The following is a 228,417-nucleotide window of genomic DNA, read 5'->3' as shown; positions in this document are numbered from 1 at the left end:
GCCTGCGGCCTGCGGCAAAGGCTTCCCTGCTTTATATCTCCCAGTCCAATACCAGGGAAAGGGATAAAACCAGTCTCGAAGGAAGTAGAGAGGGCATTCCAACTCCTATAAACCAGGGGACTCCTAGCACCACTAGCAAGCACAGCCCAGGACAAGCCACAGGTCTAGAAAAGACTGGGAGGACCCTGCACTTTCCACTGGCCTTGGAAGGACCTTTCCCATAGGAAAGCTGGAACTCAAGAAAATCTGTCGTATCACCAGCTGGTTACAAATTCAAGAAACAAACATCTCAGGGAATAAATCCCAGAGTTAACATTTTAAAATCCCATCCAAAAAAAGATGATAAAAACCCAGAAAATACAAATGAAGAAGACTAAATTGTGGACATACTAGACAAAGACTTTTAAAAAATGATCTTCAGTATGCTCACGGAGATGAAGGAAAATAAAGAGAGAACTAAAGGTTATCAGGAAAACAATGAATGAACAATATGAGAATTTCAATAAAGAGACAGAAATTTTAAAAAGGAATCAAACAGAAGTACTGGAATTGAAGACCACAATAACTGATATGAAAAATTCCCAGGAGGGTTTTAACAGCAGATTTTAGTGGGAAGAAAGAATCAGCAAACACGAGGACAACACAATTGTAATGAGTCAGGCTAAGAAGCACAAATAAAAAAAGAATTTAAAAATGAAAATAGCCTAAGAGACCTATGGGACACCATCAAGCATACCAATATTCCCTTTATGGGAGTCCCAGAAGGAGAAGAAAAATAGAAAGGGGCAGAAGAAGTATTCAAATAAATGATGACAGACAGCCTCTCAAACCTAGCCAAAGACACCAATATGCACTCCAAGAAGCCCAGAGAACACCAAACAGGATAACCCTGAGGCAAAAATTCCCATCACGTACTGATCAAACTGTCAAACGCAAAGGACAAGGAGGGCTCGGAAAGCTGCCAGAGAAAATCAATGTGCATGTACAAGGAGTCCCAATTAGATTAAGTGCTGATTTCTCATCAGAAACCAAGGAGGCAAGAGGGCAGTGGGCTGAAAGAAAATAACTGTCAACCAAGAATCTTATATCTAATGAGTCTTTCTTTCAAAAATGAGGGAGAAATTAAGACATTCCCAGAAAAACAAAGGCTGAAAGAGCTTAAACCCACTAGAGCTGCCCTAAATGCTAAAGGGAGTCCTTCATACAGAAAGGAAAAGTCACGAGACAGTGGTCGCATGGCATGAAGGAGTAAAGACCTCTGGTAAAGGTAACCATCTGGGTAATCACAAATGCCAGCAGTACCAAATTGTATCTTTCGGTATGAAACTCCACTTCTTACTTCCTGCAGGTGCTAAAATACAACTGCATAAAAGGTAAGGATACATTTATGGTTTTTGACAAACAATGGGTAAAGATGTAATTTGTAACGAGTACAAAAAAAGGTGGAGGGACACATGTACATAGTAACAGTATATATATATGCTATTGAAGTCAAGTTGGTATCAAATAAAAATTGATTGTTACCTATTTAGAATATTAGATTTTAACCCCATGGTAACCACAAGAAATATATATGAAAACTATAATCAGAAAGAAATGAGAAGGGACTCAATATGTTAAAATACAAAATAATCAAATAAATATGAATGCAGGCATTAACAGAAGAATTGAGGCAAAATGACAAAATAGCAAACTGTGAGAAGAAATTCCTGCATTATCAGTAGTGACTTTAAATGTAAAAGAATTAAACTCTATGTCAAAAGGCAGAGATTAGCAGAATGGATAAAAAAAGTATGACTAAATATATGCTGCCTACAAGAGATTCATGTTAAATTCAAAGATACACTTGGTTGAAAGTGAAAAGATCGGACAAAATTACCATTCAAGTAATAACCAAAAGAGAGCTGGGTTAGTTATAGTGGTATCAGATCAAATAGACATTAATTAAATAACATTTGGGATGTGGATGCCTGCTTCCCACATGGGAAGTCCTGGGATCGGTCCCTGGTGCCTCCTAAAAACAGAACAAACCAACAAATGAACAAAGAAACAGCTCAGGGGAGCCAATGTGGCTCAGTGGTTGAGCGTTGGCTTCCTGCATACATAGTCCCGGGTTCAATTGAGGTACCAATTTTTTTTGGTACCTCAAAAAAAAATTGGGGGGAGCAGGTAGCTCAGTGCTTGGGTTCCTGCTTCTCAGGCACCTCATAAAAAGCAAACAAACAAAAACATTAGGGACAAAGACAGCCATTACATAAAGGGGACAATTCAACAAAAAGTTGTAACAATTATAATTATATATGTACCAAACATTGAAGCCACAAAATATATGAAGCAAATACTGACAAATTTTGAAGGAGAAATAGATGTTAACAGTAGGAGATGTTAATTCACCACTTTCAAAATGGATAGAACACCTGCCATAACCCACTGAATGGACTGGGAGAGAGTGTAAACTACAATGTAAACTATAATCCATGCTGTGTAGCAGTGCTCCAAAATGTATTCATCAAATGCAATGAATGTGCCACACTAATGAAAGAAGTTGTTGATGTGGGAAAAGTGGGAGGTGTGGCGAGCGGGGAGGTGTGGTGAGCGGGTACCTCCTACATTTTTTAATGTAACATTTTATGTGATCTATGTATCTTTAAAAATAAATAAAAAATATATTTTAAAAAATGGATAGAACAGCTAGAGAGAAAACCAATAAAGAAATATAAGACGTGAATGTTGGGAAGTGGACTTGGTCCAATGGTTAGGGTGTCCGCCTACCACATGGGGAGGTCTGCGGTTCAAACCCCGGGCCTCCTTGACTCATGTGGAGCTGGCCCATGTGCAGTGCTGATGGGCGCAAGGAGTGCCATGCCACACAGGGCTGTCCCCTGTGTACGGGAACCCCACGTGCAAGGAGTGCACCCCATAAGGAGAGCTGCCCAGCGCGAAAGTGCAGCCTGCCCAAGAATGGCGCCGCACACACGGAGAGGCTGACACAACAAGATGACGCAAGAAAAAGAAACACAGATTCCCCGTGCCGCTGATAAGGATAGAATCGGTCACAGAAGAACACACAGCGAATGGACACAGACAGCAGACAACTGGCGGGGAGGGGAGGGTGGGAAGGGGAGAGAATAAATAAAATAAATCTTAAAAAAAAAAAAAAATGACGAACGTTCTCTAAACAAACTAGACCTAAAAGACACACATACACACACACACACACACATATATATAACACTTTACCCAACAACAAGAGAATACACATTCTTCTCAGAATGCACATTTATCTTTCTCCAGGATAAACCATAACCTATGCCACAAAATAAGTTTCATTAAACTTGAGAATATTGAAAATATACAATATATCTTCTCTAACCACAAAGGGATGAAACTAAAAATTAAAAGTAGGAGAAATGGAAAATTTGGAAATATGGAAATTAAATAATATACTCTTAAAAAAATTAATGGGTTTAAAGACAAAATCACAAGGGAAATTGGGAAATATTTTGAGGGTAATGAAAATGGAAAATACAACATAAAATTTATGGGATGCAGTGAAGGCAGCACTGAGAGGGAAATTTATAGCTCTAAATGCTTACATTAAAAAGAAGAAAGATTTTGGGACATTGGAATTGTTATGCATGATACTGCAATGACAGATACAGGTCATTACACATTTTGTCAAAACCTATAAAATTGTGTGGTGTGAACTGTAAACCATAATGTAAACTATAGACCATACTTAGTTGCAATGCTTCAATATTTGCTCATCATTTGTAAAAAATGTACCACACTTATGAAAGATGTTTGTTAACGGGAGAATGTGTGCAAGGGGGAGAGGGGTGAAGGCATATGGGATTCTGCTATATTTTTGATGCAACTTTTATGTAATCTATTTTTTAAAAGATCTATCTATCTATCTATCTATCTATCTATCTATCTATCTATCTATCTATCTATCTATCTATCTATCTACCTACCTATCTATCTATCTATCCATCCATGCACTCCCTTACTTTGTCAGCTCACTGTTTGCTTTCTGAGTCCTTTTGCTGTGTGCTTTCGATGCCTGCTCATCTTCTCTTTAGGAGACACTGGGAACCAAACCTGGGACCTCTCATGTGGGAGAGAGGAACTCAATCCCTTGAGCCACCTCCATTCCCTGCCTTGTAGTATCTCTCATTGTACTTCCTCTTTGTGTCACCTTGTTGCATCAGCTCGCTGCACCAGCCTGTTGTGCCGGCTCGCTGTCTTGCTTGTCTTCTCTAGGAGGCACTGGGAATTGAACCCAGGACCTACCAGGTGGTAGGCGGCAGCCCAATTGCTTGAGCCATATCCACTTCCCTAATCTAAAAGTTCTTTAAAAATAAAGGAAAAAGAAGAAAAAAGAATTCAAAATTACAAGTGCTGGAATGGATATAGAGAAACTAGATCAGTCATTCAGTGCTGGTGAAAAGGTAAAATGGTGCTGTTGCTGTGAAAGATAGTCTGGCAGTTCCTCAGGAAGCTAAGTAAAGAACTACCATATGACCTGGCAATCCCACTTCTAGGAATATTCCCAAAAGAACTGAAAGCAGGCCCTTGAACAGGTATTTGTATACTGATGTCCCCCGGCAGCATTATTCACAAATGCCAAACAATGGAAGCAACCTGTGGTAGTTTGGAGCTATGGACCCCAGAAAACATGTTCTTACACTTAATGCATTCCTGTATAAGTAGGAGCTTTTGATGAGGTTACTACAGTTAAGGTGTGGCCCAAACCAACCAGGATGGGTCTTAATCCTATTACTGGAGTCCTTTTATTTATTTATTTATCTCTCTTTTTTTTTTTAAATGTTACATTAAAAAAATATGAGGTCCCCATATACCCGCCCCCCCACCGCACCCTTACCACATCAACAACCTCCTTCACCATCGCAACACATCCACTGCACTTGGCGAACACATCTTGGAGCACGGCTGCACCACATGCATAGTGGTTTACATTGTAGTTTACACTATCCCGGAGTCCTTTTAAAGCAGAGTGAAACTGACAGAGAGAAAGGCAGGGAGGGAGCAGCCCGAAGGTGAGTTTCAGGAGAACCCAGAAGAGAAGGGAGATGCCAGGAGTGGCCACCACGTGCACTGCCATATGACAGTGGAGCCCAGGACCATGGATCGCTGGCCGCCAGCCCCAGAATACCAGTCTTTGGGAAGAAAGCATCACCTTGATGATGCCTTGATTGGGACTTCTCCTAATCTCAAAACTGTGAACAAATAAATTCCCATTGTTTAAGCCACCCCGCTGCATGGTATTTTCTTTCTTTCTTTCTTTCTTTCTGTTTTTTAAAGATTTATTTATTTATTTAATTCACCCCCCCTCCCCCAGTTGTCTGTTCTCTGTGTCTATTTGCTGCATCTTGTTTCTTTGTCCACTTCTGTCGTCAGCGGCACGGGAAGTGTGGGCGGCGCCATTCCTGGGCAGGCTGCTCTTTCTTTCGCGATGGGCAGCTCTCCTTACGGGGTGCGCTCCTTGCGCATGGGGCTCCCCTACGCGGGGGACACCCCTGCGTGGCAGGGCACTCCTTGCGCACATCAGCACTGCGCATGGGTCAGCGCCACACGGGTCAAGGAGGCCTGGGGTTTGAACCGCGGACCTCCCATGTAGTAGAAGGACGCCCTAACCACTGGGCAAAGTCCGTTTCCTGCATGGTATTTTCTTTGGCAGTAAGGAAACTAAAATCGTTTTTGGTACCAGGAGAGTGGAGTGCTATAATTGCAAATAGCAACAATGTGGACATGGCTTTGGAATTGGGTACTGGGGTAGAAGCTGGAAGAAGTATGAGGTGCTTGATAGAAAAAGCCTAGATTGCTTTGAAGAGACCGTCGGTAGAAATATGAATGCTAAAGGTACTTCTGATGAGGACTTAGAATGAAATTAAAGGAAACTAAAACAACTATGTCGATTAACTGATGAATGGATTAAAAAAAAAGTGATATATACATACAATGGAATATTATTCAGCTGTTAAAAGGAAAGTAGTTCTGATATATGTGACAACATGGATGATCATTGAAGACATCATGTTGACTGAAATAAGCCAGATACAAAAGGAAAATTATTGTATGATCTCACTGATATTAAATAATTAGAATAAGTGAACACATATACTCAGAATCTATAATATAGGTTACCAAGGGATGGGGTCGGGTCAGAGAATAAGGTAGTTAAGGCTTAAAATGTAGAGTTTCTACTTGGGATGATGGAAGTTTTGGTAATGGACAGTGTTGATGGAAGCACGACATTGTGAATGTAATTAACAGCAATGAATTATATATTTGAATGTGGTTAAAAGGGGAAATATTAGGTTGTACATATGGTACTAGAATAAAAAAGGTTTTAAAAATCCATTAATCTGCACAACATAGTAAATTCTAAGTTAAACCATGAACTATAGTTAATGGCACAATTATAAAAATGTGCTTTCATGAATTTTAACAAATGTTCCACAACAATGCATGGTAATGGTAATAGAGTAGTATATAGGAATCCAATATTTCATGTATGATTGTTCTGTAACCCACAACTTCTCTAGTTAAAAAAAAAAAGATTAAAAGGGAAAAAGTCTATCAGTTCCAAAAGAGCTCTTTAAATGCATCTAGACCAGGGGGCGGCAGACTTGGCCCAGTGGTTAGGGCGTCCGCCTACCACATGGGAGGTCCGCGGTTCAAGCCCCGGGCCTCCTTGACCCATGTGGAGCTGGCCCATGCGCAGTGCTGATGTGCACAAGGAGTGCCCTGCCACGCACGGTGCCCCCTGCATAGGGGAGCCCCATGCGCAAGGAGTGCGCCCCGTAAGGAGAGCTGCCCAGCGTGAAAGAAAGTGCAGCCTGCCCAGGAATAGCGCTGCCCACACGGAGAGCTGACACAGCAAGACGACGCAACAAAAAGAAACACAGATTCCCGCGCCGCTGACAACAACAGAAGCAGACAGAGAAGAACATGTAGCAAATAGACACAGAGAACAGACAACCGGGGTGGGGGTGGGGGGTGAGAAATAAATAAATAAATAAATCTTTTAAAAAATATATAAAATAAACGCATCTAGTCCAGACCCATCTTTTATAGTCAGGGAATCCAAGGCCTAGAGAGAACTGCAGGCTGGGGTCCCAGAGTTGATTAGTAGAACAGTCTGCATAGAACCCAACTATTAACTCACTGGTCCTTCTGTTACTTCCCATTTGCTCCCTTGCCTCATTTAGGGCTCTGCTCATATGTCATCTTCACAAAGAGACCTTCTCTGACCATGGATCTGTAATAGCCCCCGTCACTCTTTGTCCTCTTATCCTGCTTTGTTTTTATAATAACAGATTATACTTATATATTTTTTCTTTTTAAAGATTTATTTTATTTCTCCCCCCACCTCGTTGTCTACTGTGTTCATTCGTTGTGCATTCTTTTTTTAAAAATATTTTTTATTTATTTCTCTTCCCTTCCTGCCCCCCCGATTAGTTGTCTGCTCTGTTTGTCAATTCGCTGTGTGTTCTTCTGTGTCTGCTTGTATCCTTGTCAGCGGCACTGGGAATCTGTGTCTCTTTTTGTAGTGTCATCTTGCTGCGTCAGCTCTCTGTGTGTGTGGCGCCACTCCTGGGCACGTTGCATCTTCATCACGCGGCGCGACTCTCCTTATGGGGCGCAATCCTTGCGTGTGGGACTCCCCTACACAGGGGACACCCGTGTGGCACAGCACTCCTTGTGTGCATCAGCAATGCGCATGGGCCAGCTCACCACATGTGGTAGGCGGACGCTCTATCCATTGAGCCAAATCCGCTTTCCTCGCTGTGCATTCTTGCATTCTTGTGTGTTGGCTTGTCTTCTCTTCAGGAAGCACCAGGAACCAATCCTGGGACCTCTGACATGGGAGAGAGGTGCTCGCTCACTCTCTTGTGCCACCTCAGCTCCCTGGTTTGTTGTGTCTCATTGTCTTTCCTCTGTGTCTCTTTTTTTTGTGTGTGTTATCTTGTTGTGTCAACTTGCAGCACCAGCCAGCTCTCCACAGAGCGGGTCAACTTCACCTTCACCAGGAAGCCCTGGGAACCAAACCTGGGACCTACCATATGGTAGACAGGAGCCCAACCGCTTGAACCACATCCATTTCCCTACTTACATATTTATTTGTTGATTTTCCCCACAAGAGTATAAGATTCATGACAGCAAGGTGTTGACTGCTATTTTTTCTGGAGCCTATCACACTGCCTGACATATACAATGCTCAATATTAGCTGTATTTTTTTAATAAACACTGCAAAGCATCGACTGTAGTGTGATTATTTATTCCTGCCCCCTTTGTTGTCTGTGCTCACTGTCTGCTCGTCTTCTCCTTAGGAGGCACTGGGAAACAAACCTGAGACCTCCCATTTGGGAAAGAGGCACTCAGTCACTCGAGCCACCTCAGCTCCCTGGTTTGTTTTGTCTCTCACTGTCTTTCCTCTTTGTGTCTCTTTCATTGTGTCATCTTGTTGCATCAGCTCACCACGCCTGCCCACCATGCCAGCTTACCTTCTCCAGGAGGCACCAGGAATGGGAGTATGGCAGGTGGAAGTTCAATCACTTGATCCGTATCTGTTTCCCTGTATTGTGATTTTAATGCATTGAAATTTTTCTTCAGCCTTCAAGGCAAAAGCCTTTATTTTTGCCTTTAGTGTCTCATATATCTGGCCAAATATTTGTATTTCAGTAAATATTTTCTTCCTCTCCTGAGTTCCAGCCTCCCCAAGGATATGGAATTTGCCTTACTTATCTCTGCATCACAAGAACATAGCACAGGACCTGGCAGGAGTAGGTGTTCAAAAATGATTGCAGCATGCTAGTATGGAGAGTGGTAGAAGTCATAGTCACAGAGAGGACTGTGGGAAGACTGGAGAATAAGGAAGCTCCACTAAAGCAAAATAACTCTTGAAGTCACAAGAACTGTCAGAATTAATTATTTTGGGAACTCTGGAAATAGTGGAACCCTTGCTGCAAGCAAGGGAGAGCTGGATAAAGAGGCTAGCAAGTTGCAGGAAATATTGATGAACCTTCCCTTCGGTGTATCAACTCCCATCTCCCAGCCTACAACAGAATGGCAGGCAGCTGTGGAGACTGCACCTTGTATTCCTGATGTAGCTTGCTGGTGCCAAGATAGGCAATAAAGACCTTGTCCTCCAAAAAGGAAATGTGTGTAAACTGATTGCTTCTTTTGATCACTGAGTGGCTTGCAGAGAGAGTGGCCACTGTTTCAACCCCTACAGCCTTAAGTGGAAGAGGAGACTTAAAGAGAGAGTACCTCTCCCTTTTGTTCCCTTAGCTTTCCAATTTGGGAACAAAAGTGGTTGGAAAAGTCACAGATGGCACCAGCCCACAACCAGCAAAAAACCAGCAATCCCAGAAGAGTGGGAGTATTATGAACTATTAGTCAAAGGCATTAAATCTGCTATCTTGAATACATTTGCGAGCTAAAGGAAATTATGAACAAAGACTAAAGGAAATTAGGAAAACAATGAGGAAAAATAACGACGCAGAAATTATCAAGGGAAGCAGCTTTGGCTCAACTGATAGAGCATCCGCCTACCACACGGGAGGTCCAGGGTTCAAACCCAGGGCCTCCTGACCTGTGTAGTGAGCTGGCCCATGCACATGCTGGATGCACACAAGGAGTGCTGTGCCGCATAGAGGTGTTCCCAGGGTAGGAGAGCCCCATGTGCAAGGAGTGCACCCCGTAAGGAGAGCCACCCCATGCGAAAAAAGTGCAGCCTGCCCAGGAGTGACGCCGCACACAGAGAGCTGTCGCAGCAAGATGATGCAAAAAAAAAGAGAAACAGATTCCTGGTGCCGCTGACAAGAATACAAGCAGACACAGAAGAACACACAGCAAATGGACACAGAGAGCAGACAACTCGGGGCAGGGGATGGGAGGAGGTAGAAATAAATAAAAAATAAATCTTTAAAAAAAGAGAAATTATCAAAAGGAGCTAAACAGAAATTTTGATCTTAAAAGTAAAAAATTCACTAGAGAGATTCAACAGCAGTTTGAGCAAGCAGATTTGAGCAGGCGAAAGACAAGATCAGCGAACTTAAGGTAAGATAATTGAAATTATTCAATGTAAGAAGCAGAAAGAAAAAGGAATGAAGAAAAATGAACAGAGCTAGAGAGACCAGTGGGATACCATTCAGTGTAACAATTTATGCATCATAGGCAAGCCAGAAGGATAAGATCCTAAATAAGATTAAAGCCAATTTCTCATCATAAACTATGGAGGTCAGAAACCAGAAGGCAATTGGATGACATATTTAAAGTCCTTAGAAAACAAAACTGTCAACCAATAATTCTATACCAGAAAAGTTATCCTTCAAGAGTGAAGGATAAATCAAGGCATTTACAGATACAGAAAAGCTGAGTTCATTACCAGATAATCTGCTCTACAAGATATGCAAAAGGGACTCCTTTAGGTTGAGATAAGGACATTAGACAGTAACTCAAAACCATAAAGAAACCAAAAAATAAATAAATAAATACATAAATGAAAAAAAAAGTGAGGAGAAATAAAAAGAATTCGTTCAGGTAACTACATAGGTAAATACAAAATCCTGTATTATTGTAAACTTGGGTTATAACTGCTTTAATATTCCTATATGATGCAAAAGGCAGATGCGTCAAACAATAATTAAAACATATGTTAATGGGCACACAATGGAAGATGTATTCTAACACAATACCAGTATAAAGGGGAGGGATGGTATATATTGGAGCAGAGCATTTTTATATTACTTAAGTTAGCATGATTCAAACTAGGTTTTATAAGTTCAAAATGATATTAATTGTAATCACAAAGGTAATCACACACAAAAAACTAATAAATATAGAGACAGGAGAGAAGAATATAATCAAAAGTTACATTACAAAAAAATCAACTATATATGAAAAAGAAAGTAATGTAGTACTTGTATAAGAAAAATCATATATAATATGCAGAAAATAAATAGCTAAATGGTAGAAATAAATTCTTATAAGTAATTACCTTAAATGTTAATAGTTTAAACTCTTATTAAAAAGGCAGAGGTTGGCAGATTAGATAAAAACAACTGAAAAAAACCATGATCCATGTTATCTACAAGAGACTCACTTTAGAAACAAGGTTGAAAGTAAAGGGACAGAAAGATATTCCATGTAAACAGTAACCAAGAGAGAAGAGGAGGTTATAGTGTCAGAAAAACAGACAAGTCAAAAAAGGTTACAAGAGACAAAGGACATTACATATTGATGAAAGGTGTGAACCAGTAAGAAGATATAAGAATTATTAACATACATGCAACACAGTCCCAAAATATATGAGGCAAAGAATGACAGAAATCAAGGGAGAAATAGAAGGTTCTACAATAATAGTTTGAGACTTCAATATACCACTTTCAGTAAGGATATAACACTATAGACCAATTACACCAAACACATTTAACCCACAAAGGCAGAATACACACTCTTCTCAAATACCCATGGGTCATTTTCTAGGACAGAGCATATTTTAGGCCACAAATCAAGTTTTATTATTTAAAAAATAATAAAACCATATAAAGTATCTTTTCTGACCACAATGGAATGATGTTAGAAATCAGTAATAGAAAAAATGGAAAAATCACAAATAAGTCAAAACAACACACTCTTAAATAACCAATGAGAGAAAAAGAAATCCCAAGGGAATTTTGAAAACACAAAGAGATAAATGAAAAGGAATATGTAACATACCAAAACTTCTGGGATGCAGTGAAGGGAGTGCTGGGAGGGAAATTTATAGCTGTAAATAGCTACATTCAAAGAGAAAAAGGTTATACATTTGTAACCTCACTTTATACCTGAAGGACCTAAAATAAGACCCAAAATGAGCAGAAGGAAATTACAGAGAAGAGATAAATGATATATAGATAATAGAAAAATAATAGAGAGAATTAATGAAAACAAAAGTTGACTCTTTAAAAAAGAGAAATAAAATTGACAAACCTTCAGACAGACTGACCAAGGAAAAAAAGAGAACACAAATAACTAAAATCAGAAATGAAAGGAGGGGACATCAACACTGACCTTACAGAGATAAAAAGGATTACAGGAGGATATTTGTACATTAAAAAAATCTGTGTCCTAGATAAAATGGACAAATTCCTAGAAACACACAAATTACCTAACCTTCTTTTGAATCAGTAATCAAAAACCTCCCAATAAAGAAAATTCCAGGACCAGACAGCTTCACTGCTGAATTCCACCTACATTCAAAGAATTAAATTATTCTTAAATTCTTCCAAAAAGTAAAAGAGTGAATCCTTCCTAATTCCTTGTATGAAGCCAGCATTACTGTATTACCGAAGCCAGATAATGACAGCACAAGGAAAAAAAAACTTACTTAATAGAGGCAAACACCCTTAATACTAGCAAACTGAATACAACAGTTTATTAAAGGCATTACACATCATGACCAAGTATGATTTATTCCAAGACTGCAAGGTAGAAAAATCAATGAATGTAATATACCACATTAGTAGAGTAAGGGGAAAAAACAAATATAGCACACTAATTTCGATTGATGCAGAAAATGCGTTTCAGAAAACCGAACATCCTTTCATGATTAAAAACCACTCAGACAACTAGCAATAAAAGGAAACTTTCTCAATATGGTAATGGGCATATATGAAAAACTCATAGATGACATCACACTCGGTGGTAAAAGATGTCTTCTAAGATCAGGAACAAAACAAGGATGCCTGCTGCCACCACTGTTATTCAATAATTGTATTGGAAATTCTAGCCAGAGTTCTTAGACAAGAAAATTAATAAAAGACATTCAAATTGGAAAGGGAGAAGTTAAACTATCTCTATGCACAGATAACATGGTCTTATATATATAAAATCCCACAGAATCCACAAGCCACTGAACTAATAAGTGAATTCAGTAAAGCTCCAGGGTACAAGATCAACAGTCAAAAATCATGGTGCTTTTGTACACCAATACTGAGCAATCTGAAAAGGAAGTTAAGAAAACAATTCCATTTACAATAGCTTCTAAAAGTCTATCTAGGAATATATTTAACCAAGAAAGTGAAAGACTTATACACAGAAAACTATAAAACTCCGCTGAAAGCTATTAAAGAAGACCTAAATAAATGGCAAGACATCCCATGTTCATGTATTAGAAGAATATAGTTAATATGTCAGTTATTACCTAAAACAATATACAGATTTAATGCAATTCCTACCCAAATTACAGTAGTCTTTTTTTTTTTTTAAGAAATGGAATAGCCAGTCCTAAAATTCATATGGTGTAAGGAGTCCTAAATAGCCCAAAAATCTTGAAAAAACAAGACAGTTGGAAAACTTATACTTCATGATTTCAAAACTTATGAGAAAGCTACTGTAACTAAAACAGTGTTTTACTGACATGGGATAGACATATAAACCAATGGAATAGAATTGACATTCCAGAAATAAACCCATACATGTATGGCCAGTTGATTTTGGACAAGGGGAAAAAATAGTCTCTTCAACAAATGGTGCTGGGATAACTGGAAATCCACATGTAAAACAATGAATTTTGGGCCATACCTCCCAAGATATATAAAAATCAATTAAAAATGGATCAATAATCTAAACATAAGAGGTAAAACCATGAAACTCTTAGGAGAAAAAATATGGAAAATCTTCATGACCTTGTATTAGGTATTCTTATATATGTATGGCACCAAAAGTAAGAGCAACAAAAGAACAAATAGATAAATAGGACATCATCAAAATTAATAACTTCTGTGTAAAGGAAATTATAAATAAAGTGAAAAGACAGCCTACAGAATGGGAGAAAATATACAGAAATCACAGGTCAGCTAAACTGGTTTACTATCCAGAATACATAAAGAACTACTGCAACTCAACAACAAAACAAGAGACAATCAAAGTAAAAAATAAGAAAAGGACTTGAAGAGTCATTTCTCCAGAGCAGATATACAAATAGCCAGTAAGCATATGAAAAGACGCTCAACATCATTAGTCATTAGGATAATGCAAATCAAAATCACAATAAGATGGAAGTGGATGTAGCTCAAGTAGTTGAGTGCCTGCTTCCCATGTATGAGGTCCTGGGTTCAATATCTGGTTTCTCCTAAAAACAAAAACAAAGAAACCCAAAAAAACCCCACAATGTGATACCACTTCACACATAAAGGAACAGCTATTCCTTATAAAATGGAAAATAACAAGTGTGGTGAGGATGCAGAGAAATAGGAATTCTTGAATGATGTTGGTGGGACTATAAAATGGTACAGTGGCTGTGGAAAACACTTCAGTGGTTGAGTCGTGTGGAGCTGGCCCATGCGCAGCGCTGATGCGCGTAAGGAATGCCGTGCTATGCAGGAGTGTCCCCCACGTAGGGGAGCCCCACGTGCAAGGAGTGCACCCCGTAAGGAGAGCTGCCCAGCGCGAAAGAAAGTGCAACCTGCCCAGGAAAGGTGCCGCCCACATGGAGAGCTGACACAACATGATGACGCAACAAAAAAAACCACAGATTCCCACACCTCTGACAACAGAAGTGGATAAAGAAGACGACGCAGCAAATAGACACAGAGAACAGACAACCGGGGTGGGTGGGGGGTGGGGAGAGAAATAAATAAATAAATAAACCTTTTTTTAAAAAAAGTAAATTTAGCATATGATTCTGAAATTTGACTTCTAGGTATATTTGCAAAAAATTATAACAGGGACCCAACCAAATACTTGTATGCCAAGGCTCATGTCAGCGTTATTCACAATAGCCACAAGACAGAAGCAACCCAAGTATCCAAGAACAGATGAATGGATAAACAAAATGTAGTACGTACATATAATGTAATATTACTCAGCCATAATAGAAATGAAGTGATGTACAACAGAGATGAACACATCATGTTACTTGAAATAAGCTAGACACAGAAAGACAAATATTGTATGATTTCACCTATACAAAATACCTAAAATAAGCAGATTCATAGAAGGAATGCAAGAATGGTGGTTACCAGAGGCTAGGGGAAAAGGAGACTGGGGAAGTATTGCTTAATGGGTAAAGAGTTTCTTTTTGACACGATGAAAGTATTTTGGAAATAATGGTGGAAGCTATACAATAGAGTTAATATATTTAATGTCACAGAATTTTACACTTAAAGGTGGTTGAAACAGTTTTTATGTTATGCATCTTTTATCACAATTTTAAAAAGTGACAATCACAGGTATCATTGCTTAGTGATTTATTCACCTATTAAGATTTCATCTAGCAGGTGGAATGGAAGACACCTCCCACCCTGACCCCTTGGGCAACCAAGGCATTATATTCTTTCACTGTCTGCTGTGTCTGGAGGACTCGTACATCAATACCTTGTTTCTCGAGGTACTCCACAGTTGATGGAGGCACCTGGGAAGGAGGAAAAGAGATGAGTAAGTCAGGGGGCAAGGCCCCCAGCGTTTCTTCTCCTACCATAAAGCAAGTGTACTAAAGAACTGGACAGTGACCATTCTTACTCAGCCACCCACCATTTCCCCAGTCTCAAAGAGGCCTCTGAGAAATGACAGAGGTATCATAATATCCATGTGTAAAGCTCAAGTGGAATGGGAATGGAAAGAACAAGAATTCTGGAGTCAGAAAGCCTTGGATTTAGAAGTCTTACAAGTGGTGTGACCTTGCATAAGTGAATTAAATTCTTTTAGCCATTGTTTCCATATATGTAAATTACGTATAACAATACCTAGTTTACAGGCTTGCTATGAGAACTAAATGAACTAAAGTTGTAAAATGTCTAGCATGGTACAGAGCACAAAGTATGTAAACATTAAATATTTGAGTCATTTCACCTAAGTCTGAATTCTAAATTCTACCTTTGCCATGTACCAACAAAGAAGGCTAGCTAGTTAAAGTCTCTTTGCTCCAATTTCCTGTAAAACAAGTGTAATAATACTTACACTACAGGATTGTTGTGAGGATAAATGAACTAATATATGTAGAGTGAAGATGAAATGCCTTTTCAGAAAGGCCCTTCTTGACCAAGCCATTTAAATAAGCCCCTCTTCATAAGTCACTATTTTATTTCCCTAATAGCATTTGTCAGTATTTTTAATTGCTTGTCTTTTTTTAATCCCTGAGGTGCATAACCATTATTAGTCGTGTTTATCTTGGTGACCCCAATACCAATAATAGTGCTTAATAAATATTTTGTGAATGGATTAATATAAAAGGTCTTCAGTAAGTGACAGCTATTATAGGATGGTATTTTCTCAACTTTGGCTTGTTCTGAGTATTCTTTCCCCCTAAATAGTTTTTTTTTTTTTTTTTTAAGATTTATTTATTTATTTAATTCCCCCCCTCCCCTGGTTGTCTGTTCTTGGTGTCTATTTGCTGCGTCTTGTTTCTTTGTCTGCTTCTGTTGTCGTCAGCAGCACGGGAAGTGTGGGCGGCGCCATTCCTGGGCAGGCTGCTCTTTCTTTTCACGCTGGGCGGCTTTCCTCACGGGCGCACTCCTTGCGCGTGGGGCTCCCGCACGCGGGGGACACCCTTGCGTGGCACGGCACTCCTTGCGCGCATCAGCACTGCGCATGGCCAGCTCCACACGGGTCAAGGAGGCCCGGGGCTTGAACCGCGGACCTCCCATATGGTAGACGGACACCCTAACCACTGGGCCAAAGTCCGTTTCCCCTAAATAGTTTTTAATTAGACTCCACCATCTCAGAAAGAGCAATGTGTGAAATATTTTTTAAAAATTCCCTCCATTACTTTTCTATATGTTTGATTTTATGATAACAAAAAAAAAAGCCTTATAGATAGGACTTATTTTAATGAAAAAAAAGTTTAAACTGAAAATATAAATAAATAAAAGGCACCTTTATAAGTAAGGAAATGTATTTTAGTACATCTAACAAAGGAAAGAATGAGGGATATTTCTATATACTAATGTGAAATGCTGTCATAATGGAACAATATGTACAGTGAGTTGCTATTTATGTAAAAAGGTTATAAGTATAAACATGAACACAACACATGGGGAGATTGGGAGAGGGGAAATCTTTCATCTTTTACCTCTACATGTCTGTACTATTTGAATCTTTTACAATGAGCATATATTCTTTCTGTTACTAAAATAAAAATAAACATGATTTTTTTCTGCAAGGGGAATACAGCATAACTTGAATGTACTGAAGAAAAAGAAATATAAAATGTACTATAAAAATGCAAAGTAATAGAAAAATGTAAGAACCAAATACTGATCACTATAGAGCTTGAGAAATTCTGAGATAAAGGCATTTCTGAGAAATAGTTGAAACAACCAAGTCCAAGGGTTAGGCAATAACTGGGGAGGCCAACCCTGATGAGGAAGAGTAGAGTACGCAGCCATTATTCTATCCAGGGTCATCCACTGGCTCAGCAAACTGAGGGTACATGACTTACAGAGCTGAATTCCAAGGAAAAACATTTCTCTAAGGTAAAGGTTCAAGGGATCACAGACTCATCAGGAATGCTGTACACACCAATACCTACCTCCAAGGCCGCACTCATCCCTCGGCCAATCACAAGGGTTTGCACACCCTTCTTGACAACTTCCTCCACATCTGTAGGCTGCACACCAGGAGAATGCTGGATGTGGAAAAAGAAAGTATACCAGGTACCAGCTCTTTAATCTCTCTTGGCATAGATATTCTTGTAGAAGTCATTTATTCATTGATTTATTCAAGAAATATGTACTGAGGTTTACTCTGTGCCAAACATTGTTGCAGGTTCTGGGAATGACACAGAAGCTAGAGTGCTACCCTTAAGGAGCTCCATGTCTAGTGAAAAATATATAAAACTAAAAGGAAAATTCAATAGTTTTATAAATGCTACAAAGAAGTACGTTGAAGGTACTGTGACAGCACAGAAAAAGGGCACCTAATTCAGACCTGGGGACTGAGGGCAGGCAGGCACAGAAATTGGTTGGAGGGGGTGACATTTATGCTGAAACCTAAAGGACAATAGGAATTAGGCAGGTTAAAGGAAATCAGTGGAACAAGGCATTCAGGGTAGAGAGAAGAGCATGTACAAAGGCTCAGAGAAGAGAAAGAAGCTAGAGCACTACAGGGAGCTCGGTATGACTAGAGTGTAGAGTGACTAGCAAGGAAGTGGGCAGAGATGAGGCAGGAGAAGGCAGGCATGGGCACTCCATGTTGAAATTGGGGTTTTGGAAAGATTTCATAAGAAACTTCATATTGTTCTTTTTTCTTAGCTCCTTTCCCACTCAACTCTGGGGAAAATTCTATGTATGCTTCAAAACCTGATTATTCAGTAAAGCCTTCTCAGGGGCTCCTGGGCATATTTAAGGTGAGATGTTTGAAGGTTAACCCAGCATTAAAGGGCTGGTGGCTTTTGAATCGCCTCCATTTCAGCTATGGGGATATGGGGGTTACAGTTCGGTAAATACCAGCCCAAAATACTGGGTGTTACTTGTTACATATCAGCACAAGGATGGAGCTCTCAGCACTGAAATTTAAAGATGAAGTATTCCTTCCCCAACTTATGTATCTCTATTCTTTCATTCATTCAACAAGCATTCACTGAGCAATCATGGTATACCAGGTCCTAAACTAAGCATTAGGAATACTCAGATGAAACAAATATTGCCTAGAGGAATTGTAGTCACGTAAGGTTAGTGAATATGCACATAGTTACATGGATGAGATCAAACAGATTTGAGGATTTCAGAAGAGGAAATGAATAAATATGAATGGAAAACTGTCATGGAAGACATGATATTTTACCAGTGTCTTGAAGTATGAGTATGAGTATCTTAATGTAGTGGTTGTGGAAGGAGTTCATTCTAATGGTAGCTAGGAATGGTATAGACAAGGAAGCGCTGAAATTACAAAAAGATAACAAATGTGTGCACCAAAGAAACAAGGATTCTTCAGTCTAGAAAGATGATGGTTTAAAAGAGATAGGACTGAAATTTACATATTTATAAAAGGTAGTGGAGAGTGACTGAGTCTTTTCATTAAAACCTAGAATAATAACATCTTACCAATTAACAGTTGCAGTTTCTATAATCAACTATATAAATTATTATATGTGATTTGCATAAAAATGCTGGAAAGTAAGCACAAAACCATCCATTTTCCTTGTTTTATAGATAAGGAAATTGAAGCTCACAAAAGATATACAACTTACCCAAGATGATGTAATTACTATGTGGTGGAACTAGGATTTGAAATCAAGCATATCTGATGTCTGATCTAACACACATTACTAGAATACTATTACCAGGGAGTAACTTTCTTGAAGCTTGAAAGAACTAAATTTAATGACTACCTAGAGTTGTTGTGCTTAGCCTATTGCCCAGCTCACTGCAAGTACACCATAAATGTTAGATTAAATTAAACCTGAACCTTCTCTTAAGCAGGCACACACACACACACACACACACTCACACACTCACACATACACACACAGTAGAGTTAAAAGGTAACAGAGAAGATGGTATAGGATAATTTAAAAAAGACATGATTAAATGAAAAAAGAAGCAGAAAAAAGAATATGGGGATAAACACAAAACAAACAGCAATATGAAAGACTTCAACCTAACCTTGTCAATAATAACATTAAAGTTAAATGGATTAACTAATCCAAATAAAGGCAAAGACTGTCAAACTGGACAAAAAAAGCAAGATTGAGCTAAATGTTGTTTATAAGATATGTACTGTAAAGTATAAAGACAGGTTAAAAGTAAAAGGGCAAAAAGAAAAGATAAAGCAAACATTAAGCTTAAGAAAACTGCATTATATATATAATATATATAATATATATTTTTTAAAAGCCCAGCTTTATTGAGGTTAATTTGCATATAGTAAATGGCACATGTATGAAGTGCAGAATTCGGTAAGTTTTTTTTTTTTTTTAAAAAGATTTATTTATTTATTTAATTCCCCCCCTCCCCCGGTTGTCTGTTCTCTGTGTCTATTTTGCTGCATCTTGTTTCTTTGTCCGCTTCTGCTGTCGTCAGCGGCATGGGAAGTGTGGACGGCGCCATTCCTGGGCAGGCTGCACTCTCTTTCGCGCTGGGCGGCTCTCCTCACGGGCGTACTCCTTGCGCGTGGGGCTCCCCTACGCGGGGGACACCCCTGCGTGGCACGGCACTCCTTGCACGCATCAGCACTGCGCGTGGGCCAGCTCCACACGAGTCGAGGAGGTCTGGGATTTGAACCGCGGACCTCCCATGTGGTAGATGGATGCCCTAACCACTGGGCCAAGTCCGCCGTCATATATAATATTAATATAACAGGAAGTAGACATCGAGACAGGAGTATTATTAGCGCTAAAGGGTGTCATTTCATAATGATAAAAGGGTCAATTCATCAAGAAAAATATAACAGTCTCAAATCTGTACACTCCTAATAAAAGAGCTTCAAAATATATGAAGTATAAAATAATAGAACAAAGGTATAAATAGAAATAGATGATTTCCATAGATGGAAATTTTAACAATCTTCTCTCAGTAACTGATGGAATAAATAGACAAAGTCATTAAGGCTATAAAAAATTTGACCACCACCATCAACTAATTTGATCTAATAGATATTTGTAGATTACTATTCAATGACTGCAATATATATATCTTTTCAAGTGTACATGGAATATTCATGAAGATAGGCTATATGCAGGGTCATAAAACTCAATAAAATTGCAAAGAGTGAAATAATGCAGAATTTGTTATCTGATAAAAATGGATTTAAATGAGAAATCAGTAATAACAAGATATTTAGAAAAGCCACAATAACTGGAAGTTGAGCAACAGAAAGTACTTTGAACTGAAGGATAAATGAAAAAATATATTAAAATTTAAGGGCACAGCTAAATAACCCTTAGAAATGGATAGCTTTAAATATTTATAGGAGAAAGAGAAAAACGGTCTATATACAATAGTCTAAGCGTCCAACTAAAAAAGCTAGAAAAAGAAAAGGAAACTAAATCCATAGTAATATTAGGAAAAAACTTTATGTCAGTAAATGTGACGACTTAGATGAAATAGACAAATGCCTTGAAAAAGCACAGCTTATCAAAAATAACACAAGAAGAAAAAGAAAATTGTTAAGAGTTAGAAATTAAATTTATAATTTAAAACCTTTCCATAGGGAAAAAACATAGATCTATATTGACTTCACTTGCAAAGTCTCTTAAATAATTAATGAAAATCATGAACAAAATATTAGCAAATCCAAGGTTATAGTTCACCTTTCAAAAACCAATCAGTGGGGAAGCGGCTGTGGCCCAATCAGTTGGGCTCCTGTCTACCATACGGGAGGCCCTAGGTTCGCGTCCCGGGGCCTCCTTGTGAAGGCAGGCTCCTGGCACGCCACAGAGAGCCGCCAGACCACAAGTGCTGCAGAGTGCCCCCCTGCAAATGCCGTGGAGGGCCGCCGGCCCACAAGCGCCACGGAGAGCTGACTCAGCAAGGTGATGCAACAAAAAGGGAGACAAGTAAAAAACATGGAAGAGCACGCAGCAAAAGGACACAGAGCAAACAACAGGCAAGCTGCAATGGCGGGGGGCATAAATAAAAATAAATAAATACAGACACAGAAGAACGCACAGCAAATGGACACAGGGAGCAGACAGAATACAAAAAAAGCCACGGGAGGGGGGGACTAAAAACATGGTAATTAGAAAGGGCTATACTGGTTTCATGCATGCTAGTTAGAAAGTTTTGGTTTTCTAGTTGTTTCGAGGTACCAGGGGCCAAGAATTGAACCCAGGACATCATATGTGGGAAGATGGCGCTCAACCACTGAGTCACATTGGCTCCCAAGTTAGTTTTTTCTTTTGTATTGCTTGTTTATGTTTTGTTTTTTTTGAGGCATCAGGAACCAAACCCAGGAACTCCCATGTGGGAAGCAGGTGCTCAACCACTTGAGCCACAACTGTTCCCAACAATTGTCAGTTTTTAAAAAAGGTTATTTTTTAATTTCTCCCCACCCCCTTGTTTTTCACTTGCTGTGTCTGTTTTCCTTCCTTATTTCTTTAGGAGGCACTGGGATCCAAATCTGGGACCTCTGATGTTGAATGTCTCTTGTTGAATAATTTTTTTTAAAGATTTATTTATTTATTTATCTCCCCTCCCCCCCGGTCCCAGTTGTCTGTTCTCTGTGTCTATTCCCTGTGTGTTCTTCTTTGTCCGCTTCTGTTACTGTCAGCAGCATGGGAATCTGTGTTTCTTTTTGTTGAGTCATCTTGCTGTGTCAGCTCTCCGTGTGGATGGCGCCATTCCTGGGCAGGCTGCACTTTCTTTCGCGCTGGGCGGCTCTCCTTACGGGCGCATTCCTTGCGCGTGGGGCTCCCCTACGCGGGGGACACCCCTGCGTGGCACGGCACTCCTTGCGCACATTAGCACTGTGCATGGGCCAGCTGCACACGGGTCAAGGAGGCCCAGGGTTTGAACCACGGACTTCCCATGTGGTAAACGGACGCCCTAACCACTGGGCCAAGTCCGCTTCCCTGTTGAGTAATCTTGTTGCATCAGTTTGCCATGCCTGTCTGTCACGTCAGTTCGCTCTTTTTTAGGAGGCACCAGGAACCTCTGCCCCCTGCTTTGTTGTGTCTCTCATTGTTTTTTCTTCTTGTGTCTCTTTTTTGTGCCAGCTTACCATGTCTGCCTATGACATCAGCTTGCTGTCTTCTTTAGGAGGCCCTGGGATCCGAACCAGTGACCTTCCATGTGGTAGGTAGGAGCCCAGTCGCCTGAACCACATCCACTTCCTAACAACTGATTTTTAAAGAATGTTTTTGATATTTTTTAAAGATTTATTTATTTATTTCCCTTTCCCCATTCCAGTTGTCTGCTCTCTGTGTCCATTTGCTGTGTGTTCTTCTGTGTCCGCTTATGTTCTTGTCAGCGGCACCAGGAATCTGTCTGTTTTTGTTGTGTCATCTTGCTGCGTCAGCTCTCTGTGTGTGCGGCACCACTCCTGGGCAGGCTGAACTTCCTTTTACGCTGGGCAGCTCTCCTTATGGGGTGCACTCCTTGTGCGTGGGGCTCCTCTACGCGGGGGACACCCCTGCGTGGCACAGTACTCCTTGTGTGCATCAGCACCGCGCGTGGGCCAGCTCATAACGCACATCAGGAGGCCCTGGGTTTAAAACCTGGACCTCCCATGTGGTAGGTGGACGTTCTATCCATTGAACCAAATCCGCTTCCCTTTAAAGGCTGTTGAGAGGAGTAGATTAAATGCCCTTTTTAGTTCTACAGTCCTGTGAGGAGTCATAGAACCACCCTGTGCTGAATATGATTTGAAAAACCAATTTTTTTTCCTAGGGATATGACCAAGGTAAATATTTAATGGAATTACAAAACAAGATTGGAGACTTCTCCTTTGTTAAGTAAAAGCATTTACCTGAATTACCGAATGATTTCTTCATTTAAGAAAGAATAGTACTTGCTGTGCTATAGCACTATCACTCCCAGTCTCTAAGAGTTCGCATTCTAGTAAAATGAAACAAGGACACTGACTGCTAGAAATCAAGTGAAAGGTCATAGAAAAGTGCAAAAGCATAATCCTCTGGAGATTCAGAGACTGGAGATAGCTGCAGCCCATCAGAGTTGCTGGATCACTGGAACTCAAATGACAAACGTGGCTATTCATGGTATCCTGCAGACCCAGAGTGTCAAGTACAGAGCAATGAAAGATAACTCTGCAACAGCCTGTGGATCTAGGCATTGGCAGGTGATTACTCACAGCTTTGTGCAGAGGCCTGAGATGGGAGCATTCGACTGTTATTGAGGCATCCTCAACCTGCGACCAGTTCTGATCCCTCTGAGCAAACCACTAAGGCTCTCTTCTCACACTGTCTGATTCTGTTACTGTTTAAGAAGCTTTCTGCCACACAACCTAGGCTTGGAAAAGCTTGTTGTTTTTTCTTAGGGAAGCTATTAATTGTGGAAATAGCCAGCTAATTCCTACTGTGCTGCCTAAATAAAGGTGGAATATCCTATACAGCTTGACATTTACCCCTATTTTACCTTATATTTTAAAAGGAAACATTCCTAAATTACTTTCAAAGAAACATTCCCTTCTGCCCAAATGAAATGAGGATAAATGGGTAGTGGCAATGCAGTTATCTGGCTATATTGCTGATAAAAGCAGCTTCTGTGATAAAGGTTAAAGGATCTCTGGAATCTGTCCCCTCTAGGCATTGGGTTTACATTCTCTTTATCTCTTGTCTGAATTAAGAGCCTCTTAATTGATCCCTCTGCCTTTACCAGGGCAGAAGCCTGTTTTTTTTTGTACCACACACCCCTTTAGCCGATGAAAGCTATGGCCCCTTCTCTGAATTTTCAATATGTGTAATATAAAATACATCGGATTTCAAAGGAAGCTGATTTTATGAAAATGCAGTTATTAAAATATTAAAAACAAATGTGTGACCTAGTAATGTATGTGCTTTGTTAGTTTACAGGAATGGAAATCTTTCCCAATAGTCCACCAGCAGACTTATCCTCATATCATAGTGGCAGAATGCTAGCTGTCCTTTCAAAATCCATTCTGCCCCGTTTCTGAGGCATATGGCTGCCCAGCTAGACTCCATTTTCTTCCTTCCGTGCAATTAGGTGTGGCCACCGGACTGTGTTAGCACTAATATTAAATTCAATGGAATGTGAGCAGAAGAAATGATGTCACATCTAGGACTGGGCCTCATAATACTGGGCTTTTCTTCTCTTTTCCCTTTCTCTCAAATTAGAATCCTGGCATGCCTACAACCAGCTCCAACCATTCCTACAGGAAAATGCCCTAAGAGATGATGAATCAACCCAAAGGAGAAAACGTGGATCCCTAAGTGACCCTGTGCAGCAAAGCTCCTTTCTTCAACATAACCCTCATCCCTGCTCTTAGCTTAGACTGGCCACAATAATATGAGAGAGAAAGAAATATATTTCCACTTCCTTTAAGCCACTGAACTTTGAGATTTCTATTACAGCAGCTTGGCATTTACCCTAACTAATCCATAACTCCTAAACTAAACCATGATTGGTTAGATAAATCACTTCAGGTGTGTGGCAGTTTGATTTGGTTAATAAATTCCAAAAATAGATATTGGATTATGTTTGCAAATTAGTCTGTACCTGGGCATGATTAAATTATGATTAGGGCTTTGATAGGGCCACATTAGGAGGGTGCACAGATAAAAGACATGGCAAAGGATAGAGTTGGAGTTTTGATGTTGAGTTTTGATGCTGGAGTCTTGAGCTGGAGCCCCAGGAAGTAAACACACAGAGGAGCTTGGGTTGTGAGGAAAGAGAAGCATGCCCTGGGAAGAAAGGAACCCTGAGCCCGGAGAGAAGCCAGCCCTGGGAAGAGAGAAGGAAGCCTGAACCCTGGTAGACATCGGCAGCCTTCTTGCTCTAACAGGTGGCAAAAGACTTTGGTGAGGGAAGTAACTTTATGTTTGGTGAGGGAACATATACTTTATGGCCTGTTAACTATGGGCTTCTACCCCAAATAAATACCCTTTATAAAAGCCAACAGACTTCTGGTATTTTGCATCAGCACCCTTTGGCTCACTAATTCAATCACGGTGGAATGAATGTTAGAAAGTCAATCACACAAGATCACTATAAGGGACAAAGTTTAATATGCAGAATGTATAAAGGAAGTTCTACACCTCAATGTAGCATTGAGGTGGAGAAAGTGGCCATAGTAGTTGCTGAGGGCAGGGAGAGGGAAGAAGAGATGTGGTGTGGGGGCATTTTTGGGACCTTGAGTTGTCCTAAATGATATTGTAGCGTCAGATGCTGGACTTTATATATCCTGCCATAACCCACTGAATGTACTGGGGAGAGTGTGAACTACACAGTAAACTATTATCCATGTGGTGCAGCAGTGCTTCAAAATGTGTTCACCAAGTGCGACGAGTATGTCACAATGATGGAGGAGGTTGTTGGTATGGGAGGAATGGGGTGGGGGGTGGAGGGTATACGGGAACCTCTTATATTTTTTAATGTAACATTTTTTTGTGTGTGATGTATATATCTTCAAAAAAATACAATTTACAAAAATGATGGGGTGGGGGGTGGGGAGTGGGGTATATGTTTTTTATGTTTTTATTTTATTTTTTAATGTAATGTTCTTTGTGATCTATTAACTTTAATTTAAAAAGTGTAAAAAACAAACAAACAAACAAAAAAGAATTTTTACAAGGGTACCATAAGGGAACTGAACCATATGTTTTCAGAAACAGAGAGAGAGAAAAAAGAAATATTTAAATAGTGAAGGTAATTTAGCCATTCTACTCAAAGAGTATAGGCCTGGATTGAATATGAGATAGTGGACATGCTTTTGTCATTCCTTTCATTTTGGTTTCACAGGTGCTGCTTGCAGTGTGAATCTTCTATCTCACTGAGTGTGCTTCCAGGATATAAAACTACAATATGTACTTTTCACACAACATGGGGCCTAAATGCAAGGCAACTACTTAACCTGGTCTTCAAGTGAATTTAACCACATGTTCTAATACTGAAGAAATATCTTCTTAAAGGATTTTGAGTACTGTAGGCAATTTTCATTTTAAATGCTGACTTTAAAATTTAATCCCTGAACACAATTCAACTCACATATCAGCCTGAATAAATGAGAGTGTCAAGAGCTAAGATTTGGAGAGACGTTGTGTTTTAAATTCATGGAATCACCTGTAAAAAGTAAATGTTTATGGATACTGGTAACCAATTGAGGAGGCCTTTTGGCCTCTTGGTTGTGTTGAATATCCACTAACCATACATCCCCCTTCTGCCCTTTCCCCACCCCCTAGTAACCTCTAATCTACTTTGTTTCTGTGGATTTGCTATTTCTAGACATGTTATAAGTGACATACAAATTTGTCCTTATGTGTCTTGCTTATTTCACTCATAATGTTTTCAAGGTTCTTCCCATGTTGCAGTACGACTCAAAAAATTCATTCTTTCCTATGGCCAAATACTATTCCATTCTGTATATGTACCACATTTTGTTTTTTCCAATCATTTGTTGATGGACACTTGAGTTGTTTCCAACTTTGGGCTACTATGCACCTATAAACACTGGTATGTAAGTGTCTATTTGAGACTGTTATGACTTTCTTTGGGTATATTACTAGAAGTGGAATTGCTGGGTAACATGGTAATTCTACATTTAAATTTTTGAGGAACTGCCATCTTGCTTTCCACAGTGGCTGCACTGTTTCTCATTCCTACCAATGATGCACTAGAGTTTCAATTTCTCTGCATTCTGTCCAACATTTATTTTTTTAAAAGGTAATATTCATCCTATTGGGTGCGAAGTGGTATCTCATTATGGTTTTGATTTGCATTTCCCTAATGGTCCATGATGCTGAGCATCTTTTCATGTGCTTACTGGCCATTTGTATATATTTTTTGAGAAATGGCTATTCAAGACATTTGACCATTTTTTAATTGAAATTTTTTTTTATTGACGAGTTATAGGAGCTTTAAAAATATATTCTGGATATTAAAACTTTCTTAAAAATATGATTTGTCAATACTTTTTCTTATTCTGTGGGTTGTCTTTTCATTTTCTTGACATTGTCAGTATATATAGAAAAGTTTTTAATTGATTTATCTGTTTTTTTTATTTTGTTGTCTATATTCTTGGTGTTATATTTTAAAAACCATCTCCAAACCCAGAGTAATAAGTATTTGTCTTGCCCTCTGTTTTTTTCCTAAAAGTTTTATGATTTCAGCTCTCAAATTTAGGTCTTTCATATAATTTTTGCATATGGTATAAGGTAAGGGACCAACTTACACTGCATGTGGATATACAGTTTTCCCAGGATCAATTGTGGAAAAGACACCACTTTCCTCATAGTATAGTCTTAACACGCTTGTCAAAAATTAATTGGTCAGATATATTTTGTTGAGGGTTTGTTTATGAACTCTCTATTGTATTCTATTGGTTTATGTGTGTATCTTTATGCCATTACCTCATTGTTTCAAGTAATGTAGCTTTTAGTAAATTTTGAAATCTGGAAGTTTAAGTCTTCCAATTTTGTTCTTGTTTTGGCTATCTGGGCACCGTGCAATTTCATTTGAATTTTAGAATGTGTATTTCTATTTCTAAAAAACTAAATGCCATAGGGATTTTGACAGGGATTGCATTGAATTTCTATATATTGTTTTGGGTATTACTGTCATTTTTTTTTAAAAGATATATTTAGTCAGCGTTATGATCAGATTATTACATTTAGCAATCAATGGCATAGGTGCAAAGAAAATAATCTCCATTGAAACCTTTCATTGGCATGCTCTACACTTTCCACAGAAAAGAAACTAAAATAACCTGTTATATAATTAGTCACGAATATAGTCCTTGTGTGTTTTGTTTTGTTTTTTGCCCATACACGAGTATTGTCTAAAACAATAAGGCAAAGTATTGGCCTCCACCTCCATAAGGGCCAGAGCTTCTACCTCCAAAGTTTCCTCCCTTCATGGATCTAAAATTTGAAGACTGATTGTTGGAACTGCCAAATTCATTGTAGCTTCCAGCACCTCCAAAATGGCTTCCATCATTACCAAAGACATTATAGACCTCCCCACGCCACCATATCCACCACCACCTCAGCTGCCACCAAAGCCACCTTGATCACTTAAGTTTCCTTCTGACCAAAGTTGTCACTCCCACCAAAGTCACCTCCACGACTGCCACCAAAGTTCCCTGAACCATTTCGACCTCTTCGGCTGGATGAAGCACACTGGTCATCTAGCTTAGACAGGGCTTTCCTTACTTCATAGTGCTGGCTATTCACAGTGTGGTGTTTCTGAAAGACAGTCTTATCCATAGGGCCATAATCATCAAAGGTTACAAAAGCAAAGCCTCTCTTCTTGCCACTCTCTCCATCAATCATGACTTCAATTACTTCAATTTTCCCATACTGCCCAAAATAATCTCTTAGGTGGTACTCTTCAGTGTCTTCTTTTATACCACCAATAAAGATCTTTTTCACAGTTAAGTGAGCATGTGGTCTTTGGGACTCTTATTCTGAGACAGACCTCTTTGGTTACACAGATCTTCCATCCACCTTGTGTGGCCTTGCATTCGTGGCTGCATCCACTTCCACCCCAGGGGCATACATGACAAACCCAAAGCCACTGGAGCACTTGATGTTTGGATCTCTCATTACCACATTGTCTGGGAGTGTTCCCCATTGCTCAAAATGGCTCCTCAGACTCTCACTGGTTGTTTCAAAGCTTAATCCTCTGATAAAGCTTCCGTAGTTGTTCAGGTTTTTTAGGACACTGACTTGACGTAAGTGGGACAGAAGACTTTTAACAATGCTTTCTCAGTGGTGTCCTTGAGAGAAAGCAGTATTGTCACTTTAACAATAGTTAAGTCTTCCAATCCATGAGCACAGACTGTCTTTGCATTTACTTAGATTTTTAATTTCTTTCAATAATGTTTTGTGGTTTTCATTGTGTGAAGCTTACATCTCCTTTTAAAATTTATTCCTACTTTATTCTTTTTGATGTTCTTATAAAAGGAATAGTTTTACTTTCCTTTCAGATTGTTCATTGCTAATATATAGAACTATCATTTATTTTTGCACGTTGATTTTGTATTCCGCAACTTTGTTGAATTCGTTTCTTAGCTGTAAAAAAACTTGGTGGATTCTTTAGGATTTTCTACATGCCAAATCATTCTATCTGTGAATAGGGACAATTTATTTATTTTTAAAATTTTTAAAATTTTTTGTTTTTATTTTTTTAAATGTTACATTAAAAAAATATGAGGTTCCCATATACCCCCCCATCTCCCTCACCCCAATTCTCCCATATCAACAGTCATGGGACATTCATTGCATCTGGTGAATACATTTTTGAGCACTGCTGCACCACATGGATAATGGTTTACATTATAGTTTACACTTTCCCCCAGTCCACCTAGTGGGCCATGGCAGGACATACAATGTCCAGCAACTGTCCCTGCAATTTTATTTCTTCCTTTCTGATATGGATGCCTTTTATTTCTTTCTAGCCTAGTTGCTCTAGCTAGAATTTCCAGTACAATGTTGAACAGCATGTAAAGGAGGGAATCCTTATCCAGTTCCTGATCTTGGGGGAAAAGCTTGCAGTCTTCACTGTTGAGTATGATGGGAGTTTTACATATATGGACTTTACCGTAATGAAGAAGTTTCATTCTATTTCCAGTTTGTTTAATGTTTTTTTTTTGAAGATTTTTATTTATTTCTCTCTCCTTCCGCCCACCCCCAACTCCCCAGCTGTCTGCTCTCTGTGTCCATTTGCTGTGTGCTTTTCTGTGTTGCTTGCATTCCTGTCAGTGGCACCACGAATCTGTGTCTTTTTGTTGTGTCATCTTGTTGCGTCAGTGCTCCATGTGTACAGCACCACTCCTGGGCAGGTTGGACTTCCTTTCACACGGGGCAGCTCTCCTTATGGGGCACATCCTTGCGCATGGGGCTCCCCTATGCAAGGGACACCCCTGTGTGGCACGGCACTCCTAACGCATATCAGCACTGAGCATGGGTGAGCTCACTACACCAGTCAGGAGGCCCTGGGTTTGAACCCTGGACTTCCCATGTGGTAGGTGAACGCTCTATCCATTGAGCCAAGTCCGCTTCCCTATTGAATGTTTTTTATTTTCATTTTTTTAAAGATTTATTTATTTCTCTCCCCCTCCCCCACCACCTCGGTTGTCTGTTCTCTGTGTCTATTTGCTGTGTCTTCTTCTTTGTTCGCTTCTGTTGTTGTCAGTGGCACAGGAATCTGTGTTTCTTTTTTGTTGCGTCATCTTGTTGTGTCAGCTCTCCATGTGTGCGGCACCATTCCCGGGCAGGCTGCACTTTCTTTTGCACTGGGCGGCTCTCCTTACGGGCACACTCCTTGAGCACGGGGCTCCCGTATGCGGGGACACCCCTGAGTGGCAGGGCACTCCTTGTGCGCATCAGCACTGCACATGGGCCAGCTCCACACGGGTCAAGGAGGCCCGGGGTTTGAAGCGCGCACCTCCCATGCAGTAGATGGACGCCCTAACCGCTGGGCCAAGTCCCCCACTGAATGTTTTTTTTATCATGAAAGAGTGTTGGATTTTCTGTACCAATTGAGATGATCATGTAGATTTCCTCCTTCATTCTATTATTGTGGTGTATTACCTTGATTCCTTTTCTTATGTTGAACCACCCTAGCATTCTGGGGATAAATCCCACTTGGTAAAGGTGTATTATCTTTTTAATAGGTTAGTATTTTGTTGGGGATTTTTGCATTTATATTGATAAGGGATACTGGCCTCATAAGTTGCTGGTAATGTTGAAATAATTGTATAAACTCTATAAAGGAGAATGACAATATCTAAATCTACATCTATATTTCCATTTATACTTTAACAAGTGATGCCAGTTCACAGAATTCAACCTGAAGATATACCTCCACCAATACCAAAAAAATATGCATAAAATTATTCCTTGTGGTATTATTTATAATAGCAAACTATTGAAACAATATAAGTACCCATCTATAGGACAAACTGAATAATCAATATTACATACACAGCTACTCTGCAGCTGTAAAAAAGAAAAAGGTACATCTCTGTGAACTGATATCCTGGATTCCAGGATATATTGTTAAATAGAGAGAGAAAAAAAGCAAGGAGCAAAGTATGTGTAAGGAAAAGGTAGAAATAAGAAAAATATATGTGCATTTATGTTTGCTTAATTTTGCAAAAAGAAATATAGGAGGATAAACCATGAACTAATAAAAATAGTTTTACACATGGAGTAGGGGTAGGAATTGAATGGAAGAGATAGGTAGGAAAGGAGGTGAGACTTCTAGTATATGTTTTTATATAGTTACTACTACTGAGCCATGTAAATGTTTTACATTTTCAAAAAAATAAAATAAATTTAATGAAGAAAGGGGGGGCACCTAAAATTGTATGCCAATAAAAACATATGAAACAAACTCTATATCAAACTGACAACAAAACAAAAAAGAAAAGTAACTGAAGTATTAATAACTCTAACACAGTACTCTGAATTATATACCCAAGTGGTCGAAGGGTATTTTTGTCTAAAGACAAAAAGAGCTCCAAAGATCTTGAATTTTACTTTGTGATTTTGATGTTTGTAATAATATTTGCATAATAATTCCAAAACTGTTTTGAGGGTAGAACAGAGCAAAAGAGTAAAAATAATGATGTATTTGGGAACTAGGTTTCTGAGTGTGGGAGAAGGAACACACAGATATACAACAGGAGAACGAAAGAAAGAATTCTGTAGTGCTGGATTAAACTAAAGGTATCATTATTAACTCATTATACACACACACACTTTTAAAAAACAATCAATTTTTATTGGCACATATTAATAAAGCATGAATCCATCCAAAGTGCACAATCAATGGTATTCGGTGTAATCACATATTTGTGCATCACTTTAATCATTCTTAGAGCACTTTCATTATTCCAATAATAAAAAACAAAAAAACAAACAAAACTTATCACCTCTCAATCTCTCTATGCTTCCTGTGACATATACAGCTGCTATTCTTTTTCATTCTCTATAGTATATTTCATTTTTTGAAAAGTCTTATATTTGCAATATCGCCCATATTCGTATTTTACATGAGGTTTTACTGTCAAATTCAATATATGTTAGTTTTTAGCTTTCCTTCTAGTAATGTACATGACCTTAGACTTTCCCTTTCAACCACTGTCACAGCCATATGATAGCACTGGTAGTTACAAACACTATATATGCTTTTGCCATTTCTATTCATTTCCAAAGATTTACAAATAACCTTCTTACCAATTCTGCAGATTAAACCTCAGCTTCTGTTCTCTAAATTCATTCTATTTTCTGCTGACCTATATTCTAACTATTAACTCCATGAGTTTACATAATATTTTTAGTTCATAATAGCACAATCAAAAAGTATTTGGCCTTTTGTGTCTGGCTTGTTTCACTCAACATGTCCTCCAGGGTCATCCATGTTGTCATATGCTTCACGACCTCATTTCTTCATTTCTTTTTACTGCAGCTCAATATTCCATCCTGTGTACATACAATTTGTTTACCCATTCATCAGCTAATGGACACCTGAATTGTTTCTAACTTTTGGCAATCATGAATAATGCTGCTATGAACATCAGTGTATCTGTTTGTGTCATAGCTCTCAGTTCTTCTGGGTCTATACCTAGCAATGATATTGCCAGGTCACATGGCAAGTCTACACTCAACTTCCTTAGTAATTGCCAAACAATCCTCCACAACGGCTGTACCATTCTACATTCCTAAAAACAGTGAATAAGCGTTTTAATTTCTCTATATCCTCGCCAACATTTAGTTTTTAGACTTTTTAATAGTGACCAGTCTAACAGGTGTGAAATGATTTCACATTGTAGTTTAGATTTGCATTTCCCTTATTGCTAGTGATGTTGAACATTTTTTCATGTTTCTTTGCCATTTGTATTTCTTCTTTGGACAACTGTCTTTTCAGGTTTTTGCCCATTTTTAATTGGGTAGTTTGTCATTTTATTGTTAAGTTGTATGATATCTTTGAATATCATGGATATTAAACCCTAGATACTATTTCCCACTAAAAGGAACCAGGGCTTTTTGAAAAAATGGCTGAAACCAGGGAAATGTCAGAAAACATGGCAATTTTACAAATTTGCACTAATCAAATTTATAAAGTAGTGTTTGAATCAAAACAAAACAGAAAAGACTCCACAAGCCCATAGTGATAATAAAGAAGAATGGGAGTGACAGAAAGGAAAGCTCCTTTTTAACAGAAGAACACTAGCTAATAAATGTAGAAGGAATGAATTAGAAAAATCACCATTTTGCAATCACTAATAAATTAAGTAAAAAAGGGATCAATGATTAAGGCTAAAATCATTGAATGAAAATACTGTTGGGGAACAAATATTCACAAAGTCTTAAATTATTATCCTACAGACTATTTATTAAGTACAATGGGAAAATATACCTTTACAATGGAGAAATTTGATGAATACCAACTTAACCAAGTGATAAAATTTAACCTCATCAATACCTAGACAAACTGATTTTATGTGTGTCCTGATATAATGTATTTTTTTTAAGATTTTTTTTTTTTTAATTTTTCTCCCCTTCCCCCGGTTGTCTGCTCTCTGTGTCCATTCACTGTGTGTTCTTCTGTGACAGCTTCTACCCTTATCAGCGGCACCGGGAATCTGTGTTTCTTTTTGTTGCGTCATCTTGTTGTGTCAGCTCTCCGTGTGTGCGGTGCCATTCTTGGGCAGGCTGCACTTTCTGTTGTGCTGGGTGGCTCGGGTGCACTCCTTGAGCGTGGGGCTCCCCTATGTGGGGGACACCCCTGTGTGGCACGGCACTCCTTGTGTGCATCAGCACTGCACATGGGCCAGCTCCATACGGGTCAAGGAGGCTTGGGGTTTGAACTGCAGATCTCCGATGTGGCAGGTGGATGCCATATCCATTGGGCCAAGTCCACTTCCCGATATAATGTATTGAGGACACAATCACCTTTGTACCACTCTTGCCAAAAATGATTACTTTGAATCAAATCATGAGAGAAAAAAAATCAGATAAATCCAAACAGTGATTTAATTGCCCTGTAAACATCAAAGTTGTCATTGTTTCAAAAAAGAAAAAAATGGCATGTAATTGGTTTAAATTTAAAAAGACCAAAGAGGGAAGCGGCTGTGGCTCAGTTAGTTGGGTGCCCGTCTACCATATAGGATGCCCTGGGTTCGCGTCCTAGGGCCTCCTTTTGAAGGCAGGCTCGCCCGCACACTGTGGAGCACTATAGGTCTGCCAGTGATGCAGAGAGCTGACTCAGCAAGGTGACGCAACAAAACAGGAGACAAGCAAAAACACAGAAGAGCACATAGCGAATGGACACAGGGAACAGACAGCAAGCAAAAAAGCCATGGGGGGGGGGGGATAAAAAAAAAAAGAGACCAAAAAAACATGACAACTAAATGCAATCCATGATCCTTGACTGTATCCTGGTTGGGAAAAGAAAACCAGCTAAAAAATATATTTTTTCTCCTTTTTTTTCTTTTTTAAAAATTTTATTTTCTTATTATTTTAATGGGACAAATGGTACATTTGACTATGGTGTTAATATTAATATTACATCCCTGTTGAATTTCTTGAGTGAGAAGATATTGTGATTAGGTACTATCACAATGCCTTTGTTCTTAGGAGATACATGTTAAATATTTTAAATATTTAGGGTTTAATTGTGACAATGTCTGCAACTTACTTTTTTTTTTTAAGATTTATTTTTTATTTATTTCTCTCTCCTTCCCCCCCACAATGTGCTAACTACATAGTTTTTTTTTTTATTGACTTTGTAATAATATTACATTAAAAATATATATGTGAGGTCCCATTCAACCCCACCCCCCCACCCCCCTCTCCCCCCCCCAACAACACTCGTTCCCATCATCATGACACATCCATTGGATTTGGTAAGTACATCTTTGGGCACCTCTGCACCTCATAGACAATGGTTCACATCATGGCCCATACTCTCATCCATTCCATCCAGTGGGCCCTGTGAGGATTTACAATGTCCGGTGATTACCTCTGAAGCACCATCCAGGGCAGCTCCATGTCCCAAAGACGCCTCCACCTCTCATCTCTTCCTGCCTTTCCCCATACCCATCGTCCACCATGTCCACTTTTCCCAATCCAATGCCACCTCTTCTATGTGGACATTGGATTGGTTGTGTCCATTGCACCTCTATGTCAAGAGGAGGCTCAGATTCCACATGGATGCTGGATGCAATCCTCCCACTTTCAGTTGTAATCACTCTAGGCTCCATGGTGTGGTGGTTGTCCTTCTTCAACTCCATCTTAGCTGAGTGTGGTAAGTCCAATAGATCAGATTGTAGGTACTGGAGTCTGTTGAGGCTCAGGAGCTGGCTACCACATTGTCAGTCCAGAGATTCAAATCCCCTAAATATATCTTAAACCCCAACATTAACTGCACCTCCAGCACATTAGCATGAAAGTCTTATGAAGGGAGATCCCATCTGAGTCCAGATTCATCACACATAAACACCATTTCCAAAGAGGGGCCATCTGCCCTGGTAGTTAACCCCATCGGCCATGACCATAACTCCCAACTACATAGTTCTTGACCTTAGAAAGTTCACCTCTTACTGAGAAAAACATAAATACACACTTACTAAAACAGATAAAGTGTGATAAGAGTCATAACTGTTTCTTTTTTTTTCTTCCAAAGGACTGAGGTAGACTTATTATAATTCTACTATAGATTTATTACTATTCTAGCAATGGAAGTATTCTTATCATTGATGTAAAAGGCAGTGACCACCAGAGGTTGTGAGGAATGGGAAAAGGAAGAATAGTTGTAATATAGGGGCATTTTTGGGACATTGGATTTGTCCTGCATGATATTGCAGTGATGGATACAGGTCATGGTATATTTTGTCATAACCTGCAAAATTGTGTGGGACAGAGTGTAAACTATAATGTCCATGGTTAGTAGCGGTGCTTCAATGTGGGTTCTACAATTGTAACAAATGTACCACACTATGAAGGATGTTATTAATGTGGGAAAGTGGGAGGGGGGAGGAGGAGGGCATATAGGAATCCCTTATATTTTTAGGTAACATTTACGTAATCTAAAGCTTCTTTAAAAGTAAAAAATTAATTTTAAGAAAGAGTCATAATGGAGGCATAAAGTTTTAAAGCAATATTGATTTGGGAGTAAGCAGCTCATTCCCACAAGGATTATCAGGAAATACTTCAGAAAGGAGATAATGCAAAGGCTAGGAACTGAGGGATATATAAGATTTCAACAGTGAAGTACAAAGGGAAGCAAGTCATTCTAAAAAGGAAATGGTTTTCACAAAGGTACAGAGGAATTAAAAGAACATGGTAAGCATAGAAGAGAATAATTATTTGGTATGTAATAGCTAAGTTCTCAGATGTGTGTCATGGAATATAGACCAGTCTGAAAGGATAATTCAGAGCTGTGTCACAAAAAATAGCCTTGAATATTATCCTAAGGAGTTTTTACTTAACTTTGAGTCAATGAAGCTTAATAAACAGAGCAGTGGCATGTTCAGATTTACCTTTTAGAAATGGTAATAGGTGACTAATTTGAAAAAGGTAGAAATAAAAGGCAGGAAGATGAGACAGGAGATTGATGCAATAGTCCAGGTAAGAGAACTGAGGCAGAAAGCAGGAAGAATAAAATTTGAAAGACCTTGCTGAGGTCAAATCAACGAATATTTTTTTTTGGATGCAGTAGAGGGGGAAGAAATGGAGAAATAATAGTCTCTGATTCTCTTTTAGGTGACTGTGTGGATAATAATACCATTAATGAAGACAGGCAACATGAGAAATATACTTGGGATATTTGGGAGGTGGGAGCAGTGAAAGAAGGAGTGGGCAAGTAGGAGAAAGGAAATGAAGTCAGCTTTGGATGTGCTGAATTTAAGTTGCCCAAGAAACATTTCATATACAGGTGTCCAACATGTACTTACCATTTTCACAGTGTGGATGATTGTTCAGCAAATATTCTCTCCTTTTACCCTCCTAGTGTGGGAAGAATATAATTTCTTGCCCCACTGATGTTGGAAGACCTGGGTGGAGTAAAGCCTTGAATGTCCCTGCTCAGTGGGGCTTGTGTGCTTCAGTTATCACCCTAAGAAGAAAGGTCCTGGCTAGTTCACTTTCAAGAATGTTAGGAAACACACAGAGCAGAGCACATCCAGCTAACTTGTCAACTACAGCTTGAAGTAGAGCTACCCCAAATGGACCTATAAGCCTTATAATGCTTATTATTTTACGTATATGGATATATCTCTATAGGGTTAAGACCATAAACAAATTTATTAGTCCCAGGTACCCTAAGCATGCTCAGGTTCTTACTTCCCTGAAGAATTGCCTATTAAGCAGCATTTAATACATCATCAGAGTTTCATGTCTAAGACTTTTTAAAAAAAATTATTTTTAAAGACCCTTTAGATTACATAAATGTTGCATAAAAAATATAAGGCTTTCCCACATGCCCTACTCCCTCCTGCTGCCACACTTTCCCACATTAACAACATCCTTCATTAGTGTGGTACATTTGTTACAATTGTAGAATCCATATTGGTAGGTCCGCGGTTCAAACCCCGGGCCTCCTTGACCCGTGTGGAGCTGGCCCATGCGCAGTGCTGATGCGTGCAAGGAGTGCCGTGCCACGCAGGGGTGTCCCCCGCGTAGGGGAGCCCCACGCGCAAGCAAGGAGTACGCCCATGAGGAAAGCCGCCCAGCGCGAAAGAGAGTGCAGCCTGCCCAGGAATGGTGCCGCCCACACTTCCCATGCCGCTGACAACAGAAGCGGACAAAGAAACAAGACGCAGCAAATAGACACAGAGAACAGACAACCGGGGGAGGGGGGGATTAAATAAATAAATCTTAAAAAAAAAAAAATTGTAGAACCCATATTGAAGCACTGCTACTCATCATGGAATACAGTTTACATTACAGTTAACACTTTGTCCCACACAATTTTATAGGTTATGAAAAAATATACAATGGCCTGTATCTGTCACTGCAATGTCATGCAGGACCAATTTCAATGCCCTGAAAATGCCCCCACATAACACCTATTCTTCCCTTTCCCATCTCTCAGAACCTCTGGTAGTCACTGCCTTTACATCAATAATAAGAATCTTCCATTGGTAGAAAAATAATGTCTATAATAGAATAATAGTAAGTCTATTTTAGTCCATTGTTCATTCCCCAATCTTGAGGATGTGGGGAAGGTGAGGCCCACTCTTTCTAACTGAGAGGGGGCTTAGATTCCATGGGGGCAGATGGATGGAGCTATATTTTTTTACTAAAGATCTCTCCCCCCACCCTGTTGTTTGCTCTGTGTGTCCATTCACTATGTATTCTTCTTTGCCTACTTGTATTCTTGTCAGTAGCACCGGGAATCTGTGTCTCTTTGTTGTGTCATCTTGCTGCGTCAGCTCTCCATGTGTGTGGCACTACTCCTGGGCAGGTTGGGCTTTTTTCACGTGGAGTGGCTCTTCTTGCAGGGCTCTCCTTGCACCTGGGGCTACCCTACGTGGGGGACACCCCTGCGTGGCAAGGCACTCCTTGCGCGCATCAACAGTGTGCATGGGTGAGCTCACCCAGGAGGCCTGGGGTTTCAACCCTGGACCTCCCATGTGGTAGGCAGATGCTCTATCAGTTGAGCCAAATCCAATTCCCAAGATGGAGCTATCTTGCTTGTAGGTACAGACACTCTCTGTTACTTGGGATGGGCATTGTCCATCCTCACCTCCTTGTTAGTTGTCCTGGGTGAGTCCAATGAACTGGAGAGCAGGTGTTGCAACTCTGCTGGAATTCAGGGCTCAACTGGCACACAGACAGACCAAAGATTTAAGTCTCTGGAACATTTATTTATCAAGTGTAGTGCTAATTATGGGTTCAAATAAAAGGGGCAGAAGAGCCGTGTGTAGGAGAACCTATAAATGAGTAAGTCTGTTCACTGGGGAGCATAAATTCCAAAATAAGGCCCACTGACAGGGTGCCAAATTCCTGAGCTGTTTGCCCTGCTTGTAGTTTCTGGATGCCTCTAGAGCCCTCAGATGCCCCTCTATCTGAGGCACTGTTTACTGCAGCAGTCAAAGAAATCCTGCTGAGGCTTGCATAAGCGTAACCTCTGGATGACCTCCTGACTCACTTTTAAATCTCTTAGCCATAAAAACTCATCTGTATTTACCATTTCCCTCTCTTGGTCAAGGTCTTTTTCCAGATATATTGCTATTTGGTGCTTGTCAATAATCCCTTGGTGCCAGGGAGGCTCATCCCCAGGAGTCATGTCCCACACCAGGGGAAAGTAGTGTGTTTATATGCTAAGTTTGGCTTAGAGAGAGGCCACATTTGAGCAACAAGGAGGCTTTCAGGAGGTAACTCTCAGGCAGTATACAATACTTTCAATTTCACAAGAAATGGTTCATAAATACAATCATCAATGTCAAAGATCTGACATAATGGTCTGCCTTCCTTCACTAGACATTACCCTTACATTCATGCAATGATTCTTGCTCTCCTATTAGAGAATGCAGCAGAACTCCCCAGGATGGGAATTCAATATTGTTCTGTTTTTTGGGTGGCTCTCCACCCACCGAGACAATGTTCCATGATCACTTGAACAGATTCACATGTCTAAGACTCTTTTTTGAAAGAGTAATCCAGCTATTTTTATAGTAACCATACCAACATTTAGAGGAAGGAGAAACAGAAACTAACAATCTTGGGCATTATTAGCATTTACTATGTGATAGGCACTGTTGAAGATGCTTTACAATGCTGACCATATTTAGCATTCAAAGCAAGCCCATGCTTTTTTTTTTTTTTTTTTTAAGGGAACTATAGATAAATGAAACAACCTGGATAAATCTCCAGGGAATTATGCTAAGTGAAAAAGGTCCATCTCCAAAGGTTCCATATTTATGATTCCATTTATTGATACAGGATGGGAGTGGGAGACAAGTGGGTGTGGTTTTAAAAGACAATAGTAGGGGTCCTTGTGGTGAGGAACTTTTAGAACCTTAACTGTGGTTCAGGATAGAGGAACCTATTACATGTTGCACAGAATTAAACATACACACACACACACAAGGAAATCTTTATGACTCAAGCCTATTATATCAATGTCAATATTCTGGCTATGATATTGTACTATGGTTTTGCAAAACTTATGACTGGGGGAAAATGGATAAAAAGTATACTAGAGGGAAGCAGATGTAGCTCAGGCATTTGGGCATCTGTCTACTACATGGGCAGTCCTGGGTTCTGTTTCCAGTGCCTCCTAAAGATGATGAGCAGGACAGTGAGCTGACATGATGGGCTGTGGTGGCAAACCAATGTAACAAGATGATGCAACAAAGAAACATAAGGAGGAAGACACAGTGAGAGACACAACAAGCAAGGAGCAGAGGTGACTCAAGCAAGTAGGCGCCTCCCTTCCATATGGGAGGTCCTGGGTTCAGTTCCTGATGCCTCCTATAAAGAAGATGAGCACACAATGAACAGCGATACAGAGAGTAGACAGCGAGTAAAAACAATGAGGGGGGGCAGAAATAAATAAAATAAATCTAAAAAAAGTTTAAAAACATTCTCATACAAAATTTTTTAAAACAGAGTAACTGGACCTCTCGGCAGCATTTCTTACAACTACCTGTGAACAACTACATGTGAACCTACAAGTATAACAATATAAAATTGCAATTAAAAAAAATCCTAACCCCCATGCCTTATAAGTTCAAGCTCAACAAAAGATTCCAAAATTCCTAAAGAATTTATCATTTTCTCTCCCCTAAACACACACACATCTGTTCTTTCTCTGATAGATCCAAAGTAAATGAATGGCACCAATGACCATTTACTTATACTAGAATTCCCCCTCACCTGCTAAATAATCACTTTATCCTATCAATTCACCTTCTTCCAATTTTTTTGGTCTCGTTTCCACCTACACTATTATTATTTTAACAATATCAGCTTCATTTATTGAACACCTACCACATACAAAGTATAGTACATTAATCCTTAGATCAATTCTGTAAGGTAGGAATTATTATCTCCATTTTATACATGAAGACTCAGAGGTTTAGAAAACCTTGATTCTCTGGATTTTTGCCTCTACACAAAAGAACTCCAGTTCAACACCTCAGCTTTCCAGTCATCTTCTTTCCCAGTTCCTTCCTCTCCAACTATTTCTAGAATACCTTGTCTTGGGTATCCTGCTGAGAAATCAAATGTTGCAAGTTAAAAACTAAACTTATGACAATACATCCCTATTATCATCCACAACATCTTCACAATTTTGTAGTTTTTAATCTTGAAGTTTGTAAGAGGAGTCACAATATAGTAGAAACGAATATGAATTTTAGAATAGGACCTGGGTTGACTATTTACTTGATTTCATATATTCCAGCTCTGTGACTTTGAGCAAACACCTATATAAGTTCTCTGTTTCAGTTTCCTTAAATATAGAGTGAGGAGGACAACAGTAATATTAACTTGCATGCCTTATATGGGAAAAATAGAGTATAGAGTGATAAATTCATTTTTATTTGTTTTTTAATTATAATTAAAAAATTTTTTTTCATTCCTTTGTTTTGTTAAATTTATTTTTTGGGAGTCTGATTTTTAATGAAATATGCAAAGAAAACTAAATTTATGAACCTTTAGTGGGTTTTTTATTTTTGTTTTTGTTTTTTTGATTTTTATGAACATTTAGAACACCTGAACAGTTAATTAAGCTAGCATAAAATGGGACTGATTTTATAGTTTTATTGCTACATATTCTTTATTTTACTCCAACTTTTTATTTCTTAATTTGTGAAATGGGAATAACAGCTATTAGTACTGATAAGATTACTTTGAAACTATGAAGGAATGAAGTAGTCCATTTGCTGTTTCCTCTTTATTTATAGGAGATGAATCTAGAAATATATTTTTTGGCTTTTTTCTCTTTATTTTTAAAGGAACTTTAGATTACATAAACGTTACAATGAAAATATGGGGGCCTCCCATATACCCCACCTGCTCCTCCTTCCATCCTTTCCCCCATTAACAACATCTTTCATTAGTGTGGTACATTTGTTACAATTGATGAACTCATATTGAAGACCGCTACTAAGCATGGTCTATAGTTTACATTATGGTTTAAACTTTCCACTGCACAATTTTGTAAGTTTTGACACCCCTGCGTGGCATGGCACTCTTTGCGTGCATCAGCACTGTGCGTGGGCCAGCTGATCACATGGGTCAGGAGGCCCTGGGTTTGAACCCTGGACCTCCTATGTGATAGGTGGATGCTCTACGAATTGAGCCAAATCTGCTTCCCAAGATAATTATGTTTGATTTTGTAAGATATACAACAGTGATCTCCTTTTTTGGTGTCGATTTTTCAATAAAGTTTTGATTATGGGTAGAAAAGAATCTATGCAAAGCAACGTGATAGACTATAAAACTTGAAAAGTCTCCTTAAACAAACTACCTAGAAATGCTGGAAAATAAACATCCTTTGAAATGCACAACTAAGCTTGCAAGAAGGAAAGAGAAATTCCTGCAGGACAAAAGCAAAGAGAGAGTTGGAAATCAGAAGGATGAACTGATATTGAGTCATCCTGGGGCATTTGCCATTCTCAAAATCTTATATTGAGGAAACGTGTCTGCCCCTGCCTGGGCTCCGGTGGGGAAAAAGTCTCTCCTGAGAATTTGTAACTATAACCTTGCCTGCACATCAGTTTGGATATTAAATTTGCACTATCAGCCTGGTCTAGGAATCCTCCAGACAAGAAATGAGCTAAATATGGCCCCAAATTGAGAATAATTCAAGATGCTTAGAGGAAGTAAAGACAAATCTTTGGAGGGACAAATCTCAAAGTAGGGCATAATCAGACTATGCAGGATTCCAATAAGCAGAGTGCTGTAAAAATTACTGCCAACTTAGAATACCAAGAAGAACTAGAATTAAAAAATGATGACCTTCCTAGACTAATAAAAGCCAAGTGTTCACCAAAAGACCCTCATTAAAGGAACTTCTAAAGAATATTAATTCAAGAACAAAGAAACTGATCCCAAAAGGAAAATCTAAATTGCAAAGATGAATGATGAGAAAGGAAACTGGTAAACATGAGTAAATCTAAAACCCCTACTGTAACAAAATGTCCACTTTTGAAGGAACTAAATTATTGGATAACAATAACATGTAATGGCAAGTGATTAGAGATAAAGTATTCCAATATAAAAATAAAAGCGTTTTAGATCCTTACAAATGTTAGTATTATATTCAGATGAACCAAATGGAATTGCTGATATTTGACAAAAATGACAACTTCATATGGTTGAACCAAATATATTACAATTTTAAAGATAAGCCATAAAATAATAGAAATAAAAGAATAAAAAGGTGGAAGGAAAGCGGAATAAGTCCTCAGTGGGAAAAAAAAGTGGGCAATAGATAATACATTTTATATAAAATTTAGAATATGAGGAATAATAATAAGTGGTATTATGGATATATACATACATTTGAAAAGTAAAAGGAAATCAGGTTGCTGATAAGAGAGATGGGAAAAACAGATACATAAGATTTTATTTTTTAAGGTGAATGGTGGGTACACAGGTATTTATTCTATCTGTATAATCAATAATGATCACAACTTATTACTATGCTTAATTATTTTTTAAAAGCCACAAAAGATTATCCATATTTAGTTTTTCTGGTTGTTTCCCATTCTTCAACTGACTAAGGAACATTCATTTATGTCTCTTTAACAACAATCTGTATTAATAGGAATTATATCTTAAACCAGAAATCTATTAATAGATATTTGTTCTCTGAGTAGGAATAGAATACAATAAAGGCATTTCCATTATCAATGGACTTTTCTAGACCTACAAGTTTTGGAAAAAGTGGGATGATGAGGAAATAGATGCAGGATACCCTAGTAAATGTTTAAAACTGGTTCTCCAAAACTAAAAACCATCCTCATTTATAGTGTTTTCCAGTTTCTGTGGTGTAATACTCCCACCATGATGGATTTCAAGCTACCAATGTGACATCCCTGAAAGCAGAGTTAGGAAGAGATGTATACTATATTACATAACATTTTCAATATACAGATATAAGAGGTGTAAATAAACTCAAAGCACAGAAGAAAATAATTAAGAAATGATGAATTTCGGGTATATATCACCTTTATTTTATATATTTTTAAAGTAAGTTTATGTAATTTTGTTTTTAATAATGGCTGTGTTTAAAAACTGTCTTACAAAATTCCTTAAAAGTTAATAGTTACCATAAACCAGGGCAAGTCAGCTCCACCATACCAATGGATAAGTGTGAATCAGAAATAGTTAATTCTAAGTGATACCAGTGAAAATAATGGTTAAGGGTCTCTGAAAACCTCCTCCTCCAAAAAAGCAATAAAAACACTGGAAAATTGTCAAAATCACCCTTTCCAGAACTCTGGAAACTAACAGAAAGCCTCCAACAGTTGGAGTGTACATATTCAAGAAAAATGGGCTAATCTCAGAAAGAACAGTTAATCTGGTGGCATTCTAACCTGTCTGATTCCCAAAATAACCTCCCCAACTCCAAGGTAGCCTTGAAAAGCAATAGCCTGCAATGATGGTAAATCCAGAACCTTTGAAGCCACTGGAAGGGACAGATAAGGATTAAATCTTCAAAGTCCCATTCTCAGAGAACTGTCATTATTTGGTCCATTTAGTAGTTACCTAGAACCGCAACCCCCCCCCCCCCCCACAAGGATGTCTGTATTTGTCCTGACTTGGAGTGTGCCAAGTCAGGGGACTTTATTTTATTTATTTCTCTCCCGCCCCCTGCTCTCCTGTGTCCATTTGCTGTGTGTATGTCTGTGTCTGCTAGCATTCTTGGTGGCACAGGGCATCTGTGTCTCTTTTTGTAGTGTCATCTTGCTGCATCAGCTCTCTCCATGTATGCAGTGCCATCCCTGGGCGGGCTGTGCTTTTTTCATGTGGGGCAGCTCTCCTTGCAGGGTGCACTCCTTGTATGTGGGGCTCCCCTACGCAGGGGACACCCCTGCATGGCATGGCACTCCTTGTGCGTAGCAGCACTATGCATGGGCCAGCTCACCACATGGGCCAGGAGGACCTGGGTTTGAACCCTGGGCCTCCTATATGGTAGGTGGACACTCTAACAGTTGAGTCACATCCGCTTCCCCCAGGGGACTTTACTGAAAACAATCTGAGACAAATGTTTATGATGCTGCTGCTTGTGATGGAGGATAACATTTGGAGCACACAGAAGGTTAAACAATAAACTTAAAAGGAAAAGCTATAAAACGAGATGTTCGCAGAAAGCCGTGAAAAGTTCTGATGAATCCCTGGGAATCAAATAGACTACAAACAAGTTGGGCTGTGCATATGTTTGGGAAAGACATGGGAAGGTACAAAGATCTCACCATTGAAAAACACTGGGACATATACGGTTCCACAAATGCAAAGAATTCCCAATTGGGAGTTAGAGAGGCTATGCAAATACCAGACAAAATAGACTGTAAGGCAGAACTTGTTACTAGAGACAAAAAAGGACATTTTATAGTTACAGAATGGTTCATTCATTAAGAACGTATAACAACTGCAAGCACAAATACATCTAACAAGAGCACCAAAGTACATGAAACAAAAACCAACACAACTGAAGGAGAAGTCTACAGTTACACAATAATAGTTGGAGACCAAATGTTGGGACATAAAACAAGTTTCAACAAATTCAAAAGGATTAAAATTAGGCAATATGTGTTCTCCAACTACAATGGCTGAAATTAGAAATCAATTATAGAAACAAATTTGATAAATTCACAAATACGTGGAAATTAAAAAACACAATCCTAAATAAGCAATGGGACAAGGAAGAAATCACAGGGGAAATTAGAAATTTTTAAGCTGAACTTAAAATTCATACTGAAGTGAATGGACACACTATAGTTAAAACAATTTTGAAAAAGAATAGAAAAAATGGGAGGACACACACTTCTTAATTTTGAAACTTACTACCAAGCTAAAGTAATCTAGATCCTGGGGGGCTCTGTTGCATTCCCCAATGTAACAGCAACAATCCCCCAAGTCCAAGGGCAAAGACCAGTGAAGAAGGATGGTCCAATGATGAGCCCTTGATACTGATGACTATGCTTATGAACTTGTGTGCTTGAAATTTCAACTAGGCCTAGAGTTGCAGGGTGCCTAAGAGTTACCTCTTGAGAGGCTCCATGTTGCTCAAATATGGCCACTCTCTAAGCAAACTCAGTATGCAAATGCATTACCTTCCCCCCAGCGTGGGACATGACTCCCGGGGATGAGCCTCCCTGGCACAGAGGGATTACTACCATCACCAGGTGGTGACGCAACTAGAAAAAGACCTTGAATAAAACGGGGAAATGGTAAAGACAAATGTGTTTATATGGATAAGAGACTTCAAAATGAGTCAGGAGGTCATCAGAGGCGTCATGCTTACGCACGTCTCAGCAGGATCCCAGAGACAGCCAAAGTAAATACAACCCCAGATACTGGTGCTCCTGAGGGCTATAGACACCCAGGTTCTATGGTCATGACAGATGGCTCTGGAGTTCATTGCCTTGCCAGTGGGCCCTACTTTGGAATTTGTGCTACTGATTGTGATGGAGTTGGACTGAGATGTGATGCCGCTACACATGCATCTTCTGTACTGAACCTGTGATTGGCACTGGGGTTTGTGTATGCTCAGGAGACATGAATCTCTGGACTTTCCATGTGCCAGCTGGGCCCTGAACCTCAGCAGAGTTGCAACACCTACTCTCTGGTTCGTTGGACTTACCCAGGTCAGCTGACAGGGAGGTAAGAATGGTCAACCAGCACACCAGGGAACCAACAGTGTCTATAACTGCAAGCAAGAGATTTGCATCCATTAGCCATGTGGGATCTAAGCCCCCTCTGGATTTAGAGGTGGAGTGGACATTCTAGGGTCCACAGGATGGAAGAATATGATATGGATTTGAGTGGACTTGCTGGTATTCTACTATAGAACTGTTTTGACTCTAGCAATGGAAGAAATTTTAACACTGATGTGGAGACAGTGGCCATGAGAGTTGCTGAGGGCAAGGAGAGGGAGGAAGAGATGTGATATGGGGCATTTTCAGGACTTGGAGTTGTCCTGAATGATACTGCAGAGACATGCAGGACATTGTATATCCTGCCATAACCCACTGGATGGACTTGGGGAGAGTGTGAAATACAATGTAAACTGTGGTCCATGCGGTGTGGCAGTGCTCCAGGGTGTATTCATCAAATGCAGTGAATGTGCCTTACTGATGAAAGGGGATGTTGATGTGGGAGGAGTGGGGTGGGGTGGGGAGTGCGTATATGGGAACCTCTTACGTTTTTTAACCCAAGGTTTTGTGTAATCTATTTATCTTTTTTAAAAAAAAGACAAGAAAAAAAGAAAAGAATCTTAAAAAAATAATCTAGAGACTGTTGTACTACGATAAGGGTAGTCAGAGCAATGGAATAAAATTAAGAGTAAAAAAATAAATAAACCAATACATTAATACTTTAAATTATTTTTAAGGGAAGCAGACTTGGCCCAGTGGATAGGGCATCCACCTACCACATTGGAGGTCCGTGGTTCAATCCCAGGCCTCCTTGACCCATGTGGAGCTGGCCCATGTGCAGTGCTGATGTGCGCAAGGAGTGCCGTGCCATGCAGGGGTGCCCCTGCATAGGGGAGCCCCACACGCAAGGAGTGCGCCCCGTAAGGAGAGCCGCCTAGTGTTAAAGAAATTGCAGCCTGCCCAAGAATGGTGCTGCACACATGGAGAGCTGATGCAGCAAGATGACGCAACAACAACAACAAAAATAAACACAGATCCCTGTGCCGCTGACAACAACAGAAGTGGACAAAAAGAAGAACATGCAGGAAATGGACACAGAGAACACAGGAAATGGACACAGAGAACAGACAACTGCGGGGGTGGTGGTGGAAGGGGAGAGAAAGAAATAAAATAAATCTTTAAAAAATAAATAAATTTCAATAAGGGTATTAGATCAATTCTGTGGAGGATAGTTTTTCAAACCAATAGAGAACTAAATATCCAAACTCAAAAGAATGAAGTTGGACTCTTAACACACACCACATACAAAATTAACTTAAAATTTAAAAAAGATCAAAATACACTAAAAGTATCAAATATAGAAGAATATAGAGACATACATCTTTTTTTAAAAAAGAGTTTTTAAAAAAGATTTATTTCTCTCCCCTTTCCCCCCACCCAGTTGTCAGCTTTCTGTGTCCATTTGCTGTGTGTTCTTCTGTGTCTGCTTGTATTCTTGTCAGCAGCACTGAGAATCTGTGTCTCTTTCTGTTGTGACACCTTGCTGTATCAGCTCTCCATGTATGCGGTGCCACCCCTGTGCAGGCTGCACTTTTTTTGCATGGGGTGCCTCTCTTTATGGGGCACACTCCTTGTGTATGGGCTCCACACACCCCTGTGTGGCACAGCATTCCTTGCGCCTGTCAGCACTGCACGTTGGCCAGCTCACCACATGGGTCAAGAGGCCCTGGGTTTGAACCCTGGACCTCCCATGTGGTAGGCAGACCCTCTATCAGTTGAGCCAAATCTGCTTCCCAGAGGCATAACTCTTCATGCACTTGGATTAGGCATGGCTTTCTAAGATACAACACCAAAAGCATCAGAAACCATCAACATTTAAAACTTTGTGCACCAAAGGACACTATCATGATACTGTACAGAATGGGAGAAAATACTTGCAACTCATACATTGATAAGGGTCTACTATCAAGAATATATAAAGAACACCTACGACTTAACAACAAAAACACAACCCAATTTAAAAAATAGGCACATTACTTGAATATATATTTCTCCAAAGAAGATTTATAAAGGCCAAAAAGCTCATGAAAAGGTACCCAATATCATTATTCATTAGAGAAATGCAAATCTAGACCACAATGAGATACCACTTTATACACACTCGGATGGCTAGAATCAAAGACAATACTAAAACTTGGCAAGGAGGTAGAGAAATTGGACAAGTCCTACACTGTTGGTTGAAAAATCAAAAAATGGTGCAGCCATTTTGGAAAACAGTCTGTCAGTTTCTCAAAAGGTTAAACATATAGTCGCCATATGACCCAGCAATTCCAATCCTAATGTTACCTATGAGATTTAGAAACATATGTTCACAAGAAAACCTGTAAATAAATGTTCATAGCAGCATTATTCGTAACAGCCAAAAGGGATGGGAAAACAACTAAAATGTACAGCAATTAATGAAGTGTATTAGTCAGCCAATGGGGTACAGATACAAAGTACCAGAAATTTGCTGGTTTTTTAAAGGGGATTTATTTGGGGCATAAGCTTACAGTTACAAGGCCCTAAAAAGTCCAACTCAAGGTCCAGTGAGAGGTACTTTCTTACCAAATATGTTGCCATGTGTTGAAATAAGATGGCAGGTGGTATCTGCAAGGGTTCAGCCTTCCTCTTTCCTCTTAAGGCTCCTTGGGTCCAGCTCCTTCCGATCTCAGCTGTAGGATGGACAGTTCATTTCTTTCTAGGGCCTTCTTAGCTGCACTGAGCTCTGGTTCTTCTGCTGCAAACTATCAGGTGAATGGCTCATCTCTCCCCAGGGCCTCAGGACCAAGTTCTCTCCTCTCTTGTGCCTATAGAGCTCTCTCTATTCCTGTATATCTTCTTTCTCTTGTTCTTCTTGAGGGAGTTACCCTTTATATAGCCCACCAAGGGGGCGGGGACTCAACTCTGAGTCTTCCTAATGACATGGTTGAATCAAAACCTTAATCTTTTTTTTTAAAAAAGGAAAGGATCTACCCTAGGCCTAGAGAAGATGTAATTTAGGAAGGGTGATGTGGTTCACTCCAATGACCATAAAACATCCTTGGGGTAGTAAATTCTCTGTGTCAGCACCAAGCTGTTTTTCATGGTAATTAAGCAGACTCTTCCAGAACTGAAAGGGCTTTATTCTGAGATGTACCCAAGGAAAGGAGGTGTGAGGAAACTTTCTACTCAACCCAATCAGGGTCCTGGTCATAGCTCCAAACAAAGGGAAAGTTGCCTGGAGGTTAGAAAAATTGTTCCCAGAGCTCAGGACATCACATAGTTCTGGGTTCCAGAATGGTGGGAATGGGGGAGGGGGACCACCTAGGATTTCAGCCAATCCCAGTAACTACAGCTCATCCCTACACATATCCCTAGGACCATGGGGACACTGTTAAGGATGGAAAGAAAACTCTACTGTGAGACAGGGTCTAAAGCCTCACCTGGCAAAAGGGAACCTGGCTCTCCAAGGAAAGCCTGGATCTTAGCTATGCCACACCTGACCAGGAGCAGGGAAGACTGGGTGTATATTTATGGGGAAGTCAAAGTCCTAATCTTAACATCAAAGACATCTCAGCTGAATCTAATATTATACAATCAAAGGGTATCACACTCAGAGGAATAGATTAGTTAAATTAATAGATTATTTTCTTTTTGGGGTTCATAAATAATCTCAAACTGCCCATGAAGGGACAAACAAAATGTGCTATATACATATACTAGACTATTATGCAATCATTAAAAGGAACAATGTTTATAAAAAGGAATGAAGTACCAATAATACATGCTACAAAATGGATGAGCTTTAAAAATGTTATACTAAGTTTAAAAAGTTAGACACAAATGGTCACATAGTGTATGATTTCATTTATGAGACATATCCTGAATAGGCAAATCTTTGACAGAAAGATCTGTGGTTGTCATGGGCTGGGGGAGGAATAGGGATTGAGTGCTAATGGGTCTGGGGTTTCTTTTTAGGGTGAGGTAAATGTTCTGTAAGTAAATATTGGCAATTGTTGCACAAGTTTATGAATACAGAAAACAATACTTGGCTGTGAGTCATCTGTTACATGAAATACACCTCAAAAAAAAAAAAAGACGAGAGAAACAGTTACTTTTTTGAAAAAAAAAAAAAGGATGTATGGCTTAGGAGTCTGGAATTCACTTGGTCAGCCTCATGCTGTGCCAAATGAACAGTAATATCTTACCTCAGTTCCTGTTTCTCTCCAATCCCAAGCCCGACTGCCCCCTGGCCATACTTTGCAGTCCTTATAGGTTTTAGTTGAGCCTTCTACTTTCATTTGACCCCAAGAGAGGGAAGCAATTGCAGGAGAAGACATAAGGAACTTAACTGAAATGAAAAGAAAAATATACCCAATGAGTTATAAAGTTGAAACATTTCCAAATGTATCCGTTTTGGCAGCCTTCGTTCTCTATTATTTAAGAAGCATCTTTCTTATTTATGTGGTTGGCATTTATTTTCAACAGGTCTAAAAAGTAAAATGTTATCCCTGAGATTCTAAAAACTACTTAACTTGGTACCCCAAATCAGATAACTCCTGATACTGCACAATATGGTTGGCAATTTTTTCAATTCCCTTGTCAAATTCACTTATTGTTTCTTCAGATTCTTATTTTGTTAATTTCTTAATTTTAAAAAAAAGTTTAAATAGTTGCAGATATTTTAATCAGCAATTATAGAAGTGACTTTATTTGCTTTTAAATCTAGCTGACTATCCCTGATTGCCTTTATACCACCTGATTTTTTGTCAGTTCCTTAAATTGCATGTTTAATCAGTTTCTTAAACTGCATGTCTAAAGTTTACCGTGTGCACAGCTAGGTAATAACGGACTACTGACCATACCCATATCGATGTGTTTTTTTAATGTATAAATGTATAGTTTTTTGCTATAAGACTAAGTAGTTTGAGGGAAAAGAAAGAAAAGTGAGATAGAAGATATCAAGAACATTGAACTGGTTGATGCAAAACAAAAGTTAGGCTCCAATAAACCAAGTAAGATGTAGTGGGTAAATAGGGTACCTGGAAGGGTAAACAAAGGAAATCCTGAATGCAAGTTATAAATTTATTTTTATGTATCTGACAAGGAAATAGCCATTACCAATAAAACATGACTTCCATGTTAAAAAAATAAAAATAAAAGCTACTTAACTATGACTTTCAGAATTTAGAGGGAATCTAAGGGATATTTTTTGAGAGATAAAATTAAAAGGTGAAGATTTACTTTAGCATGATGAAACAAGAAAGTTGGCATATCCTCTTCCCTCAAAGCCAATATAAAACTGGACAAAACTGTCAAAAGCAACCACCTCAACACCCTAGAAATCAATATTACAAAGTGAGATTTATTTATTCATTTATTCATGAAAAATCACTGAACATTGGGTAAGGAAAAAAAAACCACTCTTTTTCTTGCCTGGGATTACTCCCATCACCCCAGTTGGCACAGAAGTTGACTGAGGGGCAGGTCATAAAAACCCACAACTTTGCTGCTGCTGGCAGATGAGAATCACTTGATGTGCACCACTATTAAAGTGATGTTCTCAATGGCAAACAAAGGGCCAGGCAGCTCTGCTTGCCTGAGGTTGTGTGCCTCTTTAGGGATAGTGTGGAACTTTGATATTATTTATGAATTGAAAAAAAAACATTGATTATGTTTGTAAACTGGTTGGTTCCTCTGGGCTTGCTACCCTTTGACTGTATTAGATTCAGTTGAGACATCTGATTAAATTATATGAAGATTAGGGCTTTGATTCAAGCATGACATTAGAGTGTAACTCAGCATTGAGTCCCGCCTCCTTGGTGGGCTGATAAAACAGGCTCTCACGTGGGAGTAGATACACAGAGAAGAACACAGAGGAAGAGAGACAGCGCCACAGACATAGCAGAGGCCCCAGGAAGAGAGATGAGCCTGATAGTCTACAGCTGAGCCTGGAAAGAAATGAGCCCTGGGGAGCGACATGAGCCTTATGCCAGCTGACAGCTGAGTTTGGAAGAAGCTGGGACCATGGAACCTTAAGAAGAAATAAGGGTGCCCCCTTGCAGACACTGCCTGCCATCTTGCTCCAAAATATGGCAAATGACTTTGGGAGAGCAAGTACCTCTTATGGTACCTTGAGCTGGACTCTTTAGGGCCTTGTGTCTGTAAGCTCCTACCCCAAATAAGTACCCCTTATAAAGGCCAACAGATTTCTGGTACTTTGCATCAGCAGCCCTTTGAGTTGACTAATACAGATAGCAACAGAACAGTGTACTTTAACAGCAGGAATTTAACAGGAATGTTTTACAGGTAAGAAAGCCACAGGGGGTTTGATAAACTGCCCACATATTCCAGAGTTCTAGAGGTAATGAGCATGTGCATCAAAGAGCAGAGTAGGCCTAAGCCACCCACACATTCCACGTTGATGGAACCGGAGCACATGCTCATTGGAGATGCAAAAAGGCCTGAGAAGCCTTGGTAGAATGTAAAAGCCAGAGCAGACATGAAAAAACACTGAAATTTGAATGTGCTCTCCACTGTATACACTGATCCATCAGTAGACTGAAAATCTCACTGGCTTGAGATATTTAAGAAAAATCTTTGATTAATCTTTTGCTGAAATGGAATGAACAAATACTAAGCACAGATGTGATTGTCTAGGAAGTAAGACTTAAAAATAAAAGCAAAAAAAGAAAAAAATTAAGCAGAGACTTTAGTGACCACATAGTGTATGGGAGAGAGAATTCACAGATTTAGTCTAGGTAAGTTACTAAGCACATGAATAAAGAAAGAAAGAAATTTTATACAAGAAAAATCAGAATAAAAACTTTGTACAATATATGATTTGAAACGTCCAGTTTTCAACAAAAAAAATTAAAAAATATGAAAGAAACAATAGTGTGACCTGTGTGAGAGTTTGAAGTTCTTTTGTAAATCCAAAAAGATTATGTTTTTAATCTAATCTATTCCTCTGGGTGTGGTACCCTTTGATTGCATCAGATCAACTTTAGATCCCTTGATTAGATTGCTATTTTTTTCTTTAAAAAAGTATATCATTCATACATGAACATATATAAATAAGTGTATAGTGAAAAAATCATACAGGGCTTCTATACTTCAGCCCACAACCAATACCTCGCATTGTTGTTAAACATTTGTAACAAATTATGAAAGAGCATCATCATCAAAGTATTATTACTAATTATAGTCCATAACTTATAACTGGTGTATTTTCCCAACCCACCCTAATTTTTTTGTTCATAAACCATACATCTAAAGTGTACAATCAATGGCATTTGGTAAAATCACAGATTTGTGCATTTATCACTTAAATCAATATTAGAACATTTTCATTACTCCAAAGAAACAACAAAAAACAAACCACTACCATACCCATATGTTAGCACTACTAGTTACAAACCTTATGAAGTGCCATCACCATTTCTATTACTTTCCAAACATTTCCAAACAACTTTTTGCCAATTCAACACAGATTAAACCTCAGCTTTCCATTCTCTAACCATATTCTATTCTCTGTTGATATATTTGAGCTATAAACCCCACTGATTTTCTAATTATACTTAGTTCATAATAGCGAAATCACACAATATTTGTCCTTTTGTGCCTGGCTTGCTCCACTCAACATAATGTCCTCCAGATTCATTCGTTTTGCCATATGCTTCACAACTTCATTTCCACTTACAGCCGAATAACATTCCATCACGTATATAGGCCAGTTTGTTTATCCATTTGTCAGCTGATGGACACCTGAATTGTTTCCATCTTTTGGCAACTGTGCATAATGTTGATATAAACATCAGCATGCCGATCTCTGCTCATGTCACTGTTCTCAGTTCTTTTAGATATATACCTAGTAATGGTATTGCCAGGTACCATGGAGATTTACATCTTCCTTAGGAACTGCCAAACAGACTTCCACAGTGGCTGTACCATTCTACATTCCCACCAACAGTGGATAAGCATTCCTATCTCTCCACATCCTGTCCACAACTTGTGGTTATCCATTTTATTTATAGTGGCCATTTGCAGTAGGTGTGAAATATCTCACTGTAGTTTTTTTTTTTAAAGATTTATTTATTTCTCTCTGCCCCTTCTCCCAGTTGTCTGCTCTCTGTGTCCATTTGCTGTGTTCTTCTGTGACCACTTCTATCCTTATCAGCGGCACAAGGAATCTGTTTCTTTTTTTGTTGCATCATCTTGTTGTGTCAGGTCTCCGTGCGTGCAGCGCCATTTTTGGTCAGGCTGCACTTTCTTTAGTGCTGGGTGGCTCTCCTTACAGGGCACACTCCTTGCGTGTGGGGCTCCCTTACACGAGGGACACCCCTTTGTGGCACGGCACTCCTTGTGCGCATCAGCACTGCGCATAGGCCAGCTCCACACGGGTCAAGGAGGCCTGGGGTTTGAACTGCGGACCTCCCATGTCGTAGGCAGACGCCCTATCCATTGGGCCAAGTCTGCTTCCCCTCTCATTGTAGTTTTGATTTGCATTTCCCTAATAGCCAGTATGTTGAACATTTTTTCTAGGTTTTTTTTTTTTTCCATTTGTATTTCTTCTTTAGAAAACTGTCTATTCAGGTCTTTTGCCCATTTTTTAACTGGGTCATTTGTCTATTGTTGAGTCATAGGATCTGTTTATAGACCACGGATATTGACCCTTGTCAGATGTGTCATTTCCAAATATTTTCTCCCATAGAGTAGGCTATCTTTTTACCCTCTTCACCAAGTCTTTTGAGGTACAGAAGTGTTTAATTTTGAAGAGGTCTCATTTATCTATTTTTTTCTTTCATTGCTCATGCTTTGGGTGTAAGGTTTAAGAAATCTCCACCTCCTACAAGGTCTTATAGATATTTCCCTACACTATTTTTTAGGAGTTTTATGGTCCTAGCTTTTATGTTTAGGTCTTTGATCCATTTTGAGTTTGATTCTTATATAGGGAGTGAGACGGGGTCCTTTTTTCATTCTTTTCATTATGGAAAAGTTCTCCCAGCACCATTTGTTGAAGGGACTGTTCTGTCCCAGAGAAGTAGATTTGGTAGGCTTATCAAAAATCAGTTGACCATAGAGGTTCGGGTCTATTTCTGAACTCTCAATCCAATTCCATTGATCAATGTGCCTATCTTTATGCCAATACCATTCTATTTGACCACTGCAGCTTTATAATACACTTCAAGGTCAGGAAGTGTGAGTCTTCTGACTTCAATCATCTTTTTAAGGATGTTTTTGGCTGTTTGGGACCCCCTTCCCTTCCAAATAAATTTTGTAATTGACTTTTCTATTTTGGTAAAGTAGACTGTTGGAATTATGACTGGTATTTCCTTGAATCTATAAATCAATTTGGGTAGAATTGACATCTTCATGATGTTTAGTCTTCCAATCCATGAACACAGAATTTCCTTCCATTTGTTTAGGTCATCTTTGATTTCTTTTAGTAGTGTTTTCTGAATACAAATCCTTTATATTCCTAGTTAAATTAATTTCTAGATATTAGAGCTTATTTGTTGATATTGTAAATGGAATTTTTTTCTTGATTTCCTCAAGTTGCTCATTACTAGTGTATTACTAGTGTATAAAAACACTAATTTTTGCATGTTGATCTTGTATCCTGCCATGTTGCTGATCTCATTTATTAGCTCTAATAGCTCTGTTGTAGGTATTTAGGGATTTCCTAAATATAGGCTCATGTCATCTGCAAATACTGAGAGTTTTACTTCCTCTTTTCCAATTTGGATGCCTTTTATTTCTTTTTCTTGCCTAAGTGCTCTAGCGTGAATTTCTATTATCATGTTGAATAAAGCGGTGACAATGGGCATCCTTGTCTTGTTCCTGATCTTAGATGGAAAGCTTTCAACCTCTCCAATGAATATGAAGCTGGCTGTGGGATTTTCATATACACTCTTTATTATTTTGAGGAACTTTCCTTCTATACCTATCTTTTGAAGTGTCTTTATTAAGAATGGATCCTTGATTTTGTCAAATGCCTTTTCTACATCAATTGAGATGATCACGTGTTTTTTTTCCTTTAATTTGTTAATGTGGTATATCATGTTAATTGATTTTCTTATGATGATCCACCCTTGCATACTAGGAATAAAACCCACTTCATCATGATGCATAATTCTTTCAATATGCTATTGGATTCTATTTGCAAGTATTTTGTTGAGAATTTTTGCATCTGTGTTCATTAGAGAGATTGGTCTGTAATTTTCTTTTCTTGTAGTATCTTCCTCTGGCTTTGGTATTAGGGTGATGTTGGGTGATTTTCCCTCCTCTTCAATTTTTTGAAAGAGTTTAAACAGGATTGGTATTATTTCCTCTTGAAACGTTTGGTAGAATTCACCTATGAAGCCATCTGGTCTGGACTTTTCTTTGTTGGAAGATTTTTGATGATTGATTCAATCTCATTACTTGTATACTTATTTGTTGAGGTCAACAAATTTGACAACCTAGATGAAATGGACAAATTCTAGAAATGCATAAACAATCTACAGTGACTCTACAAGAAATATAGAGTCTAAATATAGAACTAAATAAACCAATCACAAGCTTAGATTGCTGTTAATTGGACTTCATCAGAGAGGTGTGAGCCAGCTTGGGTCTCCATCCTCTTGTGGGGTCTGATGAGAGAGAGAGAGACAGGAGGAAAAGGGAGCTCTTCTAGTTTTGACCCTGTAATGTGAAAGGAGGACTTCAAGATCATTGGCAGCCAAAGCTTAAGCAGGAAGTTCCCTAGAGGATGGGCCCCCAGAGCACCTCAAAGTTGAGAAGAGCCCAGGCTGAAGAGAGGAGCCATATGCCTCGCAGCTGAACTCTGGAAGATGGTAGATTCTGGAGGGGAAGTCAGGGATCTTAGCAGATTTCCATGGTCATTTCTGTCATGTGGCAGGACCCCAGAATTATCAGTAGCTGAGTTTGTTGAGAAAGTATTTCTGCTGATGTCTTGATGTGGACACTTCACAACCTCAGAACTGTAAGATTTTAACCGAAATAAATGCCCTTTATAAAAGCCAAGGCATTTCTGGTAATTTGCAATGGCAGCCCTTTAGCAAACTAAGACACCCGTATTCAGACAACTAAAATTGTATCTGAGTGTTCTCAGATGTCTGATTTAGCAAAGAATTCAAAGCAGCCATTATAAATATATTTGAAGAAATACAGAAATTCATGCATAAAGACTTAAGGATAGTATGATGACAATGACTCAATGAATACAGAATCCCACTAAAGAGAGACATTTTTTAAAAAAGAATTAAATGGAAATTCTGGCATTGATAAATACAGCAATCAAAATGAAACAGTCAGGAAGTGGACTTGGTCCAGTGGTTAGGGCATCCGTCTACCATATGGGAGGTTTGCGGTTCAAACCCTGGGCCTCCTGATCCGCGTGGAGCTGGCCCATGTGCAGTGCTGATGCACACAAGGAGTGCTGTGCCATGCAGGGGTGTCCCCCACGTAGGGGAGCCCCACACGCAAGGAGTGCGCCCCGTAAAGAGTTGCCCAGCGCAAAAGAAAGTGCAGCCTGCCCAGGAATGGCACCGCACACATGGAGAGCTGACACAACAAGATGACGCAACAAAAAGAAACACAGATTCCTATGCTGCTGACAACAGAAGCGGACAAAGAAGAACAGGCAGCAAATAGACACAGAGAACAGACAATTGGGGTAGGTGGAGGGGAAAGAGGAGAGAAAAAAAAAATCTTAAAAAAAAATTGGGGTCCTTCAAGCTGTACGGACATACATTTGACAGTCTGAATAGTTCTAAAAAAATGTTATTTAGTTTTGTGTTTTCAATTCTGTGATTGCTTTAAAACTCATTTAATTTTAATTTAATACTCATTAAATTAAAATTATTTAATTTTAATTTAATACTCATTAAATTAAAATTTCTCTTTTGCAAAGGTAATTCACAACCATAAGACATTTTCCCTAAGTAACATTTTAATTTCATACATCAGTAGTCTTAAACTGGAATTTACAAAATTATTCGCCAAATTTCAAAAGAATTGTTTTGGTTTTCCTTTAAAAGAGATTTGTATACTATGAATCTGCATATAATTTAAGAATCACTATTCTAGGTATCATATTCCTCTATGAATATATTGCTAGTGCTTTTACTCCGTTGATATATAAGTAGGCTTTATTTCTTTAGATAATGAGAATGATATGGACACTATAGTTTTGCCCTCTTTTGCTTCTGTTCAAAAAAAATGCAAACAAAATTCAACTTTAATTGTGGAACCCATTTTCCTTGTGTTTGATGTAATTAAATCCTTAAGCACTTTTAAAATGTTCTTTTATTTATAGTCATATTTTACATGGTTTGTATTAATCTTGCTTCAAATTATGTTATTATTTATTTTATGCAAGTTTTAAATGCACTCTGAAGATTTTGTCTAAAGGAAGCAAATTGTAATCTAAATAAATATAGCTAATTTCAGTCTGAGTTATAAGGAACTCCTTTTTTAAGTACCTATAATACGTGGAGGCCTTGTGCTCTTCAATCTTTAATCACTTTACTGTAAATTATCTAGTAAAACCTTATGCTGTGGGAAGTATTATCACCCTCATTTTACAGAATCCAGAGAAATAAAAACTTTTGCCCAATGCCATGAAGTTGTCCTGTCAGGATTCAAGTGTGGCCGAATCGTAAGCTCAGGCTCCAAACCATTACGCATATCGCTTCCCAAGCTGCACATTCTGTTCTGAATTGCTGACGGCTGGTGTTTGTTCCCTGGGATTTGTGGGAGAATGTTCACTGTCCCGCGGTGAAGCGGACCCTAAGTCTCTTACAAAGTCCACCCCTTCAGTGGAGGCCTATCCCACTCAGACCCTGGTCCCTCAGCAGGGCCCCGTTCCCTCCGACCCTGGTGACCCCAGCAGAATCCCACACCTTCAGACCCTGTTTTTTTTTCTCCCAGCAGTTGCAACTCTTTTAGCCCAGCAGAGAGCAACACCCCATCAGCACACTTCAGCAGAGCCCTCTCTCTGCAAAGGTTCGCAACTCATCCCCTAATTAAGGAAACTTCTACCTCTCTCCCAACCTCCTTCCAGAGGCGTGCAGGGTGCCTTTCTTATTCTCCTTTTCTGTTTCTTCCTCACAATCACCAACTCTCCCCACCATTTCGTGGCCCAGTCCGTCTCCCCGACTCCCCTCAAAACTCACCCGACTTCTCCCCACGGAATTGCGTTCTTAAATGGCTGCGCGCTTCACCTCTCACCTCGGCTAGTTCAGCCGCTTTCTGTTAGGCTCTCCCCACTGGCCCCGCCCCGAGTAGGTCCCTCGGCCCGTCATCGCCCGAAACACCGCCCCCTTCGCTTCTATTGGCCATTGTTCTTAAGAGTCCCGCCTCTCTAGCTTCCAGCCCGCCTCCCACCCCTCTTCTCTTGTTTTCATTCCCCCTGTCACACGAGGCAGTGGCGAACCGAAGTGGGAGGGTGAATCAGAGGGAGGGAAGGAGGCGGAAAGAGGGCGGAAAGTGAATGGCACAGAGCGCCTCTCTTTCCCGCTTCTGACTCGATTCTCGACTGCTCCGGGCCGTCTCGGTTTCGTGGGATTGCGGCGCCGTGCCCGAGACGCTCGGATCCGCAGGGGAGCTAGCTCGATAGCGCCTCCTGTCGTCCGCAAGGCTGCCCCGCGGTTCCTCGGCACCCCAACTCCCCTTACCCCCCCACCGCCTCCTCCTCCATCCTCCAGTTCAAAATGGCGGCGGCGGCGGCGGCAGCGGCAGCGGCGGCGGCGGCGGCGATGGCTCCTCCGGGCTGCCCGGGATCGTGCCCCAACTTCGCCGTAGTCTGCTCCTTCTTGGAGCGCTACGGGCCGCTGCTCGACCTGCCTGAGTTGCCGTTCCCGGAGCTGGAGCGGGTGCTGCAGGCGCCGCCGCCGGACGTCGGCAACGGAGAAGGTAAGCTAGGGGCCCGAACGCCCGGCGGGAAGCGGCCCTGGCGCGCTCCTTCTCTCGGATCTTCACGGACACCCCGGGCCTTCGCGGCTCTGACCTCCCCCCGGGGCGCAGCTCCGCCAAGCCCGTCTTCCCCGACCTGCTCCCGGGGTCCTGGGCTGAGGGGAGGCGGGGTGGGGGCCCCGTAGGGCCAACCGGCCCAGCGGGGCGCGGAGGTGGGGGCGTCGTGGGCTAGGTGTTGGCTGGGGACGCGAAGGGGTCATTGTGCTGGTCTGCTGCCTCCCGGACGGCTCCGCCGCGCCTGGGGCCTGCTCCCCACCCCTTCTCCCTTTGGGTGGCGGGGGAAGGGGAGCGCAGGTTCCGGCCAGCTTTGCGCTTTTCTCCTCCTCCACTCCTTTCTCCCTCCCCTCCTCCCACCATCCTCTCCACCATCTCAGGGGAGGCTGGGCCCATCTTCTCGGGGCGCCTACTTCTCCCCTCCACCTGGGTGGGCGGGGGCCAGCGGACACTCCATCGCTCCCTCCCACTGGTGGGAACTCCCCCGAGAGAGTGCTCTCGTCCGTCTTCCCTGGCCTTCGAGGGCTGATTTAACCCCCAACACTCCTTCCGATAGGGAGCTCTGCTCCTCCTCCTAGGGTAGGTATCCTCCATTCTTGCGTTGGGGGCAAAGTAGATTCAGCGTCTCCACTTTGGAGGGGAGAGGATGAATTCCTTTCCTCACCCCCATAGCTTTCCTTCTCCCTCTCCCCACCACCCCCCAAATAATAGGAAAGCATCTCACTACTTTTTCCACTCCCTTCCCCCTTCATCTTGGCTCCGGGGAAGGAGAAGTCGCCTTCCCATTTGCAGGGTGGGGTGGGGTGGTGGTTTGTATGGAGGCTGGAGGAGGGGCTCAGACGGAGGGGGGGGCAACAGTTGAAGAAGGTGCTTGTTGCTCATGTTTCTCTCCCCGGTGCCGCTGGTCTATTATTGGTGTTCGCAAGTGGTGCTCCTTCCACATAAGGCCACCGCGCGGGCGCAGGGCGCATGCTCTGCCCGGCCCCATTGAAACTTCCTGCTGCTACTGCTTGTGGTGATTCTTTTGCTGGAGCATCGCAGCGCTGAGCCTGCTGCCTCCAGCCCTCGCACTGAGCACTCACACTCACCCCCTATTCCCGATTTTCTGGAACACTTCTTCCGTCAGAGAAGGGCTTTTTGTGTAGTATTCTGTTCGTTGTCTTTATCTGGAAACAGCCTTTAGTGGAGAAGAAACGTTTTCCATACAGGTCTTTTTTTTTTCCCCTCTAATTTTTCTTTTTGTCTGTATTAGGTGGTCAAAGTGGACTGGGCATTGTACAAGACAGATAGCTGTTTCCTTACCAAGAAAGCAGGATCGTTCTTCTATTCTCTATGGAAATGAATAAGTTTCTGTTAATAGAATATTATTTACATTGCTAGGAAGGGCCCAAGTGTGAAGTTCTTCAAAATGTTACCTGGAGAGAACACGAAATTATGACTACCCAAGTCTCAAATGAATTCAGCAGTTACAATACAGGTCAAATCTCTTACTTTCCTCAGTGCCCTCCACCCTTAACAAATCCTGTGTATATAAAAGAATAATTTAAAAAATAATATAAAATAGGAAGGTGATATTTACATTATATGAAGACTTTCTCCAGAATTCCCTTAAAAATTAAGCTTCCAAATGTAGTAATTGAATGCAAATTGTATTTGCATTCACTTTTTAAGGAAAATATTCATTGTGAGGTAGAATGCCTTAGTAAGTTGTTAGGATATGATGGGAAGTGATAGTAATGTATTTACCAAAGACAAATATGGGAATTTGGGGGAAAGGATTTTGGAATTTGCTTGGATCAAATTGATAGACAGGCATAGGTTTTCTGGGATGGCATTGTATTTGGGTGGTAAATAAGATTGCTTGCCACTCCATTCTTCTTTATATTTTGGCTACTGTGTGTGGTTTATATTAGTATTGGAAGAAAAAAATATTAGGGCCATTTTAATACCTTTCTAAACCTCTCATATTACCATTCTATTTGGAGTTAAACAGTGGTCCACCAGTTAAGTAAAATGGAAATAATCTGGACTGAAGGGAATCATTTAGCTCAAGCCACTCCATTACTATCTATTTGCAAAGGTGACTGATAATGGTTCTTGTTATAAGGTGATCTAAGGATAATTATTAATTAATGTTAAGACCATTCAAGATACTTGGCAAATGAAAAATCTCTGCAAGTGAAATGCTGTTACTGTGCAAGGAAAAGATTTTCAGGCCTTTGATGATGGTCAGCCTGCTTGTAATAGTTGGTAAAGCAATACTAGCCCAGCTAACAAGATTTCAACTGAGCTTTTTTAGAAAGGTGTTGTATACTAGAAAGAGTAACAGGGCTGGTGTGACCTGTAGGTTTAGGGGAAATTACTTAACTTCTGTGGACCTCAGTTTCTTCAGGAAATGAAATAATGTTTCAAAATCCCTTCAGGGAGCAGATGTACCTCAAGTGATTAAGCGCCTACTTCCCATATATGAGGTCCCTGGGCCTGATATCCAGTACCTCCTAAAAATAAACAACAACAAAAAAACAAATCAGAAAACCCAACTCTCATTGGGGAACAGATGTAGCTCAGTGGTTGTGTGCCTACTTCCCATGTACAAGGTCCTGGGTTCAATCCCTGATACCTTCACCCCCCAAAAAATGCTTTCATTTACAAATATTCTTGTCTCACAAATTTTATTAAAGATGCCTGTCAGGTAAAAGATGCATGAGTGGTTTTGGAATTAAAAATATTTTGCACTTCATGAGAATAGGGGGTTTGAGCACAAGTGCAATATATTGATCTTTTATTCTTTTTTTTTTTTTTTTTAAGATTTATTTTTATTTATTTAATTCCCCTCCCCTCCCCCGGTTGTCTGTTTTCTGTGTCTTTTTGCTGCGTCTTGTTTCTTTGTCCGCTTCTGTTGTCATCAGCAGCACGGGAAGTGTGGGCGGCGCCATTCCTCGGCAGGCTGCTCCCTCCTTCGCGCTGGGCGGCTCTCCTTATGGGTGCACTCCTTGCGCGTGGGGTTCCCCTACGCGGGGGACACCCCTGTGTAGCAGGGCACTCCTTGCGCGCATCACCACTGCGCATGGGCCAGCTCCACACGGGTCAAGGAGGCCCCGGGCTTGAACGGCGGGCCTCCCATGTGGTAGACGGACGCCCTAACCACTGGGCCAAAGTCCGTTTCCCGATCTTTTATTCTTTTGAGGGAAAAGTCTGTTATAATCAGTTGAGTTTTGTTTTAAATGAATTTAAGTATTTTTTAAAGGCCATTCTTAGAGCCATTTAAAAATCCTAGTTTATAAAACTTTTTTCCTATTATGTTTAGTCCTTAGAAGATGCCTTTTAGAGTGTATTCTTCTGAGGTGCCAGTTTAATGCTCATTACAGTCATTTATTGTGATGTGTGTCAACATTATGACATCCTTTGGAGGAAACTATAGTTCTCTGTATATTCCTTTTTTTAAGTACTTTCTGATCTTTCTCCTAAAGATGTGTTTCTAACTTTTGATTTGGCATTGTAGCTTCAGCTTAGAATGTTTCATTTTTGCCCCATAGAGCCAATTATAAATTTTGGTTTTATAAACTACTTAATTTGTTTTTTAAAAAATTAATAATAGGAACCATTTATTAAGTTTTCAGTATGTGTAAGCATTATCTGATTGATTCCTAACTATTCTCTGAGATTGGTACTATTGTTCCTATTTGGCAGACATAGAAACTGAGGGTCAAGAAGTTTAGTCATTTGCTCAAGGTCACACAATGGGCAACCCAGTCCTGATTTCCAACCCAGTTTTGTCTGAGTTTAAAGCCACTAATTTATGTAATACCTTGTTATAAGGTCACTGCTCCCAAACTGTGCACCAAAGTGCCGGAGAGCATTGCAGTGAATTCAGAGGTGCTGTTGGATATTTTAAATTTTCAAGAGAGATACAGGTATACTTGACATCTCTTGGTTGACAAATGAACTACTAACTTGAGATAGTTTATGGTTTCAACATTAGATTGTGCTGCATTCCTTTCGATGATGTCATATCTCTGTGAAGTTGGGTCTGGGGGAATTGCTATGATAAAATGTAAGTACTGCACAAAAATCAATGGGGAACAAGAAATGAGGTTGGTGGTGTTCAGTCTGATTCCAAAGTTTGAGAAAATATGCAGTGCTAAACAGGAACACACATTCCATAAGTATATAATTGTGGTAATTTAAGAATGAAGTAAAAATGTTATATATTTTTTAATTTATGTGGATTTTTTTCCCAAATGGCTACTAATTTAATAAATGGAATTACTGTTATTTCCTATTATTTCTTGGCTTGAGCCATTGTGAAAAAATTTCTAAGAAATGTGGGTGCCAGCTACCTAGAAAGTTTAGGAAACTCTGCTTGAGAGACTATCATAATAGAGTTTTAGGGCAAGAAAAAAAGGACTATTGTATCCATTTTTGCTTTTATTTTGCAGGGAAGAAACCAAGGTGCTGAGATTGGTCTCAAGTGTGTCTAGCTAACATTGGTGTTATTCAAACTGTTATTTGAAAAGTAAACCAATATGTTAAAATTATCAGGAAAATAAATTTAGACTTATAGTTCATATTAGAATATTTATCCCTCCCTCTGATTTGCTTTATCCCTCCCAACTCTGTCCTCTGTATGTACTGCCCCAGCTTCCTTCTAACTAAGGTGGGTGGATGATTGTGGGGTATAGATAAAATAAAAAAACATTGTCTTTATGGGATTGCCATCATCCACATCTCTCAAGCATCTTTCCTTTCCTACAGGTTCATTCTTTTTCAAGAGGAAAATACATGATTTCATTCTGTAAGGACAGTATGATTATAGGTATTGGTTAAGAAGTTTAATAGATCTAATAACACTCATAGTATGTATGGATAATATGTTAGAATTCCCATAGATTATATTATGGGTGGCTGAATTATTTGTATAATATTAAATACGTTGAACATTAGTTTTTGTTTGTTTTGTTTTTGCGTTTGTTTCTTGTGGGCAAAATGTTAAGTCTCTATCTTTTTATATTTAACTGGAGTTGTGACTGTAACTCCATATGTTCTCTCCTATTGGTGTTAATTGAATTGCCTGACTATACCTTTTAGATGAATTTAGTAAAGTGGAAAGGTGGTTTTACCATTACTGGAACCACCGTCTGTTGTGATAAATAAAAGATTAGTGCCTGTGCCAGGAGTTGCATAACTTTACGTTATTAGATCACTGGTGGTAATGCTGGAGGCAGAGCCTGGTTTGGTTGACAGTTTCCAATTTTTCCTCTTCCACCTTTGAAGAAAGAAATACTATCTTGGGCATTTTTTTTTTCGGTGTGTCACAGAATTGAGGACCAAATATTATGGAGGTTTGAGGGAGTTTGCTGGCATTGTTCTTGACCCAGGAGCTAATAGGGACAGTGAGGTTTCTAGCTAAAGTGGGGCTTACCTTTTTAGTCTTGTAATGACTAAGAGTTTACCTTGCAATTTAGATATGTTGTTAAATTTTCAGCTAATCCTCACCAGTAAGAAAGTTAAGCATTTATTTTATGTATTGAGTATCTACTATATGTTAGCACAGTGAACATTATGGGGATGATCCAGAAAAATACATTAAACATGGGCCTTTCTTTTAAAGATTTTTTAATCTAGTAAGAAGTAGCTAAATTGAGCTTGAGTTACAGTCAACATTTAAAGACTGATTTTTTTCCTCTGGGATATTATCAAGTGGAATAATAATCTATGAATTATAGTCTATAAATTATTGGGTAAAACTATACCTATGACAATTTAATGGTGATGTGTATGACCACATGTAGTATGGAAAAGTAAGACTGATTCAGATCCAAAGTACGTTTTAACCATTTATTCAAGGAAGATGTTTATGTGTGTTGCTGGATTTGAGAAAATTTCTTTGGCCCTCTACTTGATGAGATAGTCTTGATACATTATGTTTTGTTTTGTTTTCTGTTTTTACTGTAGGGTAGATCCCATTACAGAAGCTGTCAGAGATGTTTTCTGTTTTTCTTTTTCCATGAGAATATTTAATGCTCTGGTTTCTCTTCAGACCAAATAAATCTTTCACTTTTACATTAGAATATTTATAGTATAAAATACTACTTGGAAGAGTAATCTGGGTCTTCATGTTTTGAACTGTTCATACTTTAAATAAATATTAATGGGTTACCTACTATGTGCCAGGTACTCTTATACTTTGAGGATACCTTACTAAGCAAGATTGATAAGATCCTTTTCTTCACAGAGCTTACAGTTTAGTGGCAAAGATAGATAATGAAGTAATATGTTCTTTTTTTTTGTCTTTATTTATTTTTTTAATATTACATTAAAAAAATATGAGGTCCCCATATACCCCCCACTCCCCTCACCCCACTCCTACCCCCATAACAACAACCTCCTCCATCATCATGAGACATTCATTGCATTTGGTGAATACATCTCTGAGCACCGCTGCACCTCATGGTCAGTGGTCCACATCATAGCCCACACTCTCCCACAGTCCACCCAGGGGGCCATGGGAGGACATACAATGTCCGGTAAAATATGTTCTTTAAAATATTTATTATATGGGCAAGTGTAATGTATATGTTGTAGTGATATATACTGCTGTAGTCTTTGACTTATAATTTGTTTAGCATTGTATTTATCATACCAATAAGTTAGATTTTTTTTTTTAGGAGGCACCAGGGATTGAACCTGGGACCTTGTATATGGGAAGCAGATGCTCAACAACTGAGCTACACCCACTCCCTTTATTTTATAAGTTTTAAACATTTTGGCTCAAACCTATATAATTGGGAACAGGTATTTTGGTGCCTTCAGGCAAATTGATGCCAAAACTAGAGAGAACAGCAGGCTCTTCTTTCTCTTTCCCCTTCTCTCCACTTTCATCTAGTCCCTATGTCCAGAGTTGGACCACCTTTAGCCACCTGAACTGACTTCCTTCAGTTGCTGTGTGCCATAAGTGCAGTGCTCAGTGCTTGCTTGTTCCAGGGCATTTTGTATGGAGTTGTACCAGGGTGTTAGGGAGGAAGAAGGCACTGAAATTAATAAAACATATTCTTTGGGTTTCCAAATCACTAATTAAACCTAAATAATAGAGCAAACTGACTTGTTCTGGTAGTGGCTTCAAACATTATCAAAGGAATGTATAAATATTTCGTTTAGTCCTAAGAATGACTTCCTTGGTGAATGCATACTTTACAGAAAGTTCTTAATTTTATCCTGAGTTTAAGGTTATGTGATTATTGGTTGAATTATGATATCAATTTTCACCTTTGTCTGTGTATATATTATTCATTTCTTGGATTAAGATGGCAAACTTTGGTCCTAGCCTATTTTCTACTAATCATTTAATACAGCTGTTACTACCTTTTTAAAAAAAGTAATTTAATTGAGACATATTTACATACCATACAATCCATCTAAAGTGTACATTCAGTGGCTTTTGGTATAATCACAAAGTTGTACATTCATTACTGCATACTTTTAAGGTGGTTGCTAAGAGGTTGGGCATTTTACTTTTTGACGTAATGAAAATGAAAATGCTTTTAACTTTTGCACAGAATTAAGTAAATTTTATTTAATTCAGAATTATTTACCAAGTAAATTTGGTTCCTCCCAAAATAAGTTATGTAAGGAATCTTGATACCAAATTATTTCATAACTTGTGCCATTATGTTAATAAAAGGTAAAAATTTCTGAAGAAACTAGAAATTTGGTACAGTGCTTATTTTGCTAGTTTAGAGGCTGGGCAAATTAGCAAGAACTAAAACTTATGCTTAGGAAGCATTTTTGCCCCAAATCAGGGTGATTTTTTTATTTTTATTTTTTTATTTTAGATAAGACTCTCAAAGAAAGAACATGAAATATGTGAGCACTCCGAGCAGAAATTTGCATCAAACTGGCATTAAGAAAGAAAAGCATGAGGGGAGAACTTGACAGGTGCCTCCCAACAGACTGAGACCAGGCACCAACCTAATATAATTGAAAAATAAATTTCTTGGATAGCAAAATTAAGTATGTAAGTGTACATATGGCTCAAATAAGCAGAAGTTCTTCAAAAAAGTATACATAGTGAAGGTTGAGTCTATATATTTATTATTCCTTAAGTCTTTTTCCCTTTTTTGTACATTTTATCTTAATCAGTTTCTGGATGGTTGGATTACAGCTTTTTATTTTCAATTTTTCCTATATTTTTCACATTTTATTTTCTATACTAAATATGTATTTCTTTTGTAATTACCAAAAAATGTTATTTAAAAGTAGTTTTCTAAAGAGACCTTAAAAAGGAAAATTGAGTTGATATTTTTCTTTGTTCTTAATCCTGAATTACTTCTCACAGTGACTATTACCATCATCCACCCAGGTCACCGAAATCAGAAACAGAGGAGACATTCTAGAGTCTAACCTCAGGAATACTTTTTACTTTATTACCAAGTTTTGAGCCTATTTCTCTATCCCCTTTTATATTCAGCCTCACTTTCCTTTCCTCATTGCCACTCTGTTTTAGTCATGCTGACTGCTTGCAGATCTGGAAGGTTGTATTACGTCTTTATGCCTTCTCCCTCTGAGATGAATGTCATTTCCCCATATTCCTTCTGCTGATTTCTCACTGTATTCCAACCCGTCATTTGTCTGCTATTCAAGCACCAAGTACTCTGTGAAATCTTTCCTGCTTTCTTTCTCTCAAGCTGAATTGAACAGTGATCACTTCTCTCCTTAACCCCCATGTACCCTTTGTTGATTTTATATCAGATTGCTCAGAACACTTTTTGCACTTATTTTAAGTCTACTAGACTGTAAGCTCTTTGAAGGTAGGGATTCTTGTTTATCGCTTTATCCCTAGTGACTGGTAATAGGAAGTACTTAATAAAGTTTTTCAAGTGAACAAACATTTGCCTAACATGAGAATGACAGACCTTTCTATTGATAGTTGGAAGTAAGTGCCACCTCTTGAATTAAGCAGATTTTATATACCATTTCATTAGATGTAATATTGTATTTAAAATAAATGCATGCAATTGGAAGTTAAAGCCTAGTCTATGATAGTCTAATACAGGGGTCAGGGAACTACAGCCTTGGGGCAAATTCTGATCTGCTGCCTGCTTTTGTAAATGAAGTTTTGTTGGTACACATTCATGCTTATTTTCTTACATATTTTTATGGCTGCTTTCAGATTATAGAGGCAGAGTTGAGTAATTGGGACAGCAAACATATGACATGGAAAGCATAAAATATTTATTATCTGGCTCTCTAAAGAAAAAAATTGCCGACTTCTATTTTAATTTAGTTTAATTTTTTACAACTTTTATTTTACTTTTTTTTTTTAGGAGGTACTGGGGATTGAACTCTGGGACCTTGTACATGGGAAGCAGGCACTCAACCACTGAGTTACGTCTGATCCTGTATTTATTTTTTTAATATACTTTTTTAAAAAGATACTTAGATTACATAAATGTTACATAAAAGTTATATGGGATTCTCATATGCCCTGCTTCTTACTTACCCTTCCCACATTTTCCCATGTTAACAACATCCTTCATTAGTGTGGTAATTTGTTACAGTTGATGAACATGTATTGGAGCATTGCCACTAAGCGTGGATTGTAGTTACATTGTATTTACACTCCTGCACGATTTTGTAAAGTTATGGCAAGGTATATAATGGCCTGTATATGTCATTGCAATGTCATTTGGGACAATTCCTAAGTCCTGAAACTGCCCCCAAATTACACCTGCTTTTCCCTCTCCCTCCCCTCAGAACTTCCATTGGTCACTGGAGAACACTTTTAGAAACCCAGGTACAATACAAATTAAGTGCTTAGAGTATACTGTGAGTGAAAATATTAGTAGAGCAATAATTTCAATATTTTATATACAACTGTGAAAATCCTTGCATATAAAAAAAATATGTTGGTGGTGGGTTGATGCATGGGAATACTGTATGTCATGCATACTTGTTATGTAAGCTCACAGCTTCTCTAAAACTATAAAAATAAAAATAGAATTTTTAAAAGTTAAAATAAACACTTAAATAACAAAAGTATATTAGTTGGCCAGATATTCTCTGCTTTTGAATAAATATGTTCTTATGTTACAGTCTTTTATCAAAGTTGCAAAATTCCCTCAATAAATAGTTACTGAGAAATATTGGTTTTTAATAATGAGTCTTGTAATGGCTACATAATGAAATTAATATTTAGCTGTGCTTCTCCTTTTACTCTTACTCTTGATTCCTAGGTTAGGTGACTCTGAAAGTTTTTCTGTTAACAGAGTAATGATGTTACATTGAACTACTTATTTTATTTAGTGATTGTGATGGGTTCCTCTGCCTAATTCTCATAGGCAAGGTTGATATAGTTGTCAAGTGATAAGGTAATTGGCAGTTAAGAGTAAGAGTTTTATAACATTGTCACACTGGTCTCAAAGTCTCATCCAAGAGACTGATGACATCTGATTTGGAGTAGAGTCCCCAAGTCTTGGTGAGTGCAAGGTTGGGTGAATTTGTGATACGTTGTATTCAGATGGAAAGGGTTGTATTTATTGAAGGGAGAACTTAAGAGGTTTGTACTGAGGTTACTTGGGGGTGTCAGGGGCTGGAGGGAAGGAATGAAAGTTGAGAGAGACCATGCTAGAGAATAGCCTACTACCAGTGGGGCAGTATTATGTGCCTTAAGCATCTGCAGGTGTGTTTTATAGAGAAGGAGGAGCATGTTGGTTATGAAGGTATCTCAGGGAATTTATTTTGACACTTCCCTTATTCCTTTTGTCCTGAGCAACCACAAGATTGGCTCTGCAAATAAATATAATTGCCTCTTTCTCAATGTTTAAATGTTAAAAGACATTTTGGTAAAAATTTGAATAGAATGAATAATTTCAAAATTTAATATGCTTTTATGTTTGGAGTTGGGTGGATAACAAGATTATGACATATTGAAAAACTTTGATCAGAAGTGTAATTGAGCTTAGCTTATATTTCCATTAAAGCCTTTCCCAGCCTAACTTTATTAGAACCACAAAGAATCCATCTACAGTAGTACTCATTTGGGTTGGCATCTAAATTCATACATTCCATAACATTGTTTATTTTAGAGATTCTGACTTGTGATCTGGTTCTGCCTTGCTGTCTTTCTTTTTGCCAACATGGCCTTACATTTTATAGCTTGCTTTTTCTTCTATTAATACTTTTGTCTAGTTTGATTCACCATGATAACCATGTTGAATCCTTTTCTTTTCTATTTCCCCATATTTTGAGCCTCTTCCTTCAACCTTAATGAACTATCTTCTCCATTCATTCTCCAGCTTTTATAGAAATAAAATTAGTTACAAAAATGCAGAAACCAAGGGACTTTGCAATATGCATGGCTTTACCATCATATTATATGTTAAATGTTGTAGTAATGATATTTTAGTTATTAGAACTTACTGTTGAGCGTGGATCCAGATTATTTTATTTAAAACTCACAACTCTCTATATTACTGCTATTATTTTCATTTAAATTATAAGTAAACTGAATCTTAGGTAATTTGCCTAAATTCAGAGCACAAAAGAGCTGCAGAAAAAATTGGAATAGTTTGAAACGCTGTGGGAATTTAAAACTGGCCAAGTTGTGGCTTCAGAACCCCAGATCTTAACTGCTCTACTGCCTCCTCACATAATGGCCTTCTGATGCTCGTAATGTGAGCCTCTGTACCATGGTCTTGGCTTCACCATCTGAACACTCAGGCTTCTGAATCAGATTATAGTGCGCTTTTCCACTCACTTCCACTTCTTTACTTGTAAAAGTATACTTTTTATTAGTATGAGAATCATTTTAAAAGAGGTACAATATTTGAATGTGATACTGAGATACTAAAACTAAAGAAATACAAGTTCTTAAATCTTTTTGAAATAAAACTGAATTTCCTATAATTATAAAATTTTACACAGTGTCATCCACCACTCCTCTAACTTCTAATTACCCTAATTAAAGAAAGTCTAGTTCTTTTTCCTTCTAGCTCAGTGGTTTGCAATCTTTGTTATAATCATTGGTTTTAAATAATTATTTGTGGCTGTGCATTAGAATCACTTGGAAAATACTGATGCCTCGGCCCTGCCACAGTCCAGTAAAATCAGACTCTGGGAAGTGAAATCATACAGTATTTTCTCCTTTCTGTTTGGCTTCTTTTGCTCATAATTATCTTGCAGTTCTCCCGTATTGTGTATGTCAGTAATTCATTTATTTTTATTGCTGAGTATTTATCTCTTAAACGGATATACCACAGTTTGTTTAGCCATTCACCCTTGATCAGCTGTACTCATTATTGCTATAATAATCATGTGACTTAATTAACTGTTTCTTAAACTGAAATAATGAAAGCTGTTATAGCCATTCATGTATAAATCTTTATGTGGACATATATTTTCCTATCTCTTAGGTAAAAACCTAGGAGTAGAATAATCAGGTCATGTATAAGTATAAAGTTATCATCATCAGAAACTCCAGACTGTTTGCCATTGTGATTTTGCCATTTTACATTTCCACCAGCAGTGTATGTTGGTTATTCTTGGTATTAACACTGTTATTATCATCGTTTTAATTTCAGTCTTTCTGGTGAGTGGAAAATGGTATCTCATTTTGGTTTTACTTTGCAAATCCCTAATAGTTAATGATGTTGAACATGTTTTCATGTTCTAGTTGACCATGTATATGTGTGTGTGTGTGACATAGCAAAGTATTTGGTCAAATAATTTACCCATTTTCTTCCTTTCCTTTTTTTTTTTTTTAATTGGGATGTTTGTTTTCTCAGTATTGAGTTATTAAAGCTCTATGCTGTAAATTTTTTGTCAGGATAAAACTATCTTCCCTAACACCCTACCTTTTAAAACTATAGCTTATTACTCACAAATTTAAAACAATACAGTTTCAGGTTAAATACTATAATACTTAGCTGTGTTTTAACTTTTTTAACTTTTAATACTTTTTTTAAACAGAGAAGTTGTGAACTTGCAAGCAATCATGCACAATGTGCAGAAATCCCATACAGTACCCCTTTACCAATATATTACATTGTTGTGGTACATTTGTTACATATTATGAGAGAACATCATCAGACTATTACTACTAACTATGGTCTATAGCCTACATTTGTTATATTTTTTCCATACTACCTGATTCTTAACACAGTATTTCTTTGACATTAATGCAAGAATGTTACAGTATTGCTGTTAGCTGTAGTCCAGAAGTTACATTAATTGTATATTTTCCTGTGCACCTCCAAATTCTTAGATTCTTATAATAGTGATGTACATTTGCTTAGTTCACAGAAGAACATTCTTTTTTTTTTAAAGGTTATGTACTTTATTTTTTTTTAAGACTTATTTATTTATTTCTCTCTCCTTTCCCCTCCCCCACCCCGGTTGTCTGTTCTCTATTTGCTGTGTCTTCGTCTTTGTCTGCTTCTGTTGTTGCCAGTAGCATAGGAATCTGTGTTTCTTTTTTTTTGTTGCGTCATCTTGTTGTGTCAGCTCTCCATGTGTGCGGCGCCATTCTTGGGCAGGCTGTACTTTCTTTTGCCCTGGGCGGTTCTCCTTACAGGGCGCACTCCTTGCGCGTGGGGCTCCCCTGTGCAGGGGACACCCCTGCGTGGCAGGGCACTCCTTGCGCGCATCAGCACTGCGCATGGGCCAGCTGCACACGGGTCAAGGAGGGCCAGGGTTTGAACCGCAGACCTCCCATGTGGTAGACGGACACCCTAACCACTGGGCCAAGTCCGCCGCCAGAACATTCTTGTATTTGTACTATTAGCTACAATCCTCTTCCATCTCTGGGTTCACTATGTTGTTCAGTCCATAGTTTATTCTCTGGCTTTCTTTCAGTTGATATTTTCTTCCCTAAACTACCCCTTTCAGGGGCAATTCTATTTATAAACCAGCATGTTAGTCAGACTCACTATGTTACCATGAACTCTCTCCATTTCCACACTTTTATTTTTTTAAAGATTTATTTATTTATTTAATCCCCCCTCCCCCAGTTGTCCGTTCTCTGTGTCTGCCCGCTGCGTCTTGTTTCTTTGTCCGCCTCTGTTGTCGTCAGCGGCATGGGAAGTGTGGGCGGCGCCATTCCTGGGCAGGCTGCACCCTCCCCCATGCTGGGGGGCTCTCCCTACCGGGCGCACCCCCTGCACGTGGGGCTCCCCCACGTGGGGAACACCCCCGTGTGGTGCGGCACTCCCCGTGCGCACCAGCACCGCGCATGGGCCAGCTCCACACGGGTCAAGGAGGCCCAGGGTTTGAACCGCGGACCTCCTATGTGGCAGACGGATGCCCCAACCACTGGGCCAAGTCCCTCTCCACATTTCCACACTTTTAAAGTCAAGTTAGTTAAAAGTTCTGTATATGTTAAGCATCAGTACCCCCTTGTCAGCCCTCATCCTATCCCCTAGTAACTGATTTAACTTTCTAATTTTGACATGTTTCTAATTACTTTATGTGAAAGTAGTTTGGAGGTAGAGATTAGAAGCTTTCTTAACCAGTTCCGCTTAATCAACTAGCTAGGTTGTTTCTTTATTTCTCTGAAAATGAAATGACTACTCACTCCTTAATTAAGTCTTTCTGTTTTTCCTGGGTGAGATGTGTTTACCAAGTTTATTTGTTTCCACACTTGTGCCAGTTGTATTTCTTGGTATAATTATGTCATTTAATCATCCACTTCATAAACTGAAATAAGGGTGAAAACAGAGTTGTGTCTATAAAAACTAAGTTTGAATACTTTCTAAAGATTTGATTTAGGACAAGCCATTTACCTTCATAAATAATTTTTTCTCATAAATACTGGGAGCATTAAAGTTTGAGTTATTTGCTTGTTCAAATATCATTTTTCCTTCATCCTTAATTAATAAAGTTAGTAGGGGACTTTGAAAATGTTGCTTCAATGCCTGCTAGCCTGTAGTGTTGCTGAGGAGAAGTCTGATGTTACTCTAATTCTTGTTTCTTTCTGTTTGTAAAGGAGCTTTATTGAGATACAATTAAGATACCATAAATTCACATTTGTTATAATACAATTTTTTATTGAGGTATAATTCACATTCCATAAAACTCACCCTTTTAAGTGTACAATTTAGTATTTTGTAGTATATTCACAAGGCTGTACAACCATCATCACTCTAAATCTAGGATATTTTATCATCTCAAAAAGAAACCATAACCATTTGCAGTTATTCCTCATTTCTTCTCCCAGCCTGTGGCAACCACTAATCTCTTTTCTTTCTCTATGGATTTGCCTATTCTGGTCATTTCATATAAATGGAATCGCACAATATGTGGCCTTTTGTGATGGCATCTTTCATGAAGCATAATTTTTCAAAGTTCATCCATGTTGTAATATGTGTCATTAATTCCTTGTGATGGCGGAATAATATTCCACTGAATGGATATACCACATTTTGTTTATCCATCAGTTCATGGACATTTGGCTTTTTTCACTTCTGGCTCTTTGAATAATGTAGCTATGACTTTTCATCTATGTTTTCATGTGAATTTATGTTTTCACTTCTGTTGGATATATATATAGGAGTGGACTTGCTTGGTTATACAGTAACTATATTAGTATTTATTCTTCATTACATTTCCATGAGCTGTCAGATTTTTTTCCAAATTGGCTGCACAATTTTACATTCCCACTAACAGTGAACAAGTATTGCTGTTTCTCTGCATCCTCATCAAACCCTTTTTATTTCTTTATTAAAGGAGTTATGAGTTTATTGAACAATACTGCTTAAAATACAGGATTCCCTTTACCAACCTATTACTAACACCTTGCATTGGTATGGAATATTTGTTTCAATTAATGAGATCACATTTTTATAATTATACTATTACCTATAGTTCATGGTTTAACTTCAGAGTCACGAATTATTTCATGGAGTTCATGGATTTAAAAATTTTTAAATATATGCACTCTAACATTCAGGTATATATATTTCAGTGCTGTTAATTACATTCATAATGTTGTGCTATTGTCACCATCATCCATTACCAAACCATTTCCATCATTCCAAATAGGAACCTGTATATTTTAAGCCTTAACTTTCCATTCCTGATCCCCACTCCCTCACCTGGTAACTTTTATTCTAGATTCTGACTCTGTGAGTTTGCTTATTCTAATTATTTCAAATCAACAAGATTATTCAATAACTGTCCTTTTTTGTCTGGTTTACTTCACTCAACACGATGTGTTCAAGGTTCATCCATGTGTTAGCATGCATCGGGACTTCATTTTTATGGCTGAGTAATATTCCATTGTTTGTATGTATCACATTTTGTTTATACATTCATTAGTTGATGGACACTTGGGTTGTTTCCATCTTTTTGCAACTGTGAATAATGCTGGTGTGTTCATTGCTGTGCAAATTGCTTTCAATTCCATGGAGTATATACCTAGAAGCAGGATTGCTGGATCATATGGTAATTCTATACTTAACTTTCTAAGGACCCACCAAATTGTCTTCCACTGTGGCTACATCATTTTGCATTCCCACCTGCAACAAATGAGTTTCCTATTCATACTGTGCATCCTCTCCAACATTTGTCATTTTCCTTTATTTTTTAATAGCAATCATGGGTTTTCATTTGCTTTTCTCTGATAGCTAATGGTTTTAAACATCTTTTCATGTGCTTTCTGGCCATTTGTATATTTTCTTCGGAGAAATGTCTGTTTAAGTCTTTTGCCCTCTGCATTCCATTCTCCTGTCTCCCCTGGGCTTATTAGTCATATTATGAATGAATGAACAAATGAATGAATGAGTTATTCTTTTATTGTTGTCATCAATCTTGTCATTCATCAAGAATGTTATCGGTGGGAAGGGGACTTGGCCCAGTGGTTAGGGCATCCGTCTACCACATGAGAGGTCTGCGGTTCAAACCCCGGACCTCCTTGACCCATGTGGAGCTGGCCCATGCACAGTGCTGATGGGCACAAGGAGTGCCCTGCCACGCAGGGATGTCCCCCGCGTAGGGGAGTCCCCATGTGCAAAGAGTGCACCCCATAAGGAGAGCCGCCCAGTGTGAAACAAAGTGCAGCCTGCCCGAGAATGGCGCCGCACACTTGGAGAGCTGACACAACAAAAAGAAACACACATTCCTGGTGCTGCTGATAAGGATAGAAGTGGTCACAGAAGAACACACAGCAAGTGGACACAGAGAGTAGACAACTGGGGAGGGGAAGGGGAGAGAAATAAATTAAAAAAAAAAGAGTGTTATCAGTAACCATTGTGATTATTTATCATCATCATCATTGTCCTTTTTAGGAGTAACCAAATAAAATCTCTGTTGTTCCTCCCCTCCCCCCCCTCCAAAAAAAAACAACTGGGGAGGAATGGGAAGTTTTTGCCTTCTAATATGTCAGTATTTCCTTAATATATTTTGGCGCTCTGTTGTTAAGTACATATATTTATACTTGTTATGTCTTGTTGAACTGACCCCTTTATCAGTATAGGCTGTCTTATCCCTCATAATATTTTCTGGCTTAAAGTCTATTTCATATTAATATGATACTAGTATAGCTGTCTCAGCTTCACTGTCAACCTACTTGTATCCTTGAGTTAAAGTAGAATGCCTCGCATATAGCATATAGTTGAGTCATGCTTTTTTCCTCCATTCTGCTAGTCTCCGCCTTTTGACTGATCTCTTTGCTTTTGCTCCTGACTGTCCACCTCTATTCTTTCTTATACTCCTTTCATTGTCTTAAGCTGCTTTCTTCTAGAGGGCAAATTCTGGGAGGTGGACACACTGGAGAGGAGTTTTCCAAGTTAGTTTTCTCATCTGAAAGAGGAGCAGGGAGCCACAGAATGGGTGCAAACTGACTCCAAAATGCCTAGGAGGAGGGGATCAGGAAAGATGCCGAGATCTTTCTCCATTGCTCCCAATACCCAAGCTTTCTTGACCTACCCAGCAAAGGAAACCCTTCAACTACGTGTCCCCTCACAGTCCTGAGGAAGCTTAGTGTCTTGAAGTCTCCTCCACTACCCCCTTTGTTCTAGTGCATGTTGGAACAATGACCATCCTCAGGGCTGGACCCTCAGTGTTCTGAAATCACTAATCAAAAGCCATGATCAGTGATGGACTGTGCCCACCCCTGGTCTTGGGGAAGAGAATTTTTATGTCCCTTTCTTTCACCAGCTAGCTAGCCTTGGGCTGGATCCCAGGTGGCCTGCTGCATGTGTCGTTATTGAGTACTGGTAACAGCCAAGAGAGCAATTTACTGGTCTTTAATTTATCAGCGTCTTACTCCCACTCTACCCTGGATGCTGTACAGTGTTCTCTTGGCCTCTGGAGTTTCAAAACTGTTTCAGTTTCTGCCATTTTAATAGTTTTTCTGGTGGAAGGATGGAATCCTGGAGTGCCCTTCTCTGCTGTCTTCCCCTCATCAACACTTTATTGTCCCTTTTAAAAATTTTAGCCATTTCAATGGTTGTGAAGTTGTATTTCACTGTGGTTTTGATTTGTGTTCCCCTAATGACTAATGATACTGCATATCATATTGTGTGCTTATTGGCAATTTGGATATTTTCTTTGGTAAAAAGTCTATTCAAGTCCTTTGTTCATTTTGTTGTTGGGTTCTCTTTTTATTGTTGAGTTGTAAGAATCCTTTATATATTCTGGATATAAGTCCCTTATCAGATATATGTTTTTCAAATAATGTCTCCTTTTCTGTGGGTTTTGTTTTTACTTTCTTAATGGTGTCCTTTGAGGCCCCTGAGTTTTAAATTTTGATGCAGTCCCACTTACCTATTTTTTGTTATTTTTTGCATTTGATGTCCTTTTGAAGAAATCATTGCCTAATCCAGGGTCACAGGGTTTTTCTCCTAAGTATTCTTCTAAGAATTTTATAGTTTTAGTTCATTCATTTTGGTCTATTTTTTTGCATATAGCATGAGTTAGGGGTCTCACTCCATTCTCTTGTATGTGGACATCCACCTGTTCTAGCACCATTTGTTGAAGACTGTTCTTTTTCCATTGGATAGATTTGACATCCTTGTCAAATGTCAGTTCACTGCAAATCTATGTGTATATTTTTTAATTATTTTTAAATTTTCTTTCTTTTTTTTTTTTTAAGATTTATTTATTTTATTTAATTTCCCCCCCTCCCCTGGTTGTCTGTTCTTGGTGTCTATTTGCTGTGTCTTGTTTCTTTGTCCGCTTCTGTTGTCGTCAGCGGCACGGGAAGTGTGGGCGGCGCCATTCCTGGGCAGGCTGCTCTTTCTTTTCACGCTGGGCGGCTTTCCTCACGGGCGCACTCCTTGCGCGTGGGGCTCCCCCACGTGGGGGACACCCTTGCGTGGCACGGCACTCCTTGCGCGCATCAGCACTGCGCATGGGCCAGCTCCACACGGGTCAAGGAGGCCCGGGGTTTGAACCGCGGACCTCCCATATGGTAGACGGACGCCCTAACCACTGGGCCAAAGTCTGTTTCCCTTAAATTTTCTAACATCTACTGTTCCTGATAAGAAATGAGTCTGATGCTTTTATCCCTTCCTGAAAGATTTTTATGATTTTTTAAAAATACCTTAGAGATTTGAAATTTTCTAGGATATGTCCTTTTCTTTCAGATCACTTGCTTTTACTTTATTATTATTATTATTATTATTTTTTTTTTGACGTACCCGGGGCTGGGGATTGAATCCTGGACCTTGTATGTGGGAAGCTGGCGCTCAACTACTGAGCCATATTGGCATCCCTATGTTGGTTTTTTTTTTTTTTTATGTTGCTTGCTGTTGTCATTTTATTTATTTTTTTTTTTAATTTTTTTATTTTTTATTGACTTTGTAATAATATTACATTAAAAATATATATGTGAGGTCCCATTCAACCCCACCCCCCCACCCCCCCTCTCCCCCCCCCCAACAACACTCGTTCCCATCATCATGACACATCCATTGGATTTGGTAAGTACATCTTTGGGCACCTCTGCACCTCATATACATTGGTTCACATCATGGCCCATACTCTCCTCTATTCCATCATGTAGGCCCTGTGAGGATTTACAATGTCCGGTGAAGCACCATCCAGGGCAGCTCCATGTCCCGAAGACGCCTCCACCTCTCATCTCTTCCTGCCTTTCCCCATACCCTTTGTCCATTATGTCCACTTTTCCCAATCCAATGCCACCTCTTCTATGTGGACACTGGATTGGTTGTGTCCATTGCACCTTTATGTCAAGAGGAGGCTCAGATTCCACCTGGATGCTGGATGCAATCCTCCCATTTTCAGTTGTAATCACTCTAGGCTCCATGGTGTGGTGGTTGTCCTTCTTCACCTCCATCTTAGCTGAGTGTGGTAAGTCCAATAAATCAGATTGTAGGTGCTGGAGTCTGTTGAGGCTCAGGATCTGGCTATCACATTGTCAGTCCAGAGATTCAAATCCCCTAAATATATCTTAAACCCCAACATTAACTGCACCTCCAGCACATTAGCATGAAAGTCTTATGAAGGGAGATCCCATCTGAGTCCAGATTCATCACACATACACACCATTTCCAAAGAGGGGCCATCTGCCCTGGTAGTTAACCCCATCGGCCATGACCATAACTCCCATGGGTCTCTTTAGCCCTCAAAGGAACCAATATCTGGGGGTTGTATCTGCTTTATCTGTCTCTCTGACTCTGCTCAGTTGTGCATGAGGGCAAACCTTCTGCCAGCCTCCAGACTCTTTTTTAGAAACTCGTAGCCATATAAACTCATTTCTCCTTTCCATTTCCCCCTTACTTTAGGTCAAACAGCATTTTAAAGTCATGGTATTTTATGTAGACATGGATATTCTGCTGATCCGCATTGAACCTTCCGTATAAGGTCATTTTCCAGTTGCATCATCAGTTGGTAGTTGATAGTGGTCCCTCGTTGCCAGGGAGGCTCATCCCCGGGTGTCATGTCCCACGCTGGGGGGAAGGCATTGCATTTACATGCTGAGTTTGGCTTCGAGACTGGCCACATTTGAGTAACATGAAGGCTGACAGAAGGAAATTCCCAGGCACAAAGTTGCTCTAGGCCTTGTTATTATTTTGGGTTTATCAGCTCACAAGCATAGTCATTAGCATCAGGGGCTCACTGTTGAACCCTCACTCCCTCCCGGTCCCCGCCACTGTACCTGGGAGACTGTCGCTGCTCCCCTAGGGACCACGACAGAGCACCACTGGCCAGGAACCCAGTACCCCCCCTACTGTGGTTTTTAATTGTTGCCACTATGAGTATATCCAAACATTACCATGCACCCTGGACATATGTTCTGTACAGCTCCCTGTCAGCCATATATCACCTGTCATTGGTACCCCATACCAGTATCCCTCCATTGCCATTGTTGAAACACTCTGTGATCCAGAACTCCCCAAAATTTGAAGCCCAATATAATTTCATGGTCCCTTACTAGGGAATGGCATATAGCGATGAGCTTAAAGGATAGATAAAGAACTTGGATAAAGTTAGATAAAGAACTTAGATAAAGAATGTTGACTTGAAAAAATTCCACATCCTATTTTTTTCTTCCCCCCCCCCCCCTAATTATTCAGCTTTTCTTCACAGGAGTCCTAGACCACAGCAATGTATATATATAATATACAGCACTCCCACACATCCACCAGAAAACCTTTTCCCTTCCACAGTGATCCTATGTTGGTTTTATCATTAGTCTTTCCTGTTGTTTGTTGTTTTTTTTCAGGAGACACTGGGAACTGAACCCAGGACCTCCCATGTGGAAGGCAGGCACTCAACTGCTTGTCCATATCCGCTCCCCTGTTTTTTTTTTTTAAGAAATTATAATCCCAGATTTGAAGCCCTCTGCATGTTCCCTGTTCTGAGTCTCTTCTGTCCATTCTCAGAGGCAATTGCTGTCCTGAATTGTGGAGTGTATCTTCCCATGAATACCTTTGTACATCCATAAACAATATATGGAAAAATAAATAAAAAAAAATATATATATGGTATGGTTTTTCATGCTTTAAAATATTATATATATGAATAGTTTGCATCCTTCTGCAATTTCCTTTTCCTCCCTTCATACTGTTTTTGAAAATATCCATACTGATGCACAGAATTTTGTTTACTTTAATTGCTCTGTTGCATCCCATTACATGGAAATGCCAGCATTTATATATATGTTTTTAGATTTGAGTAGCTTTCAGTTTGGTCTTTTTGGTATTATGAGCATTTTGCTGTAAAAATCATTCCAGCAATTATTTCTAGGGTTGGAATTGCTGGATTGAAGGGCGTATATATTTTCATTTTGGCCTTGGTGTAGTTTCATTGCTCTCTAATGTGGTTTTATCAATTTTATACACTGCCAGCAGTATGTGAGGGTTCCCATTTTTCCTGATAGTCAACAGTACTTGTTGTTGTCAGACTTTTAGGTTTTTTAAAATGTGCTTGTAAAGTAGTTTTTCTTTTTTACTATGAAGAGACCGAGAATTTTTTCATATTTTTATTGCCCATTCACTTTTCTGTTCTGTCAATTGCCTTTTTATAGTAGACCTACGAAAGACTACTACCATGAACATGGAATAGTACCCCTGCTGACTCAAAATGGACAAGTATCCATAAATGAAACTGTTATTTTAAGTTAGCCAGTGAGATTTTAGAGGATTTGTTTTGTTTTAATTAGAGAATTAGTAGCTTCACAGAAAATCATGCAAAAAATATAGCCAAATTGTCTTTAACTGCAAAATAAGTAGCTGATTGGTACAACTGGGTTAGTTTTCATCTTTTTCTATAATCTGAAGTAGATTGTATGTATTTAAAAATTTGCTAACTTGCTTGTAGAATTAGCTGAGCATAATTTCATTCTAGTATTCTGATTCTTAAAATATCAGTGCTGATTTTATAGCTTTTCTTTTCTAATATTATTTTATTTTATTTTTTAAAAAAGATTTATTTATTTATTTATTTCTCTCCTCTTCCCTCCCACCCGGTTGTCTGTTCTCTGTGTCTGTTTGCCACGTGTTCTTTGTCCGCTTCTGTTGTTGTCAGCAGCATGGGAATCTGTGTTTCTTTTGTTGCTTCATCTTGCTGTGTCAGCTCTCCGTGTGTGCAGTGCCATTCCTGGGCAGGCTGCACTTTCTTTCGCGCTGGGTGGCTCTCCTTACGGGGTGCACTCCTTGCACGTGGAGCTCCCCTACGCGGGGGACACCCCTGCATGGCAGGGCACTCCTTGCGCGCATCAGCACTGCGCGTGGGCCAGCTGCACACGGGTCAAGGAGGCCCGGGGTTTGAACCGCGGACCTCCCATGTGGTAGACGGATGCCCTAACCACTGGGCCAAGTCCACTTCCCTCTAATATTATTTTAACTTTTTTTTCTCTTCGAACAGTCTTCTCAGATATTTGTTTTATCCATTCAAAGAAGTAGCTTTTGACTCTATTTTGTTGCTTTATTTTATCTTTATTTTTATTATAGATTATTTCTACTTCATTTATTTTGATTATCTGGCTTCTTTGAGTCGCACATTTCAACTTTTTTATTTCTAGTCATTCTTGCTGGTTAATAAATGCTTTAAAAAATGTAAATATAGGGAAACGGACTTTGGCCCAGTGGTTAGGGCGTCCGTCTACCACATGGGAGGTCCGCGGTTCAAGCCCCGGGCCTCCTTGACCCGGGTGGAGCTGGCCCATGCACAGTGCTGATGCGCGCAAGGAGTGCCGTGCTACACAGGGGTGTCCCCCGCGTAGGGGAGCCCCACGCGCAAGGAGTGCACCCATAAGGAGAGCCGCCCAGCGCTAAGGAGGGAGCAGCCTGCCGAGGAATGGCGCCGCCCACACTTCCCGTGCCGCTGGTGACAACAGAAGCGGACAAAGAAACAAGACGCAGCAAAAAGACACAGAAAATAGACAACCGGGGGAGGGGAGGGGAATTAAATAAATAAAAATAAATCTTAAAAAAAAAAAAAAAAATCTTTAAAAAAAAAAAAATGTAAATATACCAGCAACCTCTGCTTTAGCTTCATGCTGTAAATTTTGGTTAGGATTACTTCCAATGTTCGGTTTCAAATATTTTATCATTTTGGTTGTGATTTTTTCTTTAAATTATAAGTTCTTTACACATTTTAAAAAAATATATTTATTTATTAATTTATTTCTCTTTCACCCCCCCCTCCGCCCCGCCCCAGTTGTCTGTTCTCTGTGTTTATTTGCTGTGTATTCTTCTTTGTCCGCTTCTGTTGTTGTCGGCAGCACGGAAATCTGTGTTTCTTTCTGTTGCATCATCTTGTTGCGTCAGCTCTCTGTGTGTGCGGCACCATTCCTGGGCAGGCTGCACTTTCTTTCACGCTGGGCGGCTCTCCTTCGGGGCGTACGCCTTGCGTGTGGGAATTCCCTACGCGGGGGACACCCCTGCGTGGCAGGGCACTCCTTGCGCGCATCAGCACTGCGCATGTGCCAGCTCCACACGGGTCAAGGAAGCCCCGGGTTTGAACTGTGTACCTCCCATGAGGTAGAGGGACGCCCTAACCACTGGGCCAAGTCCGCTTCCTGATAGGTCCAAACATGGGATTAATTAAATGCATCTTTATTATTGATTTATAACTTCCCTTGCATTATGAGAAGGCATGATCTATATAAGATAATATATTGTTTAAATTATTAAGACTTCTTTTTTTTTTTTAAGACTTCTTTTGTGACCTAGTACTTATTAGAACTAATTAACGTTACATATACACATGAAAGAAACATAAATGCTTTATTTTGTTGGGTGTTGGCTTCTTATCATTCTGTTAAAGTTCGTTCATCTTTTATATCCTTAGTAATTTTTCAACTGCTTGTTCTGTTAATTTCTGATATAAGTATTAAAATATCCCACTTTGATTGTGAAATTGTGGATTTCTCCTTGTTTTTGCTCTGTGTATTTGGAGGCTATGTTGTTAGATGGTGTGCTGGTTTAAGTCTTTTGTAGAGCATAGAAAATCCTGTTTTTAAAGCAAACCCATTCCTGTGCCTGTAAACTGGGGTAGATTGGGACCTTTTGATTAGATTCAGTAAATGGGAACTTTCAATTAGATCACTTTTGATTACATTTCTTCAGTTAAGGGCCTTTGATAAGATTGTGGAACCCTATGTGCCTGATCATCCACACCACAACTGAGCTTGGAAAGAAAGCATCTTTAGATGATGTGCCTTGTACCTAATTGCACACAAGTGAAACTTGCTGAGATAGCATTTCTTGATGATGTCTTGATTTGGACATGTTCATGCCCTCAGAACTATAAGCTTTTTTTTTTTTTAATTCCCACCCCCCTTGCAGCTTCCTTGCTGTCTGCTCTCTGTGTCCATTTGCTGTGCGTTCTTCTGTATGTCTGTATTTATTTATTTATTTAATTTATTTCCCCCCCCCTTGTGTCTTGCTTGTTGTTTGCTCTCTGGTCCGTTCACTGGTGCTCTTCTGTGTTTTTACTTGTCTCCCTTTTTTGTTGAATCACCTTGCAGAGTCGGCTCTCTGTGGCACTTGCTGGCTCGTGGCACTCTGGGCGTGCGGGCGAGCCTGCCTTCAGGAGGCTCTGGGATACAAACTCAGGGCCTCCCGTATGGTAGATGGGAGCCCAACTGATTGAGCCACAGCCGCTTCTCCGAACTATAAACTTTAACCTAATAAATTCCTATTATAAAAGCCAGCACAGTACTGGTATATTTTATTGGCAGCATTTAGCAAGCTAAGGCAGATGGTTCAAGATGGAGGGTCAAGATTGTTACCCTCTTGGTAGGCTATATGTTACAATGTGTCCCTCTTTATTCTTTTCAATGCTATTTTGCCTTAAATCTGGTATTTAATACTTATAATACTTAACTATTAGTTAATATTTGTATGATATACCTTTTTCCATTTCTTTCTAACTATCAGTGGGACTTTATTTTAGGTATTTTAGGTATAAGTATACTGTACCTTATTTTTCCATTGCAATCTTTTTTTCCTTTAGTGGGCATCAGGAACTGAACCCAGGACCTTCCCTGTGGGATATGGGCACTCTACTGCTTGAGCCACATCTGCCCCCTTCTTGTTTTTGCTTGTTCTTTTTTTTCTCCCCTCGTTTTTCTTGCTCATGTCTGCACCTTTTCTACTCAATATCTGCTTGTTTGTCTTCTTTAGGAGGCACTGGGCCCTCCCATGTGGGAGGCGAGTGCTCAGCTGCTCGAGCCTCATCTGCTCCCTCTAGTGCAGTCTTTTATAGCTTTGCCATACATTTACTATCTATTCTGAATAGATAGCAAATTAGCTTTCCTAATTTGTGTTTTGTGTTTACCAGCTTCTAACTTTTTTCTTTTTTACCTTTTATTGGATAAAATTTTTTATATTTCTGCTTCCCTCAGTGTAATTATTTGATATTCATCTATATTGATGTTTATGTCAATAATTCATTTCATTGTATTTCTGCTAATATTTGTGTGTAGAAATTACATTTTTAAAATGTATTCACTTGATAGGCATTTGGGTTGTTTCTAGTATGTGACTGTGACAAAACTGCAGTGAACATTCATGTGCAAATTTTTATGCGGACGTATGCCTTTGATTTTCTTGGATAAATACTTCGGAGTAGAATGGCGGCGTTATATATACTAGATCTATCTTTAACTTTTGAAGAAAACACCAAACTTTTTCCAAGTGGTAGTTCTACTTTACCTTTATTAGAGATTTCCAGTTGCTTAACATCCGCACCAACACTATAGCTTTTTAATTTTAGCTATTCTAATAGTTGTAGAATGGTATTTCATTGTGGCTTTAATTTGCATTTTCCAAAGTGAATAATCGTTCTGAGTTATTTTTCTTGTGCTTTTGGGCCATTTGTATGATTTGGTAAAGTGCTTGTTTCAGTCTTTTGCCCGTTTTTAAAACTTGTGGTAATTTATATATGCCATGAAGTTTGCCATTTTAGCCATTTTAAGTGTACAGATCAGTGGCATTAATTACTACTTTAATGTTGTGCTACCATTACCACCTTCATTGCTAAAACTTTTTCATCACCCAAAACAAAAATTCTTTATTTAAGCAATAATTTTCTGTTCTTCCTTGCCAACCCCTTTTAACCTCTAAATTACTGTATTTTTTGTACCCATTTACCTGCTGATGGACACTGGGGTTGTTTTCACCTGTTGGCTGCCTTGAATAATGCTGCTCTGAACATGGTATAAAAGTGTCTGAGTCCCTCTTTTCAGTTATTTGGGTTATTTGGGTTATACACCTAAGAGTGGTCATATGGTAATTCTATGTTTAATTTCCTGAGTAACTGGCAAACTGTTCTTTTGCCCATTTTTAAATTGGTTTTAATTTATTATTGTTGAGTTTTGAGAATTCTTTGTGTGTTCTCTGTACAAAGCGTTATGATCCATAGGATTTTCACAGGTTTCTCCTGATTTGTGGCTTTTATTTTCATTCTTTTAGGAGTGTCTTTCAGAAAGTATCAGTTCTTAGTTTTGATGAAGTCCAAGTTATCAGTTTTTTCTTAATTATCTGGTGTTGTATGTAATAAATCTTTGCCTAATCCAAGGTTACAGGTATTGTCTTTTATGTTTTCTTCTAGAAGTTTTATAGTTTTAGTTTTTACTTTTAGGTCTCTGATCTATTATGAATTAATTTTTCATATGGTGTCACGTATGGATCAGTGTTCATCTTTGTGCATTTGTCAAGAATCAGTTGATTAAAATTTTTAAGTATTTTATTCTTTTTGATGCTATTGTAAATGGGATTACTTTCTTAAATTTCATTTTTAGATTTATTTTTATGTATTGATCTTCTATCTTGCAACTTGGACAGAGTTGTTTATTAGCTATAATAATTTTATTGTATGGATTCTTTAGGGTTTTCTATGTATAAGAGAATGTTATTTTTACTTCTTTGTGATATAGATGCTTTTATTTCTTTTCCTTGTCTTAACCTGGCTAGAGCAGCCAGTACAATGTTAAATGATTTTTCGTTTGTTGAATAAATCCCACTCAGTCATGGTATAAAATCTTTTTAATGTGCTGCTGGGTTAGTTTTCATAGTATTTTGGTAAGGAATTTTGCATGCAGATTCCTAAGGAATATTGGTCTGTAGTTTTCATTTATTTGTCTGGTTTTGGTATCAAGGTAATATTAGCCTCATAGAAAGAGATAGGAAATGTTTTCTCCTCTTTCCTTTTTTTTTTTTTGGAGCAGTTTGAGGATTGGTATTAATTCTTCTTAAGTGTTTTCCTAAATTTGCCAGTTAAGTCTTCTGGTCCTGGGCTTTTCTTTTTAGTAATTTTTTTTTCTTATTTATTTATTTGTTTACCACCCCCCCCACCCCACCCCCGTTGTCTGCTCTCTGTGTCCATTTACTGTGTCTTCTTCTTTGTCCGCTTCTGTTGTTGTCAGCAGCACGGGAATCTGTGTTTCTTTTTGTTGCATCATCTTGTTGGGTCAGCTCTGTGTGTGTGCTGCGCCATTCCTGGGCGGGCTGCACTTTCTTTCACGCCGGGCGGCTCTCCTTACGGGTGCACTCCTTGCGCATGGGGCTCCCCTATGTGGGGGACACCCCTGCGTGGTACGACGCTCCTTGCGCGTATCAGCACTGTGCATGGGCCAGCTCCACACGGGTCAGGGAGGCCGGGAGTTTGAACTGCGGACCTCCCATGTGGTAGACGGACGCCCTAACCACTGGGCCAAGTTTGCCGCCTTTAGTAATTTTTAAAGTATTTATTTATTTACTGTTTTTTAAAAAGTTTTTATAAACATTTTCCTTTCCACCCTCCCCTATTTCCTTAGAAATCTCTAATTTGCTTTCTGTATCTGTGAATTTGCTATATCTAGTCATCTCTTTTAAGTGATATCGTACAATTTTCCTCCTTATGTACCTTATTTAATTAAGCATAATGTTTTCAAAGTTATTCCATGTTGCAGTATGACTCAAAACTTCATTCTTTTTTTTTTTTTTTTTTAAAGATTTATTTATTTATTTAATTTCCCCCCCTCCCCTGGTTGTCTGTTCTTGGTGTCTATTTGCTGCATCTTGTTTCTTCGTCCACTTCTGTTGTCGTCAGCGGCACGGGAAGTGTGGGCGGCGCCATTCCTGGGCAGGCTGCTCTTTCTTTTCACGCTGGGCGGCTCTCCTCAAGGGCGCACTCCTTGCGCGTGGGGCTCCCCCACGCGGGGGACACCCTTGCGTGGCACGGCACTCCTTGCGCGCATCAGCACTGCGCATGGCCAGCTCCACACGGGTCAAGGAGGCCCGGGGTTTGAACCGCGGACCTCCCATATGGTAGATGGACGCCCTAACCACTGGGCCAAAGTCCGTTTCCCTCTTTTTTTTCTTAAAGATTTATTTATTCCCCCCCCCACCCGTACCCTCATTGTTTTGCCCTCACTGTCCGCTTTCTGTGTCCATTTGCCCTGTATGCTTCTGTCTGCTTGTCTTCTCTTTAGGCAGTAGTGGGAGCCAATCCTGGGACTTTCTGGAGTGGGAGAGAAGCACTCAGTCTCTTGTGTCACCTCAGCTCCCTGGTCTGCTGCATCTCTTCTTTTCTCTCCTGTCTTTCGCTTTTTGTTGCACCGTCTTGCTGCGCCAGCTTTCCATTCAGGCCGCGCTCAGCGAAGGCCAGCACCCCTGTACGGCCAGCACTCTGCTCGGGTCAGCACTCTGCATGGGCCAGCACTCTGTGCAGCCCAGCTCGCCTTCACCAGGAGGCCCTGGGATTTGAACCCTGGACCTCCTATATAGTAGATGGGAACCCAATCACTTGGGCCACATCCATGCCCTTCATTTTTTCTTACGGCCAAATACTATTCCACCGAGTGTTTGGGTCACATTTTTTTATACATTCGTTTGTTGACGGATACTTGGGTTATTTCAAAACACCTTTTGGCTATTCTGAATAATGCTCCTATAAACCGTGGTGTAAAAGTTTGAAACTGTTTCCACTTTCTTTGGCTATATGCCCAGAAGTGGAATTGCTGGGTCATATAATAATTCTATATTTAACTCTGAGGAGCTACCATATTGCTTTCCATAGTGGCTGTACCATTTTATATTCTCACCAACAATCTACTTAAATTCCAGTTTCTTCTTATTCTTTGAAACATGTTATTTTCCATTAAAAAAAAAAATAGCCATCCTATTGGGTGGTATCTTAACATCCAGAATGTTTTGATTTGCATTTCCCTATGGCTCATGATGTTGAATATCTTTTCATATGCTTTTGACCATTTGTATATCTTCTTTGGAGAAATTTCTATTCAAGTCTTTTTGTCCTTTTTTTAAAATAGGCTTGTCTTTTGTTGTTGAGTTGTAGAATTTCTTTATTTATATTTGGATATTTGGATCCTTATTGGATGTGTGGTTTCTAAATATTTTTTCTCACATTATATTGGTTGTCTTTTTACTTTCATGACAATGTCCTTTGATGTTCTAAAGGATCATCTAATATTAATGAAGTCCCATTTATCTATTTTTTCCTTTGCTTTTGGTGTGAACCTTTGTCTAACACAAGACTATGTATAACAGTATAAAGACCTAGTTCCCAGGTCCACTGTAACCTTCGTTGCCTAGCTGCTTGGTTGAGCCTAGACTCCTGACTTGTTGCCCCATGTGGTCCTACAAGGCATGCCACCTCCTCTCTGTCCTATGACTGATTAGTACCAAAAACTCTTCTTTCATGCATATCTTTGCTGTTACTGATTATTCATATAAAGTATGAATACTTTATCATCTGTACTGTTACTGATTATTCATATAAAGGTCCCAACAACTCAGATACATATTAGGTGAGTGACTATGGTTGTGTTTCAATAAAACTATTTATAGACACTGAAATTTGAATTTCATATAATTGTCATGTGTCACAAAATACTACCCTTCCTTTAATTTATTTTCAACCCTTAAAAACATGAAAACTATTCCTAGTTTGTGGGCCGTACAAAACAGGTGGTAGACTGAATATGCCCTGTGTTTGCTGAACCCTTGGTCTAACTCTGTTTTTTCCAGTATGATCACCGCTAACCTCAAGGATATTAAGTTACAAATAATTGAAATTGAAATTAACTAAATTTTTAAAATTCAGTCCTTCAGTCACACTAGGCATGTCTCAAGTGCTTAGTGGCCACATGGCAGTAGATAAAGAAGATTTTCATCATCACTGAAACTTCTAATGGACAGTGCTAGAAGCACTCCAGTTGAAAAGTAGAGATAGAGTGGATTAGAAAAGGAAGACCCAAGTATGTGCTGTCTGAAAATAAATAAATAAATACTAAAAATCCACTTTAACTATAAAGATACAAGTTAAAAGTAAAAGGATACAAAGTGATATATCAGTCAAAACTAATTCTAAGAAAGCTGGAGTGGCTATACTATTTTAGAAAAAAGAAACTTCAGAACAAGAAATAGAGAGGGATCTTTCATCATGCTCAAGGGGCTAATTCATCAGAAAGATAAAAACTTCTGAGATTGGTTCTATGCAGTAACAGAACTCCAAAAAATGAAGCAAAAACAGACAACTACATTAAAATAGACAATCCTTAATTATAATTGGATATTTCAACATTCCTCTTACAGTAATTGTTAGAGCAAGTAGACAGAAAAGCAGTCAGGACCAGTCACAAACAGAATTACTAGCAAATTGTACCGTATTGATGTTTGTAAGAACATTCCACCTAACAAAAACAGAAAACATATGCTTTTAAAATTAAAATGGTAATATATCACATGTTGGTAAGACGGTGAAACAACTGAAACTCTTTAACAAGAATGATCAAAGTATTAAATGTTACAACTACTTTGGCCAAACATTTGGGTGTTTCTTATTAAGTTAAACATACACCTACCATATGACTCCTGTCTTCTCAAGAGAAATAAAATATATGTCCACATGAAGACTTGTACACAAAAGTCCATGCCAGCTTTATTTATAATAGCCAAAAACTAAAATCAGTTCAGACATTCAACAGCAGATGATTTGATGAACAAATTAAGATGTGTTTATACAAAGGGATACTAATTTTAAAAATTAATGAACTGTTGATACACTGCAACAGCATGGTTGAATCTCAAAAGCATGGTGGTTAAAATCAAAACCATACGAAAAGAGTATGTATTGTGTTTTTCTGCTAGAAAAGGTGGTGATGCTGATCAGTTGTTGTCTAAGGCTGGGAGTGAGCTGACTGACTGGGAAGGAGGTCACCATTTATTTATTTACATCTTCTGTCTTTTATCTTAGGTAGCCTGTCCTCTCGTCATTTGTTGGAAGCTCATTTGTTCATAAAAGCCAGTTTATATTGTCCACTTATAAGTTATATATAACTGTAACATGTATAAAATTGACTGGGATCCATAAATGCAAATTGCCAAAATGGATTTTCTATTTTATACGTTTCCCTTTATAGGTTTTAGAAACTTGTCTTTTCTCGAGTAAGAAACTTGCGTTATCAATCTTTACTCGTGTGTTAAACAGTTACTTGTGTTAGAAGAAAGTCGTGTTTATGCAAAAGGTTTTTTTTTTTTTAAAGCTCAAATCATTCGTTGAGCCAGTCTTTATTGAATGCAGGGTATGTGGTAGGCACTGTCCTAGGTGCTGAACATACAAGCCTTTCTAATGCGAAATACAGCCGATCAAACAGGTGTTTATGGTGTAGTATAAAATATAAGTTAAGATTGTTTTGGGACTCTCCACAGAGGCATTTAGCCCTATAAGATGGGATAAAAGAATGATTTCCTATGGAAGTGGAGCAACAACCAAATTGAACCCTGAAGGGTGAAGAGGTGGGGTGAGGATTGCAATGGTATGTTTGGAAACTCTAGGAAGTTCAATATGGTGGATTTGTTGAGTCATTAAACCAAACCTATCAACTGCTCACTCTGGATACAGGTGAGAAAAGGGAAGCCCTTATTCGTAAAGCCACAGGAGTAAAATTTTCTGTTACTTGAACATATCCTTAACTTGCACAGAGACAATAGCATATTTAAATTTAAGTGTACGGATGGAGAGATCACATAGGGACAAAAAAAAGGGAATTCCTAAAATACAACCAATTTTCAGTGGGAGGGCAGAAGCATAGGGGCTGCAAAGGAATACCAAAACGGACAAAGAGATAGGAGGAGAAATCAGTAAAGTGATGTCACAGAATTCTCAGGTTTTGGGAAGGAAGATGTGGTCAACAGTGTTCATGCTGGAGAGGAGTTATTTATGGCAAGGATTAACTAGTCCATTTACTTTAACTAGTGGAATCAGATGATGACTGGTTAGCAAATGGACAGGTGGTAAAATGGAAGCTGTGAGTGCAGACAACTTTTTTCCAGAGGGAAGAGGAGAAGGAATGTTTGTTAGGCTGGAGGAGACATTATCATGTTATTAGCCTGGTAGCTCAAATTTTATTTTTAAAAAACTCCAAAAGTTTGGTACTCTTGCTCATGTTGCTGTTGTTCAAGACCAATGGCAGTTTAAAAAATTAATTCAAAGTCATGTGTAAATGAAAATACTTGTAAATTTCATGTTCTAGTTTTTTCAAGGCACTCAAACTTAGCAAACTTCCTTCAAGGAACATCTGTATTTTTTCAAAGTTCAGATGCTTAAGCCAACAATTGTCTTATTTTCTATTATATTTAATTCTATGCACATAGAAACTAAATATTGACGTAGTAATGCTTCTTAGCCAACAGTGAAGGGTCAGAAGTGGTGATGTTGGGAAGCAGACTTGGCCCAATGGATAGTGTGTCTGCCTACCACATGGGAGGTCTGTGGTTCAAACCCCGGGCCTCCTTGACCCGTGTGGAGCTGGCCCATGCGCAGTGCTAATGTGCGCAAGGAGTGCCGTGCCACCCTGGGGTGTCGCCCGCGTAGGGGAGCCCCACACGCAAGGAGTGCGCCCCGTAAGGAGAGCCGCCTAGCGCGAAAAGCCTGCCCAGGAATGGCGCCACCCATATGGAGAGCTGACACAACAAGATGATGCAACTAAAAAAAGAAACACACAGATTCCCAGTGCCACTGATAAGGATAGAAGTGGTCATAGAACACACAGCAAATGGACACAGAGAGCAGACAACTGAGGTGGGGAGGAGAGAGAAATAAATGAAAAATAAAAAATCTAAAAAAAAAAAAAGTGGCAATGTTAATTTTTTTAGATGATAATAAATTTGATCGAACTCCTTTAAAAACACAATTAAAATCTAAGCTTTCCTTCACTGAGTGTACACTTTGGATAGAATGTGTAAGGCATGGGATTGTATAACACAGTGAACTGTGTGGTGGAAGATGGAGTGTGGTTAGTAGTACAAATATGAGTATTGTCTCATGAACGAAAACATGTACAATACTAATTAATGCATAGCACTAATAATAGGTGATATATGGAAAAAATATACTAAATGTACACTGTGGACCATAGTTAGTGGTAATAGTCTGATCGTGTACTTTCATAATCTCTAACAAATGTTCCACAAGAAAAGTAGAGGGGCCTAAGAAAACATATTTGCTTTTATCTTATTAAAAAAACAAAACTAAGCTATCCTGAACCTTTAAGGGGCAGGCTTTTTAAACTGGGTTCTTTGTATGCCTTTTGGGTTATCAGTAAACTCCTTGCTTTCGTTCAAAACTAAGGTTTGTCTAGTTGGCGTATACTAGAATGGTGAGTGCTGAGGGGTTATGGACGGCGCACTGCCAGCATCTGCTACAGAGGTAACAAAACATATTTTCATTGCTTGATTATTGAAGATATTAGAAAAATGTTTAATTGACTGGAAATTTGATGACATTAAGGAATTATTAGTTTTTAGGTTGCAATAATATTATAGTTATTTTTAGAGTCCTGTATCTTAGGGATATATACTGCAGTATTTGTGAATATATCATATGGAATCTGAAATTTGCTTTAAAATGAAACTACACTTCTACCCCATTCTAGTCTCTGATGGTGCCCATCTCCCATTCCTTCCCAAGTCATTGAAGTAGGGTTCTTCTCACCAGAATAAGAGCACTTGGAATAATAGTAAGGAGATCCCCTCACCAAAAGCAAAAGCCCTGGGATGAATATAGGACATTACCTCTACTTTGTCTCTATAGATTTCCCTATTCTGAATTTTAATTTGAGTTATATAATATGAATTATATGATGTATGGTCTTTTGTGACCGACTTCTTTCACTTAGGATAATGTTTTCAAGGTTGATTAATGTTGTGTGGTATATATTGGTACTTCATTCCATTTTATGACTAGAGTATAACCCTATCATATGGATATACCACATTTTTATCCATTAGACGTTGAACATTTCAGTTTTTTCTACTTTTGGCTATTATGAATCATGGTACCATAAACACACAGGTACAAGTTTCTGAGTGGACATTTGTTTTCATTTATCTTGGGTATGTTTCTAGAAGTAGAGTTGCTGGGTCATTTGGTAATCTTATGATTAATCATTTGAGGAACTGCCTGTTTTCCAAAGTGGCTGCACCATTCATTTTGCATCCCCATTAGTAGTGGACGGGGGTTCCAATTTTCTTGACATTTTTAACAATACATGTACTTATCTGTCTCTTTGATTCTAGCAATCCTAATGAGTGTGAAGTGGTATTTCTTTTTTTTTTTTTTTAAAGTATCAATTTTATTAAGTCTCTATCCTTAAGTACACCTCCTTTTTTTTTTAAAGATTTTTATTTATTTCCCTTCCCCGCCGCTCCCCGTTGCCTGCTCTCTGGTCCATTTGCTGTGTGTTCTTCTGTGTCCGCTTGTATTCTTGTCAGTGGCACCAGGAATCTATGCCTCTTTTTGTTGCGTCATCTTGCTACGTCAGCTCTCTGTGTGTGCAGCCCCACTCCTGGGCAGGCTGCACTTTATTTGCACTGGGCGGCTCTTCTTACGGGGCACAGTCCTTGCATGTGGGGCTCCTCTACACGGGGGACACCCCTGTATGGCACAGCACTCCTTGCGTGCATCAGCACTGCGTGTGGGCCAGCTTACCTACATGGGTCAGGAGGCCCTGGGTATGAACCTTAGACCTCCCATGTGGTAGGCGGATGCTCTATCCATTGAGCAAAATCTGCTTCCCAAAGTGGTATTTCATTGTGGTTTTGATTTGCACTTCCCTTGTGACTAATGATTTCATTCACCATTTCATATCCTTATTGGCTATTTGCATATCTTCTTTGGAGAAATGTCTATTTAGATACTTTTCCCATTTTTAAATTGGGTTATTTATCTTTTTATTATTGAGTGTAGGGGTCTTTATATATATTTTTTTAGGTACTGGGGGCCTGGGATTGAACCCGGGACCTCATATGTAGGAAGCCGATGCTCAACCACTGAACCCACATTGGCTCCCCTGAGTTGGTTTTTTCGTTTGTTTTGCTTGTTTGTTTTTGGTCTTTTCAGGAGGCTCCAGGAACTAAACCTGGGACCTCCCGTGTCAGAGGCGGAAACTCAATTGCTTGAGCCACATCTGCTTCCTTGGTAGTGTCTTTTGAAGTACACAAGTTTCTTATTTTGATGAAGCACAATAAATGCATTTTTGTTGTTGTTGTGTATGGTTTTGGTATCATATATGAGAATCTGTTGCCAAATCTAAGTTTATGTAGAGTCATCCCTCTATTTTCTTCTAAGAGTTTTATAGTTTTGCCTTTTCCATTAAGTTCTTCAATTGATTTTCAGTAATTTTTGTATGTAATGTGGAGTAAGGGTCCAACTTCATTCCTTGTATATGGATAGCCTGTTGTTCTAAGCGCCATTTATTTAAAATACTATTTTTCTTAGTCAAATGGTCTTGGGTCCGGCTGTAGATGTACCTTGGTCCTTGACTCCTCTGTCACATGGCAGTGCACATGGGGCATCTCCTGGTTTCTCCCTTTTCTTCTGGGTTTCATTGGTTTTAGCTTCTTATTTCCTGTAGCTTTCTCTTTCTGTATCTGGAATTTGATTCCACTTATATTGGTCTCTAGTAATAAGATTAAGACCATCCTGATGAAACCTCATCGAAGGTCCTATTTACATTTACAGGTGTAACATGGGGCATTTTTGAGAAATTGGAGCCAATCTACATGATACTACAATGACAGATATCAGCTATTATACGCGTCGTCAAAACCTATAAAATTGTGTGGTGCAAAGTGTAAAACAATGTAAACTATAGACTATACTTAGTAGCAATGCTTCAATATGTACTCATCAATTATAACATTAATGTACCACACTAATGAAAGATGTAAATGGGGGAAATTGTGGGAGGGATAGGGGTGGGGTATATGGAAATTCTTTATATTTTCCATTTCACTTATGTATTCTAAAACTCCTTTAAAAATAGATAATATATGTATATATATATTAAAGATCCTGTTCATACTCACAGGAATGGATTAAATTTAAGAACATGTTTTTCTGGGATAGTACAGTTCACACCACCACTGGTTTAATATATTTTTTTAAAGATTTATTTATTTATTTATTTATTTCTCTCCCCTCCCCCCCGCCCCAGTTGTCTGTTCTCTGTGTCTATTTGCTGCATGTTCTTCTTTGTCCGCTTCTGTTGTTGTCAGCGGCACAGGAATCTGTGTTTCTTTTTGTTGTGTCATCTTGCTATGTCAGCTCTCTGTGTGTGTGGCGCCATTCCTGGGCAGGCTGAACTTCCTTTCGTGCTGGGCGGCTCTCCTTACGGGGCGCACTCCTTGCACGTGGGGCTCTCCTACGCGGGGGACACCCCTGCGTGACACGGCACTCCTTGCACGCATCAACATTGTGCTTGGGCCAGCTCTACACGGGTCAGGAAGACCTGGGGTTTGAACTGCGGACCTCCCATGTGGTAGACGGACGCCCTAACCACTGGGCCAAGTCTGCTTCCTAATAATCATTTTTGGTTTGTTGAGAATGTATGTATCCATATTGATAAATGATAACGATCCTTAGTTTTCTTTTCTTGTGATGTCTTTGGCTTTGGTATTAGGGTAATACTGACCTGATAAAGTTAATTGGGAAATAGTCTCTCCTCTTCTGTATTTTGGAAAAGTTTGTGAAGAACTGGTATAAATTCATTTTGGGACCCTGGTATTCTCAGCAATCCAGGCCCAAGGTAGAGTTTCTTCTGTAAGCCTGGGGGTTTCAGAAGGAGGTAATTCCCACTGCTTAAGCATTCTTGCCCAAGAATTAGCCTCAGCAACTGGCAGGTGGAATAGGTTAAGAAATGCTGGAGCTGTGCTCCTTTTGGGGAAAAAACCCTCTGCTTGGTAGCTGTGGGAAGAGGGAGCCCTGTAGCTTGACTGTAGAGACTGCCTTGCTGAGTGGGTAGGGCAGGGTAGACGTTAGTCTTCCATTCAGAAGCACAGATTCTCACCTTTCTTTCTAAATTTTTGTAGATTTTCTTGAGTAGATTTTCTTCCTTTGCTGTTTACTCTTAGGACCATTTCCAGAGATTGTGAACAGTAGTCTTCCTTACTTTTTGCCAGTTACACTGGGGGGGTAGGGTAGATCAATGGAGTCAGCTATATAATTCTAAATGTAATTCCAAAACCTAAATTTGAGCAAATTTTTAAAAGTCTACATAACATCTGTTCTTGAATTTATTATTTTCAGTAATGGTGATGAACTGGCTTAGTCATTTGTATTTTACTTACCTGAGATCTGTGCTGTACCTTTACACACAGTGGTTTAAGTTACAGTTCATAGTCTTAAACCCTGTTTTTGCTTTCAAGAAAACATCAATGTATTAGCCCACCCAAGGTGTACTGATGCAAAATACCAGAAATCTGTTGGCTTTTATAAAGGGCATGCATTGGGGGTAGAAGCTTACAGTCACAAGGCCATAATGAGTAAGTTACTTCCCTCACCAAAGTCAAAGTATGTTGGACCAAGATGGCTGCCAGTTTCTGCGAGGTTTCAGCCTTCCTTTTCCTCCTAAGGCTCCGTGGTCCCAGTTTCTTCTGATCTCAGCTGTAGGCTAGCATAAGGCTTATCTCTCACCCTGGCTTTCTCAGCTCTTCAGGGCTCTGTTCTCTTGAGCTGCAAACTATCATGTGAACATCTGGCTCTCTTCCCAGGGCTCCAGCATCCAAAACAAAACTCTGTGTCCTCCTTCTCCATTCATTTACTTCCCTCCCTGTCTTTGATTGAGCATCCATTTATATAGCCCACAAAGGAAGGGTGGGGGATGGCGGGAACTCAAACTAAGTCGCCCTAATGATGTGGTCAAATAAAAGCCCTAATCTTGATTTAATAAAGTGAAACCTCTGAATCTAATATGCCCAGAGGAACAGACCAGTTTGCAAACACAAACCAATATCTATTTTTGGAATTCATAAACCATACCAAACTGCCACACTCAGGATGATTGATTAAGTGAACTCTTTAAAAGGTAAGGCATATGAATATATTGCAGTGAGTCTAAGGATCAGGTGGCCTGTGAGACCAGTTTCAATTCTGCTTAACCTGTGCTCTCCCAACAGTTTCTAAAAACTGGGCAGTAAGCCAGAGCTTACTGTAAGCTTATCTTTTAATCACTGCATTTGAAATCAATGTACTTTTATTAATGTCATAGATAAAATCAACTGCTTTGTGACGATAAGTGTATATCTTCTTGTAAGCTTAGAGGAAACTTAACTAAAATAGTTTATTGAGGAATGGGAAGAATTATGTCTTTACATTCAAAGAACAGAATTGTAAGTAACAGACTAGAATTGCAGAAACAGCATACTTAAGGCTTGGTGCTGGAAAGATGCTGAGGAAAATGTCAATATAGAATAACTTTGGGTGATTAGTTCAGTAAGGCATTCTAGGATTCTATCACTTTTCTGCTGCTTCGTAATGTATCGTGTTGGCAGGTCCTTCATGTTTTCATACAGCTCCTGACCTTCTGTTTCAAAATCTTTTACCTTCTTAGGTATTTTGAAAGAGTGAGTCTATTAAAGGTTATATACCAAATTATGTCAAAAGGTAGAGGATCTTGGTTCAGTTGGGACAAAGGCTATATTTTACAAAATGGCATTAAATTGATTTATAAATAAATCTTTATAAGGAAGTTGTAGTTATCTGATGTTCTATAAATGAGACTAGAAAATGTACCATATGATGAATGACTCAATTTGGAGATAAAACATATGTTTTGGAAAATAATCATGTTGTTTTTTAAAAATATGGTCAACATATACAGCTGTACTATCCAAAACCATAACTACTTGCCACATGTGACTGTTTAAATTTAAATTAGTTAAAAATAAATAAAAGTCCAGTAACTTAATTTCATTAGCTATATGCCAAGTACTCAGTAGGCATAGTGGCTAGTGGTTACTGAATTGACAAGTGAAGATACAGAACATTTCTATCATTGTAGGAAGTTGAATAGATAACATTTTTATTAAATAAAAAGTGCAGAAAATTATTCGTTTTGATTTAACATCAATGCTGATGCATTTTTCTGTTGAAGTAGTAAGAACTAGTTAGTTATATCATTGAAGTTTTTCAGCTTGTCAATTCTATTTGTAACAAAATAAATAAATTCAGTTAGTAAATCATTCATTATAAATTTTATTTTTAAACATGCTAGCCCTATGCTATCCAATACATAGCTACTAGCCACATGGCTCTTGAGCCCTTGAAATGTAATTAGTATGAATTGAGATGTGCTATAAGTGTAAAATGTATAATGTGTTTTGAATACTTACAAAAAAGGATGTAAAATATCTCAAGTTTTTATTATTGATTACATGTTGATAACTGTTTAGATAAATTGAGTTAAATAAAAATATGTTTTTAAAATTAACTACTCCTTTTATGTTTGTAAATGTGGATACTAGAAAATTTGAAATTATGTGGCTTACCTTGTATTTCTGTTGGATAATTCTGTCCTAAATCCATTGCTCTAATAAGCAAATAAGTAATCTGTAATCTTTATTTCTACATGCCTTAACTAATAGTTACTAGATTTGTAAAGTTGGATAAAAACATATTTTATGCATATATTTATTTTGTCTTCTATTGGGCTTTAAAATAATATCAGTAGTATCAAAATGTTTAGTATGGGAGTACAGGAGACAGGCATAAAACAGTGGTGTTAAGCATTTAGCCAATTGCTACATGAGTGAGACAGACAATAAGAATACTATGGGCATTTTAAGGACAAAAGAGTTGTGTGCTGGGATTGGGAGGCTATCAGAAAGGCTTTTGGAATTTGCACTCATCAGAAATGAAAAACGAAAGTATTCAGGTGGGCAGAAGACAATAAGTTGGAGGGCTTGAATAATGAAACCCCAAGTCGATAGTGGGCAGTGGAGAGGCGAGAATGATTTGAATCAAGGTATTCTGCCTAGGAGTGAGGGAGAAGCGTTGGAATATTAGGTTGACTCTGAATATTGGGACTCTAAGGACTTTGGATGAGTTTATATAGGTGTTTAAAAACTGTAAAAGGTATTTATGAATTGGGAAGTGCCCTGAAAGCAGGTTTTTTTTTTTTTTTAAGACTAATTTGGTTGCGGAGGCTACCCATAATTGTTTTTTTTGTTGTTTTTTTTTTTTGAAATGAGAAGATACAGTGATACCCTAGGGAAACTGTGGGAAATAGGAAGCAGGTCTGAGATATAGGAAGGCAGAATCATTAAGACTACTGAATTTGGGGTAAAGGGAGAAGGTGGACTTGAAAGTGACTTTGGTTCCAAAAGAATAAACAACAGAAATAAGTATTTTAGCTTCATATAATGTATTACTGTTTTAAACCTCTATGAGATAGTGCAAGTTTTTATTATAGATGAGGAAACTGAAATTCACTGTTGTAAAGGACTTGAACCATAATCTTGGGCTACGTGTATGAGGTGGGGAGCTGAAAATTGTCTTTTTCTTCATACTCCATTGTCATTGGCATCTACTCAGTTTACTATGCCAGTGACTTGGGTATGTTTTCTTGACTCTGTCTTGGCACAATTGGTCACTTTTATTAATTTTGTTTCCTAAACGTTTCTCAAATCTTCCCACTTCTCACTGTACTACCACCTCTACCTTAGTTCAGGCTATTCCCATCTTTCTGGATTTATGTTCCACTGATCTTAAATCTGTTCCCTGTCTTGTACTCCACCTTCTAAAACCAAGCAGATAAAAGCAATCCATCTTCTTACAATTCAGTCTTTAGAAAATGCAGAGCAATCTCCTGCTTAAATTTTTTTAATTAAAGAATCTGTAGGTTTAACAATCATGCATAAAATACAGAGTTTCCCATATACCACTCTATTATTAACATGTTTTGCGTTAGTGTGGCACATTTGTTGCAGTTGATGAAAGGACATTTAATAATTGTACTGTTAACTGTAGTCCATGGTGTACTGTAGGGTGAATCAAGTAAATAAAATCTAACCTTCTTAACCTGTCCTTATAAGGACATCCCCTGTGTCTTTGCCCATGCCTCCACTTCACAACATTTTGGTTTTTAGCCCTTTGCATCTGCTGTTGCTTTTCCCCAAGCATTCTCTTTTCTCCCTTCTTTCCACTCCACCCTCAGTTCCCACCCCACAATCCAGTGTTCTACCCCACTAAGAAGACTTACTTAAATTGGCTTATTAAGGACAGGGACTATTTCTTGCTTACTAATATACCCACAGAAATTTTTGAATGGGAGAATGTTTTTATATTTCAGGGTTGTTTCAAGTTAGGAGAAGTAGCTTTAGTGGAGAATAAAGAGTCTGACAGAATGACTGAAAAGAGGCAGGCAGTTATCTCAAACCAAGATGTTCTTAAGAGGGTTTATATCCTATAAGGAAGTGCATGTTTCACATACAAAAAAAAGGATTCCATGATCAAATAAAATAAATTGGAGAATGCTGCATATTATGTCCCTATCTTGGGCATTCACAAGGCACACAAAACCACTCAATAAAGATTTCAAGAAGTTCTGCAGTTAAAAAAAACTTAAAAAACAAACAAACTAGCATTTCCCTAATAGATTTGATTATGGGACTTTTTTTAGATAGCAATCCTATTAATTTTGCTTAGGTTACTAGTGGTAATTAGTATTTGGAAAATGCTAAATTTGACAGGAGTGTGTGGGGGGGTTGTGTCCTGTATTTCCCTCAGGTCTAATTAATATAATTACATAATCGAATTAGATCATACCCAAAGAATATTTAGAGGACCTCTGGTTTTTACAGTTAGAAGATAGAACCTATGGGAATATGCAGCATCTTCAAATGTTTGAAGGATCCATAGAAGAGGAATTAAAAGTATTGTCTTTAATAGTGAATATTTAAAGGGTTGGTGGAAATCAGGAGCTATAATTGATTAATGGGTATAGAGTTTCTGTTTGGGATGATGAAAAAGTTTTAGTGATGGACAATGGTGGTGGCAGCACGACATTGTAAATGTAATTAATGTCATTAAATTATGCCCATAAAATGATTAAAATAAAATTTATATTATCTACATATTACTACAATAATTTTTTTAAGTATTGTCTTCGAAGCTCAAGAATAAGAGGAAGAAGCAGGGGGAGGAAGTTGAAGGAAGACAGATTTAGGCTTAGAGGAAACATGACTTTCTAATAATTAGAACTGTCCAGAAAATGGAACTTAGTGAATTTTCTGTCCCTGAAGATTATCAAGCAAAGATTCAAAGGAATGCTATAGAGGAGTATAGTATATCAGAGAAGGAATAGATTGAAATAGTAGTTTTCTGAAAACAGTTTGAAAACCGTTAGACTCTATTTCTAAGGTATATATCACCTTAGAATTTATATTTCTTTTTTCTTTTCTAATTCTATGGATCTGTGTCTTGGTCTGAAGTCTCAGTAAAGAAAGCAAATATGGGTCATGAGGGAAATAAAATTTAGAAATTTTAGAACTATAGAACTGTAGTTAAGTGCTTTTACTTGATGGCATTTTGAAAGAAAACCTGAACATCTCTGCTCATTTTTTTGTTTTAATTTTTAAAGATTTATTTATTCCACCCACTCATCCCATGGTTTTGCACTCACTGTCTGTTCTCCGTGTGTTCCTCTATATCTGCTTGTCTTCTCTTTGGCAGTACCGGGAATCGACCTTCTGGAGTGGAGAGAGGTGCTCAATCTCTTACACCACCTCAGCTCAGGGCCTGGTCTGCTGCTTCTCATATTGTCTCTCCTCTGTGTTTCTTTTTGTTGTGTCATCTTGCTGCACCAGCTCTCCGCGTAGGCCAGCACTCTGCTCAGGCCAGCTTGCTTTTCACCAGAGGCCCCAGGAATCGAACCCTGGTCCTCCTACGTGTTAGACAGGAACCTAATCACTTGAGCCACATTTGCTTCCCTCTGGTCATTTTTAAAGAAAGTGGTTTTCAGTCATTTCTTACTCTAAGTTTTTCTGATTTGAAAGTCTAAAGGACTGAAATAAATATCTTTTTAAAAACTTTATGTTACTAACATGTATAAACTTAGTTTCAAGTATACAATGCAAGTGTATTGATTATTACATTCACAGTATTTTGCTACTATTACCAATTCCTATTTACCCCACTTTTTTATTACCTCATAAAGAAATCCTGCCCCCATTAAGTAATAACTCCTTATTTCCCCATCACCCCTGGGCCTGGTAACCTATAATGTACTATGTCTCTAGAAATTTGAAAAATACCTAGTTTGAAAATGGATTCAGGATTGGGGAAAGTTATTTTTTAATGATCACAAATGTTTACAAATGCTTCATTTTGCTGGCTAACAGTATTTTTTCCTTCCCTTTAAGTACCTAAAGAGTTGGTGGAGCTCCATTTAAAGTTGATGAGGAAGATTGGCAAATCTGTTACAGCAGATAGATGGGAAAAATATTTGATCAAGGTAAGCATTTGTGAATTACTTTCTGTATTACTGAAATTTTACTCTAGCATAAATTGATATTAATTTTATAATGTTTATTTTTTAAAATAGTCTACTAAAAGTTGCAAACTTTGACTTTGAAATCTGTGATTACTGTCAATGTATGAGTGTCCTCTTTTGCTGCTACTAAGCAATAGAATCTTGAGTTAAAGATACAACGACCAGGAAAGTTGTCATTTTGCTTAAAATTACACACAGGTATAGCCAAGATTTATCCTTTATTTAAAAGGTAAAAAGGCCAAAGCCCTTTAGGTCAGTATTGAAAACTTCGAGGTTAATAACAAGGCCAAAGCTGTTGTTACTGAGAACAGTCTGTGTATTCTGAACAAGAAGATGATTGCTTTAGGCTAGACCCTATTAAAGGCAAGAACGTTCAGAAAAAAGTTGTCTGGAATTGCATCCCAGTTTCGAGAACCACATAATTTTTGGAAGCCTATTCTCAATGCCTCCTAAACTGATGAATGTACCTCCATGTTGACCTTTGGGGGCATTTTCACTTCTGTAACATAATAGAATATTAGGTTATAGTTTAGATGATTGTGAAGCTATGTAATAATTTTTGTATGCTTACTTCTGTGTATATGTTTGCACACGTATATTTTCTTCTCTGTGTTTTGTTTTCTGGGGGAGTAAATACATATTTTTATAGAATACCATGAAAAGGAGCAATCTGGGAAGAAAGTGTTACTTGTTTTTATTATAAAAATATGTGCTGTTTCATTTACCTTTGCTATATAACAAGCCATTCCAAACTTAGTGACATAACCCAACAGATTAAATAAGCTCCCTGACTGTTTGGACTAGGGATTTGGAAAGGTCGTTTCTACCACATTCTATTGGTTGTAGGAATCACAGCTTTGCCACATTTAGGGAAAGGGACTTCAACTCTCAAAGGTAGAAATGGCTAACTTTTGAAAACCCCAATATAAAATATAACTCATTATTTTTGCACAAGTTTGAAGCATTGGGAAGTTGGCTAATAGGTTTAAAAAATTTGCTGCCAGGGAATTTTCTACAAGTCTGATAATTAATGTTTAATTTTAGCTTTTGAAATACATTGAACTGTGAATAATAAATGAGCAAATGTTTACTCAAAGTGCTTTTACAAATAACAATGAAGTTGCTGTTTGTCATTAACAAAGTGTTTATTAGTGATTAATAATCAAGGTTTTGGAGCTTAAAAAGAGATGCTGGGATTTCAAGAATACTGATTTTTGAAATAATGTTTTTGTTTTTTTTTTTGAGTTTTTAAAAAATTTATTGAAGTATATCACTTATACATAAACTTACATAAACAATAAGTGTATAATAATAGCTGTGAACTTACAAAACAAACATATATAACATCATAAAGGACTCTCATAACTCACCCTACCACCAATAACTTACATTGTTGTTAAACCTTTTTAACTTATGATTAAAGAGCATTGTCAAAATATTACTACTAAACAAAATATTTTTCCCCCAACCAATTCTATTATTATTATCTTTATATCATTTATGTATGAACATATAAATAAGTGTATAGTAAAAGTTGTGAACTTATAAAGCAAACATGCATAACATCATATAGGAGTCCCATACATCAACCCTCCACCAACACCTTGCATTGTCATGAGACGTTTGTTATAGATTATGAAAGAATATTGTCAGAATCTTACTACTAATCATAGTTCTTATCTTACATTTGGTGATGCAAGAATATTATATTATTACTACTCACCACAGTCCATAGGTCACTCCAGCTGTATTTTTCCCATGCTTCTCCACATTCCTTATACCCTGCAGTAGTGATATACATTTGCTCTAGCTAACAAAAGACATTCTTGCATCTGTACCATCAATCATAATTCTCATTCACCTCTTGGTTTACTGTGCTATCCAGTTCCTAGATTATTCTCTAGCATTCTGTCAATTGGCATTTATATAACAAGACTACCATTTTCAGTCACATCCCCATTTATAAATTAGCTGTTACTCGCTGTGTGTTACCATCCACTCTATACATTTCCACACTTTTACAGTAGGGCTAATTAAAACTTCTACATACATTAAACATCAGTAGTCCACTCAGTCTTTCTCTTACCTCCTTTAAGAATCCACCACCTACCACCAGGTCTTGAAGATATTTTCCAATAATTTCTTCTAGAAGTTTCATGGTTCTTGCTTTTATTTTTAGTTTTTTGATCCATTTTGAGTTAATTTTTGGATAAGGTGTGAGATAGGGGTCCTTTTTCCTTCTTTCAGCTATGGATATCCAATTCTTTCAGCACCATTTGTTGAATGGATTATTCTGCCTGAGCTGTGTGAGTTTGACAGGCTAGTCAAAAATCACTTGTCCATACCTGTGAGTGTCTGTTTCTGAACCACAAGTTTGGTTCCATTGGTCTATGTGTCTGTCTTTAGGCTGGTACCATGCTGTTTTTACCACTATAGGTAGGTATTATGATTTAAGGTCTGAAGATGAAGGTTCACTTTTCCTTTTTATGATGTTTCTGGCTATTCAGGACTCCTTACCCTTCCAAAAAAATTTAATGATCGTGTTTTCAATTTTTTCTTTAATGCTGATGGAATTTTTATCAGGATTGCATTAAATCTGTATATCAATATGAGTAGAATTGACATCTTCATGTTATTTAGTCTTCCGATCCATGAGCATGGAATGTTCTTTCATTTATTTAGGGCTTTTTAAAATTTGTTTTAACATTGAGTTGCAGTTTTCTGAATACAAGTACTTTACATCATTGGTTAAGTTTATTCCTGATTATTTGAGTTTTATCTGTCATATTTTATTTTCACCACTCTTTTGACACTTTCAGTTAGTTTTATTGGTATAATCTTCATTTCTAGACTCTCTTCCAGGCCCCTCCCTTCTGTCTTTTCTTTTCAGGCTCCAGCACACCCTTTAGTATTTCCTGAAAACCTGGTCTCTTGCTTAGAAATTCTCTCAGTTTCTGTTTATCTGTGAATATTCTAATCTTGACCTCATTTTTGAAAGACAGTCTTGCTGGGTGTAAGATTCTTGGATGGAAGTTTTTCTCTTGCAGTATCTTAAATATATCAGACCACTGTCCTCTTGCCTGCATGGTTTCTGGTGAGAATTCAGCACTTAATCATATTGAGTATTCCTTATGTGTTATGCATTGCTTTTCTCTTGCTCCTCTTAGAATTCTCTCTTTTTCTTTGGCATTTGACAGTCTGATGAGTATGTGTCTTGGAGGTGGTCTATTTGGATCTTTTCAGATGGGAGTATGTTGTGCTTCTTGGACAGGGATATCTATGTCCTTCAATAGGGTTGGGAAATTTTCTACCATTATTTCTTCATATATTCCTTCTGCCCCTTTTCCCTTCTCTTCTCCTTCTGGGACAGCCATGACGTGTATGTTTGCACACCTTTTGCTGTCCTTCAGTTCCCTGAGACCTTGTTCAATTTTTTCCACTCTTTTCTTCATCTGTTCTTTTGTATGTTTACTTTCAGAGGCCGTTTCTTCAAGCTCACCAATCCTTTTTTCTGCCTCCTCAAATCTACTATTACCTGATTCCAATGTTTTTTTAATTTCATTGATTGCACCTTTCATTCCCATAAGATCTGCTATTTTTCTATGTATGCTTTCAAATTCTTCTTTGTACTCATCCAATGTTTTCTTAATATCCTTAATCTCTTTAGCCATCTCACTGAATTTATTAAGGAGATGTGTTTTGAACATCTGTGATTAGTTGTCTCAACTCCTTTATGTCATCTAGAGGCTTATCAGGTTCCTTTAACTGGGCCATAGCTTCCTGTTTCTTGGTGTAGATTGTAATTTTTGTTGGTGTCTTCACATCTGGCTTACCAGAGTATTTTTTCTGGATGCAGTTTTTCTCTTTAGTTTAGAGAAAAACTGGTTGTGCAGTAGGAGCCAAGCATGTAGTTGGTGTGTAAAGCTGTGGAGGTGCCCTCATTGCACCAGGGACCAATGAAGCTTCTCTCCACTTTCTCCTTTGCCAGGGGTAGGGACAGAGTCAAGTCACAACTGTGTGGAATAATCCAAGTACAGACCTAGACTGTAGTTGCCCATAGAGACTGATGGAGCTTCACACCCCTTTCTCCCCTGCCTGGGGCAGGGATGGAGCTACAAGTGTGAGCAGCAATCTGTACAGTGCAGATCTAAGATGACCGCAGTTGCCCTGGTATACTTCTGATTTTCAGTCTATGCCAGCCAAAGATACCTGCAGTTACCTGTATAGGATGGTGCAGGGCTCCTCATCCTCCTCCCTGCCAGAGGCAGGGCTGAAGCCTAGGCTAGGGCTACAGGCTGATCCGCGTGAAAGAAAGTGGTTCCTGCTAACACTGAGAGGTTCAGTCAGCCTGGCTTCCCCTCAGGCTGGGAGCAGAGTTTTGACATAACATTTTAAAGGATGTAGTCCTTTGTAAATAAATCTGCTAAAAGTTTTTAATTTTTGTTTATTTCTTTCTTTTCCAAAATTATAACACTACTGTTCTCTGTTTTCATATCCTTGCATCTGAGAACTGAGGTAGAAATACCTTGTATACATCCTGACTGTGCTACTAATACACTTCAAGATCGTAGTCTTGCCCTTTTGAGTCTCAGGTTCTTTGTAAGATGTGAGAATTGAGGCAGGCTGATTTTATAAGCCCCTTTAGTTCTGTGGTTAAAGAAACTTCATATGCAATAGCAGTCATTCTTCCTTCTTCAATCTCCTGGTAAATACGAATCTATTTTAAGGTTCATCCATATTGAAGCATGTATCAGAACTTAGTTCCCTTTTTTGGTTGAATAATCTATCTTTGCATGGACTTGCTTATCCTTTCATCATTTGATGATATTTGGGTTGATTCCACCCTTTTACCATTGTGAATATTGCTGCAGTGAACATTTGTATACAAATTTTTTGTGTGGACATGTGCTTTTATTTCTCTTGGGTATATATCCAGGAATAGAATTGTTAGATCATACAGTAATTCTATGTTTAATCATTTGAAGAACTTCTAGACTGTTTCCCAAAATGGCTGCACCCTTTTACCTTCCCCCCAACAGTGTATGTATGTGAGAGTTCTTTGATTTCTCCACATCCTTGTTAGCACTTGTATTGTCTGTTTTTATAATTATAGCCATCCGGTTGGGTGTTAGGTAATATCCTAATTGTGCTTTTGATTTGCATTTCCCTTGTAACTGATGATGTGGAGCATCTTTTCATGTGTTTATTAGCCATTTCTATATCTTCTTTGGAGAAAAATCTGTTCAAATCCTTTCCTGTTTTTTAAATTGGGTTTTCACCTTTTGTTGTAGTAGATCTTTATATATTCTTGATACTGGACTCTTCCTGAGCCTTAAACTCACAAGGAAGTAGGGAAACAGATTTCTGTGGGACAACTATAAAATATTTGGTGCTCCTCCCTTTGGGAGGCAAATACATCCCTCTGCTGTTGAATTCACACATGGTGATGTGACTTCCTTTGGCCAGTGAAATGCAAAGAAAAATGATATTTTAACAATCCTAGGCAGAAGCTTTAAGATCAGTGCCTATTCTCCTTACTCTCCTTCCCCATTGCCACAGTGACTGGTACTTGTCTAGGTAAAGGATGCTTATCTTAGAGTGAAGATGATGTGGAACAGAGTGATAACTAAACTGTGATCAACATATACTGTAGATAAGAAATAAACCTCTGTAGCTGTAAACTAAGGGTTAGCAAACTTTTTCTTAAAGAGCCAGATATTTAATATTCCTTATAGTCCATGTAACTTTTCAACTTTGCTGTTGTTACATGAAAGCTGTAGACACTATGGAAATGAGTGGGCATGGCTGTGTTTCAGTAAAACTTTATTTACAAAAACAAGCAGCTGGTCCCTAGGCCACGCTCTGCTAACCACTATAACAAAGTGCCAACCTTTGAGATTTGGAATCATTTGTTACTGCAACATTATCTAGAGTACCCTGACTCATACACTTTAATTAAATAACACTACTACACCCTGCCTACTTTCTCAAACCACAAATGTGAGCATTATTCCAGGGTCCTTAGTCATTTCCCAGACTAAACTTCTCTTCTGTCCCTCACATCTAGTACATTACAATTGCTGATTGATTCAACCTCTCTCTCAACTCAGGTCTACTCCACTATCACTGTCTACCCTAATATTGATCCTTGTTTCCCCTTGGGTTACTGTAGAAACCTCCAGATTTGTTTTCCTGCCTCTAGTTCAGTTACTACAATTACAGTGATAAAGTGAAAATTAGTGTCATCTCTCTAAGTCTCTGCTTTAATTCCTTTAATGTGTGGGTTCCTATTGTCTTCTGAATGCAATATTTTTAACTTGGCAACCAAGTTACTGCTGTTGATGGTTCCTGCTCTTTCTCTTAGTTCTTTCCTTGCTACACCTACCACCTCATCAGTGCATAACATATTGTTCCATGCAAGAACTAATTTTGGTGTCCAGAATGGTCATCCTGCCTGGCTCCTTGGTCTTGTACCTGACTGTTTAAAGTAGATCACTCCCTTGAGTCTTCTACCACTCTCTTAATACATCATCTTGTTTCATTCCCTTCATACTATTTACCACTCTTTAAAATTATCTTGTTTACTTTTTGAGCATGTCTCCACAAGAATCAATGCTCTGTAAGGGCAAGAATATTTTCAATCTTATTCTTCATTCTTTGTCTAGCACCTAAACTCGTACCTGACAGATAGCTGTTGTATGTGGTGCATGTATGTATGCTTGTATTTCTCACACTTCCCCTGCACCAAGTTACATATGTCCTGATCTGGATTACGTATCTCTTCTCTGAATTCCCATAGCATTTTGTAGTTGTCTTCTACAATATTTTCCCTGAATGTGTAGTACCCAGCTAGAGCATTTAAAATAGTATACACTATTTTGTAATTTTCTCTTGTAATCCCTCCTCCCCAAACATACACACACATACTCTCTCTTTCTCTAAGGTACAAGTTGAATGAGGTTAGGAAGATATATATCGTTTTCAACATTTTCCTATCTAATTCTCTGCCTGGCTCATGGTAAGTGCTCAAACATGTTAAATACATGTTTTTATCAGATACCAATTTTTAGTGTCTAATACTAAGATTCTTCTAGGAATAATTTCATAAATTTTACCTTTCTTTGGTGCCAAAAGATTTAAAAATATTTGTTTTAAAGAACCCCATTGTGGGAAGTGGGCGTGGCTCAACTGGTAGAGCATCTGCCTACCATATGGAGGGTCCTGACCCGTGTGGTGAGCTGCCGCATGCAGGAGTGCCGTGTGACGCAGGGGCTCCCCCACGTAGGGGTGCCTATGTGCAACGAGTGTGCCCCGCAAGGAGAGCCAGCCTGCATAAAAAAAGTGCAGCTTCCCCAGGAGTGGCACTGCACACATAGAGAGCTGATACAGCAAGATGACACAACAAAAAAGAGACACGGTTTCTTGGTGCCACCTGATAATGCAAATGGATGCAGAAGAACACATAGCGAATGGACACAGAGAGCAGATAACGTGGGGGAAAGGGAGAGAAATAAAATAAATCTTTAAAAATAAAAGAACCCCGTTGTTCCCACTTTAGGTGACACCAAAGTCTAGGTTAAAAAAGGTGAGGTTGACACATAAGACGCTGTTTATAATTATGTCTAAAATGCCTCCTTGGACTAACTTGTAATCAATTGAGAGCCAGACATGGATCTTGGATTTTCTCAGTTTTGTGGTATTCCTAAGAGTTAAAGAGTTTGTAAGTTAGATGCAGACCCTGATAAGCTTTACCTTGTGGATTATGATTGACCATATAAACTTACAGTTTTATAGTTGATAAACTTCAGTTATATTATTTCATCTCTTTGATGGTTGGTAAGTGTTTGGTCACTTTCCACATCCTCTTTTTTTTTTCTCCCAATATTGCAAAATGCAAAGTACAAAGAATAATATAATGTGCATAGTCCCACCACTCAGAATTTATACTTTTCTATTTCATTAGTTTCTCTCACAGTTTTTATGTGAAAGTTCATAACAGCCAAAAACTACAAACAGTCCAAGTGCCAAAAAACCAGAGAACTGATACATAAATTCTTATGAGAATATTAGTTTGCAAAAAAAAAGGGAATAAGCTACTAATACATAGAACAAAATGGGTGAATCTCAAACCACTACAGTGATTGATAAAATTATACTTAGGACAATAAATACTGCCTTATTCTATTTACATGAAGTTCTCAAATAGACAAAACTGTTCTATAATGACAAAGCAGTAGATGTCTGAGGTCAGCAGTTGGGGTGGGGGCTGAATACAGAATAATTCAAGGGGACATTTTTGGGTGATAGGAATATTCTATATTTTGATATTGCCCATGGTTTCATGAATGTGTAGATTTGTCAGAATCCATTAGATTATACGTTTAAATTTGGTACGGTTTAGTACATATATAGTTGACTCAGTATAGTTGATTTAAAAGGGGAGGAGGCCACAACTCTTTGTGGCTGAAATGAATAGTCTAGGGGGATTAATGTTAGTTGGAGCCTGGAGGATAATGTAGGGAATGCTCAACAATGCTTTTGGCATTAGTGAGGGTTGTGGTTAATAATGTAAACACAGGAATGTTCTACTACAAGGTGTTAAGAATTTTGGTAATATGTGGGAAAAGTGTAACTAATATAAATTAATAGACTTTAGTTTACAACAACATCATAATGTTTTCATAGCATATTATATTAATGCTAAAGGTAAAACAAAAAAGAGTATAGAACAATCATACATACCATATAGGATTCCCGTAAATCACCCTACTACCAGTATCTTCCATTGTTGTAATACATTCGTTACAAATGATGAAAGAACATTATCATGGTATTGTTGCTACCTATAATCCATAGCTTATATTTGGTGTATTTTTCCCATAAACCATCCTATTATTAACACCTTGTATTAGTATTGTATATTTGTTACAGTTCTTATCTTTCTACTAGTATTTGTTACAATTGTTCTTATATTTTTACTGTTAACCATGGTCCATCATTCACCATGGGATTCACTGTTTTATATATAGCTCCCTGCCTTGTCCAGTCCATCCGAAGTATGTTTAGTGGCTCTCAGTTTCATCACAGAATTGTGCTTTCTTTAGCTCAGTCCATTTCAGAACGTTTCATTACTCCAAAAGGAAAAATTCCGTATCTTCTTGTACCCTCCTCCATTATTGACCCTTAGTATTGATAATAGTACATTTTTTACCATTGCTGTAAAAATATTGCAATATCACTGTTAACTATAGTCTGTACATTAGTTGTATTTTTCCTATGTATCTCCATATTCTTAACACCTTGTAATAGAGGAATAGTCTTATATTTGTACTTTTAATGATGGTTTCGTCATCCACCACCATAATCACTGTTATATATAGTCCCTAGATTATCCTCTAGTTTTCTTTCATTTGACATTAACCTCCCTAGTCTACCCCTTTTCAGCCACATTCACATTTATAAACAGCAGTATTAGTAATAAGTAATACTATAATATGTTACCATCAACTCTATCCATTTTACATTTTTTGCTAGCTTTAATTAGGTAGTACTTTCCATGAAATTTTAAAGCTACCCTCTTTTTTCTTTTTTCATTAATTTCAGGCCAATATTCCAAATTTTAATAATTGTGAACACTTGTATAGTTTTAAATTTGTACAGCATTGTCATGCATTTTGCCTAAAAGTTTTATTTCTCAACTTAAAATGTTAGCCAACTAAGAAATTAGCTTTATAAACCATCTGGCAAACATTTGTATCTTACTGATCATTGAAAATACTTATTTGGCATCTATTTAACCATTCATATGTTTGTCAGTTTGGGTTTTTATCATAGTTCCAGTGATTTGGCTATTAAAAAAGAGTTTTGTTTTTGATTTATATTTACATTTTTATTATAAATGAAATCGTACAATATGTAATACATTGTGTCTGTTTTTTTTCACTTAGCATAATTTTTTTGTCTGATGATAATATTTTGTATTATTGACATAGATTAGTTTAGTTTAAAAGAAAAATTGTCATATATATGCAATTTTGTCCATATTCATATTTCACATGTGGTATTACTATGCTGTACATTTCCCTGTTACATTTTTTTTAACTTTCTTTTTAGTAATATACATGAGCTTAGACTTTACTTTTAAACCACTGTCATACCCATATAATAGTACTTCTAGTTACAAACATTATGTTGTACTTTCACCTTTTCTCTTCCTTTCCAAAGATTAACACACACCCTTTATCAGTTATTCAGGGTAATAGCAGAGGCTGGGACACAGACATGTTATCAGTTATCTGAAAAACTTAATGTGGTATTGGTAACTGTGGAAGGCATGAAATTTCATAGGGTAAGAAAACTATAGCTTAGAAGTGATTTATACCAGGGAATTAAAATTGAAGTAGACCAGGAAGCTTCATGTAAAGTCCTTGATTACTTGATTAGATGGAAAGCAACTTTGATTAAACAAATTACATCTTTGTTACTTTGGAAGTTTTCAGTAATTGTACATGTGTATGCAAGCTATATACTCATGGTAATAAATATCACTATTAAAAATAAAGCTGTGTAATAAAACTGTATCATGGTCCCAGTAAATGTTACTAAGACCATTTGCTTCTCACAGTAGAAAGGAAAAAATGTAAGGCAGTCATGTTATATGGCTCAGCCCTCCGGAATACCACAGTGGAGAAAACTTTAGATCTGTGAAGACTTTTCCAAGAAATAACTAATGGCATCTCCATAGTTTAATTTCTAAGAAATAGACTTTCATTGATTTTTCAAATGTTTAAAATAATTTTTTAGATATGGCACTTAAGGATAATAGTCAGGAATTTTAAAAATTGACTTGTGTAACATTTTTGGACAGTGCCTAAGAAATGCTAGTAAGTACTAACATAAGAAGCTCTTGTTTCCAAAATCTCCAATTAAAGAGAGATTTTTAAAAAGTTTTTATGTCACATGTGGTTTTACTATGCAATACAGTACCGTGTTACATTCTTGAAGTTTTCCTTTTAGTAATATACATGACCTTATGACTTTCCTTTTAAACCACTGTCACAGTCATATAATAGTACTGCTAGTTACAAACATTATGGTGTGCTTTTACCTTTTCTATTCATTTCCAAAGATTAACACACATCCTTTTTACCAGTTCTGCACAAGTTAACCCTCAGCTTTCCATTCTCTAACCTCATTATATTTTCTGGTGACCCATATTCAAGTAATTAACTCCATGAGATTACACAATAATTTAATATTTAGTTCATAGTAGTGCAGCCACACAGCATTTGTCCTTTTGTGTCTGGCTTGCTTCACTCAACATAATGTCCTCCAGGGTCATCCATGTTGTCATTGAGGAAGCTTCACCAATATCATAATGAAGCTTTATGACTTCATTTCTTCTTACAACTGCATAATATTCCATCGTATATATGTGCCACATTTTGTTTATCCATTCATCAGTTGATGGACTGTGGGTTGTTTCCATCTTTTGGCAATCATGAATAACACTGCTATGAACATCCGTGTACAGATATCTGTTCATACCACTGCTCTCAGTTCCTCTGGGTATATACCCAGGAGTGGTATTGCCAGGTCATGTGACAAATCTATATTCAACTTCTTTAGGAACTGTCAAACAGTCCTCCACAGTGACTGTAGCATTCTACATTACCACCAAAAGTGAATAAGCATTCCTATCTCTCCACATCCTCTCCAGCATTTAGTTTTCAGACTTTTTAATAGCGGCCAGTCTAATAGGTGTGGAGTAATATTGCATTGTAATTTTGACTTGCATTTCCCTAATCAATAGTGATGTTGAACATTTTTTCATGTTTTTTTTTTTGCCATTTGTATTTCTTCTTTGGACAAATGTCTATTCAAGTCTTTGCCCAATTTTTAATCAGGTCATTTGTCTTTTTATTGTTGAGTTGTAGCATCTCTTTATATATCATGGATATTAAACCTTTATCCCATATGTGATTGCCAAATATTTTCTTGCATTGAGTAAGCTGCCTTTTCACCTTTTTGACAAAGTCCGTTGAGGTGCAAACATGTTTAATTTTGAGGAGGCCCCATTTATCTATTTTTCCTTTTGTTGCTATTGCTTTGAGTGTAAGGTCCAAGAAACTACCACCTTCTATATAAGATTTTTCTCTATATTTTCTTTTAGTAGTTCTATGGCCTTGGCTTTTATATTTAGGTCTTTGTTTTATTTTGAGTTGGTTCTTGTATGGGGAGTGAGAAAGGGGTCCTCTTCATTCTTTTGGTAATGGATATCCAGTTCTACCAGCACCAGTTGTTGAAGAGACAGTTTTGTCCTGTTAAAATCGCTTTGGTAGGTTTGTTGAAAACCATTTGGCTATAGAGGTGAGGATTTATTTCTTTACTCTCAATTCTGTTCCACTGATCTATGTGTCTGTCTTCATGCAAATGCCATTCCCATGTGTAGGGAAACTGTAAATGAGTCCAACTCTGTTACACTGGGGAGCATAAATTCCAAAGCAAGGTCCACGGACAAGAGTGCCAAATTCCTGAGCTTGGCTTTCCTGCTTACAGCGTCTGTATGTCTCTAGAGCTCTCAGGAACACCACTGTTTGAGGCACTACTTACTGTGGCAGTCAATGAGATCCTGCTAAGACATGCCATAAGTATAACCTCTGGAATGATCTCCCAACTCACTTTGACATCTCTTAGCAATAAAAACTCATTTGTTTTTAATATTTCCCCCTTTTGGTCAAGATCTTTTTCCAGATACATTGCTATTTGGTGCAAGGCAATAATCTCTTGGTGCCAGGGAGGCTTATCCCCAGGAGTCACGTTCCATGCCAGGGAGAAAAGGTAGTGCCTTTATAGGCTGAGTTTGACTTAGAGAGAGACCACATTTGAGGAAAAAGGAGGCTTTCAGGAGGTAACTCTTAGGCAATGTATAATACTAGGCTGAGTTTTAATTTCACAGGAGAAGGTTCATAAGTACAATCATGAATATCAAGGGCCTGGCATAATGGTCTGTCTTCCTTCACTGGGCACGCCCATATACTCTGGGGATTCGTGCTGTTCCAATAGAGAATGTAGCAGGACTCCCCAGGGTGGGAATTCATTATTTTTTTGGTTATTGTGTGGATCTCCACCCACCGAGAAAATGCCCATGAACACTTGAACATCTACTTAGAGGCATTTTTCTGGGTGCACCTCCCCACATATCCCCAGTTCACTGACACTCGGTGCACCAGTGCTCCACCCCTGCTACAGTTGCAATCCTTCTGTGATCCCAAACCTCTTAAAAAACGAAGCCAAAAAAAAAACACCACCAAATAAAATTAATAAGAAAATGAAATAATAATAATTTGAAAATTAATACAAAAAATAAAATTTTGAAAATATTTGAAATAAAATAATTTTTTATACATCGTGTCTTTCATCACTGTAAGATCTGCTATCTTGTATGTACAGTGATTTCTTCTGTATGTTCCCCAGTGTTCTATTTTCTTATTTTATCTTCAAAGAAGCTCTAAGTTACAGAAAAGTCACATGGAAAATATAAGGGGTTCCCATGCACCCAACACCCTCCCCCTTTTTCATTCTCCCCCCATTAATAACATTGTACATGTGGATGGTATGTTGTTACAATTGATGTACAAATATTGAAGTATTGATATTTACTGTGGTCAGTGGTTTACATTATGGTTTACATTTGCACCATACACTTATAGGTTTGGATGAAATTTAAAATGGCTGTATCCATTATTGCAAGATCATGCAGAACAGTTCTAATTCCCTGAAAATGACCTATATTCCATCTATTCTGTTCTTCCCTCCCCCTCCCCACGGAACCTATGGCAACCACTAAGTTTCAGTTGTTGAAGATAGGATTTATAGTTACTTGAAATAATATTGAGGGCTTGACATGTTCATTTGTTTTCTTTTATTGGGCACTGCCCATGTTCTCAAGGATTCTTGTCTCTCTAATTCAGAACATAGCAGGACTCCCCAGGATGGAAGTTTAATATTTTCTCATTTGTTTCGTGGGTCTCCACCCACTGAGATAACACATTATGACAAGATGAACACTTACATATTCTATAGAGGCATACCCCAGATGTGCTCTATCCTGCATATGCCCCCACACCTGAAGCGCTACACCAGTAACCCTCCCCTGCCATATTTGCCAAAAGATCATTCCCACCATTGTAGACTTGCAAATTCCCAGGGTTCACATGCTCCTTCCTCCAACCCTCCCCCCAGTTCCACCAATAGTCCAACCCAACCCCCCTCTACTCTATTCCCCTTCACATACCAGCACTGCCAAACCCAATCACATCACTGTACCACTGTCACACCCATCCAGTTACCAACCACATCCTTCTACCTTATCATAGATTTTGCCCATATGGACGTTGGCTCATCACCCTCTACTCCCTTTCTGTCTCCTGTTCAGCTATCTTCCAGACTTTGGGACTGTGAGTCTGTTCAATTTGCTCAAGTCATATCAGTGAGCTCATGTAATATTTGTCCTTCAGTGCTGGCTTCCTTCATTAGCATGATGTCCTCAATATTCATCCATGCTATCTATCCCATGTTTTCATACTGCATTCCTTCTTACAGCTGAGTAATATTCCATTGTATGTATATACCACAGTTTGCTTAACCATTCATCCATTAATGGACATTGGAGTTGCTTCCAACTTTTTTTTTTCTCTCCCCTTCCCCCCTCCTGCCCCAGTTGTCTGTTCTCTGTGTCTTTGCTGCGTGTTCTTCTTTGTTCGATTCTGTTGTTGTCAGTGGCATGGGAATCTGTGTTTCTTTTTGTTGCATCATCTTGCTGTCAGCTCTCTGTGTGTGTGGTGCCATTCCTGGGCAGGCTGCACTTTCTTTCGTGCTGGGGGGCCCTCCTTATGGGGCACACTCCATGTGCATGGGGCTCCCCTACGAGGGGACACCCCTGAATGGCATAGAACTCCTTGCGTGCATCAGCACTGCGCACAGGCCAGCTCCACACGGGTCAAGGAGGCCCGGGGTTTGAACCGCGCACCTCCCATGTGGTAGACAGACACCCTAACCACTGGGCCAAGTCCGCTTCCCTGCTTCCAACTTTTGGCAACAGTGAATAATGCCACTATGAACATTGTTGTGCATACATCTGTTCATATCCATAATTTCAGTTATTCTGCGTATATACCCAGCAGTGAGATTGCTGAATCATATGGCAGTTCTATAGTTAACTTCTTGAGGAACCATCAAACTGTCCCCCACAATGGCTGCACCATTCTACATTGCCACAGCAGTGGATAAGTTTTCCCTTTACATCACATCCTCTCTGACACTTGTAGTCCTCTGTGTTTTAGTAGCTGCCAGTCTAATAGGTGTCAGGTGATATCTCATTGTAGTTTTGATTTGCATTTCCCTAATAGCTACTGATGTCGAACATCTTTTCATGTGCTTTTTAGCCATTTGTATTTCTTCTTTGGAGAAATGTGTATTCACATCTCTTATGGTGGGTGATTTTTGATGACTGATTTAATCTTCAAATGTGACTGGTTTGTTGAGTTCTTGTATAGTCAATGTAGATTGTTTGTGGGTTTCTAGGACTTTGTCCATTTCATCTAGGTTGTCTAGTTTGTTGGTATACAGTTTCTCAAGATGTCCTCTTATGATCCTTTTTATTTCTGTGGGGTCATTCTTACCCTTTTTATTTCTGATTTTATGTATATGCATCTTCTTTCTTTTTTTTCTTTGTTAGTCTAGCTAAGGGTCTGTCAGTTTTATTGATCTTCCCAAAGAACCTGTTTTGGTTGTTTATTTTTCTCTATTGTTTTTTTATTCTCCATTTCATTTATTCTGCTCTAATCTTTATTATTTCTTCTGTCTGCTTTGGAAATGGTTTGCTGTTCTTTTTCTCGTCTCTCCAATGTTCAGTTAGATCTTTGATTTTAGCTCTTCTTTTTTAATATAGGCCTTTTGGGCTATACATTTCTCTCTCCATACTGCCTTCACTGTATCCCATAACTTATGTTCTCGTTTTCTTTCGTCTCAATACATTTACCAATTTCACTTCCAATTTCTTCCTTGACCCACTGATTATTTAGGAGTGTGTTGTTCAGCCTTCACACATTGGGAATTTACTGCGTTCCCATCTACCATTAATTTCCAGTTTCATTCCATTGTGATCTGAGCAGGTGCTTTGTGTGATTTCATTCTTTTTATATTTATTGAGCCCTGCCTTGTGACCTAACATGTATTCTATCCCGGAGAAAGTTCCATGAGCACTTGAAGAATGTATAACCTGCTGAAGAATATATAACACTGAGTAACCTGCAGTGTTCTGTATATGTCTGTTAGGTTTAGCTCATTTATCACATTGTTCATGTTTTCTCTCTCTCTCTCTTTTTCTTGGCACATTTAAAGTCTTTTTTTTTTAAAAAGATTTATTTTTTTATTTTATTTAATTCCCCTCCCCTCCCCCGGTTGTCTGTTTTCTGTGTCTTTTTGCTGCGTCTTGTTTCTTTGTCCGCTTCTGTTGTCGTCAGCGGCACGGGAAGTGTGGGCGGCGCCATTCCTCGGCAGGCTGCTCCCTCCTTCGCGCTGGGCGGCTCTCCTTATGGGTGCACTCCTTGCGCGTGGGGCTCCCCTACGCGGGGGACACCCCTACGCGGGGGACACCCCTGTGGGGCACGGCACTCCTTGAGCGCATCAGCACTGCGCATGGGCCAGCTCCACACGGGTCAAGGAGGCCCGGGGCTTGAACCGCGGGCCTCCCATATGGTAGATGGACGCCCTAACCACTGGGCCAAAGTCCGTTTCCCTTAAAGTCTTTTTTGACTGATGTTAGTATACCTACCCCTGCTCTTTTTGGTTAGTGTTTGCATGGAGTATCTTTACCAACCTTTCACTTTTAGTCAGTTGGTATTCCTGGGTCTAAGGTGAGTCTTATAGGCAGTGTGTGGATGGCTTATGTTTTTTAATCTGGTCAGTCTCTATCTTTTAATTTGGGAGTTTAATCTATTCATATTCAGTGATATTACTGTAAATGCATTATTTTCTTCCATCATTTTATTATTTGATTTTCATTTGTCATATCTTATTTTTGTTTTTTTACTCTTTTGGTTATCCTTTCTGCTTTTCTTGTCTTTTCTTATCTCTTCCAAGTCTCTTTCTCCTGTCTTTTTCTTTCTTGTTTTAAGACTTCCTTTAATATTTCCTGCAGAGGTGGATTCTCTTTTTACAAACTCTCTTAATTTCTGTTTATGAATATTTTAAACTCACCTTCATATTTGAAGTACGGTTTTGCTGGATAAAGTATTCTCAACTAGTGGTATTTCTCTTTCAGCTTCCTAATTGTTTGATACCATCTTCTTGTCTCCATCGTTTCTGATGAGAAATCCACACTAAGTCATACTAGGCATTCCTTGTATGTGATGCTTTGCTTCTCCCTTGCTGCTCTCAGAATTTTCTCTTTATCTTTGACTTTTGACATTCTGAGTAGCATGTGTTTTGGAGTAGATATATTTGCATTAATTCTGATTGGGGTACGCTGTGCTCCTTGGATATGTAAGTTCATTTCTTTCATGAGTGGTGGGAAATTTTCAGCCATTATTTCCTCAGATACTCTTTCTACCTTTTATCCCTTCTCTTCTCCGTCTGGAATTCCCATGACATATATGTTGCTGCATTTTGTGTTCTTCAATTCCCTAAACTCCTGCTTAGTTTTTCCATTTTTTCCTTCTGTTCTTTTCTCTTTTCTGTTTCAGCTCTTCTGTCTTTCAGTATCATATATTCTTTCTTCTGTTATTTTGAGTCTGCTGTTGCATGCCTCTAATGAGTTTTTTGTCTCACATATCATGTCTTTCATTCCCAGGAGCTCTGTTAGTTTTCTATTCAGGTTTTCAAATTCTTCTTCTTCTTCTTCTTTTATTTATTTCTCTCCCCTTCCCCAGTTGTCTGCTCTCTGTGTCTGAACTCTGTGAGTTCTTCTGTGACCGCTTCTATCCTTACCAGCGGCACCGGGAATCTGCGTTTCTTTTTGTTGTGTCATCTTGTTGTGTCAGCTCCCCGTGTGCAGGCTGCACTTTCTTTCACGGTGGGTGGCTCTCCTTATGGGGTGAACTCTTTGCGTGCAGGGCTCCCCTGCGCGGGGGACATCCCTGTGTGGCAGGGCACTCCTTGTGCGCATCAGCACTACGCATGGGCCAGCTCTACACGGGTCAAGGAGGCCCGGGGTTTGAAACGTGGACCTCCCATGTGGTAGGCGGATGCCCTATCCATTGGGCCATGTCCGCTTCCCTTCAAATTCTTCCTTATGCTTGCCCAGTGTCCTATCAATGTATTTTATCTCTTTAGCCATGTTCTTTCAACTCATTAATTTGCTTTTGGAAATTTTTGTTCATATCGGTGATTACTTGTCACAAGTCCTGTGTCTCTTCATGGACTTTGATATATTCCTTTTCTTGGGCCATTTCTTCTATTTTCTTAGTATGGCTTGTAATTTTTTACTGCTGTCTAGACCTGTGGTTATCATGTGAGTTTACTCAGATGCTCAATTTCTCTCTCTTTTGTAGGGATTTAGTGGCAAGAAGCTGTGTGCTACTATTGTTCTTTGATTCTTGGTTTTCCCTGGTCAGCATCGTTAGGATTGTCACTAGTTGCTTAAATCTGGTCCTTAGACCCAATAATGGGTTACAGACCCATTTCTAAGGGCCTTGGGGGGGAAGATGTAAAGGCCAGAAATAGCCTCTCATTTACTTTTAAAGTCCTTTTGTGCAGTTGCTTGGTCCTCCAGCAGAATGTACTTTTTGGTAGTCCTCTCAGTTCAAAGCCTAGTCGGAGTGGCCAGGGACTGGGTCTCTGTCATAGAGTCCAGAGACTGGTTGTATGTGACAGAGGATCCTGCCTGGAAACTAGGAGACTCATAATTCTTACTTCCTCAGAGGCAGTGCTCTAACTTTTGCTGGCAGCCCCCTCCCTTTTCCCGGGTAAGAATAAATTCCACTCCCCTCTGCATCTCCCGCACGCAGTCCTGGTCAGTAGAGAGGGAAATTGAGAGGGTCCTTGACCACCTTAGTCCTGGATCTCTTCAGTCCTGAGCTGGCTCCCAAGGCAAGTAAGTAGTGGTGTGGTCCCACCTGACCTGGAAGGGCTCCTGGGACATAGCAGAGCAAATTTGTGGGTCAGAAGCTGAGTCAGTCTTGGGCTGTGTCCTTCTCTCCCCTCTTTCTTGGGAAGGTGGATCCCTGGGGACCTCTTTGTAACTGTGGGCCTGGAGGCCTGAGAATTCAACACAACAGTGTCTATAGGTTGGTGGAGAATGCCAGCAGTTTCAGCTGCTGCTTTTAACTCAAAATTTTGCCATTGTGATTCTTTTTCTTTTTTTAAGGTTTATTTTATTTATCCACCCACCCCCCACCCTGTTGTTTGTGCTCGTTGTCTGCTCTCTGTGTCCATTCATTGTGCACTCTTGTGTTTGTTTGTCTTTTCTTTAGGAGACACTGGGAACTGAATCTGGGACCTACCATGTGGGAGAGAAGCTCTCAATCGCTTGAACCACCTAAGCTCCCTGCCTTGTTATATCTCTCATTTTCTTTCTTCTTTGTGTCTCCTTGTTGCGTCATCTTGTTGTATCAGCTCACTGCGCCTGCACATCGCGCCATCTCTCTATCTTGCTTGTCTTCTCCAGTAGGCACCAAGAACAACCCGGGACCTCCCATGTGATAGGTGGGAGTGCAATTGCTTGAGCCACATCTGTTCTCCATTGAGATTCTTTACTTTGCCCCTCTTTCTTTGGGCAGTGTCCTTTTTCCTAAACCCTAGAAGATTTTTCTCCAGGTCATTTCTGTTTGCCATCTAGCTGTTTTTCTGGGAAAGAAGAGAGTCCCATGTTTTTCTGGTCAGCCATCCTTTAAAAAATAGTTTTAGTAATGTAAAGGTCATGTTTTGTGATAATGGAACAAATATGTGCAGGTTTTTAAGACTTAGTTTTGCATTGAGAATTATGTGTTCAATGCATTGTCTTTGCTTTAGAACTGACCTGAAATCTCAAATTAATAAAACAATGATTAGATGTGGTTATTCATACTGTGAGAAATTTCTCTAACATAACAGTTTCAAAATTGGTTTTCACAGAACACTGGGGTTACCCCAGAAATGTTTCTGGACTCATGAAAGATTTTGTTAGGAGGAAAAAGATTGTTTTAATTAAAAAAAATGGAAAGGAGGATGTTGAAAATTTCTACTCTCATAAGTTACACAGTTCATTCAACATAAGAATTTATTAAAATCACATTTTACAGGCAGACTTTTCAGTAGTCCATTTGTTTTTTGAAATGGAGACTCATTCTTTTAAACTATCTTTCCTGGGATTCTAGATCTCTATTTCTTAGTAACATTTAGATTTACAGTATTTTAAGTTACAGAGACATATCAGGTATTACTATTGGTATGAAAATTTGTTGACGTCATTAAAACTTTGATGATATAATAGTATGATTCTATACATGACTATAGAGTTTGATTATAGCTGAAAACTCCTGGCTTATTTGATCCTCAGTAATTAAGTTTCACATTTCTGTGATATGGCACTTCCTTCTCGTTAGATTATAAAAGAATATTTGGAATGAAGAATTTCCCATTCCATTTAATTTGGAGAATCATCATCTGGTACTCTTAGTTACTAATGTACTTTTGAAATTTAAATTTATGGAAATAGAAATTACTAGTTTCACCAGCTATTTCTTAACATTGTCTCAAGTAAATAATAGGTTTATATTTTTTTGAATGTATGTAAAAGTTCTCCTGGGGAATAAATTTATCCTGTTGCTTTATTACCTAGTTTTAGGTGGTTATCTCCAAAATAAAAATATTAACGGAGAAACTGCAGTATAGTTTTTCTTTTACTATTCTAATTCATGGGATAACTTAGATTCTAACATAATGTGCAATCCCATTCTATCATAATGTTGTTGTAATAATACTATCAACTTTCATACTATTCTTTAAAATCCATTAAAACTTATAGGCTATCCATTTGGAAGCCCTTTCACCAAGATTTTGTTTTAAAAATGTTAATACTGAACCAAAAATATAACTTCATTATATTGTAGTCAAGCTTCTCAAGAGATGCCCATATTAGGTAGTTTTAAATTTTTTACCTTTTATTATGAATCTCTTTTGTTTGGCTTCTGCCTTTTACAGTGCCACTAAAAGTTATCCTTACTAAAATCATCCCATTTTGACAAATCAGGTGGACGTTCTTGAGTTCTGGCTTACTAAACCTTTTATCATTATTCCACCAAGTTGACTCTTTTTACTCTTTTTAGGCTTTCTGTGGTGTCATTTTCCTCCTTCCTCAGGTTATGCTTTAGTAGTTCCTTATGCTGGCTCTTCTTCTGACACCTAGTACGTTTCATGAGTATTAGATGGAAGCAGAGTAATCTAATAAAAAATTGAAGATGCCTTAAAATAATTCATAAAACACAGCTTCCAACCATCAATGTGGCTAGATAAGCAACCACAGCTGATAAAGCTAGCAGATTTTCATCTGTCTATTCAAGAGATGTTTTTTTGATGGCTTCTTTTTAAGGGACTCTGGTATTGCAGGGATTCAGGGATTTATGAGGCTAATGTTCCTGAGCTTGGAGTTCAGTAGAGGAATAAAAATAACGTAGGTACAAAAATAAATATGCCAGATAAAATGCAAATATTGTAATTGTTTGAGGTATCAAGAATGAAGTATTTTGGGGATATGCAAAGATAGTTAAAATTTCCTTATCTTTTTGTACATCTGGTAAGGACTGGTACAAAAGACATAAACATTGGTCTTTGTCCTTGCTTTTAAAGAATAATGCTTAAGAAAATAATGTCAAAGATGGAAGTGACTCATGATGATAGAGTAGGAAGTGTTCAGCATGGAAGAATATTTAAAATGGATTCTCTGATTCTTTTTTTAAGATAATTTATTTTTAAATTGTGGTGAAATATAAATGACATTAAAATCATTTAAACCATTTTAAGAGGAGAATTCATTGATATTACGTAATTGACAATATTGTATAACTATTTGCCACTGTCTATTTCCACTGTTATCATTATCCCAAACCAAAACTCATGCTCATTTAGCAATAAATCCCCATTCCTCCCTCCCCCATTAGACCTTCCAACAACAATCCAACCAACAACAGCAGAGTACACTCTTCTCAATGAGCATGGAACATTTTCCAGCATAGTCCATTTAATTAGGCCACAAGTCAAATCTTAATAAATTTGAAAATAATGAAATCATGCAGAGTATATCCTAAAACTACAATGGAATAAAGCTGGAAATCAGTAACAGGAGAAAAACTGGAAAATTTATAAATATGTAGGAATTAGATAACACACTATTAAACAATCAGTGGTTCATAGAAAAAAATCAAAAGGGAAATTAGGTAATATCTTGAGATGAATGAAAACAAGACACAGTATACCAAAAACGTAAGGAATACAGTGAAGGCAGTACTCAGAGGGAAATTTATAGCTGTAAATGCCTACATTGAAAGAGTAAAATAACACGTATTACTAATGTAACTTTATACCTAGAGGAACTACAAAAAGAAGAGCAAACTAAATCCAAAAGTGACCTGAAGGAAAGAAATAATAAAGACTAGAATGGAGATAAATTATATAAAGAATAGAAAAATAATAGAGAAAATCAATGAAATAAAAAGTTGATTCATTGAAAAGATCCATAAAATTGGAAAACCTTTAGTCAAACAGACTAAAGAGGAAAAAAAAAAAGGAGAGAAAATGCAAATAACTTAAATCAGAAATAAAAGGGAGTCATTAATATTGACCTTACAAAAGTAAAAAAGGATTGTAGGAGTGTACATGAACAGTTACATGCCAACAAATTAGAAAACCTGGAGGAAATGTGGACTAATTACTTGAGACTTACAAATTACCTAATCTAAAGCAAGACGAAATAGAAGATCTCAACATACCCATAACAAGTAAAGAGATTGAATCACTAATTAAAAACCTCCCAACAAAGAAAAGTTCAGAATTGGATCACTTCACTGATGAATTCCACCAAACATAAAAAGATTTAACACCAATTAGAAGGATTACTGCTTGATTCATTCTTTGTGACTAATGCTCTTATGAATATGGATGCAAAAATCCTCAACAAAATACTGATAAAGCAATTATATACCATGACCAAGTGGGATGTATTCCAGAAATGCAAGGATGGTTCACCTTAAGAAAACCAATCAGTGTAATACATTGCATTAACAAAATCAAGGGGGAAAAAACCATGATCATCTCAATTTGATGCAGAAAAAATGTTTGACAAAATCTAACTTTCTTTCATGATAAAAACACTCAGAACTCTAGAAATAGAAGGGAACTTTCTCATCATTATAAAGGGCATTTATGAAAACCTACATCAAATATTATACCCAATGTAGAAAGACTGAAAGCTTTTCCTGTAAGGTCAGGATCAAAATAAGATTTCCTGGTGTCACCACTGTTATTTAACATGGTATTAGAACATTGTATTTAGCCAGAACAGTCTGGGAAGAGAAAGATATAAAAGGCATCTAAATTGGATAGAAAGAAATACAGTCATCCCTATTTACAGTGATCCTACATGTAGAAAATCCCAAAGAATCCACAAGAAAGCTACTAGACCCAATACATGAATTCAGCAGAGTTTCAGAATACAAGATGAACAAACAAATCAGTTGATTTTCTATATAACAATATTGAACAATCAAATGGAAATCAAGGAAACAGTTCCATTTACTCGCTGCTGAAACTTTTCTTTTTCTGTGATTCAACATTTGTAGAGTCTGTTCCCTTCCCCCTTACTCTGTCCCTCACAACTTGGGAGTCACTGAGAGGCAGCAACCCGGGTCCCTCCCACCATGGACACAAACTGCAGAACCACTCACAGCAGTGACTTAGAACCCCACATATATCTAGGTACAGCACCCAAGTCCACAGAGACCCAGGATGAAACTTAAGCCACTGAGGGCCACCAGGGGTAAGTAAGAGACAAAAGAGAGAGAGTGAATCAAGAGAGCATGGTAGAACATCAGGCAAGTTGGGTATTCATTCAATCCAGGGGACCACCTGAATGCAAAATAGACCTTTCTAGCACCCCAGTGGGGTACCCTAATGGGGAAGGAACTGGAGAAAAAAAGGGCTGGTGTTTAAACTGAATTGCTCTAATACAGGAGGATCCCAGAATTGAAAAGTATTAAACAGGGCACTGAGTAAGGGAGAGAATTTAAACAAACCATAGGTGCAGGGGAGAAAAGTCTGCAAGAAAACAAACAGAACAGATAAGATTCCTGGAGAAGGAACAGAGAAAAGGAAGCTTACTCCTAGAGGTAACACAATTGCATACAAAATGCAGTATTAAAAACTATATTGCATATCCACGGCAAGAATCAGATGCAGAGCTGAAAGAATCTGATCAAAGAGAGCTATTCTAAAGATCTCAAATAAGTTGGACCAGTCATCAAAGAAGAGCCTAAACACAAAATCAATCAATAATAAAACCCTAACCAAGAGGGAGAAAATGACTTTCAGAGTTAACTCATCAAGATAATCAGATGCCTAGACATCAGTAAAAAATTACAAACCATACTAAAAAACAGGAAGATATGGCTCAGTCAAGAAACAAATTAAAACTTCATCAGAGGGAAGCGGACTTGGCCCAATGGATAGGGCATCCGCCTACCACATGGGAGGTCCTCAGTTCAAACCCCAGGCCTACTTGACCCATGTGGAGCTGGCCCATGTGCAGTGCTGATGTGCACAGGGAGTGCCCTGCCACACAGGGGTGTCCCCCGCGTGGGGGAGCCCCACGCACAAGGAGTGCGCCCCATAAGGAGAGCCGCCCAGTGCAAGAGAAAGTGCAGCCTGCCCAGGAATGGCGCTGCACACATGGAGAGATGACATAACAAGATGATGCAACAAGAAGAAACACGGATTCCTGGTGCCGCTAATAAGGATAGAAGCGGTCACAGAAGAACACACAGCGAATGGACACAGAGAGCAGACAACTGGAAGAAGGGGAGAGAAATAAATAAATAAATCTTTAAAAAACAAAACAAAACAAAAAACATCAGAGACAAAATTTGGAACAACTAATCAAAGAAGTTCAAACAAATCTAAATCATTTCAAGGAGATGAAGGAAAATATGCATAAAGAGACTAAGGATGTAAAAAAGGCAATATGTGAGCATAAAGAAGAATTTGAAAGTGTAAAAAGAAACTTAACAGATTCCATGTAGCATGTATCCTTGGTATAACAGATATGTGTGACTAAAGGAACATTGACATTTTCATGGTGTGCATATACTACATAATCTAGATGAGTAGGAATTACACATTAAGAAATATCATTTGGGTAAAGACACAATAGTTACAACTTTCTAACCTAAGCCAGAAGACTTCAGCCCTCTAAATCTAAAATATTAGACATATAAAGCAGGCACAAGCAAATCATCCACTCACATTTAGTAGACGGTTGAATATCAGAGCACTTGGAAAGACATTTTACCCTATTGAGTAGTAACTCAAGTCTCACACAGTGGGAAATTCCACCATTGAGTCCCTGGTCTGTAAGGAAGGAAAAAATCAAGATTTTCTGCAAATTATAAATCCCCATAGGTATTACAGAGCCTCCCATATGGCATATGAGAATAACATATGAATGATCTACTTTTGGGGCAGAGGATTCCTTGGGTTTGCAGTTTCTGATGCCCATTATTTTTTACAATATTAATATTATTGAGTCCATTTTATATTTGGATGTGTGCATTTTTAGTCTTGTTAGCCAAAGCTAAATCAAATGATGATTTTGCATGTCTTTCCTCTGAAAACAGTTTATAAGCTTACCTTGAGAATATACACATTTTACTAATTAAAAAGAAACATAACAAAAATTATGGGGATGAAAGGCACAATAGTAGAGATTAAAATACACTGTAAGCATATAAAAAAGAATCAGCAAATAAAACAATAGAGAACAGATAGAGAAAAAAATAGGAAAAAATTTGAGCAGTGTCCCAGGAATTTGAATGACAACATGAAGCACATGAATATAATGTGGTATGGGTTTTCCAGAAGTAGAAGGGAAAGAGGGCATAAAGAATATTTTTGGATGGGAAGCGGACTTGGCCCAGTGGTTAGGGCGTCCATCTACCACATTGGAGGTCCGCAGTTCAAACCCCGGGCCTCCTTGACCCGTGCGGAGCTGGCCCATGCGCAGTGCTGATGGGCACAAGAAGTGCCCTGCCACCCAGGAGTGTCCCCGTGTAGGGGAGCCCCACGTGCAAGGAGTGCGCCCCATAGAGAGAGCCGCCCAACGCAAAAGAAAGTGCAGCCTGCCCAGGAATGGCGCCACTCACACAGATAGCTGACACGACAAGATGACGCAACAAAAAGAAACACAGATTCCCTTGCCGCAGACAACAACAGAAACAGACAAAGAAGAACACGCAGCAAATAGATGCAGAGAACCGACATCAGGGGCGGGGGGTGAGGGGAAGGGGAAATAAAGGAATGAATAAATAAATAAATAAATCTTTTTTAAAAAAAGAATATTTTAGGAAATAATAGCCAAAAACTTCCCAACTCTTATCAAAGACATCAATATACATGTCCAAAAAGTGCAATGTATTCCAACAGAATAAATCGTAATAAGCCTACTCCAAGACACATACTAATCAGAATGCCAAAGATAAAGAGAATTCTGAAAGTAGCAAATGAAAAGCAATTCATCACATACAAGGGATCCTCAATGAGACTAAATGTCAATTTCTCATCAGAAACCATGGAGGCAAAAAAGTAGTGATATGATATATTTAAGGTACTGAAAGTGAAAAACTGCCAGCCAAAAATTCTTTATCATTTAAACTATCCTTGAAAAATGAGGGAGAATTTAAAATATTCACAGATAAACAAAAACTGTGAGAGTTCGTCATCAAGAGACCTGCCCTACATTAATTACTAATGCGAGTTCTACAGGTTGAAAGGTAGAAACAGGAGCGAGTGGCGTGGAGTACTGTGAAGAAATGAACATCATTGGTAAGAGTAACTAAAAAGAGTAAATGCAAAATCCAGTAGTACTGTATCCTCAATATACAACTCTACTTTTTAATCTATGTAAGAGTCAGAATACAATTGTACAAGAAAAAGGCATATTTCCTGATAATGAGCATGCAAAATATAAAGTGGTAAAGTAGGACAAAAATAGCATAAAGAGGGAAAACAGGGATATGGGAGCAGAGAATGTATATGCTATTGAAACTGAGTTGGTATTCTTTTCAAATTAGTAGGTTATAGGGATAGGTTGTATAATATAAACCCCAGAGTAACCTCAAAGAAAGTATGTTAAAAATATCCAGAAACAGAAATGAGAAAGAGATCAGTCAGATATTCACAAAAGATTAACTATACAGAAAAGGAGGTTGCAATAAAGGAAAAGAGACTAAAAACAATATGACCTATAAAAACCAAAGGACAAAATGGTTGAATAAGTACTGCCTTTATGTTAACATTGAATGTTAATGGATTAAATTCTCCGATCAAAAGACACACGTTGGCAGAATGGATTAAAAAACATGAAACCAGGGCGGCGGACTTGTCCCAGTGGTTAGGGCATCCGTCTACCACATGGTAGGTCCGCGGTTCAAACCCCAGGCCTCCTTGACCCGTGTGCAGCTGGCCCATGCGCAGTGCTGATGTGCGCAAGGAGTGCCCTGCCATGCAGGGGTGTCCCCGCGCTGGGGAGCCCCACGCGCAAGGAGTGCACCCATAAGGAGAGCCGCCCAGCGGGAAGGAGGGAGCAGCCTGCCGAGGAATGGTGCCGCCCATACTTCCCGTGCTGCTGACGACAACAGAAGCGGACAAAGAAACAAGACGCAGCAAAAAGACACAGAAAACAGAAAACCGGGGGAGGGGAGGGGAATTAAATAAACAAATAAATAAATAAATCTTAAAAAAAAAAAAAAGATGCTCCATTCAAATAGTAACCAAAAAAGACCTGAGTAGCTATACTGATAAAGGATAAATTAGACTTTAAGTCACAAGCTGTTATAAGAGACAAAGAATGACACTATATATTAATAAAAGGGGCAATACACCAAGACAAAATAGCAATCATAAAAAGTTGACACTGGTGCAGAATAATAATAGGATTACCCACCTAGGATGGCCAAACAAGTCTTATTCCTTGATTAAGATGGTCATTTAAGCAGGAATACCTGCTTGGTTGTTTTTCTCCTGTCTGTCTAGCCTGTTGCTCTCACTCCAGCATAACATACTGCTTTGTCTTGGCACCCATTATACACTTACTTCTTGTATTGTGAGGGGAGTATGAAATTGCTAGGTACTTTACATCATTTCCATGCCTACTTTACAACCTGTAACACTGGTGGTATTTCTCTTTTCCGTTTATTGCTGAGGAAGCTGACTTAGAGAGGTCATAGAACTATGCCACTTCTCCTTATTAGTCTTGCTTATTGGCCTCCTCTGACCTCTAGCATGGCAGGTGCTGCTGAAATGGGAGAAAGCTTCCTTCACTGACTTTGAGCAGAGCAGTTATCTACATCTTCTTTCTTCGGCCTGCTATAGTGACTCTGGTTTACCTAGAATGCTTGTGTAGGAGAGAAGCCCAGACTGTAATTTTAAAGTCCAATTATAGGAGGTCTCAGTGGTCAAGCAGTAGAAGTTTTACATAAACAGGTAGAAATTCAGTTGGAGAATGGTTTGATTAAATATATATGTACAATTTATATGTTTATTGAACTTCCCTCTGTTCCAAACAAAGATATGAATAAATTAGTGTCCTTGCCCTTGAGGACTTGGAGAGGTGGAATGAAATAATTATTCCTATGTGGGTAAATATGCTTCAGAAGTGTTTATAAAGTTCTTCAGCAGAGGAGGGAGCTGAGAAGATCACTTCTTACATTCAGTTATCAGATAATAGTATTTCCAATGTATTTAAGTAGTATATATACAATTGGGTTAGACTGTGTTTGGTATAACAAGAATAGTTAACATAACTATCCAACAAAACTATCAAATAAAACTTGCTTTTGTGTATTAAGATATTAACTTTCTCTGACAGATATGCCAAGAGTTTAATAGCACCTGGGCATGGGAAATGGAGAAGAAGGGCTATCTTGAAATGAGTGTTGAATGCAAACTGGCACTCTTAAAGGTAATACACTTATTATTTGTTAAAACTTTTTTAATTTAAAATTTCACTCTTGACTCCTGGGTGAATTGGAAAATGACTACAAATGAGACATTTTTATTGTAAGTGGAGCTGGACAAGAGATTCTTATTTTTTGGTGACAAAAAGAGTCTTCTTTAAATTACTGGTTTTTGTATTTCAACACACTGTTATAGCTAGACTTAATTATCTCTTCTTGTAGGGATAATAATAGAATGGGTAAACAATTTCCCTAAATAAATTATATTTAATATTTTCTGCCCCCACAAACATTACTGATAAATACTATAAGCTTTGGTTAATGTGCCACAGATTTGCTAAATTAGCAGTTTGATATAATTGTTTTCTACATGATTAGGAGCATGGAATTGTGTACTTAATAAAATGAGTAGTGAAGTGTCTAGGATAACAAAGGAAAAATACTCTTCTAAGAAAAATTATTGATGTCTTCAGTATTTTAAGTGTTTTATAAGTAGGTTTCATATTCAAAGGACCTCAAGATTATTTGATAATTCTTAAAATGTAATGTAAATGTATATATTATTCTTTTGGAGAGAGAATATGATTATGTAGTAAATGTTCTCACCAGAAGTCCTGAGTGGGTTAAGACCAAAGACCAACTTGAGGCTCCAGAGGGGTATGTAAGGTGATCCATAGGAGTGTCAAAGCATCCATGGATGAATAAATTTTTATTAGAAGAATCACCTGGAGCAGCTATCAGTGAAAAACCACCTTTCTTGAAAACTATAAATGTTTCAAGCTTTAAAAAACAGCCATTTCAAGAATAATGTTCATCTTAAAATTTCAGGAGAGAAAAAATCGTTGAAAATCTTAAACTGTGAGGAAATTTAGGAAAATTTAGTGCAAGTAGGCTCAATGTTTTTCAAATATAACTTGAATTGTATGTCAGGAATTGGGTTAAATCTATGTTTATATAATGCTAAAGTAAAATGTTACCTTAAATTTTATCTTTTTAAATTGGTTATTCTCAAAATGAATATATGAAAGCAGGGGAGAGAATAGGGAAAGATGGATACTCAAACGTTTTTTCCATTTCTGTCCCTGAATCAGTGCTATGGCAATTGACAGTGTTATTCCCTCATTACACTTGGAAACTCTATGTGAAATAAAAAGATTTCTTAGATTTGGATCTCAAAAGACATTGCTATGATGGATACAGGACATTATATATTTTTTCATAATTTACAAAATTGTGCGGGTCAGAGTGTAAACTATAATGTAAACTATTGTCCATACCTAGTGGCACTGCTCCAATATGTGTTCATCAATTGTAACAAACGTACCACACTAATGAAGGCTGTTGTTAATGTGGGAAAGCATGGGAGGGGTAGGGAGTGGGGCATATGGGCATCCCATTTATTTTTTATGTAACATTTATGTAAACTAAAGCATTTTTTAAAATTTAAAATGTATTAAAAGAAAATGTAATTGATGGAAGTTAATTAACTATACATGTAAAAATGGGTAAACTGGCAAATTTTACATAGATGCTAACTAGTTTAAAATTTTTTAAAATTCTGTAGAAAAGATGAAAAAAATAGTCAACAAAGAATAAAAAATAAAGTTCATTTATATCTGTGTTTATGGCCAGGATCATACCTCTTGACACAACCCTAAAGTGCCAGAATACATTAATAGGTAGGTGAATGCATCATATTGATTGAGATGGAGAAATATTTATGAGGTATTTTAAGTCATGTTGTGTCTATATTCCAGTATCTCTGTGAGTGTCAATTTGATGACAATCTCAAGTTCAAGAATATTATTAATGAGGAGGATGCTGATACCATGCGTCTCCAGCCAATTGGCCGAGACAAAGATGGCCTCATGTACTGGTACCAGTTGGATCAAGATCACAATGTCAGGATGTATATAGAAGAACAAGATGATCAAGATGGCTCATCATGGAAATGCATTGTCAGGTATCTTTTCTTTGAATATTGTTACATTTATTTGTGTGTTTCTCGAGTTTGATTTTGTCTCTAGTATAATGTGATCTGGGAGGCCAGGTGGCCCTTTTTTGAGGGGGTTGGGTAGGTATTTTCCATGGCCTAGTCCAGTGCCAGTAGTCAGCCTTCAATTAATGTTTGTCACATTCTCAATATTATATTTTGATTTATATTTATATAACAGTGTGATTTGTATCAGGACATAAGACTTTGCACTTTAGAAAGCCATAATCTGACAAATTATGCTAGAATAATATGCACAGAAAACCACTTCGTTACACAAAAACACAAGAAAAGTTTTGTTCTTGTTTAGCTGTAGTTTTCTGTTAGGGATTAGATATATAGGCATCATCTATTTATTTCTAATTATATTAATTTATCCAATTTAATATTGACACTTTATTATACTTTTTATTTTTGCTGTGCATACATTTCTGGGTCAAGCATCTGAAGAACTCTAGGGGACAGCCTGCTTTTTCCCATAGTCCTTTTGGTAAAGTCTTGATTTTTTAAATTTATGTTGATAAATATTATTGAACAGAAACATTTACTGTGAAACCTTGATGTAAACTTTTTCTTACTAAGTGAGTGAAACTGGCATTTTTGCTCAGAATTGTTGTCTTTAATTTTCTAAGCAACTCTGTTATTTAGAATTCAACCATGAATACACATAATGCACACTAATTTTGAAAACATCAGTGTATCAATAACTAACATAGGGAAACCTCATGATAGCTAAGTGCTGACTTATGAAAACTCCTTTGACACTAACGCAGCTCTGATCTTGCTATAGTCTTGAATTTTAGTGGATTTTTCTTAGTGATTATTTATAAATGCTTTGAAGAAATAACAGGTAGAAATTTTTAATATTTTCATGAATCAGGGAAGCTTAGAATATACATGAATTGAATGTGTTTATAGGGCTATATTGTTTTATAATCATCCAGAAGTAAAATTTGCTCACCATTTCTCCCTATGGCTGTGTATGCTTCAGACATGCAAATATTTGTGATGTTTTACCAGCATTTCTACTGTTTCCCATATCAGCCTTGCATAGTTCAAGAAATACACTCCTACTTTTTAGATGAAGAAAATGACAGAAAAATCATGAGAATTATTGTTCAACCATACATGCTTAAAACAAACTCTAATGTACTCCCGTTTTAAGAAAATTAAACCCTAATGTATGATGTGACACAAGGAGCATATATTTTCTCCCTGCCTTTATAATGATATCCGTAACATTTCTAACCACAAAGACTGAAACTTAATTTCTTCATTGAAGTAATATTTATTAGCAGAAAAGAGGAAAGGTCAAAATTCCATTACTATAGTTTTCATTTCTCATCCTTGATAATTTTTCCAAGTTTTATTCCCTTTTGCTTATGCTTTTTTTAAAAAAAATCTTTCCATGTAGTAAAATTCTGTTCCTGATAAACATAAAATGATGTCAGTGACAATTGTTCAGAAGCAAATGCTTATACAAAATGCCTCAACCCAGTTTTTCTCATGTTAACAACCACAAGTTTCTTTAGTGAACTTGTGCCTGTTTATTTTTAGCCTTTTTGAAAACCATTCATTAATACATGCATTCCTATGCAAAGGTGCCAGCAAGCTTTGCCCAGATTTGTAGAATTGTTTGGGACCATTCAGAAACCATTGGATTTATTGCCTCTGATTTCAGGTACTTAAAGTCAAATTCTAGACATCATATTGTCTAGAATTCCTTTATTTCTTAAATTTATAAATTTAGATTGGTTACATACCTACTTATATAATAAGTACTGAGCTAAGCAATTGAGGATATATTAGTGAATAGTAAAGCTTTGTGGTTCTTAGTTGGGCAGTAGGCACCTAAGTGTGAAATTCCTTATGTTGTTAGTAATGTCTTTTAGTTGTATTTAATTATGTATTTTCTGAGAATATGAGTTCTTGAATTTTTAATTGATTCTTTTTAAGCTTGCTATAAATAATATGTCCTTTGACATGGAATTTCAATTAGCCTTAATTTCATTGACACAGAAGCACTACTATTGACAAATTTACTCTATTTGTATAGTAGTTGTATACTATTTTGTCCATATAGGTCTCCCATTTTTGTGACAATCGAATGTGGAAAGTGTTTTCTTATTTCTCCCCCCAAAAAGGTATGGTCTTCATTATCATTATATTTGGCACCCAACATAATTTGGGGCATCAGTCCACTTGACCTTAAATAAATCATAACTGAATTACAGTATTTAGATTTGGATGCCACACTATAAAAGCAACATTGATATAGTAGAGTATGTACTTTATTGGAAGAACAATGAAAAATATGATTGAATGAATGGAAAATGTTTGATCTAACACTAATATTGGAGAGACATACCTGTCTTCAAACATTTAAAAGACTGTTTTTTGGTAGAGTATTTTTCTCAAGGGCTGAGCCAGGATCAGTGGATACACATTATAGGGAAGCAGAACTGAGTTTGATAGAAGCAAAAATGTTTGTCTTTTTTCATATTACACACAAATGATTATTGTTAGACTGATAGATGCTGTCAAAACCCTTCTTAAAGATGCAGGTTTATGTTAATTGGAGTATTTAAAAAGGTGGTAGTTTTTTACAATCTCAGATAAGTGATGATCAAAGAAGAAATAAAACAAGTAGAATTTTCACTTTTTCATTTAATAGGTTATATAAAAAATTTTTTAAATAAAAATAAAGAATAGTTTGTGCTTAGATTCTTTTACACATTGTGACTATTATTAACTAGTCACATGAAATGCCTGCGTCTCTTACTAAAAGAGATTTCTTTAAAGTAGAACTATTCTTTTCTTGATAATCAGCTGATATTGAAAACATGTTTCTACATAATCCTTAGAGATAATGAAATAACAAATATTGCCCAGTTTTTAGAATTTTGATTTTTAAAGTCAGTAAATCAGTCTTTTTCATGATGGATAAATTTCAAAAATTCAGCTGACATACACGATTTAAAAACAAAATGGGGGAAGTGAACTTGGCCCAGTGGATAGGGTGTCCATCTACCACATGGGAGGTCTGCGGTTCAAACCCCGGGCCTCCTTGACCCGTGTGGAGCTGGCCCACGTGCAGTGATGATGCGCGCAAGGAGTGCCCTGCCATGCAGGGGTGCCCCCCACATAGAGGAGCCCCATGCGCAAGGGGTGCGCCCCCTAAGGAGAGCCGCCCAGTGTGAAAGAAAGTGCAGCCTGCCCAGGAATGGAGCTACACACACGGAGAGCTGACACAACAAGATGACGCAACAAAAAGAAACACAGATTCCCGTGCTGCTGACAACAACAGAAGCGGACAAAGAAGATGACGCAGCAAATGGATACAGAGAACAGACAACTGGTGGGGGAAGGAGAGAGAAATAAATAAAAATAAATCTTTAAAAAAAAGAAAAATAGAATGTTTTTTCTAAAAATGAGGACCCACTACAAATGAGTTAACTTTACATTTGAGCGTCTACTAAAAATGTATCCTAACATTGCTACCAGTCTTAAAAATTCTGTTAAATAGCAATTTCCATTTTTGCTTGTTGTACAGTGAATGATATAAATGTATATGAGGTGTTTAGACAGGGAAAATGTAATTCATATAGGCATATTTTAAGTTGAAAGAAGATTTAGTAAGTTACTGACAAAAAAGTAAGTAATCAGATTTCCATGAACCATATGAAATTGCATCCATTTGACCATTTTGATCTACAAAAAAGGCAGTTTCATGCGGTTTAACCAATTATGTTTGCAGGTCTCCAAAACAAAAACATTTGTGCTGTAGCCACTAGCTCACATGTTCCAAGTTCTTCCCAATAGAATTGTCACAGAGGTAGAACATGTTTGCTATAGATATTTCATCTATACTTTAGGCCTCAGTGGAACAATATGTAAATATAGAAAAATTCTTTTTAAAATCTTATCAAATAATATATAATAAATTTTATCATTCAAATAGGGGATATGTCAAGAGACTTTCTTTGGGAGTGAAAAAGATAAAGAATGTAAACATCATAAAGTATAGTATTTATTTTTTATTCCCCCCCCCTGCATTGTTTGCAGTTACTGTCCGCTCTCAGTGTCCATTTGCTGTGTGCTATCTGTGTCTGCTTGTCTTCTCTTTAGGAGGCACTGGGAACGGAACCCTGGACCTCCCATGTGAAAGAGAGGGGCTTGGTCACCTGAGCCACCTCAGCTCCCTGGTTTGTTGTATCTCTCATTGTCTTTCCTCTTGTGTCTCTTTTGTTGCATCATCTTGTTGCGTCAGCTTGCCAAGTCAACTCACCTTCTTCAGGAAGCACTGGAAACTGAACCTGGGACCTTCCATGTGGTAGGCAGAAGTCCAATTGCTTGAGCCATATATGCTTCCCAAAGTATAGTTATTTATTGGTAAGAATATTAATGATGAGAAAAATTAAGAAAATTGAGATCTTAGGTATATCAAACTTCATCAGGTACTTCTTCCAGATGAGATGGACTCTTGAAAGTGCTTGTATACCTAGTCTAGCAGGAAAGATAAACTTTTATGTCAACAATTAGTTTTTCTGGTTACTGAGTAGATGTTATTGAGTAGAATACTATAATACTTTAAACTTGACATTTTACTACTGAATAACTGGAAAAGAATGTTAGCCATAACATTTCCAGCATAGGACTTAAGAGAAGAAATATTATTGCTCAATAGTATATACTTTAAGTAAAAAAAATATTCCCTATTAAAATTAGTCTTGGAGAGCAATTTCTGGACTAGCACCAGGAGGAACTCCACAGATCCTCCACCCAGTGAAACAACCAAAACTGATGAAAACTGAAAAAAAAAAAAAAAAAAAAAAGTAAAGTTCCTGGAAATTTTCCTACGAGTACACAGTAAATGGAAATATTTTTTAAAGGAAATCTGCTAAATCTCAGTAAAAGTAGTGATCGTCTGTGGCATTTTAGCCACAACTTGCCCCTTCCCTGCCAACCCAGCTCAGCATGACAGAAGCTCTGCTTTGGGTGGATGCAGCTAAAAACACAGCCCTCCTCTCCCCCTCAATTCCCTTTATAGGGTTAAGGTATCACTTGGGAAGGAGCAGGACATCAGCATTTCTCATTCCCCCCTGTTGTGGAATTCTACCCATATTTCCAGAGCTGTGGTGCAGAGGTTTTGCCTGGGGGATCAGGTAGGCCATAAAAACAGCAATCTGAGGTGCTTCCCAAAGGAACTGACTTTATTTGAAGCAGAAGGTGGGGAAGTTTGAGTCTAAGGATGCTCTCTAAAACAGTAGAGGTTAGGGCGGTAAATAGTCAGGACTGGTTCCATGAGAGCAAAAAGCTGAACCATAGACCAGCTTAGAAGTTTAACAGAGAAGTTGGATAAAAGAGAGCTAAGAAGAGCCTTCCTGAGGTTGAAATTAGCCTCAAAGACTAGCCTCAAAGTCTTCACCTGCAGTAGGTCCTGAATTTAAATAGATCCAACTGTGAAGCAATTTATGACCCAGGCCATTGTTGAAAATAAGGCAATCAGCCAGCAATTAGAAGAGACTAAACAGCTGGGTATTACCAACAGTGGCAAACATACTTCACAGAGATTATCACAAAGAACCATGAGAGCCCACTAAAAGCATTGTTATCCCTGAGTAGCTGCCTACATGCCCTTGTCAAAGCAATATCAGAGGCTGAACACTGCAAAAGAAATATTCTTCCTTGAACTAGTCCAGACAAACCACTAAACAAATAAGCAAGCAAATTGTAACAACAATTAGCCCCAGAGTAGGGTGCAGTTAATATCCATTGTTTCTACAATATATTATCTAACATGTCCAGTTTAAAATAAAAAAAAATCTACATGTAAGGAAACAGGAAATTGTGATTCACATACAAAGAAAAAAGCACACAGCAGATGTGAACTATAGAAGGTCCCAGAAGTTGGTCTTAGCAAAGACTTCAAAGCAGCTATTCAAAATATATCCAGAGAACTAAAGGAAACCATGCTCAACAAAGTAAAGGAAAGTGTGATGACAATGTTACATCAAATAGAGAATACCAGAAAGGAGACAGAGATGGAAATCGTGGAGTTAAAAAGTAAATAATACAAATGATAAATTCACTAGAAGGGTCAACTATATAAGCATTGGCAAAAGAATCACTGAATGTGACTGCTAGATACTATGCATTCTACAGATAGAGAGGAAATAGCAAGTGACCCTAGAAGGTAATTCAAATCCACCCAAAAAACCAGGAGCACTGCTAAAAGTAATGATGTAGTTTATTATAAAAGACAGTATAATTGTATATTTCCTTTCTTCTCTTAAAAAAAACAACTGTGTGCATTAATATATACATGCTTGTATTGTTGAACCTATAACATATGGAAATGTAATATATTTGACAATAACACTGTGTAGGAGGTAAGTGTTATTAAAGCTATCATAACATACGGAAATGATAGAAGATGGTAATTTGAATCCACAGGAATAAACGAAGAGTACCATAAATGGTAAATAAAAAGCTTAATATAACAAATTGTGTAAATATATACTTCTCCTTTTTTTTCAGCTTCTTTAAAAGAAATAAAATTATATAAAGTAATAATTATAATAATTTTTTAACACATCGACATAATATACCAATTATAGCACAAAAAGAAAATGAGGAAGAAAGCCATATAGGAGTAACAGTTTTTATCTTACTGGAATTAATATAAATATTAGACAAAAGAGACTGAATTATAGAAAGGTTGCTGGTTGGGAAACAGATGTGGCTCAAGTGATAGAGCTTCTGCCTATCATATGGGAGTACCTGGGTTTGATCCCTGGGGCCTCTTGGTGAAAAAGAAGGGAAAGCATGCCTGCGCGAGTGCCCACACAAAGTGAATCACACACAAGATGATGACACATCAAAAGAGAGACAACGGGAGAATCAAAGTGAAATGCAGCAGAAACCAGGAGGTGGCACAATTGACAGGGAACCTCTCTCCACATCAGCAGTCCCCCAGGATCGAATCCCAGTGAATCCTAGAGGAAAGAAAATTAGAAGACAACAAAGACAGCAAAAACAGCAGGGTGGGGGTGGGGGGCATAAATAAATAAATAAATAAATAAATAAATAAATAAATACTTTTTAAAAGAAAAACATTGCTGGAGATAAAGATGGATATTTTATCATGACAGAAGGATCAGTGCATCAAGAGGATGTAAGAATTATAAACACAGTCCTGTGTTGGTTGTCCCCAAGACCACCCTCAGATTTGATGATTCTCAGACTCACAGAACTTATACTCACAGTTAGGATTTATTACCAATTTATTATAGATTGGGAAAAGAGAAGCTCTCCTGAGTTTGTGTCTATGGTTTTTATTGGGGTCAGTCACGTAGGTATAGAATGCCAGCCTGATGGGCCTTAAATATTCAGCCTCCCAGATCAAACCAATACAGTGAGGCCCGTAGCCTAGGACAAACAGACTTGCACAGTAAATTTCACTTTTAGCATAAACTGTCTGGCACACTTCAGTGTCTTTGGTATATAAAATATACTTAACCATCAAGCAGGTATTCCAAGGGCTTAGAAATTATCTTATAGGAGGGTGCAAGAGCCACACCTTCTTTGGAAAATGCATGGTTTGAGCACTGAAAGCCCACTGTGTTAATCCTTTACTGCACAAGCCCCAAATATGAAGCAGAAACTGACAGAATTATAACGGGAAGTAAACAATTCAGCAATAATAGGTGGATACTTTAATACCCTATTTCACCTAGGGAGAAGAACAACAAGGAAATGGAAGACTTGAACAGCCTTAAAAGGCATCTTGATCTAACATATCTACGAAATAATCCAGAATGCACATTATTCTCAAGTACATATGGAACATTCTTCGGGAGAGACTGTATGTTTAGATATAAAACAAAGCCTCAATAAATTGAAAAGGAATTAAATCATGCAAATTATTTTCTCCAAACACAATAAAATAAAGTTAGAAGTTAATAATAGAATGAAGTTTAGGAAATTTACAAATATGTGAAATTAAACCACATGCTCCTCCAGGGAGCCAAGAGTGCCTACAACTGCAAACAGGAGAATTGCATCCATCATCCATGTGGAATCTAACTACCCTTTCGATACAGAGGTGGAACAACATAACCATCCCAGGGTCCACAGAATGGAGGAATAGAGTATGGATTAGAGTGGACTAACTGATACTCTATTCTGGAACTAATGTGATTAGTAATGGAAGTAAATGTAGCATTGAGATGGAGAAAGCGACCATGATAGCTGCTGAGGGTGGGGAGTGGGAAGAAGAGATGTGATGTGGGTTCATTTTCAGGACTTGGAGTTGTCCTGGGTGGTACTGCAGGAACAGTTACTGGACATTGTATGTCCTCCCATGGCCCACTGGGTGGACTGGGGGAGAGTGTAAACTATAATGTGGACCATTGACCATGTGGTGCAGCATTGCTCAGAAATGTGTTTACCAAGTGCAATACATGTCCCATGATGATGGAAGAGGTTGTTATGGGAGGAGTGGGGTGAGGAGGGTTGGGGGGGTTGTATGGAGACCTCATTTTTTTAATGTAACATTAAAAAAGAAAGAAAGAAAAAATAAAAGTATAAGGTTGGAAAGAAACAAAAATCACTATTGATGATTATATGATTGTATAGATAGAACTCCCAAATCTATAAATTATAAATTAAGGCGGCAGACTTGACCCAGTGGATAGGGCGTCCGTCTACCACATGGGAGGTCCCGCGGTTCAGACCCCGGGCCTCCTTGACCTGTGTGGAGCTGGCCCATGCGTAGTGCTGATGCGCGCAAGGAGTGCCCTGCCACTCCTTGTAGGGGAGCCCCACGCGCAAGGAGCGCGCCCCGTAAGGAGAGCCGCCCAGCGCGAAAGAAAGTGCAGCCTGGCCAGGAATGGCCCAGCACACATGGAGAGCTGACACAACAATATGACGCAAGAAAAAGAAACACAGATTCCCGTGCCGCTGACAACAACAGAAGCCAGAAGCATACAAAGAACACACAGCAAATAGACACAGAGAACAGACAACCGGGGGGAGGGGGGAAAGGGGGGAGGGGGGTAGGGAGAAGAGGAGAGAAATAAATAAATAAATAAATCTTTAAAAAAATTAATTAGAAGAATGACAAAATTTTAAAATTTCAGACTATCTCAGTGAGTCTTGGTTAGAGTGATGGCATACAGTAAACCTCCACGGACTTGGTGATGTTATATTTCTTAAGTTGTGGTGTAGGTATATAATGTGTTTAATTTTATTATACTTCATAATTTATATACAATGGCATTTATATTCTTTTGTTTTTATTTTCATGATCCAATTAAAATTTTAAAAATAAAATAAAAATAAATAAATAAACGGCGTGCTCCTAAATAACCAGTGGGTCAAAGAAGAAATCACAGGAAAATTAGAAATTATTTTGAGATGAATGAAATTACAAACAAAATACCAAAATGTATGGAATGCAGTTAGAGCAGTACTTAAAGGGAAATTTATAGCCATCGATGACTATTTTAGAAGAAACAGTCTTAAACCAATTCCTTCAACTTTCACATTAAGACAATGGAAAAGAAGCATAAACTAATCTTCAGTGTTAGTGTGGAAATCAATATTAGTGTGGAAATGAATGAAAATAGAAAATCAATGAATTCAAAAGTTGATTCTTTGAAAAGATCACCGTAATTGATTAAACTTTAGCTAGAATGACAAAGGGAAATTTCAGTTTACAAAAATCAGACATGAAAAGGGTACCTACCTTCCAAAACAAAAAGAATACTAAGGAAATGCTATGACCAACTCCGTGCCAACAAATTTATTAACCTAGTGTGAAATGGACAAATTCGTAGGAACATACAAACTACCAAAACTGTCCCTAGAAGAAATTGGAAGTCTGACTAGATTTATAACAAATAAAAATTGAATTAGTAATTTAAAATTTCCCACAAAGGAAAGCCCAGGAGCAGGTGGCTTCCCTGGTGAGGTCAACCAAATATAATAGAATTAATTGCCTATTTTTCTCAAATGCTTACAAAATTTAGAAGATGAGGGAATACTTTCAAATTCATTCTATATGGCCAAGATTATCTAATGCTAAAACCAAAGGCATCATGCAAAAGTAACATGCCAAGTCCAGAAAAATATATAAAGGACCATAAACAAGTGGTATTTGTCCTATAAAAGTGAGCATGTTTGGTTCAACATCCAAAAATTAATGTAAAACACCATATCAATAAACTAATGGACAAAAGTAACACAATTATTTCAGAAAAACCATTTGACCAAATTCACTACTCTCTCGAACACCTCTCTGTGTTCCTCAGTTTCCTCATCTGTAAAATGGAGGTAATAATAATATCTAATGAGTTATTTTGGGATTTCATGAAGTAATTCATGTTAAACTCATCGAGCAGTACCTGGAATGTAGTAAGCATTCATTAATGTTAACTCTTATTAATAATACTACCACTATTGAAATTATTAATTAATACATCTCCTCATACTTCTTGGTACCTATAAAAGATCACTTGATTGTCTTTTTTGCCAATTCAGTAATTTGGAATTCATATGAAAAAGGTAGAATATTGTTACTGAACCCTGGAATCAGGTATTATAAATGTCTACTAACTTGAGAAATATATACACTGTGCTGTGCTATGGAGATGCAAAGACCTAGTCCTGTTCCTTTAAGGAGCTCACCATGTTGTCAGAGAAAGATAAGGGATATAGTAAATAAATGTTAATACAGTGTCATATGGTCTATGGTGATGCTTATCCCAGGGTGCTATGGAAGAACCAGATACTTAACTGATACTTGGGAGTTCAGGAAGGGTCTCTGGAGGGGATGATGCTTACCCTTGCTTTTGAATTTTTTTTCTTTGTTTTGTTTGTTTTTATCTGGTTGCATTTGTTAAGAGAAATGTTTTAGTGTATTAGGTTATCAATCTCCTGACTCTGCACATCCCCTAGACCAGTTACAACCATATGCTACAAAATTATTGGTCTGATATGCTCCATTTCTTCGAAGTCCATAATAATTTTAGGTGCAGATAGGAAAATACAAGAGTTGAGAATCTGGTTAAGTCAGAATCAAGTCATTCTGCCCCAAACTGAGATTTTCATTGTCCAGAGTATGAACATTTCTATTCCTCCCTATAGGTACATTCTAGTCCACGTCACTGTCATCTTTTTTTTTTTTTACAACTCAATAGTTTATATTCACAGAGTTGTACAGTCATCACCACTGTCTTAACTCCAGAACATATTCATCACCCCAAAAAGAAACTCCATGCCACTAGCAGTTATCTTGCATTCTCCTTTTCCCCAGCCTTTGGCAACCACTAATCTACTTTCTGTCTGTATAGATTTTCCTATTCTAGACATTTCATATACGAGAATTATACATTTGGCCTCATATGTCTTGACTGTTTTTATTTATTTTGTTTTCAAGACTCATCCATGTTGCAACATTATCAGTACTTCATTCCTTCTTACTGCTGAATAATAGTCCATTGGATGGATATATAATACATTTTTGTTAACCTCTCTATTCTTTTTTTTTTTTAATATGTTTATTTTTAAGGTACCTGGGGCCTTTTGAGGAATCCAGGAACATGTATGTGGGAAGCCAGCACTCAACCACTGAGCCACATCAGCTTCCCTGAATTGGTTTTTTCATTTATTTTGCTTGTTTTTGTTTTTTCAGGAGGCACCTGGAACCAAACCCGGGACTGCCCATGTGGGAGGCAGATGCTCAACAGCTTGAGCTACATCTGCTCCCTCTATTCTGTTTTTAAAAGAGTAATTGGAGTAAATATTGGGGAACATTTTCCAAGCTAAGAGAACAGAAGTGCAGACACTGGACATCCTAGGACAGCATGGTATTTTGGAGGATGTATCTTGATTTAATATGACTGAGGGAAGAAGTGGTTTGGCAAAAAGAAACAAGGGTAGGCAAAACAACTGGATTGTTTTTAAGATCCATGTTCTATTCTATAAGTTCCTGTTAATGGTTAGAAATTTGGATGTGATTTGAATAAATGTGATATTTATTAAAATTCCCTCTGACTAGTGTGAATTTAGGATTTTTTAAAAATATATTTTTTCTAGCACATTAAATATAATTTTTATACCTAAATAAGAGAAACCCAAAGATGAGTGGTAATGTTTTTTCCTGTTTGTTTTCATAGAACAGTGATGACATTAGGCTTGGGCGTGAACATTCTAGTCCAGTTAAAAGTCTTTAGGGAGCTCTTCGTCATATGATTTTTTCTGCTCAACTCTATTGTTTCTTCAATTAGTGGAAATAATTGATGTGGATTTTCCCTGCATTACTGGCTCCCTTCTAATCTTTTGAAGCTTTTAAAATAGGTATATTGAAAAACTTTAATATACTCCTATATTCCTAATATGACCTCAAAAAATAACAAATAGATTGAGGCCCCTACTGAATATGAAATGTAAAAACCAGTAACATTAAGTGGTGAGAGCCTTGGGTTAGAAGCAGGTAGTATATGAAATTATGAGACAGAATGTTTGCCAAAATAAATTTAAAGTTAATTTCCCTTTCTGTAAAATGGAAAGATCATTTGATCTGACCTATATTATACAATAAAATTCCAAACTGTTCATTTTATTATGTTCATATAATATTTATAATATAAAGAATAGCTCCATCAGTGTCAATTTTATTGCTTTCTTAGGAGGCCAATTAATAATACTCAAGAGAACCCATTCCTTTATTTTATGTAGATATTTATTTTACATAAATATCTAAAGCCTAATGAGGATAAATAACATGACCAGATGACCAGGGCTACATAGCCAGTAGTTTAGGAGCAAGGATTCCATTCATTCAATAAATATATATATTTTAAGAATCGACTTAATAAGAGAAGCATTGTCCCTGCTCTTAAGCAGTAGAGTCTAGCTGGGGTGGAGGTATAAAGGGCCATATGACATGACAAATAGAAAAACAAGTAATTTCATCTTAACACTGATCACATCGGATTAGAGATATATAAACAGTTTGAGAACACCAAAGGGGGAATCGTTGATGCTGATTAGCTTAGTGGCAGAGCCAGAACTATTTTCCCAATTCTTAATCTGGGGTTATAAAGAGCACAAAATTGACCATACACCACAGCTTTGGTTTTTTAAGTAAAAATAGAGAATTTACAGCTTAGAATCTTCTTTACTTGGGATTTTCTGGTATTGTTAAGTCAAATTGAATTTCCTTCCTGTAGCTGTAAACTACAACTAACAAAACAAAATTAAGGAAGTGGATGTGGCTCAAGCAGTTGAACCCTGCTTCCCACACAGGAGTCCCGGGTTCGGTCCATGTGCCTCCTAAAAACAAAAACAAACAACAACAAGAAAACAAATGAAAAAATCAATTCAGTAGAGCCAATTGTGGCTCAGGTTGAGCACGGGCTTCCCACATACGAGGTCCCAGGTTCAATCCCTGGCTCTGGTACCTCAAAAAAAAAATCAGCAATCTAAATTCCTATATTTTTGAACTGTTATTAGACCTATCTTTTGCCATATTTACTCAGAAAGATCATTTTATAATAAAAGCAAAATTTATTATTTTGGAAGGTAGGAAAGAGTTCTTATTTTCAAATGAATCAAGGGCTTGAATAATTTTGTTTAAAAAAATGCTCCTTAAAGCGAGTTTCATGTTGATTTCAAATCCTTAGGGATTGTATAAAAGTTTTTTAAAGTTATCAAACTCTTGTTTTTGTTTAATTTTATTCTTTCTCACCAGCCAAGTAGATCTGCATTGCCATTCTATTCAATAATGAGAATAGTCTAAGATTCCTCTTTGAAAGAATCTTATTTTAATATACATATTTTTTAAAATTCAAAGTCAATAAAGGCAAGCTGTATCATTGTTTTGGATGTTCTTATTTTTCTTTTTTTAATTTTAATTTCCAAGAGGTACTATTCAGAAAGCTCTTAGAACATAAGGAAGATTTTTATGCTGTCTTATTTTTTTTCCCTTGTTCAGAAATCGAAACGAGTTGGCTGAGACTCTTGCACTCCTGAAAGCACAAATTGATCCTGTCCTATTGAAAAGCTCTAGCCAACAAGACAACTCTTCCCGGGAAAGCCCCAGCTTAGACGATGAGGAGACTAAAAAAGAGGAAGAAACACCTAAACAAGGTTTTTTTGTGTGTTTTGTTTTGCTTTGTAATCTCTTCTTTCTTCTCTCCTTCCTCTTCCCAATCATATAAATCTGAATTCTATTTCAATTTGAAAAATTAATGATCTTTCTATAAAATGAGGTTGATTTTATTTTAAATGGGCAAAAAACATATAGTGATTTGCTCTTTTACACAGAACGTTTAAAAAAACTAAAAAATGTTCAAATCATCAAAACACTTTTTACAAATTTAAGAACACAAAGATATTTATTAAAATCTTATTTCTACAATAATTCTAATTTTGAAGCCTGATTTCCTGAGTTTTCTAAGCAGTTTAGATCTCCAGAAAGACAGAACCCAGTCCTAACCTTTCTAAAAGGGAAGAAACCATACTGAAATTTTGACTAACATCTTTTTACTTAATACTCAGATATGGTTGGTCTTTATTTTGTTTTGTTGATAAGATCCTTTTAATGACCAGGGAAAGAATTTGCTTTCTTTATCATGTTTTCTTCCTTTGTTTTTAGTTTTTCTCTACTGTTTTATTTATTTCTTTGTTTTGTTTTTTTAATTTCTTTGTTTTTATTTTATTTTATTCTATTTTTTGTCTTTACTGTTTTGATTGGAACCTGAAAGCAATGTATTCTTTATTTATTTGATGCTATGAGAGATACTTTTATAATGTCTTCTCATATCTTTAAGCATTGCCTGAAAACAAGTAATTATACCTTTTCCTGTAGGATATTCTGTTCCTATGTAATAAGCATTGCTTTATGTCAAAATTCTGATTATTGCCCTCTTTTCACCAGTGTTTATATGATTTTGAATATCTGTGGTGGTTTATTTCTAAGCCAAATTTCTGATTTGAAAAATTCTTTCCTATATGTTAAAATTCAATTTATAGGCTAATTTAGAAAAACTTAATACTTTTAAAGTTTTCTGAACCCCCAATTGGACTTCCAAATATTTTTAATAGTGCTGCCTCAGGATTAGTTCTGGATTTGGACTTAGTATTTGTTTGTTAATTGTTCATTTGCTTTGGTCAGTCATTCATATACTTGCTTATTCCTACAGATTTATAATTAAGACTAGAGGGAATATAAATTGGGAGGGAAGTCAAAATAATAGAAATTTAAAAGGTAATTATTCCTACTAGGAGTCCTTAGGTTTGACATGAACTTGAAGGAAGACTGTTACATGGTTTAAATTAGGAAGAAAAACAAAACAGACTCGTTATTCAGTAAAATAATGCTCTTCCTAGTATTTAATTCTAAAATTTCTCTGTGAAACCTATGGGGAGGAGGGAAAAAATTCAGCAGTAACAGCAATTAATACTTATTGGCCTCTTCTTGTGTTCTTTGCATCAGATAAGGATACTGGGAGGTTTAGAAACGTACCCCAGATTATATAGGTATTAAAATGCCAGAGCCCAAATTTGAACTCTTACCCTTGTAAAGCCTGTGATCTTAAGTAGTGTGAGCTAGAGCAGTGCTTCTCAAACTTTAATATGCTCAGAAATTTCCTGGGATTTTTTTTTTTTTTTTGTCTTAAACATTTTATTTTGAAATAATCTCATACTTACAGGACACTTGTAAAAATAATACAAAACCAATACAGAGAAGTCCCACCCCAGCCAGCCCCCCAGATACCTAGAGCCTCTAAATTTTTTTTTTTTGCTTCATTTGCTGTGTCGTTCTACCTATCTGCCTACCTTTTTATCTATTGATTTTCTAAATATTTGAGAGTGGGTTGTATACTTCATGCTTCTTGAGCATTCTACTTCCATGTACATTGCCTCAGAATATCCTCCTAAGGATATTCACTTATGTAACCACCTTAAGTACAGGTATCAGGAACTTTAACATTGTTATAAAGCATACAGTCTGCTTTTCGGTGTTGCCATATATCTCAGTAGTATTCATTTGGACATTTTCTCCTCCATTCTTAGATCCAGCCCAGGATGATGTTTTGCATTTCGTTGCCATTGTCTGTCTAGTCACTCTTTTCTTTTTTAAATTGTGGAAACATATATATACAACATAGACTTTCCCATCTCAACCCCTCCCAAGCATATCGTTCAGTGGAATTAATCACGTTCACAATCACTTTCCTGGGGATCTTTTTTTTTTTTGCGATACCAGCGTCGGGGATTTAACCCAGGACCTCATATGTGGGAAGCAGGCACTCAACCGCTTAAGCCACATCTGCTCCCAGAGATCTTTTTTAAGTGAAGAATCTGATTGAGTAGGTCTTGGGTGGCACCTCTGATTTGTCATTTCTGACAAAGCTGATGCTGCTGTTCTTAGTACCACACTTTGATTAGCAAGAGTGTAGAGGCAGTCTTCTATAACTTGTGAAACAAATACAATAAGGAATTTCATAAAGTTACATCTGAAAATATTCCTCAATAAATGCTGATGACATAACACTCAATACAAATAAGAGAAAGTGGTCTATGGAAAAGGACTTCTTTTGAAAAAGTAGAGGAGAAAAAGCAGGACATTAATCCTCATTTTCTTTTCCCCCTTCTCTAATTAATGCTACTAGTGCTTCTCTTGCTCTCCCAGCAGCATGTTTCTTTTACATTCAATCAACAACTACTAATAGTGCACCTCTGTGTCAAGCATGATTTCATATATGGAGGTTCAGTAACAAAGCAAATTAAAATCCTTCCTCTTCTAAAAGCTTACATTATAGTGGATAAGATAGCTAACATAACATTTACCGTGTGCTAAATACTTTTCTAAGTACTTTTTTATATTAAGTCAGATAATCTTCACAATAACCCTATGAGATAAGTATTTGTTATTATTTCCCTTTTTCAGTTGAGGGAAGTTAGACACAGAGAGATTTAAGTAACTTTTGCTGGGTCACACAGCCAGTTAGTGGCAGACCCAGTATTCAAATCCAGGCAGTATGTCTCCAGAGTCCGTGCACTTTTGATCCTGCACTTATTTAAAATTAGGAGCCTCCAAAGCCTTATCTTTTACCCCATGCTTTTAGGTGTAGTTATTATAGTCTCTCCAATGGCAAAACCAAAGAATGTGTTTTGGATTTGTCAATTTTATTACTCTGAAATATTAAAAAAAACTATTGTCATGGGTAGGGATGTAACGTTTGAAAGCTAGAAGCAGTCCTGGTGAATGTCTGGTGAATGCTAAAGCACATTGTGACAAAAGTTAAAAAGTTAAGTGTGATTGGATATTTGGAAATCAAACTGTAAGAAGAAAAAATAACTCAGAACTGGAGAAAGAATAAAATGGCCACTTTTATTGTAGCTAAAATAGATTTTTTTGTTTTTGTTTTTAATCATTAAATTGCCATGCCTTATTATATCTAAGTAAGATCATTTTTTTTTCTTTTGATGTATGTGCCAAGTTGAAATGCATTACCTATGAAAGTGGACCCAAAATTTATAGCATATGGCCTAGAAAATTTGTCTGCTGAATAATTTAAGTTGACTTTTGTTTAAAAGATTATTAGAATTGCCTTCTGAAAAGTCTAAATGTCTTAGACTGGCATTATTATCTCATAGTCTTGCCCCCTTCCTGTCTTTCTGGTGTTATTTCCTACTGTTTCCTTACATGATAACTGGTTCTAGATTATCTCAATGCCTCTGTTTTCTCCATTCATCTTAGGCATTCCTTCTATCCTCTTTATCATCATATTCTCTCCTCAAGATACTATTTCCCCACTGTGGAAATTCTAGTTATACTTCAAGCTATCTAAAATCCCACCTTCTTGTTCCTTCCCTGAGCACTTTATTTATATTATATTTATCCCACTTACATTAGGACCAGTCCTAGTAATACCTTTGAATTTATTGAGCTCTCAAATTCTTGTTAAATTGTGGTATTCTCAAAATTTGGTAGATTTCCAGGTGAGAATTAGGTGTCATTTAAATACTTCTCCAGTTTTCATTTCAAGTGGTACACCACTTTGGAGGTTACTATGCTTGTAGAATACCATAAAATTTTAGGATAGGAAGCGGACTTGGCCCAGTGGTTAGAGCATCCATCTACCACATGGGAGGTCCGCGGTTCAAACCCTGGCCCTCCTTGACCCATGTGGAGCTGGCCCATGCACTGTGCTGATGCGCTCAAGGAATGCCGTACCACGCAGGGGTGTCCCCGCTTAGGGGAGCCCCCTACGTGCAAGGAGTGCACCCCGTAAGGAGAGCAGCCCAGTGTGAACGAAAGTGCAACCTGCCCAGGAATGGCACCGCATACACAGAGAGCTGACATAACAAGATGACGCAACAAAAAGAAACACAGATTCCCGTGCCGCTGATAACAACAGAAGTGGACAAAGAAGAAGATGCAGCAAATAGACACAGAGAACAGACAACTGGGGCAGGGGCAGGGGGGAGGGAAGAGAAATAAATAAATAAATCTTTAAAAAATATATTTTAGGATATAATTACACTTTACATTTAATTGCTTATATTTTGTTTTTCTAAGAAGTCCCATCAGGGGTCTTCTTAGGCTCAGTTAAACATTTACACTCAAAAGACAACTATGGACCACACTTAGTAGCATCAGTCTACTAAGATTAATGTAGGATGGGAGTCACAACTTGCCAACCCTGCAAAATCTAGTATTTCTGTCTGTAGGAGTACACCTGCAGCAGTCTATACAGCAGTTCATGTGGCTACCCAGGATCTTTCTTCTCAGGTGACATGTTTGGGGGAGCAAATAGATGGCATTCATAGGAGTTGGGTACAGTAACAACTTTGTCTTAACAGCTTGTACTGCAGAAGCCAGTATCTCTTATAACTACTTTATAAGCATAGCTTCCAATGTCCTCATGTCAAAATAGGAGTTATCACATTCAGAAAATGCTAAAGTGTGGCATTCCTTTTATGTACTTAAAGTTCTTTCCAGTCCAGATGCAGTCCATCAGTCAGAACTCCTTTTTATTATAAGCATTGTTGCCTAGTAATCTAGTTACATTCCAATTTTTATTGTTACCAAGGGAGCAGAGCTTGATAGTTAACCAAAAGTCAAATTCTCAGGAGAAGGGAAAAAGGGTTTGTAACCCTTTGCACACAGGTGGCTCAGTCGTGTTATGGTGCTTAGTTGCCTTTTTTTTGGGAAAAATAATAATAACTTGTTAGTGCCATTCAGGGAATAAATCTTTATCTCATCAGTTAACATTGTCCCAAAGATTCAGTCTGTTAGGTTGATAATACATCCCTTTGAAACACTGAATTTTATAATTGCATTAGTTGATTTACTCATTCTTTATGAATTTGGTTCCTTAGGAAATATTTTAGGCAAGGAATAATTTTTTTTCTTTTTGTTTTTTTTTGGGGCAAGGGGTGTCAAAGAATAATTTGGCCCACTTTCTTACACTGAATTTGGTACCCAGAAATGGATGATGGGGTACGGATGTGGCTCAGGCCGTTGGGCACTCGCCTCCATGTAGAAGGTTCTGGGTTTGGTTCCTGGTGCCTCCTGGGAAAGGCAAGCAACAATGAGCAGACAGATGAGAGAACCATCGGGGGGGGGGGGGGGCGAGTAAAAAAAATAAATAATGAAAGTAAATAAATTAAGAAAAAAAAAAAGCAATGGATGATGACCTGAATGCTGGTAAAGGTTCTCTGGCTTCAAAATTATGAATAAAAACTATTACTGTTTAGTTTGCCTTTCTTGTTTAAAATTGAGAGAGTTGAATGTGCTATAAGTTAATAAACTGAAGTTTAATATAATACTACTAAGTAAGTAATGATAGTATTCAATTATTTTTAAAATATGCCTATCCTGAGAGTCTGTACATATACCATTCCTCAAATTTCTATCAGTGTTTGGAAATACCTGCATTTGTTAACAGCTTTTTTTCTGATATAAACTGTATTATAGTAAAATTGCTCCCTGGTGCGTTACTCAAGGCTAAGTTTTGTATTATATGTAACAGTGATAAGCCAAAAAATAATAAGTATCAAATTTATGGTCTAAATAAAAGGAATAATGAATTATGAGTTGAAATATAAATATTAAATAGGTTTTTTAATTTAAAAAATGATCTCCAGCATTTACATGTTTTGTATTATGTTCAGTAAAAACAGAATTTAACTGTTTCTGGCATTTGGTTTTTATTACCCTCAATCCACTTCATTCATTTATATTATCTGCCTGGCCCCTATAGACATCCATTATCATTTATGACCCATTCTGTGAAAATTGAATGCTAAGAGTTACAGCTGTAAAGAAATACTTTGATATTGTATAGGGATTTACGTATGGGCTTCAAAAAGTCCTTGTAGTGGACACAAAATATTACCTGCTAATTTTATTATCATGTTAAATATTTTTTACACCAAACATGTATAGAGAGACCAGATAAATATTTGTTTTGTTGTCAACTTGTTATGATATCTAAAATAGTTTCCTTTTCCAGGAATAAGAGAAAGTAATACTCTTTTATCATCATCTGTCTTTGTTTACATAGGTCAAATTTAAATAGAAAATATAAAGGACAGACAATAAATTAAAAATTATATTTCTCTTAGTTTTCCTTTTATGCTATGAGCAGTAGGACACAAACCATTGTACTTCTTATGTGAAAAATGTGTGCTGATTGGAAGCATAAAACTAACAAAAGGTGTTCCCATCTATTTTGAAAATACATTGGATAGCAAGATTCTTTTTCACAGATAGAAAGAGATGGGGGTCACTTAGTAATGTCTGAATTCATCCAAACTTGGATTTACTACAACTTTTAAAAATAAATCCAGTAAACAAACACAAGAATTTAATGCCTTTTAGATTGAGTTTGTTTTTAGGATTAAATAAGATAAATGTACCTTGTCAGAATTTTTTAAAGTAATGATTCCATAATTTATCTAATGATTCCATAATTTATCAAGCTACCTTTTGTCTGTTGTTATTTTTTTGAAGTTGAAATAAAGTTTACTTTAAAAGTAAAAATAAATAAAAAAAGGACTGCAGTAACAAGGTGAATACCTAATCAAGAAAATCACTACTTAAAATGGTAGGATTTTACAGAACCCTGGCTGGCCCCTCTCCCACCTCTCACCAGCTTAGTTGGAGCCAGCGCAGACCCCAGTACAGATCCCTGGTCCTGGTAGTGGAGGGAACAAAGTAATCCTCATGCTTTTGCCAAGGCTTCTTGGAGAAATGGCTGCTTCCAGCTCTGAAACATGATGAGCCAAGAAACATCTTGTCATTCTAGGTAGCAGGACAAGTATAGGAGCATGCCAGAAAAAACTAGGGCTAACTTAAAGGGGTTTCCACTGCCAAAAATGCTACAATTTAACCATCAACAAGGATAATAACTGTAGTGGATTAAAATACATGGGATATGTATAAAACCATGATTTCATAATGTTATCAAAAGAAAATCTGACTACCCCTCCCATTAGCATGCTACTGGAAACCAAATTGTTATTTTGAAGATTGGTAAATTAAAAAATAAAGCACTCATCCTGTCTTTTCTATATGAACTTCAGAACTGTGTAGCAAAGTAGTAAATGGGTAAAGTTTGTTTTTTATAGAAGCATTTCAACAAATCACTTGGAGGAATGATAGGATGGAAATACATATGCAGTAAATAATTAAATATTTTAGATATTGAGCTTCAAGATCTGCTAAAAATCACCAAAAGAGAGACAGTCAGATATTATATAGATCTTGGTAAAAAAAACATACCACCATCTAAGATGTAGTTTTCTCACAAAAATCAAACCTGAATCTGATGAACCCTGTGATCAAACTGATGATTTACAGGAAATAAGAAGGACAGAGAAACATGTTAAACTATGTCATGGTAATGCAGTCAGCAAAATATAGACTGGGAAATTATAGACAAATTATTCAGTGTTTTGAACAAACATGATTTAGTATATTGAACTAATAAATTCCAAGAAAAATGAAAGATTAAGGTGACATTAGATTAAAAAGACATAAAGAAGAAAGAAAATGATAAACAGGTAAACTGAACTTAGATGTTTAAGGATACCCTGTAAAGAAAGTATAAAACTTGTAGCAAAGTGAGGGCGTGATTAGCAGAAAAGGCAGGTTGATGGTTATTCTAGGGAAGGAGGAAATTATTCTGGGGAGAGGGCATGTTGAAGGTGTTTAGAGTAGCTGGCAAAGTTCTGTCTCCTGACATGGGCAGAAGATACAAAGATATTTGCCTCATGGTGATTTTTAAGGTGTGCTTATGTTTGACATGATTATCTTTATTTTGTTATACTTAGACATGAAAAAGATTTCGATGCCTCTTTAAAATAGCTACTATGGAATTTTAAAATATTATACAGGCCTCGCCATTGGTCTCCACCAATGGTGGGGAAACTGGTAACAGCTAGGACCCCTCCCATTAGCATTAGCAAGGGGAGGAATAATTAATAGCTTAAAAGGTGACCATACAAGGCAAAACCTGTGCTCTCTGCCTTTTGGAGTCTGCATCAAATCTTGGTGCATATTTCTGTCCTTCTCTCCCATTTTTCAGCAAGCTCTGTTTTTCTCCATTTCTCAATAAATTCCTTTTACTGGCCTAACTAAAAAAAAAAAAAGTTTTGAATGAATTGGCACCTTCTCATATCCCTTTATCATAAAGTGAAATGGTAGTACTGATGTCTTTGTGCAGGCAGCTCCTATTGTCCATTGAGTGAATGATATTATCAAGGAATAATTGCCATATTTTGAGCCCCTGTTGGAAATGTAAAGGCCATCAACACCTTCAAAATAGTGAAAAGTTTCTTTGCCATGCAGATGATCAACTGCAAAAAAATTTTCCTTTCTCAAACATGAGTGATATTTCACTCATTCATTTCTTTCCGCATATATTTATTCAGTATATTCTGTATATCATGCTCTATTCTCAGTACTAAGGATAATGCCATGAACAAAATAACCAATTTTTTGCCTTTATGGAGTAATCAAGAATAGCAAATAAAATATATGGTAAGTTAGATGTTGATAAGGAACTATGGAGGGAGAATAATTTGGTGAAAGAGAAGGTGTCGTTTTAGGTTGTGGGGCTAGAAAAGGATGCTGAAAAGGTGGCACTTGAGTAAAGACCTAAAGAAGCTAAGAGAGCAAGCCATGCAAATAGCTGAGAAGAAACATTTTAACAGCTTTATTGGCGTATAGTTCACATAACATACAACTCACCCCTTCAAAGTGTACAGTTAAATGACTTTTAGTACATTTCAAATAAATTTAGCAGCACTAAAATTAAATTATAAAAACATTAGGTTTAATGACAAGTCACCGTAAGTGGGGAATAATATGACGTGCTGACCTATTTTGCCCCAGACTGTCCTGGTTTTAGTACTGAGTCCCACCACATCTTAGGAAATCCTTCACACTGGGGCAAACAGGACAGTTAGTCACCCTAAATTGGTGTGCTTATAATTTATCTGATTACAAAGGTAGTACAATGCTTACTATAGAAAATTTGAGAAGTTGTAAAGCAAAAAAGAAAAATTATTCATTATCTTAATGGCCAAGAAGCAAAGACCATTATTATTGTGATTTGTTTCTTTCTAATCCTTATATTAGGCATGATTGCTTATTTATTTATTAGAATTGAGATTATGTGTTAAATCTAGTTTCATGTTTTACTTTTTGCACTACCATGCAAATTCTGCCATGCGAATTATCCCATGTGTATTAGTCAGCCAAAGGGGTGCTGATGCAAAATACTGGAAATCTGTTGGCTTTTATAAAGGGTATTTATTTGGGGTAGAAGCTTACAGTTACCAGGCCATTAAGCCTAAGTTACTTCCCTCACCAGTCTACTGTCATGTGTTGGAGCAAGATGGCTGCCGACATTTGCATGGGTTCAGGCTTCCTGGGTTCCTCTCTTCCCAGGGCTTGCCTCTCTGAGCTCATTCTCTGGTCTCCACAGCTGCAAACTGTCAGGCAAACAGCCTGTCTCTCTTCAAGGGGCTTCCTCTCTTTCCTCACGACCAAGCTCCTCTGTGTGCTTACTACCCAAGGCACCAGCTTAAAACTCCAGCATCAAAACTCCAACTCTGCCCTTTGCCGTGTCTTTTATCTGTGAATCCTCACTCACCAAGGGGCAGGGACTCAACAGCCTACTGATGTGGCCCAATCAAAGCCCTAATTATAATTTAATCATGCCCAGTTATTAGATCAGTTTACAAACATATTCCAGTATCTATTTTTGGAAAATTCATGAACCATATCAAACTGCTATACCATGTTTAAAACATTCTTTGAAAAAGGAATTTCCAGGTATAAAGCAAACACTCACTAAATATTTGTTATTGAATGATTGTGCTAGTTTATACTACAGCCACCAATGTATGAGCATTTTCCTTTCACCATGCTATTAGAAGCTTTGAACATTATCACTAGATGAAAACTTTGCTGATTAGTTTGATTTAAAATTTCATTGCCCTTTGAATTTTAATTTCTTAGATTACTAATGGAGTTTGAACATTTCATCTTTAAATTGTCTATTCATATCCTTGACCCGTTGTATTTTGGGATCTTTAAGTTTTTTTCTTATATTTTAAATGGTCTCTTACGTGCATTTTTTTTTTTTTTAATTAATTTTCCCCACCCTCTCATTGTTTGCACTCAACTGTATCCATTTATCTTCCTTGTTTCTTCTGGAAGCACTGGGAACAGAACCCGGGACCTCCGATGTGAGAGGGAAGTGCCTAATTGCTTGAGCCCCTCTGTTCCCTGCTCTGTTGTGTCTCTTTATGTTTTTCTTGTGTCTCTTGTTGCGTCACCTCACTGCACCTGCTTGCTGTCTTGCTCATCTCCTTAGGAGGCACCAGGAATGTCTGCTCCCTGCTTTGCTGAGTCTCTCATTATGTTTTTCTTCTTGTGTCTCTTGTTGCATCAACTTGTTGTGTCAGCTTGCTGTGCCTGCCCATCGCACCAGCTCGCTGTGTTCTTTAGGAAACACCAGGAACCAAACCCTAGACCTCCCATGTGGTAGACGGGAACCCAGTCACTGGAGCCACATCCGCTTCCCTTTTATGCATTTATTAATCCTTCTTACAGGCATGTACCTTAGCATCTTTTAAATGTCATGTCTGTACCTAAATCTTGTTTTGTAAGTTTGTCAGATAAACTTTGAGGTATTTTAAAGTAAGTATTGTTTTACAATGTGCACAAAAGACTTCCTCTTTGATAAAAGCTACATCTTAAAAATCTGTTGATGTGGAAAATGGATGTGGCTCAAGTGATTAGGCTCTCACCTACCATATAGGAGGTGCAGGGTTGTATACCCAGGGCCTCCTGGTGAAGGCAAGCTGTCCCGTGTAGCTGGCTGACCCATGTGGAGTGCTGACCCATGTGGAGTGCTGTCCTGCGCAAGGAGTGCTGCCCCGCTCAGGAGTGCTGCCCTGTGCAGGAGTGCTGGCCCACACGACAGCTGATACAGCAAGATAACACAACAAAAAAAGACACAGAAGAGACAATAAGAGATGCAACAGATCAAGGGGCTGAGGTGGGACAAGAGAATGAACGCCTCTCTCCCACTCTGGAAGTCCCAGGATCAGTTCCTGGAGATGCCTAATGAGAATACAGACAGACACAGAAGAACACACAGCAAGTGGACACAGAGAGCAGACAATGGAGGGAGGGGGGAGAAATAAATCTTTTTTAAAAACTCTATTGATGTTACTTACCAACATTTATACTAGAGTTTGTTGCCATTTCAGTTCATTTAGTTTCGTCAGTTGATGTTTGAGTTCCTTACTGCAGGTGAATAATCCATGATTCATATACTGGTTGAGCAGATAGATTTATAAATAAGTAATTGTAATTATGGGTAATAATTGCATGATATGAGACTATTTAATGCAGTATGTAAACAAAGGAAAAGAAGTTAAATCTTCATAGGGAAAGAATCAGATAAAACTATAACTTTTTTTTTTTTTTAATTTTTTTATTTTTTATTGACTTTGTAATAATATTACATTAAAAATATATATGTGAGGTCCCATTCAACCCCATCCCCCCACCCCCCCTCTCCCCCCCCCCAACAACACTCGTTCCCATCATCATGACACATCCATTGGATTTTGTAAGTACATCTTTGGGCACCTCTGCACCTCATATACATTGGTTCACATCATAGCCCATACTCTCCTCCATTCCATCCAGTGGGCCCTGTGAGGATTTACAATGTCCGGTGATTGCCTCTGAAGTACCATCCAGGGCAGCTCCATGTCCCAAAGACGCCTCCACCTCTCATCTCTTCCTGCCTTTCCCCATACCCTTCGTCCACTATGTCCACTTTTCCCATTCCAATGCCACCTCTTCTATGTGGACATTGGATTGGTTGTGTCCATTGCACCTCTATGTCAAGAGGAGGGTCCGATTCCACCTGGATGCTGGATGCAATCCTCCCATTTTCAGTTGTAATCACTCTAGGCTCCATGGTGTGGTGGTTGTCCTTCTTCAACTCCATCTTAGCTGAGTGTGGTAAGTCCAATAAATCAGATTGTAGGTGCTGGAGTCTGTTGAGGCTCAGGACCTGGCTATCACATTGTCAGTCCAGAGATTCAAATCCCCTAAATATATCTTAAACCCCAACATTAACTGCACCTCCAGCACATTGGCATGAAAGTCTTATGAAGGGAGATCCCATCTGAGTCCAGATTCATCACACATAAACACCATTTCCAAAGAGGGGCCATCTGCCCTGGTAGTTAACCCCATCGGCCATGACCATAACTCCCATGGGTCTCTTTAGCCCTCAAAGGAACCAATATCTGGGGGTTGTATCTGCTTTATCTGTCTCTCTGACTCTGCTCAGTTGTGCATGAGGGCAAACCTTCTGCCAGCCTCCAGACTCTTTTTTAGAAACTCGTAGCCATATAAACTCATTTCTCCTTTCCATTTCCCCCTTACTTTAGGTCAAACAGCATTTTAAAGTCATGGTATTTTATGTAGACATGGATATTCTGCTGATTCGCATTGAACCTTCCGTATAAGGTCATTTTCCAGTTGCATCATCAGTTGGTAGTTGATAGTGGTCCCTCGTTGCCAGGGAGGCTCATCCCCGGGTGTCATGTCCCACGCTGGGGGGAAGGCATTGCATTTACATGCTGAGTTTGGCTTCGAGACTGGCCACATTTGAGTAACATGAAGGCTGACAGGAGGAAATTCCCAGGCACAATGTTGCTCTAGGCCTTGTTCTTATTTTAGGTTTATCAGCTCACAAGCATAGTCATTAGCATCAGGGGCTCACTGTTGAACCCTCACTCCCTCCCGGTCCCCGCCACTGTACCTGGGAGACTGTTGCTGCTCCCCTAGGGACCACGACAGAGCACCACTGGCCAGGAACCCTGTACCCCCCCTACTGTGGTTTTTAATTGTTGCCACTATGAGTATATCCAAACATTACCATGCACCCTGGACATATGTTCTGTACAGCTCCCTGTCAGCCATATATCACCTGTCATTGGTACCCCATACCAGTATCCCTCCATTGCCATTGTTGAAACACTCTGTGATCCAGAACTCCCCGAAATTTGAAGCCCAATATAATTTCATGGTCCCTTACTAGGGAATGGCATATAGCGATGAGCTTAAAGGATAGATAAAGAACTTGGATAAAGTTAGATAAAGAACTTAGATAAAGAATGTTGACTTGAAAAAATTCCACATCCTATCTTTTTCTTTCCCCCCCCCCCCCCCCCAATTATTCAGCTTTTCTTCACAGGAGTCCTAGACCACAGCAATGTATATATATAATATACAGCACTCCCACACATCCACCAGAAAACCTTTTCCCTTCCACAGTGATACTCTTACGCCCTATTCATATCATATTTACTTAAAGTGATGTACAGAGTCTGAGACATTAGCTTTTTAACAAGGTGACATCTGTGCTTACATTGTGGTGCATACTTTAGGATACACAGTTCTTTACATTTTTAGTTATCCTATGTTTTACATTATGGTTTACATTATCAGTCTGTCATCTCCTATATGTTATAGTGTAATATTACATGTTTTATATCCATCCTTGTGTACTCTCAAGAAACTCCTCTCTTACCCCCCATTTACTTTGGTTCTACACATTTAACGTCCATTTTCCCTTCCACCTTGGTGTCCTCAGTGATAGCCAACCTCCGTTTCCTGAGGAGCCACTTCCAGAGATAGATGAAATAGTGTTCAGGTCCTAACTTACTCAACTGCCCCAATGCCCTGGGAGCCACCCTTTCTCTCGAGGGATACAGTTCCCTCTATTTGATGGCATTAGTCCTCCCCAGGATGTGGGTCCACCCCCACTCTCACTACTTGGGTTTCTACCCCATGGTGTCACCCACTCTGGCAGAATGAGCATTTAGACATTCCCCAGGAGTCCGTCCTGCATCAGACCCTCCCCTCCGAGCATTCTAAACAGGTAACCCTCTTTATTATATTTTGATATGATTTTCTCGGCATTTTACTCTCCACCAACACCTGACCCTCTCCTGTAAAACTATAACTTGAAGTGACATTTGAACTGGCTTTGAAGAACGTGAGATTTTGCCAATAATAATGATAATACTACTACTATCAGCCAACATTGAGTACTTACCTTGTGCCACATAATATGTAGTATTGCTTATAATCATTAACAACTATAGGATAATCATTTTAGAAATTCAGAAAACTGGGGAACAGGGAGGTAGAGAAGAATGGAAATGACATTTTCGGCAAAGTTGTCAGAAGTGGTGGCAGCTTTGGGTAATATTGAATTTTTTTTTTAATGTGAATTATGTTTGTGACATTAAGAGGGGGGCCAGAAAATGAATAACAACAATAATAATAGATTCCAAATACTGTAATAGGTGCTTTAATAAGCTTCATTTTTTAAAAATGTCCTCACAGCGTCCACTTGAGGTAGATATTTTTACTCCCTTTTTAGAAAGTTTAAAGTCTGAAGAGACTAAAGAGGTTAAGGTAATTTTCCCATTGTCTTATAGCTGGTCAGTATGAATGCAGATGGCATGAGAGGTTAAAGGTTTGTCTTGACACATCATTGTCTTAATTTTTTATGAAATAGTTCAAATAAGCAGAAAATAGTACAGCAAACACTTGTATACCAATTTATGAGTTGTCATTTGGTTTGCCAAAATTTTCTTTTTTTTTAAAGTTATAGAAATAATAGTACTTCCGTCTGTCCTCATTCTCCGTCCCGCTTCCCTTCCCTCCTTTTCCAGAAGCAACCACAATCCTATGAATCATTCCTATGCATGTTCATGGTTTTGCTACATATGTACATAGCCACATCAGTATTTATCATTTTTTTGTGTGTTTTGTAGCTTTTCTGTGAATAGTATCATGCTCTCCCTGTCTTCTTGCAACTTGCCTTATTGATCATTCTGTTTTTGAGATTTATCCATATTGATCCATGTAGATTTGGGGTTTTTTGTTTTGTTTTTGTTTTTGCTTTTTGCTTTTGCTTTTGCTTTTTTCATTTTGATTGCTGTCTACTGGCTACTTTTTTATTCCCTTGTTTGATGGTTGTTTAGATAATTTCCAGTTTTCACTTTTACAGCAAATATTCATGTTTACATTTCTGCATAGTTGTATGTAAACTATTCTCTAGAAGTAGAATTGCTGAATTATAGAGTGTGCTTCTTCAAGCTTAAAGCAGATATTTGCAAATTGGCTGTTTAAAGGTTTTATGCTAATTTATACTCTCACCATAGGTATATAAGATTTAAGCCAGAATCTGAAGCCAGTAGGCTACTTTTAAATGTTTCATGTTATTTTAGAAGAGAAGGACTATAAAGAAGTTAAAGCCTCAATGGGAATTAGTTAACCCTTTATCACCCAACAGATGGCAAGTCCAAAATATATTTAATGGATGGATAAATTTTGGTGAGTATGGGAAAGGAGAAGGAATAGGCAACAAAAGTGAAAGAAAAATGTATCAGAAAAGATTGCATTCATACAAAGGATTTTATTTATACAAAGCGGATTTTTTTTTTTCTTGTAATAAGTCAAGTAGTAAGTAGTCCAGTTCTGGTACAGCAGCTCAATGAAATCATCAAGGTCCCTTCCTAATCTGCCATCCTTAGCATGTGGCTTTGGTTGCTCATCTCCAGGTATAGTGTGCGGACTAGGCAGAAAGAAGAGGAAAGGGCAAAAGGCACAACCAAATTTGTAAGTCTCACCAGTAGACTTCCTCATACATCTCACGGGCCAGACTAGATCACATGACCCCTAGATGTAATGTATAATATGACCCCTAGATACAGTGTGTCAGGTGAGTGTCCTCCTAAACAAAATCCGAGTTCTGTTAGTAAGACATTAGAGAAGAGATACTGGATAGGTAACTAGCAATGTTCTCTATACTGTTAACATATATAGAATATTCAATAATGTTTCATTACACACTGCTTCTGGTTGGGGTAGTTGGGAAAGCACAAATATAAGTGATTAATAAATATTTGTTGACTAAGTGAATGAGTCAGCTTTAAAAATTGACGGTAGATAATACTTCCCCTGAATCAACAATCTTGATTCTAATGTATTCCTCATTTTATTTTGCCATATTGTTATTATTCAAATCAATCAATTAAATAACTGAAGATAACCTCCTCATTTCCATACCTAAATAAAAATATAATGTGATTTTTACCCGGGTCACAGTGAGATCCTGAGATGCTTTCTGAACCATAAACATGTAGAAGAAATATTAAATTGTGTCCAGTGAACTCTTACTAGGTAGAGGTTACTTTGAAAGATTGTAATCTGTGTATTTTAACTCTTAATCAAGATATTAATTTAATCAGATTTCCTGACACTCAAATTAATCTCAATGAATGGGAATTTACTAAAATTATTTTATTAGTGAAAAGGAAGACATACAAATTAGATAACCACTATTATCTCTTTAAAAATTTTCTTAGCGTACATACATTCAATCACTGACAGTGTAAAGAAGGAAGAGTAATACTTGTAACTCCAATCTAAGGATATGAATGGTTATAAATGGTTTTAGAATTTTTTATTTGCAATGTGATGAGAAAAAAAATGGTGATTTAGGGAAGCGGATGTGGGTCAACTGATAGAGCATCTGCCTACCATATAGGGGGTCCAGGGTTCAAACCCAGGGCCTCCTGGCCCATGTGGTGAACTGGCCCGTGCACAGTGCTGTTGCACGCAAGGAGTGCCGTGCCACACAGAGATGTCCCTTGCATAGGGGATCCCCACGCATAAGGAGTGAGCCCCGTAAGGAGAACGGCCCCGTGTGAGAAAACTGCAACCTGCACGTGAGTGTTGCTACACACAGGGAGAGCTGACACAGCAAGATGATGCAACAGAAAGAGACAGAGATACTCGGTGCTGCCAAGAATGCAAGCAGGCACAGAAGAGCACACAGCAAATGCACACAGAGCAACCAATGGTGGGGGGGAGGGGCGGTGAAGGGAAGAGAAATGAAAATAAATCTTTAAAAAAAAAGGTGATTTGTAATAAAAACACTCCCTCTTATAAAGAAATACTCAGGTCTCTCATTTTAAAAACAAGTTCCTATGTTAGTGTCCTCACCTCTATCCATTCCAGTTTTATTCTCATGAAATATGTTGTAACACTAGTTTATTACCTTGATGAGATCTCTTCAACGTTTTTAAAATGAGTTCCTATTTTGGTAGACCTTTGTTTAGAATTGTGATTTTTTTCAGAATGGTAAATGTAAGGTGAGGGGTTAGAAAATGTAGGTAAAATCAGTGCTTAATGAATTCTGAGAACACTTCTCAAATTCTGTGGCTACAAATTTACAGCCTCTGTAATCCCATTCAGAGATTACGCTATCTACTGAATTTAGTTTGTTACATATATATGTCTGTTTGTCTTCCTTGTTTCTTTAGGAGGCACCGGGAACCAATTCCAGGAACTCCGTTATGGGAGGGAGACTCCTAATAGCTTGAGCCACCTGTCTTTCCTGCTTTGTTGTGTGTCTTGCGTTTTTTTCCTTGTGTCTCTTGTTGAGTCAGCTTGCCGTACCTGCCCGTTGCACCAGCTCTCTGTCTTGCTCATCCTCTTTCTTTCTTTCTTTTTATTTCTCTCCCCTTCTTCCCCTCCCCCCCCCACCAGTGTCTACTCTCTGTGTCCGTTTGCTGTGTGTTTTTCTGTGTCTGCTTGTATTCTTGTCAGCGGCACTGGGAATCTGTGTCTCTTTTTGTTGCGTCATCTTGCTGCATCAGCTCTCCATGTGTGCAGTGCAACCCTGGGCAGGCTGCACTTTTTTCGCATGGGGTGGCTCTCCTTATAGGATGCACTCCTTGCGCGTGGGGCTCCCCTACACGGGGGACAGCCCTGTGTGGCACAGCACTCCTTGTGCACATCAGCACTGCGCTGATGCCAGCTCATCACAGGTTAGGAGGCCCTGGGTTTGAACCCTGGACCTCCCATGTGGTGGGCAGATGCTCTGTCCATTGAGCCAAATCCGCTTCCCCCTTGCTTATCCTCTTTAGGAGGCACTGGGAACCTCGGCTCCCTGCTTTGTTGTCTCTCATTATGTTTTCCTTCTTGTATCTCTTGTTGTGTCAGCTTACCACACCTGCCCATCGTGCCAGCTCTGTCTTTTAGGAGGCACAGGGAACCAAACCGGGGACCTCCCGGGTGGTAGGCGGGAGCTCAATCACTTGAGCCACATTTTCCCTGTTATGAATATTTAAATCTGTACTGTTAGGTACTCTATAGAAGTTCAGAATGTATGATCAATACAGTATAAAAGAAGAATTGACAAAATTTATTAACTTATAAAATGTTCAATGATGACCGACAAATTGTGTTATAGCCACATTGAAAAATGTTACATAATTATTAAGTTGAATTTTCAAGAAGTTTTTATTGTCATACAAGATGCTAATTTTTTAATTTAAAAATTTATTCATCAGTGTTACAAGTTACTCAGGTAACACAAAATAATAGCTATAATAACAATAAATCTACTTTAGTCCACGGTTTCACTTCCCCTTATTTTTGCTCATTCCTCAGTCTTGAGGGAATTGCAATAATCTCAGCTCAGACTGCTTCAGGCTGAGATGGGACGTAGATATTATGGCACAGAGGAATACAGTTGTTTTGCTTGCAGCTGAAGTTACTTCTTGGTTTGGGGATGAGGCTCGTTTATCATCCTCAGTTCGTTAGTTGTCCATGGCAAGCCCGGGGAACTGGGGAGTAGGAGTTGGCTGCGTAATGCTGGGTTTCAGGGCTCAGCCTGCATAGGAACAATCCAAAGGCTGAAGTCTCGAGAAATATACCTAACGGGTAAATTGAAAACTTTACAGAATCTCTTCAAGAAAAGATGTAGAAGAATCGTGATTAGGGACTTCATATATGATTATAAATATATTATCTTGGGGAAGTAGCTTTTCGTACATTCCCTGAGAAAGACTGCAGATGGGTTATTGATTTCCTATGGCTGTGACTTGCCTGTGGTGCCTGGACGTTCCTTTGGCCTTCTGGAGCACTTTTGTTTGAGGCTTTGTTAACTGGCAGTTGGTGAAGTCTGAGACCTGCATAAGCATAACCTCTAGAATGGCCTCCCAACTCACTTTGAAAGAAATGGAATAGTATAATCTCAAATTTGTGAAGAAACATACAAAATTAGAAGGAAGTGTCCTAAAATATTAATTTATGCCTTGAAGTAGGTTTATGGACAACTTTTTTCTCTTTATTTTTCATTTTCTGTACAGAGTATGTATTACTTTTATGAAATGAATGAAACAAAACATATATTTTCCCAAGAAATTATTAGTTACCTCAGTGAAATGAAGTGCTCAATGACTTGCAGAGAAGAACAGTTGTCAGTTTATCAAAACAAATATGGTGTTTTAGAAATGCTTTCTGTAGTATTTTCAGTTCATGTTTTTGAGACATCATTTGAGCTTGAATAATTCCTTTAATTGTGTAAATATATTATTCAGTAGGGAATACTAAAGCTCAAAGTATAAAGCAGAAACCTGAGACTTTTTAAATAACAGTTTTCCTAATACCTGAAAGTCATGCTTCAGAGTTTTGGTAATTTTCTCCATTGTCAAATATTATGACATGTCCAATGACAAAAGCTATCTCTCAAGAAACTTCAAGTGGAAATATATTTTATAGTAAAACTTTTCTATTTTATAACCTTCAGTGCTTCTATTCATGTAATTAAACTTTTTCTGGTTTTTAGAGGAACAGAAGGAAAATGAAAAAATGAAAGTTGGAGAGCAACCAGTGGATTCAGAAGACCTTTCTACACCCAATGTTCTAGAAGAGACTACTGTGAAAATAGAAAAAGAAGATGAAAAAGAACATGTGAAACTGCCAGTCATAGTGAAGCTAGAAAAACCTTTGCCAGAATGTGAGGGGGAAAAGATCATCAAAGAAGAAAGCGATTCCTTCAAGGAAAATGTCAAACCCATTAAGGCTGAAGTGAAAGAATGTAGAGTAGACCCTAAAGATACCAGAAGCAATGTGGAGAAACTCGTGGCACAGGAGCCTGAGAGGCTAGAGTTTGGTGGCAATGTTAAGTCTTCTCAAGAAATTACTGAAAAATCTACTGAAGAAACAGAGAAACTTAAAAATGACCAGCAAGCCAAGATACCACTAAAAAAACGAGAAATTAAACTGAGTGATGATTTTGACAGTCCACTCAAAGGGCCTTTGTGTAAACCAATTACTCCAACAAAGGAGTTTTTGAAAGATGAACTAAAACAAGAAGAAGAGACTTGTAAAAGGATCTCTGCAATCACTACTTTGGGCCTTGAGGGGAAACAACTGGTAAATGGAGAAGTTGGTGATGAAAAAGTAACTCCAAATTTTAAGACAGAACAAACAGAGACAAGGTTTTATGATACAAAGGAAGATGGCTGTAGCCTCTCTAAGGAAAAAAATGGCATCATGGAAGGAAATGGAACAGAGTCCTTAAATTCTGTCATAACAAGTATAAAAATAGGTGACCATGATAAGGAAGTTGTCCCTGTAGAGAAATATACAGATAGTTCAGTCTCAGTCTCAGAGACCCAGAGTCAGAAAGGGCAGAGAGAGGAATCTGATCCTTCAGAAATGGAAACCTCTCTTGAGACTTCTGAGATAACAAAACATCTCTCTTTAAAAACTGCTTTATCTACTGCTGAATCCTGTACCATGAAAGTGGAAGAGAAGTCTCCCAAATGTAAGAAGGATAAGCGCCCACTGCTCCTAGATTGCCTTGAAAAATTAGAGAAGTCAAAAAAGCCTTTTCTTGAAAAGGACACACAAAGATTGAGTCCAATACCAGAAGAACTTCCAAAGACTACTGTAGAATCAGAGAAGTCAGGCTCTCCAAAGGGAGCAGAGATGTCGCCGTCTAGTATGACTAGTCTCTGTGAGACACTAGCCTCAGAGAAAGAAGTGGTAGAGTGTCAGAGCACAAGTTCCACTGAAGGTCAATTCCTGGAAAAAACAGATTCAGATATTATAAAAGAGAGTGCTGAGTCCACAAAGATGGAAATGGATAGTCTGGACAATGCCCACTCCTCTGGCATAGAGGATCTTTCTGAGGCAAAAGGTTCTATGCAGAAAAGCAAATTTAAATATAAGTTGATTTCTGAAGAAGAAAACACTGCCTCAGAAAATGCAGAGATAACCTCTGAAAGGCAGAAAGAGGGTATCAAATTAACAATTAGGATATCCAGTCGGAAGAAGAAGCCAGATTCTCCATCAAAAGTTGTAGAACCAGAAACAAAGCAAGAAAAAACAACAAAGGAAGAAGAGAAAGCAAATGTGGGTCGAACTTTAAGGAGGTCCCCAAGAATATCTAGGCCCACTGCGAAAGTGGCAGAGATCAGAGATCAGAAAGCTGAGAAAAAAAGAGGGGAAGAAGATGAAGTAGAAGAGGAGTCAGCGGCTTTGCAAAAAACAGACAAAAAAGAAAATTTGAAAAAACCAGAGAAGGATACAAATTCTAAAGTAAGCAAGGTAAAAACTTCTCTGAGCTTTATTTTTTATTAGAAATATTTGAATTGCATTTATAGCTCTCTTTGTTTTGACTAGAACTAGTCATTCGAAGATAACTTGTAAAAGTATCTTTTATTCTATATCTAAGATCTCTCTTCTCAGTAGTTATCCCCAGATATCAAATTTCAGATTATATATTCTTGTCATCTTTTAAGCTTTATTTTTTGATAGAATTTTAGACTGTATAATCTTAAGGGTTTTATATATATATATACTCCGGTCATGTTTTAATTGTATAGAAATACATTCTTTTTATAAACTATTCGAGTAATACCCAAGCTGTAATATTAAAAAAAAAAAATCCCATAAACATTATCAGTTTGGAGTACATATCTTTCCAATCCTTTTTCCATGCATTCATGTGTATGTGCATAAACATTTACTCACTCATTTAAAAAATAAATTGGATCAAATATGGCCATTTTTTCTATGATTTTTTTACACTTCACAATGTGTCTCTGAACTCTTTCCATGTCAGTAGATATAGTATACCTTTGCTTATTAATGACCACTTACTATTCCATAATGTGGATGTACCTCAGTTGATTTAACCACTCCCTTATTGATTGACATTTAGGTTGTTTCCAATTTTTCACTATTACAGGCAATGCTGCATTGAAGATCCTTTTGGACATGAGTGAGTATTTCTTTAGAATAGACTCCTAGAATTGGAATTGCTGGGTCAAGGGGCATGTGTATTTTAAGTTTTGATAGCTACTGCCACATTGCCCTCCAAAAAGGCCCCTTAATAGACTCTCTTTTTACCACTCTATGAGAGTGTCTGTTTTCCCCATTTTAATCATTACTCTTAGTAGCCAGAGTTCTTTCTCTGCCCCTCATATTCTAAGACAAGAAGTTTTTAGCTAGTTTATGGTAGTATATTATAATAATTTAATATAATAAAATTGTAATTAAAAGTGCTAATTTTAATTTTTATTTACATCAGAGTCTTCGTTTTAAGTTGTTCCTTTGTTCCATGAACTTATTGACATAAGTTTTTATTTATTTAATTTATTATTTTATTTATTTACTTTTGAAATGTTTCATCTTTCTGTTGTTAAGAGATATTTTATCCTTTGCTGGGGTCTTATGGTATAGAAATGAACTTATATATGAATTAAAAGATTATGAAACCAAACAATAAAAAGCATTTTATAACGAGAGCTTATTCTCGAACCCATTTAAAAGTTTTAAAGTCTTTTCTAATACAGGATTTATACTTTTACATACAATATGTGAGGCTGTAGTCATTACTCTGTTACATAGCCTTTAAAATATACATGGCCTTTGACCCAGAATCCTCTTCGAGGAATTTATCCTAACCACAGAGGCACAGAGGTGTATGTAAAAATTTATATTTACAAGGATATACTGTTAAGAAAGTGGAAAAAATGGGAAACAACTACCTAAATGTCTAATGGGGGATTCGATAAATACAGCTATGTGATGGTATATTATGCAGCCATTTATATTGATATTTGGAGAATAGTTTATGACTAGGACATGTATTTATAAAACAGAATGTTCATTATGATCCCATTTTTTTAAAAAAACAAATTCATAGGAAAAAGAATGGAAAGATATACCAAAATTTAATACTAGGTATATCTGTTGATGAGTTTACAATAATTTTCATTTTCTTCTGTGTGTATTGACTATTCATAAGTGGACATGTAATACTTCTGTAATCAGGAGAAGTTTTCTTAATAATTCTTATATCAAATTATCCCCATTTTTTATTTTATACAAGGTAAAACCCAAAGGCAAAGTTCGATGGACTGGTTCTAGAACACGTGGCAGGTGGAAATATTCCAGCAATGATGAAAGTGAAGGGTCTGACAGTGAGAAATCATCTGCAGCTTCAGAAGTGGAAGAAGAAAAAGAAAGTGAAGAAGCCATCCCAGCAGATGATGATGAACCATGTAAAAAATGTGGCCTTCCAAACCATCCTGAACTAGTACGTACCTGACCTAAATAACAATGTTTATATTACAGGCATGCCATACTTGCCCAGAGCAGCCCAGCTTTTTCGTTTTTAATCATGATTTGAATTTTTAATGCTTCAGGGCTTGGTTTGCTACAAAGTAACATTATTTCTATTTCTGAAATAATAATTCAGTTCAAAGGAGACCAAGAACCGGGATCCTGCTTCTGTTCTACCTGGTTCATATATTAAATATCTACTAAATGAAGATGCATCCCTGATCTCTTCTCACAAATGGACAAATTTATTTAAATATTTTTCTTTTGTTCTTTATCAGTACATTTTTATTCCTTTCCTTTCACTTACTTTGATATTTCTGAAATGCCAGCTTTAAATATTAGGCTGAGGGCCTCTTTGCCTTTCTGCAAAAACATATGTCAAGTAGTAATTTACTAGGGTTTTAAACTTTAATAAATAGGCAGTTCTGAGAGAAAAAAAAAACTGAAGAGAAATTATAGACCAAATATATGGAGAAAAACAGTAACAGATTTACATGAAGCTTTCTTACCCAGGTAGTATATTCTTCAAAGGTGACCTAAATCATGAAGCCATTTTTCCTAATCTGTATGACTTATAGTTCGTGTTTCCTGACGAGTTATTGAAGAAACACTGTTGCTATGTAACCATCCATCCCTTCAAATATATTTGACTTTTTAAAGACAAACCAACTATTAAGTAGAAAGAAATGTAAAGAAAGATGTTTCTGCATGGGTAAAATTGGGTGGAATGGAAACTTTTGGAATCCTCTAAAGTTTGGAAATTTCATGTGAAATGGTTCTCCTGGATTTATTTTCCTAGAAAGCAGTGTGGTATGATGGGGAAATCATACGTTAAGGCAGACTTGAATTCAGATCCTCTTTCTAACTGCTTCTTAGTGATGTATTCTCTGTACGTTTTTATACCACATCTTTTTGGGTTATTTTTAACAACTTCTGTAAAGTTACCTAGTACAGTTCCTGACATCCGTATGTGCTAGTTTAATGTTGATTTTGATTTACTTCCTCAGTGTTAAAGAGATATCTGAACACTAGATTTGTCAGTGAAAGTTACCATCTCCCAGTAGTTCAGAGAGTAAAAGATATAACTTAGACCAGAGAATGACTTCAATTCTGAGAATAATAGAGGTTGAAATTATGCTTAGAGATCTAAGTGTTTTTATGAGCATTTTCATCAAGAATATGAAAGTTGGATCAAGTTTTTGTTTTTGTTTTTGTTTTTGAGGAAAAAGGCTAAAAGGAGATTTAAGATAGCAGTCTTCTTTTTTGCTCTCTACATCAAGAAGAAAGCAAGTTATCTTCTCTCCCTACCATTTGCTAATGCACCCTTAAACAATGAGAGTGAATTTTAATGGAGGCAGCAATATGCTGAGAGTGACAAAAGAGATGTGAGGAAATGAGAAGTAAAACATGGAAAAGTGAAAGTTCCACCCTTCTTTGAACACATGGGATTTTTTTCTTACTAGGTAATTTTAATAATGCTCTGTGAAAATCCCATTGCTGGTTATTGTGCCAACAAAAAATGACATTGGAAATTGAAGATCTCAGAAGTAGTGGGTTTCTTAGGCCAAGAGCTTGAGGATAATCCTCACTGCAAATATCAAGCTACTATAACCTTTTAAGTGGTGGAGATCACATGCTAAACTAGAAAAACACGACCCTTGCCCTCATTGAGCTTACAGCAAAAAAAAAAAAAAAAGGCCATATATTTCACAAATTAATGTAGAACTCTAAGAGATTTTCCAGAAACTTTCTTAGGGACCATTGACTGAGGCTTGGAAATCTGAAAATTCCTGTATAGTAGTATTTCTTTTAATAGGATTCTACCATTTTTGTAGAGTATAGACAAACACTGTTTTAAAAAGAAATTGAGGGACGCGGACTTGGCCCAGTGTATAGGGCATCTGCCTACCACATGGGAGGCCCGCAGTTCAAACCCAGGACCTCCTTGACCCGTGTGGAGCTGGCCCATGCGCAGTGCTGATGCACACAAGGAGTGCCGTGCCACGCAGGGGTGTCCCCCGCGTAGGGGAGCCCCACATGCAAGGAGTGCGCCCCATAAGGAGAGCCGCCCAGCGTGAAAGAAAGTGCAACCTACCCAAGAATGGCGCTTCACACATGGAGAGCTGAAGCAGCAAGATGACGCAACAAAAGGAAACACAGATTCCCGGTGCTGTAGATAAGGATAGAAGCAGTCACAGAAGAACACACAGCGAATGGACACAGAGAGCAGACAATGGGGGGGGGATAGATAAAAAATAAATCTTTAAAAAAGAATAATAATAAATAAACAAATAAATGAATTGAGAGGGAAGTGGATTTGGCATAACAGATAGGGCATCTGCCTACCACATGGGAGGTCTGGGGTTCAAACCCAGGGCCTCTTGACCCGTATGATGGGCTGGCCCATGCACAGTGCTGATGCACACAAGGAGTGCCGCGATACGGAGGGGTGTCCCCTGTGTGGGGGAACCCCACACGCAGGGAGTGTGCCCCATAAGGAGAGCCGCCCAGCGCGAAAGAAGTGCAGCCTGCCCAGGAGTGGCACTGTGCACGCAGAGAGCTGACGCAGCAAGATGACACAATAAAAACGAGATACAGATTCTGGGTGCTGCTGACAGGAATCCAAGCGGACGCAGAGAAACACACAGTGAGTGAACAGAGAGAGCAGACAGCTGTTGGGGGGGGGGGCAGGGAAGGGGAGAGAAATAAATGAAAAATAAATCTTTAAAAAATAAATAAATTGAGGGAAGCAGCTGTGGCTCAAACAGTTGGGCTCCTATCTACCATAGGGGAGGCCCTGGCTTCATGTCCCAGGGCCTTCTTGTGAAGGCAGGCTGGCCTGTGCCTGCGGAGAGCTGTCGGCCTGCACCTGCGGAGAAGTGACGGTGCATGCCTACGGGGAACTGGTGCAGCAGGATGACGCAACAAGGGGAGACAAGCAGGGGCACAGAAGAACGTGCAGCAAACAGACACAGAGAGCAGACAGCATGCAAGCCTCAAGGGTGGGAGATAAATAAAAATAATAAATCTTAAAAAAAATTAAAAATAAAAATAAATAAATTGAGGGAAGTGGATGTGGCTCAAGTGACTGGGCTCCTGTCAACCATATGGCAGGTCCTGGGTTCAGTTCCCAGAACCTCCTGGTGAAGGTGAACTGGCCTGCACCGTGGAGAGCTGGCCCACACTGGGAGCTGACGCAACAAAAAAGAAACAGAGGAAAGACAATGAGAGACACAACAAAACCAGGGAGCTGAGGTGGCTTGGGTGATGAGTGCCTCTCTACCACATCAGAGGTCCCAAGATCAGTTCCCAGTGCCTCCTAAAGAGAAGGTGAGAAGATGAGCAGACAGAAGAACCCACAGTGAACGGACACAGAGAGCAGACAGTGAGTGCAGGTGGGCGGGGGGGTAGAATAAATAAAACAAATCTTTAAAATAAATTGAGATCCCTAGGCCCAGGTCCATGACCTACTGTAACCTGTGGCTTCATGCCTGCTGGCACCCTGACTGGCCTTCACATCCTGCAGAACCACGGGCAATACCGAGTGCACCTTCATGACCATCAGGCCAGACGGTGTGTAGTACAGCCTAGTGGGCAAGATCATCAAGCACTTTGAGCAGAAGCAATTCAGCCTCGTGACCACAAACTCCCTTCAGGCCCCTGAGGAAAACCTGAAGCAGCACTTAACGTTCACTGGAAAGACCACCCATTCTTCCCCGGGCTGGTGAAGTACATGACTCAGAACTAGTTGTGGCCATGATCTGGGAGGGACTGTATATGGTAAAGACAGGTCAGGTGATGCTTGCGGAAAACAATGCAGCAGATTCTAAGCCAGGCACCACTCATGGGAACTTGTGCATTCACGTTATCAGCAAGATCATTCATGCCCAGTGATTCAGTAAAAAGTGCTGAAAAAGAATGGTTTAAGCCTGAACTGTTGGTGACTGCTAGTCTTGTGCTTGCTACTGGGTGTGTGGATTAAAACGGACAATGCAGAAATCTCCTGTTTGGTACTGCTTGATACGTCCCTGCGCATAGCCCTTCATTCCACGGAGTTGGAAGCAGTAGGATCTATCATTCTTTAGTTCTAAAGCATATTTACCAATAACAATAAGACCCCTGGGAACTGGGAGGAAGAGAGGGAGAGATGCGGGGATAAATTAAATATTAAAAGTTTTATTGGGGAAGTGGACTTGGCCCAGTGGTTAGGGCGTCCGTCTAACCACATGGGAGGTCCGTGGTTCAAACCCCGGGCCTCCTTGACCCATGTGGAGCTGGCCAATGCACAGTGCTGATGCGTGCAAGGAGTGCCGCGCCACACGGGGGTGTCCCCGCATAGAGGAGCCCCACGCGCAAGGAGTGTGCCCCATAAGGAGAGCCACCCAGCGTGAAAGAAAGTTCGGCCTGCCCGGGAATGGTGCCGCACACATGGAGAGCTGACACAACAAGATGACGCAACAAAAAGAAACATAGTTTCCTGTTCTACTGACAATAACAGAAGCGGACAAAGAAGAGAATGCAGCAAAATAGACACAGAGAACAGACAGCTGGGGCCCGGGCGGGGCGGGGGTGGGCAGGAAGGGGAAGGGGAGAGAAATAAATATATAAATCTTTTAAAAAATAAAAAATAAATAAAAATAAAAGTTTTATTGTAATTTTGTTATTTGAAACTTAGATTTCTTGGTACCATAGAAACAATGTGATTACCAAGTTAGTTCACATATGCCTATGTAATCAATCATATAACTGAACAGTAAAATAACTTCATGTTGAAGTCTGGCTATTAGGAATGAGTGGTAATACAATGTAGGAACGAAAGGGAAGGGAGTTTTCTACCTTTAAACCACCCCCACTGTGGTATGACTCAGTAATTATGTAACTACTTTACATGTATTCTAGAGGTGAACAAATAAATTTTAGATAGGAGTCATGTTTCTCACTCTCAGAGGAAGAAGATACAAATAACATAAGCAAGGCCAAGGCTATAATGAATTCTGTGATACTAGATTAGAGTCAGAAATATCAGTATGAGTATAAGCTTATTTTAATATAGACAATATAAAGAAATATAGAGGTGTGTGTATACACGGGTTTTTATACATACATACATTTCCTAGCTCTGTCCTCTGAAAGGGCTTAAAAACATTGATGGGGGAACCTTCTAGACAGCAGCTTAGTTCCTTTTTTAGGCTCATTGATTTTGCTTTTTTGTTGAATGATTCCAATCATAAATAAAACATAATAATTTTGTGGAGAAAAAAAAATTGATGGCCTGTAGCAGTGAGCCTATCTAGTACCCAGAGCTTAGATTTTAAATTCCATTCTCTAATAAAGGAATCAGGGCTTCTTGAAGAAATGGCTGACTCCTGGACTTGGGAAGGGAAAATTATAACACAGATAAAGTAACTATCCATTGCTTATCCTGATATAAATAATTGAATATATTAATGGGGAAGAAGTAACACGTTTTCTTCAGAGAAAATTTTCAAATACCAAATATTGAAGGAATGAGAGAAATTTATCATTAGAACACCACAGTAATGTTGCAGGCAGGATCCACTGGCGAATGCTAAAATTAGTGGGTAAACTTCAGGGAGAAAAAAGAATGATCATGGACAACTCCCATCCTGAAAAACAGAGTATCAAAAATGTAAGCAAGAAAGTTCCATCCATCTGCTCCATGGGATCTTAGCCCTCTCTCAGAAGCAGAGTGGATATCACAATCCCAAAATCCTCAAGATTGAGGAATGAAGAAATATAAGAAGGAATGCAGTTGTGGACCAAGGTATACTTATTATTCTAGTAATGGGAGAACTTGTATCATTGATATAAAGAGAGTGGTCACCAGAGGTTCTGAAGCGAAAGGAAGGAAAAATCCATGTAATGTTGGGCAGTTTTGGGACATTGGAATGGTTCTGCCTGATACTGCAATGACAGATACAGACCATTATACGTTTTGTCAAAACCTATAAAATTGTGTGGTGCAAAGTATAAACCATAATGTAAGCTAGACCATGGTTAGTAGCAATTCTTCATATGTGTTCAACAACTGTAACAAGTGTACCACACTAAAGAAAGTTGTTTTTAATGGGGAGAAAAGTGTGGGAAGGGGACTGGGGAAGTATATGGGAATCCCCGATATTTTCAATGTCACATGTATGCATTCTACAGCTTCTTTAAAAATGAAGCAAAAAGAAAAGTTATTGGCTGAGCTTCAAGATATCTCACCAATATTTATTAATTACTGTGGTTATTTTAACATGTATTCTTAAAATTCTTTGATACTCGTCGCTTTAGGAAATGGGGCTTAGTTCTCAACCCTTCCCTTGGGTGTGGGCTGGACTTAGCACTTCTAAGAAGAATAGGGTATGGAAAGTGAAATGTAGTAACTTTACAGTGCAGAAAACTTGTGGCCAACACCTTAATCAAATGATCAACATTAATATCACCAATAATAAATCATGCTGATATCATGTACCTCTGATATGAAACAACGAGGAGGGCATTTCACCTCTTGTACTTTTCTCCAGAACCCATTGCCCCATTCTAATCATAAGAAAATATCAGGCAAACCCAAACTGATGGAGATTCTACACACTCTGAAACTATCAAAGTCATGAAAAATAAGGAAAAATTGAGGAACTGTTAGAAATCAAATGAAAATAAGGAGACATGATTACTAAATGCAATGTGAATTCCTGGATTAGATCCTGGAATTAGAAAAAAGATATTAATAGGAAAAGTGGGAAAATCTGAATAAAATCTGTACTCTGTAATACTATACTGATATTAATTTCTTAGTTTTGATGTATTTTCTGTGGTTATATAAGATGTTAACATTAATGTTGTACATTATGATTCTTCTCTATAACAAATTATTTCGAAATAAAAAGGGCGGGGTTTTTTTTTAGTAAAAATTTTTTAGCACTGTGTGTCTCAAAATATGGTGTTTTCAAATTCTCAAAGTAGAATTAATTTAAATATTTAAAAGCAAAAGAAATTGAAATATTTAAGCTCTATATTTACTTCAAAATTGATACAAGAAAACTTTTATGAGAACACCATTTTAAGTTTAGAGATTTAGTCATCTTAAACTCAAGTAACAATAAAAATAAAATATCAACTTAAAAACTAATTGTTGTTATCCTTTGTATTGGAACCTGATGGTCCTTACTATAGTTCGTTCTTTTTATACCTCATTCCCTTCCTTATTTGAATCTGCATGACAAAAGGAACCATGGGTGTTTCTTACAGATGGGTAATTAAAATATTATTTAAAGTAAAAATTGTTTTTTTTAAATTCTATGGTAGGGGAGCAGATGTGCCTCAAGCAGTTGTGCACCCACCTCACGCATGGGAGATCCCAGGTTCAGTTCCCAGTGCCTCCTAAAGAAGACAATCTATGAGCAGACATTAAACAAAAACGACAAGCAGAAAAAAATGAGCAGGGAGAGAAGGGGGCAGTTGAGCACCCGCCTCCCACACAGGAGATCCCAGTTTCGGTTCCTGGTGCCTCCTAAAGGAAAAAAAACAAGCAAAACAAATAAACCAAATAAACCTCAAAACAATGAGCACACAACAAGCACAAATGAGAAAAAAAATGAGCCAAGAGACGAGGGGGAACCATTTGGGGGGGCAGGAATGCTATGGTAAGATAGGTTATAATATGTAATCTTTTATATTAATATAACCAAAAAAGGTTTATAAAAAGAAGTTGTCATAGCCCTAATGGCTCTCTATAAGGGAATCTAACACTATTTCAGGAAGGACTTGCCACTTTCTACCAAATTTGGGAGCTTTACATTTTCTTTGAGTGTATGCTGCATTTTTTTAAAGATGACATGATACTATTATTATCAGAGCTTTTTTATATTATGCTTTATAAATAAAGTGTGTCTTGCAGTGTAGTAATTAGAAATATTGAACTGTCTTTATTTTAAGTTCAGTCATTGAGTTAGGTTGACATTAATATGTTGTGTGCTTTCAGATTCTTCTGTGTGACTCTTGTGACAGTGGCTATCACACTGCCTGCCTCCGTCCTCCTCTGATGATCATCCCCGATGGAGAATGGTTTTGTCCCCCTTGCCAACATGTATGACCAACCCTCCTCTGTTTTTCTCTAACAAGTTGTCCTTGAGTTCATATTCATATTAATAATACTTCTAAAAAAAAAAAACAATAATACTTCTAGGCAGCCACCAAACATCTTTAATCTTCAAAGCAATATGGAAATTGTGCTTACCTCTTGTTTGCGTATCTGTGAAATTAGTTAGAACTTATAGAAAAAGCTGCCTTTTAATATCTTTTCTTTCTTGTTTTTTACAAAGTAATTCTCAGAAGCCCTCTAATATTTGTAAAGCTATAATCTCTAATATATTTTTCTCACATTTATTATAAACACAAACAGCCCCAAATTTATATACAAGAAAAGAAATGTTTCTTCCTGTCACCTCCTTGTTTCATCCTCTTTTTTCCTTTCTACATGCCTTCTGTTTGTCAGCATTTTATAAGTGGTATTATCAAGGTTTGGAGAAACATGGATTGTGTTTCTCTTAGAACATGATTCAGCTCAATTTCTTTTGGAAGCTGAAGAATAGGTTGTGTCTGTGCCACTGTGCCTAAGGAATACTTTCTGTCATGAAGCCCAATCTTAACATCCCTATTTTGTTTTTGAAATGATGGGCTTTAGGTATTTCTCAATGAAGTGGACTTAAACTAGCTTTAAGATTACAATTGTTAAATATGTGTGTGTGTATGTATATATATGTATGCATACATGTTAAAATACTATTTTGTCTTTTTAATTAAGCACTAGTATATCATTCATATATGCACATACATAAACAGTAAGTGTGTAGTAAAAGTTGTGAACTTCTGAAACAAAGCTGTATATAGGGTTCCCATTCATCACCCCACCACCAACCTGTTGCATTGTTGTGAAATACTTGTTACAAACTGTGAAAGAGCATCATCAAAATATTGCTACTAACTATAGCCAATATCTTCTTACGTTTGGTGTATTTATCCCCCAATCTCACACAGTTATTAATATCCTGTATTATTACTGCATATTTGTTTTAGTTCATGAGAGAATGTTCTCATATTTGTCCTGTTTCCCACCATCCATCTTCCACCATAGTATTCATTGTATTATACAGTCTCATGCCTTGTACAATTCATTCAAAGTATATACTCAATGGCTCTCATTTTCATCATAGAGTTCTGCTATCATCAGAGCATTCAATTTTAGAATGTTTTCATTTCTCCAAAAGGAAGAATCCTGTATCCCATTTACTCCCTATAATTGTCCCTTAGAATTAATATAACATCTTTTTTGCCATTGCTTTAAAAAGAATACAATATTATTGCTAACTATTGTCTGTAAGTTAGATTAATGTAATTTTCCTTTGTATCACCATTTCTTAACATTTTAGAAAAGAATAATATATTTATATTATTCCCCACAGTCTTCATCCACCCTGAAATCACTATGTTATACAGTCCTTAGATTATCTTCTAGCTTCCTTTCAATTGGCATTTATGTCCATAGACTATCCCTTTCAGCCACAATCACATTTATAAATCAGCACTGTTAGGGGTACTCAATGTGTGTTGCTATCAACTATGTTCTTTTCCATACTTTTACAATAAACCTTATTAAAAATTCTACGTATATTAAACATCAGTTCCCATTCTTAACCCAGAATTTCTCTCCTAGTAACCTATACTCCAGAGTTTACCTCTGTCAGTTTACTCAATTCAGTTTATATTAATGAAACCATACAGCAGTTGTCCTTTTGTGTCTGACTTATTTCACTCCATATGATATCCTTTATGTTTACCCATGTCCTCAAGGTTCATCCATGTTGTCATAAGCATCTGGATTTCATTTCTTCTTCAACTAAATAGTATTCCATTGTATGTATATACCATATTTTCTTTGTCCATTCATCAGTTGATGGACACTTGGGCTATTTCCATATTTTAGCAATTGTGAGTAATGCTGCTGTGAACATGGGTGTACAAATGTCAGGTCATATCTTTGCTTTCATTTCTTCTGAATATATTCCTAGTAACAGGATTGCTGAATCATTCAGTAGTTCCATATTCAGCTTCTTGAGGTACTGCTAAACTTTCTTCCACAGAGGCTGCACCATTCTACATTCCTACCATTGGTGAGGGAATGTTACTCTTTCCCCACATCCTCTCCAGCACTTACACTTTTCCGGTTTTGTTTGTTTATTTGTTTTGTTTTTAATGCTGGCCATTGTATAAGGTGTGAAATGGTATGTCATTGTAGTTTTGATCTTCATTTCCCTAATAGCTACAAATGTTGAACATGTTTTCATGTGCTTTTAGGCCATTTGTATTTCCTCTTTGGAAGAATGTCTATTCAAGTCTTTTGCCCATTTTTTAATTGCGTTGCTTGTCTTTTTATCATTGAGTTGTGTGGTCTCTTTATATAACATCGATATCAAATCCTTATGTGATATGTGGTTTCCAAATATTACTCCCATTGAGTGGGCTGCCTTTTTACTTTCTTACCAGTCTTTTGAAGAACAAAAGTGTTTAATTTTGAGGAGATCCCATTTATCTCTTTTTCCTCTCATTATTTTGTGCTTTGGGTATAAGGTTTAAGAAACAGCCGCATACCACAAGAGATTGAAGATGTTTCCCTGCATTTCCTTCTAGGAGGTTTATGGTTGTAGCTTTTAAATTTAGGGCCCTGATCCTTTTTTTTTTAAGTAAATTTTTATGTAAGGTGTGAGATAGGGGTCCTCTTTCTTTCTTTTAGATGTGGAAATCCAGTTCCCAGCACCATTTGTTGAATAGGCGTTCAGGTGCAGCTGAGTGAGTTAGATACCCTTGTCACAAATCACTTGACCATAGATGTGAGGGTCTGTTTCTCAGTTCTCAGTTCAGTTCTATTGGTCAATATGTCTGTCTTTATGCCATTACCATGCTGTTTTTACCACTGTAGCAAGTAGTATGATTTAAAGTCAGGAAGTGAAAATCCTTCAAATTCATCCTTTTTATAAACTTTTTTGGCTATTCGGGGCCCTTTACCCTTCCAAATAAATTTGATTATTGGCTTTTCCATTTCTGCCCAAAAAAAGGCAGTTGGGATTTTTATTGGGATTGCATTGAAACTGTAAATCAGTTTGGGTAGAATTGACAACAATATTTCATCTTCCCAATCCATGAACATGGAGTGTCCTTCCAATTATTTAGATTTTCTTTGGTTTCTTTTAGTAATGTTTTGTAGTTTTCTGAATACAGGACCTTTATGTCCTTGCTAAGTTTATTCCTAAATATTTGATTCTTTTTGTTACTATTATAAGTGGATTTTTTTTCTAAATTCCTTCTCAGCTCATCTTTAGTGTATAGAAACCCTACCAATTTTTGCATATTAATCTTATATCCCACCACTTTGGTGAACTTGTCTATAGTTCTAGTAGCTTTGTTGTGGATCTTTTTCTAGATACAGGATCATATCATCAGTGAATAGTGCAAGTTTTACTTCTTCTTTTCCAATTTGGATGCCTTTTATTCTTCTTGCCTAATTGCTCTAGCTAAAAGTTAAAGCAGAATATTAAATAGTAGTGGTGACAGTGGGCATCCTTGTCTTGTTCCCAGTTTCAGTGGGAAAGCTTTCAGTCCTTCACCATTAAGTACAATGCTAGTTGTAGGTTTTTCATATATGTACTTTACCATATTGAGATAGCTTTCTTCTATTCCTATCTTTTGGAGTATTTTTATCAAGAAAGAATGTTGTATTTTATCAAATGCCTTTTCTGTGTCAATCAAGAGGTTGTGATTTTTTTTCTTCTTCAATTTATTAATGTAGTTTATTACACTAATTGATTTTCTTGTGTTGAACCACACTTTCATATCTGGGATAAATCCCACTTGATTGTGGTATATAATTCTTTTAATGTGCTTTTGGATTTGGTTCGTAAGTATTTTATTAGGATTTTTGCATCTATATTCATTAGAGAAATTGGTCTGAGGTTTTATTGTTTCATAGTATCTTTATCCAGTTTGGGTATTAGGGTGATGTTGGCTTCAAGAATGAGTTTGGTAGTGGTCCTCCTTGTTCAGTATTTTGGAAGAGCTTGAGCAAGATCAGTATTAGGTCATATTTGAATGATTGGTAGAATCTACCTGTCAAGCCACCTGGTCATGGGCATTTCATTTTGGAGAGGTTTTTGAAGACTTTTTCAAGCTCTTCTCTTGAGATTGTTGTGTTGAGGTCTTCTATTTCTTCTAGGATCAGTGTCAGTTTTTCAGGTGTTTCTAAGAATTTATTCATTTTATCTCCATTGTCTAGTAAACACTGTCAGCTGGACAGGCACACAGTGTGGATTTTCTGATAAGACTGTAAGTTTCTCTAATGTGTGCTCCATTTCAAAGATGTTTTGCCTATCTTCAGGTGATTGGATACTGATAAACCTCTTAATCTAAACATAAGGAAAATATCAGTGTTTTCTCATTGTCAGGGCCCTGCTTAGCTTTAAGTGCAATATTGTGAGCTTAATATGTAAGTGATAAATGATTGTGAAAAGGTGTTTTTTCAGAAGGAAAAATGATATCCATCTATTTTACTCCTTCAGAAACTGCTATGTGAGAAATTAGAAGAACAGTTGCAGGATTTAGATGTTGCCTTAAAGAAGAAGGAGCGTGCCGAACGAAGGTATTACAATATGTATGTTAGCATTCACATTTGCTTGGGAATTTGACAGCAGAATTGTCTTGCGATAATTCTCCACTTAAAAGATTAATTTATCCCCTTAAAGTGGAAGTTGGCAAGGTATGGTTTGTGGACCAGATCAGGCCTGCTGCTTGTTTTTCTATGGCCCATGAACTAGGAATGTTTTTCACAGTTTCTAACAGTTGGGGAAAAAATAAAAACAAGAATACTGTTACGTGGCATTTACATTTCATTTTTCAGAAAATTTTATTGGAATACATCCATACTCATTCATTTCATATTGTCTATGCCTGCTTTTGTGCTAAAATGGCAGAGTTGAATAATTACAAGAACAACTATTATTACCCGCCATGCCTAAAATATTATCTATCCCTTTAGGTGAAAAGTTTGCCAGCCTCTTATCTTAAGTGTTTTGAAAGTTCTGTACTTTCTTACCTAAATATTATAGAGAATACAAGAAACTTTAAGAGCTTTTCACAATTTAGTTATCCATTTATTTGTGTGGGCTGAACCATTCCTTGTGAAATAAAGAGTTTAAATGCTGAACTGTGTCCTGCTGTGTTCCCTTTTCAGTAAGCCATTGTAGTATGATCTCACGCAGTTGAAGAAGGCTTCTTGGAGGAGGTTAGACTAGAATATGGCCTGATATTTTAAAAGGTGCTCAAAATCAACCTTATAAGTTAATATATATTTCACTCTTTGATTATGCCTTTGGTCTCCCATTTACTAGTTCCTTTGTTTTCTCTCTAATTCATGGGATCCTCTTTCCTTAAAAGTCACCCTTTAAGAGGATATCTGTAATTGTGACATTAGCTCACACACTGAGTCCTAGATGTGATTGGGTGATAGATAGTAGAGCAAAGTTTTTGTTATAGGGAAACTAACCTGGCCCAAAACCAGTTAACTGATTTGTTGTTGTTGTTTGCTAATTCTCACCAGTAATCTGGTTAATAAAGCTTTTGTTATTTATAGATCCTAAAATGTGTGTGTGTGTGTATGTATGTGTGTATATATATGTATATATGTGTGTATATATAATATGAATATTTGGAGCACTAAATGGCAAAATGCATGTGTTTGTAAAATAGTTTAACTAAATTCTCTGACTTCACCCATTTTAAAAAAATGAGCATCTTTATTCATTCTTTATTTCTGTGAATTGACATCTCTTGCACCTGTTCTAGCAGCTTAGAACCTTATTTATTCCTTCCATCATAGCACCAGAGCATCTTTCCCATTTTTTGTGCATTTAACCAACATGTAACCAACATTTATTGAGCAACTTATTGAATTGAATTAACTTAGAACCAAAGACAGCACCTGTTGTTTATCGCTATATGCTGTATAAAATCTATTGAATTAAAATCAACAAAAGTGAAAAACATCCAGTAAGATGTAAGAAAGGCATGAGACTCTATTCTCTCCCAGAAAAATATCTAAAGGATGGGCAAGAATAGCCTGGGAAAAATCTTCTAGGGTTTAGGACACCAGGGGAAGGCTGGACATTGCCCAGAAGTGAGAGGGGCAAAGGAAAGCATCACAACAGCAAAACAGTGATTTAAAAGCTGCTGCTAAAACTGATGGCATCTTACCCTACACTGTGGACACTTTTGAATTCTCAGGCCTTGGTACCAGCAGCTATAGACAAAGGGGGCCCAGACATGCACCTCCCCAGGAAAAGGGAGAGAAAGGGTCACAGAGTAAGGCTGACTCAGCTTTTGACCCACAAATTTGGTCCCAGGAGCCCTTCCAGGCCAGGTGGGGCCACACCATTGTTTGCCTGGGGAATCACCAAAGGCAACGTTCTCAGTCCCCCTCTCTACTGATCAGGACTGGTTGCTGAGGATGCAGAGGGGAGTAGAATTGCTTCTGACCAGGTAAAAGGGAGCTGGTTGCCAGCAAAGGTTAGAGAACTGCCTCTGAGAAAGCTTGAATGATGAGGATTTTGTCCTCCAGGCAGAATCCTCTGTCACATCACACTCCAACCAGGCTTTGAACTGAGGGGTCTGCCAAAGAGTGCCATCTGATAGTAGACAAATGAAATGCTCATGAAGAAATTAAAAATAAATTGATCCAGTTAATGTTGCAGCAAAAAGAGAGGCTTTTTCTGGCCTATAAAGGCCTCCCTCCTCAAGGCCCTAGGAAGCAGGTCTTCAACCCATTACTGGGTCCAGGGCCCAGATTTGAGCAACTAACTGGGACAATCCTACAGACCCAGAAATTGTTTAACCAATAATCAAAGAACAGCAGTAACACACAGCCATTCACCACTAAATCCCTACAAGAGAGAGAAATTGAACATCTGAGTAAACTCACCATGCTATTCAGATGCCTAGACAGCAGCAAAAAATTATGAGCCATACTAAGAAAATGGAAAAATGACCGAAGAAAAAGAATATATCAAAGTCCCAGAAGGGATCCAGGATTTGAGACGACTAATTGCTGAGGTGCACACTAATTTCCAAAATCAAATGAGTTGAAAGACAATATGGCTAAAGAGATAAAGGACATCAAGAAGACACTGAGCGAGCCCGAAGAAGAATTTGAAAACCTGAATAGAAAAGTAACAAGAGCCCATGGGAATGAAAGACTTATAGGTGAGCGAAAAATCTCATTAGAGACATACAACAGCAGGCTCAAAATGATAGAAGAAAGAATAATTGATACAGAAGACAGAAGAGCTGAAACAGAAGAGAGAAAAGAACAGAGAAAGGAATGGAAAAAATTGAGCAGGAGCTCAGGGAATTGATTGATAACACAAAATGCAACAACATACATGAAATGGGAGTTTGAGAAGGGGAAAGGGGCAGAAATAGTATTTGAGGAAATAATGGTTGGAAATTTCCCAACTCTCATGAACAAATGAACTTACATGTCCAAGAAGCACAATGTACCCCAATCAGGATAAATGAGAATAGACCTACTCCAAAACACATACTACTACATTATGTCAAATGTCAAAGGTAAGGAGAATTCTGAGAGCAGCAAAGGAGAAGCAGGCAAATACCTACAAGGGACACCCAGTAAGACTAAGTGCTGATTTCTCATCAGAAACCATGGAGGCTGGAATAAAACTAGGTCACTGAATTCTTTATCCAGCAAAATTATCCTTCACATATTAAGGTGAATATAAAATATTCACAAACAAACAGAAACTAAGAGAGTTTGTAGAAAAGAATCTGCCTTTGCAGGAAATATTAAAGGGAGTCTCATGACCTGAAAGAAAAAGACAAGAGAGAGAGGCTTGGATGGGAGTACAGAAGACAAGAATAGCAGAAAGGATCACCAAAAGAGTAAAAAGACAGACAAGAACAAACTATTGACATAGGAAAACCAAAGAATAAAATGCATTTACAGGGAAGCAGATGTGGCTCAAGCAGTTGGGCTCCCATCTACCATATAGGAGGTACAGGGTTCGATACCAGGGCCTCCTGGTAAATGCAAGCTGGCCTATGTGGTGAACTGGCCCACGCAGAATGCTGGCCCATGTGGAGAACTGATACAGCAAGATGATGCAACAAAAAGAAACACAGAGGAGAGACAATAGGAGATGCAGCAGACCAGGGAGCTGAGGTGGTGCAAGAGAATGATTGCCTCTCTCTCACTCCAGAAGGTCCCATGATCGATTCCCAGAGCTGCCCAATGATAACACAAACAGATACAGAAGAACACACAGTGAATGGACACAGAGAGCAGATAATGAAGGGAGGGAGGATAAATAAAATAAAATAAGAATCTTTTTTTAAAAATGCAATTACAGTAATATCATTGAATGTGAATGGAGTCAACTCCCCAATCAAAAGATTCAGGCTGACAGAATGGATTAAAAAAAAACAGCCATTCATGTGATTATACCAAATACCATTGATTGTACACTTTGGATAATGGTATGTGTCATTATATATCAATAAAATTGATTTGTTTTAAAAGAAATCAAGCAAAATGTAAATTTTTTATTGAAAAGGTAAGTTTTCAACCAGTCAACATAGTTTTTAAAATAATGAAAATATTTTCCAAAAAATTGGAGGAGACACATTATTTTTAAAAGGGTTATATTAATTGCCTAGCTACTAAAACAAATACTATACAAAGGGTTTAAACAACTGGAATTTATTGCCTCACAGTTTTGAAGCTAGAAGTCGAAAATTTAGAATTCAGCAAGGCGATGCTTTTTCCCTGAAGGCTTTGGCATTCTGGGACTGGGACTGTTAATCCTTGCTCCTTGACTTTTCCATCATATGTCAGCACGTGGTGGCATTTTCCCCTTTCTCTTCCAGGTTCTGTTGACTTCTGGCTGGGCTGCTCCCTGTGGTTTCTCTCTCTCTCTCTGACCCTCTCCCTAAGGACTCCAGTCATAGGGTTAAGATCCATCCTCCTTGAGTTAGGCCACACCTTACCTGAAGTAGCTTCATCAAAAGGTCCTATTTACAATAGGTTCACACCCATAGGAGTAGATTAAGATTTTCTGGGGTACATAACTCCATGTTACCACAAGAATTGTTCATTAGTTAGAACAACTCAAAAGAAGTTCAACAAGGAAACAGAGAATCTGAGCAATATGATAAAACGAGCTGGAGCTAACAGACATACACAGAACTTTGTACCAAAACTCAGTGGTTTTACATTCTCCTCAAGCACTCATGGATCTTTCTCCAGGATAGACCATGTTAGGTCATAAGGCAGGTCTCAATAAATATAAAAAGACTGAAATTATACAAAGCACTTTTTCATATCATAATGGAATGAAACTGGAAATCAATAGTAAGTAGAAAATAGTTAAAACTATAAATCGTAGAGGCTGAATAACACGCTCCTAAATAATCAGTGGGTCAAAGAAGAAATTGGAAGTGAAATTAGTAAATATGTTGAGACAATTGAACACGAGAACACAACTAACCTATCAAAACTTCAGGGATACAGCGAAGTCAGTGCTGAGAGGGAAATTTATGCCTCTAACCCCTATATTAAAAAAGAAGAAAGAGCTAAATTAGAGATCTAACTGAACAGCTGGAGAAACTAGAGCAACAACAACAGTTAACCAGAAGAAAGAAAGAATAAAGATAAGAGCAGAAATAAATGAAATGGAGAACAAAAAGAATAGAGAAAATCAGCAAAATCAAAAGGTGGTTCTTTGAGACAATAAAATTGACAAAACTTTAGCTAGATTAACAAAAACAGAATATGCATATAATTAAAATCAGAAATAAAAGGGGGAAGTTATGACTGACCCCACGGAAATAAAAAGGAGATCCTAAGGATATGGGAACTATATGCCAACAAACCAGACAACCTAGATGAGATGACAAATTCCTGGAATCCCACACACAACCTACATTGACTATACAAGAAATACAAGAACTCAACAACCCAGTCACATTTAAAGAGACTGAATCAGTCATTAAAATCACCCAAGAAAGAAAAGTTTGGGACCAGATGACTTTACAGGTGAATTCTACCAAGCATTTCAGGAAGAATTAACACTAATCCTGTTTAAACTCGCCCAAAAAAATTGATGAAGAGGGAAAATTACCTAACACGTTTTATGAAACCAGTGTCCCCCTCATACCAAATCCAGATAAAGATATTACAAAAAAAGTAAATTACAGACTAATCTCTCTAATGGACATAAATGCAGAAATTCTCAACAATATACTTGCAAATATAATCCAACAGCATATTATAAAGAATTATATAGGTGACGGACTTGGCCCAGTGGTTACGGCGTCCGTCTACCACATGGGAGGTCGGTGGTTCAAACCCCGGGCCTCCTTAACCCGTGTGGAGCTGGCCCATGGGCAGTGCTTATGTGAGCAAGGAGTGCCGTGCCACGCAGGGGTGTCCCCCGTGTAGGGGAGTGCCACGCGCAAGGAGTGTACCCCATAAGGAGAGCCGCCCAGCGCGAAAGGAAGTGCAGCCTGCCCAGGAATGGCGCTGCACACACGGAGAGCTGACACAAGATGACGCAATGAAAAGAAACAGATCCCCGTGCCGCTGACAACAACAGAAGCCGACAAAGAAGACACAGCAAATAGACACAGAGAACAGACAACCGGGGAGGGAGGGCGGGGGGTGGGGAGAAAAAATAAAAAATAAATGTTTAAAAAATAATAATAATAATTATACACCCCAACCAAGTGGGATTTATTCCTGGTATGCAGGGGTGGTTCAACATAAGAAAATCAATTAAACATAATACACCACATTAACAAATTAAAGGGAAAAAAACACATGATCATCTCAATCAATGCAGAAAAGGCATTCTGCAAAATCTAGCATCCTTCCTTGATAAAAGTTTGAAAGACAGGAATTGAAGAAAAATTTCTCAATTTGATAAAGGGCATATATAAAAAACCGACAGCCAAAATCATAATGGGGAAAGGGTGAAAGCTTGCCCTCTAAAATGACACACAAGACAAGGATGCCTACTGTCACCATAGTTATTCAGCATTGTACTAGAAGTTCTAACTAGAGCAATTAGATGAGAAATTAAAATAAAATGAAATACATCCAAATAGGAAAAGAGGCAGTAAAACTTACTATTTGCAGATGACATACTCCTATATTTAGAAAATTCTGAAATGCAAATCAATGTTACAATGAGATATCATTTCCCACCTATTAGAATGGCCACTATTAAAAAGACAGAGAACTACAGTGTTGGAGAGGATGTGGAGAGATGGGAACAATATTTCACTGTTGGTGGGGATGTGGAATGGTAACAGTCCCTATGGAGGACTGTTTGGCACTTCCTAAAGAAGTCAAATACAAATTTGCCATGAGACTGTTTGACACTTCCTGAAGAAGTTGAATATAAATTTGCCATGAGATTCGGCAGTAGCACTACTGGGTATATATCAAGAGGAACTGAGAGCAGAGATGTGAACAGACTTCACCCCGATGTTCATAGCAACGTTATTCATGAGTGCCAAAAATGGAAACAAACCCATTGTCCACCAACCAATGAATGGATAAACAAACTGGTGTATACACACAATGGAATATTCTGCAGCTGTAAAAAGAAATGAAGTCATAAAGCATATGACTACATGGATGAATCTAGAAGACAATGTTAAGTGAAGCAAGCCAGACACAATGGGAAAATAACGTATGATTGCACTACAGTGAACTAAATATTATGTGCAATCTCATGGAGTTAATTTGAATATTGGTCAGCAAAAAAACAGAAGGAAGTTAGAGAATGGAAAGCTGAGGGTTAATTTGTACAGAATTGGTGAAAAGAATATGTGTTAATCTTTGTAAAAGAATAGAAAAGGTGAAAGCACAACAATGTTTATAACTAGTAGTACTCTTATATGGGCATCACAGTAGTTTAAAAGAAAAGTATAAGATCAGGAATATTACTAAAAGTAATGCTAAAAATGTAACATTGGACTGTACTGCATAGTAAAACCACATGTGACATAAATAATCTCCCTTATTAGGAGATTTTGGAAACTAGTGCTTCTTATGGAAATACTTAGCATTTCTTGGTCATTGACTAAAAATACATTACACTAGTGAATTTTAAAAATTCCTGACTATTATCCTTTTAAGTGCCACATCTAATAAATCATTTTAAAGATTAAAAAAAAATCAACGAAAGTCCATTTTTTGGAAATGAAACTATGGAGATGTCATTAGCTATTTCCAGGGAAGTCTTCATCAGATCTAAAGTTATCTCCATTGTGGTATCCTGGAGTGCTGAGCCATAGACATGCCTGCCTTACTTTTTTCCTTTTCTACAGCAAGAAGTGAATGGTCTTAGCATCATTTACTGCAACATGATATGGTTTTATTACACAGAATTATGTTTTATAGTGATATTTATTACTATTAGTATATACCTGTGCATACACGTGCACAATTACTGAAAACTTCAGTATAACAAAGATGTAATTTGTTTAATCAAGGTTGCTTTCCATCTAATCAAGTTATCAGTGAATCATAGCCTAGGACTCTTTCCATGAAGTTTCCTGGTCTATTTCAGTTTTATTTCCCTGTTATAAATAACTTCTAAACTATTGTTTACATACACTATGAAATTTCATGCTTCCCCCAGAGTTACCAATACTACATTAAGTTTTTTAGATAATTGGTAATATGTCTGTGACCTAGCCTTTGCTACCACCTGAAATCGTAATCTTAATATTGGCCATATTAGGGGATATTTTCATAGCAATTTTATTTTTAACAAACCTAATTTTCTTTGTGTGTGTGTGTTTTTTTTTACCTAAAGGAAGGAACGCTTGGTATATGTGGGTATCAGTATTGAAAACATCATTCCTCCACAAGTAAGTTTCTGGTTTGCAGTAATTTTAAAGGGGGGATGTCTGGTATGTTTTTTCTAAAATTTAACCCACAACATGTAATATGAGTAGTTTTCAATATATGGTATATTCATTTTATTAAAAATAAAAATTAAGGATCTTAAAGAAAAGTCGTTCATAATCCCTCAGTGACTGAAATAATATACAAGCAAATAGTCCAAAAATGTAATAGCATATCCAAACTAAATTTATACCTTTGTGGGAGATTGTATGTTTCATTTTTTATTGCCCTAAATGGAGTCATTTGGTTTTGGCTTTGTAATGTGCTATATATGTAAAATCAAGACTATTTCAGGGAGATTTCTGGTTTTTAATTTGCCTTCTTTGGGGTTATCAAAAACATCAACTTGTATTCTTCCTTACAGTTTGTTTTTTTGAAGGGATATCACTATGTTGCATTTGTTAGTCTAATTTATACCTAAGGGTATTTTTTAAAAAAAAGGGTATTTCATGAGTGAAAGTGCAGGTATATCATAGTGTTCATTGGGAATAAGAAGTTTTCTTAGTTTTCCAAGCAGGTTAATTAAAACACAAGCTTAAATAACCTGTCTTGTTTAGTTATCTTCCTTCAATATCATACAGCTTTCTTTTTCTAAATCCATTTTTTAAACTCACCATTCCTATTATCTTCTATATGTCCAATGTAATTATTTGCTTAAGAGATAATCAATGGACAAACTTCATCACAATTGTTTAAAACAGTTGATTATAAACTTACAGAAGTATAAGAATTTTAATACGGAAGTGTTTGGGAATCACCAATATGCTTTTAATCTGTATACTTGGCGTTACTCTGTTAATACTATTAATTCCAAGGAGCTTTATTCTGTTATAAGTAAAAATCTATATACTTAATTATCATATTTTTACCTCAGGAGCCAGATTTTTCTGAAGATCAAGAAGAAAGGAAAAAAGATTCAAAAAAATCCAAAGCAAACTTGCTTGAAAGGAGATCAACAAGAACACGGAAATGTATAAGTTATAGGTATGAAATATGTGGAAATGGTTGTAATAAAAGAGTATAGAATGTTTTTTTTAATTAGATAACATGATCTGGAAATATATGCTTTTCCCATCATAATGATTATGAGCAAGTGTTTATTTCTTCCCTTGCATCCTTAGAGCCATAGAATTTTGGAGTCATAGAGTTTTATGGCAGCCATTGTGATATTTTCCAGATATAAAACTGCTCATGTCATCCATAGCTTTTGGGCTAAAGAACAATGGCTTTATTAAAGCCTATAAGGTCCTTTATATCTGATTTCTACTTAACTTTTCATCTCTGTCTTATCCATCTCTCCCCTATTCTCTTCTTTCAGTCCTTTTGTACATGCTGTTTACTCCGCCTAGAAAATCCCTCCCATTTTCACCATTTTACCTTCTCTAGATCAGATTCCGCCTATTTTATGCCATCATATCAAATAGTTCCTTTCTTTGAAAACATTTGACACCATTGTAGTGTGTAATATGATTAATGTTACTCTGCCCCACTAGCCTGTTAGCAGGAAGATAAGGGCCATGTCAGTTTTACATGTCCTGTCCCCTGCACTTAGCACATCATTGAGAAATTTAGCAAGTGCTTTATAACTGCCTATTGAAAGAATCAATAAATACAGTCTAGTTTACCTTCTACCACCAAAGATTCCAGAAGAGTGCAAGAGATTTTCCTGTGTTCATTCTGTTAGTAGCTAAGTCTGGTCTAAAACTTTCTCTTCTGATTGATTCCTGGTCTGGCATCCTTTTAACTAAACTACCTGTCAAACTCAAATTATTTCAGAACATTGTTTGGCCTGTGGCTTCTAAAACCTACTTGGACAGTAGCAAAACATTCTTAACTTGAATAACTGGAGATTAAAAAACAAAGTTGATTTTATAGAACTCTCAACGTTGAGCTTGTTTCTTGTTTATAAATTTTCATCAGCGATCATGGAAGTATCCCCTGTGTATAGTTTGTCAACTGTTACTGTTTTTACAATGTTATAAAATGTGGTAGAGTCATTCATTCATACATATGAGAATACTGTCCACCTTACTCGTTTTTAAAAAAAGCTTTGAAAAATAAAAAATACTATTCTATATAAAATCCTTGTTACAAATGAACTCAAAGTCTTATGGGTGGAAAGTGCAAGTGTCAAGTCATCTGCTATCACACAACGTAGATGCATTTTTAAAACTCACCGCACTATGTAAAATGACATGGTGTTTTGGGAAATATGTCAATAGGGCTACAAGACTTGAAAACTTCATTAGTGACCTATTAAAAAAAATAAGATAGTTCCTAATAAAAATGGTAGTGCCATTTATATATGTTAAATTGTTAAGAAACTCATAGATTCCATACTGAATATGGCATTTTACCTTGGAAAAGACCTGTAGTTTGCCTATTAATGTGGATGTCTGGTTTGCAGTTCATAAATTATTGTACTGTAACAAAAGGCAGGTTATCTGAAATCACATAGAAAGTTGGGTTTTTTTTTAAGATTTATTTTATTTCTCTCCACTCCCACCCCACCCCCGTTTTCTGCTTTCCTCTGTCCATTTGTTGTGTGTTCTGTATCTGCTTGCATTCTCGGTGGCACCGGGAATCTGTGTCTCTTTTTTGTTGCATCATCTTGCTGTGTCAGCTCTTTGTGTGTGCGGTGCCACTCCTGGTTGGGCTGTACTTTTTGTTTGGGGTGGCTCTCCTTGCGGGGCGCATTCCTTGCATGTGAGGCTCCCCTACATGAGAAACAACCCTGAGTGACATGGGACTCCTTGCACGCAGCAGCACTGCGTGTGGACCAGCTCACCACACGGGCCAGGAAGCCCTGGGTTTGAACCCTGGACCTCCTATATGGTAGGTGGACGCTCTGTCAGTTGAGTCACATCTGCTTCCTGCATAGAAAGTTTTTTTTTTTTTAATATTTATTTATTATTTTTTAATTACATTAAAACATAGAAAGTTTTAACATCAGATGTGAATGAGTTGAGGCTCAAGCTGTTTGAGGTGTATGCATTTTGTGTATTATTCCTTTCTGGCTTGGTTCAGTGAGTTGCAGCTCACATTGTTCTCATGAATGAAATTGTGAATAAGCATGTATGAGATTCACGTGCTGCTCAATTTGCTTACATTTTCAAAGCAAGCATTGTAGCGGAACTGACTCTTGCCTTTCAGTCTAATGGAATTGGGGTTGTTAAAGGAAGCAGAAATTTGTTTTATTAGTTTCATCTCTACATTTAATAATTTCTCTTAGATTCTTATTGCTTCTAACAGAAAGGTTGACATCAAAGTGACTAGAGGGTGTATTTGGTTGGGAGTCAGAAATCTAATGTTATAGTCCTGGCTGTGCCACTTAAAAGCCATGTGTCTTTCTTTTATGATGTATTTATCTCTTCTCCTCCACCATCCCTGCCCCTGTTGTTTGTTCTCTGTCCATTTGCTGTGCGTTCTTCTCTGTCTGCTTGTCTTGTCTTTAGGCGGCACTGGCACCAATCCTGGGACCTTTCAGAGTGTGAGAGGGGTGCGCATTCTCTTGTGCCACCTCAGCTCCCAGTCTACTACGTCTCTTACTGTCTCTCCTCTGTGTCTCTTTGTCATATCATCTCGCTGTGCTAGCTCGCCTCACAGGCCAGCTTGCTTTCACCCGGACGCCCCAGGAATTGAACCCTGGACCTCCCATATGGTAGATGGAAGCCCAATCGTTTGAGCCACTCTGCTTCTCGTCCATGTGTCTTTGAGTGGTCCGTTTCCTACATTGCCTCATCTTAATGGTGGATTAACCCAGATCATTCCTAAAATCTCTTTTGGCTCTAATATTAGATAACAGTAATGTAGGAACTTAGGGTGAACTGTATGTTTTAGCATAAAGTTCTGTGTGATTCATACATTCATACCCCACCAAGTTCCTCAGAAGAACTTAGGAAGATATATAATCTTAGTGTGAGGAGCAATTTCTTAAACATGACACCAAAGACAGAAACAACAATGGAAACAATTTAATTACATAAGAATTTTGCAAAGGAGTTAGAATTCAGAAAGAATAGCTTATGAATTTTTAAAAATAGTTAATTTAGTTTTTTCATGGTGGAAATAAAGCAGGTTTTTTTCATATGGTATCTCTAAATGTTACTTATCTCTAGACATGAACATTGCAGAAATCAAAGTTTAAACCTCTTTTTGTTAGGGGATCAGTTACTTGAGTGAGAGTTAGGTTTCATTTACATTGAGACTAGAATTTAGACAGGGAGACTTCATTAGTTTTGTTTGTTTACCTGGGAAGTGGGTATGTCCTCTGACTGGAGAATGACGGGCACACTTACTCATAATGGTAGCAGGGCAAGATGTCAGTTTTGTTTTCTTAGAACTTAAAAAAATAAGCAAAGGTTAAAGGGTGGAATATAAATTGGATAGAAGTCAATGGAACATATGACAAAGAGATTAAAATATTTATTACCGAAAAAGCTTACCAATCAGTAAGAAAAGATGAACGCACTTGCTGAAAAATGGGCAAAGGACACAAACCAGTGCTTTACAAAAGAAAAAGTAAAAGTGACCAATAAATAATGAAAATAATATTTGACCTTAATCATTATCAAATTAAAATTAAAGGAAGAAGAAAATAAGTTTGTTTTTCCAAGTTAAAAAACCCTAGTGATAAAATTCACTTTGTGTTTTTATTATAAATTGAAACAACCCTTTGAAGAACAATTCTAACCTCAACCTTAAAGTTCCAGTCTTAGAAATTTGCATGCCCTTTAAGCCTGAATAATATCACTTCTAGTAAAGAACACCGGGACAAACCTGTAGTCTGACAGAATCTCACAGAGGTGGCGTATCTCAGTAAACAAAGGAAAAGATAGAATTTTTATCGTTTCCTCAAGAAGAGTGGAATTTAGATAAAAATTAAAAGAACCAGTGTTTTGATAGGCTCAATGCAAAACAGATCTCTGTAAAAAAAAGTCAATATCAAATCTAGATTGGGGAAGCAGACTTGGCCCAATGGATAGGACGTCCGCCTATCACATGGGAGGTCCACGTTACAAACCCCAGGCCTCCTTGGCCCGTGTGGAGCTGGCCCATGCGTAGTGCTGATGCGCGCAAGGAGATACCCCTGCATAGGGGAGCCCCACGTGCAAGGAGTGTGCCCCGTAAGGAGAGCTGCCCAGCACGAAAGAAAGTGCAGCCTGCCCAAGAATGGCGCTACACACAGAGAGAGCTGACACAGCAAGATGACGCAACAAAGGGAAACACAGATTCACAGTGCTGCTGATAAGGATAGAAATGGTCACAGAAGAACACACAGCGAATGGGCACAGAGCAGACAACTGGGCAGGGGATCGGAATATATAAAAATTTTTTAAAAGAAAAAAAAGTCTAGATTGAAAAGTGGACACAGGGTTCCATTTCTTTGGAAACAATAAAAGTAAGATTTGGAATGCTATGTCCAGAATACATTTACTTGAAGTTTTGCCTCTGGGATGTAAATTGGACTGCTTATCTGTGTTAAAAATGGCTTAGGGAAGCGGACTTGGCCCAGTGGTTAGGGCGTCCGTCTACCACATGGGAGGTCCGCGGTTCAAACTCCAGGCCTCCTTGACCCGTGTGGAGCTGGCCCATGTGCAGTGCTGATACACGCAAGGAGTGCCCTGCCACCCAGGGGTGTCCCCGCATAGGGGAGCCCCATGTGCAAGGAGTGCGCCCCATAAGGAGAGCCACCCAGCGCGAAAGAAAGTTCAGCCTGCCCAGGAATGGTGCCACACACACGGAGAGCTGACACAAGATGACACAAAAAAAAGAAACACAGATTCCTGTGCCTCTGACAACAAGAGAAGCGGACAAAGAAGAACATACAGCAAATAGACACAGAGAACAGACAGCCGGGGTGGAGGGGCGGGGGAGAAGGGGACAGAAATAAATAAATAAATAAATAAATAAATTTTTTTATTAAAAAAAAAAAAATGGCTTTGAGGCCTCCGGAAGAATGGGATCTCTCATTCTTACTGATGTAATTTCAAACTTCAAAGTTTGTGGTCATCTCTTTTTTTAGAGAATAAAGTTTCTCAATAAGAAAGTAGTAACTCGACGTGGATTGTTAAATGCCACTTTATATCTGCAGCAAGTCCTTAGGAAAAACTTTCCTGTTTACTTTGCTTATGGCTTTATCTATATCTAACTCTAGCCTGATGAATGGACACATAGACTTTTATTTTTCCAGAATTTGTCTTAAAGAAAAGCCAAGCTATAGTTACAGGGATATTTTTCATAATATTGCTTATTATGCAAAAAATTCAGAAGTAAACTCTTTTAACTAAGTTATGATACATCTGTGTGATACTTTGGAGTCCTTATATATATCACATTATAGAATGAGATTTCTCAAACAGTCTTCTGAAATTGTATGGGCTTATATATTTTCTAGAGAGCAAATTCATAGCTTTAATGAGTTCCCCAACTCATAGGGCAAAATATTTGGATTTCAATCTGTCAAGTAGATCTTACCATGATCGTAAAAATTTCTGTTTTTGTGCTGTCCTGTATGGTGGCCACTATTCATATATGGCTGTATCTCAATAAATATGACTTGTAAGGAAGAGAATTTTTCATTTAAATATAAGTAGCTGGGAAGCGGACTTGGCTTAATGGATAGAGTGTCTGCCTACCACATGGGAGGTCCGCAGTTCAAACCCAGGGCCTCCTGACCCATGTGATGAGCTGGTCCACGCACAGTGCTGATGTGCGCAAGGAGTGCCATGCCATGCAGGGGTGTCCCTCGTGTAGGGGAGTCCCACGCGCAAGGAGTGCGCCCCATAAGGAGAGCCACCTAGAGCAAAAGAAAGTGCAGCCTGCCCAGGAGTGGCACCGCACACACCGAGAGCTGACGCAGCAAGATGATGCATCAAAAAGAGACAGATTCCCGTGCCACTGACCAGAATAGAAGTGGACACAAAAGAACACACAGCAAATGGACACAGAGAGCAAACAACTGGGGTAGGGGCGGGAAGAGAAATAAATGCAAAATAAATCTTAAAAAAGGGGGGGGGAATAAATAATTAAAGTAACCACACAGGGGTAGTAATTATTATATTTAGCACTGTCCTTAAGCAAGTCACTTTACCCTTTTGGTCACCTTAGCCCTAAAGCAAAAGGAGTTTTGTATGTGAAGAAATCTTAAGGATCATCTAGTCTTGATCCTTTTCTTTAGGTAGGGGGAAACTGAGTCCTTGAGAAAGTGCATTTATTCTAGTTCTGAAGTTCTCAGAGTCTGTGTATTTGTTTCATAATAATAATGAGTAATATAATTATATAATCTTCACTAATAATATAATCCTTGTATCTAATATTAACTATGGAACACTAATTTTGTTCTCCTTACTTTGCCATGTGACTTATATAGGTCCGAGGTCAGCAAACTGTGCCTGTGGGCCAGATTCAGCCTGCCACCAGTTTTTGTACACCCGTGACTGTAGAGTGATTCTCCATTTTTAAATGGTTGTGGGGGAAGAAATCAAAAGAATATTCCATGAAAATTATATATGAAATTTGAATTTCAATATCCATAAGTAAACTATAAGCCATACTCATTCATTCATATATTATCTGTGGCTGCTTTTGCATTACATATGGCAGAGTTGAGTAGTTGCGACAGAGACCTGTCCTATAATGTGCTAGGCCTGAAATAGTTATTCTGACCTTTTACAAAAAACTCTGACCTCTGGTATAGATGATCTTTAAAAAACAATAATAATTTATGAACTATGTACTGATAGAACTATTTACTGATGAAAGTCCTATTTTTATAAAAGAACAACCTAAAGTTAAGAGTAAGTTGGTGTGTCTCACACAGTTTGGAAGTGGCAGAGAGCAGGCCTCTCTCCTTTCAGAGCCAGACCTCCTAACCCATATGCCAGGACAGGCTATAACATGAACATTGTATATATTTTAGATTTGATGAGTTTGATGAAGCAATTGATGAAGCTATAGAAGATGATATCAAAGAGGCTGATGGAGGAGGTATGTGTTTATCATTCTCTCTTCTTCATATTATTCTGTCAACAAGATAATTAAGATACTTTCTTTAGGGTAGTGAGCATGATCTTTTTAATTCTTTCCAGAGTGCATCACAGTTATTACTAATGTTAATTACCTCAGATCCAATACAGTCTTTGGATACAATTAAGTTCAATTCTGTTTCCAAATGAGAAATCAAGTGAGATTTTCCCATTCTTACTATTTTTATATCACTAATACTACAAAGTCTTGAAAATTTTGGATAATCTGTATCAAAATGAGTTTATTCATTCCATAGTCTTTAATAAATTAAATAAAGATAAAAGAATTTGAAGGTAATTAAATTAAAGAGCTGTGTAGCCAATACTAGTGTTTCAGTATGGAGCATTGTGATTTCCATTAAGTTATTATTGAAATTCTGGAAAGGATCTATTAATAAGTAAGTTGGCTATAGTGCAACTGAAGAAGTCATTAGCTTTTCCAGAGATATGTGCCATATTTCCCTTTGCTAGCAGAATTCTTTTTTTTTCCCTGCCCTGTAAACATAGTAAAATAAATGGACTGGGCTTTTTCTAAAGCCATTTCCAAGGGAAGAGGAAATGGTATATATAGTGGTAATGGTTGTATAGATTTTGTGAATATACTAAAAATAAAAAACCTGAATTGTACACTTTAGAAGGGCAAATATTGTGGGATATTAATTATCTCAATTAAAAAAGAGATTCTCCACACAGTAAACTTACGTACGAATGGTAAAACTCTCTTGTTCTATCAACTGAAGTTTTGAGAAAACTGCCTAAATGTGGAAGAAAATAAATAATAAAATGAAGAGCTAGCTGCAAAACAAGAAATAAGGACAGTCTGAAAATTTAGGAAGCTTTTAATAAACATACAGTTTTCCTCCCCCTTCCTCCCCTGCAACTCAGGAGTTGGCCGAGGAAAAGATATCTCCACCATCACAGGTCACCGTGGGAAAGACATCTCTACTATATTGGATGAAGAAAGAAAAGAAAATAAACGACCCCAGAGGGCTGCTGCTGCTCGACGAAAGAAACGCCGGCGACTAAACGATCTAGACAGTGACAGCAACCTAGATGAAGAAGAGAGTGAGGATGAATTCAAGATCAGCGATGGGTGCGTGGTCTGCCTGTGGACTCCATGCCTTAGATACAGGCTTAAATGGGACTAATAGAGGCATTGGCTGTGCTCTGAAAGGACTTTCGTTGTTCATGTACATAGGCTGTTTATTTTCAGGATATTTAAGGCATATGAAGGAGAATACTACTCTCGGTCCTTTTTAGATTAAAGCAGAAACCAGGTTTATGGTTGCATGCTTTTAATATTCAAAATGCATGTTTACATTTTTTAAACTGTAATTGCACCACCTTCTGAACTACATAGTTGAAACATCATACCTGTCTATGAGAAGATCTCAGTCAATTATAAGAAATAGGCAGGTAACTAGATACTCTTCTCTGGTGATCCATAGAAGTTGGGGTTAGGGCAAGTAATCCAATTTGGAAAGCCAGAAAAGAGCTCACTGCAGAGCAGATATTGAAACAGTACTTCAGAGTTTCTCTTTGCAGATTATTATTGGAAGAAATGAGCATATGAACCAAAATATGTCATTCTGCAGAATTGCTACTAAAATATAAGTAAAATATAAATTGGAGTACAGAGGAGAGTTGCCTCAGTCCATGGCAATCAGAGAAAGCTTCACAGTAGAAGTAAATCTTGATCTGAAATTTGAAAAATTAATAATTGGTAAGTCAGTCAGTTTGGGATAAAGGCAGAGTAAAGAAGGCATTACAAGCAGAGAAGTCAGATGTCTAAAGCAGTAAGGCATAATACATCATGGAATATTTGCAAAGTTCCTTTAGGAGGCAAAGTAGAGAATGCCCTGCTGGATATGTGTCCAAGAGATAAAAAGTGACCAGATTGGTGCAGCAGTGCTCCAAAATGTATTCAGTAAATACAATGAATGTGCCACCAAAAAAAAAGTGACCAGATTATGAAGTGTTATATTTGTCATGCATAGGAATTTGAACTTTATCCCCAAGATAATGAAAACCCACTGAAAGATTTAAAACAATAGATTTATGTGAGATTTGTGTTTCCGAAACATTCATCCTGGCATTCATTTGGAGGATATGTATAGGGGAAATGACTTTAGAGATTAGAGAGACCATTTGGAGAGTTGCTACAGTAGTGTAGGAGGGAGGTAAAAATGTGAAGAGAGAGGAGGAATCAGGTTTGAGAGTCATTTTTAAGTTGTAGACTCAGGAGGAATTAGTAATTGATTAGATGTGGGAAATGAGAGGGGAAATTAGGATAGACACAGTTTCTGACTTGAGTTACTGACTGGGTAGTGGTACAAACACCAGGCTAGAGAACACAGAAGACAGGAGAAGTTGGGAAATAAGGATTTCACTTTGGACATGTTGCATTTAAGGTACTTCAGAGATCGTCCAAGAGGCCAAAGCAAATTATGTTCAAAACTCAGCACCAGTTTACCTTCATATCTCCCCCTAAGAAAAAGATAGGTGGCAAAACATTTCTCCATTTTATAAACAGGGAAATTGATGTGATTATCCAGATTTGTTGTACTAAACATCATTTACTAATTCACTGGGCTCACTGTAATTTGAACTCTGATCTCTCAAAAATGGATACATGTTCTAAGTGTACCATCATAATTAATTGGATTTATCTTGGATAGATCTCAAGATGAGTTTGTTGTATCTGATGAAAACCCAGAAGAAAGTGAAGAAGATCCACCATCTAATGATGACAGCGACACTGATTTTTGTAGCCGTAGATTGAGGCGACACCCCTCCCGGCCTATGAGGCAAAGCAGACGCTTGCGGAGAAAGACTCCAAAGAAAAAGTACTCTGATGATGATGAAGAGGAAGAATCTGAGGAGAATAGTAGAGACTCAGGTAAAAAATAACTTGTATCCACATCACGCTAACTCCTTAAGTTCTTACAATTTCTGGAGTTAAGGATACTTATGATTCCATCCAATTGTAATGTGAACTTTTTGATAAAACTTTTTGAGTCCTGGTCTTAGAACTCAGTGGTAAGTAAATTTTTCAGATAAAGCATATCTAAGAAAGTACATGTAGATAGATGTGTTAAAACTTCATCCCAAATTAACTTGAAGGTTGTGATAACTCTTTTGATACCAAGTATTTGCATGTTGAGAATTTACCTTCGTAGTGTTTCTATAGAATCATTCTCAATGAAGTAAGAACATTTTTCTCAGGCCCAACCATTGTAGAGAGAAAGACCACCAATCTTCTCTGACAGAACCATCAATGATTCAGTAGTTTTTATAAAATAGCAGTAGTTGATGTTGTCATAGGTTATGTTTATCCCTATTAAATGAATAAATAGTGGGAAAAACACACACAAGGGCTTTGTGGAAATGGCATATTGGTAACTGGTATCTTACTGGGGAAGTGCCAGAAACAAGAATATTCTATCCCTGACTCTGGCCAGCCTTGTAGGGTTCTTTATTTTGTTTTATTTTGTTTTCCTAAATCTTTTGATAGTAAGTTGGAGATACAATGTCCCTTTATCAGTGATTATTTCCTAAGAAAAGAGCCATTCTCTGACATAACCAAAGTACAATTATCAAAATGAGAAAATTTACAATTAATATACTACTATTATCAACACTGCACATAAAAATTTCATGTCCAGGTATTTTGTCCTTTATATCCTATTTTTTTCCCTTAGCTAGAGATCCAGTCCAGTATTACACATTGCATTTATTCGTGTCACTTTAGTATCCTTTTATCTGGAACATACCTCAAACTGTCTTCCTTGACCTTGACATTGTAGAATAATACATACCAGCTATTTTGTAGAATGTCCCTCAGTTTGGGTTTTACTATTTCCCCATGTAGATTCAGGTATATGTTTTTGGCAAGAATATCATAGAAATAATGCTGTATGCAGGTCTATTCACTTTACTGTTTTTCCCTTTATCTTTATAATAAATAATTTGTGTGAAAAGACTTTGAAACTGTTAAGTTTTTTGTTCCAAATCAGATGCTTCATCCACTAGTTTTAGCATCCATTGATGATTTTCTAACTCCTTCATATCTTTTACATATATAAGTTGGTGTTATACTATAAGGAAGACCATTCCCTTCTATCTGTCTGTCTGTCTGTCTGTCTATCTTTTTATATCAGTATATACTCATGTATTCTTATTTTAGTCAGTGGGTATAATCCCTTTTATATGTATGCTCAATTTATCCTTGTTTTGGTCAGTTGGGAGCCCGTTCAAACTGTTGGCTACCCATTTTAAAATGCACAAAGCATGTGGTCTCACTCTGAATTCTTTGTTAGTTAGAACTTGAAAAGAGCAATGCTTGTTTAGCAACACTCTGAGAGTGTAAGTAGCCCTATGTGCTAGGTTTTCCAGATTTTCATTCCACATGGAGAAAATCCAAAAAACCAAAAACCCTTGAATTCTTTGCTTCTTTGTTATAGATTCTCAGTTTTCTGTGGTGACGGGGTTTAACCTCTTCAGTACATTATGTAGGTGTGACTGTAGGCATAAGTAGGAACAGCAGCTTGTGAGGAGGCAGAGTAGAAATGACCTACCAAGAAGAGCACGTGTGGGCAGCTGTGCAGGTGACATGATAGCTCTGGTTAGATGCTATAAATAAGATCATTTTAAAGAGTGAAACATTTTTTCATATTGATTGATTGTTAATGATACAGATTTATGAGGTTCAGCATTAAAGACCCCTACAAATTGACTCATATTAGTTAAAAAGAAAAAGACATAAAAGTATTCTTCATTTTTTAAAAATTAGGACTAAACTCTACTTAGCAGCTTCACATTTTTGTAACTTAAACTAGCTACAATTCTACTTAATAGACTTAAAGTTTGTACTTTTTCCTTCCTTTTTTTTAACAGAGAGTGATTTTAGCGATGATTTTAGTGATGATTTCATAGAAACTCGGCGAAGGAGGTCAAGGAGGAACCAGAAAAGACAAATTAATTACAAAGAAGATTCAGAAAGTGATGGTTCCCAAAAGAGTTTACGACGTGGCAAAGAAATAAGGCGAGTTCACAAGCGCAGGCTTTCCAGCTCAGAGAGTGAAGGTGAGGAATAGATATCCAATGTACTTAAGTTTCGATGAGACAGATATAGAAGGTATAAAATGAACTCAGTATTGTGACTCTGTACCATTTCTTAAAAATCAAATATAACCAGTAATATCATTGAGATAAAACCTCCTAACAGCTTTAGCTATGCCCCGTACCAAAAGTACAAGAGAAGCTCTAAAGATGCCTTTAATCCATTTAATCTTTGGAGTTAATCTAGAGCTCTTCTTGAGTTCATTTTAAATGATCCCAACCATCATTTCCCCCTTTCTTTTTCATATTTATTTAATTTCCATTGTTTATTACATGTTTTGAAGATCGTTTGCATTCATAAATCCTTGTCAGTAAGTTCTTGGCCCAAGCCAGGTAAGAGAGGGAAAGAAATGTTTGTATGTGGGAGGTTAAAGGAAGAGGAGAACATGTGATTGAGTGTGTATTTATCTTCATTTGTCATAAAGATAAACATAAATTCATTAATTTCGCTATTAAATACAAATATTTATTGAACCAGGCACTATGCTAAGCACTCAGAATGTAACAGTGAATAAAATAGCCCCAAATTTTCCCTGTCCTGATGTAACTTTCATTTCTTATTGGGGGAGAGAGACAATAAAAAAGATAAATAAGTAGACTATATGATATATTAGATGGAGATAAGTGCTATAGAGAAAAACAAGGGGAAATAGTGGTTTGAAGGAATAGCTGGAATTTCAGAGAGGTTTTTAAGGGAGTACCTCATGAAGACAACATTTGAGTGAAGAATTGAAAGAAATGTTCAGTGCAAGTCATGCAATTTTCCAAAAGAAAAGTGATAAAGGTAGATGCAACAAATGTGAAGGCCAAGGGAAATTTGCCTGGCATATTCAAGGAACAGATGGGAAGCCAGAGTGGTTGGAGCAGAATGAGTGAGGTTTCTAAAGAATAGTAGGAGATGAGGTCAAAGAGATCAAAGGGGCCAGATCATAAAGAGCCATGGTCAACAAATTATAGCCCCCTTGGTTTTTTAAATAAAGTTTTTGAAAAATTTCCTTGAAATACTGCTAAGCCAGTTCATGTACATCTTCTCTATCATAGCTTTCATACTACCACAGCAAGGTTGAGTGGTTGAAAAAGAAATTTTATGACCTGCAAACATAATATTTTTACTATTTGGCCATTTACAGAAAAAGTTTGTAACTGCTGATGAGGAGCAACACTGTCCAATGAACTTTCTGTAATGATGGAAATGTTCTATATCTCTCTTGTTCACTATAGCTGCCACTAACCTCATGTGGTTCTTCATTACTTGAAATATGACTAGTGTGAATAAAGAACTGATTTTTAAATTTTTTCTGTTTTATTTAAGTTAAATTTAACAAACTATACGTGACTAGTGTACTGTTCCCATATTGGATAGTTTAGAGTAGGCCATTTTGGATTTTATTTTATGTGAAATTGAGAAACTGTGATCTCATTGTGTTTTAACTTGCAGTGGTAATTATGTTACGAATAGATTAAAGGGGGGCCATGGCAGAAGCTAGGGGACCAGTTAGGAGGCTACTGCAATGATCCATGTGAGAGATGATGGTGGTGGGACTAGGGTGGTAGCACTAGAGGAATGAAAGTATTAGAAATTGTAGAGATATTTTGAAGGTAGATCCAAAAGATTTGTTTGGTTGGATGGGGGATAAAGGGAAATAGGGATAACTGAATAGTTGAAAGAATAGAGTTGGGAGTGGATGTGGCTCAAGCAGTTTAGCTTCCAACTCCTACATGGGAGGTCCTGGTTTCAGTTCCTGGTGCCTCCTGAAAAAAAAAAAAAAAGAACAGCAAGCAAAACAAATGAAAAAATCAACTTGGAAGCCAACGTGGCTCAGTAGTTGAGTGTCGGCTTCCCACACATGAGGTTCAGGTTCGAACCCTGGCCCCCAGTACCTTAAAAAAGAAAGAAAGAAAGAATAGCATTGCCATTAATTATGGTGGTGGAGACCAAAGGGGAAGATTAGAAGCTCAGTTTTGGTTTGAGATGCTTGTTTAGATATCCAAATGCTTGTTATGGGTCATCCCTAAAACAAATGTGGTTGTCATTAGCATAAAGTTGGTATGCAAAGTCATGAGACTAGGTGAGATCGCCTAAGACCTAACTATAGACAAAGAAGAGAAGACATGGGAGGACCACAAAGGGCATGTAATAACATCAGATAAGATTTGGCATAGTGTTTCAGAGGTTCAGAGGTGAGTGCCCTGTTTTAATCTGTTTCCTGATCAGTATGTATACATGATTCTTCATTTGAAGGGTAGTGGAAGGGAGTTCCTTCTCTTGTGACCAACCTATCTTCATTTAATTCAAGGGTAATCAGATTTCTTGTGGGAGAAATCTAATGCTACTCTTTCCTAAAATCATAAGGTAAAATATACCGTCTGTGAATCATGTTGTGGAAATGAAAGGGAAAGAGATTAGGCCAGTGTTGGAGATATCTTTGTATGAGCCAGTCTGGAAGTAGCAAGTGGGGTGAATTTGGGGAAGAAAAGGAGAATTATTTAAATTTCTTTATGGTTAACTGTGCCAATGGCTTAAATGTGCTATTTATTCTAGAGAGCTATATGTCCAAGAACTCCGAAGATGATGAGGTAGCTAAAGAATCAAAGCAATCAGTTCGAAAGCGGACCCGAAGCACAGATGAGTATTCAGAAGCAGATGAAGAGGAGGAAGGGGAAGGCAAACCGTCCCGCAAAAGGCTGCACCGGATTGAGACGGATGAGGAGGAGAATTGTGACAATGCTCATGGAAATGGAGATCAGCCTACCCATGAGAGCCAGCCCAGGTCCATGTCCTCAGAACAAGAGAGCACCAAGAAACCCTACCGGATAGAAAGTGATGAGGAAGAGGACTTTGAAAATGTAGGCAAGGTGGGGAGCCCATTGGACTATAGCTTAGTGGACTTACCTTCCACCAACGGACAGAGTCCTGGCAAAGCCATTGAGAACTTGATTGGCAAACCAAATGAAAAGCCTCAGAGCTCCAAGGACAGCAGCATAGCCAGTGCAAGTCTGGCCCCCAACGGAACAAGTGGTGGGCAGGAGGCAGGAGCACCGGAAGAGGAGGAGGATGAGCTCTTGAGAGTGACTGACCTTGTTGACTATGTCTGTAACAGTGAACAGTTATAAGACTTTTTTTTTTTCCATTTTGTGCTAATTTATTCCACGGTAGCTCTCACACCAGCCGGGCCAGTTATTAAAAGCTGTTTTATTTTTCCTAGAAAACTCCACTACAGAATGACTTTTTAGAAGAAAATTTCAACAAACCCTGAAGTCTTTCTGTGAAGTGACCAGTTTTGAACTTTGAAGATAAATAATTGCTGTAAATTCCTTTTGATTTTCTTTTTCCAAGTTCATGGTCCTTGGTAATTTCATTCATGGAAAAAATCTTATTATAATAACAACAAAAGATTTGTATATTTTTGACTTTATATTTCCTGAGCTCTCCTGACTGTGGAAAAGGGTGGATAAGAATGCATTCCGAATCTGTGAGGGCCCAAAACAGAATTTAGGGTGGGAGAAAGCACTTATGCTTTAGCTTTTTCGTATTAAATATATATTATATTTAAACATTCATGGCATAGATGATGATTAACAGACTGTTTTAAAAAGTCCAAGTCTGTATTGTTACAATTTGTGAATTGTAGATAACATCATACATAAATCATTTAGTAACAGCCTTCATGAAATCAACCTGTTTACTATTGGAGATAACCACACTTAATAAAGAAGAGACTGAGAACGTATCATCATAAAGAACTCTAACCTAAGTTTCTGTTGTAGCAGAGTTTCTTGTTTTATTGGTTTTTTTTTTAATCATCTGAAAAGTGTTTGTACAGTAAAGTGTATAATGAAGCTTGACAACCAGATTGTGCTAGCAACAGATTTTTTAAGACAGCTTTATGCAGTGGTAATGAAGTGGCCTCTAATATGCAATGTCTGATGGAGATTTATTAGTGAAATAAGTGTGGTCTTTCCTAAGGCCCAAGGGAACTGTAAGTTTTGCAGATGGTATATGACTTTGTCTTTCAGCCACTTTATGTTTAAATATCTGGAACTGTCATCTTGAAAAAAAATACATCTATACATAACATATATGAAGAGATTCTAAGCTGACAGTAGTATTTTAGCACATTTGAAAATGGGGAAGGGATTTTCAGGTGAATTTTAACTGGTCTATTCTTGCCTTTAGTATCTACTTCAAATTGAAGTCTACAAACAAAGCAGTTCCTTTGGGAGGTTTTTAGTTTGAATTTTAGCATGTGTGTGTGTGTGTGTGTATATATGTGTGTGCGTGTGTGCGCACGCGCGCTGAAATTTCCTATCTGCCTGGATATATTAGCAGATTTTGAATGTAGTTTTGGCCTTTGGCCAATTAGACTTGTATTAAAATTCATCAATAGTCACATGACCAACAGAGTTGAATGAGAACCGCCAATATACTTAAATGAATAGGTATGACATCCATTTCAAACATCTTAACAATTTAAAGAAAGATAAGCCCGTTGTTTAAGAAAAATAGGGCTTGTAACTAAATATCTGATGTGTAATCGACACTAAAACATGAACTTTGTTTTATTTAGTTTCTGTTAGAGCTGTAAAATTTCAGGCAGAGCCATAACATTGTACAAAGTGTAGCACTTGTGATTAAACCTTACCTGTCAAATTCTGAAACCTTCAGCCATTACTTCTGTGAATACTTTTGCCCTGGGATTTGGGTTCTTCTGGTCTAGTGCTGTGTCTTTTGCCAGCATTGGACACACGGTATCTGCTGCTGGTCCAAGGAACTTCATTGATTTTTCTTCCCAAATTAAGCATTATATATGCTAGTCACTGTATAGTAAAGCACTTCTCTTTTTTATTACTAAAGAACTGGTATTAGACTTGCATTATAAATACCTCTCCTATAAACCTTATACTCCTTTTTCCTTCCTCAACAGGTGTTGCCTCTTAAATCTTTTGGCCTTGAAAGTTTATAGCTGTTGTTTTTCAGTTGATGTTGGTTCTTTTGTTTTGTTTTGTTTCACTTTATTTCTGTAGTATCTGCCCATAAATACTTTTGCTTTGATTCTAGGAATGTGTATGTATCTGTACAAAAAATAAAGTAATGAAAGCAGCCTGAAAATAGGATGCACCAATAGCATGTGGTTCCAAACAAGTTCTGATTTTTATTTTGATACAATGTTCCATTGGAAGGGAGGGAAGGGCTTATGTTCATAGAGACGAGAAAACCGAGCTATGTAAGGAGCCACATTCACTTACCAAACTTCTTTTCCCTTGTTTCACTTAGAAAACCTCCTTTTACCTTGTCTCACTTATTTGAAAGTCAGTGAAGAATCTTCTCTTTTTTAAGTATCTAAAACAGGTAGGATAGAAGGGTTCCTGTTAGTCCAAGGTAAGTGGTTAGAATGTGCAGTTGCCCTTTGCTGCTACCCCATCTCCCTCTGCCATTTTAGTCCTGCAGCCAGGTAAAGCCACTAGTGTAGAGATTCCCCCAGGTGTCCTGTCTCTACCTCGACACACCAGCTCCTTCTTCCACCTATTAGTTCTACTTGTCAGTTAAGCAAATGATCGGAAAAAGTATTAAATAAGTGGATTATTTTAATAGGATGCCTGAAGTGAAATAAGGAATTCTTTTTACCCTTCTGCTATAGAGAACTGAAAGTAAGTTTTATCATAGTGAAGACTATTCCATTTAGCAAATGTCCCACTGACATGGGTTATGATACCACTTTCGCTGCCTAATATTTACTAAACTTGAAAAAGTGTTTGTGAACTTGATAGTGTATCCCTTCTAATCTTACATTCTGATTCAGCCAGATACCTGTGGTTCATCTACCAAGAATGTGATCCAAGCAGCTGATAGTTATAAATTATTATGCATATATATTGATTATAGGTGATTAGATTTTTATCATTTTAAAAGTTCTGCTGTAGATTCTGTCCCCCAAAGAGTCTGTGTTCACTGAAATATTAACTCTGTGCTTTGAAGAAGTTTAAAAACAGAAAACTTAGAAAAAAGTAAATTTTCTATATCCAAATATATAGTATGGTCATTAGGAACTGGAAAAAGCATAGGAAGGCAGCAGTACATCTAGAGTTTAGGCCATCTGGAGCACTAACTACGGATTTAAGTTCTCAAAAGCTGCTATATTCTAGAGCCCTTTAATACTTTAACCTCCGTTTTAAAAAAAAATAGGTTATACCCCAATATCAAACTCTGTAGCAAAAGTATTAAGGAGAGCTGTAGTTTAGTATTGAGAATATTTAGTGTGCAACTTCTGTAAAGGTTTTATACAAGCTAAGTTTTCAGAAAGCAGAAGCTTTGAATTAAAACATGAAAAAAAAACTCAGACTGTAAATATACTTTTTGGTTTTCCAGACTTGTGCGAATGAAATAGTGTTTACTGTAAAACATTTTCCATTGTTGGCACATAGTGCAAAATGATGGCAGAGGTATTTTCAAGAATACACCTAATATTTGGAGATATATGGGTTTCTGTGACACATCCCTTTCTAATTGGTCAAGGTTGAAAGTTCAGAGAGTAAACAGAAGTTTCATTTAGAACATATTCATGTCTACTGATAACCTTATTTAAAAAAAAAAAAAAAGTGTCTGTGACCTGTCAAACTATCAAGGACTTTCAATGTTAAAGAAGTTGTGGAGAAGAATATTTCCAAACAAATGAATTATAAAAGGATATATAATATCCATCCAGTTTTCACTTTTTGATTGATAGAAACCATCCCATAATATATATTTAAGCAAAGAACATAACATTGAGATAAATGAGAACCTTGCTATTTAGAGTTAAAATGATGGGGAGATTTTAACTATTTTTAAGTGGAATTGATGGATTTTCCTTTGTCACAAGAAATACTTTTGTAGTTTATGTTTGTGGGCATAAGAGATGTTAACCATTTCCTAGTTTGCTCTGCCATACAGCTGTAAAGAACCTAATGAGCCTACCAGTTTAATATTTGGAAAAAATTTAAACTCTGTTCTTCACCAATACAGTGGAACAGATTCAGATCTCAAGAATTTGCCTCACAGTTATAGAATCTAGTTAATTTTGAACAACAGTTCCAAGACCCAGATCTTTTTTTTTTAATGGAATGAATACACACACACACATACTTTATAAGCAAAAATGAATTTCTTGAATTCATTATTTGACATTGCAACTGATAAGATAATGTGAGCATCATTTACTTACAGAAGTCTAGAGAAAAATAGTGAAATTACTCTTCTTGGTTTGGCATTCTCAAAATAGATTCCTGGTTCTCCAAAAAGCAGAGAATGCTAACTAAGACTGCGTGTCTGGTATGATCAATCTAGCCCCTATTTAATAGGATCCATTATTAAACTTTCTTAGAAAAAAATCCATTCCTATTCCAACCTATCTTGGAAGTGGCAAGCTAACTTCTGATTTTCTTTATTGTTTCGATACCAATCCTAAAAAGATGAGACCTAAAATGCTATCATAGTGTTTAAACTATATACACCTAATATGTTTCAAAATCTTTCACTCCAACTTAATTATCATTTAATATTTTTCTAGTGCCAAGAATTGCTAAGTAACTATAAAATATATATTGATGAGTCATTCCCCAACAGCAAATAGTTTTTATAAGCAAAAATATAGTGACTTTGTATGTAACTGCTTTAGATTACACATTCAACAGTTTTTTATTCATACAAACCCTCTCAGAAATTGATCTGAACTAATAGGATCCCATTAGGATTTTTCCCTTATTTGGGTCATGCAAGCTCAATTTTTTTTTTCATTTTATATTTATACCACTTCACTTGGGGGAATGCTGTAAACCAATTCTGGCACTTGTGGTGATTTCAGTTAATGAAAATGTTATTTCATTTTAATAAGTTTAAAATATCCCTATCCTGTACATAAGTTATAGGAGTGGGCATAACAAATTATTAGGTGTGTAAAAATCTATTAATTAAGCTTAGACATTTTGAATGAGGAAAAAAAAATTTTTTTACAGGAAATACACTTGTATTTTTTGCCAAACCCGGTACAAGCTGGAAAATGCACTAAGGACTGAATAAACCTGCCTTGTTCTTTTTGCCACTGGATGATGTAAGTTGAGAATGGAATTGTTAACCCTAACTATGTATTTTCTTGACTTTCATCACTTTCTAAAGAAATTTAATTTAAGTGTTTTGGGGTTTTGTTTGATCTGTATTTATTGAGTTCTGGTTATAGACCAGAAGCTGCATGTCACCCTATGGACAGCCAGACCACAGTTGTTGGGGAACTTTATGGCTCAAGACCTGAATCGTTTAACTTATTTTGTATGTTGGAAAAAAAAAAGTTTATTTTGCTTGAGAGTCACATTTTTTAATAACTGTACAGCTTTTAAGGGATGGGAGGTGGGAAAATACCCTAAAATAGGATGTAGATTTTTACGATTGTGTTTATGCTAGTACATCTACAGGTATATTATGTAATTAAACCTAAAATTATTCAAAATTTTGTGCCATGGTCTTTTTCATTCCCTTACCTGTTAGCAGAGTTTGTGCATGTCAGTACTGCTATATGGACAAGCCTTGAAATTAGGCTAACAACCCCTGTCCCCAATGCTTAGAGATCACTGCATGAAAATTGTGTGTGTGTGTATAGATACGTATGTATATATACGTATCTATACACACACACAGATACATACATACATACATACATACATACATACATACATATACACACACAAACACAGCTCTAGTTTATATTCGTGTACATGGATTTTCAGGATCAGAGCAGCTATAATAGCCCAAATTTGGCACAGTAACAGCATCTTACGATGTGTTTTTTGTGATGCTTATTAGGGTATTTTAAATGTTGGTCTGGTGTTTTGTTCTCTTATCAAAGTAACTTTTTGATAACGGTATTTGACTCGTAGCTTGCCCAAATCTGCCACAAGGTTTTGTGTACAACTTTCAAAGATCATGTCCTGTGCTGATGTGGGGGGAGGGAGAGGGTTATCTATAAAAAAAAGAAAAGCTGGAATTACTCAGTTTGGTACTTTTTATTCAGTAGACATAATTCCACAGGAATATTTGTCTGCTGGGAGCATAGCATGAAGGGAAATCAGATTCAAATTTCAATTTCCTTATTAAAAAGTATTCTGATGTTCTGTAGAGCTGCTGATTCTAGCAGTCTTTTAAATGGCACTTTTTTTTACTGTAGATTATATTAAGGAGACTGCTTAAATACCAATACTTTGCCCATCTGTTAATCTTACTCTTCTAATTTCTCACCTTTGTAGCTCCAGTTTATGAGGATTAAATTCATCTCAGTGTGTCGTATTTCTATCTAAACCACCCTCAGCTGTTGTCAGCCAATATGGTAGGTCAGTGTCTTTGCTGTCCTCACCAGTTCCGAGGTGAAGCCTGGGGATCACTTTCCAGGTGAAGAATTCAAATTCCAGATAAAGAATTTGTAGATCATGTGTAGCTGGGATTCAGGGTGTGCTTAATCAGAACACCTCATGGGTTTTCAGACACACTTACATGAAATGCTTTATTTTCCTATGCATAAAAATATATATTTCTGGAATAGGTTCTTAGAATTACTTTATTTTGTTTCTAGGAAATTAGAGTAAAAGCATAAGCTCCAAGATTAGCATAAAACGTAACCTTGTAAGATGCCAGAATCTTTTACTCTTGAGGTATCAGGACCATGCTGATAGTCAAAAGGGGGAAGCTGGAGTGCTATCTGCCATATGCTAATGCACTGCATGTGTGTGTGGGGGGGAGATTTGAAAACTGGAAATGTGGTTCCAATAATACATAAAGTAAATTTTGTGCATTAAAAAAATATGGGAATTCCTGGTAGCTTTAAAGCTTCAGGGGTTAACTGCAGTGTATGAACACCTAGTGTGTTAGAATTGCGATGCACAGTTGTTTAAATACAATATTCCTTGTGAGTGAAAAACAATATGTTGCAGCTGGTGCCAATATTTTTGTTAAGGAAATGTTCAATGTTGTCTCACTATAGTCTGATCAGAACTCTTGGTGTTATAAGCCAGGCCTAAAGCCATTTTATAGCTATTGGCCTAATTGTGTAACTTTTCTTTCAAAATGTTTTATTATACTACTTCTGTCATTTCTTTCACTTAATATATGTCAATTGTCATAATAAAAAATTTAAATAATTTGATGTATTTAGCATGATGTGTTTGCAAACAGTTCATTTTAAACTCTGGCACATGGAAAGCTAAGAATTTTCCCTGAGAGTTGGTGAAAGTTAACATTTTTTTTTATCACCCAGGAATAAAAGAACTGTTTTCTCACTATGTAGAAAGCAAATTTTCTCAAAACAGTTTTTCAGGCTACTTGCCAACCAGGAGAATATAGGAATCTATTCTTGATTTCTGGCTTTTAGCAGCTGGAGAACTGACACATCAAAGAAGCTCTGGATTTGTTCTCTGTAGCCCCATGGAAAGGTAGAATTAAACCAAGGGCATAAGCCATAGGGCAAAAGCCTTTAGTGTATCCTCAGAAAAACTTTTTTACAGAGTGCTCTAATAATAACCTTGGGAATGAATTCTTACCAGTAGGGTGAACTGCCATTTATAGGATAAACTGCTATTTGGCATGTTACAATAGAAGAGAGCCACACATTTCAAGAATGGTAATACCAGATGAATAAGGATCTTCCCAATGCTGAGTATGATTCTCTTCTACAAATTTTTATTTGATAGACTCTGGGAACAGTAAAATTTCCATTGAGCTCAAGTTTTTACCCTCAAACCCAAAATCCAGTTTAACTTATAGAGTTCATCACTATTACTGATTTACCAATTAAAGAGATTTTTAAATCAGAATTTCCCTTAATGGAAGAAAGCTGGTCTATGCTGGCAAGAAAATGACCAGGTACAATATTCCTCAGTGATTTATTTGAAATTTTCCTTCAGACAATCAGGTGGGGATCTCAGTGCTATGTTGGAAGCTTAAGGTGATGGTACCTGTCAGCCTGTCTTCTTATTACAGCTTTCTGTAACAGTTTTTCTTTAGTGATGGTGCAGAATTCTTTTCTTTTAAAAGAGTTGTTATAATATACTGTGATCATTCAGTAGAGGTAGAATTATTAAAATAATGAGAATATTCTAGTGAAGAAAAAAAATTAAATGTTGGAAACCTTCTGAATGAGAGGAATGCTTGAGTGATTTTAATTCTTAAATGACTTTGCAGGACTTCTTTAAGGCCCTAAAAGTCTAAATGAAAATCAAAGAGAAAGAACACTCTAAGGTTATGTGACTTGTTATTTTGCAACATCAGTTTAACAGAGTTATATCCTAACAGAGGGAGCCCAAAGGAGGCACTTCCACATCTCCGTTATCTTTCTGATCTCTAGCCCTCTACACTCTACACCCATTCCTGTCTACACAAAGCTCTCTCTGTCATGGAAAACAAATTTGATCCTTTCTCCTATTAAATCTCCTCCCCAGTTATTTATTATTTGACCTCCAATCTTTAAAAATAAATAGACTATAAGAGTGTTAAGCTATCTTGGGAAACCAGTAGGCTGCTCAGCAGCCAATTTAAAGGGCAAGAACACCATCATTAAAGAACAACTGTTACAGAAAGCAGAACCTTAAAAAGGCAACGTGCTCTTCCTTTCCCCTGCACTTGTTCCATGTTCTTTCTAGTGAAATGTCAATCTGTTTTCTCTTAGGCATCATTGCCTGTCAGTGGGACACCAGTAATTACACCAGGAACTCATGCAACTAAATGGTTCCTACTCTACCAAATTTTTAGTGATAAATTTAAAGGAAGGACCTTGATTATTATAGAACCTCATTAGAAACTGTTGTCCTTAGTCTGAACCATAAAAGTATATCCAGTTTCTTTACAAGGATGAGATTTGATGGTGACCAGGTATTAGCAACGACAGAAAGAAGAAAGATGGCTCAAAGCTAGAAAGTGGCTTCAGATTCAGACTGATCCAGGAAGCAAGGCTGAAATCTTACTGGGAGTTGCTGGAACAGAATCAAACCAGTGTCAAAAGAGCCAAGGCTGAAAGGCAAAGATCCACAATCAGAAAAAGCAGATGAGAGAAAGGAGATAGAATGCTAGAAGCAATTTTTAGGATGATTGTCCTCTCTTTGACACATTCACTTTTTTTTTTAAGATTTTATTTATTTCTCTCCCCTTGCCCCCATTGTCTGCTCTCTGTGTCCATTCACCGTGTGCTCTTCTGCGTCTGCTTTATCAGGCAGCACTGGGAATCTACATCTCTTTTTTTGTTGCATCATCTTGCTGCATCCGCTCTCTGTGTGTGCAGCGCCACTCCTGGACAGGCTGTGCTTTTTTCACGCAGGGCAGCTCACCTTGCAGTGCACACACCTTGCACATGGGGCACTCCTACGCGGGGGCGCCCCTGCAAGGCATGGCACTCCTTGCTCACAGCAGCTCTGCATGTGGGCCAGATTACCACACAGGTCAGGAGGCCCTTGGGATCGAACCCTGGACCCTCCATATGGTACGTGGACGCTCTTTCAGTTGAGGCACGTCTGCTTCCTGCATTCACTTTTTTTTTCTTTATTAGAGAAGTTGTAGGCTTACAGGGCAATCATACAGAAAATACAGGATGTCCATATACGACCCTATTATTAACACCTTGCATTGGTATGGAACTTTGTTACATTAATGAAAGCACATTTTTATAATTCTACTATTAACTAGTCCATGGTTTAACTTAGAATTCACTGTGTACTACATTTCTGTGGATTTTAAGTTTTGAATTTATTCTGTTACCATATGTACAATCTAACATTTCCCCTTTTAATCACTTTCAAATATGTATTTCAGTGCTGTTAATTAGGTTCACAATTTCGTGCTTCCATCACTGCTGTCCATTACCAAACCACTACCATCATTCTGAATAGGAACCCTGTACATTTGAAGACTTAACTTCCTATTCCCTACCCCGACTCTGTCCCCTGGTAACCTTTGTTCTAGATTCTGACTCTATGAGTTTGCTTATTCTAATTTATTTCAAATCAATGAAATCATATATTTGTCCTTTTGTGTCTGGCTTATTTCATTCAACATGATGCCTTCAGATACATTAACTTTTATTTTATTTTATTTATCTTATTTATTTCTCTCCCTTTCGCTGCCCCCACCCCAGTTGCCTGCTCTCTGTGTCCATTCGCTGTGTGTTTTTCTGTGTCCACTTGGATTCTAGTCAGCGGCAACCAGAATCCGTGTTTCTTTTTGTTGCATCATCTTGCTGTGTCAGCTCTCCGTGTGTGCTGTGGTATTCCTGGATAGGCTGCACTTTTTTTTGCGCTTGGCAGCTCTCCTTATGGGGCGCACTCCTTGCGCGTGGGGCTCCCCTATGCGGGGGACACCCCTGCGTGGCACAGCATTCCTTGTGCACATCAGCACTGCGTGTGGGCCAACTCATCACATGGGTCAGGAGGCCCTGGGTTTGAACCTTGGACCTCCCATGTGGTAGGCAGACGCCCTATCCTTTGGGCCAAATCTGCTTCCCAACACATTCACTTTTAATAATGTGAATGTATTTATGCCATGGTATCAGAAACGGAAGTACTTGTAACTTTTATTTATAAACCTTTTAGATCTTGATTTTTCATTGAACTATACCAAAAAATTCACCATTTTAAAGTGTATAACTTCCAGTCCATTGACAAGATTGTACAACAATCACCACTAACATTTTCACCACCCTCAAAAGAAACCCTTTATCTATTAGCTCAATCCCATCCTCCACTTCCCCCTGGCAACCACTAATCTACTTTCTATCTCCATAAATTTACCTAATATATACATTTCTTATCAATGGAATCATAAAATGTGGCCTTTTTTGTCTGGCTTCTTTCATTTAGTGTATTTTCAAAGTTCATGTATGCTATAGCATGACTCAATACTTCATTCCTTTTTATAGCTAAATTTATGTTCTATCGTATGGATATTCTACATTGTGTTTATCCATTTATTAGTTGATAGACATTTGAGTTTCTACTTTGGGGATATGATGAATAATGCTGCTATGACATTTGTGTACAAGTGTTTGTGGACATATGTTTTCAATTCTCTTGGGTACATATCTGGAAGTGAAACTGATAGATCACATGGTGCCTCTGTGTTTAGATTTTGAAGAATTGCCAAACTATTTAATACAGCAGCTGTACCATTTACGAATCCCAGTAGCAATGTATGAGGGTTCTAGTTTCTCCACATCCTCAAAAACACAACTATCTGTCTTTTGATTACTGCCATCATGCTGGGTGTGAAGTGGTATCTCATTGTGATTTTGATTTGCATTTCCTTTATGGCTCATAATATTGAACATCTTTTCATGTGCTTATTGATCATTTGTATATCTTCTTTAGAGAAATGTCTATTCAAATCCTTAGCCCATTTAAAATTGGGTTGTCTTTTTATTGGTGAGTTTTGTGTTTCATGTACTCTTGATACTGGAACCTTAACAAATATATGATTTGCAAATATTTTCTCCCATTTTGTGGGTTGTCTTTTCACAGTCTCAATAACATCCTTTGATGCACAGAACTTTAAATTTTTATATAAAGGCTTATGTACTGTTATTTTTTGGTTGTCCTTTAAGTGTTATATCTAAGAAAGCTTTGCCTAATCCAATGTCAATTTGACAATGATATACACCTATGTTTTCTTCTAAGATTTTTATAGTTTTAACTTATTAAGATCAATATACAAAAATCAGTTGTATTTCTATACACTAACAATGAATGGTCCAGAAATGAAATTATGAAAAACAGTTCCATTTACAATAGCATCAAAAAGAATAAAATGCATAGAAATAAATTTAACAAAAGAAGAACAAGACTTGTATTTGGAGAACTATAACATTCTTAAGCCCTCAACACTGTTGCAAGTATCTCTGAACATGGCTCCTCAAGAAATGAAGATTGACTGTCACTGTGGGGCCCAAGGGGAGGGGGAAATAGATATTGAATAGATGGAACCAAAGTAAATGTGAGGGCAAAAGAAGTGTTTCACAAGAGTACACAAGGATGGATATAAAACATGTAATATTACACCAAAAACATATAGGGGACGACAGACTAATAATGTAAAACATAATGTAAAATATAGGATAACTAAAAAATTTAGAAAACTTTATAGCCTAAAGTATAAACCACAATGTAAACACAAATGTTACCTTGTTTGAAAGCTATTGTCTCAGTATCTGTACATCAGTTTCAGTAAATATGATATGAATAAGTTAAAAGATTATCGCTGTGGAAGGGAAAAGGTTTTATAATGGATATGTGGGAGTACTGTATATTGTATATATGAATTACTGTCATCTAAGGCTCTTGTGAAGAGAAGCTCAATAATTAGGAAAAAAGAAAAGAGATAGGATGTACAATTTTTCCAAATCAATATGTATTCTATATCTAACCTTTAAACTCATCGCTATATTCCATTTTACTAATAAGGGAACCTGACATTATATTGGGCTTCACTTTTCAGGAAGTTTGGGTCACAGAGTGGTTCAACAGCGGAGGAATACTGGTATGGGATGTTATTGACAGGTGATATATGGTTGACAGGGAGTTATACAGGGCATGTGTCCAGGGTGCATGGAAATGTTTGGATATACTCATAGTGGAAACAATTAAAAACAACAGCTGGGGGGGTACTGGGTTCCTGGCCGGGGGGGGAGGCTCTGTCATGGTCCCTAGGGGAGCAGCGGCAGTCCCCCAGGTGCAACAGTAAGGACCAGGAAGGAATGAGGGTCCAACAGTGAGCCCCTGATACTAATGACTATGCTTGTGAGCCTATACACCTGAAATAAGAACAAGGTCTAGAGCAGCACTGTGCCTAAGAGTTCTCTCCTGACATCCTCCGTGTTACTCAAATGTGGCCAGTCTCGAAGCCAAACTCAGCATGTAAATGCAATGCCTTCCCCCCAGCGTGGGACATGACACCCGGGGATGAGCCTCCCTGGTGCCGAGGGATCACTACCAAGTACCAGCTGATGACATAACTAGAAAATGACCTTGAATTAAAGGTGCAACGTGGACCAGCAGAATATCTCTGTCTACATATAATAACAGGATTTAAAAATGCTTTTTGAACTAAATTAAGGGGGAAATGGAAAGGACAAATGAGTTTATATGGCTATGAGTCTCTAATAAAGAGTCTGGAGGTTGTCAGAAGGATTGCCCTTATGCACACCTGAGCAGAGTCTCAGAGACAGATAAAGTAGATACAACCCCAGGTTTTGGTTCTTCTGAGGGCTAAAGTGACCCACAGGTTTTATGATCATGGCAGATAGAGTTCACTGCCATGTCAGTTGGCCCTTCTTTGGAGTTGATGTTTCTGCGTGATGGAGCTGGACTCAGATGGGATCTCTTTTCACAAGCCTTTCCTGCTACTTTACTGGAATTGTAGTTGGTGCTGGGGTTTAAGATATACCTAGGGGATTTGAATCTCTAGACTGACAATATGATAGTCAGGCCCTGAGCCTCAACAGACTTCAGCTCCTACACTCTGATTTATTGGACTTACCCCACTCAGCTAACATGGAGTTGAAGAATGTCAACCACCACACCATGGAGCCTAGAGTGCCTACAACTGAAAGCAGAAGGATTGCATCCAGTATCCATGTGGAATCTACGCCCCCTCTTGACATAGATATGGAATGGACACAACCAAGCCAAGGTCCACAGGAAGGAGGAGTACAGTAAGGATTAGAGTGGACTTAATGATATCCTATTCATGAACTATTGTGGTTAATAATCGAAAAATGTGGCATCGGTGTGGAAAAAGTGGCTGCTGGGTGCGGGGAATGGGAGGAAGAGATGAGATGTGGAGGCATTTTCGGGACTTGGAGTTGTCCTGGGTGGTGCTCCAGGGACACTTGCCGGACATTGTATGTCCTCCCATGGCCCACTGGATGGAACGTGGGAGAGTGTGGGCTATGGTGTGGACCACAGGCCATGGGGTGCAGCGATGCCCAGAGATGTACTCACCAGATGCAATGGATGTGTCATGATGATGGGGGAGAGTGTTACTGTGGGGGGAGTGGTGGAGTGGGGGTGGTGGGGGTGAATAGGGACCTCATATTTTTTGAATGTAATATTTTTTTAAAAAATGAATAAATTGAGAATTTGGAAAAGAAAAAAGAAAACAAAAAAAAAACAAAAAAAAAAACATTCTTGAAGAATTTAAGAAGACCTAAATTAAAGGGATGACATCTCATATTCATTGATGGAGGCATAATGATATGTAATTACAGTTCTTCCTAAATTGATCTACATATTCAACACAATCCCAATCAAAATTTCAACTGCCTTTTTTTGCTGATTGAAAAACTGACCCTAAAATTTGGTCACTTTTGAGTTAATTTTTTTTTAGCATGCAAGGTAAGGATACAAACTCATTATTTTGCACACAGCTATCCAGTTATCCCAGCATCACTTGTTGAAAAGACTATTCTTTCTCCATTAAGTTGTCTCGGCATTCTTGTCAAAGACAACTGATCATATGGGGTTTTATTTTCTGAAGTTTACATTCTACTTCATTGATTTATATGTCTAATCTTATGCCAGTTCCACACAGATTACTTACTTTTTGAAATCAAGAAGTGTGAGTCACCCAACTTGATTTCTCTTTTTCAAAATTGGATAGACTATTTTGAGTTCCTTGTATTTCCATAGGAATTTTAGGATCACTTTGTCAATCTCTGCATTTTATCTATGTATTTTATGCTTTTTGATGCTATTGTAAATGGAATTGTTTTTCTTAATTTCATTTTTGGGCACTTCATTGCTAGTGTTTAGATTTTTATATTGCTCTTATATCCTGCAAACTTGCTGAACTCATTTATTAGTTCTAATGGTTTTTAAGTAGATTATTTAGTGTTTTCTGTAATAAAAGGTCATGCCATCTGCAAATAGAAATAGTTTTACTTCTGCCTTTCCAATGTGGATGCCTTTTATTTCCTTTTCTTATCTAATTGCCCTGGGTAGCTCCTCCAGTATAATGTAAAATAGAAATTACGGGAGTGGGCATCCTTGTCTTGTTTCTGATCTTAGGATGAAGCATTCGGTCTTTCATGATTAAGTATGATGTTAGCTATGAGTATTTCATGGATACCCTGCATCTAGATGAGGATGTTCCCTTTTTCTCTTTTGTTAAGTGTTTTTACCATAAAGGGAGTTGGATTTGTCAAGTACTTTTTCTGTGTCTATGGAGATTATCATGTGTTTTTTTCTACCTTTATTCTATTAGATGGTATGTTACATAGATGTATATTCATATGTTGAACCAACCTTGCATTCTTGGGATAATTCTTATTTGGTCGTTGTGTTGGGACTCTCCAGATCACCCCAGGTTTGATGATTCACTAACAAGACTCACAGGATTCAGCACACACTCACAGCTTTGATCTATTACAGTGAAACAAAGTAAAATCATCAAAGGGAAATATCACATGGGGCAAAGGCCAGAGTAAACCAGATGGAAGCTCCCACAGGTCCTCCCCAGTGCAGTCATGCAAGATGTACTGGCTCCTCTCCCTCCCCCAGCAATGAGTTATGACACCATGTGACAATGTCATTTATCAGGGAAGGCTCTCAGAGACTCAGCCCATGATTTTTACTGGGGCCTGGTCATATAGAAACTCTATGCCTAGGAAATACAAAAAGTTCATACTCTCAGAAGGGAAGCAGGTATTCAGCATTAACCATATTGCTTACATAAACAGTTTAGGCTCAGTGAGGTTGGTAGGGACCCTCTTGTAATCCAAGTTCCCAGGTACCAGC

The 228,417-nt window shown here is 37.9% G+C and overlaps 2 protein-coding genes and 1 pseudogene across 4 annotated transcripts; 1 reads left to right on the top strand and 2 right to left on the bottom strand.

The window, feature by feature from the left end:
• Positions 1–15,144: 15,144 nt before the first annotated feature.
• AAMDC (adipogenesis associated Mth938 domain containing) lies at positions 15,145–60,742 on the bottom strand. Its single transcript, XM_004466275.5, has 4 exons — positions 60,637–60,742; positions 51,664–51,806; positions 17,547–17,642; positions 15,145–15,431 (listed from the first exon to the last, which is right to left on the bottom strand). The coding sequence occupies exons 2-4, from the start codon at positions 51,793–51,795 to the stop codon at positions 15,291–15,293; spliced, it is 369 nt and encodes a 122-aa protein (XP_004466332.2). The 5' UTR covers positions 51,796–51,806; positions 60,637–60,742; the 3' UTR covers positions 15,145–15,290.
• On the bottom strand, positions 28,308–31,217 carry LOC139439763 (heterogeneous nuclear ribonucleoprotein A1-like; annotated as a pseudogene).
• A 137-nt stretch (positions 60,743–60,879) lies between the features above and the next one.
• On the top strand, positions 60,880–217,812 carry RSF1 (remodeling and spacing factor 1). 3 transcript variants are annotated; one of them, XM_058306035.2, is made up of 16 exons: positions 60,880–61,375; positions 106,042–106,133; positions 135,286–135,378; positions 137,131–137,336; positions 151,369–151,523; positions 171,647–173,415; positions 175,205–175,411; positions 183,425–183,529; positions 188,052–188,131; positions 196,386–196,440; positions 197,352–197,461; positions 204,399–204,466; positions 205,390–205,597; positions 207,183–207,403; positions 209,401–209,589; positions 217,618–217,812. In XM_058306035.2, the coding sequence occupies exons 1-16, from the start codon at positions 61,174–61,176 to the stop codon at positions 217,668–217,670; spliced, it is 3,813 nt and encodes a 1,270-aa protein (XP_058162018.1). In that variant the 5' UTR covers positions 60,880–61,173; the 3' UTR covers positions 217,671–217,812. The 3 variants fall into 3 exon arrangements, with proteins under 3 accessions (XP_058162018.1, XP_058162017.1, XP_058162016.1); XM_058306034.2 differs by lacking the exon at positions 217,618–217,812 and adding an exon at positions 212,168–214,750 and having other exon boundaries at positions 171,647–173,406; XM_058306033.2 differs by lacking the exon at positions 217,618–217,812 and adding an exon at positions 212,168–214,750.
• The last annotated feature ends 10,605 nt before the right edge of the window (positions 217,813–228,417 follow it).

Source organism: Dasypus novemcinctus, chromosome 10, assembly GCF_030445035.2.
Source record: "Dasypus novemcinctus isolate mDasNov1 chromosome 10, mDasNov1.1.hap2, whole genome shotgun sequence".
NCBI classification, from domain to species: Eukaryota; Metazoa; Chordata; class Mammalia; order Cingulata; family Dasypodidae; genus Dasypus; species Dasypus novemcinctus.
Note: the sequence above shows the minus strand (reverse complement) of the source record. Positions and strands in the feature narration are given on the sequence as shown.

Bases quoted from the DNA above. Each gene is read 5' to 3' on its own strand.
- AAMDC (XM_004466275.5), bottom strand. From the start codon at position 51,795: ATGTCTTCTCCTGCAATTGCTTCCCTCTCTTGGGGTCAAATGAAAGTA. The intron at 17,643-51,663 runs GTAAGATATTAC...TTCCACATCCAG, and splicing joins GGAGAGAAACAGGAACTGAG to CATTCTCCTGGTGTGCAGCC. The intron at 15,432-17,546 runs GTAGGTATTGGT...CCTCCTTCCCAG, and splicing joins GGATGAGTGCGGCCTTGGAG to GTGCCTCCATCAACTGTGGA.
- RSF1 (XM_058306033.2), top strand. From the start codon at position 61,174: ATGGCGGCGGCGGCGGCGGCAGCGGCAGCGGCGGCGGCGGCGGCGATG. The intron at 106,134-135,285 runs GTAAGCATTTGT...TTTCTCTGACAG, and splicing joins GGGAAAAATATTTGATCAAG to ATATGCCAAGAGTTTAATAG. The intron at 188,132-196,385 runs GTATTACAATAT...TTTTACCTAAAG, and splicing joins AAGGAGCGTGCCGAACGAAG to GAAGGAACGCTTGGTATATG.